Here is a 288,358-nt window from a genome sequence, read left to right on the forward strand (position 1 = left end):
GTCTTATTTTCAAATGAAGAAACTGAGGCCAAGAGAATTAAAGGGATTTTTAAAATCTACAGTACCATACAAATTTACCCTTACTGTTAGCAAAAGTGGTGAAAAGAATAACTCAACAATATTCTTAAATAAGTAAAAGTTACAAGATTAATAAATTACAATAAGGGGAAATGTTACTTTACATAAGTAATTGCTTTAATAGGTTGGGATACTTACTACTGTTAGAAAAGCAGTAGAAAATATGGAATTGTCAAAGCATTAATCTGCCTTAGTTGATTCCTGGAACATTCCTGCAGATCAGTGCACCATATCCTAAGAGGAACATGGATGAACTTGTTTAAGGAGTGCCACCAGGATTATGGGATGACTTGAAGTTTTGTCTCATTAGGGATGGTTTAGGTAGAATAAGATGAGAACTTGAAAATAAAACTTACTTGCTTGCTGGATAAATGGTAGGACATGAGGCCAGCCTTCAATTCTGCTAGGTAGTGCTCCCATGGCTAGGCTTCCATATAAAGAGCCATTCTTATTCTAATAGCCCTAAGGATTTGGGCTCAATGGATAGAAGCCACAAGAATAGATCTATGCTGAATATAAGGATCTCCTAACCATTAACTATTCTATGAGTAAGTACAACTAAAACAAAGGCCCCCAAGTGAATTGCTTTTGCCAAAAAAATGATTAAAATTAATCCATTCCACACAAAATAAGCATCATTAGTGCTTCTGAAAGAGCTGCACTATAATTCGGTGGCAATTGAGCATTAATTTTAGGTAGTGTGGGAAATGTATTCTTATTCACCAGTCTAAGTCATGGGTACTCAGTCTTTATGGCCTTTACTAAACAGTGTTTTCAATGGTGTCCATTTACCATCTGGATTGTAATAATAGTCATGCAAGATTTCTATTCTGTTCATTTGAGGCCAACTCGAAAGGAGTGCTTTCCAGGTCTCTCAGTTTTAACCATGGGAATCTTTTTCACAAGAAAGCACTTGTTTCCTGCTGCCAATAATTCCAGATATATTCAAATGTCCCATAGACCTTACAACTATTCCAGAATTCTTCAGGAGTATGATTCCTTTATCTTGGCGTAAAGAAAAAAAAAAAATCTACTACCTACTTCAGTAACAGTGATAGATTATTCAACTGACTGCATAGTCCAAGAAATCTTTATTGAAAAAGTTAAGAACGCTGTTAATCTTCTAGTTCATGCCCTATTTTTTTTTTCATTTTTACTATTTTTGAGAGCATGAATCACTGTGAATTGAATGAAGTGGGAAGATTTGATCAGAAGTGTCAAAGTAGGTTAAGCCTCTCTAACAGTACTCCACAGGGAAAGGAAATGTGCCCTGTTCCAGAGTGGCTGCTTAATTTAAACCATCAATAAGTGCTTGCTTAACTAATTTGCAGCAGCATCCTCTGGTGAAGCTAAAATTTTATAGTTTCCATTCAAATCGCAATCTTTGAACACCTGCTCATTTGTTACATTACTACTCTATAATGTGCCATGCTCAAAAATATCATTTCTACTTTGGCAAGTCCCTAGCCAGTTATAATAAAGTATGTATCTTGGGCATAGTTTTTCTACTCCTGATATCAGTAGAACTCTATAATTGTTCATGGTAGAACCCCATGCATTTGATTTTTAGTTTTGATTGTGCTGTGGAAATAGAGGCAAGTTTTATGTCCCATATCCAAAGTTTTTATTTCCTCATTTGTACACCTCAAAAGCTACATATGCTAGTCACCTGTCACAGTAATATTAGACCATATGTAAGAATTCTCCAGGAAAAAAATGTTTAACTAAGGGCTGGCTTAGCTTTGGGTGTTACTATGGGAAATGCCATATCACAGTGAGGTGTAAAACGTACATAGGGAGAGAACATAAAATTTGGGGTTAAGGGTATAAGGTTCTAAAAGAAATCCAAGAGGCCAACACTGGCTGCATTCATTCAACACCAATGTCCTTGTTTTTAGGAAGAAGTAGAGATAGAGAGGGATGTTGGTGATGTTGGATCCTAATTTCAGTTCCTATCTCACCATAGGACCTTGGGTAAGTCATTTGATATCTGTTTGTCCCATCTGTAAGATCAATTATATGATATAATATAGGGATCAATGAACTTTTCTGTAAAGGGTCTGATAGTAAATTGTTTAGGCTTTGCTGGCCATATTGTCTTTGTCACGAGTACCCAACTCTGCCACTGTAGTGCAAAACCAGCCATAACCAATGCAAATAAATGGGTGTGGTTGTTCCAATAAAACTGTAAGAACAGATGATTTGGCCTGTAGGTTGTAGTTTGCCAAGCAATAGTATAATATCTACTTAACAAAGATAACTTAATATTTAAAGAGGTGCCATAAGAAGAAAAGATAAAATGATGCATAGAGAAGGAAGACTTAAAATGATGGCAAAAGAGAAAAGTGGGTGAAGAGAAAAACTGGTACCATAAGGTAAACGTTTTCTACAAAAACAAACAAAACCCAAATACCAAGAACTGAAATCTACTCTTGGTGAAAATCATTTATCGAGGCATTTAAACCACTTTAGGCATTGTAGTCAATCTCTGGGGAAGTTGCTTGATCTTTCTTCAAGTTTAAAATAATGCTAAAGAATTAAATCTTCTTTGTAGTGTTGTTATAATCTTAGTGGATAGAGGACCATGTTGGTATATAGATTTCATTACTATTCTAATTTTTTCCCCACTAGAAGTCAATTTTTAAAATCTTTTCATCCAGCAGATATGTAATGTACAAAAGGGATAAAAATCATTTTGATGTGCTTATGTTTCATATTTGTTCTCAAGTGTCATCCTTCTGATACACAATCATATGGCAACATATATGTTGACACCAATTTCTCTGAACTCTTTATCAAAACAATTTGCCAGCACTAACTGTAAAATGAAACATTGGTATGGTCTGAGAGGGAAGAAAATTCTGTTGTTTCTTAGAGTTTCTCCTATAGTCTATGATTTTTCTAAAATTTGAGAAGCAAATTTAATACACTGAGAATTTTGTAGGTATACAGCTCTACAATCTCTTACCTAAAACCCTTGGGCTAGATGTTTCAGAATAGATGACTTCACATTTAGGAAAGGCAATATAGGCTGGGTGCAATGGCTCACGCCTGTAATCCCAGCATTTTGGGAGGCCAAGGTGGGCAGATCACGAGGTCAGGAGTTCCAGACCAGCCTGGCCAATGTGGTGAAAACCTGTCTCTACTAAAAATACAAAAATTAGCCAGGCATGGTGGTGCACACCTATAGACCCAGCTACTCGGGAGGCTGAGGCAGAAGAATCGCTTGAACCTGGGAGGCAAAGGTTGCAGTGAGCCGAGATCGCGCCACTCCAGCCTGGACAACAGAGTGAGACATCGTCTCTAAAAAAAAAAAAAAAAAAAAAAGAAAAGAAAAAAGAAAGACAATACGGTTCATATACCACATAGAGCTTATATGCCTCCAGGGAAATCTGCAGCAGCACCCCACAACCAAATAAAGTACTTTTGCTACAGCCAAATTATTTACACCGAATAGAATAAAAGAACATGAATAGCCTGTCAATTCAGTTCAGATTTTGCTGCCAAATGTCTTTGTTTCAAAGTTTTGCAAAATCTTTTGGTTTTCAGAGCCTTTTGAATTTTTGAATTTTGAATAAGGAACTATGTGTCTGTGGTTTGTAAAAACAAAACAGAAAACTCTTTCTGAAGACTTTTTCACCTCAAAGAGACCCACAGTTGACTGTCTGAATGATACATAGTTATAACTGAAGATACTTTCAAGCATGAATTCAAGAATAAGCCTCAATTTTCCCACCAGCGGCACAATTACCAAGAGAAATGTGCTCCCTCTGCTCCAGTGAGTCTCGATTTCTTCTTAGAGCCGACACACATGACACAGAACCCACTTTCATCAGTACTCATGGTCATTCTGGCAGTGATTCTCAACCACAAGGGCTTGTCCCCAGAGGACAAATGACCCCGTTATGAGCAATCTTCTATCCTCTAATAATCTTTCGTTTTTCTCCCCAATAAAAAGACGATTCTTCTAGCTCTGGCAATAATTGCAACTAAATATTAACTAACATTGAGATCTGTAGAGCCCTTTAAGAATTTGATCATTTTAAGTCCACAGCATTAATTTTTAGTCCTGGCTATACATTAGAAACACACACAGAACTTTGTTAAAAACAGATATCCAGGCAGCACCAGATCAACATACTTAGAAACTCAAAGCACCAAAAAGATGATAGTGTCCTCCTTCATACATAAATCAAAATAAAAACAATACTAAATCATAAAACACATGGAAGTAAGTCCACCCTGGATGGAATTTTTCTTACGAAGCTTGGGTACACTCTTCTTCCTTTTTTTTTTTTTTTTTTTTTTTTTCTTTTTTTAATGCCCCTGCTTTGCTACAGCCCTCAGCATGAACTTATTCTTCCTACCAGATAATCCAGCACTGGGTGAGCCTTCCAAACTTGTAGTCTGAGCCCCATGGGGAAGAGGGAGGAGAAGAAAAAGACAGCGGTATGGTAGAACATCCCAGACTGCCATGCAGTATAAGAAAGGTTCTGCAAGGCCACTGAAGAGTCTTCAAGCCAAAGTCGGCTGTCAGAGGAGTTCTGTGTCTCCTAGAATTTCCAGACTAAGTATGTCTTAGTATAATTGCCATACTCAGCCAGTCGCTGAGAGAAACCACGGAAGGCATAGACTCAATGCAAATACCGCAATGGATTTCAAAGTGCAGCTGGGCCCCTAGGTCAACCGCATTCTCTATAACCCCCCGGTATTGGAGGTCTCTGCCACAAATCTCTAGTGCGATAAAGGGGCTCAGTACCCCTGAGAAAAAGCTTATCTGACTAGTATCTCGTAAAGTCCTCCATAACTACTAATACAACTTCTATTTTTGGATTGGAAGAGGAAAAGGGAAAGACAAAAAGTAAAGCAAATGTTACTTGAATAACACAAACCCACAAAGTTTTCACACCTGTAAACAATGTGCCAAATGTTTTATTTCTCTCATATGCAAGTAATTGCCTCTCAAAGCATTTTTTAAAAATGCATTATTACACTTTACCAATGAATTATTTCTGTCCCTGGAGATTAAATCAAATCAAAATGTTACAAATAGTATCAGTATGATATAATTTCTTAAATATATAGGACATTGTCAACAGCTGTGATTCATATGAAAAATATAATCAGATATCTCAAATTCCTAATTCTGTTTTAAAAACACAAAACACTAGAACAGTTGCTATGAAATTACTGATAATGATCCCTTTAATAAACTGCAATTAACCACTAATACAGAAATTCAATTTAAGCAAGAAGTTTTATATATTAACAGAAAAAAATAATTTTGAAAAAGTAATGACAAACAGAGATCAAACATTTGGGGCATTAGTTACTGCATTCTCTTTTTAGAATATACATTAAGTAACACTAGTAAAATTTAAAGTTTTATGACCAGGCCTTAAAAAACATGAATGATGATGACAGAACCACTACCACACATAAACAAAAATAGAGTAAACCAAGCGTGTCCACATCTCCATGAATTCAGTGATTTGAAATAAATGTTGTTATGTTAAACATTATGAGCAAATCTAAAGGTTCAACCAAAAAACTTATATATTTTTGAGTATTTTTTAAAGTTTTAATAGTTTATCTCTGATCAAGGATGGAGAAAGGACAAAAAAACAGTACTGCACTGAATTGATTCTCACAGGGCCTGCTCCCTCACAGAACACAGCATCATTATATATGCCTTATTTATATATAAAACAACCAAAGAATTTTCATTCTTCTTAGTAAGTATTTAAAATACATTCTAGGTGTGCATTAGGAGTAAATGTTAATCTGTGATGCCCTTAAAAGTCTTTCAACCTGTAAGAAACAATTTCTGGGAATATAAAAATATTGAATTTTACGTATTTCAGAGTCTTGAGAAACTTACAGTGCAATATTTTCATGTACCAGCAAATAATAATTGTGTCATATAAGCTCATCTTGAAAGAGCATGTAAATACTTCCAAATTTTTATGAAGGCAGAGTGTAGATACTCTAAGGTTTGATTGTCCACATTTTTTTATTAGAGTGCAAGGAGGAAAAATAAGCACCAAAGTAAAATATGCTTTATTAGGGGGAAAAACAGTGTTTTCATGAAAAGAAAATAGAAAACATGTCATTTCTCCCTTTAGTGACTTTTCTTCATTCAATTACCTGGCTTACCAAAAATGTTAACTCAGTTCAATTATTGAACAAATCACTCTTAAACAAAATGTCAGGATCCAACATTTGTCCATGGGTTAAAGCCTTTTGGCAGGCCGTGGTGGCTCACGCCTGTAATCCCAGCACTTTGGGAGGCTGAGGAAGGCAGATCACAAGGTCAGGAGTTCGAGACTAGACTGACCAACATGGTGAAACTCATCTCTACTAAAAATACAAAAAAAAAAAAAATTACCCAGGCGTGGTGGCACACACCTGTAATCCTAGCTACTCAGGAGGCTGAGGCAGGAGAACCGCTTGAACCCAGGAGGCAGAGATTGCAGTGAGCCAAGATCGCACCACTGCATTCCAGCCTGGGTGACAGAACAAGACTCAGTCTCAAAAGAAAAAAAAAAAAAACCAAAAAAACAGAAATAAAAAAACCTTTCAAAGAAACTAGTCATTCTAAGCTCATTTCTTATTCTTCAGTAAGGCTTTAATTAAATATTAACTATTGACCTTTACGTCACAATTTTAATATTAATAAAAATTTCATTCTGAGTTTGAAGTGACGTTTCTTCAAGGGTCTGACCCATTTGGGTGGCGGCGTAGAAGTGGACTGCTGGCATATACATGGTTACAAAATTAGAGTAAAAACTAAAGGACGAAAAAACTAGAAAACCCAATACTAGCTATTCTAGAAAAATAAAACTAAAGGATTGCTTGAAAAATTGTCTTTAGCAAGATAAAGGAGAGTGATTTATAGACAAAACCAGTGATTGTTTTTTCTCCCTGTTGGAGCCCCTGGGGTCTGTGTTAAGATGGCATTTGGGGTCTGAGAAGTCTCACTGATGACTGCTTCATCAATTTTTGCTGCTGTCTCGTTGACTGTACATCCTCAATGGCATTACATGCTCTCTGTAAAGTAAAATACTTATTATGAATTGTATAGACAAGTATAGGCTCATTTGGTTGAAGGGAAAGGAATGAAAGCAAGGGCTGAAGCTCTCCAAACAGGACCAACAGCTAAGGACCAAGGATACAGTCCAGATGTGTCATATAAAAGTAAGACCTTTGCACCCAACTGAGTCCACAGCATATTAAGTTTATATATCCATCCATAGTTATAATTGGGAGAGCTTTGGGAGAAATAATGGTATTCATTATAAGAGGCTTTTAAAAAAGTATTTCAGCTAAAAAAAATTGAGGCATGCTCTTTAAATTGTTTACCTCTGCTGTGGCGGTGTCCTTCAGGTAAACTTTTCGAACACAGCCTTGATTGGCACTGTCTTTTTTGTGGAACAGACCCTGTTCCTGTTTCGAAAGAAACAATGACAGAAAAGAAATTATTCTGAGGAAGAAAAAAATCGTAACTTTTAATTGTATACTTAAATGTCAACTCTATTTTATAACAAGTAGGCTAACCAAATACACATACTCAAGCAAGATATGAAATAAATCATCTTGGAACAAGGACAGAATTTCCATATGTGAGTTGTTAGAATTTATAAAATTGGATGAGCATACATCTATCTGTATAAAATAATGGCTTTCTGCAGGCTATGATAAATAGCCTACAGAAACACCACTTGGTAACTCATCACATCTGACAAATCAAAAAACCCTTCCTTCATTTCTTTGGCTGATACATAAAATTTCTGTATAATGTAAAATACATTGAGTCAATTCTCACCATTGATGTGAAAGAAAAGTGATAACTGAGGAAACTGTAAAATATATGCGCAGTGACATAGTCTTTCCTAGTTTGAAAACTACATTTCATACACCAAAACATTCCTTAAATTTTGACACTCTACAATGCAGTAATGCTGAAATACAAAATGGTAGGGTAACACAGTGTTTCATTTTATTTGTAAATTTCCATGAAAAGATAAGTAAACATAAATTAAAGGGTAACAGTACCCACATCTATAGCTATTAAATTTCACAGTAAATGTTCTTCTAGATACTAAATTTCCCAGTAAACGTTTTGCCGACAGTTTCACTAATAGAAATAACATTATTGTTTAGGGAAAAGAAATGCACTAAAGAAATTGCCATATTTAGAATAATAATGTATAGTTTTTTAAAGGCATGAAAATAAATTTATAATATATAATGTAATAAACATATTTCAAAGAAAGTTAAGTACTTGAGTCTAAGAACTAAGCAAAAGATGGAGTATCACTTTTACAAATTACTATGTAATTAAAATAAAAGTGCTTCCTTACAAAATGATGGGAGAAAAGACATAATAGTGTTATTACACACTTATATTGTATTAGCATTCCATAAATGCCAAATATTATAAAACATGGGAATTCTGGATATATTTATTTTTATCAAATCACTTAATAATCTTCTAAAAACCTAAAAAGAGGGAATCTTTCCAGAAATGTCTAAGATTATAGCAACATGGGTGTCCATATGAAGTTAAAAAAAAAAAAAACCTCTCCTATTTACTAATGCTTAATTCTACCAAAAACAAAATATCAGCATATCAGAATCTTAATTATTTGGGTGAGTAGACTGATATTTCACTCTATGCAATCAAGACTGCCAGAAAATAAAGTACAGTTATACAAATAAATTGATTATATCTCAGCATACAGTAGTAATAACGACACTAATCCTTCAAACATTTTGTGTAGTTAACTGCAAAACAGTCTAAAAGCAATGAATTCTTAGCTCTAAAGGTGTGACATGTTTTCTTACCTTAACTGAAATTTTTAGCACATTTTCACTGACACTAGGAGGAAATATAAAATCTTCAAATGGACATTGCCAGTCTACAGACATAAGGCCCAGGATTTCAACTTCCTTTATACACAACACTCGCCTATTTTGCAAAAGAAAACAAAAACTTACAGTAAATGATGAAGACAGTTTATTCTCGCTAATATTTCACTCTGCTGGATGGCAGAGGTAGCACTTGCTTAGTAAACAATATAAACTGGCACTAAAAAAAAACCTGCTTCATTTTTTTTAAGTCTAGATTACTGTCAAATAAAGAGCAAATATGACACCTACCAAGTAACAAAGTAGACTTTCAAAAATTCGCCTTCTGTCAATCTTGCAGAATTCAGAAAAGTGTAACTTTTTTTTCTTTTCTATTTTTTCTTTCTTTTTTTGGCTAACTGACCAAAAGCTGATAGGGAAATCATCTTTGGAACACATAAGAAACAGGCTGTATTCTCATCTGGGGAGCAATAAAGGTAGAAGCCCCTGACAATGTTTTACTTGGGAAATTATTAATTGCTCTTTACTGTCAGCCATTTATGCCTTCCAGTCAAGAATGAACGTGAAGGAAATGTCACAAACCTTAAATGTCAGCAAAGATTCACTTGAGGCCTACTAATAAAGATCATATTTGAACACTTTAATGCTAATATACTTTATCACAGAGTATCTTATTTTATTCAATGGCAAAAAAAAAATAACAGAACCCTTAAAGGGCATCCACATTGATTTCTCAGTGTGTGATTCATTTTGATTACCGATATAACTATACTTAAAATGAAGCTTCTATTACAGAAAGCAAAATTACAAAAGAAGAGGGCTATTAATTCAACAAATATTTAGGGTGCCAGAGAAACAAGGAAGATAATTCTGCTTGAGAGGTGCTCACTGGCTAGAGGAGAAACAAACATGTTAATAAACGCTACAGCACAATTAGACAAGTGCTGTAACAGTGTGCAGATTAGTCTTTTGGAGCAAGACAGAGAGAGGAACAGATCATATTGGTAAAGTACGTGACACAGGAGTTGATTTTTGAAAGGAAGGAGTTCTCTCTGTGGGTAAGGGAAATGACAGTCCAGACAAAAGGAGGAACACACTGACATATAAAGGAGCACAAAAAAGGAAAGACTTATTTGAGGAATGTGGAGGCCTGCAGCTGGAATACCAGATAGATACCATGGTGAAGTGGCGAGAAAATGAGCTTAGCACCAGACCTTGAAGGGCTATTATTTTTCCTTTAAAAAAATTTTTCACTTTTAATGAAACCGGAAATGACATGATAATGTTGTTTCACTTTTAATGAAGAGGAAATGACATGATAATGTTTATCATTTTAGATTCACGGTTCTGGTGGTAAACAGAAGGGAGGTGGCAAAGAGAGTGGCAATAGACAATCAAGGTAGGAAGTTATGGCAATATAAATAGTCCAATCAGCAGACAATGAAAGCCTCAAGTATGGCAGTGGCTCTGAGAAGGGGGAAGAAGGGCTAGATTCGAGATGTTTAGAAGGTAGACATGAATCAACATGGTGACCAATGGAGTGTGGAGAACTGAAATAGATCCCTGGCATTATATTTCTCAGCAGAGGTGCTATTAAATTTTGGACTTGTATAGGATAGTCTCGTGCACTGGACAAAGTTCAACATCCCTAGCCCCAGCCTAGTAAGTGGCAGTAGTGTCCTACAATCAGTGTGGCAATCTCCAACACCACCATACATTTCCAAACAGTCTCCACTGCCCACACTCCTGGCCCCAGTCAATAATCAGCTGACCGAGCTAAGGATGGCTGTTACAAATCCTCGTGCCAAACACAATTCACTATTCCAAATATCTTTAAACTCTTCTCTTTACCATCCCAATAATACTACTGTTCACCTTCCACCTAGAATGTCTCCTTCATTTTCTTCCTCTTGCACTATGTTTACCAGGGTTCAAATCTTGGTCTTCTAACACACTCTCTCAGAATGGTCTCTCAGAAAGATCTCAACTCCAGATTTTTATCCAAACTCCGTCTATCTATCTATCTATCTATCTATCTATCTATCTATCTATCTCCCTCCCTCCCTATCATGTATTCCCTTCTCCTCTACATCCACTAAGTCACCAAGCCTTGTCTCAAAAGTCAAATCCTCATTCTTTAGGCCCTCCCCACTTCCTACCATGATAGCTGCCACAGTCTTTATGGTGGACAGAATTCTAAGACAGTCTCCAAGATTCCCCAACCCTGGTATATATCTCTGTATAGTCCCCTGGACTTTGAATATAATGGATTTCACTTCCAAGATTAGGTTTTATTATAAGGCACAGGTGACTTTAAGCAAAAATAGTTTATGTAGGTGGGCCTGACCTAAGTTCATGGACTCTAAATCTGGCTAAGAGACCAAGAAGTCAGAGATTCAAAGCACCCTTGCTGGGTTGGAATAAGGGTACCTTCTAGGAGCTAAGAGCAGCCCGCTGGCTGACAGAGGTCAAAGAAACAGGGATCTTAGAATTCTGCCAACAACAGCAAATGAGCTTTGAAGTGGATTCTGTGGTAATTTGTTATGCAGCAATAGAAAACGTATACAGTCTCTAACTGGTCTCCTTGCCTCCGGACTGATTCTCTTCCAGTATAACATCCAAACCGCCAAGGATCTTTTAAAACTACAAGCCTCATCATATTACTTGTTTACAAACCTTCCGTGGGGCAGAAAAAAAAGAGAGATTACTCATGTGTGTACTATTCTGTGTGAGAAGCTACAAGTGATATCAAAAAATAACAGACAGCCAGGTGTGATGGCTCATGCCTGTAATCCCAGCACTTTGGGAGGCCAAGGTGGGAGGACTGCTTGAGCCTAGAGTTCAAGACCAGCCTGGGCAACATAGTGAGACTCTGTCTCTACTAAAAATACAAAAAATTAGCTGGTGCATGCCTGTGGTACCAAGTATGCGAGAGGCTGAGGTGGGAGAATCACCTGAGCCCAGAGAAGTCGAGAATGCAGTGAATCACGATCGAGCCACTGCACTCCAGACTGGGCAATGAAAATGAGAATCTGTTTCAAAAAAATAAAATAGCAGACTACACCTTAAGCAAAAACCAGTGATTCTCCATCACATTAATGATAAAACCTAAACCCTTAAAATCTTATGAGCTGCTACCTATGACTCATCTCCCAACACTAACACCCTACCATCCAGCCATTCCACACTGATCTTACTGGTCAAAGTGCCATACTGTTGTATGCCTCCGCTTGCCTCTAGTTTACCTATGCAAGAGCTACATACTCAAGACTCAGCTCAAGCACTCGCTCATCTATAAAAGCCTGACACTTTTCCCATGACACTGTGGTTCCCATCTTACGGTATCAAGAGTTTTCCCTATGTCCTCAGAGACTCTGTCCATCGCTTTTCTTAGCACCTATCACACAGTGATATCATTGATAATTTGTAGCCCCCCGCCCATTAAAATAGGTAAGGAACAGAGATGTAACTTTACCTCTGTGTCCCTGTATTTGTCATATGTTGATGGTTTTTTTTTTAAAAGTCTGCTCAATAATCAATTTCTCAATAAATATTACTAAAATAAACTATAGCAGAGTTAGGACCAACTAGTGAAGCTATAGCCTAAGAAATTTAGGTCATGAGAACTTGTGTTTTGATTTTAAAAACTCATAAGAAAAAAAAATTCGGGGACTAAGTTTTGGGTGAATTTCAAAATAAAAAAATGCTATATACTGAGAAACTCAATTAGTAATCATTAACATGTCAATAATACATTTGACAAAAAGGGCTAATATCATTAATTTGCAAAATGCTCTTTAAATTCAGTAAGAAAAAGACTAACATACCAATGAAAAATGAGCAAAGAATATGAACAAGTAATTCACAAAGTAGCAAATATAAACAGATGAAGATATATTAAAAGGTACAGGCTCAACGGTAATCAAAGAAATGCTAATTAAAACAAAACATTATTTTCTACCCATCAAGTTAGCAAAAAATAAAAGTTTAAGTGATAAAACCTAGTCTCAGCAAAACACAGGAGAAAGAACACTTTCATATATTGTTGAGTGGTATGTAAAAAACTGATACAACTTTCCTGAAAAATGACTTGGCAATATACAGAAAGGACCTCAAAAATCTTCACAACTTTTAAATTAGCAATCCCCCTTTTAAAATTTTATTCTAATAAAGTAACAGAAAAAGATTTGGTTACAAATAAGTAACAATAAGATATTAGGGGAAAAACGTCCAATAGTGAGGGAGTAGTTGAATAAATTATAGCATATCCACAAATACAAAATTATGTAGTCATTAAAAATCATGTTGTCAAAGAATATTTAATGCTTTGGGAAGATGATCACAGTATATTGTTACATGAAAAACCGACAAGACTAAAATGTAATAATGCATTTTTTTGTACATAGTTTTTGTAAAATGTGCCAGCTAATGTGGTTATCTTTGGGTGCTGAGATTACTGGTAAAGGATATTTTTAGGGGCGATCATATAATCTGTTATTCAAACCAGGATGTTTTTAAGAATGAAAGGAATAGCTATTGATAATTATATAGGGACAAAACGTGCAAGCAAACCTACTATGTCCTAGGCAAACTAGAATGCATGTATGGTTAGTTATTTTCTTTTTTTTTTTTTTTTTGAGAGAGAGAGTCTTGCTCTGTTGCCCACGCTAGAGTGCAGTGGCACAATCTCAGCTCACTGCAACCTTCGCCTCCCAGGTTTAAGTGATTCTCCTGCTTTAGCCTCCTGAATAGCTGGGATTACAGGCATGCGCCACAAAGTCCAGCTAATTTTCTGCATTTTTAGTAGAGATGAGGTTTCACCATGTTGGCCAGGCTGGTCTCGAACTCCTGACCTCAAGTGATCCGCCCACCTCAGCCTCTCAAAAGTGCTGGGATTACAGGCTTGAGCCACCATGCCCAGCCTATTTTCATCTCCTTATTGTCAATACTGGGGTGGCCAAACTGCGCCCTTCAAGCCAAATCCAGCCCAAGACCTGTTTTAATATATAAAATTTTACTGGAACACAGCTGTGTCATTCTTGTACATACTGTTTATAGCTGTTTTCTTACTATTAGGGCAAAAATAAAAGGTTGAGAAACACAGTATGGCCCTTAAAGTCTAAATTTTACTCTCTGTCCCTTTAAAGAAAGTTTGTTGACTCCTGATCTATGTTATCTACAATGAATAGCCATAACTTTAGCAATAAAAATTATTTTGGATGTGGTGGTGCATGTATGCCTATAGTCCAGGCTACTTAACAGGCTGAGGCTGGAGGATCACTTGAGTCCAGGAGTTTGAGTCCAGCCTGGCCAACATAGTGAGAGAGCCCATTTCTTTAAAAAAGAAAATGTTATTTTTAAGAATACTGAATTTGGAAGAAATGCTACTATTTTAATGTAATCATTAAAGGTCTAACTGATTACCATAATGATAACTACCTCAATCAAATAAATTCTTGTTAGAAAGAGTCTACTAAGGCCAGGTGCTGTGGCTCATGCCTGTAATCCTGGCACTTTGGGAGGCCAAGGTGGGCAGATCACTTGGGGCCAGGAGTTCAAGACTAGCCTGGCCAACATAACAAAACCCCGTCTCTAATAAAAATACAAAAATTAGCTGGGCATAGTGGTGCATGCCTGTAAACCCAGCTACTGGGGAGGCTGAGGCACGAGAATCACTTGAACCCAGGAGGCGGAGGTTGCAGTGAGCTGAGATCACACCACTGGACTCCAGCCTGGGTGACAGGGTGAGACCCTGTTTCAAAAAAAAAAAAAAAAAAAAAAAGGAAAAAGAAAAGGAAAAAGAAAAGAAAAGAAAAGAAGAGTGAAAAGAGAAGAGTAAAAGGAAAGGAAAAGGAAAAGGAAAGGAAAGGAAAGGAAAAGGGAAAAGGAAAAGAAAGGGAAAAGGAAAGGAAAGGAGAAAAGAAAAGAAGTCTACTAAGTAAGATTAGCAAGGAAACCAAGTCACAGTATTTACTGGTCAGGTATATTTTACTAATTACCTCCTAAACAACTCCATCTCAGTCACTAGATTTTAAATAATGATGATTTTTCAATGTACTTGAAGAAAAACCAAATATATAATGTATACAGTAATATTCCCATAGAATGGCTTAAATCAAATAAGTACTAAGTATTACCAATAAGTATTACCAAAAAAACCCCAAATTGATTCTCATTGCCTAGTACTGAATTATATAAAAGTGATACAATTTTAAAATGAATTAACACATTGCAACAGCTAAGTACAATATCTAAGACAAATAAACATTGTTTTTGGCTTAATCTATTGAAGACAATATAAAATTATGGACATAAAAAATAAGTGATTGTCGGCCGGGCGCGGTGGCTCAAGCATGTAATCCCAGCACTTTGGGAGGCTGAGGCGGGTGGATCACGAGGTCAGGAGATCGAGACCATCCTGGCTAACACGGTAAAACCCCGTCTCTACTAAAAATACAAAAAATTAGCCGGGCGTGTTGGCGCCCGGGAGGCTGAGGCAGGAGGCTGAGGCAGGAGAATGGCGTGAACCCAGGAGGCGGAGCTTGCAGTGAGCCGAGATCGCGCCACTGCACTCCAGCCTGGGGGACAGAGCAAGACTCCGTCTCAAAAAAAAAAATGAAAAAAAATAATAATAATAAGTGATTGTCAAAGTCATAAAATTTGCTTTTTAGATTGTTTTGTGAATATTTTTAACTCTTAACTAATGAGCAAATCACATGACTAGAGAATCCTCTCTTACAGGAGGATTCTTACATGACTGGTTAACCTCTCTTATCCTGTCATTCAGCTTTCCTTTCTTCCCATTCAAATAAATTTAAATGCAGTCATGAGGAATCTAATGCAGATTTTGCCACTGTAAGAACTTTGCCTTACTCTTATAAAGTTCAACACTAAGAAAATTCTGAAAATTATTAATATATAATTGTCATTTTGGGATAAGTTTACTATCTAGGATAGATCCCAGGAAAATAAGCTTGGTAGTTTAGTCTAAGTTCTTGTATTTGGAAAAATTATCTACCACAATCAAATGCTTACGAAAAGCCGAGATAAACATATAGAAGTAATGCCACCCTTTAAAAGTGGTATGCTAATCACTCAAAATAAAACTTAGTAAGAAAAGTGATTCATGAATTAATCCTCCATAACTGGACTTGTAATTCATGAATAAGGGTATCACTGTTACAGGTATAAAGCCTATTCTACATTCTCTCAGTAGTTGTGTATCTTGGATAAGTCCCTAAGCCACATTGAGCCTCAGTTTCAGCATCTTTAAGATGAGGAGGTTGGAACAGAAAAATCTCAAAGGACCTATTTAGATCTGTATTGTTGTGATTCTATGAAAATGAACATTTTGCCATTCACTTTGGAGAATTTTAAGTACAATTCTCCAACTCTTCGCCATTTTAGCCTTCAAAATTCTTGTGACCTATGCAACTAAGTACTATTCGGAAAAATGTCACTTCAAGTCAGTACCTATTTGTAACCATAAGGATTGTCTTCTTGCTTCCAGGAATAGCACAGTGGTATCGGTAAGTCTCTCCTTCCAACTTTTTGATATGATTCTGAAAAGGAAACCAGGCTCTAGATTTGGGAAGTATATGCATTTAAGTAGTATCTACAATACTGTATATTAGCTAATTATAATAATAGTGTTAGGAAAAAATTAATTAGAAATAAAAGCACAATTCTACATATTGGTACATGAAGCTAGAAAAATATTCACAGCATGTTTGTAAGTTAACTTCCACTGTTGCCTTAAAAGAAAAACATGTATTAAATGCTTACCAAGTGGTCTTCTGGTAAAATACATTTTGTTCTGTAGTAACTTAGACATAATAAAATATCTACCAGCAATTATCACACATTTTAATTAAGAAACATATGCTAATATAAAATAACTACATTAACATTACAGGGGATTTGAAATAGGGGTCATTGGTAGGACTTTAGGGTGGGTCTCTGAACCACCTAATATAAAATAGAAAATTTTGAAAATGTGGTTCTAAAACTTTTTTCAGAGCAGTTAATATTTTTTGTCAGTTTTTTTTTTTATCACGGGAGGGTCTGTGATCTCTCTCAAAGATTAAGAACCACTGGTTTACATAGAGATATTAAAAGATATTATACACATAATAAAATTCCAAGATAATTAATGTTTAATGCTTTGAACATTTGATCTTATACGTTAAACATGCGTGGGGAAGTATATTTATATATCAAGTTATATTTCTTATAGAAAAGAAAATATGACAATATTAATATGAACAATTTCTAAGATTTCAAAATAGCTGGCACAATTTATTTCTAAAAACAAATATGAGCATAAACTAATTCAAGTATAAGTAGTAGCACATTAAAACACATTTATTTTCCTTTTCAGCTATCTCAAAAGTATTGTGACTTGAATTAGTCAAATATTAAAAACAAGAGTTTTTTTATAGTGAATGCTAATGAAATACTATTACTGACATTATATATAATGCATGGTTGAAAATAGATAATATATATGAAAATACAGAACATAAATATACTGAATAAATAAGACCTTGACATTTTATGACCAAGAATATAATGCCAATATTATTAAAAGGATAATATAATCAATATAACCACAAGCAGAGAAATCACACTTGATATTATTTCAATGCTTAAATATACATTTTTTTAAGTTGCTTGGTACCTAGTCATTCCTTGACAATTGCAAAAAGCCATGAATAAGGAAGAGGAATCCACAAAGAACTGGGATCTCATCTTCAGAATGAGTCTCAGAGAGGAGTGCAGATTTCACAGCAATAGTTACTTGTTTCACAATTCACTTGTGCGAATTAGTTAAAATCTTTTAACACTTATGCCTTAATTTCTTCAAAGAGAAAATGGGAAATGAATTTAATAATGTAATGCATTTATCTTCAGCTAGAAATTTAAATATGTTAAAATATTTAGATCTGAAATGCAAGTACAAGAAATACTACCCACTTTCTATCTTGTATGCATTTTCGTTAGTTATTAGGCTATTGTGCTTCAAGCCACTGATAGTTTTTAAAATATAATTTATCACCATAATACACTTTAGAAAACTTGTTTTCAGCACTACTAAAAACCCACTACACTCTGAGATTCAGATTAAGATATTCAGTCACTAATGGCAGCAGGGAAACCAAATTAGTTGATAAAATATTCATGTCCCCTTCCCAAAAATGCAACTTGAGGAATTTAACAATACTTTGCAAAAGCCCTTTACCCAGTAATTCAATTTTTTCAAGTAAATTCTAAGGAAATATGAAAAAGCAAACAAGATATAAAAAAGCAAAATCTATAATGGTGTTTATTACAGCATTATTACTGTTAGTAAAATAATAAATTTAATGTCATGAATTAAGAAGAGTTAAAAACACAATGTAATGTCACCTCAATAGATGGTAATACAAGAATTAAAAATGCTAATGAGGCATTTCTAAGAACATGGAAAAATATAACTAAAACTAAAAAGTAAGAAATGCTGTTTTAAATGTTGTATGATCATAAGTATGTGAACCAAAATGAGTATTAAATGACTATATATACATACATATAATGTATGTATATATGTATGTGTAAATATGTGTGTATGTTTGTGTACATGTGTGTATATATGTGTGTATACACATGTGTGTATATACGTGTGCGTGTACATATGTATGTGTATATATATGTATGTGTATATATGGGTATATTTGTATGTGTGTATATATGTGTATGTGTATATATGTGTATATTTGTATATATGTTATACATATGTGTATATATGTACATGTGTGTATATGTGTATGTATGTGTGTGTATGTGTGTATGTATATCTGTATGTGTACATATATGTATGTGTGTATATATGTATGTGTATATGTATGTGTGTGTATAGGTATGTGTGTGTGTATATATATGAAGATTAGAGGATAAGTAGAATAGTACATCTCATGAAAATATAATATATGATTCAGTAACTCTCAAAGCTGCATATTAAAGAATACAGAGTAGTACTTAGGAGAAAAAGGAAAACGAGGATCAAAAGATCCCTAAATACATTATTTAGAATTTGGCCATATTGCAAAGGGCTAAAAAGATATACTTTTATACTCTAATGCTCTTTAATATTTCCATGTTTTGTTATACTTGGTCCCTTAAGGACAGAAGGCTTCTTTTGTATATCCAGTACAGTCTAAATAATCAATAAATATTTTTACCCAGCTAATTGATCACAGCAAGTTGGGCAAAGAATGAAATAGCCTAAATATTTCAATTATCCATGCCCACACTTGACATCCACGACAAAAACTACCAAGTCCTCTCATTAGTATATAATCATTCTTCTTTTTCCAGTAATTATAATAATGCACTAAAGTTTTAAAAGTTGTCTGATATCTCAATAAAAACTAAGAAATCAGACAAGACTATATGTTCAGACAAAATAATTAAAAGTTTCTTGAAGTTTTGTGCTTTTTGACAGAGTTATAAAAAGATATCACAAGGAAAAAATTAATAACAAAGAGCTAAACAAAACAATTAAGAAAAAATCTTAAGTTACAGGAGTTCTCAAAAGTAAGTCTCAGTAAAATAGCAATATAACCAGTAAAATTAAAAATTGTTACTTTTAGAATCTCAGGAAGGGTAACTATTGGAGATGATTTAAGTCAGCATCTTGAATTAGTTATTTGTGCTTGAATCTCCTAGAAAACTGCATGTGGTGACATTTTTGCCATTGCTAAATTATCTAGGCACAAGAAAGGTTTGTCAGCTACTTTTAACATTTACATGTTTTGTTATACTTGGTCCCTTAAGGACAGAAGTAATTTCCTTTGTATATCTAGCACAGGCTGGCTTTTGGATGTCAGTCTTTCTTCTTTAAAGTGCTTAAACATAAAACATTCAATTTATTATTTTGATAACTGCAATCCTTAAAATACATAATCCAACTGAACAATTATATGTTAACAGTGTCATTCTCTTCAAATATACAACACATTAAATCTAAGTTTATACTTTGGCTTCATTTCTGAGGAGAAGCATGAAAGTTGCTAGATAAGACATTGTTAAATTAAACATTTCCATCATTTATTACAAGAAAAAGAAATTGAAACATAACTTATGTTGAGAACTAAGAGGATACTAATTACAAAAATAATGATTATAATTATTTTTCTCTAAGATAATAAACCCTCTCTAAGGATTTAAAAGCAAAAGGTTGGTTTTTGAAAATAAAGAAATCTATGTATTCAAGTGCCACATAGCAATTTGCCTAATTACATGTTCAACTTCTATCTACATTAATTAAAACTAATAATTATGAAATAAGCGTAACTAACAAGGAGATTCAATTTTTGAAAAGCAGAAATGCTAAAGGCTTAAAATGTATATAACATAATTATAAAATGACTATCATTTATTTAGCAACAGTACCAAGGGGTTAAACAGGAAAAAGAGGGAAGAGGAAACATATCCTCAAAATTCATGTGCCAACTATTACTTGAGGTCTAAGGGCAGGCTCAGAGCAACTGACAATCCAATTATTTAAACAGATGCTCCAGTTAATAGTCCCGTAACTTAAGCAAATTTAGAGCCATTTGTGAAACAGAAAGCTATGTAATTCCATCATCAAGACTCACAAACATAAACATATTAATTGGACATAATAATTGTCCTGTTTTTCAATTTTACCTGAAATGCACATGAACACCACAAGATAAAATTTTTGAAATGATAGTAACAATATCTGCTTCTGAGCTCAATAAAGTCTTTCCTCTATTAAACGGAGAAGAGAGTTGATTCTCTGCATCCCTTAATATTTTATACTAATCTCTTATTTCTGGACAGTATTACCAGGAATACCACAAGTTTTTATTTGTAGTCAAGCCCACTACTCTGAAAAGTTCAGATGGAGGTGAGAGTTTCAAAGAAAATTTCATTAAAATTGACAATGGAATTCACACACAGTCAATTAATACCACAGTTTGTTTTGATTTTTAAGGATGAAATCAAGTAGTAGTTTAGGAAACATTTATTCCTGTATTTCCAGTTCTTGCTGTGCAGGCAGAAAAACAAAGAAAATAAAGTTAGAAGCATGCAGAAAGATAGATAAAATGTAATCATATACAATAAAAACCAAAGGAAGAACAATTAAGAGGCATTTTATTTTAAAGTCAAGGTAGAAAAATATTAATACATTTCTTTTGGGGGAAAGCCTGTCATGGAAGAATAGCAATTTATATACGTATATATTATCAAAATATAATCAAGTTAAAACTAAAATAAAAGCCAAAAAGCTCTTAAATTTTCTTTAAGGTTTAACAAGATCATAATTATACATAATCTTTTATTCTCTCATCTAGTTCTAGTTACTGGAATAAATCTAGATTTACAAAGTAGCGCAAATAAATTAATTTGGTTGGGAGAAATGGAAGCAATGAAGTTCCAATAATTAGCTACAAAGCAGGAAAACAAAATTAACAATGTTAACTAAATGAGCTATCACAGAAATAATGATATAGCCTATGACTTAACATTATCTTTTCTGCACACAAAAAAAGCTTTGCTCCTATGTAGAAAAAAACATCAGTAATTTCCATTTAACACATGCTAAAATGAAAAACAAATAATCAAATTCTACTCTAGAAACTATGTATAATACTTAAAGAAGTTCAAGAATCAGGAACTTTAAGAACCACCTATGAAATCATGGGCCTAGAAATCATTAAAATTCCATTTCACTCGTGACCATGAAGAACAAAATTTACCTCAAGTAAGTCAGAGCCCTCAGATTCCTGTCTGTCATAAGGACGAATGATGCCATCTTCGTGGATCAGGCGAGGGGGACGGAGGCTAGATACTTCCTCAGTTGATTCTGCTGCCCTGAATAAGGCATCAGAGTAAGTATAAGAAAATATGTGAGTCTTTCAAAATAATGTGTGTGTTGATTAAATACATAAATATTTCACAAAAAACAATCAGTAATTTTAAATAACTTTCCCCAAATAATGCAAAAGTATTAAAATCAAGTCTGTCTGACTCCAAGTCCCCTAACCTTTTCTAAAATAAAAAGAAATATCAAAATAGTAAAAGCAGGACCTAGCTCATCTACTCTTTGTATCCTTGGTGTCTAGCACAGGGCTTGGCACATGGTAGGTAATAAACATTTGTTGAATAAAAGAGAAATTCAGCCATAAAATGTCTTTTCTTTTTTTTTTTCTTTTTTTTTTTGAGACAACGTCTCCCTCTGTTGCCCAGGCTCAAGTGGCACGATCTCAGCTCACTGCAACCTCTGCCTCCTAGGTTCAAGCGGTTCTTGTGCCTCAGCCTCCCAAGTAGCTAGGATTACAGGTGCCTGCCACCACGCCCGACTAATTTTTGTATTTTTAGTAGAGACGGGGTATCACCATGTTTACAAAATATGTCTTTTCTTATTCCTTTCTGGTGGCACTCTATGTTTTAAAGTTACCACAGCTTTCAATTAGACTTTAAGATCCTTAGGAGCAGGCAAATAATCGAATCTATTTACGTAATCCTTGTAATAATTAGCACACAGACACATACCTTGCACATAGTATGTACTCAATTACCTCTGAATGCCTTGGAAGGTACTACTGGCCATATCTATGATTCCACCAGTTGGACGAGCCACGGCACCCACAAGCCCTTTTCCAATTCCTTTAAAGAATCCGGCAGCTCCTTCCTTTTTGGCACCTTCAGAAAACCAATGACCATGAATGGATAAAGACATTTTTAAATGAGCAAGTTTGAGCTCAACCAAAACCTGGGCCAGATACTGAACTGTTTTACCCAGGAAGTTACAAAAATTTGGCTTTCTAAAGAAGTTAAATGCAATCCTAATGTGATAAAATAGTGGTTTCTCAAAGTGTGTTAGAAAGGCGCATTCCTGGGCCCCACCCCAGACCTACTGAATCAGAAACTCTGGGGGCGGGGCCAGCATTTATGTTTCACTAAGCACTCCAGGTGATCCTGACACATGCTCAAGTTTGAGAACTACTGATCTAGGAGTCTCATCAGTACCTGCAACTTGCAGGTGTAAGAAGGGACCAGAAAACATTCTCTTTTTTAATGCTGACCATCAGATTTTTCAAGGAGTGTGCTTTTAAAAAATATATAACAACTTTATTGAAATGCAATTCATATACCATAAAATTTACCATTTAAAATGTACAAATTAAATTTTAGGATAAATTAGCTTTTAGTATATTCAGACTTGCACAACTATCACCACGATCCATTTTAGAAAATGTTTATCATTTCAAAAAGAAACCCCCTTTCCATTAGCAATCATTCCCTATTTCCCCCAACCTCTCCCCACCAAATCCTACTCAGTGTACCTCCATTCCTCCCTGCCCCTCCCCACGTCCAGACTAGGTAACCACCTAGAGATACTTTCTATCCCTATGGATTTGCCTATTCTGCACATTTCAGACAAATGGAATTATGTAATATGTGGTGTATTGTGACTTTTTTTTCCACTTAGCATCATGTTTTCAAGGTTCATCCATTTTGTAACAAGTACCAGTACATGATTCCTTTTTATGACTGAGTACTACTCTAATGTATGGAAATATCACCTTTTGTTTATTCATGTATCAGGTGATGGACATTTGGGTTGTTTCCATCTTTTGGTTATTTTGAATAATGGTGCTATGAACATTTGTGCACAGTTTTTTTTGAACACCTGTTTTCAATACTTCTGGGTATAAACCTAGGAGCAGAATTGCTGGGACACATGGTGACTCTGTGTTTAACTTTTTGAAGCACTGACAGACTATTTTCCTCCAAAATGACTGCATTATTTTACAGTCCCACTAGTAGTGTATGAGGGTTCCAATTTCTCCACATCCTCTTAACACTTGATTCTAGCCATCCCAGTAGGTGTGAAACGGTATCTCATAGTTTTGACTCGCATTTCCCTGTTGACTAACGATGTTTAGCATCCTTTTATGTGTTTATTGGCCATCTGTATGTCTTCTTTGGAGAAATGTCTATTGCTCATTTAAAATTGTGTTATCTTTTTATTATTGATTTTTAATAGTTCTCTATATGTTCTAGATATCTTTTATCACATATATGATTTGCAAAAATTTTCTTCCATTCTGTGGGCTGTCTTTTCCCTTTCTTCATGGTTATAGCACAAAAATTTTAAATTTTGATGAAGTTCAATTTATGTATTTGATGAAGTCCAATTTATGTATCTTTTCTAGCAAAGTTTTGCCTAATCCAAAGTCATGAAGATTTACTTCTATATTTTCCTCTGAGTTTAACAGTTTTGCTCTTACATTTAGGTATTTAATCCATTGTGAACTCATTTTTATATATGGTACAGGTAGGGGTCCAATTTTGTTCTTTTGCTCATAGATATGAAGTTGTCCCAGCAAATTTGTTGAAGATGGTTCTTTCCTATTGAATTATCTTGACATCCTTGTCGAAGATCAGTTAACCATAAGTAAGAGTCTATTTCTGACTCCTTCTGAACTCTATTTCTGAATAGTATCCCACTGTTCTATATGTCTATCCTTATGTTAGTACTACACTGTCTTAGTTACTGTAGCTTTACAGTAAGTTTTGAATTTGGGAAGTAGAGGTCCTCCAACTTTGTTCTTTTTCAAGACTTTTTTGGCTATTTTGGAGCCCTGGCATTGCCATATAAATTTTGGACTTGGCTTGTCAATTTCCACAAAGAAACCAATTGGGATTTTGATAAGGATTGCACTGAATAAGTAATGTGCTTTTTTAATGGGATAAAAACAACAACAGCAAAACTGAATAAATTTCTACTGAGGGCCCAAACAAATCTAGTTTATCTCTGGCCCTGCTAAAAATAGCATTCAAAGTCTGAAGTATGATCTACTACTTAACCTCTCTGCTTTCTGAGGAAAATACATTCATTGAGCAACTTAAGGCTACAAATATAAAATTCAGTCAGTAATTTTCTCAATCAAGTATATAGCAGCAATAATATCTATTATGTTTACTAATAGCATCAAGTCTTCAGACTTTGTAAAGGAAGGAAATATTTTCAACGTACCTTCCACAGGTTTTGTTATTATTCCAGTCACTCCACCAACAACTCCCTGAAAGAGAAATCAATCATATAGTTTAGACTGAATGGAAGGTGTTTAATTTTAAACCAACCACTAGAGGTCTCTACAGACATACTGGAAATAACAACAACAAAAAAAAATTGAAGACTTAACTTGATAATGTGAACAACATACATATATAAGTTAGCACTATGATTTTTCAAATATTATATCACAGCAAATCTTAAATGAAAGCATTTTATAAATTTTATAAAAGAAACAGGAGTAAAGCAAGTAAAAGGATTTTAAATCTGGTTATGATACCAATCAGCTATGTAACCATGGGTAGTTGATGAAATCTCTATAAATCTCAGTTTCCACATCAGCAAAATGAGTGAGTTGAGCCAAATAATATTTACGATCTAATTATAAATTTTAAGGAGTTTACATTGTAACTTAGTGGAAGTGTAGAAAACTGAAAATAAAGGGCCCTCCCAAGGATAGCTAATAACCTGGCAAATAAAGTGCCTTAGTAACTGTAACACCCAACATTACTAATTATTATCAAAAAACACAGCAGTTTCCTGAAATTATTTCCAAAATTAAAACATGAATATACTAATACATTCTTAATCATTGTGAAGTAATGGTAGTAAAATATCTGTATATTCTATAAACACACAGAAAGAGAACTGATGGATACACACTTAAATTGGAAACAGGTGAGAGATGATTAGGGTATTCTAGCCTTACTTATAATGTTTTATTTCCTTATTAACAGAATAACTTTTGAGTTCTTATAATTATAAGAATATTCATACATCACCTATATAATTAAGCAGTATTCATATATTACCTATATAATTTTAAAAGTATTAAAAAGTAATGAAAGGCAGTTCCTGGATTATCAACAATTAACTTTCACACATCCCTTCTACAGAAACAGTCAATTGCTGATGACCTGCAGAGCTCCCTCTCCCTCTAGTTTCCATCGGTACCATGTATCTCTGCTTCACACTTCCTCACCTTCTACACCAGTACTACCCTGTCATCATTACAGTTTTACGAAATCCGGCAATTCAGGGGACAGATCTGGTGGTGACAATGGGGAAGGGGAGCAAAAAGGAAACTGGAAAGTCCATGATTTATCATTCTTTCTATTCCTACAGGCCTAGACTCATAAGCTGCATTCTAAGTTTCACACAACCAGCTAGAATTTTTTTTTAAGTTGCAGATTTCTTAAATATTCAGCAGAGAACTTACTCGCAGAAAGCCCTTTCCTCCTCTGGCCAGGCTGTCTCCAAAATCTTTGGGCTGTCGACTCAACTCTTCTCTTCTTTTTTGCTGATATTCCTTGTCCATTGTAATTGCTGCCAAACCTTTCCCAACAGAACCAGTGATTCGAGATACAACTCCTGCTGCACCACCTACCAAAGACAAGGGATTAATTTCTAGAATATACAAAGAACTATACAAGGAACTCAACAGCAAGAAAACAATCTGATTTTAAAATAGGCAAACAATCTGAATAAATATTTCTCAAAAGGAGACATACAAATGGCCAACAAGTATATGAAAAAATGTTCAAGATCAATAATCATCAGGAAAGTGCAAATCAAAACCACAGTGAGATACTATCTCACCCCAGTTAGAATAGTTATTATAAAAAAGACAAAAAAAAATCACAAACGCTGTCAAAGAAGTGGAGAAAAGGTAATGCTTACACACTGAGAGTGGGAATATAACTTAATACAGGTATTATGGAAAACAGTATGGAGGCTCCTCAAAAAACTGAAACTAGAATTATCGTATGATCCAGCAATGCAACTACTGGGTATATACCCAAAAGAAAAGAAATCAGTATATCAACAGATGTCCGCACTCCCATGTTTACTGCAGCACTAGTGACAATAGCTAAGATATACAATCAATCTAAGTGTCTATCAATGGATGAATGAAGAAAATGTGATACACACACACACACACACACACACACACAACAGAATACTACTCAGGCCTTAAAAAAAAAATGAAATCCTGTCATTCACAGCAACTTGGATGAGCCTAGAGGACATTATGTTAAGTGAAATAAGTCTGGCACAGAAAAACAAATACTGCATGTTCTCATTCACATCTGAGAGCTAAAGAAGTTGAACTCATAGAATTAGAGAGTAGAACTGTGGTTGTTAAAGGCTGAGATGGGTAGGGGGAGAAGAGGATAGGGAGAGATTGGTTAATGGATACAACATCACAACTAGATGGGAGAATAAGTTCTAGCATGCTATAGCACTGTAGGGTGACTATAGTTAACAACAACTTATTGTATGTCTTCAAATAGCTAGAAGAGAGGGTCTTGAATGTTCCCAACACAAAGAAATGATAAATGTTCGAGGCGATAAATATGCTAATTACCATATTTGATCACTATATATTGTATACATGTATCAAAATATCACTCTATGCCCCATAAATATATACAATCATGTGTCAATTAAAAATAAAATAATTTTTTTAAGGCTCAGAGAAGTTACATTGTTTATATAAACAGCATTATCACAATATATAGCATGCAATTGCTTTAAACTAATAGGTGCTTAAAATTCTGTCTCATACAAAAAATGCAGAAATTAACTTTTCCCATCTAACAAGAAAAGGAATAAAATTATTTAATTAAAATGTAAAATTATTTACATTTATTCAACACTACAAAGACATATTAAAAAACCAGCAGTCCACTGTTAACTTATTTTTCATTTTAAAACAAAGGAAACATGTCTTTTAAAAGGGATTATTAAGAAAGTGATCCCTCCTTTAAATAAAAGCATTCGTTTTTAATAACAACATATTTCATAACAATATAATAAAAAATATATACATATACACAAATATGTGATACATACCTACTGTGTGTCCAAAGAGGCTTCTCACTCCAATCACTAACCCCTCTGCAAATTCTTCAGGGCCTTGAACAGCACCCTGGCAAAAAAAATAAAAAATAAAAAATAATCTTATTATTTAAAATTTAAATAAGTTTCAGACTTTTAATTTAATAGTTCAGAGTTTGCAAGAAGAATCCAAATCTGTAAAAATCCATAAACATTGTGATGAATCAATTTTCACTTCTACCCCAAATATGGATAGAATATCTATTGTGTTTGAAGACACTTTCAACCTACATGATCTTAACAAATTCTTTTTTTTTTTTTTTATCTTTTTATTATTATACTTTAGGTTTTAGGGTACATGTGCACAATGTGCAGGTTTGTTACATATGTATCCATGTGCCACGTTGGTGTGCTGCACCCATTAACTCGTCATTTAGCATTAGGCATATCTCCTAATGCTGTCCCTCCCCCCTCCCCCCACCCCACAACAATCCCCGGAGTGTGATGTTCCCCTTCCTGTGTCCATGAGTTCTCATTGTTAGCAAATTCTTTAAGTCAAAAGTTGGATAGGTATAAATCACTGGCTTCAATTACAATTTGAAGTTGGCCTCCCAGAACTAAGTTTCATCAGATTGCTAAAACAAGCTGCAGTGATAACAAGAGTAAGAGCCCACAGATTATTTTACTGTCTTATTCTCCCATTTATTTTCTCTGCTTTATTCTTCTAAAACCCTCATACACTGGGCTGGCTGCTAGACCCTTTAAATGGAGGGGAATAGGTTAGATGACAGCTTGAATGTGAAACAAACTTTGCTTTCAGTGCCCTATTAGTCCCTTCCACAATGGTGGAACAGTCTTGAAAGTCTTAATCTACACAGCACTCTAAATATTCTTACAACTACATTAAATCCTGGCAAATGTGGGCAGTGCCCATTAAATTCTAAACAATCATCCAATGTTATCTCATGTACCTTTAAATAAAAATATAAAATTGATATACTTTTGTGATTTGAACATTATTCAATTCCCGGATACAATTACAATGCAGATTACTATTTGTTATTAAAAAATAGACCATCTGTTTTTCTATACCTATCCTTAAAATAAGTAAGAAGTCAATACCTGGAAGGGTTCATAGAATAAAGCTTCAACTCCTTCAGACAGACCTCTAATTAATCCAAATGGGTTTCCAAGTACATCTAACCCCAATACAAGGACATACATCTGTTTCAAGAACTAAAAAAGAAAAAAAATTAAGTCCTTCACAACTATTGTAAGAAACATCATAATGAAATAGAAAAAAAGAGATTTACTGATAAAATTAAGTTTGTGTTAAAAGAAAGCTGTATGGAATAACCACCACTACCTCCACTAATTGATCTTTTACTGTGTGCCAGGCACTATGCTAATACTTTACAAACAGCCTTTAAATTAGACAGAACTAGGTTTGACGCACAGGCTGCCAAGTAGCAGTTATGTGACCTTGTGCAAGTTATTTAGTATCTAACAGCCTGTCTTCTGATCTATAAAATGGAAGGTCAGGCTGGGTGTGGTGGCTCATGCCTGTAATCCCAACACTTTAGGAGGTTGAGATGAGAGGATCACTTGAGGCCAGGAGTTAATGACCAGCCTGCGCAACATAGTGAGACTCCATCTCTATAAAAACTCAAAATTTTTTAAAAAGGGAAGTTACACTGTCCTTGCATGGGTGAGTATGCATATTAAATGAATACATAATTCAGTAATTGTTAGTTGTTTTTAGTATTACTTTACCATCGTTATTAATAAATTAGATGGAAAATAATAACCAAAACAAAAGGGAAAACATATCCTCATTTTAACATGTAACAATCATAATGTCTGTATATGTAATAGGAGAAAGAATATTCCAGCAGTGGAAGGAAAGGAGATGTCACCATGCAGTTCCATAGTATAGCAACTGTACCAAAGTGACCTGCAACAGCTACTGTTTCTATGCATACATACTTGAACCACAGAGTAACTGAGGCACAGGGAGGAAACGGGCTTAGAATTCTGCTTGCAATTCACTAGATTATATTCAGAAACTATAATCACTGAAGAAATCACGTATAATGACTATAAAGTCACTATTCTTTCCCAAAGTGATAAAAGTATAATTGCAAAGTCAAAAAAGGAACTGGAGGAAAATTTTCAAAAGGTGTATAAAGAGGGGTAGAACTAAAGAAATAGAAATTAATCATTGAAGAAAACCACTAAATAAGGAGATTTCAAAGTGAGGTAAATTAGATAAACATTACTGCACACCATACAGTCACATGCAAACGTTTTGCTGTTTTATGAAGTATATTCCTTATGAAATACTATGATAGGAAATTACCTGTTCACTGTAATGCCTAACGACACTCCATATAAGCTGATCTCTCTTGTAGAATTGATATCGAATTTCATAATAAGCAAGTCTGGGAGGAGAAAAAGGAAAGATTCAAAGATACTAAGATTATATGATTAGAAAAAGGGACTTAAAATTTGAATGACAGCTAATGCTAATCATAGTCAATTCTTTCACAATTGACTTCATACATTTACCACATACAATTTATGATTGTCTTAATAATGGTTACTAAATTATTATAAAAACAGTGCACAAGGTTTTCATGTATGCATAAAGAGTTATTTAAAAGTCAACCATCATCCCATCACATAGTGGATTTTAAAGGTTTATTTTCTTATTTCGCACTTCGAATTCTTTCTTTTCTTTTATATGCAATGATAAAATGTTTAAAACATTTTGTATGCCCTGTTTACACTCAACACTGTGGATAAGTATTTATCTATGTTATTTAAAATTTTACATAACCATTTTTAACGGATGCATAGCATGCTACCATGTGGCAGTGTCATAACAAAGAATTCTTCCACTGTCAGACACTTCCAATTTTTGGTAAAATAATTAATGATGCCATGTGTATGCTGAATATAACTCTTTGGTTGAACTTCAAGGTTAGATTACTTTTTGGAAAGAACTTCCAAAAAGAGAATTACTGAGTGAAAAGCAACAAAACATTGAAGGCTCCTAACAAATGCAGTTTTCCACTTACACCAACAGTATTTAAAAAGTGCCTATTTCTTAGAACCACCTTTGACTAGTATTAAATAGGATTTTAAAATAGGATCGCTCATATTTTAAAATCTTTGATAATTTGCTTTAATTTGTATGTATTCTTTGATAAATAATAACACCATTATTGTGTTTTCCCTTTTGCGAATTATCTCCTATTGTTCTCTGGCCATTATACCATTAGAATCTAGGTTTTTCTTCTCAATGTTTAAGACAACAGTCCTTTCTCTGTCATTATATTTTCCCAGTCTTTTGTTTTTTAATTATTTTCATTGATTTTGTTGTAAAGTATTTGATTTTTATGTGGTTAAATGTATCTTTTATTTTCCATTGAAATGTTTTCCACTGCTTTTAAACTTAGAAAGACCTCCTCTATTCAGAGATTTGACTTTTTTTGTCTGAATTTTCAGTTTAGGTTTTATATTTTATCATTCGTTTTCTCTGAAATTTAGTAGTGTACATGTAAAGTAAAAATGATCTACAGGGAATTTTTTTTCACCCAGATAACTACTTGTTCCAATACCATTGTTGAATTTCAATTCAATAACAATTTATTTAATGTATATGTATCTAGCATTACATATCTCTAAATATAATTATGTTTTAAAATATGGTCAATTTATAATACATGACTAAAAAATTCAATTATTATTCTACATCCATGTATTATCTAGATATGAGTAATCAAAAAAATAAGACTCTTCACCTTATCATTATGAATACAATAAGCATTCCTAAAGAGTATAATCACAAATGGACCAAATTCTCCAAATATAAGTAGTGAAGTCATCCTTTTCCTAAGCTAACATTGCACAAGTGGAAAGAATTAATGTCCAGAAACATGATCTTGGTACACTTGCTTCCCAATGTACTTTGACAGAAGTCTTACTTGAATATAAGGTCATCCACATCAGTCAGAGTAGCACCTATGCTTTTCAACAGCAAGTTGACAGAATGAACTGCAAACATTTCCTGTTTTTCTTTGTCTGATTCTTCCCCTCCGGAACCCAAAGACAAACTCAAATGCAACTAAAAGAAAAATAATGTTCAATAAATGAAAGCTAAAAGTGAAAAGTTTACATATTTAGGATCCAGGTAGTCCAGAAACGAACCAAAAAAGTCTTTCAATTAGAGTCCTAGTGAAAGCTATTATTTGATACCATACATATAGCAGAACAACCCACTTACATTTGATTCTCTTTGCTTTTTGATAAAATACAAATTAGTCTGATCCAAAATCAGAGTTCTAATTTTATGCAATGTATATAAATGCCACTGTATTCAAATGAAGGAAACCAACACACTTTACAAAAATGGCATAATCGTTTTAAGAAGAAAAACATGTCAACTGGCACACAAGTAATCTGCCAGTCAAAATAATAGATAATAACAATAATATGACAATTAAGGTAAGTTAGCAAGCTGTCAAGTTTTTAAAAGTATAATAAGGTTTTCAGCTTCCACAGATCCTCCAACTTAGTATTTAAACATGAGATTTCAGATTCTCATTTAGCTGCTACTTTGAACTGAACCATCATTAGTGCAATAGTGCAAGAAGACATAGGCAAAAAGTAATTCAATATGTGTAAATAAAGTAGATGAATTTCCTTTCTCATTTTTTCATTTCCTAGGCATATTAACTAACCAATATAGAGTTCAAGTAAAGTGGACTTGGGGCAAGGCCAGGAAAACCTGTGGTTAGTTTTTTCTTTCATGTGACCCTCTGCCCAAATGACGAGTCTAGGAGTGCTGGGATCCAGGAAAGGTAACCACGGGTAAACACTGATCCAGCCCTTCCCTAGGGCAATGTTACTATGGGCTATGAAAATAATTGTTGTTCATAATCTTTGCCATTAGACTTCATTGCACAATTCCCACTGTGCCTAAGAACACGAATAGGTAAATTATCAATCATTAATATCCCTCTAGAATATAATATCCATGAAGCTATTTTATACCTCCACAGCAACTTTCATCATAAGCATTCAGTAAATATTTGTTTAAGGTATTGTTCAATCCCACAAATAACTGATTTTCACTTAAAAGTGAAAAAGAAATGGTATATTACCTATCACATAAAACATTATCAATTTTAAACCTGACACTATCAATATGTTTGATATCACCAAACTAATAGATCAATTTAAAATAATAATTCCATTTTAGAAATCCATTCATTTAGCTGAAGAACTGGTAAATGCAATTGAAAGTAATGTGCTGTAAACAGTTTTTGAGAATGTAAAGGATCATCAATATTTTAAAGAGTTACTTAGTTATAAATCTGGCCCATTACACAAGTTTAGAGCATTATGGTTGATAGCATTTGTGAATTTATGAATTTACTAAGCAGTCACCTTCTCCTAAAAAAGCTAAAAAGAACAACAAAAGGGAAAAAAGAAATGGGTTCATAAAGTACAAAATCAGGCAAGTGAAAGGTATCCAATTTTCCACTCCCTTAGTTACAATCAAATTTTGGAAAGGGGGAAAAACACCACATCAACAGCATAGTACCTACTTCAGCGTTTTCACATTCTGGTTACAGGACCCATTATAGCTCTCTGTTTAGACAGTGATAGTAGTTACAAAGTGCAACCAAAACGTTAAACGTTGGCAAGCACTTCTACGCTTAATTAAGAAATGCTTTTGTCAGCTTCTTCTTTGAATGAGGGCGTTATTAATTCAAAACTGGAGAACATGCTCTGGCGGTTTCTCTGTGGGAATTGTGGCTGTACATATGCTACAGAGAACTGTCTTAATTATTTCGATTAATCAAACAAAATTCCCACCAAATACATGATGCAACAAATTAAAACTGACGTTGGTCCACAGACCCTTTAAAAAGTTCTATAATAACTTCACTAAATTTTCAAAATAATAATTACAACAAACCTTCACAGGAGAAATATGGAAATGTTCAAAGAAACTAAGAATTGACATATCAGTCATTGAAGTCTCCATTAATTCTGCATTTAGAGCATCAATATCTTGCTGGATTAACTTTGTCTGAAAAAAATAAAATCAAGAATTTCTATTTTAATTTTTTTCTCTATTAAAATTCGTTCAAAAAAGGCTGATTTAAATTTTTTTAATTTTATATTTTCCCCAAGAAATAAAAATTTTTACCCGTCTTCTTTCAGCTTCAGGGTCTGTTGTTGGGGTAAACAGTGCAATAATAGCTCCTAGAAACCCTTGATCAATTTTTAAGGCCATTTCCTGAATGAGGACCATAAAATACCTAAGAAAAAAAATTTAAGATGGAAAAGGATTTCTACCTAACCTTTTAATTTTCAATGTTAAAACTTTGATTTCAGTGAAAAGCCACAGTTACATCTTGTTCCTTCATCTCCTAAAAATTATGTTAATAAAAGTCTTCTTAGATTGAGACTTTTTCACTGGAGTGAAAGCTTCACTCAAGGTAATACTGCTGCATTAACACTTGGCACTTACAGTCCCAAATGCCACATTCGTCATGTCACAGATGAAACAAATACAACCAGATCATGTAGCATGTATGATCCAATTTTTAAAGTTCACAGCAATTACATTAAAGAACACAGCTCACAAATACATATCATTTAGATTTCACTTACTATTTTATATTCTAATTGAAGTTATAAAGGGAAGAAGATGGTTGAAGAAATTCTACACTTTAAAATATGTAGAGACTACTAGTAAAATAAGTTGAAGCATAAAAGATTACTTGACCAAAAGTGAATTAAAAGGTTCAGTTGGAAAATACTTTTTACATGAAAGTCACTTTCAAAAAGAGTAAGATTTATTTTCAAAGTAGATTCTGATTTTAAATTCTTTTAGAGAAACAGCAGGAATCTTTACTTACTTGAACTGTAAGACTTTACTATACTCATTAAATCTTGTGATGACACTCACATCAATGAAAGGCTTGGGCTCTAAGAGGAAGAAGTAACACATAAAAAAAATAATGCTTTACACTAGGTCAAACTAATGCCTATTTAACTTTTATAAATAAGGTATATCTATGTCACAACTTATTTTTTTTTACCTGAATCTAAAGCAATAGATTTTGGAGGGGCAACAGGATGAAATACAACAGGGAACATTGCACCTGGTAACTGATTATCAACCTGAAAGAAAAGAAAACCAACTTAGCAAGATTTCAAATAATTTAAACTTTTAGTTTCAAAGATAACGTTATAGAAGAGGCCACTACTTTCATCATAATTAAGTGTCCCCATATGTATGTGATGTAATTAGAAGTTTCATTTTAAATCTGTAAAAGTTATATACCTCAGCAAGGGCAAGGCTTTAAATAAAGGACTATATAAATACTCTCATAATTGTATTAACAGTGTGCAGTATGTACATCATTAATGAAAATATTTGTATCGATGGATCCTGTGAGATTTCAATTCTCTATGGTTTAAATAAAAGTAGAAACTGAATATGAAATTAGGGGATAAGGTAAAAAGAAAAAGAATTAAAGTAGCCTAAACAGTACTTAACAGCTGAAAGGAAGGAAGGGAGGGATGCTGGGAGGGAGCAAGCAAGCATTCAAAAGGAACCTCCAGCAAAGCTCTGCTCTCTGTCCTGAAGAATGACAAAGGAAAATCTTATTTGGGGGTCCCATGACAAATTCAAAGAACATTTAAGAATAACAATCTCAGTGCAAGAAAACCCTTTTGCAAGCTAATTGATCAAAATTAGTCTCAACAGTCATGAAGTTTATAAGTAAGATGTTGAATAAACAGAATATGTGGAAGAAGGGGAAAAAACATACAAAGAAAAGATACCAACAATGTAAACTATATAGTTGTAAAAAAGAAATTTCATTCCCAAGATTCCCTAAGTGATGATAAATACTTATTTGAGAATGACAATGTTACCTGAAGCCAGTACAACCTGGCCCTTAAACTTCTCTGGTGAGAAGATTGCTTAAATTCAATCTGAATTCCTGATAAAAAGTCTCGCTTAATAGGGCAACGAATAGGGAGGCGCATTTCCATTGGATCTTTATCAAAATTGACCTAGAAAAAAAGCACGTTTTTGTGATGAGCTGATATTAGCACAGTAGCTATTCCATTTTTAATACCTGTTTATTGATCAAATTGAAAAAATCTTTATCGGTATGTCTCACCAACAGATCTATCCTAAGGTGATCTACAGTTGAGATCTCTGAAGCAAAAGCACCACCTTTCTACCAAAGTTATTAGAAAAAAAAGAAAACAATTGTGAAACTTTTTAAGTATAGAAACTATAGTTTAAAAAACATGCTTTATGTAAAAGAAAACTTCCTCAAGATACGAATAGTTCCAGATAAGTCTTTCTTTCTTTTTTTTTTTTTTTTGGAAACGGGGTCTTGCTGTCACAAGTGCAGTGGCAAAATCACAGCTCACTGCAGCCTCAACCTCCTGGCCTCAAGTGATCCTCCTGCCTCAGCCTCCCAAGCAGCTGAGAATACAGATGTGACACCACGCCCAGCTAATTTTAATTTTTATTATCTTTTTTTTATGTAGAGACAAGGTCTCACTATGTTGCCCAGGCAAGTCTCAAACTCCTGACCTCAAGTGATCCTCCTGCCTCAGCTTCCTAAAGTACTGGGATTACAGGTGTGAGTCACTGCACCTGGCCCAAAGATAATTCTAAGCAAACTCTGTTTTGCAATCAATAATTGATAGCTTTGTCATGTCTGACATGAATTATATAGTTTTTTATCATTTAAGTATGGCCAAAATTGATGGGGGTGCTGGGGAATGTAACTGGTGACAGTGCTAACCAAACCACCAGGCAACAATAACAAAGAGTAACTAAACTGCATGATTAAATTAGAGCAAGCTGGAAATTGCAGTCAAGCTTCTGCAGACTTCCTGGAGCATAGGTGACTTTTAGTTTTAACTGTGTAAGGGCCCAGGTGGAGTGCATCTTTATTTGTGGATGCCCACTCATGTCCAACAATCACTCACATTTAATGAATTTACTTGAGCAGCTTTTTATAGGTTTTTCCTCAATGAAATATGTAATTTTACACAGTCTTTATTTAGCAATATATATTGGTGTCATTCAAAATATAAAAAAAATTCAATGAAGCAATCTTAACTTCTCCCTAATCTTTCTGAAAACAAGTTCCATAAGACTATCTGATTTGTAAATAGAATTATAAAAATATAAAAATGTAATAAAATTATTAAAACACAGGTTTGAATCCTGTTTCACAGTATATGATTAAATAACAATATATTTTAATTAAAAATATACTAATGTGTTATCATTAGACACACGAATCCTATTAAGAAATAAGTTTATCTACTAATAAATAAGTTCATTTCTGCACACATCTTTACTTGGGCATTACAATTTTACTTAATACCACCACCAAGAAAATACACATATAAAAATCAAAAGAAAAGAATTTTGGTATACCTCAAAATTATTATCTAGCTTAATCCAGCCATGGTCTCTTGATATTTGATGTTTCTGATAGGATTGTTCCAATAAGATTATCTGCTTTTGACTAAATGGCTTCCATTTCTGTTTTGGTTTCATCTCCCAAACAACACCAGAACTAAATAATTCACACAAAAAAATTAAATTAGTAATATGTATTTAGGTCTGTGGAACTTTATTCAACTCCAGATTATTGTAACTATTATTTTCCTATGAAAATTACATTGGTATAAGGGACTTCTTAAAGTAACGAACTATACCTGTGTTGCAAGAGTACAATGCTAAATGACGAGTTAATGGGTGCAGGAAATCAACATGGCATATGGATACATATGTAACAAACCTGCACATTGTGCACATGTACCCTAAAACCTAAAGTATAATAAAAAAAAGAGTACAAAAAGGAAAGAGGCAGGCAAGAAAATACTTTTTCTATCAACGTTGACATCAATCAACTAAGGGACTGGCAAACTTTTTCTGCAGAGGGCCATATATTAAATAGTAAATATTTTAGGCTTTCTGGACTGAGACAAAATTCAAGTTATTACATAGGCAACTTAGATACAAAAGAGAGAAAAAACTCCCATAAATTTTTAATTGATGAAATTTAGAATATAAATTAACAGCAATTCTTAAAAACAAGTCTATTAATGAAAAAAAAACTTCTTTTGTGAAAGTAACATGTCAGTTAGTGTTATTTATTACCAAAACCTATTGTAAATGTTCATCTATTAATGGTACTCTGTAATGAGCATCTTTAAAAATGCCATTTCACACAGATAGGTGCTGCCAAATACTGATATTGATCAATGAGAATTTATTATTTTACTTGAGCATATATATCACTTTGAAGGCATTTATAAAATTCTATTAAATTCTTCTCTTGATATTTGCCTTTTAGTATATTAATACATTACAGGTCAATCACTTCCAATTCAAAGTTAGGCAGGAGCTCCTCAATCGCACAAATGAATTTTGAAATGTGGAAATTTCCTTACAGCTGCACTGAGGTCAGAAAAAATGTTGCTGGAACTGGAGTTGCAGGCCTTAAAATATATCCTCTCCACATATATGTGGAAGTGGAGATTTTGCTTCATGTTTTAACCTTGGACAGCACAGGAAGTACATGGAACATCTTGATATTACTTGCGATTCAAACATTAGCTGTCTTCAAAATTGACTATACTGTAGTATAAATTTTTCACATAAGCACTGTTTGTCTTCTAATTTTAGCTTGAAATTCATTAAAAAACATCATCAGTTCTGCAATTATGCAACAAAAACTAATTTTCAGAGCCACTATTATTGCATCATCAATTCTGCAACAAAAATTAATTTCCAAAGCCACTATTATTGGTGTTTAATAATAGTGATTCAGGGTGGTTCTTTTTGTTCAAAAAAATTTTAATCCTGGCCCAGAACTCAGAGTACAATAAAAAGTTACTGCTGCCAACCCATCAAACTGCTGTATGGTAACACAACTCAGAACATTCAGCTTCTATTTGTGGCAAAAATTCACAGAACTGATGATAGTTAAGTCCACATGAATTAATAAAGTTTACTATTTGACACTAATGGTTTGATAACAAAAGATGGATTGCAACATTTTCTACTAAGTACCTGCTCACAAATAATACAATAGGCTTTAAATGCTTTACATTTTCACTAGCTTTATGAATTTGTCCAACTAAGTCTTTTTCTATTCCACACATATTTTTCCCATAATCACCTGTATCTATCTTCAGGTTGTATTAAATTAGTATTTCTTCAGCTTGTTTGAAAATATTCTCACCTGTAGTTGTCCTAGGCAAACTATTTATAGAGGTTAATCCTTTAGTCACTTCAAACTCAGCGCTGACTTCTCAAATATACAACTGAGCAGTATTGGTAACATCTGTTGACTCATCAAGAGCCAAGGGAAACCACTCAATATCATTTGCCTTGTTTTTTTAATTGACTATTGATGTTGTTCTGAATGTCTTCAATTCTTTAAGCAACTGTTCCTACTGAAAGGCTAATGGCCTTAAGTTCATTTTCTCTGGATACAATTTTTTAGCTGCTGCAATCAGACACAATTCAATTAACTCACTATTGGTAAAAGACTTTCCTGGCTTTGCTAACAAATAAGTCACTCAGAAACTTACTTTGCTTGCAGCCTCATTATTGTTTTTTGTGTTTGTAAAGATATTCTGTGTGATGACATATTTTGCCTTAAATTTTCTAATTTTTCTGGCCATTGCTTTCCTGTGATTTGAAAATGTTATGGTAAGTGCTTAGTTTGGAAACTATATTGTCAACATATATTGTATTACTTCAGCAGAGTTGTAGTTTCACAACATAATAAAATGATGCTTTTTTAAATAAGAATACACATTTCATTATGCCCTAAAAGATGAACATTCAAAGTTCACTTTTCTCTTGTTTTGATACGATGGATATATATCAGTAATATAAAAAATGCTGCAGAACAATATGCACTAACTCAAACATGCTGTGATTTGTAGTGCACTGAGTAGCAATGTCAAAGAAGCCACGTAAAAGAACAGAAATCACTGTGTCCCAACAAAACATTATTTATGGGTAACAAACTGAATTTCATAATTTTCATGTGTTATTTTCTTTTGATTTTTTTCAACCATTTATAAATGTAAAAAAAACTATTCTTAAATCAAAAGCTGTACAAAAACAGGCATTGGGTTAGATTTGGCTCATAGGCCAAACTTTGTTGGCACCTGAATTAGAGAATACTAAAATCTGTAATATTTTATTTTACATAGCTTGTTTCTATTAGTCAATGACAGTGTTAACAATGTCCTAACTATAAAATGTATTTAGAGGATACCAGTCAATGAAGGCACTGAATAAAATATCTACTATAGACAATATAAATCCAACATTATTCATGATAAAAACTCTGAGACAACTTAAAGGGGAACTTCCTCAACTTGATAAAGTGCACCTACAAAAAACTTATAGCTAACATCATAGTGAGAAACCAGATGCCTTCCCACCAAGATTAGGAATAAGGCAAGTATGTCCACTCTCAACCATTCCCACCTCAACATAGTACTGGAAGTCCAAGATGTGATAAGACAAGAAAATAAAGTTGGGAGTGAAGAAATAAAGTGTCAATGTTCACATTTGACATGACTGTCTAAACAGAAAATCCCAAAGAATCAACCAAAAAAAACTCTTGTAACTAATAAGCAATTATAACAAGATTGCAAAAATATAAGGTTAATATACAAGTCAACTGCTTTCTTACATGCCAGCAATAAACAATTAAAATTTAAAATAAAAACAGAATACCATTTACATTAGCACCAAAGAAACAAACACTTAGGTATAAATAAAATCAAATACAATGTGTACATGATCTAAATGAGGAAACTACCGAAGTCTTTCAACAAATTATGTTGGAACACCTGGACATCCATATGCAATAAAGCAAATCTAGACACAGAGCTTTCATCTTTCACAAAAAATAACTCAAACTGGATTAGACTTAAATATAAGTTTGAGATCAGCCTAGACAACATGGTGAAATCCCATCTCCACAAAGAAATAAAAAATATCAGCCTGGCATGGTGGTGCACACCTGCAGTCCCAGCTACTCAGGAGGCTGAGGTGGGAGGATTGCTTGAGCCTAGTTGGCAGAGGTTGCAGTGAGCGGTGATTACACCACTACACTCCAGCCTGGGCAACAGAGGGACACACTGTCTCAAAAATAAATAAACACATACATACATAAAAATAGATAAATATAAAACACAAAATTATAAAACACCTAGAAGATAATAGGAGGAAATATAGGTAACTTTGGGTATAGTGAAGACTTCTTTTATACAACACCAAAAGCACAATCCATGAAGGAAGAGAATTGATAAGTCTGAGGTAAAATATAAAACTTCTGCTGTTAAAAACAGTTAAGAGAATAAAAAGATAAGCCACAGACTGGGAAAAAGTATTTGCAAAACACACGTCTGATAAAAGACTGGTATCCAAAATAAACAAATAACTCTTAAAACTCAACATTAAGAAAATAACCTAATTTTAAAATGGACAAAAGATTTGAACAGGTGGCTCAGGAAAGAAGATATATAGATGGCAAATAAGCATATGAACAGATCCTCAACATCATGTGTCATCAGAAAACTGCAAAGTAAAACAATGACATACTACTATATCCTTATTAAAATAGCTAAAACCCAAAACACTGACAATACCAAATTTTGGCAAGGATGTGGAGCAACAGGAACTCTCATTTATTGCTGGTGGGAATGCAAAATGATGCAACCACCTTGTAAGATAATTTGATGTTTCTTACAAAACTAAACATACTTTTATCATATGATCCAGGAATCACATTCCTTGGCACTTACCCCAAAGCAGAGAAAACATATGTCTACACAAAAACTTGCACATGAATGTTTGTAACAGCTTTATTCATAATTGCCAAATGCGGAAGCAACCAAGATCTCCTTCAATAGTTGAACGAATAAAGAAACTGGAGTAATAGTCCATTCACACAATGGACTATTATTCAATAAGAAAAAGAAATGAGCTGTCAAGCCATGAAAAGAAACAAAGTAACCTTAAAAGCATATTGCTAAGTGAAAGAAGTTAATTTGAGGCTGGGCGCGGTGGCTCACGCCTGTAATCCCAGCACTTTGGGAGGCCAAGGCAGGCGGATCATGAGGTCAAGAGATCGAGACCATCTTGGCTAACACAGTGAAATCCCGTCTCTACTAAAAATACAAAAAATTAGCCGGGCGAGGTGGCGGGCGCCTGTAGTCCCAGCTACTCAGGAGGCTGAGGCAGGAGAATGGCGTGAACCCCGCAGGGCGGAGCCTGCAGTGAGCCGAGATTGCGCCACTGCACTCCAGCCTGGGCGACAGCGAGACTCTGTCTTAAAAAAAAAAAAAAAAAAAAAGAAGTTAATTTGAATAGGTTACATACTGTTTGATTCCAACTATATGAAATTCTGAAAAAAGAAAAACTGGAGACAATAAAAAGAGCAGTGGTTTCCAAAGGTTTAGAAGACGAATGGAGGGATTAACAGAAGGAAACTGAGAGACTTTTAGTGCAGTGAAACTATCTTATATAATGCTGTAACGGTGAATACAGGTTATTACGCATTTGTCAGAACTCATAGAACGTACAATACAAAGAGTAATACTTAATGTTACATATAGAAGTTAGATAATAATGAAGTTAGATAATAACGTAGTATCAATATTAGCTCATCAATAGTAACAAACGTACCACACGACTGCAAGATGTTAGTAATAGGGGAAACAAGAGTGCGGGTACATGAAAACTATTTTACAGTTTTTCTCTAGACATAAGGCTGCTCAAAAAAAAGTCTGATTTTTAAAATTATGTAACTGGTGTTTTTCCTTTGAAAATCTAGATTTCACTGAATGTGTACCAGGTCATAAAAAAGGTAATGAAGTTATTTTAGGTAAATTTTTAAATTTTCTTATAAATAAAGGTAAACCTGACAAACCAGGACAGCATATACAATATTAAAGTAAAAAGTTTTATCGAAGAACAAAAGGGAAAATTGGACCTGTATAACTAAAAATGATTTCCATGTTTAGTTTAAAAATACCATATAATACTGAAATATATAACAAAGAATGCATTGCCTATCTACATATAAATATTTTAATATTATATTAATGGTATGTATGATACCGTTTATAACCATTAGTTTGTCAGGTGTTGTGCAAAGTTCATTACATAGATTATCTATTTACTTTTCTCCTTAATTTGCTTTTCTTTCCCCAAACATGTGTTTATTGATAGATCCTATCCTGGTTATATTTGGTATCATGTCAACCATTCTACCCACCAGCCTCTAAAAAAGAGTAAGTCTTTTACCAAATTGTCATTTTTAAAATCAACTAAATATTCTAATATTTTTCTTATACAGGTATAAATAGAACTAGAGAAAATAACTGGTCCCATAACTATTAGAAAATTCTAAATGGCCACCCATTAAAGATTATGTACTCATATCAAATACAGCCTCCTCTCTGAACCTTTTTTTCCAATTTGTTTCTGTTGGTTTCCCCTGACTCACGACAGTTTGTCCAACCTCTACTGCACACAACAAACTAGTCACTTATACCTCTGTACTTCCATTGCGCATGTACATCCTTCTTTGTACATCCTTTCCTTTTCTCAGTATTTTTGTAACTCATTAAACACACACACACACACACACACACACACGCACACACATAAAGACAACAAGGAAAGAAACAAACCACTTTTTTCCCCCGTGAACTGACAATGAGTATGGTGAAGACAAAGACAATATCTTAGTCATCTTTCTATCCTCGGGGCTTTTCAACTAACAGTTCAAAGAATTATTCAGTAAGTTTTACTGAATAAATATACAGCATACCAAAGTCAAACCAGGTATCTTTTTACTTTCCTCAAATTGGCTACTATGAATTTAAATGCCTTTTAAAGGTTTAGGATGTCTTATTTTCCTTCTTGCATACCTGGTTATCCCAATATATGAAACTTCCTGCTTGCTTTCATTGTTAACCAGTGAAAGCCCAAGACTGTGGAGAGACAAGGTTATTTCATAATCAGCCTGTTCCATTTCTTCTGCCTGCAGTGCTTTGGAAACCAAGGCAACATCGTCAGTGAAAAGCAAAACTCTCTGGCGCCCATCCAGAAATGATACCCAGTGTATCTGGATGTTTGCATCATATGGAAACTGTCCACATCCATCCTGGGAAGAAGAAAGACTTCATTAAACCCACACATAGTAACTTTTTATTATGTAAAATTGAACTATAATAACTGAGAAAGATTAGAAAAGTTTAAGAAGCACTACTATAAATTGAAAAATTCTAACCATCAAAATGACATAAATTAAGCTATAATCTATTTTAAAATATACTCACCAATTATTTTCAAAAACTAAGACTAATAGTACATAGTTTTTTAATACCTTAGTCTGAATTACCTAGTGAGTGCTGAAGGGCACAGAGCAGGATTCAAGAGGATCCTTTGGTGGCACCAATGCGATAAGATGATTCTTTGTCTCCAAGTCGGAAAACAGAATGGTTCAGAAGTTTATTAGAAATGTAACCTTAGGCCAGGTGTGGTGTCTCACGCCTATAATCCCAGCACTTTTGGAGGCTGAAGCGGGCAGATCACCAGAGGTCAGGAGTTCAAGACCAGCCTGGCCAACATGGTGAAACCCCATCTCCACTAAAAATACAAAAATTAGCCAGGCATGGTGGCGGGCACCTGTAATGACAGCTACTCAGGAGGCTGAGGCAGGAGAATTGCTTGAACCCAGGAGGCGGAGGTTACAGTGAGCTGAGATAGCATCATCGCACTCCAGCCTCAGCGACAAGAGCAACACTCCACCTCAAAAAAAAAAAAAAAAGAAAGAAAAGAAAAAGAAATGTAACCTCAGACAAAACCAGCCTAGCTTATTTTTATGTTTTCATGATCTATAACATAGGAAATATTTATGTAAATCACACTGGTGAAGGTTATATGTAGCACTTAAAAATATGAGGCTTGATTTGGTCAGTGTTTTCAGAGGTTAAAGTAATAAATTCCACTTCATTCTGGGTTTAATAAAAATAGAACAGTTCATTTCAATGAGCAGTACAAGTACCTACTATGTACTTTCCATTCCATGCTTTCCAGGGGAGAAAAAAAAAAAAAAACAACTGAAGTTATCAAGAGTATAAGAATAGTTGAGTGTCATTAATGTTCAAAATTTACTAATACGTTCAAGGTACATTATATGATCAAAGAAGCCTGCCCAATTTTTTTACTCTAATAAGAAATCAAATTTTCAAACATATCTATTAAGAAGGTGAATTCTGTATCTGTAAACTACAAAATGTGCTATGTATCTTACTTCACAGTTATTATTCCAATATTATCTGACTCCTGTTTTTCATCTATGTCATGTGAAGTACAATAAAATATCCCCAGGTAATTGTGTTTCAGTTAATTTCTAGCATTTTAAGTTTTATATGTTGATGCAATACTATTTATTGCATGAAGGTTTATGGCTATCACTCCTTCTGTGTCATATTATCATTATCTATTTAATAATTTTGCTTTGAATTGGTCAGAAATTAAAATCAACAGAGGGTGATAACTCCAAAATGAAAGAGTAGAAACAATGTGTCTTCACTCTTTACCACAGAAAACCAAACATAAACTTCTAGTGCCAAGATTATCACCAGAAATATCCCAGAACTTGAACCTGAGGCTGACACAATTCCTGGAGCCACAGAGAAGTGAAAAGCTCCATGCAGATGGTAACAGAAATGAACTTCTCTACCCACAATGCCTCTCCCCGAATCTGCCTGGCACTGCATGCAGGAAATTCCTCTTAGGCTCACAATTTCTACACTGGATAAAGTGAGATCAAAGCAGAAAGCCAGCTTCCCCACCATCTTGGGCTCCCTTGCAGGAAAACCACTCCTGGCTCAGCCCATGGGAAGCATCACAAGTGCCTTAGGAAGAAAAATCCCCCAAAGGAGGCTACAGACAAAGAAGGGAAGCAGGATTAAAAACTCCAGCCCAAGAATTTCTGCTCTTTATTTTAGCCAAAGGAAACACCTATTCAGAGTGGCTGTTCAGCAGCACAACATTGTGGGAGGCACAGCCCATAAATTCTGAGGAGGAACCCTGGGCAGCCTTCCTACATAGCTGGGATATCCCCTTTGAGATGCAACCCCTTCCCCACCACTGGAGACAGTACTGCCAAACGTTTCTGAGAACTGAGGCAAACCAGCAATTACACCACCATCTAGTGCTGAATAGGAGACAGTGATCTAGGATAAAGGGGACCCACAGGCAACTGCAAAGGACCTCTAAGCAAACATATTCTAGAAAGACCAAAACAAGCCAGAGAACAAACACTGGAATAAATAAATAATCCTTCAATGTAAAGCTATAGACGCGTGTCCACAAAAAACTATAGCAAGCAGGCAACCTTGGCCTCTCCAAATAGACAAAGCAAAGTACCAGTGACAAACTCTGACAAGACAGCCACGTGTGAGTTCTCAGATCAAGAATTCAAAGTAGTAATTCTAGGAAAGTCAGCAACTTCCAAGACAACACAGAAAAACAATTAAGAAAGTTATCAGTGAAACTGAAACAGACTGAAATAATAAAATTAAACAGAAATGCTGGAATGACGAAATAAATTTGCTGAACTGAAAAATGTATTAGAGGCTCTCAACAGCAGACTGGATCAAGTAGAGGAAGGAATCACTTAGCTCTAAGACACGCTACTGGAAAATACACAGAGGAGAAAACAGAATAAAAAAGAACAAAGAATGCCTGCAAAATATAGAGAATAACATCAAAAGAGCAAATCTAAGAGTCACTGGTGGTCAAGAGAGAGGTGAGATAGAGCAAGGGGTAGAAAGTTAATTAAAGAATTAACAAGAAAATACTTTCCCTATTGGAGAAAGATAGAAATACACAGGTAAAGGTCACAGATCACCAAACAGATTCAATCCAAATAAGACTACCCTAAGGCATATAATAATCAAACTCTCAAAGGCCTGTGACAAAGACAGGACCCTAAAAGTGGCAAAAGAAAAGAAGCAAATCACATATAAAGAAGCTGCAATTTGTCTGGCAATTGACTTCTCAGGAAACCATGCCCTGCAGGAGGCAGTGGGACAACATATTCAAAGTGTTGAAAGGGAAGAAAAAGCCTGCCAACCAAGAATATTGTATCCAACAAAGCTTTGTTTCAAACATGACAGAGAGATAAAGTTTTTATCAGATAAACAGAAGCTGAAGGAATTCATTAACTCTAGACCCATCTTACTAAAAATGATAAAAGGAGTTCTTCAATATGAAAGAAAACAATGTTAAAATGAAAAAAAATTTGGAGGCATATAACTCACTGGTAAAACTAAGTACACAGACAGATTCAGAATAATCTAACACCATAATTGTGGTGTATAATTCACTCATATATCTAGTATAGACAAATCTATCAAAAATAATAATAATAACAGCAACCTCTTAATAGGCAATATAAAAAAGATATAAATTGAGACAACAGAATGCCAAGATGTATGGAGGATGGACTTAAAAGTGTAGCATTTTTTAGTTTTTCCTTTTTGGTTTCCTTGCTTTCCTTTCTGATCAAAGTTAAGTTGTCATTTGTTTTAAATAATGTATTGTGTCTATAAGACGTTTTTTGTAAGCCTCATGGTAACCACAAAGCAAAATCCTATAATAAATATACCAAAAATGCAAAGCAATGAACTAAAAACATACTGTCAGAGAAAAACCACTTAAGCACTAAGGAAGACAGTAAGAAAAGAAGAAAGAGGGGCATTATAAAAGAACCAGAGAGGCTGGACGCAGTGGCTCATGCTTGTAATCCTAGCACTTTGGGAGGCCGAGGTGGGTGGATTGTCTGAGGTCAAGAGTTTGAGATCAGTCTGGCCAACATGGTGAAACCCCATCTCTACTAAAAATACAAAAAAATTAGCCAGGCGTGGTGGCATGTGCCTGTAATCCCAGCTACTAGGGAGGCTGAGGCAGGGGAATTGCTTGAACCAAGGAGGTGGAGGTTGCAGTGAGCCGAGATCGCACCACTGCACTCCAGCCAGGGTGACAGAGCAAGAATTCTACCAAACACTTAAAAAATGAACTAATAACCATTCTACTCAAACTCTTCAAAAAACAAAAAACAAACAAAAAAAAAAACTGCAGAGCGGGGAATACTTCTAAACTCATTTTACAAAGGCCAGCATTAACCTATTACTAAAACTAGACAAAGATACAACAACAATTACAATCCTCAACAAAATACCAGCAAACTGAATGCTGTAACACTTAAAAAATATCCATTACTATGATCAAGTGAGATTCATCCCAGGTATGCAAGGATGGTTCAACATAAGCAAATTAACATGACACATGACATTAATAGAATCAAGGACAAAAACCACATGATCATCTCAACAGATGCTAAAAAAGCATTTGACAAAATTTGATATTGCTTTATGAAAAAAGCTCTCAACAAACTAGGTACAGAAGGAACATATCTCAAAATGATAAAGGCTATATATAACAAACCCACAGCTAACATCATACTGAAGAGGGAAAATTTGAAAGCCTTTCCTCCAAGATCTAGAACAAAACAAAGATGCCCACTTTCACCACTTTTATTTCACATAGTGAAGTCCTAGTCAAAGCCCTCAGGCAAGAGAAAGAAAAAAAGGGCATCCAAATTTGAAAAAAAAAAAAAAAAGTCAAATTATCCTTGTTCACAAACAACATGATATTACATTTAGAAAAACCTAGACTCCACACACATTAAAAAAAAAGAAAAAACCTGTTAAAACGGATAAATTTGGTAAAGCTGCAGGATACAAAATCAATATATTAAAATCAAATGGCTGGGCACAGTGGCTCATGCCTGCAATCCTAGCACTTTCAGAGGCCAAGGCAGGTGAATCGCTTGACCTCAGGAATTTGAGACCAGCCTGGGCAACATGGCAGAAGAAAAAAAAAAAAAAAAAAAAAAAGCTGGGCTTGGTGGTACACAAATGTAGTCCCTGATATTTAAGAGACTGAAGGGAGAATTACTTGAGCCTGGGAGGTTGAGGCTGGAGTGAATCATGATCACACCACTGCACTCCAGCCCAGGTGACAGAGTGAGACCCTGTCTCCAAAAAAAAAAAAATCAATTGCATAGCTTCATGCCAACAACAAACAAACTAAAAAAGAAATCAAGAAAGCAATACCATTTACAATAGCTACAAAAAATATATAAAATACCTAGGAATAAGATTTGACCAAAATGTATAAAGCTATGAAACACTAATGAAAAAAAATGAAATAGGACACCAAAAAATAGAAAGATATCCCTTATTCATGGTTTGTAAGAATTTAATATTGTTAAAATGTCTCTACTACCCAAAGCGATCTACAAGAGCAATGCAATCCCTATCAAAATACCAATGATATTCTTCACATAAACAGAGAAAACCTAAAATTCATATGGAACCTGAATAGCCAAAGTAATCCTGAGCAAAAAGAATAAAGCTGAACACATCACACTAACTGACTTCAAAATATACCAAAGTTATGGTAACCAAAACATCGTGGCAGTGGCATAAAAACAGTCCAATGGAACAAAATAGAGAACCTGGAAATAAATCCATGCATTTACAGCCAACTCATCTTCAACAAAGGCGGCAAGAGAATATACTGGAAAAAGACAGTGTCTTCAATAAATGGTGCTGGGAAAACTGGATAACCATATGATGCAGGAGAATTAAACTAGACCCTTACCTCTTGCCATATGCAAAAATGAAACAGAAATGGATTAAAGACTTAAATCTATGACCTGATACCATAGAACTATTTAAAGAAAACATTGGGGAAATGCTTTGGGACATTGGTCTAGGCGAAGACTTTCTGGATAAGACCTCAAAAGCACAATCAACAGAAGTGAAAACAAACATATAGGATTACATTAAGCTAAAAGGCTGCACAGCAAAGGAAACAATCAACAAAGTAGAGACAACATACCGAAAGAGAGAAATTATTTGCAAACTATCTGTCTAATAAGAGATTAATAACCAGAAAATATAAGGAACTCAAAACACTCCACAAGCTTGGTGGAGTGTTTTGAACTCCTTAAAAAAAAAAAATGTGATTTAAAAAAGGGCAAAAGGTCTGAATAGGCATATCTCAAAAGAAGATACACAATGGCAAACATGTATATGAAGAAATGTTCAACATCACTAAACACAAGGGAAATGCAAGTCAAAACCACAATGAGATTATCTCACCCCAGTTAGAGGCTTTAATTAAAAAAAAAAAAAAAAAGAGATGCTGGCATGGAAGTGGAGATAGGGAAACACTTGTACAGTCTTGATGGGAATGTAAAGTAGTAGAGCTACATGGAAAACAGTATAGAGTTTCCTCAAAAAACTAAAAATAGAACTATAATCCGCAATTCCACTGCTTGGTATATATCCGAATGAAAGGAAATCAGAATACTGAAGGGGTACCTGCAGTCCCATATTTATTGCAACACTATTCACAATAGCTAAGATGTGGAACCAACGTAAATGTCCATCAATAGGTGAAAAGATAAAGAAAACGTGCTACATATACAGAATGGAATATTATTCAGTAATAAAAATGACTGAAATCCTGTCATTTGCAGCAATATGGATAGGACTGGAGGTCATTATGTTAAGTGAAGCCAGTCAGGTACAGAAAGACAAATAACACATGTTCTCACTCATATGTGGGAGCTAAAAAAAAAAAAAAAACAAGTGTATTTTATAGAGAGTAGATGTTGGTTACCAAAGGATGAGAAGGGGATGGGAGGGAACAAGAGAAGTTGGTTAAGGGGTACAAAAATATAGTCAGAAGGAGTAAGATCTTGTGTTAGCTAGTATAGTAGGGTTACTATAGTTAACAATAATGTATTCTATAGCTCAAAATAGCTAGAAGTTTTGGAATGTTCCCAAAATAAAGAGAAATGTTTCAGGTGATAGATACACCAATTACTCCAATTTGATTGTTGCACATTTTATGTATGTATCAAAATATCACATGTACCCCCCAAAATGTACAACTATTATGTATGAATTTTTAAAAAGAAAGAAATTAAAATCAACAACTTTACTTTCTTTTTGCTTCCATTTGCTTGTTAAATCTTTACCATCTATCTTCATGGTTATAATTCTCTGTAAGCTTGGCTGAAACACAACTCTTGTAAACAACTTACAGTTAAATCTTATTTTTTAATTTAATCCGAATGTTTTTATCTTTTAATAGAATTTAAACCATTTTCATTTACTGACATAACTGATGGGAAGCATGGTCTAGCAGAAAAAGTTCACAGACTTTGAAGTCAGACAGATCTGATTTTGAATTCAAAGTTCCTATCATAAGAATTAGTGATAATATATAAAAAGCATTAATATATGATATGTCCTCAATAAAATGTATCTGTCATTTATTATATACTTTCTTAGGTTTCTTTCTTTTACTATAACAGCAAAGTTTTACTTATTTTCATTTTCTCATTGTTTTGAAATTCCTTTCTCACTGATTTGAGTTCTACCAATTGATAGCTTTTTTAAAAAGATATAATCTTTGTCATTTCTCTAATAAAATTCAGGATTAAATGGGATATAAATATATAGTATGCATAGAATACAGTTTCCCTTCTCCCCTTACACTTTATTTTGCTGTCTTTATCTTTTATTTCACCTTGCTTTCTCTTATTTCATAGTTGTCATGTCTTTATAACTTAGTTGAGGATGCCAGGCATACATTTTGAAATGCTTCTTCTGGTCCTGTAGTAAAAAATTTTTCAGAGGTATGACTACCTTCTGAATCAATAGGATAATGCTACCTTTTTCTAATGAAGTATTTTTTTCATAAAGCCCATGTTGGGGTTTTTTCTGTTTATCATACTTAAATGAGGAAAGATCTGGGTAAACCTAGTGTTTGCCAACAATGTATGATTTTCTCTGAACTCCCCTGTCATGTCCACTTGGGCCTAAGCAGAACTCCCTTCTCTGATCAACTGAGTGGACAAGGACATGAACGATTTCGTTGCTTATAGCTCAACTTTCAATACGTGGCAGACTATCTGCTGACTGAGGTGGAATCACCCTCTCTTCCTACTGCCTCATTCTGTAACACCAAATAGAAGAGAAACATTAAAAACTGAAATCCCTGACCATGCTGTTAACAGAATTCTTCCCGGATCTGCTTCTATACACAGACCTTTATATCCTCCTCCAGAATGTCATTGCTACCTTCTCTCTAGTATCTATATGCTACTTACTGGGAGCTACAGTTGCTGAGTAGTATCAAATGTGAGGAGAGAAGAAATGAGGATAATTCAGTAACTACTGACCAATTACTATTTTAAAGCAAAAGTCAAGAAAGCCTTTTAACAGCTGGCATTATTGGATAGTGAACAATGGACAATGACTCTATTTAAACTCTTTCATCATGGAATATATTCATACAGAAACTGGATGATACATTACTAATGCAGGAGCAATTCCTATATCAGATGGGAGGCTGGTATATGAATCCTTTGGGCCCTTTCAGAGGCTAAGAGTCTAAAAAATAACATATTTAATCAACTCAGCTACCTAAATATTGTTTCAATAAATATTTCACTAAATTTCTTACATGCGATAATTTGCATACTGTCAGACTTCAATAATTAACAAAATACATAGCTGTGCTTAGGAAAACAAGCTTTAAAAACTCATAGCCAAAAGTGGCATAGGTATGTTCAAAATAAAATTGTTTTTAACTTAGTCTTACAATTCCTTACTTTTAAAATAGGTAAATTAATTGAAAAGGTGCTTTACATAGGCAAGATAAAGCAGGTCTATTTTTTAAATTGTAAATAAATTACTTTGATTGATCTAAGGCAATATACTGGTTTGAACTACAGTATTTGCCATCTAAAGTCCAAAAGCTACTTATTCTGGAAATACTTCCGATTCACTTTTAGTTCAGTTAGGACAAGGAGTCAGTGAAGACAGCTTCTCTACTTCCTTCACTGTCAGGTAACTCATATAGCACTCATTCACGCCAAATGATACCTTTAACAGATCATGTTCCCCAACATTTGCTGCGTATGTCCATGTAAGTTTTCTGGTACCAGTAGGATCTGCCCAGGCAAAAAGTCGAGCCTGTCTTGGCAGCAAGACCATTTCTTCTGGTGACCCACTAAAAGACAATGAACAGAGAGAAAATCAGAATATTCTGGAGATAAGAAACCCAAACCTGTAGTTTACTGAGGACGGGATTAGCATAAAAGTCCTACGAAATTGCTTTGGTTAATAAAACACAACTCTACCTAAAAACAAGTACTCTAAAATATCTAATAAACTAATGGTTTTCAAGCTTGGGGAAACAGAATATTGCCCTTTCTGAAGCTTCAATGCACTCGGAATTGATCCAAGTGGAATCATATCAATGGAATTCATTAGGGTAAACAGACTGCCAGATCAGAGTCCACTTGTAGAAATGGCTGTGAAGAGTAAATATCTTTAGTAGCAGAAGAACTTCTATTCAGTGCTTAAATTTAAACATATTTTTTAGAGACAGGGTCTCCCTGTTTCCCAGGCTGGAATGCAGTGTTCACTCACAGGCAAGATCATATTGCACTACAGCCTCAAACTCCTGGGCTCATGAGATGCTCCTACCCAAGCCTCTCAAGTAGCTGTGACTATAGGTATGCATTACTGTGACCAGCTAAGCTTTTTAATCAAATACAATACTTAAGATACATTATGGGTCACAGCAACAAAAAAATTATGTTCACACTGTTACTACACAAAGTATGGTCTGTAAACAAGCGGAATAAGTATTACCTGGGGTCCTGCAGGAAAGGCAAAGTCCTGGGCCCCATCCAAAACCTACTGAGTCAAAATCTGCATCTTAACAAGACTCCCAGGAGATTTTAAAATTGATTATTACAGTTTAAGAAGTATTTGTCCATTTAATGCAAAAAATATTCCAGATAACTGGGAGAAAAAAAGTAATCCAACTAGATTTTAATCCTAATCTGTACTTCTAAGTCTCTCACTGGATTCACTCCATTAGAGTTAAGACTAGGGAAATCTTTAAGAAATTTACATATATACATACATTTATATGCATGAATAGATATACACATATATACATTATATGCATGAACATATATACACATATATACATTATATGCATGAATATATATACACATATATACATATGTTAATATAAATATATATAATTTTATAAATAAAATTATTCGATATTTTAAGGGCTTAAATTCTCTACCATTAAATAATGACACCATCCAAAACAAATGACAGCAAAGGCAAGAACAATGAAATTCCTATCAGCCAATGATATACATTCAACACCACTATCTAGTCATTGTCTTCTCATTTAACCTTCTACTATCCCTACCCAAAAAAACTAAATACAGATTTATAGGAAAAGGTTCACTGAGAGTTACCAGATTACCAGGAAAGGGAATACTTAAACAGGTTCACTCCCTTATCTGCCATTATGAAATTTTAAAAGCTCTAAAAGCCCAAAGATTTTTCTGGAAAGTTGGTGTCAAAACTCATTTGGCGGCAAAACCTGACCTGAATTGATATGAAACTATTAATAATTTCTATTTATCCCATTTGATGTCAATATTTACCAGTTTTGCTTCAGAAATATTAATGTGTTTACAGAGTGTTATCTCAAAACATGTAAGGGTATTAGACATAAACACCATGTGTTCCATATCACCTTTCTAAAATCTAAAAACATTTTGAATATGAAACCAAAGTGTTTCCCATTAGTTACTGTGAACCAATAAAAGTATTTCCCATTAACCCTTTTTTCTCATACCTCTGTTTGTATGTGAGGATGTCCCATGGTGTATGGTTCATTATTAAGGCAGGTGCAGATCCCTCATGGTAATCAGAAAAAGTTATGACAGTTGAATGTTCGGCAGTGTTTACATCCACCAAGATACCCCCATTCTATTGTAGAGAAAAAAGTATGTTTGATGTACTGGTTTAATCTACACTTACATATGGAATTTCAATATTACGTAAAACACAAAAGCTTTGTTTTTTTTTTTCGAGACAGAGTCTTGCTGTCACCCAGGCTGGAGTACGGTGGCGCCATCTCGGGTCACTGCAACCTCCGTCTCCCAGGTTCAACCAATTCTCCTGCCCTAGCCTTCCGAATAGCTGGGATTACAGGCATGTGCCACCAAGCCCAGCTAGTTGTTGTACTTTTTAATAGAGATAGGGTTTCACCATATTGGCCAGGCTGGTCTCGAACTCTTGACCTCGTGATCCGCCCGCCTCAGCCTCCCAAAGTGCTGGGATTACAGGCATGAGCCTCCGCACCCGGCCTGTTTTCTTAAGTTCTTACTAAAAAGCAAACTGGCTCTGATCTGTTATAAATATATGCTGGTATTACATATTGATATAGCAGCACCTTCAAATAATTACCAGTAAATTTTGATAGCATGGTTTACTGAAATATCTCAAAGCAAATTTTAAAAATCAAAGACATTTTATTTTAAAATATGAAAACTTCATCTATGTCCCTACAAAGGACATGAACTCATCATTTTTTATGGCTGCATAGTATTCCATGGTGTATATGTGCCACATTTTCTTAATCCAGTCTATCATTGTTGGACGTTTGGATTGGTTCCAAGTCTTTGCTATTGTGGATAGTGCCACTGGAAACCATCATTCTCAGCAGACTATCACAAGGACAAAAAACCAAACACTGCATGTTCTCACTCATAGGTGGGAATTGAACAATGAGAACACTTGGACACAGGAAGGGGAATATCACACACTGGGGCCTGTTGTGGGGTGTGGGGAGAGGGGAGGGATAGCATTAAGAGATATACCTGATGTAAATGACGAGTTAATGGGTGCAGCACACCAACATGGCACATGTATACGTATGTAACAAACCTGCACGTTGTGCACACATACCCTAGAACTTAAAGTATAATAAAAAAATAAATAAAAATAAAAATAAAATAAAATATGAAAACTTACCAGATCTTCTAAGCTCAATAAAGTGCCATTATCCTGTCGGTTATAAAAGAATGGTTTGGAAGATCCTTCACAGCCCACCACTCTCACACAAAGTTTGCCTGACAAATTTTCAGGCCAAAATGGAAGGCACTAAAAATATAGAAGTTATTATCGGTCTTAAGACAATACAGTTATATAATAAATAAGACATTACCTAATTAAATTTTCAATTCTGATTCTGATCTTGATTAAAGTATTATGAAGTTTCTAAAAATATGTCCTCCACATCTCATAGTAAGATTACTGACAATATAATGACCATGAAACCAAAGAAATCACATCAGGAGAATACAGATATATTAGTCTGTATGTATTTATGGTATAATTGCAATATGAGAAACTGAAGAGCCTGTTAAGAATTATAAAATTCATTTTAATTATTTAAAAATTATAAAATCATTTGCTTTTGTGTATACCCATTTTAATTCATTAAAACATGACGAATTCTTTCACAGAGTATCTTAATCATAGATAAACCAGAAAGACAATTGAAGGCAGAGGAGAGAACACCTTGCTGGAAGTTCTGACACCATCCTCCTAGCTGTTTGATATTAATCAGACCATATACTTACTTCTTTGAGCCTCAGTTTTATTTATAAAACTTAATATTTCATTCCTAATACAAAATGTCCTTCTGTTATAGAATACTAGGTAAATTCTATTTCTGAATAAAAAATACTACTATAATCAAACCCACATATAGATTAAAAAAAATAAGCACTTATTTGTTGCTGAGTTTATGGAGATCATTCTAAGTGCCTTGAACAGACCAGCTCTTAGAGCTCTAACGTTGTTTATATTGTAATTGGACTCCTTCCTTTGTGAGTCTTTTGCTAAATATTTTTTAAGTAACTTTAGAATCTTTCTTTAAACAGTAGAAAGTGACGTTCAACTATCCTGAGAGTCAGCTGGTTTGGTTGAAAACTCAGTCAAGATCAAGCACTAGTGCTTATCTTTGCACCTGTCCTTTTCTGGCACACATTCCCCCATTTGCTTCACCTCCTCGAATCTTACTGAGCATGAAGAGCTTAGTTCAAATCCCACCTCTTCGGTGAAACTTTTATCTTTTGATCTATAACACCATGATTTCAACTACCAATGACTTTATCAATCTTGGAAAAGTCTGAAACTCAGTGAGAGGGTGAAATTTTAGCTAATTTTCAAAGAAATTTCCAGCTCACCTATTCAGAAATTCTATAACCACCTATAACTTAGCATGTGCTATCTATCTCTCCGCATGCTGACTTTTATGACTCTTTTAAGATAATAGCTTCTTGAATATAGAGACATTATCTTGACTATGGAGACACCATATAGTACATAATCTCTATGTACTTTTTACAGTACATAGCTATGTTCTACACATATAGGAAGAAGTACAAAAAAGACTATTGATGATCTAGACTGGGCTAATGTATTATCAAAACTTTTCTTCTTTTTTTAAAAATATAGTATGAAAAAATCTTTCAAAGCTGGCTGTCATATTTCAACACATAAATATGATGGAGTCTGAAAAAGAGGTATATACAATTCTTATTTAGATGTCAATATTATTTGTATATTTTAGGAATCAGTTGTAACAAAGAAAAATGTTACCTCTGAAGAAGCAATATAGTTCCATTTATTAGTTGGCATTGAGCCATCAGATGCAATCTCTCCAACTTCTAGTTCTAATGATGACTTGTTTGCAATGGTACAAAAGGGAGTCAGGGTAACTATTCGTGAAAGGTTGAAACTGCTCATTTTGATGCTAACACCAACCTGTGGAAAGGAAAAAAGCTTATTTTCCAGTTTATTCAATGTCTTTGAAATATACATACATCCCCTCATTCACACACAAACTTCTTAAAATATTTTAAAATAATAATTCTTAAATAAAGCATAAGTTACATTCTGCAACAGATTATCTTCTAAGAAAAAAAAATTGTAGTTCCTTAGTTTGGCTCCACCAGAAACAATTCAAGAAATATCAATTAGTAATTTAACTAATGACTTACAATGACAGATTTAATATGTCTAGCATTCTTTACTTCTTAAAATTCCAAACATAAATTGCTTTATAATTAGTGTACAGGTTTTTGTTATCTGTTATTAGTAAAATAAAAATTTTGAAGTAGTAATAGGTTAACTGGCATCAGATTATTCAAATTTTCATACTAGTCAAATTTAAGATTTAAGAAATGTCTGGCAAGGGGTGGCACAGAATAAGGATTCTAGCATACTGTGAATATTTACCAAGTTGCTCACTTGGATGGATTAAACTCACTGTCTTAAACTTAGACAAATTCAGGTTTTGCTCTGGTATCAGTGACCATAAAAATTTGTAGTGGTAACAGCCCTCCACATTATCACTTTAAATTCAAATTTCGGTACACTTTAGGAGCCAACTTGTTTGTTGAACTGTAGCAAAGGTGAATGGAATCAAAGGTAAATAAGGAAGCAGAATCTTACCAGGTACTCCATATTGTTGGCAGGACACTTCACACACCCATAACTTCCCACTGTATCCAATGAGAAACTACTGGACCAGGCACTAGTTGAAATTTTTAATTGTACCTATACCAGAGAGCACATATCGTCATATAAGAAATCTAAAACACTATAATAATTTTATTTGAGAGAAAGTTGCTGGACTACTAGAAATTTCTTTAGTACCGTGGGACACAGAAAAATATAATCAAAGTCATATTGCAAACAGGCAACAGAAACACAAAAACTCTAGGGAACAATAAAAAACTTTCTGAGAAAGTTCTGACTTTGCAATGAGTATAGTAAACCTATGCAATGAGTATAGTAAACCTAGATACCAATGAGATTCTGTATTGTTTTTTAAAAAGAATTATAATGCAAAATGATGTTTTCCAGGGATAGACTTATGATACAGAGCTAACAAATTTTTAAAGTCTTAGCATATAGAGAATTTATGTCTTTAACATTATTCAGCAGACACTACATTAAAAACATTGTGATAGGCAGAATGGAAGACAACAGGACACAGTTCCTGTCTTCGATGAGCTTCCAAGTAGAAAGAGAGATTAGGAAATACATACAAAAAATTGATACAAGACTCAATGGGGTAAGAGTCATACAAGAGGCAAAAAATGCTATCAAGGTGAGAGGATAAACAGTTTACTTCTGGTTCTGGGATTTAGATAAAGTTTTATAGAAGAGATCAAATTGTGCCCTTAAATTAATCTCACCTTCACCCACCCAATTAGTTTGTAAAAAACTTGAGGACAACTAGAGGTCAGACACATAAACAAGCAATTACAATACCATGTGTTAATCAACACTCAAAGAGTGGAGTTCCCAAAGCATCACCTGTTGGAAATGCAAATTCTAAAACCATACCCAGACCTACTGAATCAAACTCTACAGACAGCCCAGCAATCAGTGTTTAAAACCCTTCAGGTGCCAGGCATGGTGGCTCACACCTGTAATCCCAGCATTTTGAGAGGCCGAGGCGGGCAGATTACCTGAGGTCAGGAGTTCGAGACCAGATTGCCAATATGGTGAAATCCCATCTCTACTAAAAATACAAAAATTAGCAGGGTATGGTGGCAGGCACCTGTAATCCTAGCTACTTGGGAGGTTGAGGCAGGAGAATCGCTTGAACCCAGGAGGTGGAGGTTGCAGTGAACCAAGACCATGCCATTGCACTCCAGCCTGGGCAACAAGAACAAAACTACGTTTCTTTCTTTTGAGATGGGGTCTCACTCTATCACCCAGGCTAAAGTGCAATGGCGTGATCTCAGCTGACTGCAACCTCTGCCTCCCGGGTTCAAGTGATTCTCCTGCCTCAGCCTCCCGAGTAGCTGGGATTACAGGCATCTGCCACCACGCCCAGCTAATTTTTGTATTTTTAGTAGAGACGGGGTTTCACCAGGTTGGCCAGCCTGGTCTCAAACTCCTGACCTCAGGTGATCCACCAGCCACAGCCTCCCAAAGTGCTGGCTGGGATTACAGGCATGAGCCACCCAGCCTGGCCAAAACTCCGTCTCAAAAAAAAAAAAAAAAACACCTTTAGGTGATTCTAATAATGTACACTGCAATTTGAGAACCACTACTCCTGTACGAACACGGATGGGATGTCTAGACCCATTTTAAATGGTTAGAAAATCTTCATACATATCAGGCTTGAGCAGAATGCCAAAGGATGAACAGCAGATAATCAGGAATGATGAGGAAGACAGAAAAAAAACAGGGGAAGAGGCACTGTAGGCAAAGGGTGCAGCAAATACAAAAGCCTAGAGGTGAGTCCTTGGGGAAGTGTGTGGTGAGGGATATCAAAACGTGAGCCTGAAGAGGAAAGAAGGGACCAGAGCATAAAGGAGGAGGCTTAGGCATTAGGTTTCTCTCCCAAAGGCCTGCCTGGGAGCTTCACACATAGGAAGGTTCAACTAATATATGCCAAATTCAATGGTTACATCTTTAGAAATGCCATTTCATCACTGGTAAAGTATGTAAATTCAAGCTATTCTATCTACTATACTACTACTACTACTACTACTACTACTACTACTACTTCAAGAACACAGGTAACTCTATAGGCATTGGAGAAAAGGGCAACTCAGTCTCAGGAAACCTATTGGTTCCTAACATCCCACTTGATTATGCTTAAGTCTCCTTGAACCTAATTCATACCAATGGCATTTAGCAAATAGGTTAGCATGGTTTTAGGAAAGACAAATGACTCCCAAGTTTCCAGATTAGGAATTTATCTGCTTTAACTTATTATGTGAACAAAACCACACCTTATTTTTAGTAAAAATGTTCTTCTTCTTGAAAGAGAATAAAATAATATCCCTGAAATCAGCTGGATGTTTCACATGAATATCTTCTGAACGATACTGGAGAACCCGGGTAGTCTTGTTGATTAGCCAATAGGGACTAAAGACAGACAGCACCATCCGGCTGCCAATTCTCCTGACGTGGACTGACAGGTCGACTGTCATCACTTCTGTGGAGTCAGAAGAAAAACACACAGGAAAGAATTCTGGAAGTGTATCACGTATGCGGAAATGTCCATTCCAGTTTTTGCCCTGGTATTTCACCAGGACTAATTCCATTATTTCACCACTGATTCTCGAATGCAGAACATCAGCAGTACTGCCTTCTGCCAGCTCATGAGTTTCTGCTGTTCCCTAAAAACAAACAAAAATTTGCTTAGTAACTTTTTAAAACCTCTGAAATAACAAAATTCATATTTTTCACAAATGCTAAATAACCTACCAGATGCAGGTAAACCGCTAAGTCTTCTGTGAAGTACCATGCTTACATATTACAAATGTCCAGTACTCACTAAGGACTAAAAAGAAAACACTACACCATAGCCATAGGCAGAAACTGACTTTGGCCATTAGGAGGCTAATAGCCATCAGTTTTGTGAAAAAATCAGGTCTATATCAAGAATCAAAGACTAGATTCAGGAAGCCTGGCTGTTGTCCATTAGAGCTATGTCTTTAAATGAGCCACTTAACTGCGTGGCTTTCAGTTTTATCCTCTAATTATAGACCATGCCTAATGGTTCCCACATGAATGGAATAAGAAAATTGTTCTTATTTACTCGTCAGAATAAAAAGTTACTCTGACTAGAAAATCTTTATTACTTCTTAAGGCCTTTGACAAAATTCAACAACCCTTCATGCTAAAAACTCTCAATAAATTAGGTATTGAGGAGACGTATCTCAAAATAATAAGAGCTATCTATGACAAACCCATAGCCAATATCATACTGAATGGGCAAAAACTGGAAGTATTCCCTTTGAAAGCTGGCACAAGACAGGGATGCCCTCTCTCACCACTCCAATTCAACATAGTGTTGGAAGTTCTGGCCAGGGCAATCAGACAGGAGAAGGAAATAAAGGATATTCAATTAGGAAAAGAGGAAGTCAAATTGTCCCTGTTTGCAGATGACATGATTGTATATCTAGAAAACCCCATTGTCTCAGCCCAAAATCTCCTTAAGCTGATAAGCAACTTCAGCAAAATCTCAGTATACAAAATCAATGTACAAAAATCACAAGCATTCTTGTACACCAATCACAGACAAACAGAGAGCCAAATCATGAGTGAACTCCCATTCACAATTGCTTCAAAGAGAATAAAATACCTAGGAATCCAACTTACAAGGGACATGAAGGACCTCTTCAAGGAGAACTACAAACCACTGCTCAATGAAATAAAAGAGGATACAAACAAATGGAAGAACATTCCATGCTCATGGGTTGGAAGAATCAATATCGTGAAAATGGCCATACTGCCCAAGGTAATTTATAGATTCAATGCCATCCCCATCAAGCTACCAATGACTTTCTTCACAGAATTGGAAAAAACTACTTTAAAGTTCATATGGAACCAAAAAAGAGCCCGCATTGCCAAGTCAATCCTATGCCAAAAGAACAAAGCTGGAGGCATCATGCTACCTGACTTCAAACTATATTAGAAGGCTACAGTAACCAAAACAGCATGGTACTGGTACCAAAACAGAGACATAGATCAATGGAACAGAACACAGCCCTCAGAAATAACGCCGCATATCTACAACTATCTGATCTTTGACAAACCTGACAAAAACAAGCAATGGGAAAAGGATTCCCTATTTAATAAATGGTGCTGGGAAAACTGGCTAGCCATATGTAGAAAGCTGAAACTGGATCCCTTCCTTACACCTTATACAAAAATTAATTCAAGATGGATTAAAGACTTACATGTTAGACCTAAAACCATTAAAATCCTACAAGAAAACCTAGGCAATACCATTCAGGACATAGGCGTGGGCAAGGACTTCATGTCTAAAACACCAAAAGCAATGGCAACAAAAGCCAAAATTGACAAATGGGATCTAATTAAACTAAAGAGCTTCTGCACAGCAAAAGAAACTACCATCAGAGTGAACAGGCAACCTACAGAATGGGAGAAAATTTTCACAACCTACTCATCTGACAAAAGGCTAATATCCAGAATCTACAATGAACTCAAACAAATTTACAAGAAAAAAAACAACCCCATCAAAAAGTGGGCAAAGGACATGAAAGGACACTTCTCAAAAGAAGACATTCATGCAGCCAAAAAACACATAAAGAAATGCTCATCATCACTGGCCATCAGAGAAATGCAAATCAAAACCACAATGAGATACCATCTCACATCAGTTAGAATGGCGATCATTAAAAAGTCAGGAAACAACAGGTGCTGGAGAGGATGTGGAGAAATAGGAAAACTTTTACACTGTTGGTGGGACTGTAAACTAGTTCAACCATTGTGGAAGTCAGTGTGGCGATTCCTCAGGGATCTAGAACTAGAAATACCATTTGACCCAGCCATCCCATTACTGGGTATATACCCAAAGGACTATAAATCATGCTGCTATAAAGACACATACACACATATGTTTACTGTGGCACTATTCACAATAGCAAAGACTTGGAACCAACCCAAATGTCCAACAATGATAGACTGGATTAAGAAAATGTGGCACATATACACCATGGAATACTATGCAGCCATAAAAAATGATGAATTCATGTCCTTTGTAGGGACATGGATGAAACTGGAAACCATCATTCTCAGCAAACTATCTCAAGGACAAAAAACCAAACACCGCCATGTGCTCACTCACAGGTGGGAACTGAACAATGAGAACACATGGACACAGGAAGGGGAACATCACGCTCCGGGGACTGTTGTGGGGTGGGGGGAGGGGGGAGGGACAGCATTAGGAGATATACCTAATGCTAAATGATGAGTTAATGGGTGCAGCACAACAACATGGCACATGGATACATATGTAACAAACCTGCACATTGTGCACATGTACCCTAAAACTCCAAGTATAATAATAAAAAAAAGACAGACAGTAATTATTTTTTTATTTTCCAAGGTTTATTTTCAATAGAACCTTGAAGAAATAATCACAATATTGACTTTAAAATAAAAACTTTAAGATGAAATATTTTCCCATTTCTTCCTATCTTTTAGTTAATGGAATTTTACTTAATTAATAAACAGACGATCATGCTTCTTAATTTAAGGAAGATGCAGTAAAAAGGCAGGGATCAAAAAGCCAAACTGCCTAGGTTCAAATCCCAGCTCCACCACTTCCTAGCTATGGAACCTTGAGCCAGTCACTTAACCCATTTTCAACTCAGTTTTCTTATGTGTAAAATGGGCGTAATAATAGTACCTACATCAGGAGGTTATTATAAAGAGTAAATAGGCTAATACATGTAAAGCACACAGAGCAGTTCCTGGCACATAGTAAACGTTATGCCAGTTTTTGCTATCATTAATATTATGAAGGCATTACACATTACACATACGCTATATAAAACACTGACCTCACTTAAAAATACCATAAAACAAAATCAGAATTTACTCTGTGCAACAATAAAAATCAAACAAAATGCAAGAGACATACCTCAAGTAAATATCTTAGAGAATATGGGAGAAGATTCCGCAAAGTGAGAGAAGGATAAAGATGAATAATGTAAGCTACATCCCAGTCTTCCCCATGTGTACATATGTAGCTTAATTCATCAGGCAGAGCAACTGTATTCACTATGAGAGGTAAGAAGCTGACTTCTACTGATGGACACTGCAACATGCATCTGACTTCCCTGCTCCTATGAAGTTCTTCCTTCCAAGAAATATAAGTGGTAGATTCCTTGTACTGATGCTCTAAGATTCCAGCTGGCTGGATAAACAATTGACATCTGCAGAAAGAGGAAACAGTGACAATAAAGTTTTGATCCAGAACTTAAAAAAAAGAATCTCATTAAATCTTCCTGACAACTCTACAAGATAGGTGCTATTATTCCTGTTTTTACAGATATTCAGATGAGGAAACCAGGGCTAAAAAAAAGGTTAGGAAATTCACCCAAAGTCATATATAACTTATGGAGGAACTTTCTGAAAAGAACAAACAAAAAACAATTCTGTAAACAAGTCGACTTACAAAATTTTCATTTCAAATACAAAGGCAATCTAATAAAAATACTCAGAAAAATTCTGACATCAAATATACAATAAGGAATTTTCACCTGATAAATTCAATAATATAAATGTATTTCTCAATGGAAGACTAAATTATGTCTTAAAACTGGCTTTTACCGATCTTTACTTAATAAAAATATGAAGTTATTTTCCAGAATATAAATCCTCAACTCAATACATTTAAACTTTAATACATTTAAGAAGTATCTACCTATATGAATCTAAAGGAACATGGAACTCCTCTTCAGGTCTGGCTATCCCAATGCGCTCCAATAGCTTAACATTCTTAACAAATTTATAGATGATAAATGCAATGGAGAAATGGTTTTTGATCTGTTGGACAAAAAAAAAAATACAAGTTTTTTAAAAGATATGTAAGTTCGAAAGAAAAAATGAGAGCCACAAACAATCCTTTTAGGTCTAAAAAATTTCAAACTCAATATTGGAAGATATTTCTATTGGCAATTGAAAAATTTTAGGGTATTTAAGTGCTACATATATTAAACTTAATGTTTAAGTGGCAGTTGAAAACTAAGATATTCAAATGCTCCATATATTATAAGCTTATGTTTAGTATTAGTCTATATTATCTTTCAAATATTTATTATTCTCTGAAGATTTAAGCCATTTTTTCTCCATGACAATCTTTTCTCAATGCATCATACATAATAACTATACAGAAATGGATAGCAAAAAATCATGAGAAAAATAGTACAATTCTTTTCTTGACAACAGTCTGTTATGCACTGGAGCAAATAACAAACTATAAGATAACAATGTCCAAAGTTTGAAACCTTTTCATTTTTATCTGATGTTACAGGTAGGAAAAAAAATGTTCTTTTGTTGACCATATGCTGAAACCTGTAGTAATACACAGAAAAAGAAAAATGTTGGATAAAACCTTAAAAGTAGAAAAAATATTTACACAGATTAAGATGCTAAAATGTTTTTCAGAGGGATAGATCATTCCAATATGCCTTCATACATACTTGAAAAATATAATCCAAGTGACATACAAAGAGAATGGAATGTTTCCTAACTACAATTACAATAATACTCGGTCCTGAATATTTAAAGGAATATACCAAAAAAGCTTTATTGATTTTACATTTGTCTTAAAAGATAGACAACAAAAATGAGCTTTAAGTAAACAAAACTATAGACATTTAAAATAAATATTACCAAAGCAAGCTGGACAGTAAATAGAGGCCATTTCTGTTTACTATTTATTTCTGAATAATCAGAATTGACCTAATGAAGTTTTACTGTATTCCTATATTCAGCTAAATGATTTAATATTTCTTGATACACTGAAAGGGATACAATTCACTTTGAAGTATTACCTGTAGAGGAGAGCGAAGGGTAATTACTTTATTCCCTTCAGTCGCATCAATTTGTACCAAGACAGAGTCAGAATGACTGGCATTGGGATTCCGGACATTATACAATCGCCGTCCAGGTCTGGCCACAGGGATATTTGCAACTTCTGTATATGCATGAGGTACTAAGGCAGTGCATAAGTGAAAAGAATTCCAAATATTAATTTGCCAATGTTTCTCTATGACAGAATAATCATTAGTACCTCAAAATAATGACGAGTATTTTTCCTCATCACTAGAAATGATCACCACAAATTGCTTTTCTTAGACATAAACTTAAAAGGAAGACCAGTTACTGTTATAAAATTTTTGGCCGAAAACAATTTTTCTTGAGGTTTTGAATATAAAAACAAAATCCAACTTATTTCTTATTCTCTCAATCATATAGCAACAATCTTTTTCTTTGTCACAGTGCCAATACTGTAAGACTTCTGAATATAGCTATTTTCTCTCCTCATTAAACTCCTATCTTTTTAAAAAACACATTATATATACAATATTATGCATATTATATAACATACACATTATTTAAGGGCACAAAAATAATCTAGTTTTGTAAAGTATTTCTTAAATCAATAAAGTTTAATTTTCTCAAGTTTAGAAAACAAGAAACAAGAGGTTAGCAATTATATGTTTCAAATGTTGTATCTCCAGATATCTGCAGCAAAACGTTTTTTCACATTTTATCAAAAATAAGCCCACACCAACAACTGCTAAGATACCCTTAAGGAAAACAAATATAGCCTACCAATGGTCAGAGTGAAGAAGGAGCTTTCTTGACGGCTCAATATAGATAAGTTCCCTTGACTTGAAGGTACGATGCTGGCATATTCCAGTTCCAAATTCTGGCCAGCATCAACATCAAAAATATCACTTCTCTCAGGGAAGCCCATTACTCTGAGATTACAATTGGGCTTCACCTTAATGGGAATACCTACAGCATTTTTTACTGTAAAAGGAGCTCTGTCCTTCAAAGAGTAGTCAAAAGTAGAAGCAGTGCCCTCTGAAAAACCCTGAAAAGGAACATATCATCACAGTAAAATTTTGAAAAACATACATTCTTTCCAAAACCTATACCATAATTACACATTTTTTGGAAACTAATTTTGATGACAAAAATACTATATGTTTCATTTTAAAATTCCACTTGAAATATTCTAAGCAAGATTCAGACATACTTTTGCTAAATTGTTGAAAACATTAAGACAACTTTTGGATATTGTTATATTCATTGTATTTCCTGAAGAAATATGAATTGCCATTTGTGGCTCAGGAATAAAATCATCTCCTGGCAGCAAACTTTTATCCTGAACTGGGTTCTTCTTTACCTATGAAGAAAAATAACATAGCAAATTTAAATTATTAGCCAGTTGATAATAAAATAAAAATGCTGGAGTTCAGTTCTCCTAAACTGATCACTTTACAGTAATGCTTCGCAAAAGTCTTATTTTCAAAAATATACCATGCTTCACTTTGATTTCATGGAGATCAGCATTCATTCTTTCAGGGTATAGTCCAAGCATGGGGAAAAGTTTAGAATTATGCCATGAAATTACTCAAAGCCAGCTACAATATTTGTCTCTTATGCATTCCTCAGAGCATAGCTATTTATTCAGTGTCACCCAACTGGTGATTATATGTTGACGAGCAATCTAAGAGGACCCTGAAGTCTAAATTGATCCCTAGTAGAGGTGCCATCTGGAAATGTTTCTTTCCTTCTATTTTTTAAACCAGTAACACCTTCAAATAAGTAATATTAATATAATAAACACTTAACTAGCCGTCAGATTCCATCAGCTTTTGCTCTAGTAGTATTTCAAAAGCCTTGTAAAACATTCTTTGTTATCCTCCCTATGCCAGAGAAAGGCAAGTCAGAAAAATATTACTTCTTTATTGACAGGAAATTGGAACACAGGTTAAGTGACTTATCTTTAACAAAAGAATAAGTGGAGTCAGTTTCAGTGCCTGACTCCTTAGTAAGGCTGCCCCAAAGAAGTATGCTATGACAATTTCTTAACAATATATGACTCAACTTCCTTTTAATCAAGAAAAATGTGCTCCAGTATCTAGGTTTCTGAGGTGTTCTCAAAAAATAACATAAAAAGATAACACATAAGAGTTCATTAACAATTCTCAAATATTCTGGTCTCATCCTTAAAAATCACTGAGTATACTAAAGAGCTTCATTTATGTTGTATCTACCAATATGTACTCTATTAACAATTAAAACTGAAAAAATTAAAAATTCATTTAAAAATAAAAATTACATGCTAATATAAATAACACTTTTAATCAAAAATAACTATTTTAAAAATACAGTGAGAAGAGGAACATACGCATATCTCTTTACTGCCTGCCTTAAGGTAAGACAGATAAATTCTCATTTCTGTTCTGCATTCAATCTGTTGCAATATCACATTCATGTAGTCTCTGGAAAACTCCACTATACACTCGTGAGAGAATGAGAATGAAAATGATATATGAAAAGAGTTCTGATCTCATGGACAGAGCCCTTAAAAGGGCTTCAAGGATCCTAGACCACATCTTAAGAATCACTGAAATAAAAACTATGAATGAATATGCATAGTATCATTCTATCCAAAGATATTTTAAGATTTCCTCACATCAAGCCTTAAATTCCATTGTCTCTTCCCCTCCACTCTCTCAATCAGTGGCTCCCAGACAGCATGGATCTCATTGTAATAGTGCACCTGGAAAGATACACACAAAATTACAAGACAGTCCTCTGGCTTTAATTACATATTTCTGTAACCAATAGGAAAACTATTAAGTAATTAACGTTATATATCATTAGCCATTTTCAAAACCCATCTAACAATATATAGAGTGTATTTTCCTTTACTCTCTTACTCTATTTTCATAAATTATTTAGCAAATCAATCTTTAAAAAATAATTATCAAAAAACAATACATCGACAAATTAAATGTCAGAATACAGTATCTATTCACGTATGTACTCATGGTGGCCATGCACAAACAAGAAAAGTGTATATCTTAATTCCAAAATTGCACTTTCAAGATGTTGTCTCTGAAGGTATTAAGTGATGTGGCCATACCTGTAGTGTCACGTCAGCAGCAGCAGCCATTAGAGAAGTCCAATTTTTAATATTTCCTGAAAACTTAGACTCTGCCAATAATAAAGGTACAGTTCGATGTCCAAGGCCACATTCTAAGGTAACTTGAATGGATTCTACAACAACACCACAATTTTCCTCTATCAATGAATGTTCAATGTCTTTGAAACTTTCCGTTACTTCTGTTGCCGTGTCAACACCAAGAAACCAAGTGTTATAATCATTAATTGATTTGATACCCCAAAGATTTTCCATTTCCTTAGATGTATCTTTGGATTCATCTTCTTTTGTTTTTGGAGATAATGCAGCCATGATTGTCAACACAGTATTAAGAATTATGGGTGAAATCTTTAAAAAAGAAAGCAGAAAAATATTTATAATAAATTCTTTCCCAGATAAGAATATATACATACATGATTTTAAGTGACGTACGTTAATTATAAGTGACATTTTTAAATTAAACAAATTTTAATTTTAAATTAAAGTAACTAATTTAAATTTTGAACCAATTCGTAACCAAGAAAAACAAGAGAGAATACAAAATTATGTGTCAAGCCAAGTAATCATGCAACACTGACTTCTACTCAGTTTATCTGGAATTAAATAACTAATGTTATATGTCAGTAGTCAAAATCTAAAGTTAAGCTGATCAATTCAGAGCAAAACAGTGTTATGTGAATAGACAAGTATAGAAATGTAAACATATTCTTCATTTAAAAACATTTGCCTTATTAAAACTGGAAGACTCAAAATCACAGCTCTCCTTTGACTTACCCCAAGATCTGCAAGTCCTACCTCTTATTATCTTTGGATAGTGCCTTTCTTTGCTCACTTCCCTCACTTGCTATTACTGTGCCTTAGTTCTACACTGATGATATCTTCTATGTCCAACGCCCTCTCAGCCTACCCTCCACACTGCCACTAGCATAATTTTTCTACAAACCAAATCTGAGTATGTCATTCTTATGTTTAAAATCTTCATCAACTTCCCATAATGTTTTTATCCCACAAGATAAAATGCAAACACTCTTTAGCTTAATGTGCAAAGCTCTTTGTGGGCTAGTGCCTATTCAACCAGCTAGCCAGGATTCTCCCAAAGTTTGAGAAATGCTAGGTTAAATAAGTTAACCGTATTCCTTTATTGTTCACTTCTCACAATCCTTACTTAAAATGTAAAGCGATATAATTATATCATCGAAAGCAGGATCTAGTATGTACTGCTTTCCTAACTTACTTGTCAACTTTTTTTCCTTGTCTTATTAATGTCACTTATAATTAATGCTTCCAGTCTTACAACTCCACCACACCATTCTCTCCAGCCATATGTGACCACCCCTCTAAGTCTTAAAGGATTTTTTCACACCTCTGCCTTTGTGCATATTATCAGCTCTGTCTGGATAAACATTTCGATGCTTCCCATCTATTTAATCTCCCTTCATAACTCAAATCAAATAGTCCTGCTTCTACATAGCTTTCCCTGATGTCCTGGTCTGAATTAAAGGCCCCATGCCTGTGCTCCCAACTGAATCTTGGCCATGCCTCTAGCACTGAAAGCTGTAATCACTGATTTCTTTCTTTCTCCCGCATATGTCATTAAGTTTTTTGACAGCAGGGGCTACATATCCCCAATGCCTTGTAAAGGACATTTTTTTAATACACAGTAAAAGCTCAAAAATGTTTGTTGAATCAATCACAAATTTATATACAAAGAATGTAAAGTCTCACCAGCACCTAACCTAGTGCCTTAAAATACTTGCAAATTCGAGGAGTTTTCCCCTCATTTACTACTTTATATATTTTTAAAAGTAAATCCATTAACAATATACATTCTAAGAATATCCAGTATTTTAAAATACTGAGAAAAAACTAAATTGATATTTACATGGTACTTCAAATGAAATGAGTTTGAGCCTTAGTTCAATCACTACTGGTCACGGACCTATATAAGTAAAGCTACTACCATTATTGGCATTAACCAATTAACCAAAAATTAAGCAATTAACCAAAAAAGGACTCATTTTTGTATCCTTTGTGCAAACAGAGAAATAGATTGCAGAAAGTATTCTATATCTTCTATTCGTGACTGGGCACGAGGTCATACTTAAAGAACCTGAACGCCTTGGAAAACAATTATTGTTTTTCAATACTTTAAATGTAGAGAATAAAACAGTAAACTCTAATAATTATTTCTAGTGTACATCTGTCATTATAAATATTTGAAGCCAAATCATAGTTATTAAACTCAGCTTATACATCAAATAAAAGCCTAAAAAGAACTTATTACAAATAAAGTAATAACAACCTCTTCTCTCCATCCTTTCTTCCCTTCTCTTCCCACCCCATTTCTTCCCTCCTCCAACTCAACCTCCCCAACACACGCATGCAAATAGAATAGAGAAAAACTACCCCCATCATTTGTAGATATTAAAAAGTACTCTTTTACAGAAAATAGAAACAAACATTTGCATTAAAGAAAAATATACTTTAATGTTAGAAGTTACTGATTACTGAATATGTGACTAGCATAATGCTTGAGTTATGAGAGACATCAAAAGATCCTGTCTCAACTGCAAATATGCAATGTTATGAAGAAAAATAAGAATTTTCACTCAAAGAATATGGTAAGTACTAACCTTAATTATAAATTCTTTAACCATAATATTTATATTTTGTTTTCCTGAAGCCCACGTACATTTTTCCATAAATAAAGAACAGGGCTGCAAGACCTATAAACAGATAAATGAAATTCACATTTCCATAGATCCATCATATACATAACACACACTTACAAGAACCATGTCTTACTTAACTTGGGATCTTTAGCTACAGCCTATTATACTAAAAGCAAAAAAGCAAAAATAAATTAGCTGAGACTCTGTTGTGAAGACTCTTCTGAACTATGAGAAATCTGTGAACACTGGAAAATCACTTTAAGCAGTTCTGATGAACTTCATCATGCCAAATCCTTACGTAATAAAGCAGATTTACTGTTTAAAATGTTTCGTTCTGCTAAAATAGTTTTTAAATGATGGCCTCTATAAAATATACCTTGGAAATACCTATAAAAGTGAGCTAAAGACTGTGGTAAGGTAGGTAAGTAAACAGTTCCCAGATGCTTGACAGGTCAGTCTGAAATATTATGTAAGGCCTTTATTAGAATAAAAGTCAATTCTTCAAATTGTGAAGCCTATATTCTTATATATCATTAAAGAAACGAATAAATAGGCTTGTACCTGAACTGAATGGAGCAATTAGTATGGCATAATTGCCATTTCTTAAAAAATAGGATGAGGCCAGGTATGGTGGTGCATACCCATAATCCCGGCACTTTGGGAGGCCAAGGTAGGAGGATTGCTTGAGGCCAGGAGTTCAAGACCAGCCTGCACAATATAGCAAGACCCCTTCTCTACAAAAAATTAATTAAAAAAAAAAAAACTAGCTGGCTAGTAGTCCTAGCTACTTAGGAGGCTGAGGCAGAAGGATTATTTGAGCCCAGTATGTTTGAGGCTGTAGTGAGCTAAGATGGCATTACTGCACTACAGGCTGGGTGATGGAGTGAGACCCTTGTCTCTAAAAGAGAAAGAATTAGGAAGAGCTAATTGATATAAGCTTTTGGTGACATGTATAAAGATGATCCTGTCAAAGAGTATTTCATGATAAAGTATAGACTTCATACTTTCTTTATGCAAGTCACTTTGTCCACAAATTTTTTACATTTAAAATACCACTGCAAATTAGTTACATAATATAATGATTCTCTTACCATAAAATTATCAATACTAGAAAATAATTGGTGTGGTAATTACTGACTAAAATCATATGTTTCAAAATAATGTGAAAACATAACTGACATTCACTTTTAATAACAGCAGAACACCATCGCTTTTGGCGAGGTGACTCCAATTTAATTTTTTCCATTCTAAGCCTAAATATTCATTCATTAATTAATTAGGTATACTATGGTAAACAAAAGAAACAGTTGAAAAAGAGTATTAATTTGTACTAAAATTCAAACACTACTCAACAGCAGATGGTATAATGAAAATAAAACCATTCTGGAGGTAGTTAGTCCCTAGTTCTGTTACTAGCAGCCATGGCTAAGTCATTTAACATCTTTGGAATTCAATATCTTTATATGTAAAACCCCAAGTTCACAATAAATAATCTCTAAAGTACCTGCAAAGCTCTCATATTCTAGGATTCTACGAATCAACCGTTTCTGCCATTCTTCAACCCAAGATTAGGACACAAGGTAATTCTTACCGTGGTAATGTTTTTCCCTCTCTTTTCTCTGAGAAAAGGGCAAGCGAGCACTTTTAGATCTCTCACAGAAGCTTCCATCATCTGTTCGAGTTTGGATGTTGACAGAGAAAGGTTACACTGAAACGAGGCTGTCAGAGCAGGCGCATCAGCCTTTGTCAGGCTGGCAACAAATACCACTTCTGGATCTGTGATCATGGCCTTTAAAGTCGTATTTGGTCTAACAGAGTCATCTGAAGAAACAAACAACAGGAACCAGAAAGGTTTAAGGTAAGTCTTTTCATTTGACTACATGTTATCTACAAGTGGTTAAGTTTTTCTCAATGTTTTTCTATAACAGATATGGTGAAACTGACAATATTAATTGGTTGATTAACACTAATCATTAAATGATTATTAACAAATGCAGATTGAGCAAGATAAGGCAATCTGATCCCTGTCCCAAGAATACCATTACCACTTTGACCTAGCAAGAATAATCCTGCTTTACACTTTTACACGTTGGTGGGACTGTAAACTAGTTCAACCATTGTGGAAGTCAGTGTGGCAATTCCTCAGGGGTCTAGAACTAGAAATACCATTTGACCCAGCCATCCCATTACTGGGTATATACCCAAAGGACTATAAATCATGCTGCTATAAAGACACATGCACACATATGTTTACTGTGGCACTATTCACAATAGCAAAGACTTGGAACCAACCCAAATGTCCAACAATGATAGACTGGATTAAGAAAATGTGGCACATATACACCACGGAATACTATGCAGCCATAAAAAATGATGAATTCATGTCCTTCGTAGGGACATGGATGAAACTGGAAACCATCATTCTCAGCAAACTATCGCAAGGACAAAAAACCAAACACCACATGTTCTCACTCATAGGTGGGAAATGAACAATGAGAACACATGGACACAGGAAGAGGAACAACACACACCGGGGACTCTTGTGGAGTGGGGGGAGTGGGGAGGGATAGCATTAGGAGATATACCTAATGCTAAATGACGAGTTAATGGGTGCAGCACACCAACATGGCACAGGTATACATATGTAACAAACCTGCACGCTGTGCACATGTACCCTAAAACTTAAAGTATAATAATAATAAAAAAAAAGAATAATCCTGTTTTGAAGTTCTTTTTATCAGAATTAAAGAATGTGCATGTACACTCACATAAGTATATATTATATTGCAGGGGCATGAAGGGGAAAACTGGAAAGAAGAATATCAGGAAGAAGAAAAGAGACCCTCATAAAATAGATTATTATTAGCTGTTTCTTTCAATTTCACTCAAAAGTCCATAGTCGATGTCATATAATCTATACTATAAATATATTCAATGCATATATAAATATAGTGGTATCAGATATAATCACTATTTAAAAAACATTAAAGGTAAATTTTAAAAATAGCATTCTTACCAGGACATATTAGTTTTCCAATCTAGGTTATACATTAGAGAGAAAAATATCCGACCTTAAACATTTATAATTTAACATAGAAAAGTCACTGATCTGGCAGGGGCAAGGTGTAATCCAGAGCACTTGGGGAGGCAGAGGCGGGTGGATTGCTTGAGCCTAGGAGTTTGAAACCAGCCTGGGCAACATGGCGAAGCCCCATGTCTACCGAAAAATCAAAAAATACCAGGTGTGGTGGTGCACAACTATGGACCCAAGCTACTCAGGAGGCTGAGGTGGGAGAACTGCTTGAGCCCACCTTAAGAGGTGAAAATTACAGCAAGCTAAGATTACACCACTGCACTCCAGCCTGGGTGATACAGTGAGAGCTCATCTCAAAAAAATTTTAAAAATATAAAAAAAATTTTAAAAAAAAGGAGAGAGGAGGAGAGAGGAGAGAAGACGGGAGGAGAGAAAAGGAAAGAAAAGGAAAGAAAAAAAGGGAAAGAAAATCACTGATCTACTGGATAATGCTGGAATAAAAGAAGTATAGAGCTGAAAGTGGCTTCAGCATACACCTAGACGAGACATTTGCAAACTCTTCCACAGAGTTTAAGGAGTTAAAGCGACATCCAGGGAAGTCCTGCTGGGTCCGCCAAAGTCCCCATGTTCTGCTTTAATATTTTCAACTGTTCTTCAATGTGCTAGAATTCTCAACATGTTTTCTTTGAATAAGATTCCCCACCTATAAAACAGGCCACTAACCACTGACCTAAATTAACTTCATTTCTGGATAAGTAAAGAAATGTTCATGGCACAGTTGGAACCAGCGGAGTTTCCTGGCCATTGGTCCAATGTCTACTGTACCTCTCTCTTTAAAATGCTTTCATTTTAAAACATTTCTTAAAATGTTCTAAAAAAACTAAAAAGCTAAAGTTTTTATATAGAATATGTTTAAATCTAAAAGACTAATTTTACATTCTTAAATTCTTCATTTCTCTTTTTTCTGGTTATTAATTCTTGTCAAAATATACAAGTTGTCATCTATGACAGATAAATTCTGCTAACCTTTCTCTATCTTGACCTTCCCTGTGGCAGTCTGTCTTGATAAAATCTGTGTTTCTTTTGCCACATTTTCTGGACTCTGAGGCGCAGCTTTGATAAAGAAATCTGCCACAGTCATCAGAAATTCCACACTGGCACATACATACAGCTTGTCAAGAACAGCATCAATTTGACTTCCATTTTTGTCTTGTTTGTAACTTATATCAATCATAGAACTGTTGTTATCTTGGTCATTCTTTCTGTCAATCATTCTGAAAAAAAAATATTCTATTCATTATTTTATTCTTGCTACAACAATAAAAAAGATGAAGAATTTCCTATATGCCTCAATAATCTTTCTTTCACCTTTCAGTTTCTAATCTGTATAGAAAACAGGTCAACATTAACTAGAATCTAATTTATCCATTAGTAAACAAGACTACTCATCTCCAAAGCAAGATATATGTTATTGAGCAATTACTGAATATTTTATACTTATAATGCAATTCTGTACGTTATTGCATTATAATGCAATTTTTGAGTATTACATTATAACGCAATACTAAAGAAACAAACCAATAATGGCCAGAAAGGAATTTGGGCAATTAACAAAACACATCAGTGTAGTCACACAAAATATAAGGCAGCCTTTTAATATTATTTATGAAATAAAACCTCCCTGAAGGAATTTATCTTCAAAGATCATCCTATGAAAATTTTGAGTCCGAAAGTATTCAATACAACTCAAATCATCAAGTGTTTATCAAGTGTGCTCAACTACAGTTCCCCTACGCCCTCCCATGAACTGGAAAAAGCCGGCTACCTAACAGATGATAGCATTTATCACCCTTGCCTGAAGAGCTGTGGACAGCTACTCCAGACACAAAATTTGCAAACTAGAAAAGCTGGGTGCATGACAGCACTCTTTCCTCATTTATTCATCTCTCAGAAAAACAAAGGGCTCACAAGTATCCCATATGTATTCAATGGAGTCCAAGTTTAAGTAGCAACATAGTTTTTCTCAAAAACAACAACAAAAAAATCAGATACAAAATATTATGTCTCATTACCTGAGAAAGAAAATAAAAACATAATTAGGCTATTGAAAATTACATATTTCCCACTTTAGAATGAACTAATATAAGTCACCCTTTCAAAAATGGCTTGATGATGTGAATGCGCTAGAGATTCTATTTCTATTAAAACTCTGAAAGAAATTTTGCATAACTGTTTTAAAAAGACATGATCAAAATAAACATGACGAAGGAAAAATCCATAGCTTGAAGGCTTTTTAAAACAAAATTCTGCCTACTGGGAAGAATTTAGAAAAATATATCACCAAATATATCACCCCATGTGGATTTAACTATTAAAACTCATTTTCTCTTAGTTCCCATTCTAAAGATGTTACTCCATTTTATTATTAAACTTCCCTTTAACTTAACCTTTAAAGCAGCTAAATCTGCTATTAGCACTACTTCTTAATGCAATTCAAATCAGGAAGTATGACCAAAAGGCAGAGATCTTTTTTTGATGATCCCTAGCCTAGCAATGCCTGGCAGCCATGTATAGCAAATTCAGAGCTGACAAACCTCGATGTTGCTCTCTCAATTCCTTCTCTGAGATCATCAAGGGTGCATGTCTTAAGTTTAACGGTGACATTCATTGAGCCATCCTTAAACATCTTCCCTGAGGAGGCCATAAGATGTAGTCTGAGTTCACCAAGCTGGAAACTGTCATTATGAAATGCAACTCCAGATTCCTATGGTACATTTTTCAAGCAAAAGAATCAATTATCTTTAAATATTATATAATTACTTTTAAACATATTACTTAATTCAAAGCTTAAAGGCAAACTGATCTCATGAATTTTAAAAGTATGAGTGCTAAAACATCTGAATGGAACAGAGAATAAAACGCATGTTTGTGAGTATACCTGTACATACAAATAAATACATATATGTGTGAGTATTCAACAATGATTAGTATAGAAAAATTTATCTGATTTACAGTTTAATGCAAAAAAAAATAATTAGGAAAGAGTTCTGTCAATTAATCAATTAATCTAACTAATAAATTTTTTCTTTTTTTTTTTTTTTTTTTTTTTGAGATGGAGTTTCGCTCTGTCGCCCAGGCTGGAGTGCAGTGGCGCGATCTCGGGTCACTGCATCCTCCACCTCCTGCGTTTAAGCAATTCTCCGCCTCAGCCTCTCGAGTAGCTGGGATTACAGGCGCCCACCACCAGGCCCAGCTAATTTTTTTTTTTGTATTTTTAGTAGAGATGGGGTTTCACCATCTTGGCCAAGCTGATCTTCAACTACTGACCTCATGATCCGCCCACCTCAGCCTCCCAAAGTGCTAGGATTACAGGCATAAGCCACTGCGCCTGGCCTCTAATAATAAATATTTAATGAGCTCTTCCGTTAAAAAACAGTGATAAGATTTATGAGGTTTACAAGAAAGAGTAAGGCATGGTAGATGATGTGAGTGAGCATATACCCTAATTCCTTGAGGAAACAAAATAGAAATACACTAAAAGGAACATCATAAGAAGATGCTATTAGTTGTAAATGATTAAATATTTTGTGACATACAGTATTTTATTCATTCACATTTATATCTTCTCACATTTCACAAAAGCCATTTAGTGGTTAGGTTAAAAGCTCAGCGAGGTTGAAGAGATCATTATGGCTGGGGAAAATTCATGAAGAAGGTGAGAACTTAATAGAGCCTCAGAGGCTGAGTGGCATCAGACAGGCTAAGAGGGTGGCAGAAGACACTCTACATGAAGAAAAAAAAACATGAACAAACAATTCAAGATGCTCTGAGGACATAGGATACAGGGTGATTGGGCTTGGATACTCCGATTAAAGAATGGTAGGGAAAAAACTAGAAAGAAATACAGAGGCCTAATCAAAGTCTCAAATCCCAAACTAAATATTTAAATTTTCATGTACAGAAAAATGGATCTCGATCTTTATTCTACCATAACATATAATTCCAAATTCTCTCAGTATGCCCAGATTTAAAAAAAAAACAAAACATAGCCAATCAACAAAAACCTTCAGGGAAATGATGAACATCCAACACCATTGCTTACTAGAGACCCTGGCATTGATAATAGGGGTGCTGGGTATGTGCAATCATCGGCACACTGGTTAGAACTCCACCCCTGCTCTCACTCAAGATAGTATGTTGATGCAATTGGGTCAGAATGACATTATTACTGGCAAGCTTTGAATGCTTTTAACTTATGAAAATGGACATAATTCACAAACTTTTATTCTGTAATCATTAATAGAAATGACCTGAGACACATCTGCTGATGACAACACACTAATGTTTCCTGATAGGATTACTGATACGGTTTCCTGACGCAGACAATTTGGAGCCACTGAATTTCTTTCCATAAGATGAAATTCAGATTATATAACACAATGTTTATTAGTGGAAAGGGAAGACGGAAATGGCTACATGAGATTCATCTACGAAACAGAAGTTGTGCCAATATCTAGGATGGATGAAAGGTAAAAAATCAAACAAGGAAGTCATTGCCGTACTACAAGTGTAAGAAGAGTTTCAAATAAAGCAGCAGTGAGAATTGATAGAAAAAAGTAAATATTTATTCAAAGAAAAACCTGACAGTACTCAGCATCTCAATGAATAAGGAAGTGTAGTATACAAACAATGAAACAAAAGTAGACATCAAGATTCTAAGACTGCAGAACCAGCAGAATGATGGTACCAAGTAAAATGAAGAATGAATTTAACTGTTCATTTTCGGTAAGGTCATTTTCTGATGTTGTAACGAGCATTAAACATTAGAAAATAAGGCAGTTCATTGCATAAATGACAGATACAAGCCAAAAATTCAATAGTAACAATGTATGAATATTGCATAATTTGTAGTAAATAAAGTGAAATATGAATGAACATATTTCATATAAATGGACATGAACAGATATAATACCCATAATCTGTATCTGTTGTTAATGTCCATTTGAGTATATTGCTCACTGCCCAATTAGGGTATATGCTCACTGTTGAATCTATAATCAATACAGAATATGGATATTAAAATATGCTGTATGTATTATAGGTATTAATGTATGACGTAATATAATTAAAAATATTTACTGGAAGGAAATATCAGCATAATAAAAAATATCTCTCTAAAATACCACTGACATATTATTTAGTTCAAATCATCATGGCATAAGACCTTGGTTCGTCAATTCTTTAATTAGTATCCTTAATACATATCTACTACATATAACATTTATTCAATAGAAACACAAGTAATGCTTATATATCAAGGATAATCATGAATTCAAAAATAATCAGGTAAGGCTCCAAAGTCACTACTAAATTATTCTTAAGTCGTTATATATACATATATATATAGCTATGTAATAAAACTGTACATATAATTAATCACTCATATATAAAATTCTTCTATTGGTAATAAATCAAAATGTGTTTTGGTGCTGATATTACTTGGAAAGAAATAAAACCCTGAGTACTTTGCCTTAGCCTTGGAAGATTAGAAACACTAACAAAGTGAAGATAGAGGGCAGGACCAATGCACATTCTGTAGGCCAAATAGAATTTTATAGACATATTAAATGTTTTAATGAGAAGTCTCACACAAAAAAAAGCCAACACTCTAAAACTGACTATCAAGAGCTAAGGACTTATTTCTAATTACAGAAATATATTACATACCTGGTTGATATCATTGTTATAAAGGATAATGGAAAGAGATTCAAAGTGAAAGTCAAATTGGAGACTGACAGTCTGGTTCATAGAGAGCTTTGAGTCTGTCCAATCTTCTTGTTCTAATGGTGAAAATTTAAAAGCTTTTAAGTAGGTACATAATTTTATAAATATTTTTAAATATGAGATAATTTCTTATTCTAAATTTATATGACGCTTTCTGGGATTCTGTAAATCATACTGAGACAATTAATAAAAATGGCAATTACGTTCCAACTGTTAAATTTTAAAAATGGCAATGACTATTCCATATATATTTAGCATATACGTGCAAAGGGGCACAAGCAGACTATGTTAAAAAAATTTTTTTAAAGAGGGGGTCTTAATTTTCAAGGCACTTACACCTAACTGGCCACAAGCCATTTTTAAGACATTATGAAATTAGATACTCAGAACAGTCCAATACTTTGCCTTATATTAGACAGCTAGTAACAGATTCTCTGCTAGCCTAATGCACCTCTCACTAACTTTATTTTTTATTTTTCATTTTTTGAGATGGAGTCTTGCTGTATTGCCCAGGCTGGAGTGCGGTGGCGCGATCTCGGCTCACTGCAAGCTCTGCCTCCCAGGTTCACGCCATTCTCCTGCCTCAGCCTCCCAAGTAGCTGGGACTACAGGCGCCCGCCAACACTACCGGCTAATTTCTTTGTATTTTTAGTAGAGATGGGGTTTCACCATGTTGGCCAGGGAGGTCTCGATCTCCTGACCTTGTGATCGGCCTGCCTCAGCCTCCCAAAGTGCTGGGATTACAGGCTTGAGCTACCACGCCCAGCCTCATTATCTTTAATTACCTATATTACCCAAGCCGTTATCTTCATAAGAAGAACAGAATATAACTCAATAGCAAAATCAAACAGAGTTCACATATGATGCAGGGGAAAGGACTGGGTGCTTTGGAATTTTGAGACAAATGAGACTTCAGAAAGTAAGTTAGTCTTTTCCCTCATCTTTAGATAGATCATACAGACTGAATAGATCTTGCTTTCAATTACTCTTACGGACTGATTCTATAATATTTTTCAATATTGACTCTAATTTTTTGTCATTCTATAGAACAGTCTGTTCTTACAAGTTACTGGAAAAACAAATACTGCATAACTTTAACCACGTAAGCCTTCTCCAAGTTAGAAAATTCTATTTTTCTGAGAAATAATTTATATTCTAATTTTCATCATCTTTGCAGCTTCCATTTGAATTCACAAATTTTCCCAAGTGACACAGTGTCCATATAGCAAGAACCAGATACGTGATTGTGATCACGGCTGAACATAATGAGATCATTAATCACATAAGGCTTGCCTGTTAATAGTTTATTCATCTCTACATAGTTCCTGTCTAACTATAACAACAGCCTTTTTATCTAGCATTTGTCTGTAGGGTGGCACAAACTTCACCTGGGGAGATGTTGACCTCATCAAGCTTATGCAATACTTAAAACTATCCACTTAAACCAGAAACCTCGCACATTGTTCTAGTCATTTGTTTGTGTGATTTCAAAACACACCTAGCCTAACTATAGGAGAACCAGTGTTGATATGGTATATCAACTGATAGTTTTATCGATTACTGTCATTTGAAATAACAGCTGATGGTATGAGAGCATTAGAAAAGCACAGCAGCCGGGACCATTTATTATATGGGCAAGGGGTACTTCATCTCTTTTTAGCCATGAAAATATTAACCTATGTACAGTCTAATAAAATATAATATTCACATAAATGGCTTTAAATTATGAAAAAAGAGTGAAATTATATTTAATATAATCTGTTTAAGAAATCAAAAAGAAACCTTGTATTTTAGAAAAATTATTTTAAAATGGCTGAATTCAAAAGGTTCACTACTTTTAATAGGTTCAAATTAATGATCTGAAAAATTATCTTATGTATTTGAAACATAATGCTCCAGATAAATAAAGCTGTTACAAGAATATCTTCCTTTCTCATGGTTCAATCACCTGAGTATGATATGTGATACCAAGGTCCTTTTCTCTCTTAATTATTTTGGGACCTTGCTACACTGCCTATCTAGTTTGATTCTTCTCTCAAGATACGCCACTTCAGTGCCTAGTGAATTCAGCAAATTTAGCATTCACAAGTAAAGGGTAAACAAGCATCATGCCAACAACAAGTGACCCTTCCCCCTGTAGCAGACAACAGACATACCTCCCAGCCCCAGCCGAATTTCCACAGTAAGTAGTACAACACTGAATTAGTTCATACCACATTGTGCTGGACAACTAGAAAAATACTAAATATAAATATGACATTAACACTAATTTTTTCTCCATAAAATAAATATCATCAATTTATACCTTTGAGATGGTCAGGTCCACTTGAAACATCAACTTTTCTCACTCTTACAGTCTCCTGCACAGACCGTGTAGGGCTTGGTTGTGAGGAAGCTTCTCCAAGATTTTCCAGCAAAATTTTCATTAAAACTGTCAAGTCATCTTCACTGAGAGCAACCTAGAAACCACCAATAATTTGTTACCTCTAAGTAATAAAAAAATGCAGACTATCATATCTATATCTCAATTTGTGGTTTTTCAAATTAATTGTTCATCTACTTAAAAAGAAGAGAATTAGAGTTAGGACTATAAATACCAGAAGAGAAGTATTTCACCTTGTTTACTGTGTGTACACACACTTCTGCCTTCACCCATACCCAGGCCCCTGCCTTTGGCACTCCAACACTCTCTATGGTTTATCTGTTACTATGTCTTCCTGTTCCTGGACCCGTGCCTATCTGTCCCCTTTCCCTATCTTCCCATCTCCATTCTGTCTCTCTCTCATCTCATCCAGTACCAGTTCCTTCTTCTATATTATTTACTCCCCTTGAAACTAAATATAGGATGAGCGTTGTTCAGTTTCCAGCCTCTACCAAAAAGTAAAAAGATGCTCTCCTGCTACGTAGCTCTTCATCTCACTACATATGCACCGGGACATATATAAAACATTTAACTTATCAAGAATACCACTTAGAACAATAACAAATGTTTCTACAAAGAATGTTTAAAGAACAGAAAATAGGAAGGTAGCATCTTATCTCTTACCTTCATAAAAGGGTATGTGTGGCAAAAAGAAAAAGAGCCAGGGCTTTGAATCAGGCAGATCTGTATTAACTACCACTTTTAAGCTATCTTGTCTGCAAAGTTTCTTAACGTCCTTAACTCAAGTTTTTTTTTTTTTTTTTTTTTTTTGAGACAGAGTCTTGCTCTATCACCCAGGCTAGAATGCAGTGGCGCCATCTTGGTTCACCGCAAGCTCCGCCTCCCAGGTTCACACCATTCTCCTGCCTCAGCCTCGAGACTAGCTAGGACTACAGGCGCCCGCCACCACGCCCAGCTAATTTTTTATATTTTTAGTAGAGATGGGGTTTCACCGTGTTAGCCAGGATAGTCTCGATCTCCTGACCTCGTGATCCACCCACCTCGGCCTCCCAAAGTGCTGGGATTACAGGCGTGATCAAGTTTCTTAATGTCTAAAATAGGCATAATACCAACTTTCTCACAGATGGCTGTAGAACAAGATAAAGAAACTAAAACAAACGAAGCTGCTACTGGCTGCTAAAATCCATTAAACCAGTACTTTCCTTGAAGCTTCTTATCCTTCTACCTTATGTAAGACACAGTGGCCCCAAAGGCCTGTTTCAAGTACTTACAAATTCACACAAGCATGCATGCATGCATGCATACATGCACGCATAGCAAATCTCCTCTGAATACCACAGTACCCTATGTCCCCCAAATTCGGTCCCTACCACCAGAGAAATTGCCTAGTTCCCACTTTAAATGAAAATACAGAGCTATTTAAGTACAAGATAATGACCAGGGATTTATGGCTTGTCCTAAGCCCCAGGCCTCATATAACAGGTGTAATTTTAACACCTTAGAATTTCCTTGTATATCCTATCCCACTTCTCATACTAACCAAGATTACCACAGCTTCCTGAAGGGCAACTAAGTTCACCCCTCTTTCACTTTGCTGTGGGGAAAAAAAAAAAAAAAACAACAAGTATGAAGGACAATTTTGAAAGGCAGCCCCACAGTTCTTTAAAAATCATCAAACTGATCCACCCAAAACAACTTGTAGGTATCACCTGCCTGATACCCTTTTTTAGCTGCAGCCCAGACCAGGGAAACAACTTGCCAGTGTCACCTGCCTGATACCCCTTCTTAACTGCATCCCAGGCCCAGGAAAACTATACAGACTATAACCAAAGAGGGGTGTTTAGAGAGACCTGGATCAGCGACAAATTAGGCAGTGGTGGCCTCATCCACTGTTGCTGCATTCCTGAGTTAATAAGGATCCTTTTGGTTAAAGTAATTATAATACTTTGATGCTTAAAGTATCAGATGTTACTTTTTTTTCTCGTTTCTTCTAACATACTTTAAAAAGCATAAAGGAAAAGGACAGAGAATACTATAACCTTCCCCTGTGAATCTACCACCTGGCTTTGTCAAATCTTAACAAGTTGCAATATTTCCTTCAGATCTTGTTTTCCATTACAGATATAGCAGAAGCCCCATGTGTACTTCTCTGAGACCCTATTTCCTTCTCCTTTCGTCCTTAGAGAAAGACACCAGCCTAATTTAGAGATAATTTCCATGAATACTTTTCTTAAAGTTATCACTACTGCATCTCTTATAAACAATATGTAATAGTATTATATGGCCTGTTGAAAATCTGAAATAATATAAAACTGATAGAACTGTACTATCATTTTGCAACTCACTTTTTTCATTTTTATGTTCAAGATATATCAATTTTATTTGATATAGTTCTATTTCATTCACTTTATCTGCTTTACAACATCCATTATATGAAGATACCATAATTTTATCCATGTTCTGCTACCAACAGACATTCAGGTTTTACTTATGCTTTCAACAAACCTATAACCACAAAATCTTTGAAAGGGATTGTCAAATATTTGTCCTGGGATCTAATCTTTGAAAGGGAGAGCCAAATATTAGTCCTGGGATCTAACCTCTTAGCAGAAAGAGGTAAGGTACCCATACTCTGGAATAAACGCTACCCTATGAATGCCCAAACAAAATTTAATAATTGTTCTTCATGTAATACATCCACTAGTATATGAACAGAAACCCTTCATTTCTACAACAAGCTTCAATTTTAACTTCTTCCCTAGTAGAACTCTGCTACTTTGATCCTTCCTATTTTATGTTAGAACCAACTCTGAAATAATCACAGGTATGAAAACCCATCAAACTACTAAATTTTTGTTTGGTTTTGTTTAGTCTCTCTCACCCCTATCCCATCCTCGGCTGTTTGGTTTCAACAGTTTCACACATAGGCACACAAGAATCACAGGATTCCTACACTTCCACGACTACCTTCAATCAGTCTCACCTCCTCCTCTGAGCTGATATGCAACCTGCTAACTACACGATTAAAAATAATGCTGTGGCCAAGCACGGTGGCTCACATCTGTAGTCCCAGCATTTTGGGAGGCCGAGGAGGGTGGATCACCTAAGGTCAGCAGTTCGAGACCAGCCTGGCCAACCTGGTGAAACCCTGTCTCTACTAAAAATACAAAAATTAGCCAAGTGGATGGCGGGTGCCTGTAATCACTGCTACTCAGGAGGCTGAGGCAGGAGAATCGCTTGAACCCGGGTAGCAGAGGTCACAGTGAGCCTAGATCATGCCACTGCACTCCAGCCTAGGCCACAGAGCGAGACTCCATCTCAACAAAAAAACAAAAACAAAACAAAAAAAAAGTTGTATTTATATACTTATCAAATATATACCTTTGCCTATTCAAAATGGTAGCACCTTTCTAATTAAAACAGGGCCTCTACAAACTACACTATTAAAAATAATGGTGTATTTATAAGCTTATCAAATATACACATTTGCCTATTCAAAATGATATCACCTTTCTAATTAAAACAGGCCCTCTACACATTAAAAAATACTAAGGTGCTTTGAATGTAGTGTCTGAATATCACTTTGCATTGTCTTAAAATTTAACTGCATTAAAACTTTAATAGAATTTTCCAAAATTAAGAATAATATTTTTAGTACACTCCAACAGATTTTATCTCAGACTCCTTGCTGGTTTTACCAAATACCTAACTAAAATGAAAACAAGGAAAAGTGAGGGAAACAAGGATGATTTTATTTGCATATTTTCTATTTATTTTTGTTGTTTTTGAATAGGAAACAAAATCTAGTTTATTCAATTTATTACTTAGGCAAAAGTATACATACAACAGACAAATGCTCACTAAGAGAAAACCGGTTTAGCTTTATCAATAATGTAGCAACTACTACATTCTGATATCCACTAGAACTGCACTATGATCAATGATAAAAGCCTATCAAGAAATTTTCATATATTATATACTAGCTACTTACCTGCATAGGTTTTAGTTTTCCTTTTATCTCCATCCCTGGAATTTGCACATACCATGCTGCTGCTAAGTTTCGCTGTATGGACAAAAGCATGTTGACTGGTTTTAAAATTTCAATGTCATTTTGTGGCAAGCTAGCCTGCAAAACAGTTCTGAAAGAAAAACAAGAATTTATTTTTTACTTCAAATTTACATTTCAAAATGAGGACTATCCTATTGTGTAACAGTTTCCACACAGCATTTCATAAAGGCTAAAGGCTGCTATCAGAAGTCTTTTAGAATACACTTCTTTTCACATTTTTAAGTTCAATCTAAATCACAATACATAAAGTTTATATGCAGAGCTATCCAAAACCAAACCTACATAACACTGATTTCAAAGACATAATTTTCATACACTATGACTACTGCATTATTTATTATTTTTCACAAAGGCTGTTTGATACAGCAAATAGTTTACTGTCATGCAAACAAATGTTACATCCTCCTAAAACTGGAAGATGAAGAAAGTAATCTTATACTTAGCCCTTAATATGTTATTGGTACTTCTCCAGACTCAAGGGGGAAACTCAACTAATCTAAAAGTTAAACGAACATATGGTAATAGTCATCGCAGCCTGCCTGCCGACAACCATTTGCATAACCAAATAAACGCTCTTCTCACTCAATAGAGCCAACACTGTCCCATTTCGATTCACTAATCCTTTAGATAACTCACTGAAAATTCCCAAATGTGACAAGGTTTGAAAATGAGGAATAAATCTTAAATTTTATATATTAGGAAGTATTTTCCCACCAAAAAAAAAGGAAATAGCTATGTGCAAAGTGAGAAAAATAAAAAATTTAAATTAACTATTTTATAGAATGAAAAAAATCGTATTATAAATGTAGTAAGGGAAAATACAGACTCCATGAGGCACATACATGACTATTAACCACTGACCAAGAAGCCAATGGTCAAGGTTTCATAATTAGAAGAAATAGGGAATGAAAACCACAAATTACTACAACATTTTACCTCAGGTAAAAATTGTATGAAAATCCTATTTCTAGTAAGCAATACACAATTAGATTACATATTTATACCTTGACAGCTTCAACTGAGTGAGTTCGATGCTCATTTTATCAATGACTGGAGGAAGAGAAAAATGTTCCATAGGAACCAAGCTAAACTTGTTTTCAACTCTGATTAAACCCAGATCTGCTATAACAGCATTAGGTGATACTGAAGACTGAGGAATAATAATAACTGGTGCTTTCAAATTAATATCCATCAAAAGGCGGAAACTCTTTTGAGCCAAGTCTTTCATGCTGGAAGCAGCTCTTTCTGCAGCCTGGACTGTGGCTGTGCTCAAAGCTTCTTTAGCAGTTTGGAAATTGTTGAGGAAGTTCTGTTGGAAGAGACAGATATTTAGGGGAAAAAAGGCATTTATTTTTAAAAGAAAAAACTTTAAAAAGCATTTACTTTAAAAACTAAATAAAAAAGTAATATAAAAGAGATGTTATTTATGATTTTGTATATGGAGAGGGTAAAGTCTAGAAACATACGCTCTGAGATGTTAATAATAGTTACTCTAGGAGAAAGAGCTCTTTCTTTCATTTTATAAAATATTTTTCATTTTATAAAATATTTTATAAAATATAAAATATTGAGAATTATTTTATTCTCATGACGAATTTTTGCAACAGTTCTTTTAAAAATCTCCTTTTTATTAAGAATGTTGGTTATTTTAAATTCAAATTTAAATGAAAGGGAGAAGGGCAGTACCGTACTTCTCCAAAAGTGGGTTCAATTCTGTACTGCTGGGTCACAGCAATAAAGTTTAGTCTTAGAAACTAAGCTTCTGCCAGCTTATTTCTGATGAGGCTTTTTTTTTTTTACGTACTCAGCATGAGGAAAGACAGTTAATTGTCTACAATCCTGTAATCATTAGTAAGAGTCAAAATTTATTTATAATAAGATGTATTTCATCTCAAGTTCAACTAAAAACAGAAAAATCTTTCCCAATGAGGATGAGATCATTCTTAGAAACAAAATTCTTGGTGTACATCCATTAATATTACAAAAGCAACCTAACCTCCCCGGCACCCACCTCCAAGTTAATTGCTCTCTAGGAAAGTAAACATGATGGTTTAAGTAGAAATGCATGCTTTTAAGGAATCATGAGATTCTGCACATGGGAAACCCTAAGGACTCCACCAAAAGGCTCCTGGAACTGACATACAACTTTGGTAAAGCTTCAGGATACAAAATCAATGTATAAAAATCAGTAGCATTTCTGTACACCAATAACATCCAAGCTGAGAGCCAAATGAAGAACACAATCCTATTTACAATAACCATCAAAAAAACAAAGTACCTAAAATACATCTAACCAAGGAGGTGAAGGATCTTTACAAAGAGAACTAGAAAACACTGCTGAAAGAAATCACAGATGACACAGACAAATGGAAAAACATTCCATGCTCACGGATTGGAAGAATCAATATTGTTAAAATGGCTATACTTCTCAAAGCAATCTATAGATTCAATGTTATTCCTATCAAACGACCAGTGTCATTTTTCACAGAACTAGAAAAAACTATTCTGAAATTCATATGGAAACAAAAAAGAACCCAAATAACCAAAGCAATCCCAAGCAAAAAGAACAAAGCTGAGGCATCACATTACCTGACTTTATACTATACTATAAAGCTACAGTAACCCAAACAGCATGGTACTGGTACAAAAACAGACAAACAGACCAAGGGAACAGAATGGAGAACCCAGAAATAAAGCTGTACACCTACAGCCACCTGTTCTTTGACGAAGTCAACAAAAAATAGGCAATGGGGAAAGGATTCGCTATTCAGTAAATGGTGCTGAAGACAGCTGGCTAGCCATATGCGAAAGAATGAAACAATGTTTTATTCTATGGTGAAAGGACCCCTACCTTTCACCATATACAAAAATTAACTCAAGATGGATTAAATATTTAAGTGTAAGACCTCAAACTATAAGAACCCTACAAGAAAGAAACACCTAGGAAACACCATTCTAGATATCGGCTCTGGGAAAGAATTTATGACTAAGTGCTTAAAAGCAACTGCAACAAAAATTAAAATTGGCAAGTGGGACCTAATTAAAGAGCTTCTGCAGTACAAAAGAAACTTTCAGTAGAGTAAACAGACAACCTACAAAATAGAAAAAATATTCACAAATTATGCATCTGAAAAAGGTCTAACATCCAGAATCTATAAAAAAAACTGTGAACAAGTGAACAAGCAAAAAACAAATCCCGTTTAAAAGTGGGCAAAAGACATGAACAGACACTTCTCAAAAGAAGACATACAAGGAGCCAACAAACATATGAAAAAATGTTCTACATCACTAATAATTAGAGAAATGCAAATCAAAACCATAATGAGATATCATTTCACACCAGTCAGAATGGCTGTTATTAAAAAGTCAATAAATAACAGATGCTAGGGTGACTGCAGAGAGAAGAGAACATTTACATAACTATTCATGGAAATCTAATTTATTTCAGCCACTGCAGAAAGCAATTTAGAGATTTCTCAAAGAACTCAAAAGAAGACTACCATTTGACCCAGTAATCCCATTACTGGGTATATATCCAAAACAAAATAAATGGTTCTACCAAAAAGACACACACACTCACTTGTTCTTCAGAGCACAATTCACAACAGCAAAGACCTGGAATCAAACTAGGTGCCCATCAACAGTGGACTAGATAAAGGAAACATGGCACATATACACCATGGAATGCTACACAGTCATAAAAAAGAATGAAATCATGTCCTTTGCAGCAACATGAATGCAGATGGAGGCCATTATCCTGAGCAAATTAATGCACGAACAGAAACCAAATACTACATATTTTCACTTATAAATGGGAGCTAAACACTGGATACTTCATGGACATAACAATGGGAACAACAGACACTGCGGACTACTACAGAGAGGGAGGAAAGGGGGAGAAAGTTGAAAAACTATTCTCAGTACTTGGGTGACGGGATCAATCATACCCCCAAACCTCAGCATCATGCAATATACTCATGTAACAAGCCTGCCCATGTATGCCCTGAATCTAAAATAGTTGGATTATCAACTGAAATTAAATAGTTGAAACTATCAACTGAAATTAACAAGTGAAGTCCAAAAGAGTTGAAATTATCTTTTTTTTAAAAAAAATTATGATTTTAAAAAGTTTTGATTGGCAGCCCCACTAAGAAGAATAGGCAGATTTAAATCCTTCAGCCCATGTGATATGGTCTGGCTCTGTGTCCCCACCCAAATCTCATCTCGAATTGTAATCCCCAGGTGCCAAGGGAGGGAACTGGTAGGAGGTGACTGGATCACGGGAGTGGTTTCACCCATGCTGTTCTCGTGATAGTGAGTTCTCATGAGATCTGATGGTTTTATAAGAGGCTCTTCGCCCTAAGCTTGTTCTTGTCTGCTGCCATGTAAGACGTGCCTGCTTCCCCTTCCACCATGATTCAGTTTCCTGAGGCCTCCGCAGCTATGCGAAATGGTGAGTGCATTAAACCTCTTTTCTTTGTAAATTACCCAGTCTCAGGCAGTTCTTTATAGCAGTGTGAAAATGGACTAATACACCATGACAGTTACATGGAAATAAGTAATAAAAAGAAAAGCATTTCATGATGCTGTTGATCACAATCATAACCAAAAGCTGTAAGTTCCAATATGAGTCCTCCAAATGCCTGAAGAGTTTCCTCAAAAAATTGTTTTAACTAAATACTCTTAAATATATCTCATTGAACAAGTTACAGTGGAAAGCCCTCAATTAAAACATAAAATGTACATTTAAAATGTATACCTATGGAAATGTTATAGAATTATAGTCTATATCTTCAAAACAATAATTTTAAAAATTCATTTGGTTAACATCATGAAAAGGATTTCCTTAAATATTAACATTCTGTTCAGCACTCAGGTGCTCATCACACAGCCTTATCAGTGAAGATTTTTACTATCTAGGTTCAGTTGTATAAGCAAAGATATTTAGCCTCAGTGAGAAATAAATATATTTTTAAAAACTTACCAAAAGAGACATGAAGAATTTATGAACATAAACAATCTGAATACAACCCACTTTGAAACTAAGTTTGCTGTCTACTTTGGACATATCAGCATAGGCCTCTCCTTCTGTGGCATCTGGATAAAGAGTCAGTTGGAATCTAAAGACTTCATCTCCCAAAATAGAGACAGCCTAAAAGTATTAGATTAACTGGTTATTATATCAAAAGAGCTGTATAGCCCTTATCAATGTATTATAAATAAGTTCTCTTATTACAGAATCCTTGATATATGAAGTAGCAATATATGAATTCAACATTAAAAATTATTAGCTGAAAACATTTTACATGACAATAACTTCTTCCTATTTCTATAAAAAGCATTTTGTCAGTAAAAATATCAATCACTTAGCTGTTCAGAAATAACTTTTACAAATCACTGTGTATCAAGAGGCCTAGTCTATACACAATGTGAAAGCAGACTATCACCGTTTTCATCTCCAGTTCCTAATAAAGTGCCTGGTACATGACAGATAATAAATGTATACTGTGCAAATAAATAATAGCATCTCAAATCCAAAGAGCAAAATAAATTTCAATATAAAAATCTATTTTTTAATCACCTTTTTGTGAATGGACTGCAAATCTACATTCGTAACTATAATATCTTGAAGTCTGGCAAACACATCAGTCTGCTTAGGCTTCACAGAAATAGAGGCATCCATTCCTATAGGAAACATAACATTTATAAACTTTTCACCCAATCCACATGACTAAGCCAGTGGTATTTAAGTTCAATAATATACTGACAAGATATAAAGTGAATAAAAATTACTCATTATAAGACATATTAATGGCATCAACTTTCATGTATGAGATACCTAAGAAAGGTAATAATACCTTTAAATAATAACTTTAAGGGACACAGGCATCTCCTCCAAAAAAGTTGTAGAAATTTTAAAACCAAAAAATAAAAACAACCCACCAAGTTTCAAAAAAATTTAGATTAATTTAGAAAATTAATCACATTTCTCCAAACTTAAATATCCTCTGCATTGGCAAGATCAGCAGTGGTCATTTAGGAAGACAATATTTGTTAAACAGTGATCTTACGAACATTTACTATATTATTAAAAACTGTTGCTCCAATAACTAAAAATAAATGAACATTATCTGATGAATAGTCTTACTTCTATAATAAACTGTATTAGAAAAGTCTTCTAAGATTTCCCTCCAAAAAAAATTTCTTTGTCATTCTCAGTTGCTAAAGGCATAATGATTTCTACAACTGCATAAAAATGTAGATAATGCATAATGCATAAGGAATGTCTCAAGTCAGCAATGAATCATAAAAAATTTACTTGTAACATTTTAAAGCACATCTTTGAAAAGTTTGCAAAGTCTTCAATATAAGTAAACCAAAAGAATACTCATGAGAAATCTAACAGGTACAAGCTCATTTTTCCTAGTTATGTAAAGAAACAGAAATACCTACAACAAGAAATAACTACTTACCATGTATTTTAATATCTGCAATGTTACACTTCTGATCACAGACAAAGACATTAAATGCATTTAATTCAGCTGTGACCTTTAAATCAAACACATCCTTTTGGGAAGTGTTGCTGGATACTAAAAAATAATAGAAAACTGATGAGCAAAGGGAAAAGATAATACAACACATACAATAACCTCAAATCCACCAAAAGTACCCAATGTACTCTGAGGAACCAAAACGCCCTCCATTAAGATAACATGTAATTAACATAAATTTTGGAAGAATTATCAAATTCCAGTCTACAAAAATTAGCATGTTCCCCTTCAAATTAAGAATAAAAGCAACTATAATATTAACAGCACCTTGAAAGTGCAATTTACTTGATGGAAACTTTACTATAACTTTTTTTCTGAGAAAAAAGAAAACATTCTATATTAGAACTCTAGAATTCTCTTGGTCTAAAGTTCTGATTCTGAACTCCTTTTCATATCATATATTAGATTAAAGAAAAATAACTCATGATAAACTGCAATGGTGATGCACAGTTAATAAAATACATGTTATTTACTATGGCACTTACATGTTATTAACTACATAATAAATTTCTCCAGATTACACCCTGTTGCTCCATTAAGAATCCTAAAATAAATTCTATGAGAAATGAACATAAAGGGCCAACTTTAAAAACACAAAAAAAAATTTATAATATATATGCACGCAGGTGTATGTGTGCATAAGAATCACAATCAAACTAGCTCCCTAAATCCACTTTAGTCCAGATCCTGACTGATATATTTAGGATCCATTTTCCTAAAAATCTGTCTCACTGGAAGAAAATAGAGCCTTCTGATTGAAACTGCAAAAGCATGGAAAGTATCTGTCCTTAATCACCAGTATGACAGGTTGTTTTTTTCTTTAATATTTGATGTAGCATAATCAAACCACAAAGACCAACAATATAGCAAAACTGGAAGACTGTTTCTTTGGGTCAATAGTGTTTCTAGTTTATTGTGAGTTTAAACATTTCTTTTTCATTTATTCAACTGTGTTGTGTATGCATTGTATGTATATATAAGATAAAGGAGAGGAATTTCCAAGGATATTTCTGAGGCTATTAATGTGACAAGTACATTAAAGACAAAGCGGGTAAAGCTCTTTTACTCTAGTTTATAAGGAAATTGTTGCTCTGTTCCATGGTTTAAAAAAATCACATCCGGCCGGGCGTGGTGGCTCATGCCTGTAACCCCAGCACTTTGGGAGACCGAGACAGGTGGAGCGCCTGAGGTCAGGAGTTCACGACCAGCCTGGGCAACATGGTGAAACCCCATCTCTACTAAAAATACAAAAAATCAGCCAGGCGTGTTGGTGGGCACCTGTAATCCCAGCTACTTGGGAGGCTGAGGCAAGAGAATTGCTTGAACCTGGGAAGCGGAGGTTGCAGTGAGCCAAGATCGCATCACTGCACTCCAGCCTGAGCAACAAAAGTGAAAATCCGTCTCAAAAAAAAAAAAAAAAAAAAAAAAAAAAAAATCAGATCCTTGTACCTGATCTAATAGTACTGACAGTTTTACGCCAAACATGCCAGTGATATAGGTAAAACTCAAACTCATAATGGTCTGAAAATTGAATTACTAGATGTTAAATACTGACATTATATAATATGAAAGAAAAATAATTAAAATGATATTTGGCTTAAAAGTAAGCAAATGTTATTTATTCACTCAGGATATGTCATACCTAATATTTCATAAGTCATATGCCTGAGGACCCTGTGCCCATATCTGTGCGATCTAAATACAGTTTTGGCTAGAAACCAATGTGAGTGTGTCTATTCCATGAGCTCCTTCCCTGCAGTGTCCCACTAAGCACTTAAAATTGCTGAGCACCAGGTAAGTCTACCTGACTAACTGAAAGGGGCCTTTGTTACCTTGTATGACTGAATCCATAACTGAACTTTTTCCTTTCTCACTTCCACTGAACTGAAGACTACAAAGACACATCAACATAAAGTACATAAAATTTCTATTTTATGTAAAAGCTAGACAGTGAATTGAAATATAAATACATAATATTAACAACATCTATTTAAAATTCCTCACCAAACTGCTCTATAATCCCATAGAGATAACATTTTCTTTCTCTTGAAACTAACCTAATCTATCAGAGCAGCAATGTCAACATGCTAAATACTCAACTGAAAAAAACAAGTTGTTATATGATTATTAAAGTTCAAACTATTATTAGATCATGATTCAAAAATTATTACCAGCTTTGACAGCGATACTTCTGGACTCCCCCACAAGTGGTTTCAGCTCGGATTCCTTCTCAGAAGAGGAAGGTTCAGAGAATGGAGCAGCAGATGATAAAAAATCCATGAAGGAAAGTAAAGCTTCCAAATGAAGTACTAAGTCTAAGGATGAAAACGAAACCTAAGATAATGAACAATTAGAGAGGCAGATTTCAGATGCAGTAACATTTTTACACCAGGGTTCAACAGATACAAGTAGCACAAGAATAGTTCAATTAAGGGCCTTTTTAAATTTTTTATTTTTTTAAGAACTCACTGTTAACTATTAAAATGTTAATCCTTGCCAGATAATAAATCAACTCTCTGCTCACTCCCATGTGCAATCACAATTTTAACTCAAAAGAACTGGATGAGTTTTAAGTAAAGATACAGGAAATATTATCAGGCTTTAAACCACATTTCAGGCAGTTCCAAGCTGATTATGCATGTTCAAATGGACTGTACCAGGTCCAGTCCAGGTAATGCTTGTATGTAACGTCTGTACCAGCCTTTGCTTTATGCTTCACTTAATCTTATTCTAATCCTAACGCCAATACATAAGTCAAATGTTTAATGCTGCCATCAACACTAGGCCAAAAAAACACAGTTGACTAAAATGAGTAACAAAATTCCCTTTAAGTGTATTATTCACATACTTGTCAAGAAATCTAAGTCAAAACTGGGAAACAATCTTTTCAGAACATAAATCAACTTTTTGTAAGAACTTTATTCCAATTCTATTATCTACTTAACTTTATGCATAAATTAGGAATATTATTATTGCCACTGTTATTCTCATGTTAGAACTTACAGTCTCACAGTTGAAAATGGCTATGACGCTAGATAAAATCAACACAACCCAGCCTTATAGTAAATTATAAAAGACGTACCTTCAGTCTCTGTTTGGTACTGTCATGAATAGTTTTAAATTCTGGTCCATCACTGTCTGCCTACAAATAGTGGAGAATTACACCACTGAGTTTCAAACACTAAAAATTCATACACTGAAAATATACATATTCTTTACTTTTCTAGGTATGCTATTAAAAGAGTAAAAAGATATTTCTTAAAGGCAAAGAAAGCCATTCAAAAAAAAAAAAAACCTAACTGACCACATAAGCATTTCTTACATTTCATACAAGCAAAAACTCTAATTCCTTACCCCACTGTGGAGGAAATTCTAGTATATCTAGATTAGGTACACTAATCTAAAAAGTAGGAAAAAGTGCTAATTATAACACACTTTGCTTTGGATTACAACGGAACTTTATGTTATTACCATTTATTCAATATCATAGGGTAACTCAGAAGGTTAATGAAAGTATCCAGGATTTTCAGATGCTTGCAAAATTCACCACAATCAATCAGTTTAGATAGAAAAATGTTGGGAGAGAAAATTAGAATATTAAATATAAGGGTAATATATATAACTTCATATATTCAAATATTAAAGAATCATAGAAATGAAACTAGGTACCTTTGTCAGTAACATTTTCAAAAGGGGTTCGTCAGTCACATTAGAAGAGTTAATAATGTGAAGAGGTTCTCCTTTAGAGTCTAAAACAGAAAAAAGGCAAGGTTGATCCATCAAGTTAAACACTTCACACATTTTAAAACAGGACCAGCCAAATGTACACAAATGTACATTTGTCAAAACTCAGGACTGCACACTAAAAAGAGTGAAGTATGTTGTGTATAAATCTTACCTCAATAAACCTGGCTTTGAAAAAAAAGGAAACAAATTCCATAAAACAAAAATACTAGTATCCACCAATTACAACTGGTATAACATATGGTACTACTGTATTACTCCCATCTAAACAAATCATGGTATATTAAAGAACCTATAAAATAAAGTAGGGATTATTCTCAATACAAGTTTACTTAAAGATATCCCATAGAGTTCTTAAAAACTTTAAACACTAACAGAACTTTAAAAGTTAGCTTATTGCAGGAACTTAAAAGGTCAAGGATATCCACTAACGATAACTTAGTATTTATTCTGAGGGAAGGACATGAGACTACAGATGATATTAATTTTTCCTCTATATACTTTTGTATTTGATTTTCATTTTTCACAAATACATATTAACATAATTAAAAAGAAATATTAAAACTCACATAATTTAAAAATTTAAAAAACAAAAAAAACATCATATTTCCTAGTAAATTAACCCAACTTTTGAAAATGGGTCCCCTAGAACTGTACCCAGGGACTGTTTTTGAAAAGTTGAGTTAATGTACTAGGAAATTAACAGAATTGCACACAAATCAATATGTTTAATGTTGATAAAAAGATAGGGATCATCTGCCTAATGAATAATTTACACAGACAATATTTCACACTTACCAGTGAAATCAAAGCACTGCATACTAATTTTTTTTAGATAAGCTTTAGCAGTCATGTCATAGGTTTTAACTTTAGCTTCCATTCCAAGTTGCAGGACATTTAGCTCATGTAAAGGCCTTCCTTTCTTCTCTGATTTTTTCATCAAAGTAACCACAACCTAAAAAAGGGTACCAGTATTACCATCAACTATTTCACTAATATGAAATGAAGGTAAGTCAAGAATTTAATAAGTATCCAGAGTGACATAAGGAAGATATTCACACAATGTTAAGATGTTTACTTCTATTTGTGCCTGCAGTTTGGCCTGATTCCCAGAAGTCCTAGTCTGATGGACAGCCTTTCTTCTGAAAGTCTGTGAGACCAACAGCCAATTTTTACACCACTCCTAAGGCAAGCTTTCTCATCTTCGGCACCATTAACATTTTGAGCTGGTAATTCTTTGTGGTGGGAACTGTCTTATGCACTGTAGGATATGAGGCAGCATCCCCGGCCACTACCTACCAGGGTTGTCATTAGTATTCTCCCCCCAGATAATGGCAACAGAAAATGTTTTCAAACAATGCCAAATATCCATCGGGAGCAATGCAAACTGCTCCCCTTTATTTTATTTTATTTATTTTTTATTTTTTTTTGAGACGGAGTCTCGCTCTGTCACCCAGGCTGGAGTGCAGTGGCGCGATCTCGGCTCACTGCAAGCTCCGCCTCCCGGGTTCACGCCATTCTCCTGCCTCAGCCTCTCCGAGTAGCTGGGACTACAGGCGCCCGCCACCACACCCGGCTAATTTTTTTGTATTTTTAGTAGAGACGGGGTTTCACCGTGGTCTCGATCTCCTGACCTCGTGATCCACCCACCTCGGCCTCCCAAAGTGCTGGGATTACAAGCGTGAGCCACCGCGCCCGGCCACTGCTCCCCTTTAACCCAATCATTGTCCTAAGGGAAGAGAACAATCATAATATATATTACAAATAATATTTAAAAGGTCTTATGGACTTTATATATATATGTGTGTGTATGCATGTTTGTGTGTGTGTGTGTGTGTTAAGCATATCTGCAAATAGAATGATTCATCTACCAATGTTTCAACTACCAAGGCTTAAAAACCTTCAGTAACTCTGATATTAACCAGAAAAACATCCAAGTTTAAGATATAACATCAAAGCATGTATTTCAGATTCTTAAAAGTAGAGCCCATTCCTTTAAAAGTTTGCTTGTTTGTTTATTGACTGATTGACTGATTGTTAGAGACAGGGTCTTGCTCTGTCACCCAGGCTGGAGTGCAGTGGCACAATCAGAGCTCACTGCAGTCTTGACCTCCTGGGCTCAAGCGATCCTCCTGCCTCCCAAGTAGCCAGGATAAAGGCACATGCCACCATAACTGACTAACTAAAAAAATTTTCTTTTTTTGTAGAGATGGGGTCTTGTTATGTTGCCCAGGCTGGTCTCAAATACCTGAACTCAAGCGATCCTCCAGTCTTGGCCTCCCAAAGTACTGAGATTATAGGCATAAGCCATTGCACCCAGCCTACTTAAAAGTTTATTATTTTTAGCTCAGAGCAAAAACATAACCTCTATAAAATTATTTAATGATAAAATGGATCTTAGAGGAAGTCCTTGCAAGTCCCTGTATCCACTATGCTTTCTCACATACTCACACTTTTATGCCTGTTCCTCTTTCCGCCTTGCCCCAGACCTTTTCCTGATCCCTTTTCTCAGATAATTTCCTATTTCTCTTTAAAAACTTCATTGAAATGTCTCCTCCTCTGGAAAATCTTTTCTGACCCTCTCAGTTTGCTTAAATGCTCCCTCCCTACCATCAGCACCCCAAGCTCCAATAGTATCCTCCACAGAGTTTTCGTGAAATAATTACAAAAATGTTAACAGTTTTCTTGCATGAATTCAGACTCTACGCCTTTTACCTCTATCCTTATTACTGGGCACATACAATAAATATTTGTTGGGTGTGTGAATAAAGAAGAAAATGTATTTCATCTTTCCTCAAGAGTATGCAGATGGCAAACATATTAGTAATGTAACTTTTTTTGAAAATGCAGGCATATTGTGTTTTATTCTATCAAGGGTTTCTAACATTTGAAAAGAATTTATCTGACACTATTGCCCTTTCCTGCCTTTCTTATATGACATCCAAAGCAAGTGACATTCCAACTGTCCCAAAATCATTAAAAAGCACGTTATACAACATGCTGTCATTTTCTCTATGAAATATTATAAACCCCAAATCCTTAACAAACTTTCAATTTTTAAAACATCACTGCTACATGTGAACAGCCCACATAGATTTTTTTCATCAGTATCAATTATCTCTAAGTTTAGTAGAGGTAATTCCAATATCCATTACTTATTCACCTCACTTTACAAAAACAGATGAAAATTACACACCTCTTTAATTTCAAAATTCAGCAGCATATTAATGATGTCTACAGATCTAATTTCTTCCACTCCAGTTGTTAAAGTATTTTTTGAATCATGTACATCTTGTTGTGATATAGAGATTTCAAGGGGCTCTTTAATTTCACCTGAAATGTTTAAAAGAAATTCATTACTTTTATTCACAAATTTCTTCCACAAATACTTATTGTGGACTTATCTGAGTATTCTGGACCTGGCAGAGGCAATGAAAATCCACAAATTAGTAACAGCGCTAGCCCTTGGAAAACTCATGGTTTAGTGGAAGAGACATATACATTTAAAATACAAACAAACAAGCAGGCCACACCGAGTCAAATTAAGCGAACAAATGTTAATAGACTCTATATAAAATGCACTGAAAGCACAGAACAAAGCGTGACACTGTTATACAGAAGTCAAGAAAGGCTGTATTAGAGGAGGTATCATTCAAGTAGAGCAACGGACCTCCTCACACGGTGGAGACATTACTAGAAAGGAGCAAAACCAGGGAATGACAACACATGATAGGTTTTGCAAACAGAATGGAGTTTGATATGGTTGAATCATAAGGGGGACAACAAGAGGTAATACTACAAAAGAAAAAAGGGAGTGGGAGGTCAGGGCCTCTTATGCCATATTAATAAACAAAGTTAAAGCTATATAATTATGATGTTGTGTTGCTGAAATTCGTACACCCTGAAATGCAATAAAATTGTTTTAAACTGTAATATAAAAAATAACAACAGCTGTCACTTGCTAAGTGCTCATCTGTGTGGCAGACACTGTTCTAAGGTCGGTATATGGACTGTTCTATTTAATTCTTATGACATCTCTTTGAGGTAAGAACTTTATTGTCCTTATTTCAGAAACGGGCAAATTGAGGTTCAGACAGATTCAGTCCCTTGCTCAGTGTCGCACAAATGGCAGACCCCAATTCAGCAGTCTGATTTTACAGTCTTCACTCTCCACTGTCTCTCAATATCATTAAATTAGTTATTACCATTATTACGGTTGACATTATCTTGACCACTAATACAACACACAGGAACCATGTAGTGTAAGCTATACCAGAATTCCATATAGAAAGCCGCTATTGTTAATCATTACCTCTGACAAAGCATTGCACAGGGCAAGGTTTCCCAACTATCACCTTACTCCAGCACTGTTCCAAACATAATGTGAACCAGGGGAAACGATTCTAGCAAATATTTTTGCTTTTATGAAACAATTCCCAGAGTAGGCAAAGATTTTTCAAATGGAAAATAAAAAATACTGATCATTTAAAAAACCAGTGAATTTAAGTTGATTGAAATTAACAAATTTTATTCATTAAAAGATCCATTAAAAGACTGAAAGGCTACCAGTCAGAATATCTATTGAAAAGTCAAAAAATAACAGATGTTGGCCAGGTTGTAGGAAAAAAGGGAATACTTATACACTGTAGGTAGAAATATACATAGTTCAGCCACTATAGAAAGCAGTTTGGAGATTTCTCAGAGAATTTAAAACAGAACTACCTTTGACCCAGCACTCCTATTATGGGGTACATACCCAAAGAAAAATACGTCATTCTACCAAAAAGACCACATGCTCTCACCTATACATCACTGCACTATTCACAATAGCAAAGACATGGAATCAACCTAGATGCCCACTGACAGTGGACTGAATAATGAAAATGTGGTACATATACACCATGACATGCTATGCAACCACAGAAAAGAACGAAATCATGTCCTTTTCCGCAACATGGATGGAGCTGGAGGCCACCATCCTAAGTGAATTAACCCAGCAACAGAAAACCAAATACCACAGGTTCTCACTTGTAAGTGGGAGCTAAACATTAAGTACACATGGACACAAAGATGGGAACAACAGACACTGAGGACTACTAGAGGGGAGAGGGTGGGACTGGGGGAGGGTTGAAAAACTACCTATCAGGTACTATGCTCACTACCTGGGTAATGGGATCATTTGTAGACAAAATCTCAGTGACATGCAATTTATCCATGTAACAAACCTGGACACGTACCCCCGAACCTAAAATAAAAACTGGGAAAAAAAGAGAGTGAAAGGCAAACCACTGATAGGGAAAAGATATTTCTATACATATATGCATACAACACACACTAACCAACAAAGGGCTTATATTCAGAATTTAAAAACTACATATCAATAAGAAAAAAGGCAAACATCAAATAGTTGTCAATAGGATAGAATGGTTACATAACACAAAAGGATATCCAAATGGCCAATAACCATATGAAAAGGTGATTACCTTCACTAGCAATCAAAAAGCAAATAAAAACCATAGTGAGATACCACTGCATATCTATCAGAATGCTAAATTTAAAAAGACTGGCAATGCCAAGTACTGGGGAGAATGTGAAACAACTGGAACTCTCATACATTGCTGCTAGGAAAGTAAATTGGTACAACCAGTTGAAAAACTGCTTGGTATAATTTGGCACAAGTTACTGAAGCTAAACCCAAATCTCATATATGACCCAGTAATTCTACTCCTACCTATGTATCCAAAAAAAAAAGTGTATATAATTACATCAAAGACACACAATAACATTCATAGCAATTTCATTCATGATAGCTAAAAACTGGAAACAACCTGAATGTCCATCAAAGAATGAATAAAATAAATTTTGATACATTCATATGACTGAATAGTACACAGAAATAAAAAGAACAAACTACTCCTACGCACAACACGGATGAATCTCGCAAACAAAATGCAGAATAAAAGAAGCCAAACACCGAAGAGTAAATTCTGTATGATTCCATTTATATGAAATTCAAGAAGAGGCAAAACTAATCTATCTATTACAAGTTAAAGTGGTAGTTACCTCTGGGTTGATTTGCAGGCAGAGTGTTGGGTACTGACTGAGAAAGCGCAAGAGGGAGGCCTTCTGGGGTGCTGAAAATGTACTATATCTTGATCATGGTGTATCCATATATGCAAAAATTCACTGAATTATGCACTGAATATTTGTATACTTCACTGTATGTATTAAAATACAGTAAAATAGTTTTTTAATAATGAAAAATACAATGGGATACCAGTTTTCACTTAGCACATGGTCCAAAAATTTTTAATCTGATAATATACTGTATTAGAAAGGTATAGAAAAACAACCTGGTGGGAGTGCAGGGTTAGTAAAGTTCTATGGAGGGCAATCGGCAAGATCTGTCAAAATCTTAAATTAGTCTATCGAAATTATTTGCTGACCTAATTGTCAATTAGTTTTACATATTTTTTAACTGGTGCTATCCTATAGAAATATACATACTTGTAAAAGCATATGTATGAGGATATTCAATGCAACATGGTAACGAAGAAAGTTTAAAAACAACCAAAAATGTCTATCGATAGGAACTTGCTAAATAAATTATGATGCTTCAACAGAATTTAATACCAGGCAGCCACTACAAAGAATGAAGCAGATCTATACATATCTACAGATATGGAATAGACACCAAGATACACTGTTAATTTTTTTTTTAATAGCAAAGTGAATAAACACACACATGCATGTACACATACAGGATGCTACCATTTGTTTGAAAAAAACTAAAGATTATATATTTATGTGTGTATACAACATTTTTTATATATATATACACATACACATATATTACCTTAAAAAATAAGGCTGGAACTTTTTCTTTAAGTCAAAAGGGCCATGATAACTAATAATTTAAATTCTCTTTCCATTTTTACTGCTGTATAATCTTTTCAGTATCTTTGGAAAGTGATAATTTATCAACCATTTCAATTCTTACAGATATTTTACTACCAAGCCTTATTGAAAAATCAGATACACTATGCTACCATAACCTACTGCCAACTCAAAATGGTTTCTGCTATACAAGCAATTTCAATGATTATTTCAAGAATCTACCACTGATTTGACGTCTTTCTTTATGGCCTCCTCTCAACTCACGCAACTTAGAAAAAAGTCCAAAACTATAACTGACAACTTAGCTTAAGAGAGTCAATCATCTCCAACTATGATTTCATTCAATAGCATCTTGTTTGTTTACTCGGTAATATAAACTGCAATTTGTAAACATACATTTGTTTACTTTTTATTTCCTGATTCCCTACTAAACCATAAATAGACACGTATGTATTATGCCACTTACTGTCAGCCTCTTACCTGTCTCTTGTACTCTTGGTTTCACTTTATCCAAGTCTTCAGTACCCTCACCGAGATTTTCTGCTAGTATCCTAAATAAAAGATTAAGATCCTCTTGATTTAGACTAACCTGTAAAATATAATGTTAAAAAAACTATATTACATTTTAAAATGAAACAATTTTAATATAGAAAATAAATTTCCAGTTGCAACACATGAGGGAGAGAATAATCCTAACACTGAAAAGTTACATACAATCACAACCCACTCAAGTACTGCACTACTTATTTCACGTCAAAATTTTTATTTTCAAAGATAATAAGATGTTTATAGAAAACCAGTGTAATTTATCAGTCAGTATTAGCTCCAATGACCTGACTTATGTTTACTGAAAGTTAATTATGATCAAAGAAATCTGACCTTTTTTATTAAAGTGACAACTTTGGAAAATGCATAATTCTACTTTTTAAACAATAACAATTCCAATGAAATAAAAAGGTTGTCTTCAATATAAAAAAGTAAATATTTCCCTCAATGCTATCATCATCTTAGGGCTGCTTAGATATCCCTAAAAACAAAATGTACATATGTAATACATAAGATATAGTATAATATGCTAATACATAATTTATATACAGATCTCTACCAATATGTATGTATAACAAATTTTAAAGTTAACAAATCTTAACTAAAGATTAAATTCTACTGAAAATAATAATGACCTTGTTGGACAAAGTCTCACTGAAATTTCTCTTATACTACTCAGCAAAAAAGTCTACATGTCATTTGGATTTCCACTAAAAGTCTTCAGAGTTTAAAATCTCAACAATGAATTTTTTTTTCACTCACATACTTACATTCATTGAATCAAGATGTCCTTTAATTTCCACAACAGGCACCTTGTGATACCAAGATGCAGCTAGATTCCGATTTACAAGAAATTCCAAGTTAATTGGGTGCAACAGCTGAATATCAGGATGGTAGATGCCTGGCTGGATCACTGTTCTATGAAAAACAGAAATGTTACATAATGCATAGATATAAGGTAGAAAAGCAACATATTAAAAAAAGCAAAGTCAAGCAGTTATTTGCTGCCCTAAATACTGATCTGAAACAGTGTGGCTTCAGTATTTTCAAAACTGAATTTATAATTAATCTATAATCCACTAGAAGGGACAAATTAAAAGGTGATATACAATGAACCATTAAGAAAACTTTTTTCTTTAAGCAGTAGATAGGTGAAAAATTGAATAAGTTTTTAAAAGCAATCCACACTGTTGAAGAAATACAGAAAATCATCATATACAGTTGTTCAAGGATTAATAGGTATGTTGGTGCAGAGACTGAAGAAAATGATGGCAAAGTGAACAAGAGGATAACAGTTAGCATTTTCCAAGGCATTTCATAAAGCTTTTCTCTAGGATTATTTTCTAGACCTGCCTTATAGTCATTAATTTTTTATTCTACATAATTAAATCTTCATGCATGGGGTAGAAAATAATTTTAAAATGAATTATGTACAGATTTCATGTGCCACCTGGTATAAGCACTGAAGATACAAAATAATTTACACAACATGCCTGCCAAAAATGTGTAAGTTCAATCAAACCATGAGGAATCACTCAGACAAAACCAAATTGAGAGGTGAGTGGAACCAGACTGTAGTCTTCAAAACTACAGTAGTAGTCATGTAGTCATAAAAAGACAAAGCAAAGCTGAAGAACTACTCCAAAATAAATTTTTGTCAGTACAGAAATCTTCCTCAGTAGTACAGAATACAATTATATGCTATGGGCGATCCTGAATCAGGGAGAAATTTTTATAATGGACATTCCTATAATGGAAATTATTATAATGGGACAACTGGCAATATCCGAATTTTGACTGAGTTTCAGATTATAGTATTACATCAATATTAAATTTCTAGAATTATATCATAGTTAATGTAAGAGAATGAATGTCCTTGTTTATAGGAGACACATGATAAAGTATTTAGGGACAAAAAGTTAAAGATGTCTATTCTCAAGTGATTTAGCAAAAAATGTTTTAAATAATATGTATATGTTTACAGATAGGTTAAAGCAAATACAAACAATTGATGAATCTAGATGAAGGTTATGTAGGTGCACTCACAGTACTATTTTTTTCCATTTTTCTGTAGGTCTGAAATTTTTGAAAATAAAAGTTGATTTAAAAACTGTTCTGGTGGCCTGGCGCGGTGGCTCATGCCTGTAATCTCAGCACTTTGGGAGGCCAAAACACCTGATATCAGGAGTTCGAGACTAGCCCGGCCAACATGGTGAAACCCCGTCTCTATAATAAAAAATATAAAAAAATTTAGCCAGGCATGATGGCACGTGCCTATAGTCCCAGCTACCCTGGAGGCTGAGGCAGGAGGATTGCTTGAATCTGGGAGGCAGAGGTTGCAGTGAGCCGAGATCGCGCCACTGCACTCCATCCTGGGTGACAGAGCAAGACTCCAACTCAAAACACACACACACACACACACACACACACACACACAACGACAACAAAAAAAACCTGTTCTGTGTAACGGAACAGTTTATTTGAATAAACTGTGTTGGGTAGGAATTTCAAGTCATAAAATTTCATGGAAATCATGAATATAATATTTGAATCCATAATTATTGAAAAAGCATACCTATAAAGTGTAAGCTTTGTTAGCTGCACATCCATTCTATCAATTACTGGAGGATTTAAGTAGTCTTCATCAGACACCAGACTGAAATGATTATGAACTCTGATTAACCCAAGATCTACCACTACTGCATTGGTGGAAATGGAAGACTGTGGGATGACTATAACTGGTGCTTTCAAATCAATATTGATGGAAACACGAAAACTCCTCTGGGCAAGATCTTTCACACTTGTGGCAGCCTTTTCTGCAGCCTGGGCAGTGGCAGCACTCAGAGACTCTTTGGCTGTCTGGAAACTATTCAGGAAGTTCTGTGGACACAAAGCATAAAAAGAGAAATTCAAAGAGAATACAGGCACATCAATAATAACACTATCTTCTTTTCATACATGTGGTAACTTTTTTTTTCCAATATTTAACTTTCCGTTGAGCCCTATTTTTCTAGTGGTAGTAAGAAATTACTGATAATCCATCTATAGCTATGAGCTGCCTGAACTGAGCTAATGTTATATGGTTAAGGAACAGAGAAAGAAATTTTTTTCCAATAATTTTTGTACTAAAGAATTTGGCTTCATTATATTGTAGCAAAAATAATTTGTTCTAGACAAAAATCATTAAATGATTCAGATTTCAACTGTTAAATAGGGTTTTTGATCTCTACATTCATCTATAAATACCATCTATAATTAAAATAATGCCCACTCTAAAATCCAAGGTTTGTAACATTTGCCATCATAATTATCACACTTTTAAAAGTATTTCAAAGTTGCAAAATCAATATATGAATAATTATTTTACCAGAAGTGACATAAGGAATTTATGAAGATAGACGATCTGAATACAGCCAACATTAAGAGATAGCACACCATCCACTTTGGACATGTCAGTATACAAATCCCCCTCAGTAGCATCTGGATACAAATCCAAATTAAAACGGAAAACTTCATTTCCCATTATTGACACAGCCTGAAAAACAGAGACTTGAATGTACTCTATCCGGGAAGTTAATGACAAAATAAAATCCCATTTACAAAAGGCTTTACATTTATAATCTTTGTAAAAACATTTTTCTATTGAAGTATATTTCATTAATGTTTTTAAAATAAAATACATTTTACAATAGAATCTCATATTCAGTCATTAAAGACTATTAACTATCTGTTTACAATCACCTACTTTCTTATGAACTGTCTTTGGATCAACATCTGTGACAATAATATTTTCTAGTCGGGCAAAAAGTGACTGCTTTCTTGACTGCAGAGAAAGAGAGGAATCCAGGCCTGAAAAAAAAAGTGTATTATTATAATTTCTACAGACCTACCATAAATAAGATCTTTCTTCCCATTACATTATTTTATTTTGGGGTGACTTTTTTAAATTTAGCAATGTTTCAACTCCCAATGGATAAATAAGTTGCAATATTAGAGTTTTTTGGTTTTATAAACACCAAAACCTATAAATTCGTTAAACAATAATTATCTGACTTTTCAATAAGGGGAAGAAATACATCTAGTACAAATAGATTATCTCAGGATTTAAGTAAATTATCCTTTATATCCAGTCATTTACATAGAAACTATAAAAGGTTCACAAATCAAATTCAGACTATTAGATGTGCTGCCAGTTTGGAAAGGTAAAAGGAAAAAAGCCCCTAGTTTTCTAGTTTTTAAGTTCTTAAAAAATTTCATTAAACATATTCAACATATTCTTGACCTTTACCAGGTCACAACAAGCTAGTAAAAGTAAGCCAGAGGAAAAGCTAGATGAGTTTTGGCAGCTTTTACCTAAAAGAACATAATGGGCTCATAGATATTGTCACAATTATAAGACTGCTTTTCATAAGGAAAGATAAAGACAAATACATAATTATATTATATATAAAAATCATATAAAGGTAAAAAAAAAGATTAAAAAGTTACTAGAAAGCACGTCCACAGACCTTCACCTAAAATCTAGACTGACACTTCTCCTAGCCCATCAATAGCATTCCTACAATGACATAAGTATCCCTTTTCCACTTCCTAGATAACTCTCAGAAAGGTCCCAAACACCAGGATATGTGTAGAGTTCAACTGGGATGGTCAGATTGTGACCAATATCTATATCCCAAAGAAAGGAAGCATTCAATCCAATTATGTCTTTTCAGGTTTCACAGCTTAGAGCCCTTTATTTGCACATTCTTTAGCATTGCAAAGAAAAAAAAAGAAGGAAAAGTTTATCTTTTCGCCAATTTTTAATGCCGTGTGAACTTTTACCTTGAATCTTGATTTCAGCGATATTGTTCTTTTCATTGCAAACAACGACACAGAAAGCATTCAACTTGGCAAACAGCCTGAAGCCAATAATGTCACTATCTCTGGAGGATACAATCACTAAAAATAAAACAAAGCATCTATCACACAGTGAGATTCTAGTCATCTACATTCTATTAAGGTTTATTCGCTATATTAAGTGAACCACTGTTACGTTAAAAAAAAATTATAATATTCTCCAACTCTTAAAGATTCAAACACTTTTTTTTGCTTTATATATTCTGTAAAGTTTGCATTTTTAAGAGTGAGATATTACTTTTGTAACTTAAAAGCAAGAAAAAAACTAAAATAAATAAATAAGGACACTGAACCTCAGAAAAGTTAAATAATGTGTCTAAGGTTACACGGTTGAAGTTGCAAAATCAGGATGTGAACTGAGTTCTTCCTGATCCAAAATATGGGCTCTTGGCCAATTAGATGCTACTCCTGAACCCTTCCCTACCTTTGTGTCTCTGAGCCTTAATTTCCTTATGTGTAAAATGGAAAGAAAGACTAACTCTTTCTAAAGCCCCTTCAGGAGCCACTGAGAGGGGAGGAAGAGCTCAGTATAAATACAGGTATTCTCCCCCTATTACTTACCTAAAGGCTTCCTATACCACCACCAAAATAAGAACAAAAACAAACATTTTTAAAAACAACAGTATTGATTACATTTGCCTTATATATCAGGTGCTCACATATAATTTAATTTGAAGAAAAGGGGAAAATGATATTTAAATGACTGAGTCAAATAATCTCTAGTATTCCTCATTTAGCTTTAGAATTCTAAAACCCTTGCTAACAAAAAACAAAAATGTATGTTTCATACCTTTTGGCAGAGTTGGATTTTTTTGTTGTTTTTCAGTTGAAATTTGTACCTCCTTGGCAACACTTATGCTTTGATCATCAGATGGAATAATGGTTGTGAGGTAATTAATAGAAGCGACAAGAGCTTGTGTTTGCAGCGACAGATTTAAAGATGAAAAGGCCACCTAAAAATGTTTTAAAGAGAAAATTATTTTCCACAGCCAATTATAACCTGTGGTCTCCACAATAGACCCAAAAGATTCTCAGGTGGGCTTACATCATTGCTTTCCACCACTTAGAAGGAAGAGTAAAAAGTGGAAGATTCACAATCCCCTTAAACAGGGAATATATGGAGACAAATTACACTTACACACTTCAGGGGTACATCAGAATATTACAGTAACCTAATTACTCCATTTCCCAAGCATAATGGTTATGAAATCTATACTCTGCTTCTCATGGCTATCCTGATATTCAACATATAGATGGCTTCTTGGATCTTCAATGGACAATTATGATTATATAAAATTATAAGTCAAAAGGCAAAATCCCAGAACCACCATGTGCTACTACTATGTCTAGAAATGATTTCAAAGGTGGCATCCGTGAGATTTAAATATAAAAAGGACAACTGTGAATGGGTTACTAAGTGATCTTTTCAAATCACAATAATGGTCTTATCATTTAAAAAGAAACAGAATATATAACTTGAAGGGAAAAAGTACTACTTTTTTTAAAACAATCACTCTAGAAAGCTAAAATAGCAATACAAATTGATTTCAAGAATGGGTAGTTTTCTAATAGCAAATTAATATAAAATAAAAGGCTCTGTTTATAAACATGAATTTCTTTTCATTTTCTCATAACACTAAATGGATATAAAAACAATAAAAGGTTCACAATATTAAAACAGATTTCCCCATCTCTCAAAAAAGTGTGAGCTAAAACTCACCTCTCTCCTTTTCTGTCTAGTTACCCATAAATACATTGTGCTCCTCTTACTCTAAGCTACTAGGTAAGTAGTGCTTTGACTTCAAAAGTGCTCAACATCTCTCATATTTGATACACTTTTTCACCTGTACATCAAACAATGGTATCTAGTTTGGCTAGTTTAGAAACCTTTTAGTTCTTTGTACATCAAAGTTCTTTTGTCTATAGCATTCCCTAATTTAGAAATAATACTGAAACTTTTGGGTTTTTTGGGGGTTTTTTTTTGTTTTGTTTTGTTTTATGAGATGGAGTCTCGCTCTGTCACCCAGGCTGGAGTGCAGTGGCACAATCTCGGCTCACTGCAAGTTCCGCCTCCCAGGTTCACGCCATTCTCCTGCCTCAGCCTCTCCCAGTAGCTGGGACTACAGGCGCCCACCACCACGCCCGGCTAATTTTTTTGTATTTTTAGTAGAGATGGGGTTTCACCGTGATCTCGATCTCCTGACCTCGTGATCCGCCCGCCTTGGCCTCCCAAAGTGCTGAGATTACAAGCGTGAGCCACCGCACCCGGCCAATACTGAAACTTTTAAGGACGTTAGGATGTGATATAATAAAACAACAGCTTTACTAAGCTGAATCATAAACACAGAGCATGGTAAGTATCGATGAGGTTATTTATAACTCTTATTGGTCCTTGATTATGTCATCAAATTACCCGGTCAAGACTCCTCAAAGGATACTAGAGGCTTCAAGAGTAGGTTATTTTCAGACAGGATAAATTCCTTAAACAGAATTTCTTACCTTAACTGTTTGTTCAGTTTTTCCAAAAGCAGTTTGAAAACTAGGTCCATTCTTATCAGCCTGAAAAAAGAAGTAAAAGTTCTAAAGAAAGTACTAGGATCAAAGTAAATAAATCACTTATTTATTATCTCTGGTTAATTTATTTATAGTTATAAATGTATTTTATATACATTGTATATTTAATTTTATTGCCATTATTTTAAAGTTACATCCAAATAATGTATTTATTATAATAGTGCAAATGTGTTCTCCTCTTCAAACACGGGAGAATATTCACTTCTGGGAAACTGTAGCTAGGAATCAGAATGACAAACTCTGAAGGTTGTAAGGTGTAACAGTCACGTAGCCCATCTATCACCTAATGCTTAAATCCCTCCATAAAGTCTTCAGCAAGTCTATTTTTTTTATATCTCCAGTAAAAGAAACCTTGTTTCTTTACAAAACTAATCTTTAGAAAGCTTTTATTTAATGAGGTCTTCACACTGAGTCAAAAATCTATCTCCCATCATAACTAACCATTGGTCCTAGTTCCTTCTATCCCTTGGGAACATAAACAAATTCAAACTCGAAGATTTACCTCCTGTGAGAAGTTTCTGGCCTTGCCAATTTCCCTGCCCCTCTGTTCCAATAATGCTTTGTGCTTTTCTTTATTAGAGAATCAATCACATTATATTCTAATCATTATTTATTTGTGTTATCTGCCTATTCGTCAACAATTTTCTTGAGAATAGGGAATGTTTTTCATAACAGTACAGACATCCAATAACACATCCAGAGGTATTCAGTAAATAGCTGTTGACTGATTAAACAAATCAACTAATCTTGAAGGCAGCTAAATACCATCAGTTCCTTCAGTGTTTCTCATGCGAAATATTTTTGTGGCCCTTCCTATTCCTGGCATTTGTCTTCTGAACTCAATTTAATATGACTTTATCCTTTTTGATGCAGGATACTCAGCCAAATGTCACCTATATATGACCTATAATCAGTATAGGTATGTGGGTATGCCCTAGAAGACAAATGGTACCTACTTCATCCCAGGCTTCCATCTCTGGGAACAAGAAGTTTAGTGACTTTGTATAATAATAGCCCTGTACTTAAGTGAAAGAAGGTGTACAAATGAAAAAAGAAACAGATTTCCCTCTAATTAGAAACTGTGAGACACATCCAGAGCCATCAGTAACTTACTGTCATATTTTTTCTTCCAGAGATATAGTTTGGAGTCTACAATAAATATATAATCATTCTATAGCCCTTACCTTAATATACTCCACTTTCAAAAGATCTAATCCAGGTTTGTCAGAAGAGCTAATCAAATGAAGGGGCTTCTTTTTGGATCCTAGATTAAAGAAAAAGGAAAAAAAAAAGTGTTTCAAATAAATTGCTCTTTTGTAATTTGAAACATTTTAGATTTTTAAAAATTTGTTAATTAAGCTTTAAAAGAAAATCTTTGCATGTTGTCATAGTTATTAAATACAAAGGCTATCACTGTTGAAGAAATTAACCAATCCAAATTGTTACCTCTGACATCCAACTTACTTAAAAACATGCATATTTATTTTCACCTGATTTCACAGGTGACTTCTAAAATTCTGACAAATAATTTATTTTACTTCTATTAAAGAAATTTAAATAATTTCCTTTTGTTTAAACTGTGAGAGGTGACTTAAAAGAGGAAAGCTTTGTTTTTGTTTTTTTTTTTCAAGAGAGAACTGTTAAACTCCTTTTTAACTTAAAAACAACAGGTACTACCAGATGTCCTTTATATCCTGAGGTAGATGTACCAAGGAACTGCCTCCAAAAGCTGTGGAGGGAGAAGTAATCTGTCCACCATTTTATCCATCTTTTGCTATCTGCAATTCTTTAACTCTTGCTTCTGAGAGATCTCAAAATTTTCCCTTGACTTCCAAGGGCATAACCTTCACTAAAGGAAAAAACAGCCTAGAAAATTTATTATTTATATTTTTTCCCTCAAGACAATAATGTAAACCTTATCTTAACACAGGTCCCATAGAAATTACTAACACATAAAATATTTTTCTTCTAAATTGAGATTTGTTTTAGTTTCAACAATTAAAAAGTTATAAAACATAGGTCTTTATACAGTCAGTGTTCTGTATTCAAGGATTCCAACCCATAGTATAAACCAACTTCAGATTGAAATATTAAAAAAAATTAAAAACAATAAAAAATTAAAAATACGAAAATTTTTAAAACCAATATGGTGTAACAACTCTTTACATAGCATTTACAATGTATTAGGTATTAGAAGTAATCTAGAGATTTAAAGTATATGGAAGGCTACACATAGGTTATATGAAAATACAATGCCATTTTATATAAGGAACTTGAGCACCATGGATTTTGGTACCCACAGAGGTCCCAGAATCAATGCCCCACAGGTACCAAAGGACAACTGTATTTGACTAAAGCATTAGGGAAATATTAGGGAATTTTAATTACTGTAGATTTGTCCATTCCTACATGCCTCAAACACCTGAGCACACAATATATACACTGAAATGAATAAACAATCAGTTTCTGAAAAAACTAACTTTACATCCTATCATTTTTATTTTTATAACCTGGTGTTTCTTGTGGTATATGACAATCAAGAGTTTCTGAAAGAACTCACTTTACATCCTATCATTTTTATTTTTATAACCTGGTGCTTCTTGTGGTATATGAATACTATTTAATAGAAAGAACAAGGCCTTCAATAACATATGACCAGAGATAAACTCTAAGTTTTGTCATTCATTAAATACAGGATATTAAGTAAGCCACTTAATCTTTATTTAGCCTTTATTTATTTATAAAACAGGAATAATATTCCCCATATCAAGGGGATTTTTACAGACTCTCTGAGGCAAAAGATAATATTAATTAAGAGCACAGACCCTAGGGCCAGATTTCCAGGCTTTTAATCATGGTTCAGTCAATTACTATCCCTGTGACGATTAGTAAATTATATTAATACAATCAGTCTGTGCCTTAGTTTACTTACATTTAAACTGTAGATTATAACACTGCCTACCCCATAGTACTGCTATAAGGATTAAATGAGTTATTACTTGTAAAGTGCTTAGAACAGTGCAGCTATTATTTATTATAAATACAATATAAATGAAAGTGTTTCAGATACTCAAAAGTGCTATCTTTATTATAGGCTATTAATTCTATTTTATGGCTATTACCTTCAATTTCATGATAATCCAAGCTGATTTTCTTTAAATAAGATACTGCAGTTAAGTCAAATGTTCTCATTGTAGCCTCTGTTCCTAACTGAGTAACATTAAATACTAGAATTGTATCTTCTTCTTTCTGCTGTTTAGTAAATTCCAAAATCACCTAAAAGAATTAGAGTCAATGAAAAGTTGATAAGAAGTCTGAATCATACTTAAAATAATGAAAACAAAATCTTTCACCATGAGAATAGTAACTTTGCTCATATCCTTCTGCCACCATAGCTATTTAATATAATTGGAAATTACAAAACTTAAATTCTATTGTTGAGAATATAAGTACATTTATAAAAAAAGCATGACAGAATTTAACTTCATTGTTTACTTTTTCTAATTTAGTAAAATAGGAATGTATAGATTCTTCCTGAATATGATTTTCTTAAACCTGTGTTTCAAAGCAAAAATCACGTTTAGTAATTTTTTTAAAAGCATCCCCATTAAAGTAGAAAGTAAGAGAAGATGTTCACTATCATACTACTATTTAAGTTAACTCTGGAAATTATAGCCTGTATATTTAGCCAATAAAAAAAAAGTGGTAATTTTTAAAAGATGCAAGTGCTTTTGACATTCTAATCAAAAGGTGTAGATCTTTGTCTCCACCCTTTGAATATGGGCAGGCTTGTGAATGCTTAAATCAACAGAGTAGAAAGGAACTGATACTATAAGGACTTCTGGTGTCAAAAAAGACCATGAAACTCCCACCTGGGAACACTCATACTGGGGGAAGCCAGCCACCACGTAAAAAGTTCAACTACTCAGACTACCATGGCTTTTACCACGCTGAGAGGCCGTAAGTAGGTGTTTCAGTCAACAGTCCCAGCTGAGCTCCCAGCCAATAGCCAGTCAACTGCAAGCCTCACAAGTGAGCCACATGGACATCCAGCTTGAGGCTTCAGATGACTGCAGCCCCAGTCAACATCAGAATGTAACCAAATGAAAGACTATACACAAAATTACCCAGTTGAACCCTTCCAAAATTCCTAACCCACAAACCTGTAAGCAAAATAAAATAGTTGCTTTAAGCTATTTAACTTGATAGGCAGCAATAATAACCAGAATACTGAAAAAAAGGCAAAAAATAATATTATTAGCAGATGTTATAATTACATACTTAGATAACACTTTAAAAATACTTAAAGAAGAGGCCAAGTGCAGTGGCTCACGCCTGTAATCCCTGCACTTAGGGAGGCCAAGGCAGGTGGATCACTTGAGCCCGAGAGTTCAAGACCAGCCTGGGCAACATAGTGAAACCGCATCTCCACAAAAAATACAAAACATTAGCTGGGTGTGGTGCTATGTGCCTGTAATCCCAGCCTCTTGGGAGGCTGAGGTATTCTGTTATAGTAACAGAAAACAAATTAAGACATTCTTTATCACCATGAAGTTTACATTCTAGGGAAAGTTGGAGAAAATGAAGGTTGCTATCTTGTCTTGGGTGGTCAGATCTTTCCAATAAGATGACAATTGAACAAATACCTGAAGTAAGTTAAAAAAAAAAAAAAAATCAAGCCACGCAGGAAAAGAGTGTTCCAGGCAGAGGAAATAGCAAGCACAAAGAATGTGCTTTGGTATACAGAAGGAAAAACATAAGACAAGTGTAAGCTCCATGCGGCAAGAACTTTACTCACTGCTATTTTCCAGTATCTAAAATAATGTCTGGTAATAATGGCACATGATCAATACCTATTGAAGGGATAAATGGAATATGGCTGAAGCAGAGTGAGCAAGGCAGGAAAGAACTGGCCAGTCATATGAGGTGTTACAAATGTAAGGCCTTTTAGGCCATGGGAAGGACTTAGTCCTTTACTTTTAGTGACATTTGAAGTCAGTGGAGGATATTGAGTAGAGTAGTAACATGATCTGACATTCCCTTTTATTTTTATTTTACTTTATTTTATTTTAGAGACAAAGTCTTGCCCTGTCACCCAGGCTGGAGTGTAGTGGTGCAGTCTCGGCTCACTGCAACCTTTACCTCCCAGGTTCAAGCAATTCTCCTGCCTCAGCCTCCGGAGCAGCTGGGATTACAGGTTCCCACCACCACGCCTGGCTGATTTTGTATTTTTAGTAGAGATGGGGTTTCACCATGTTGCCCAGGCTGGTCTTGAACTCCTGACCTCAGATGATCCACCCACCTTGGGCTCCCAAAGTGCTGGGATTACAGGCGTGAGCCGCCACACCCGGCCTGACATTCACTTTTAAAGGATCAATCTGGCAAATGACAGAACAGAGTACCTGATGGAAGCAAAGACAGTTAAGAGGCTATTGCAAAATAATCCAGGCAAGAAGATTACAGTGACTTGGACAGTACAGTAGCAGCAGAAAGGAAGAGCAAACATCTGAATGCATTTTGAAGTTAGGGTCATGGGATTTAATGATATTTTGGATGTAGTATGGAGAAAGAGAGAAGTTGAAGAAGGCTAACAGTAAAGAACATACCTTTCTCTAAACAAATGCCAATAATACTTAGGTTTGTACACACAGCTAAAACGTAGTATTTCTAACATTATATTTTAGGACATGCTCTCACTTTGGCATATGAAACAGTCAATAAGGAACACCTCCATTTTCTATCCTTTTTGTTTTATTATCAAAGCAAGACAAATTTTTTATAGAAATCTGGAATACATGGAAAAGCAAGGAGGCATCTATAAAAACCTGTAATCTCACCACCCAGAGATGAACACTGTCTGTCATTTACCAAAGAAAACATATAAATGTAACTTCAAATGGAATCATAATATCCTTGGTATTATAATCTTTTTGTTTTCCCAAATAATAACATACCATGAACATCTCTCCATGTTTCCTTTTACCACATGACTTTTAAAGGCTGTAAACGTATGTTGGAAATTTAGGTTGTTTACATTTTTCCAAATCATAAACATGATAATGAGCAATATTATTTAGCTTAAAAGTGAAACGTTTAAAAAATTAAAGTAGGCATGTCATAAAAATTTTCTGCAGAAAAGTAAGTCCTAATTAAAAGTCTAAGCTCTTCCAGAATAAATTAGATATGCCACAGATCATTCTTACATCAGTTTTTTTAAAAACATTTCATTTTTAAAAATCTTTGTGTGTGTGAGAGAGAGTGTGTGTGAGAGTGTGTATGTGCATGTGTGTTGGGCAGCAGGAAAGAGAGTATCACATTTTTGATATACTTGACATGGGGGTCTAGCTTGAGGATAGCTTACAAGATAGTGACAGCCAGAAATATCTATTTATAGACAAAAAAGCACATACTTCTTTAATTTCAAACTTGAGTAGAAGATTGATGAGCTCCTCATTTGGGACCTCTGCAGCTTTTTTAAGTTCTGATCCTTTCATACTTTTACCAGTCTGTGGTTCTCCATCTTCAGCATCAAAATACTCATCATCAGACTCTAAAGGAAAAAGACATTTATTAGATCTAAGACAATGTACATTGAAAACTGCACGAAACACTCAAATCTAAATCTCTAAAAAGTGAAATTCATTTATTAGATATAATCTTCATGTTCAGCATCAGAATAGCTGCCTTTTTTAAACTTCCACCAAGTGACTCAACCTGACATGTAATAATCATATTTGAAATCAAATAGCACTATGTTCTTTTCTTCAATGGTTCTGTTTTTCCCTATAGTTCATTCACTCAATATTCAACAAAATATTCATTGGGCATTATCTACCACGTATCAGGCTGTGCCAGCTACTAAGGATACCAGAATGACCAGGATAGACATGGTCCTGTCCTGATGAAGCTTACATTCTAGTTCAAAATTAAAACAGCTCAATTAGGTCAAAGCTAGAGAAAAGCTCATGTAGAGATTGGGGCCAAAAAAAGTGGTTTATTTAGAATCTTAAGTAAGCACTGTCAACTACAAAAAAAAATCCCTTCATTTGTCCAACGAAGACAGAAACTTGGGCTTAAAGGGGATAAGAGACTCAAAGTCACACTAATGTAGCACAACTAGAACTAAAACCAGTAAATTACTACAGCACTTTCAGATTGCCCATATTTTCTGAAAATGTTATCTCTGTATAACAATGTATAGGCTTAATTTAATAGAGAAAGAGTATTTTACTTTCCTTACCTGATTCCACAGCATCTAGCAACAGTGAAGTACCAAGTAGACCTTTTGTCCCACCTGAAATAATAGGAATTGAGGAGACCTAGCAAAGAATACAGAAAGTTTTCTTAAAAAGGATGACTTAGCAGGATTAAATGCCATAAATGAGAGGAAGACTAAAAAGTAATAGAGGATAAAGAGATATGGAAAGGCACATACACACAATATAACACAATATACAAATCTTCCAACAAGATATATTGTGTAATCAACTAATAATTGGCTAGAATTTACAAATTATTAAGTCTACCACTCACATCTACAAGGACAAAACTAAGCGTAGCTCTAGTAAGTTAGTCTATTATTACTGTGTATCATTTACATTCTGTCTATTACAATATTAAAGTACATCTTTTTTATAGGTCCTTGGCACATGGTATCACCATGAGCTGGCTTTATCAAATTTCATTTCAAAGTAGAAATCCAACATTTCTACAGTGTAAAGATCAATTGCAATTAAAGTGACCTAGAACTTCTAAGTCTAACATATAAGAAAATTTTATACCAATTGTTTTACTTGCAAGATTCTAAAGAAGATTTTTGATAGTTTTTTTCCCCTCTAGCTTTGTTTAAAACACGTCATAAATTTGAAAGACATTTTACTTTCATTTCTGTACTTTTGGTCCTTTCACTTATAAACCTTGCCCTGAAACTGACTTTTCATCACTGCTCTAAAACAATAAAAATAGGGTTATACATTTTATTGTATCTATTTACCTGTCTCTCTGGAGACTGGGCTGATGATTTCTGTGGCAAAGGTATACTGTTCATCAAATATAGCACATCTTTCATCTTCTGGTCAGAAATTCTCACATGCATCAGAGGAAGTCCTCCTGACACTTTAAATCTAAAAATACAATTCAGTGGTTTTAAGTCAGCATCTCTATATTACAAACGAGGGAAAGAATTGCATTAATGTAATTAGATTAAAACATGCCTAAACTTTTGACATGTTTTAATCTAATTACATTAATGCCTAATTTAGACAACATTGTCAGGAAATGGGAAGTTCTATGTTAGCTAAGTTTTCAGATAATTTCAACATATCCCTCTTAAGTAGCCAAACCTCTTTAACTTAACTAATTTTTATGAAAATCTTTCGAAACACAATTCTCTGCCTTTCAAAACCAAAACACTACTTCCTGGTATCAAAGATTCTTATTATAAACATCAAAGAGTATTTAACCTCGTTACTCTCTATCCCATTGCCTTGCTTTATTTCTTTCTATATATAGCACTTGGCAGCACCTGACATATCACATTTATATTTGTTTATTTTATGTCTCCTCTGATTGAAATGTCAGCTCCATGAGGACATCTGTTTTACTCACTACTAATCACCATTGTGCTTTTATCAGTTGCTTACTTTTTGGCAGGTGCTTCTATTCTGTTTCCCTACTCAATGTAATTGCCTCAGGTTTGTCTCAATAGCCTTGTGGCAGCTATGTGCTGGTCATAAAGCTCTTTCTGGTTGTTGTTGTTTATCTTTGGCTTCCTGACTAGGCTGTGAACAGCTCAAGTTGACAGATGCCTAATTGCTGGATGCCACACTGGGGTACAGTAAAGCACTATAGAGAGGGAAATATAAAGCACTAAATGCCTATATTGGAAAAAAACTAAGGTCTCAAATCAGTGACCACAGCTTGTACCTTAAGAAACAAGGACTGAAAAGCAAATGAAATCCAAAGTAAGCAAAAGAAAGAAATAATAAATATCAGAGAGGAAATCAGGAAAAAAAAGAATCAAAAGACAGAAGATAATGGAAACCAATAGCTGGGTCTCTCAGAAGCTCAACAAAATGGATAAACCTCTGATCACAGTGATGAGGAGAAAAACAGAAAAGGCACAAATTACTAACATCAGGACTAAAAGAAATAACATCACTACAGATTCTTCGTGTATTAAATAGGTAAGAGGAAAGCATTATGAACAGTTTTATGCCAATACATTCAACAACTAAGATGGACAAATTCCTTAAAATACACAAACTCAAAACACTTGGAACATACAGATCATTCAAAAGAATAGATAATCTAGCCCTAATATCTATGAAAAAACATGAATTTGTAGTTAAATACCTCTCAAAATGAAAACTCCAGGACCAGATGACTTTACTGGTGAATTCTACCTAGCATTTTAGGAAGAAATAATACTAGTTCTACACAATATCTTCCAGAAAACTCAATGCATGAGGCCAACATTATCCTGATACCAAAACAAGAAAAGCACAGACCAATATCCCTCATTAACACAAATATAAAACTTTGTAACAAAATTTTGGCAAAACAAGTCCAAAAATATTTTAAAAGAATAATACATATGGGTTGAGTATCCCTTATCAGAAATGGGGAAAGAAGCATTTAAGATTTTGGAATATTTGTATTACATAATGAGATATCCTGCAGATAGGACCCAAGTCTAAACATGAAATTGATTTATGTTTCATTCATACCTTGCACACATAGTTTGAAGGTAATTTTATACAAAATTTTTAATAATTTTGTGCAAGAAATGAAGCTTGTAATAAGAACTTATGTGCAGAATTTTCCACATGTGACATCATGTTGACTCTCAAAAAGTTTCAAATTTTGGAGCATTTCAAATTTTTGGTCTTTGGATTAGGGATGTTCATCATTACCAAGTGAGGTTAATCGGTAATGAAAAGTTGGTTTAACATCCACCTGACAAAGGGTATCAATGAACGACTGATACATACAACATGAATGAATCTAAAATTAATCATGTTGAATTAAAGATGTTAAACAAAAAAGTTAAAAGTCTAAGATTCTATTTACGTAAAATTCTAGAAAATTCTAACAAATCTATAGTGTCAGAAAGCAGACCAATGTCCAGGGACTGGGGGAAGAGAAATTTAAGTAGGGAAGGAAAAAAGGAATACAAAGGGGGAACAAGGACACTTTTGGAGGTGGTGTGTTCGTTATCTTAACCGTGATGATGGTTTCATGGCTATATAGCTAAGGCCATATTTATCAAACTGTAAACTTTAAATGGATGCAGCTTATTGAACACCAATTATATTTCAATATAGCTGTTTTTTAAAAACCGTATAAACATTTCATAACTGTCTACTTAAATTCAAAATTAACTTTCTATTTTTATGTCCTTTGATTTTTCTCAGGATTATATGGGATTTCATTATCAAAAGAGCCTCTAATGTTTTCGAAGATTTTATTTTGTTGATATTAAGCATTGGATTTGATTCATTCAAAAACATGAACTATCAACTTTTACAGAATGTAAAAGTCCAAATATTTCTGAAATAAGAGTTGATGTATAATTCAAATATACATTTTCTTAAAAATATATTTCTGCTGCAAAATGGAATAATCATTTTTTCTGTCTCCCACAGAAATCTATCTTTGCTTCCTTAAATTCTAGCAACTGATGCAGACATATTTCACCTGTTGATTTTCTAATATAAAAGAAGTTCATACATTACCTGGCCATTCTAATGTCTTTTTCTACCATGGCCTTGGCCAACTCAACGTGAATATCCATGGGTTGCAATATATGCATAGTTGATGGATGCTGAAATCGACACTTTTTCCAGTTTTCCTCTTTAAAAAATAATTTAAGATAGTTATTATTTTTACAAACAGCTGTGGAACATGGATATTATTTTTAATGAATATTATTTTAAATTGTCATTCTATGGAAAATCACTATAAATTAATCCAGAGTCAATGATTACCAATTTTTACTTCTTTCAGTGTATCAGTTAAATAACCTATGCTTTTTAAATACAGACTGACAGGATCAAAGACTGTGATATAAAATAATTCATTTGGAGAATGTTTACATAACATCTTGCATTTCAAAGTAAACGGGAAAAACAAAGCCCAGGATCTATTACCTCAATTCCAGAATTAGTGACCAAGGTTGAAAATTACAGTGAAAAGAGGAGGAAAAACAAGAAAAAAGAAAAAGAACTACGGGGTTCCTAAGTACAATATTTACACCCAGCTTAGCACACAATTCCAAAGCAAAGCAGAGTTTTATCAAACAAAATTTCATGACCAAAAAAGTATAATAATCACTTTTCTTCAAATAAGAAGGTCCCAAAATCAGATTTTCCAATAACTAATAGAGTCCTATGCAGATCTTTATTGATGACAATGACTGAAAATCTTTTATCACTTATAATCCAATTATTCTTAATACAAAAGAAAAGGCAGTTTTAATGGTCTGTGTAAATACTCCAAGGAATTAACAGGCTCTTAATATATGAAAAGTAAGCAGAGCACTATGTATTTACATTTTAATAAATCTCAACATTCCTACTAGAGTATAAACTCTGCACATAGAGACTATAACTGTCCTTTCCTCTAATGACCTACCACAACATGACACTATGATCAAGGATAATTAATAAATATGTATTGCTTCTAGAAACTAAACAAGTCTTAAAAAAAAAACAAAAATATTTACGTAAGCATAGAAAACACCAAAGCTTTTGGAAAATAATTAAGTTAATTATCTTTAATATATTAAGACTATATCTACTATTTTGTAGATATATATTTCTCAGATATCTACAAAAGTAGACAGCATAATACTAGTAACACTATTGAAATAAAGACTAGGCTAATATAGTATAATATTTAATGATGAAGGCAGCAAGGAAAATAATATTGAGTCATCCCAAAAGCGGTAAGACAGAAAAACATGAATCAACTGCAACTTCCATTTTGTGTTCTAAGCAGTTTTATAGTCACATTACAAAAACATAGGCTATGAATAGACTTAGATTGAAATGGTGCTAGGTATCTTAAGATGACTAGGCAAATTTCCATTTCTATTTATAAATGTTGCAGTAATTTACAGATAGTGTCCTACATGGTTTATTTAAGCAGCCAAAAGAATACGTGTGCAAAACAGTTGTCGGGGTTGATATATAGGCACACATATATACACATATATTACACAAACTACCCAACATAATCCCAAGATCCTAAAAGCTGAATAACGGTTTACCTGCTCTTGCAAAAAGTAGTTGTACATTTTTTATTTCAACATCAAACTTGTCATATGCCTTATCCATTATTTCTTCCAGAGATGAATTAGTAGTCTTCTGTAAACCTTGATCTTTACTGTTGAGCTAAAATGAAGGACAAATTTCAATTGTTTTTCCAAAACAGAAAAGCACATACATCAACATACTTTAGTTAGGTTTCAGTCTTGCACTTAGTTAGTTAAAACCTAACAAATTGAAAATATTGCTCTTAATGAATAAACATTTTAATTTTCAGATAATTATTTGTAAACAATATAATATTTCAGCATACATCTCTATTAAAATTGAGAAATAGGTGTTCAGCACATTTTCATGTTTGAGCTGTCTGTCTCGAATAACTTGTCTAGATGTACAACTCCTTCTCTTCCTGGCTCTCAGGAATTATTGCCACTTAGAGTCCAGCTCCCCTGACCCCCACCCTACACCCTTCACCATTAGATAGCAGCGTTTTGTTCCTTCTCCACACTATAACACAGGAATAAAATTAGGCCACTATAATTCAGCTCCAATTTGTACTGCCTTTTCCCCCTTCCCAGCGGAAGCAAGGATCAATTCAGGAGTATACAAGGGATCTTCAAAAAGTAGATGGAAAATGCCCATTATGAAAAAACTGCATGAATTTCAAAACTGTTTTGTACCAAAAGAAACTTGTACTAATTTTTCATAACATGACTGAACAGGATCTAGTTTGAGTCACTAAGAAGATTAAGGCTTCAGTTTGAAAAGGGCCCCCCCATAATAGCAACATGAATTCTGCTAAAATTGAGGCAAAAACAAATACCAAATTTATGCTGAAGCTTGGGTGAAAGAATGGTGAAATCAGTAATGCTTTATGAAAAATGTATGGGAACAGTGCCCCAAAGAAATTAGCAGTTTACAAATAGATAATTAATTTTAAGAAGGGTCAAGACAATTTTGAAGATGAAGCCCACAGTGGCAGACCATGCACATCAATCTGCGAAGAAAAACTTAATCTTGTTCATTCACTAATTGAAGAGGACCGATGATTAACAGCAGAAACAATAGTCAACACCAGAGACATTTCAACTGATTCCGCTTACACAATTCTGACTGAAAAATTAAAGCTGAGCAAACTTTTTAATCAACAGGAGCCAAAACCAGTGTGCTCAAATCAGCTACAGACAAGGGTAGAGCTTTCAATGGAAATTTTAAAAACAAGTGTGGGATCAAGATCCAGAAGCATTTCTTCAAAGAATTATAATAAGAGATGAAATATGGGCTGGGTGAGGTGGCTCACATCTGTAATCCCAGCACTTTGGGAGGCCAAGGTGAGCAGATCACTTGAGGTTAGGAGTTCGAGACCAGCCAGGCCAACATGGTGAAACCCCATCTCTACAAAAAATACAAAAATTAGCCAGGTGTGGGGGTGCGTGTCTGTAATCCCAGCTACTTGTGAGGCTGAGGCAGGAGAATCACTTGAACCCAGGAGGCAAAGGTTGCAGTGAGCAGAGATTGCGCCACTGCACTCCAGCCTGGACGACACAGCAAGACTCCATCTCAAAAAAAAAAAAAAAAAAAAGAGATGAAACATGGCTTTACCAGTACGATCTTAAGGACAAATCACAAGTAAAACAATGGTTACCATAACGTAAAAGTGACCCAGTCAAAGCAAAAGTGGACTAGTCAAGAGCAAAGATCATGGCAACAGTTTTTGGGGATGCTCCAGGCATTCTGCCTGTTGACTTTCTGGAGGCCCAAAGAACGAGAGCATCCGCTTATTACGAGAGTGTTTTGAGAAAGTCAGCCAAAGTTTTAGCAGAAAAACACCCAGGAAAACTTCACCAGAGAGTCCTTCTTCACCACGACAATGCTCCTTCTGCTCATTCCTCCCATCAAATGAGGGCAGTTTTGTAAGATTTCCTATGAGAAATCATTAGGCGCCCAACTTACAGTCCTAATTTGGCTCCTTCTAACTTTTTTTGGTTTCCTAATCTTAAAAAAAAAAAATCTATAAACTACCTATTTTTCTTCAGTCAGTAATGTAGAAAAGACTACAATGACATGATTAAATTCCCAGGACCCTCAATCCTTGAGGGATGGACTAAACAGCTGGTATCATCACTTACAAAAGTGTCTTGAACTTGATGGATCTTAAATTGAGAAACAAAGTTTATGTTTTTTTATTTTTATCTTTTAATTCCATTTTTCCACAAACTTCAAAGTCCCCTCATATATTTGAAATTGTCACCTTTTACTGGAGGCTTGGATTTCTACGAGATTCAAAATCCAAAATCCAAAAGTTCTCTTGCTCTACTTAGTTACTGACAGTGGTTTAACAAATATATATTCATATATGTACAATTTCCTATTGTCAAAATATATAAGCAACAAATAACACCATATAATTAAGCCCTGGAAACTATGAAAACTATGAACGCTTCTTTCTAATTAGGAAAAGGCAGATGTAATCCAGTCCTTACTGTCAAATCACCCTACCACTACAGAAAATTTGGAGGTTTTTTTGTTTTAATAGTCATAAAACATATATAAAATACTCCAAGCTAGACTTGAAACACAGGCTAAAAAATAAGTCTACATTTAGTTTAGTGAACTCTGAAGAAAAAAACAGCAAACTGTTGGAGAGTTAGCTAGCAAGCAGGTCAAAGATGGGCAGACAAAAAAATGCATATATACCTACCTGAAATGTACCAAAATCTAAAATCAGAAGATCTGACTTTTCATGGTGGAAACCTGTCTGTGGAACTACTAGATAAGAAGGCTTCAGATTTATCCTTAAATCAAGGACTTTTCGAGTTTCAATAATATGGGTAAGTCCTAAAGACATAAGAAATAATGACAGATGAGATGGTCAAGTTGAAATATGTAATCATATTATTAACAACTAGAATAAGAGTTTTACTTGAAAAGTATTACAGGTTGGGCATGGTGGCTCACGCCTGTCATCCCAGCACTTTGGGAGGCTGAGACAGGCGGATCACGAGGTCAGGAGATCGAGACCATCCTAGCTAACATAGTGAAACCCCATTTCTACTAAAAACACACAAAAAAATTAGCTGGGCGTGGTGGCGGGCACCTGTAGTCCCAGCTACTTGAGAGGCTGAGGCAAGAGAATGGCGTGAACCCAGGAGGCGGAGCTTGCAGTGAGCTGAGATTGCGCCACTGCACTCCAGCCTGGGCAACAGAGCAAGACTCCATCTCAAAAAATAAAATAAAATAAAATAAAAAATAAAAAAAAGAAAAGTATTACAAAGGAGTATTACTTTTTCTCACAAATTAGATTCTCAATTCAGCATGTAAGGTGAAAACTGCATATAGTCAGCGGTAAACAATCTTATTATAGCACAGTATAGTAAACCCAACATAGCTAGTATTTTACGTAGGGATAGAAGAATTTATTATTTCCTTGGTTAAGGAACTGGATAAAATAGTTGGCTTGACTTTAGAGGTCATGCTATACAAAAGTAAGTATCTTTCAAACTATATTCACACACAGTGTGATTAACAGTTTCTTAAGAACTGAGATGGAGGGTTGTTTTCCATCTCAAGCTCATTCTGAAGCACGAGTTCTTAACTGTAACGGCAGGAAGAATCATCTGTGCCCCATATTATGCTCTTTCTCACCCAGTCTAGCAGGTATATTTGATTTTGAGAAAGCCACGTCCACTCTATACTGTAATACAGCCTGAGTTTAAAATAAAGAAAAAAAGCAACATATTTTGAATACAATGTTTACATTAGAGTAGGCAAAATTTTTAAAGCTTAGCTGATGCTTATGTAGACACTCAAATTCTTTACCTGTAGCTGTTCTCTCCTTAATTTCCTCCAGCTTCATCAATGTTGCTGATGTTATTTGCTCAAGATCCAATCCCTTATTTGATTGAAAGAATTCAACCACTGCATTGACAGTTTTCTATAAGAAAATTTTTTTAACATAACCAAGTTACACATAGTTCTTTCCATATTGTAAACTTCAAAGTTTCACCTCAATTCTAAACAGCTGTAGCTTTGAACTGTAGAATTCCTAAGATATTCTGTCCTACTACATCTCCCTTTGGAGTAAAAGAGAACCTGGAGAAAGGAAGAGCCTAAGCAAGTTTACTGGAGAGGCAACAAATGTGCACATATCATTAAGGTGTAAAGTATGTTCTACAGCGTCATATGAATGTAGCAGCAGACATTACTTCTAGTTTTAGCCTCCAATTAGTCAGAAGATGAAACTCTACTTCTCTACACTGTAATTAGATTCTCTTGCACTTTGAAGTTTAGAAAATTAAGAGGAAGAAAGCCATTCAGCTCTTACCTACATGCCAAATTTAAACTTTTAAAAAATCAGAGATTTTCCAAGATGAAAACAGTTCTGGAGACTGGTTGTTCAACAATGTGAATGTACTTAACACTACTGAATTGCAAACTTAAAAACAGTTAGGATGTTAAATTGAGTTATGTGTATTTACCACAATTAAAATTTTTTAATTATAAAATATAAGGAGTTCTGCAGTCTTTATATACTGTCCCCCCACCCACACACACACACTTTATTTAGCTTTCAATCGTAAAGTAAAATTACATCAGGGATCTCAACAAGGTGGGGCGAACCTACAAGTGATGCAATGAGTAGTGAACCATATTCATATTGATGACTAACTTGAGATGATGGATAAGATAGCATGAATAAAAGGTAAAGTCATAGATACAGAACCTGAGCCAGCACTTCCAATAACATCTAAACATCAATGCTTTTTTCCCATGTGAACAATATTTAAAATTCTTTTAATCACTCCTAAAGCTCTTTGAATTTGTTCCAAACACTGAAAGAAAAGAGAAAATACACAAAAAAGAACTGGAGTAGGAAGTAAACGTGTAACAATTTGGGAGTAGTTGGCAAATAAACAAGAATTTTTAAAAGTATATTAGATTTTTTTAAATTTAACATAAGCGTAGATAAATAAACCTTGGAGTAGGGAAAAATGTACTGCATACGAAAAAAATCAAAATTAGCTGCTGAACATATACTGCTTTTGAAACAAGAAAAACCTATTAGGAAACTTACTTATTAAGTAAATAAATGTTAAATATGAAAGAGGAGAAATAAGAAAACTGTATGTCAGAAGTATAAGATGATTTAAATAGTTACTTTCTCCTTGCACTTACAGCATCATAGATGACCTCCACAGGCTGGGACTGAACAATGAGAGTCTGGTCAGCAGGACTATCCTCCGGATTGGTTTCAAACTTAATTTTAAGCAAGGATGATGTAGTGTCACCAATTGAAGCCACAAGTGATGGTACAATATCCTGCTGTCTCAAACCTGTTATATACCAGTGTTCTAATTTCGCTTCTACCCTATAATCCAATGAAGAACAAGGAAAGATACAGATAAGGTCTTTTGTAATCTAATGGGCTAAAATACAAATTTCCCTTTAAAAACTTATTTGAGAACCAGGACCATCCATGCACATTATCCAGAGCTAAAGCTCAACCTCCTTAGCCAGGCATTCAATTGCTCACGCACAATCTGGTTTGCTGCTCTTGTTGTTTTAATTAACTCCTTTCATCTATGTGAAAAACTCACTTTAGCCAACTTTAGAATACTGTAAAAGTTCTGATCACTGTTGTATGAATAAAAGATCACACGACATGGATGAACTCCTCTCCCTATTTCTATGCCACCCTTAACACCCTCTTACTCCATTCCAGCTTCTCCTAGTCATTTCCATTCAGCTAACCTAGGCCTTCTCCTAGCTCAGTTATTCACTTCCACAGCTAAGCTCATGTAGCATTAACTATGAGGCATTTAATTTTACAAAACCTTCTTACCCTAGAGCTGTCTAATGTTATATAGTTCTTGAATTATTAATTTTTTGTATATCTTTTATCATACATTTCTTGAAAACAAAAACTTACTGTACTTGTCCACAGCTTTTACAGTATTGAGGCTATAAATTAAATACTATCCAATAAATATTCACAAAGGAAAGGAGGGAGGGCAGAACAAGTGATGAAGTACCCATACAGCTCCGTAACAAAACAAAAGCAAATATAAAAAGGCTATCTTGACATATACAAGGAAAAGAAATTAAAGAGCTGGCAGTAATCATTTTTAAACCTGAATAACACACATTTTTTTGCCTAAAACTATAACTAAAAATAAAAATTGAAATAAGTTTTTAAAAACTTACTTAAGTGCTTGTGCTCCTGGTCGCTGAGATACTTGAGTGCCCAGGCCAATTATCTGAATTTTTAGTATTTCTGGAATATTCTTGTTTTCTCTTATCGTAACAGAGGTGCTTACTAACTTCAGAGTCATTATATGGGCGACATACTATACAGAAAGAATGAAATTAAAATTGTTAAAGTTTAAATAATTATTACTTTCTTTAATAATTTCTTATTTAAATTTGTTGAGTTATAAAGCAACCTAACAAATAGAGCATGGTAGCTTCTGGCATCCATATGCTCACCATAAAAGAAAAATTCTTCATTAACAAATGTATTCACTATAAATTACAAAATTCAATATAAAATTGTCCACTAAAATAGGATGCTTACAAAAGATCTAGAAATTCATTTCTCTTAAGTTTTATTTTATTTTATTTTATTTTATTTTTGAGAAAGAGTCTTGCTCTATTGCCAGGCTGGAGTGCAGCGGCACAATCACAGCTCACTGCAACCTCCACCTCCTGGGTTCAAGGGATTCTCCTGCCTCAGCCTCCCGAGTAGCTGGGATTACAGGTGCCCGCCACCATGCCAAGCTAAGTTTTGTGTTTTTAGTAGAGATGGGGTTTCACCATGTTGGCCAGGCTGGTCTCGAACTCCTGACCTCAGGTGATCTGCCTACCTCGGCCTCCCAGAGTGCTAGGATTAAAGGCGTGAGCCACCGTACCCGGCCCTCTCTTAGTTTTAAAGGTTATAACAATGAAACAATTACAAAGTATTTTGTGGCATAAAGATTCAATTCAGCAACTTTTTCTGAAACAAACTAAGTATTTCAGAATAATCCTGTGGCTGAAGGAAAGAAACCTATATAGAACATCTGCTTGATTGCTGTGCAGAGTTAATAAGACACTGAGAAAATAAATCCTGACCCCAAAATTACTGAGTCAAGATTGGAGGTAAAACAGAGAACCAAGGAGATGATCCTGGAATTTGGGGACCTGTTTCTCCTAGAAGTATTTGGAAATTTCAAACGGGACAGCCTAGAGGCTGTGAAGCTAGGCTAGCAGGGTCAAAACTGGAAACCAGGTCCCACCAAAGGGTAAAAGCACTGCTAAAATACATTCTTTTGCCTGGGACCCTAAAGGGCTGTATCATAAGAGTAAAGGTGAACTAGAAGCAGGCAGACTCCCATGATCTGCGGCACAGCATCAAATCATCTCAATACCTACAGTAACACTGATTGGTGCATGTACACACATACACACATACTCGCACACACACACACACACACAGGCTCACTAGATTCATGACAAATTGGAACAAAAACCAGCAGAAACAACAGAAAATAGATTCATAGGAGCTCTAGACATCAAGTGTCTAATTTGAGACTTACCCAGACTACTAGATTTATTAGGGTCAAAGACATAAAAGATAAAACAAAGCATGTTAGCAAAGAATTTGGAAGCTATAAAAAAAGAACCAAATAGAAATTCAAGAACTGAAATATACAAAAGCCAATTAAGAATTCAATAAATGAGTTTAACAGTAATATACAAAGAGCTGAAGAGAGAATTAGAGGAAACTAGCCAAAGAATAAACAGATAAAGAACTTGGAAATACCTCAGAGAAAATAAGACACACATGAAATATTATGAAAAGATCCCACTATGTACATTAGAAGTGCCAAAGGATGAAGGATAAAAGAATGATGGGAAATAAAACTGGGAAGTGAGGATTTTTTCCCAAATTGATGAAACCTCAAGATGTCCAAACAGTAAGAAGTCCAAACAGTATAAACAAAAATGAATACATATCTAGTCACATCACGGTAAAATTACTGAAAATCTAACGTAAAGAGATTTTCTTAACAATAGAAAAATGAGAGAGATGGGTGGAAATTACCATCAAAGTGATACTGTAAGACTAACAGCTGAATACACAAAAGAAAATGCAGGCCAAACAACAATGAAATTATACCTTCAAAATTCAGAAAATCATTAACAACCTAGAATTCTATACACAAAAGTATCCTTCAAGAAATAAGGAAAAATAGAGATATTTTCAGAAAGACAAAAAAAAAATTTAAAACTTGTCACCAGCAGAACTGCATTCAACAAAATAATATAATTGGCATTGTTCAGGTAGAAAGAAAATTACTGACAGATGGTCAGAGACACAGAAAGGAATTACGTGACTGGAATATTCAATATTGCTAAAATTACAATTCTCCCCATAATAATTTACAGATTCAATGTAATCTCTAACAAAAGCAGCATGTACTTTTGAAAACACTGATAAGATTATTCTAAAAGGTATATATAAGTGCAAAAGGCCTAAAATAGCCAAAACACTCTTAAAAAAGAAAAAAAAAAGAAAACCAAGTCAGAGGTCTTACTTTAAGACTTATAAAACTATAATAATCAAGTGTATCAGTCCATTCTCATGCTGCTAATAAAGACATACCTGAAACTGGGTAATTTATCAAAGAAAGACGTTTAACGGACTCACAGTTCCACACGGCTGGCGAGGCCTCACAATCATGGCAGAAGACAACGGAAGAGCAAAGACATGTCTTACATAGCAGGCAAGAGAGCTTGTGCAGGGGAACTCTCACGTATAAAACCATCAGATCTCATGAGAATTAACTCACTATCACGACAACAGTATAGGAGAAACCACCTCCATGATTCAGTTATTGCCACTTGGTCTCTCCCTTGATGGTGCTGAGGGGCAGATTATGGGGATTACAATTCAAGATGAGATCTGGGAGAGGACACAAAAACCTAACCATACCAACATCATTAGTCATTAGGAAAATGCAAATTAAAACCACAGTCGAGGAACATATCAAATCTGCTAAAACGGCTAAAATTAAAAAGCCTGACAATATCAAATGTGGTCAAGAATATGTAGCAACTGGAACCAGTGGTAGGAATATAAAATATTACAACTTTTGGAGAAGCGTTTGCCAGTTTTTAGAAAAGTATACCTATTTACCCTATGACCCAGCAACTCTACTCCCAGGTATTTAACTCGAGAGAAGTAAAAACATATCTCCACCAAAGACTTGTACAAGTATGTTCATAGCAGCGTTATCTGTAATAGCCAAAACTAGAAACAAAAAAATATATATCAACAGGAAATAGATAAAAAATTATGGTATATTCACACAATGAAATACTATTCAACAATGAAAAGGAACCATCTACAGACACATACTCAACATGGATGAATATCAAAAACATTATTTTGAGCAAAAGAAGATAGAAACAAAACAATGCATGAACTGGAAAAAGTAATCACGGTGACATAAGTTATAAAGCATTTGTTTTGCAAGGCAAAAGAAGAAATATGACTGGAAAGGGTTACAAGGGAACTTTTTGGAAGGATGGAAATGTTCTCTATCTTGTTTTTGTTGATCACCACATAGGTGTATTCAATTGTCCAAATTCATCAAATGAAATTTAAGATCTGTGAGCTTTATTGTATGTAAATACTGCCTCAACCAAATTTTAAAGACACTTATACCAATCCAACAAAAGATGTTCAACTTCTGCAGATAAAATTATAAAACATTATTAGAGGAATGAAAAAGAGGTAAATAAATGGAGCCATGTGCTATATTTATAGGTTAAAAGACTCAATACTATAAAGACATAAATTCTCCCCAAATTAATTTATAGAGTCAATAAAATCCCAATGAAAATCTCAAGTTTTTATAGAAACTGAACAGCTGATTCTAAAATTTATATGGAAATTTTAAGGACCAAGAATAGAAAAGGTAATCATAAAGAACACCAGAGTTTAAAGATTTCTACAACAAGGTCAAAGGACTGATTACAAAGTTACAGTAATGGCCAATGGAATAAAGACAGGCAAATGGCCAATGGAATAAAGCAGGAATTCCACAAATATAGACACTTAACTGATGATAAAGAGGTAAATGGAGAGCAGTGGCAAAGGCAACCAGTGCTGTGTCAAGGAGACAGCTATATGGGCAAAAATTGAGTCTTAACCCCAACTTCACACCATACACAAAAATCAATTTTAGATAGACCATAAATCTAAATATATAATGACAATATAAAACTTCCAGAAGCATAGTTTTATGACCTTGCAGTGAGGAAAGACTTTTAAACAGGACACCAAAAAAGCATTAGCCATAAAGGAAAAGATTAATAAAGAAAACAAATATTAAAAATAAGAAGTCTAGCCATCAAAAGATATTATTAATGAATGAAAATGGGGATGGGAGTGGTGGCTCACGCCTGTAATCCCAGCACTTTGGGAGGCCAAGGCAAGCAGGTCGCTTGAGCTCAGGAGTTTGAGACCAGCCTGGGCAATCTTGCAAAACCCAGTCTCTACAAAAAAAAAAATAATAATAATACAAAAAATTAGCTGGGCATGGTGGCACATGCCTGTAATTCCAGGTCCTCAGGTGGCTGAGGCAGAAGACTCACTTGAACCCAGGAGGCGGAGGTTGCAGTAAGCCAAGATCGTGCCACTGCACTCCAGCCTGGGAGAGTAAGACCCTGTCTCAAAAGGAAAAAAAAAACAGAGAATGAAAATGTACTTTACATTGTGGGCAGACAGACTTGCAACACAACTAAAAATGAAAAGCCAAGCCACGTTGTTGGGGAAGATATTAACATCTAACTAGCAAAGGCCTCATATCCAGAATATATAAAGAATTCCTACAAACCAATAAGAAAAAAAAGACAACCTAATAATCAAGAAGAGACTCAAAACCCACTTTCACAAAATAGCATATCTAAAGACCAAAGACCAATAAATACATAAAAAGTGCAAAACCTCTTTAGTCATCCAGGAAATGCAAATTAAAACCGTAATATTACAATTACTTTTGCACCAACCTAATACTATTACTATTCATCCCCATTTAGAATGGCTAAAATTTAAAAGATTGATAATGCCAAGTGCTGGTGAAGATGTGAAACAATAATTATCCTCGCATACTGCTAGCGGAAGTGTTTTCCACATTGCAAAACTATTTAATATGCTCATATCCAATGACTCAGCAATTCCACTCCTCAGTAAATGTTATCTTACACATCCACACTAAAAGACACAAGTTCAGAGCAGCATTATTCATGATAAACAAGAAACAACCCAAGTGTTCATCAACAAAAGTACAAATAAATAAGATGTGGTATTTTCAAATAACTTAATCCTGTACAGCAATGAAAGTTAGTAAAATACATCTACTGCAACAACAGGGATGAATCTCACAAGAACCAAACTAGAAACAGAAAATATATATTTTATGAGGACATTTATAGAAAGATAAAAATATGCAAAACAAAATAATAGTGTTGGTAGTAAAAAACAAAAAGAAATAAAAGATATGATTACCATAAAAATCAGGGTAACGGCTACCTTTGGAGAAGCAATGATGGGGGACATAGGGACTTCTAAGGTGACAGCAATATTCTAAATCTTGACCTTGATAATAATTGCACACCTGTTCCCTTTTTAGTCAATCAAATAGGCAGTACATTTTGGTTTTGCTTACTCTTTTATATATGTTATGCTTCACAAGTTGAAAAAAATTTAAGATAAAATTTTTTTAAGATTCAATTTGGCACTATAATAAGTACTTCTGTCAGGTTATTCTTACGTTCACTAAAACTACTTAAATCTAAAGTTGGAGGCTGGGCGCGGTGGCTCACCCGTGTAATCCCAGCACTTTGGGAGGCCGAGGAAGGTAGGTCACCTGAGGTCAGGAATTTGAGACCAGCCTGGTCAACATGGCAAAACCTCATCTCCGCTAAAAATACAAAAATTAGCCAGGCAGGGTGGCAGATGCCTGTAATCCCAGCTACTCGGGAGGCTGAGGCAGGAGAATCGCTTGAACCCAGGAGGCAGAGGTTGCAGTGAGCCAAGATCACGCCACTGCACTCCAGCCTGAGTGACAAGAGCGAGACTCCATCTAAAAAAATCAAAATACAGTTGGAGAGAGAATTTTAATTGGTAAAACCTGACTGAAAATTCAACCATTAAGTAGCAGAGTGGAATTAATAACATTTTTATTACTTAAAAAAATCAATAACTCTAATCCAATTCAATCTAATATAGTACAATGAGACAAAATTCCTTTAAACCACTTAAATAATTACCTGCTTAGGTAAAGTTAGGTTGTGTGTACTCTCACTATAACCAATGGCAGTGAAGAGTTTATCTTTTTCTTCTGGAGTCATAAGGTCATCAATAGCTATGAAAAAGCAACACTTTAAGAAATTAATTGCTTCCATTTTACAGATATAACTAAAAAGACTAACCAAACTAACAAGTATCCTAAAATCAACAGACACAAATGCTAAAGCAAAATTAGCCAGGTAATATCCTCTAATATACTACAACTTTGACCAAATATATTCTATTTGCTTGCTAAGGTCAAGAAAAGGCAAAGAGACACCATTAAGGAAATTCAGTTCTAATATATGGGTTTTATAATTCCCTAAGTATTTTAAAACTTAAGTGAAACTTGTAATTGAATATCTATGCAAAAGGTAACAAAAAATGCAAAATGTTGAGATCTTTAAACATTTTAAATTTGACATAAATATTATTTCACAAACAAAAAATCAAAGTTTTATTTTAGTCTAAGTTTTATTTCAGATAAACATAGGAATATTCCAGCCTGATGTATTTGCTTATATATTTACTATACTGAGCTAATTTATTTCAAATGTATTTCAAAATAAAATTCAACAGGGAAGATATAATTTACATAGTTTTTTTTAACTTAACACTGTACAATAAATTATTTGACTTGGAACTTACTTTCAGGAATCAATGATTCTTCGTCCTTTTTCTTAGACTCTTTCTTACCCCAAAACCCACTAAACCAGCCTCCACGTTTCTCGCCTGTGTCAGCAGACTTTTTCCTTAATTTTTGCCCAGACCGAATCACCTAAAAAATAAAAATTAAAAAATTTACTTTAAGAATGTTCCCCTCTTCATTTTCAGTTGTAGCCTGGGAAAAAAGCAATGGTTCATTTTTTTTTTTTGTAACGCTAGGTAAGATTGCACCAGTCAAGATCTTAAATGATGCTCACAACACAATTTAGTTAAATGCAGTCCCCCCATTAGTTTATTAATACTTCCTACACCAACTGATAGCATTTTGATAAGGCTGCATGTTATGAGCAATATAGTTAAGGTTTCAAGTAAAATATTTCTAAGCAATGTGACTTCCAAATTCTTCCAAATTTTTAAGTTAAGGAGCCACTAGAACTGCATGTTTATAAAATGAAAAGTTCCTTGAAAGGGAACACACCCAAAAAAGTATTAATTTAAAACAATTATATTTCAGAATTCATATACAATGCTGGCTTGCTAACTAGGACAGTGGCAGAAGGAGGGATATAAATTAAAATAGTCCTTGAATCTCATTTCACCCTCTTTTCTCAACAAATCCTGACTTGATTTTCTATCGCTCCTTCTCTTTGCCCACTTTTCAGAGAAATATAGATGAATAACCAAAAGGCAGAATACAGGGATAAACAAAATAAAGGGGATAAGTAATTTAGATTATATGTTCTCATTCCCTGAATAAGTAAATTTCAATAATTTTTCCACTTAAAGTATTTTAAATTGGTAGTGAATTGATAACATATTGTAAGCCTCTGTGTGTAATACAAAGTGGAATAATACAAAAGAGAAGATAAAAGTAAAGAGTTGAATTCTATAGTAAAGAGAATAGGTTTGACTGGTGAATGTAAAGACTAAGGATGGGCAAAATGTTAAACTTTTGTCACAAGCTAGGGATGAGTATATACATTTTCAAGCCCTGTTTGAAACTGCAAGATGAAAGTGAATGACAAATCAGCTACTGTGGATACCACAGCTCAGTGGTATTCAATCCTTGCTGCACAAAAGAATCATCTAGAAGCTTTATGAGAAAAAATGCCAAAGCCAAAGCCCCACCACACAACAATTAAATCAAATCTTGAGAGAGTGGGTTCTCTCAAGAGAGAAGTATTTTTTTTTTTAATTCCCCTGGTGATTCTAACATACAGCCAAGGTTCAGAACCACTGAGATGAATGACAACAAACTAGTTTCCTTAAACAGCAGAGATCATGATAAAGGGAATTAACTGCTTCAACAGTTTCCCAGGTAGATAAAACTGGGCTTTTTTGGAAATGACACCCAATTAAATGTACATCATCTGAGTTTTCTGCTTTTAAGAATCTTCTATGAATTCTTTTAGGGAAAATGCAACCAGAAACTTCAAGTTTGAACCTCTCTTAGATACTGAGACTTTAATAAATAGATGAATTCATGAATAGTTTTTATAAATCTAAATGCAGAAAAAGCTAAAAAGCATTTGGATATTTTATTACATCTCTTTTAACCAAACTGATAGCTTTAAGTTTTTAAAGGGCAGGCACTAAATTGTATTTTTTCATTGTTACCGTATTCTTAGCTACCATAAAAATTATTCTTTATAAAAATAGATAATACATTTTTTTACACTTTGGAGTAAAAAAGCCTTTTTATTTTGGAAAAAAATTAATTGAAATTAACCTTTTTAAAATATCCTAAGAGACATCAAGATAGTATGGTGACAAACCCCAACATTCAACTTTCTCCCAAATCTCTACTTAAATATCTGAAAACCTTTAAAAGAAAGATAAAGCCATTATTAGCATTAGCATTGAAATCTTAAAGGTTTGATCAGCATGCTACAAATTTCAAGGAATTTAAAAATAAACTGAAAATTTTAGACATAATAAAGAGAAAAAGAGATGAATCAGTAGGAAAGCACACAATCAAAAATACTAATTTCAAACAATAAGAAAGGCTATGAAGAAAATGAAGTAACAAAGAACAGTGAAAAAAAGTTTTCCTATATGTTTGTCAATTACCATTTAAAAATAAATAAGAATTAACATTTAAAAATATGAGCGCTGTCACAGAACTATACACACACATCATACCAATATCAAATTCTTGGTTTTGGTACTATACTATAATTATGTAGATGTAAGCACTGGGAGAAACTGGGTGAAGGGTACACAGAACCTCTGTGAACTATCTTTGCAACTTATTGTAAACCTATAGCTATTTCAAAGCATATATATATATATATATATGACCAAAAATAAATAAAAATATACAAATGAGACCTAAGATGAAGATGGATGCAGAGCCCTTTCCCTTTTCCTCAATTACCCCCTTGCTGCCTTCACTTCCTTCTCTGTCCAACTAAGTGCCCATGGTAAATAACTTCAGCCAATCCTCTGCCTACATTTTAAACTCAGGCCCTATGTACTTTCCACTACAATGAAAAAAATCAATGTTAGATAGATCAAATTGCCTTCTCTTCTACATCCATCCTTCTTGGTCTACTGCATCCCAATATTAGTTCTCTTTCTTCACTTTTTAAGCAACTGTAGCTGGTACTAAGAATACACATTTAAGCTAAAGCAATTTAAGTTGTGGAGGATTGAAATTGTTTCCTCCAGTGATTCATTCCTCTCTTTCATAGGAACAATCCCCAGCAGTGGCAAATACCTTTTAAAATATTCATACTTTCTGACCTAACAACTTGTACCTTGGGGAATTTGCCTGTGAGAAAATAAGGGATGTTTGAGAAAATGCAGAAATAAGGCTATTCATTGTAGAGTCACTTACAATTCAATATAGCCAGTGAGAAATAGTGAAGCAAATTCCGGTATCTGCACAGAACGGAATACTATTCAGCTATCTTTTTTTTTTTTTTTTTTTTGAGACGGAGTCTCACTCTGTCACCCAGGCTGGAGTGCAATGGCGTGGTCTCGGCTCACCGCAACCTCCACCTCCCGGGTTCAAGCGATTCTCCTGCCTCAGCTTCCCAAGTAGCTGAGATTACAGGCATATGCCACCACACCCGGCTAATTTTTGTATTTTTAGTAGAGACAGGGTTTCACTATGTTGGCCAGGCTGGTCTCAAACTCTTGACCTCGTGATCTGCCCATCTCAGCTTCCCAAAGTGCTGGGATTACAGGAGTGGACCACCACATCCGGCCTCTATTCAGCTATCTTAAATGATGTCAGATAAATGATTCTGCTCACATTGAAAATAGATACTACAATTTTGTTAAAGAAAGAAAAGCAAGTTACAAAACCTCTTGACTCCACATTGTCCACCACTTACTGCTCCATTTATCTGCTCTGCTTACAGCGAAGAATCATACTGTTCCTACTCACTGTCTCCCACTCCTAGTCGTTCACGCTCTCTCATTCCTATCAAGTTTCTGCCCATATTATTCTATAAAAATTGCTCTTAAGTGACTTCTTTATTACTAATTTCAGTGAAAGTTTTAGTTCCATGGTGGCATAAGCCCTCTTCAACCCAACTAAAACTTCTGAACAAAATATAAAAAAGATCTACCTAAGATTTTGAAAAGTAAGCAAAGGAGGCAAACAGTAGAAGGGGTCACAATTTGGAGAAGTGACCTGCACAAGAGTGAGTTTTCCATGACGTTTGTTTTTCTCATATGTTGTGCCCACCCCATTCCACCCCACCACCATAATCTCCCATTTCTAATGTTCTTGCCCTTGAGCATGGGCATGACTTGCAACTAGTTTCCAAACAATAAAATATGGCAAAGGTAATAAAATATACTTGATTCTGTGTACAATGTGTATGTTATATACATAAGACTTTAGCGACCATCTTGCTAGAGTTTCTCTCTTCTTTTGAAGAAGAACGCTGCCATGTTATGGTTGTCTATGATGGGAAGCCCATTAGGCAAGGAACTGAAGATGATACTTATAAGCTGAGGGCAGCTCTAGCCAGATATCAACAAAAAGCTGAAGGCTTCCATCCCACAGCCACAAAGAGCTAAATTCTGCCAAGGAAAGTGGATCCTCCATCAGTCACGTTTCAGATACCATAGTCCCAAACCAACATCTTGCAATATTTTAAAACCTTAAGCAGAGGACTCAGCTAACCCATACCTAGACTCCAGACCCAGAGAAACTCAGAGGTAATAGCTATGTGTTGTTTCAAGCCACTAAGTTTGTTATATAGACATAGAAAACTACTATACATGGCTCTGCCCTGAGCAAGGGCCTCACCATAGAGCAGAGCAGAGGAACATGGAGCACAGTTGCACAGGCAGCTAAAACCCTGAGAAAAACTCCGTATTTCTAGCCAAGGAACCCGTAAATGGAGTTCATGAAGGCCAGAATGTATGTGAGAAAACCCTGGCAGGGAAAGAGCCAGAGAAGGGGATATCTCTTAATTCTGTATATGAACCTGTCCAAATCTCAGTCTAATACGAGCTTCACATATGTGAAACTAACCCAAACCAAACAGCAAAGCTCTTAGCCACCTGAACTAATATGAACCACCTGCACAAGTCTCAAACTAACTCCGGTAATATTCATGTGTAAAACAAACTCAAACTTACATACCAAAAAAGGTTTACAGAGCTGAACTGAAATCTGAACCACCACCCACAAAGGCAAACACAACTTAGATTCAGAACTTAACTAGGTTGTACACTAACACAAAATGTCAACATTTTCCAGAGGATTACAAGATCCAGAGATTATATAATAATCATAATGTCAAAAATACAATCCAAAATTACTTGACATACAAAAACAAGTAAAACTGAAAATGTAACCAATTCTCAAGGGAAAGATAATCATCAGATGCCAATAATCAGATAACTTTGACGTCTGATAGCTGGAACTATTAGAGAGCCACTGTAACTATAGTACATGACATAAAGGCAAACACATTGGAAATTACTAAAAAGATTGGAATCTTCAATAGAGAAATGCAAACTATAAAAAAAACTCAATAGTAATTTTAGACCTGAAAAATATAATATCTGAAATTAAAAACTCCCAGGATGGGTTCAAAATGAAGATGACAGAAGAAGGACAGAACTTGAAGATAGATCAACAGAAATTATCTAGCCTTAGAGACAGAAAAAAAGATTGCAGGAAAAAAAAATGAACAGAGCACCAAAAGGTCTAAATACATATATATATACACACACATATATATAAATGTGTATATGTATATATACATATACACATATATCTTATATATGAATACATATATCTTATACATATGGGTGTTTTCATCCTTGCCTATATATTTTACATATTTATATATATATATATATATGCATAGAATATAAAATTAAGAGTCCAAATAATTAAGAGTGCAAAAGAAGAGAATAAAAAGAAATTGGTGCCAAAAAATTACTTGAAAAACGTCATGGCCAAAAATATCCCATATTTAGTAGGTTTAATGTTCAATTCTTTCCTATATTAGTTAAAAAATCAGGTGCATCTGTCACAGTTGATCACTTTCTCTTCCTTGAAATTCTTTCTCCGCTTGAATTTGAAGGTGTTACATTCATACAGCTTCCCTATTACAACTCTGGCAATCCCTTTATGGTCACCTTTGCTGGTTCTTTCCCATCCCTCTGATTGTAACAATAGATGCTTTGGATCTTTGCAACTCTCCTCTTCTCTAGCTATTCTAATTCCTGAGGTGATCTCACGCAATCTCATGGCTTTAAAGAAATCCATGTGCTGACCCTTCCTACATTTCTATATCCAGCACAGACTCCTCTTCTGAACTCCACATAATTGCCTACTCCACTGTCCCTCTGAGGTCTAAGACATAGCTAAAACTTAATAGGTCACAAACTGAACTCCTGGTCTTCTCTCATCTCACTCAAGCTTGTTCTCTCCCATCTTCCCGCTCTTATTTGATAGCAAATCCATCCTTCCAACTGCTCCAGGTCAAGATATTTAAAGGCATTTTTTACTCTCTCCTACAACTCACATCTAGTCAGTCAGGAAACACTGGCTGTACCCCCAAAGTATATCTAGAACCTGACCCTTTCTCATCACCTTTATTTGCAACCATTCTCAGCAATGCTATCACCACTCATCTCAACTATTTCAATAGCTTCCTAACTGCTCCCCCTGTCTTCACTCTTGCCTTCCTTCCTACAGTCTGCTTTCAAAGTAGCCACGGTGAATTTTAAAACTTACGCCAGATCATATCATCCTGTTTCAAAACCTACTATTAGTTTCCCAATTCAGAGTAAGAGCCAAAATCCACACAATGGCTTGTAAGATGCTACATAATCTGGCAATCTCAACTCCCACGAGCAGCCCTCCCATTCCTCTGCTACCTTACTTCTCTGAACTCATCAACCACCACTCTTCCCTCTCTCAGGACTCCAGTTAGTTTCCTGAATGAGCCAGGTATGTTCCAACCCCAAAACCTTTAAGCAGTTACATTTTATTATTTCTGCCTGGTTATACCTTTCCCTTAGATATCTTTCTGGCTGATGGCCCCATGTTCTTCAGGTCTTTGCTCAAATGTTTCCTTGTTAGTGAGGCTTTTCCTGACAACCCTGTTTAAAACTGCAAATCATTATCACTGCCTAGCTTCGGCGCTCCTTATATGCTTTCCTATTTTATTCTAATTGAAGTACTTATTAACCTTATCCCCTACTACAATATAAATAAAAGATTTTTGTCTGTTTTGTTCATTTACGTAGGCTAATGCATATGATAATGACAATGAAAAAAATCACGTATTTAGTAAAATATTATGCCAGGCACATAATAATTTAAGTGTTTTATATGAATTATCAGGTACTCCTAACAATAACCCTAAGACGTAGGTACTACTAATTAATCTCATCTCACAAATCAGGAAACTAAGGCACAGAGGGGTCAAATGGCCCAAAATCATATAATTAGTAGATGGCAAAGCTGGGATCAGAATCCAGACCATCTGACTCCCAAGTCTATACTTTTAGCCATAATGCAAGCATAACAGACACTCAGTGAGTACTTGCTAAATAAATGAACAAGTGTAAAGTTGACCCTTGAACAACATGGGTTTGAACGGCATGAGTATACATATACAAGGATTTTCTTCTGCCTCTGCTACCCCTGAGACAATCCTCCTCTTCCTCCTCCCACCCCTCAGCTTACTCTATGTGAAGATCTTTATGGTGATCGACTTCTACTTACTGAATAGTAAATATATTTTCACTTTCTTATAATTTTCTTAATAACATTTTCTTTTCTCTGGCTTACTTTATTGTAAGAATACAGTGTATAATACATATAACATTTAAAAATATGTGTTAATCAACTATGTTATCAATAAGGCTTTCGGTTAACAGTAGGCTATCAGTAGTTAAGTTTTTGAAGAATCTAAAGTTATACACAGGCCGGGCACGGTGGCTCATGCCTGTAATTCCAGCACTTTGGGAGGCCGAGGCGGGTGGATCACCTGAGGTCAGGAGTTCGAGACCAGCCTGGCCAATGTGGTGAAACCCTGTGTCTACTAAAAATACAAAAATTAGCAGGGCATGGTGGCACATGCCTATAGTCCCAGCTACTCAGGAGACTGAGACAGGAGAATCACTTGAAACCTGGGAGGTAGAGGTTGCAGTGACCCAAGATTGCACTACTGCACTCCAGCCTGGGCGACAGAGCAAGACTCTATCTCAAAAAAAAAAAAAAAAGAGAGAGAGAGAGAGAGAGAAAGTAGTTATACACAAATTTTTAATTGTGTGGGGCTTGGCATCCCTAACCTTCAGGTTGTTCAAGGGTCAACTGTATATGCCTTAATCTCATTTAAAAGTATGAGTAAGTACATGGACATCTATAACTATAAAAAGGACTAAAAGGATATACAGAAAGGTATTAACAGTAGTTACTTTTAGTTTCTGAGTGTTTTTATTTTTGTTTTATTTATCTATATTTTCTAACTTTTCTACAATGAGTTATATTGCATTTGTAATTTTTTTTTTAATTACCAAAAAGTCATGTTACAGAATCTTAGAAATGACATGGAACACTGTGCAGTGCACAAGGCATCAATAAATAAGCAGTTATAAAACATTATCAGCAGATCATTTCCAATTTCAGAAAGAAAGGAAATAAAGGAAGAAAGTGAAGGAAAGAGGAAGGAAGGAAAGGAGAAGAGAAAGAAGAGAGGGAGAGAAGGAAGAAGGAAGGGAAGGAAGAGGAAACAAAGAAAAAGTAAAAAAAAAAAAAGGAGATTAAAAAGCGTAAATACGCAGGTATATAAGCATGGGAGAAAAACTGATAGCCAAAATGATCACAGTAGTATTCTAAGTTGTCAGGATTATAGATGGCTTTTATTTACTTTCTTCTTGGAGTTTTTCAGATTTTTCATTATAAAACTTTCTAAGTGGCCAGGCGTGGTGGCTCATGCCTGTAATCCCAGCGCTTTGAGAGGCCGAGGTGAGTGGATCACCAGAGGTCAGGAGTTCAAGACCAGGCTGGCTAACATGGCGACAACCCATCTCTACTAAAAATACAAAAAAAATTAGCCGGGCGTGGTGGCGTGTGCCTATGATCCCAGCTACTCAGGAGGCTGAGGTAGCAGAATCACTTGGACCCGGGAGGCAGAGGCTGCAGTGAGCCGAGATTACGCCACTGCATCCCAGCCCGGGAGACAGAGCAAGACTCCATCTCAAAAAAATAATAATAATAAAAATAAGGTTTTTTCCCCCTTCATGTTAGTGGCTTTTTTTCAGTACTCCAGTTTCTTTTCTCCTGAGACTAAATTAAGCAATAAAACCTCAACTCGTGAAACTTCAATTTCTTGATCCTAGGTTTAAAAGTGGGCATTAACATGTTTAAAACATAAAATCAGCTAATAAAAATGATTACCTCAACTTGTGCTTGTTGCCTTGCTAAAATTATGTTAAAAACATCTAGAGTCTTCTCCAAGTCCTGTAAAAAACAGAGGCACTTGTAAACAAGAAATTTAATCATTAGATAAAAGAAATTTTTCTTTTATGATTTCTAGGCATATCTAGTCCATTATCAGTACCTGTGACCTAATGAAAGTTGAAAGTATTAGTATAAATTTGAATGCATTCTAGACTTTTAAATTTTTTAATTTTTTACAGTAAAAGAAAATAAGTTTTCCAAGAAAATAAATCCTCATTAAATACAATATGAAAATAATTTTTCTGTGAGACCATTATAATTAACAAATAGACATAAATGCACACGAAAACATGAATATTTAGGAAGGGGACTTGTTTTACATATCATCCTTATGATTCTTACTTGTAACTCCCCCCATTCTTATTATATAGCCATTGTACTAAAGGTGCCATTACAAAACACATAATATTTAAGAATGTAAAATTCTGCAAATCAATAAGTAGGCTAAAGTAGAAACTGATTTGAGGCATGTATATAAAAGTACGTGGGGGAATCTAACATTAACCAGGTGACCTGTGTTCCAAGTGCTTTATGTGCTGTCTCATACAATTCTCACCACTCCGTAAGACAGATATTGTTACCATTTTATATATGAGAACACTAGACCTCAGAATTTGAGAAACTTGTGTCCATAATCAGAAGGACATTTGGTAAATATCCAAGTCAGTACTTGAACCCAAATCCATCTGACTCCAATACCTACGCTTTTTTTAATATTTCATACTGGTGATTGTGATATACTTCAGAAAAATAGGAATTCAACTCATTTTTCACATTATGAATCATTGCCAGCAACAGTTCTATATGTGAAATCAGAAGACATTAAGCAAATTATGTATCCAGTGTGTTTCTACCTTTTTTTTTTTTTTTTTTTTTTTTCTTGAGAGGGAGTTTCGCTCTTGTTGCCAGACTGGAATGCAATGGCAGGATCTTGGCTCACTGCAACCTCCACCTCCCAGGTTCAAGCAATTCTCCTGCCTCAGCCTCCCGAGTAGCTGGGATTACAGGCGCCCGCCACCACGCCCAGCTAATTTTTGGTATTTTTAGTAGAGACGGGGTTTCACCATGTTGGCCAGACTAGTCTCGAATTCCTGACCTCAGGTGATCCACCCACCTCAGCCTCCCAAGGTGCTGGGATTACAGGCGTGAGCCACCATGCCCGGCTATGTTTCTACCTTTTAAAAGGGGGTAGATAAAACCTCTTCTTTCCCGAGAAGTAAAAGCTGTTTTTTATAAATAATATTTTGAAGTATTTTGAAAAGCCACTACCGTATAAATACAGGATGTCTACTAACAAAACAAGTAAGATATAACTATCTAATAAACACATATTTAAACAGCTCTGATACTGACTTTCTAAACATTATTATAAAAACCAGACACCTTTCCCCAAATTGTTTACAGTAACCTTATTTTATCTGATATTTGCAGGGGGAAAAAAAGTTTTTTTTAAAAAAGAAAAACTGGGAAAAAAAATTCTGCATTTTCCCACATAATTCTCTCTCAAAAAGAGGTGAATTCTGTTCTTCCTAAAATTATTTTTTGATTCAAATTACATGCAAAAGAATATTAAAGGATGATTAGACAAATAATAGCTCTCACTAATATATGGAAGATATACCTGAATTTCTTTCTGTATTTCTTCTGAGACTTTAGACTGCGTTAACTTGTTTTTGTAGGCAATTTTATAACTCCTGAGTAACTGCCTGTGCTTTTTTATGTTACTCCATGACCACATCTGTGTATACCTTCTTACATGAACTTCAAGAACAGAATCAATTGCATATTTCCACCTGAAAATCAAATTTTGTTAACGTAAATGTTAATATAAAGGTTTAAGAGAAAACAGGAAAAGTCTTGACTTTTTAGATCTTATGCTGTCAAATTTTTTGTTCTTCTTAACTGTCTTCCTATAAGAGCTCAACAATTCCCAGTAAAATTGTCTGACTTAAATAGACTTAGATATAAGAAAACCCTTAAGGAACAGAGTTTGCCAAAGCAAAATCCAAAAGGCACAAAATGACATGTGGGAAATAGTATTCCAGTATGGTTATAACACTGAGTCTATGTGGATGACTGATAAGCGATAAAACTTTTATAAAAATGTTGAATGAATGTCTTGAATGTTAAGTTAAGAATTTGGGAACCGGCAGGGTGCAGCGGCTCACATCTGTAATCCCAGCACTTTGAGAGGCCAAGGCAGGCAGATCACGAGGTCAAGAGTTTGAGACCATCCTGGCCAACGAGGTGAAACCCCATCTCTACTAAAAATACAAAAATTAGGCCGGGCACGTGGCTCACGCCTGTAATCCCAGCACTTTGGGAGGCCGAGGAGAGTAGATCACAAGGTCAGGAGTTCAAGATGTCGAGATGCTGAAAGCCTGTCTCTACTAAAAATACAAAAATTAGCCAGGCATGGTGGTGGGTGCCTGTAATCTCAGCTACTTGGGAGGCTGGGGCAGGGAGTTGCTTGAACCCGGGAGGCGGAGGATGCAATGAGCCAAGATCGCGTCACCGTACCCCAGCCTGGGCGACAGAGCAAGACTCTGTCTCAAAAAAATAAAAATACAAAAATTAGCTGGGTGTGGTGGCACACCCTGTACCCCCATCTTCTTGGGAGGCTGAGGCAGGAGAATCGCTTGAACCGGGGAGGCACAAGTTGCAGTGAGCCAAGATCACGTCACTGCACTTCAGCATGGGGACAGAGCAAGACTCTATCTCAAAAAAAAAAAAAAAAAAAAAACAGAATTCGGGAACCTAGGAGCAGAAATACAAGTGGATATTCATATGAAAAAAGTAATATGGACATACAAAAGAAGTGAAAGCTGTTTTTATAAGTAATCAATATATTTGCTATTTGTCTTTTAATACTCTTGTCTCTTTTTTTAAAGTGGTTGAATTACTTGGCTTTTAAAGGTTGTTTAACTCTGAGAGTAACTAAATATATGATTATATGTTCCTCACAAAACAAAAAACAAATTCTAACTTACCATCGTCGACCATTGGTATGAAGTGGTAAATAAGGCTTGTATTTCCTATAAGGCGCATTCCTAACCATATAATCCACTGACTCCAAAAGGTCAATCATACTTAAGTACTGTTAAAACAAAAATAAAGTTATATTTATTACACTGTACATATAAAAAAAGACTAAATTTCAATCTATTTTTTAGACTAGTAAGACTCTAAATTCCCTGAACAATGTTGCCTGGTAGCCCAATAATATACTATATTTCATCAAATTTAAGATGCTATCAATTGCAAGTATACTACAGTTCATCAAATTTAAGACACTATCAATTTTAAGTTGTAATATAATTTTAGGTTCTACTACAAAAGAAAACTGCTGTTAATTAAATTGTCTTATCACCAATATATACATCCTATTTTCAGATATGTTAAAATGTAAACTAAATGAACATCTTAGAAACAATGAAATATGGTATCTGTAAATTATGATATAAACTATGCCTGTTTTGAAGACTATATATTTTTCCTCTGGACCATCGTTTCAGCAGTAGCCATCTATGAGCTGATTTTGAAATTACTGCAAAAAATTATTGCATAACCAAAGCAAGATAAAGCTATTTAAGCAGCCATGTTACCATCAACACAGCAACTCTGTGTAGATCTGACAAACAGTTCAAATGGAGGGAAACATACCCCCAGAGGTAACATGAAAGCAGAGAAAATAAAAAAAAAAAGGCGGGGGGGGGGGGTGCAAGTCTAGCTTCCTTCTCTCTAATTTTTCACAATGCAGTTCTAATTAAAGGTTACCTACCATGCGGCTGTTCATCACTTGAAATGTGTCTAGTCTGAACTTAAATGTATTTTAAGTGATGTGAAATGTCTCATTACAACTTTTTACATTTATTATATGTTGATATGATTAATATTTTGGAAATATTAAGTTAAATAAAATGCATTATTAAAGTTAATTTCACCTTTTTCTTTTCACATTCTTAACACAGCTACTAGAAAATCTAAAATTACAACTTGCATTACATTTTTATTGAACAGAATCATACAAAAAAGCTAAATTAGCTAAATCTCCTGTCCTCCTTTCACTTCCAGTTCACCAAGCCTGTCACCCCAACTCTCTGGCCATACAACCATGCTTGGGAAACAAATAGAGGAAAAAGCTGCCAAGATAGCTGTTCTACAAATTAAAGAAACAACACTTAATAAGAGTGTCTTCCATTAAAAACTGAGGAGGGAAAAACACATTAAAATCTTCCATCAACAGGCCAGGTGCGGTAGCTCACGCCTGTAATCCCAGCACTCTGGGAGGCCGAGATGGGCAGATCACTAGGTCAGGAGATCGAGACCATCCTGGCTAACGCAGTGAAACATGGTCTCTACTAAAAAATACAAAAAAATTAGCCAGGAGTGGTGGCAGGCGCCTGTAGTCCCAGCTGCTCTAAAGGCTGAGGTAGGAGAATGGCATGAACTCAGGAGGCGGAGTTTGCAGTGAGCTGAGATCACACCACTGCACTCCAGCCTGGGCGACAGAGTGAGACTCCATCTCAAAAAAGAAAAAATCTTCCATCAACAATTGTGAGTCAAATGGAAACAATGTCATTCCCTACAGTTTGATATGATTCTCCACACTTTAGGAAAAGATGAAATAAAATTTTAAAAAACTACTTAAATTTGAAATTCATTTTCTTTAAAACAAAAATTTTTAAACAGTCAAATCTCAACATAACGAACCCCAAAAAACCACCAACCATTAGAGAAGTAATAATCACAAATAAAAGCAGTCAAGATTCAGGCTAATCAAAGCTGGAAATATCCACATGAATCATACCTGAGGTTTGGTCAGTTCAATGGCAATATTTTGTATTTCTATGTTGCAATCCAGTTTGGGCGTTTTGAGCTCTGATTCTGCATAAGGATTCATGTAGAGTTTTGCAGAGGCTGATATTGGCTGGAAAACTTTTATCACATGGGAAGACATAAGATATGTTTATATGCTTTTACATATAAACAAGTGTAAATAATTATGAGAACACTGTTACTCTAGAAGTAAAGAAAAATGATCAAAAATGTGTGTAACAAAATCACTACCAAAAAATATTTAAGAAATTTAAGCTTCTACTTAAATGCATAATAATAAGCTCAATCGTTAAAGTGAAATCTCCAAGGAGGAAATTGGAGTCCTATGCTTCTAGGTAAGAAATGTATAAAAGAGACAGACAATCTACTCTTGGTTATTCACAGTCTGCATAAAATTAGACTTCTCTTCCTTGTTGCAAGACATTTAATGATTGTATTATTCATTAAAAATACTAATACAAAAAAGGAAATAAGATCTGATAAATTTGTCTTATTTAATCACTAGGAGAATTTAGTAACAAAATCATGAATAAAATTCATTCCAAAAAAAGAAACTGCTCACCACTTTATTATTTTCAAAATGATCATTACGTATATAACCTTAGAATCAACTAAAGAAAATAATCTTCAGGTTGAGAAGTAATATAAAAAGGTGTATTAGGGAAGATGATAGGGGAATGCAAGGTGATAAATTTTAACCATGAATAGTATCAAACTATAAAAACTGTGATATCTTATGGTAATTACAATTTGCATAAGATTGTACAAACTTTTCAACTGCTTTAAAGGCTAGTTACAAATGGAAAATGCCTAAGAATGAAATTGTAGATTTTCCTTAACTATTTCTTACCATCAATGAACCTAAATGATTTCACAAACTAGCAGCACTTGAAAGTTTTATCATCAAAAAATGTAGGGATCTATGTAACATAAGTGCCAACTATTATCCAGCGTCAATTAGTTATAAAAGAACATGAAGAAAACAACAGTGAACCAGAGTAATATGGAACAACATGAGAATGAAAGCTGAGAACAATCATAAAGGGGTATACTAATAAAAAACCAACAGCTTCATTAGCATGAAACTGAAATAAAGAAAACAGACGGAAAAAATAAATAAATAAGCAGGAAGCTTTGTTAGAGATCCAGTTGTAAAATAAAGGTGAGGCTGCCAAGAAATAGAAAAGCTCACAAAAAAATTCTCTAGAGTGGCAGGATTATGTTAACACTGCAATAGTAACATAAGGGTGACCTGAATACCAGAATCTCAGAGATTTAGTTACTTTTTGAAAAAAGAAAGAAAACCTAAACCCTAAAACAAAAAATACAATAGCAAGCTAAGAAGAATACATGGAATTCAAAGAAGGTTGGCAGTAGGGAATGAACTACAGCTATACTGCCCTTCTCTCTCTCTTATTCTCCAGTGGTGTGTGTTACGATCTATTCCTAAATAATAAGTTATAACCCAAACATGCTGTATCATAATAGTAAGGTATAAAATTAATATACTTTGACTAAGTAAGTTTATCAGAAAAGTATGTTAAAATAATGTATTTAATTCTATGTTTCTTCCTATAACATGAAATAAACCTTTACTATTACTTACTGTATTGATAATTTGGGGGTATATTTCCACTTGTAAGAATTTCATTTTTCAGCTGATCCTAAACAAAAAATTTGAATGAGAATGAAAAAGAAAACGCACACATATTCAGACACACACACACACACACACACAAAGCTTGGTTCTTACATCAATATCTTTGTTTCTCTGTTATCAGTAGTCAATAAGAAAAAAACACTGAGCGTTATTTACAAGTATAAAGATACGGAAGCATAAAATTTTAAGAATTCTGTATGTCTACAAACAACCTTGTAGTATGTCCACTCTGACTCCGAAAAAATGTACTTATATGTATATCTATACACGGGGATTTCAGACACATTCTAGTCAAAAGCAAATCATATGTTACAGTATCTTTCTGAGAAATCAAAGATAGAAGATTGAAATTTATCCAGTTCTAAAAATTGAATTGTTCTTTATCCTCTAAGTAAATAAACATGGCTAAGACTGGTTTAGCACACTGAAGTTTTGAATTAATCTTCTACTATTCAGAAAATCATCATCACAAATGTCTAAAACCTTTGTCAAAGATACATGCTTTATATCTGAGAAATATTATCTTTATAATACTCTTAATCATTCTAATATGAAATATCAGAATGTGACAAGAATATCATCAAAATGAGAATGTAAAAAAGCATAAATACAGTTTTAATTTAATACCATGGGCTCTGATGTCACTGCCCAGAGAATGATTTCACAAACACCTTCAAAAACAAAATTGCTTTTCTGAAGACACATAGTGGATTTGAAAGGATGTTTTTAATATTTCTGATTTAGTGAAATACAAGTTAAACAAATGGCTGATATCCTGTCCTCATGAAGGCCCTCTTACATTAAACAAATTTAGGGAGTGGGAGTGAAGTTAGCTCTTCCAAGTATACATTAATATTACCAAAATCTGTTCCCTTGATCTCTGGTAAGACATGCTGCAATTTACATTCCAGTAGGCGCTAAGACTATCAAGTCGTATAAGCTGTAAGAGAAAAATGAAAGAGATCAAGCAATCAACACACTGAAATTATGAATCAATATTAAAAGATTATTCTCATGTTCACCACTCCAAAATTACCCAAATGCCATTTTGAATTTTTAAATTCAAAGAAAATAATATAAATTCAAGAAAATAATATAAAAATGAGGGGAAAATATATTCATGTTATTCAGACTTTATTAAGTCTAGCATTTGCTAAATTGCACTTTCAAGAACACTATTTCCAAGGAACTCAGTCATTCAATTATCAAATATTTATTCAGAATTTAGTATTTAACGGACCCTGTAAATATTGTGCTGAAAAAAAAAAAAGACATGATCCCTCCAGCAGATATGAATAGCTGTTTCCTGAAAACAGGTGGCAGCAGAGGAGTCTACAGTCAACAAGGTGGGAAAGCTACATACTAAATATCCCTCTTGGAGATTCACAGTGTTTGTTAACATATCTAAAGCTCTATAGTTTAAAATAAAATGAAACGTATCTGTTTAATTATGTATAGCTTAGTACTTTAATCAATAATCTTACTTGATCAGAGAATATTTTCCCTACAACATCTAAAAATATCTCAATATCTAGTAAAGCACCATTTGGGAACTATTAACTGTATCCTGTATTTCCACTTGATAGGTAAAGAACCTATACCTCAGAATTGGTAAGTGATTACAGAGGGTCACATAGTAAGTACCAGGGCCAAAACTAGACCCTAGACTTTTAACTCACACTCCAATGGCACATTCTCCTCCATCAATGTTCCTTCAAGAAAACAAATTAAGTGCACCTAGGAAACTAACAAAAATTTTTATTTCAACATAATACCTTGTATATAATTTTGTCTGCTTCATTTAATATGCATGGAGTCCAGTGTTCATTTGCAGTCTAAAAGAAAAAAGAGAATACCTCTGAAATGTGGTATGGATGTCATTAATAGTGCTCTAATACTTATAAAATGTAACAAAACAATTTAGAAAGAAATGACATCTACTTAATGTTAAATAGTATTAGCTATCTATTTCTTTACATATATTTATAAGACAAAATCAAAGAAACAATGAAAAGAGAATTGACATGATTCTAATTTGAGTTCATTCATTCAGAAAATAATTACTGGGTTAATGTGTATTTGAACAGTGGAAAGAATCGGGTATGAATGAAAACAGAGAACCAGCCTATACACTATTGAATATGGTACACATTCTTTTTAAAAAAACAAGTAATTGTTTTGTAATAGGAATAAAACCAGGAGAGTATGGAAATTACAGCATGACCCTGTTTCTACAAGGACAGCATGTTCAGCAACACCAAATACTAAACTTATTTAGCAGCAAGGGCGTTATTGAGAAACTTGTTAAGAACTGTTTCAGTGGAGTAGTAGAGTGAGAGTACAGTGGGCAGATAGGTAAAATGAGATCCAGATCACAGGTGGGAAGATAACTTTAGATTTATAAGTTAGATTGTAATTGCAAAGAAAAATAAATGGTATGGATACAAAGGAGGTAGGTTTGCTATTGCTGTTGTTATAATAGCCACTATAATAGTTGAAGCAGGAAATAATTGAGCCAGACAATGTGCCAAATGTTTTACATAAACTATCTCATTTAATCATCACAAAAACACTAAAAGGTAGGTACTACTTCAGTGAATGAATGTGGTTTTGACAGAAGGAGATTAACATGATAACCAGTACAATAATATTTTACAGGTCTTTGATAAAATACAATAGGAAGCATAAAAGAGGGAACGGTAAATTCTAAGAAGGAAGCGAAAAAGAATGAGAAAGAAAGGTCATATATCACGTAAGTATTAAAACTTGAGTAGAATCACCAGGAAGACAAAGAGAAGAAAGTAATACAGACAACTAAAGCAGAATGAAGAGTCTGAGCAAAGACACAAAGGGACAAACAGCAGCAAACATTAAGGAAACTACATACTCTTAGGCAATAGTATACCTGTTATCAGACAATAGGAGGTATATGACTATTTTGTATTTTTTGCATTGTTTGCTAGAAGCTCAAAGTTACTCTGCTCCCTTATGACCACTATCATTAGTTACAGTTTTCTGGAACAATTCTCTCTCTATCCTTTAGAACACAGATTCTATCCTCTTTAAAGGTGTTACTGTATTCTTCTTTTTGCCAAAAGCTACTTCAAATTCATTTTGGAAACAGGCAAAGGATAAACTAGTTTCCTTCACTCCCTTTCCTTTGTTTCTTCAGCTCTCTCTTTTTCTTTATTGTTTCCGCTCTGTTCTTCAACTCGATGTGTATCTCTACTTCTCTATATGCCCACAACATTGTTAAGCCTTCCACATAACCATGTCCTTCTTTGTCTGTTTCTCTGCCGGTCTACCACCCTACCATTCTTCTTCCTCTTCTTTCCTTATTGAGGCCCTCTCCATATAAGTAGTCATAAGGCAAACTTGCCTGGTATGATTTATGGTTCACTGTCCTTTATTTTATATATAAACACATTTTATTATACTTTAAGTTCTAGGGTACATGTACACAACGTGCAGGTTTGTTACATATGTATACATGTGCCATGTTGATTTCCTGAATCCATTAACTCATCATTTACATTAGGTATATCTCTTAATGCTATCCCTCCCCCCTCCCCCAACCCCACAACAGGCCCCCATGTGTGATGTTCCCCTTCCTGTGTCCATGTGTTCTCATTGTTCAATTCCCACCTATGAGTGAGAACACACAGTGTTTGGTTTTTTGTCCTTGTGACAGTTTGCTGAGAATGATGGCTTCCAGCTTCATCCATGTCCCTACAAAGGACATGAACTCATCACTTTTTATGGCTGCATAGTATTCCATGGTGTATATGTGCCACATTTTCTTAATCCAGTCTATCATTGTTGGACATTTGGGTTGGTTCCAAGTCTTTACTATTGTGAGTAGTGCCGCAATAAACACATGTGTGCATGTGTCTTCATAGCAGCATGATTTATAGTCCTTTGGGTATATACCCAGTAATGAGATGGCTGGGTCAAATGGTATTTCTAGTTCTAGATCCCTGAGGAATTGCCACACAGTCTTCCACAATGGTTGAACTAGTTTACAGTCCCACTAACAGTGTAAAAGTGTTTCTATTTCTCCACATCCTCTCCAGCACCTGTTGTTTCCTGACTTTTCAATGATCGCCATTCTAACTGGTGTGAGATGATATCTCATTGTGGTTTTGATTTGCATTTCTCTGATGGCCAGTGATGATGAGCATTTTTTCATGTGTCTGTTGGCTACATAAATGTCTTATTTTGAGAAGGGTCTGTTCATATCCTTCACCCACTTTTTGATGGGGTTGTTTTTTTCTTCTAAATTTGTTTGAGTTCTTTGTAGATTCTGGATATTAGCCCTTTGTCAGATGAGTAGATTGCAAAAATTTTCTCCCATTTTGTAGGTTGCCTGTTCACTCTGATGGTAGTTTCTTTTGCTGTGCAGAAGCTCTTTAATTAGATCCCATTTATCAATTTTGGCTTTTGTTGCCATTGCTTTTGGTGTTTTAGACATGAAGTCCTTGCCCATGACTATGTCCTGAATGGTATTGCCTAGGTTTTCTTCTAGGGTTTTTATGGTTTTAGGTCTAACATGTAAGTCTTTGGTCCATCTTGAATTAATTTTTGTATAAGGTGTAAGGAAGAGATCCAGTTTCAGCTTTCTACATATGGCTAGCCAGTTTTCCCAGCACCATTTGTTAAATAGGGAATCCTCTCCCCATTTCTTGTTTTCATCAGGTTTGTCAAAGATCAGATAGTTGTAGATGTGTGGTATTATTTCTGAGGGCTCTGTTCTGTTCCATTGGTCTGTATCTCTGTTTTGGTACCAGTACCATGCTGTTTTGGTTACCATAGCCTTGTAGTATAGTTTGAAGTCAGGTAGCATGATGCCTCCAGCTTTGTTCTTTTGGCTTAGGATTGACTTGGCGATGCAGGCTCTTTTTTGGTTCCATATGAACTTTAAAGTAGTTTTTTCCAATTCTGTGAAGAAAGTCATTGGTAGCTTGATGGGGATGGCATTGAATCTATAAATTACCTTGGGCAGTATGGCCATTTTCACAATATTGATTCTTCCTACCCATGAGCCTGGAATGTTCTTCCATTTCTTTGTGTCCTCTTTTATTTCGTTGAGCAGTGATTTGTAGTTCTCCTTGAAGAGGTCCTTCACATCCCTTGTTAAGTTGGATTCCTAGGTATTTTATTCTCTTTGAAGCAATTGTGAATGGGAGTTCACTCATGATTTGGCTGTTTGTCTGTTATTGGTGTATAAGAATGCTCGTGATTTTTGCACATTGATTTTGTATCCTGAGACTTTGCTGAAGTTGCCTATCAGCTTAAGGAGATTTGGGGCTGACACAATGGGGTTTTCTAGATATACAATCATGTCATCTGCAAACAGGGACAATTTGACTTCCTCTTTTCCTAATTGAATACCCTTTATTTCTTTCTCCTGCCTGATTGCCCTGGCCAGAACTTCCAACACTATGTTGAATAGGAGAGGTGACAGAGGGCATCCCTGTCTTGTGCCAGTTTTCAAAGGGAATGCTTCCAGTTTTTGCCCATTCAGTATGATATTGGCTGTGGGTTTGTCATAAATAGCTCTTATTATTTTGAGATACGTCCCATCAATACCTAATTTATTAAGAGTTTTTAGCATGAAGGGCTGTTGAATTTTGTCAAAGGCCTTTTCTGCATCTATTGAGATAATCATGTCGTTTTTGCCTTTGGTTCTGTTTATATGCTGGATTATGTTTATTGATCTGTGTACGTTGAACCAGCCTTGCATCCCAGGGATGAAGCCTACTTGATCATGGTGGATAAGATTTTGATGTGCTGCTGGATTCGGTTTGCCAGTATTTTATTGAGGATTTTTGCATCCATGTCCATCAAGGATATTGGTCTAAAATTCTCTTTTTTTGTTGTGTCTCTGCCAGGCTTTGGGATCAGGATGATGCTGGCCTCATAAAATGAGTTAGGGATGATTCCCTCTTTTTCTATTGATTGGAATAGCTTCAGAAGGAATGGTACCAGCTCCTCCTTGTACCTCTGGTAGAATTCGGCTGTGAATCCGTCTGGTCCTGGACTTTTTTTGGTTGGTAAGCTATTAATTATTGCCTCAATTTCAGAGCCTGTTATTGATCTATTCAGAGATTCAACTTCTTCCTGGTTTAGTCTTGGGAGGGTGTATGTGACCAGGAATTTATCCATTTCTTCTAGATTTTCTAGTTTATTTGCGTAGAGGTGTTTATAGTATTCTCTGATGGTAGTTTATATTTCTGTGGGATCGGTGGTGATATCTCCTTTATCATTTTTTATTGCATCTATTTGATTCTTCTCTCTTTTCTTCTTTGTCTTGCTAGCAGTCTATCAATTTTGTTGATCTTTTCAAAAAAACAGCTCCTGGATTCATTGATTTTTTGAAGGGTTTTTTGTGTCTCTATCTCCTTCAGTTCTGCTCTGATCTTAGTTATTTCTTGGCTTCTGCTAGCTTTTGAATGTGTTTGCTCTTGCTTCTCTAGTTCTTTTAATTGTGATGTTAGGGTGTCAATTTTAGATCTTTCCTGCTTTCTCTTGCAGGCATTTAGTGCTAAAAATTTCCCTATACACACTGCTTTAAATGTGTCCCAGAGATTCTGGTATGTTGTGTCTTTGTTCTCCTTGGTTTCAAAGAACATCTTTATTTCTGCCTTCATTTCATTATGTACCCAGTAGTCATTCAGGAGCAGGTTGTTCAGTTTCCATGTAGTTGAGTGGTTTTGAGTGAGTTTCTTAATCCTGAGTTGTAGTTTGATTGCATTGTGGTCTGACAGACTGTTTGTTATAATTTCTGTTCTTTTACATTTGCTGAGGAGTGCTTTACTTCCAACTATGTGGTCAATTTTGGAAAAGGTGAGGTGTGGTTCTGAGAAGAATGTATATTCTGCTGATTTGGGGTGGGCAGTTCTGTAGATGTCTATTAGGTCTGCTTCGTGCAGAGCTGAATTCAATTCCTGTACCGTCCTTAACTTTAAAAGTATCTAAGTGAACCACATCTTCCTCTCCATACATGCCCCAAAACATGTTTCCTACCACTTAGTTGCCTGTAATAGAAACAAAAATGTCCAGCCTATATATATATGTATGTGTGTATATATATATACACACACACACTGTCTACCCTTAAAGACCATTCAAACAAAAACTCATTATAATCAAATTAATTTACATATTGCCCAATGAGATGAGTGTGCACACACACACATACACATACATAAACATATGCATATCTATAAGCTATTTAGAAATTCCATCTACCTATACCAAAGATGAACACATGACTCTACAGAATTCATCTTCCCCTACTTTCCCCACGTTTAAGATACAGCTTTTATTTCTTTCAAATTATTTGATAATGATATTTTGATACCTGTTACAAAGAAAGACAAAAATAATTTTAAAATGTAATAATAGCATCACTAAAAATGTTAAACTTCTAGAAAAGTTGTTTAGCATGATAATATATTTAAAAAATCATAGTTCTTTGTCGCATAGTTGATTTTAGACAATTTACCCTGTGACTTCAGAATAATACTTTACAGGTTCCATAGAAGTTTTAAATAAAGCAAACATTACCAGTAGACTAAGCTCTCCCAGTGTGACACCAAATGAAAGAGGCCGCTTTGGATCAGTGACCTACCAAAGAAGAAAAGATAACAGTAAAATATGCCGATGGTGAAGGCAAATCCATGTCCTTTACAATAGGCAACAGAGGGAAATGTGTTTACAGGTTAAGTCATACAACCCAATTGCATTTGTGGAAAACACGGGAAGAAGGTAATAACGTGGCTGGGATTATCCATATTTTGTAGACATACCATTTCTATGCTACCAATAAGATCCTTTCCCAGTGGAACTCTTTTCACACTAGAAGATGACTCACTATGACTAACAAGACTTTTCTCTAGACAGTTAAAAAGGAATAATCTTTTTATGTGTATCATCAAAGATTTTTTCACAGATAAATTTTAAAAGGTGTTACAGATAACACTGCCGCTAAATCATTTTAATAACACTTAGGGTACACAGTGGAATACTATTCAGCCATAGAAAAAGGAAAACATGTTTGTTTGGGTTTTTTGCAGCAACATAGATGGAACTGGAGGCCATTATCTTAAGTGAAACAACCCAGAAGCAGAAAAACAAACTGCATGTTCTCACTTATAAGTGGCAGCTAAATAATGAATACACGTGGTCAGTGTGTGGAATAATACACATTGGAGACTTGAAAGGGTAGGGTGGCTGAGAAGTAGGTGTAAATGATAAGAAATTTATTAATGGGTACAATGTATATTATAGGTGATGGAGACACTAAAAGTTCAGACTTCACCACTATGCAGTATATCATGTAACAAGGCTGCACTTGTACTCCTTAAATTCACACATTTTAAAAAAAAGGCTTTCATACTTGGAAATATGAACTATCTCTTTAAGCCTTTAATGTTCTTAACACTTCAGAATGCTTCTAGGAAAATCTCTAGATCCTTAATATTTAATTTCTTTAGTCTCTATATCCAAAATCTGTCAACATTAAGTTTTTGTTCTATTTCTGTTCTTCAATATCTAAGCTGCAACCCATGGTGCTTAAACTATACCACAATGTGCACAGTATCACTGTTTTAGACATCTTAAAGAAAAGTCTTACAGAATTGTTTGGTCATGGCAGAAACTAAGGGAAATAAGGAGAAGGGAAATGGATAATGTTCTAAATCATCCAACTGGGACTCCAGAGTTTAGTCACATACAACTTTCTAAATGGAAAAAATCCATGTGGTACAGTTGAGAAGTATGAATAGCTTTATAAGTCATTTTAATTAACATCAGATATATGATGATTTGTGGCAAAATATTTTCCTTTATTCCCACACTCATCTTTTTATACTTAGAGATAACTAGCTCAAAATAACCTGCAGCTCTTTCTGAAGAAACTCATTTGTTCTGTTAAAGACAACCCTCAGCTGCTAATGTACTATCTACAAACCACAGCTATTATCCAGTGAGCATCTTTATGATAAATTATTATATTTTCTCTACACCTATTTCTTAATACATAATTTTGCAAATGAAAGAATTTCCTTCATTTTAAAGGCTGAATAGTATTCCATTGTGTATATACACATTTTATTTATCCATTCATCCACTGCTGGGCAATCTTCTCTATAGTGAATAGTGCTGAAATGAACAAGCGAATGCCGACATCTCTTTGACATACTGACTTCAATTCCTTTGGATCTATACAGCAATTCCCCCTTATCCTCTGGAGATAGGTTCCAAGCCCCCTAGTGGACGTCTGCAAACACAAATAGTACCAAACCCTAAATATACTAGGTTTTTTTCCTATATATACATACCTATGATAAAGTTTAATTTTACAAATTAGAAATGGGATTGCTAGATCATACAGTAATTTGATTTTTAGATTCTGAGGAAACTCCACACTGTTTTTCAAAATGGCTGTAGTAATTTACATTCCTACCAACAGTGTACCCAGATTCACTTTTCTCAACATAGGATTTTAAGGATAATTCTTCCACTTTCATGATGTGTTGGGTATACTTTATTTTCTTAAGTCTGTTATTAACAAAGGCATTTGTGAGTGAGGTTTTTTTAAGACATTTATTTGTTAACACAATTCATTTTAATGACTCCATAAATAAAGTCAGTATAAGACAGAGGTGGTATTTTTTGACAATCTACAAATGTGTCCTGCTGACTGTATCAAGTTACATAGGGAACTTATCAAGAAAAGAAAAACAAATTCTAGAAATGTTAGTATTGCTTTAATTCAATTTAAATTAAAAACAAAAAGAATGCAAACTCATTTTTAGAAGCAATGAACATTTCCAGGTTCCTAGATAAATGAAAAAATTCAAGTTCTTACATGTTTCAAACTTTTAAACAAAGCAATGCATATTGTTCAAAATACATGTTGTATTTTAATTAAAATTAGCCAGTTAAACAGTTCTTAATCAGCTGATGTTACACTTTTGGTTATGAGTGAAGTTTGGTTTCTTCTGTGCAACTACTGTTGCACATGTGTGTGAATAGTTTTGGGTGTTCAATCCAATTCAGTGGAATGTAAAGAGAAAGAGACTATAGTCAAGTGACCAGATTTTAGTCACTTTTTGGCCAATTAACATTAGCATTAGTTATTCATCAAATTTTAGAATTAACTCTTTTGTCAGCATAAAGCAAAAATTAGTTCCTTAAAATTATAATATTATGTCTTAACACGTAAAATAAAATTCAAAAAAAGCAGAAGACAATCCAAAAACCTCTTATGTCAGCTTCAGAAAGGAACACATGGTAATTTTATAGTATATTTATGTACATAAATGCCCAATAAAACTAGCCTAACACAAGAAGATATGGTAGTGTACTCATAAGAAAAAAATTAATCTTGGATTTAAAAATGGGTACAGATAATCCATATATAGAAAACTCAAGAATATTATAAAATACATATTTAATTGAGTAAATAAAAATTACTTACATCATCTTCATATTTAATGTGAATATCTGTGATTTTTACTTGTACATTTTTTATTACTTGAGTTGCCAATTTTTCCACAAATGTATCCTTTTTGGCTTCTTTTGGCTTATCTATTAAAAAATAGAAAAATACAAGCTCAAGAGTTGAAATTCTCATATACCTCAAAATTAATAACCAAAGGATAGCTAAGGTATTACTCAATGGAAATTACAGCCAATAGTGTCTTTATATTTTAATATGCATTTCCAACTTAAAACTTGTTTTTGAATTTATACTGTTATCTGACATTCATTTCACATTCCAAATCAGAAATAAAGTGGCAATGTGTATAAACAACACCATGGCATAAAACTACTTTTACCTACCTTTTGAACGATCAAGACCTTTAAAAGGTTTCTTAAAATGCTTTTTGTGCTTTTTACGTTTACGTCCTTCTCAGTGGAAGCATTTTAGTGAGAAAAGGATAAGATTCAAGTTAGCAGACTACAGGACAGAAAAGAAAACAAGAGAATTCTTCCTAACCCCAAATTTTGGCACAACTCACCTTACCTTATTCTAAACTGACCTGTTACTTCAATATAAAGACAAATTTACAAACTTTCTTTAGTCTAGATTAACATTCTACTGTAAAGAATAACCTTATTTAATCTAGAAAATAAGTTGGCAGGTGTAATTATACTAAAATTGGATAATATCTCCATTCCCAATGCCATTTATAATATTAATGACTTTACAAAGTTACACTTTAATTTCAATATTACCAAAATACTGGAAATGTAACAATGACAGAATACAGAACTTTCGGAGGAAGGTTTTGATAAACACATGGTAGGAACAGAGGCATACAAATGAAATGAAAGGGTAAGTTGCCCACAGATGACTTCCTCTGGATGATACACTTCACAAGCAAATTATTTAATGACTCAAGGATATAAAGAACATTAAGTGGGCATAACACGTACATTGGACTGTACACTGAATTCGATTAGGAATTCCTTTAAAACCTCATTCTCTTTCAACACTGCCTCACTGCATTCTGGCATTTACCAATACCGGTCTTACTCAACTTACAAATCTTCATACTCAACTTCCTATCAGGCATCACCTCCAGCCTGAACTCTTGAGGCAGTCTCTGTATTATCTACTGATCTCTAGTCTCCAGCCTCAGCTCCTACTAAAGGTCCTTCTACCCTGTTACCAGATTGATGTCTTTTAAAATACTAATTACAGCCTGTTAATCTCTTGCCCAAAATTATTTAAAGACTTTCTGCAACCTCCCAGACATAATTAAAATGTGTTTACACAATAAAGTCCTTTTATAATGTGACCCTACATCCCTGTCCTGTTCTATCTCCTGCCATGCATCCTTGCACTGGATACTACAGAAATAATATTTATACTTTCCCAAACAAGCCATACTTTCTAATGCCTAATGCCTCTACACATGTCATTCTGTGAACTTGTGACGCCCTCCCTGAAGTTCTTCACCAGGCGAACTCCTAGGCAGCTTTTAAATCTCAGGTCCAGCACTACTGCCTGTGTGAAGCCTTCTTAAACTACTCCAAGTAGCCCCAGGGCCTGTACCTTACACAGAATTGCATTAAACAGTGATTATACCATATTTGAAGTGTTTGCTCAATTGTCTTGCCATCAGGCAGGAGACTTCATTAGGTCAGAGATAATCCTATACCTGGGCACAAAGCATACAATACTTATCTGTTCAAATTAATAAAAAAAAATTCAGATCCAACTAAATTCATGTCATATATATTTTAGAGAATATATGTGAAATTGAGCTTGAAATTTTTAATTTGCCCTTCCTTGATTTTTAAAAGCAAATTGTTCTGCCACTGCAAAAATTAAGAAACAAATCCTGGACTACAAAAATAAAACCCTCAGTTTCAAGAAGTAAACACTTAATAAGTAATGTAACACAATCAGGATAGTACTATTCCAGTAATTCTTGCCACTGTGAAAGTCACTGACTCTGTTCTATTCATAAATCAAACATACATAAAAATAATGGGTTCTCAAAGAAATACCATTTGAAAAGAAACAAGTAAGAAAGCCCGACTAGCCATGAAAACCATTCCACTTGGCTAGAACAGCTTTCAAAGACATAGACTCAGCTGCCTCATGTTAAATTCTCCTCTTACCTGACCAATTATCTTTCTGGTTTCATATTTGTTCTAGCCCCATGTTCTGTCTTTCATCTCAATGGCAGATACACCATGTTTAAACCTCTCTAAACAGTTTAAATCTAATCTTAGAGCTAATACAGCTCTTTAGAGAAAGTTTCTAATTAATCTGATAAATAATAAATATATGGTTCTTAATCACAAACTAAAGCAGTTCTCAAAGACATTGGTTTCACAACCATTTAGCATTTATAACTTGAGGACTCTACAGAATTTTTTATTTATGTGGGTTACAACTATTGATATTTACCATATTATAAATAAAAACTGAAAAAATGCGAATTCATTTAAAAATAAGCCATTACATAATAACATATAGTTATTAAAATAGCTATATTTTTTAAACAGGAAGATGTGAGAAAAGTCACATGGTTTTACATTCTTACAAATCTCTTTAATGTCTCACTTAGTAGAAGACAGTTGGATTAGTATATCTGCTTCTGCCTTCAACCTGTTGAGATATGTTGTTTTAATTGAAGTACATGATGAAAATCTGATCTCACTATAGATATATAATTAGAAAAGGGGGGAGCATTTTCATTGCCTTTTCATATCAAACTTAACGAGTGGAAGTTTCTTAAAGGTAGTTGCATCATGGAATCTTAAACCCTATCAATGAATTTTTCACACAGATTAAAATCAATTAGTCCATCTTGCACTTTAAATGAACCCCTTTACACATGTATGTTTTTTATCTTCCATTGGAAATATTGCTTTATTGAATTATGCAAATCTTCAAAATGTCAAGTCATTTCGTTATTTAATATCAAAAGTCACATCTGTTAATATTACCACCAATCTCATCAGAAAAGTCTTAAAGTACTACCGGGAAGCTGTCAATCTCAAAGTGGCAAATACAAGTTTTCCAAAATTCTACTCAAGAGCTCAAATTTTATCATTGGCAACAAATATTGGCAGTTGCTTTTCCTTGAAGTGGTTTTGTTGAAGTGTCTACCAAACAACCAAATCTGAATAATGATAGTCTGTGATTCTTTCCACTAAAAATGGCTTTCCAGAAAAAAAGCACCTAGCTCAGCTCACAACTCAAACATCTGCACAAGTAATTTTCCTTGAAACAATCATCCTACTTCAGTATGCAGAAATGCTTCAGGCATACTTTCTCTGCTGTTGCACAAAATATTAAAGAGACATGCTCAAGGGTTGAAGTTTATTAAAATTTAAAACTTCCTACTTCATCAAGGGAATTCTTAAGTAAAAACTGGCAATTTTTTTGTTTCATTTTGCTTACTGTGAGTACATGGTAGTGAAGAATACAGTGACTACTACTATAGTCTGGTGCCACTGCCTTGAATCATGCTAAGGCAGCTAGCAATTTTTACACACTATTGCTTCTGCACCAGCAATGTAAATGTCAACAAAACGAAAAATCAAATAATGCTTAGTATTATTATGAAAATTATTTTGACTTTTTGAGAACCACTGCTTTAGAATAAAAAAAAAAAACAAAAGTAACATCAAATGAGGAAATAATATGCACTCAGAAACTGAAAAGAGGAAATGATCATGAAACACACATTCAGTCCTAGCCAGCTGAATGAAGATATTATCAACAAAATAAACTATTCTCATTTCAGAAGCACGAACATTCTGGACCTCATTTTTTTTATCTATGCTAATATACCTTTAAAAAAAACTGAATCAATGATGTTTTCTTTTATGGTGACAGCTGTTATAGTCTGCTGTTTTTAACAATGCTACCCAGACTACAGTAAGCTGGTTTGATTATAACCTACAAAACCGGACAGTGAGCCATGAGTATCTCCATGCTATCTTTGATATTAAACAAAGTAACCATAAGACAAATTAACACAGGCACACTTACGGAAGGAGTAGGTTTATTAGAACGGAAACTGCTTTCAGGGTAATTTCACCTAATGCTGTAAAGCCTGTCAAGAAAATTCCTCTTCCACCTGTCACATGAATCAACCTATTAAAGTTCCTAGCTACAGAAATAATTCTAATATGATGCTTATTGTTTACAAATTTCAAGATACAGACCCACTTGCCATTTAATCAAAACAAATTTAAATGTGATTGAGTTAATATAACAAGCTCTTGAAGTATGATATAAAACATAAAGTTTAACAAATAAGATTATGTAAAATACTAAAAAGTATTATTTTAATATATTTGGTAGATTTCCTAGTATATAAAAGAATCATATTATAAATCCTAATACAAACAGTAAGCCTTTAATTTGCCTTTTGCAAGGCTTGAAATTTCAATATGCTGTACAGGACGGTAGTCTAGAGGTATCTCCAGAGCTACAACAGAGGTGAAACAAATCAAAGCTCAGAGGAACACCTCCTGTCAAGGTTCTGAATTCAAAAGAAAAAATCCACTTTATTGCTTTTTACGTTCTAAAACCACTTATATCAGAGAGGAACTGCTTAATTCAGAAACTACTGAACTCTAGAACTAAAGTCAAAAGGGTAGCCCAAATCTGAAAGTTATTTGTAGATCATATTCTAAGCTTCGTAAGAACAGTGAATCATGTTTATTTACCCCACAAACATCCAGCATCATCCAGCACAGTGACTGCCACAAGAAGACACTCAAATATTTAGTGAATGAATAAATGACTATAGGTGAGGAAAAGGAAATGATGGTAAAGGGGAAAAACACAAATTACATTTCCATATTTTCTAAAAGGATGGCATGCCATCAAATGGACTCCACCAAAAGCACAAGCATACACAAGAATATGTTTATATAGTTGAATATAATTAACCGTGCATACCCACCAGGCTTGATGTCCTTGTAAACAAAGTTCTCCAAGCCATATATGAACTCCCCTGAATGTGTGCCTGCATCCCACATGGCAGCAATAACCAAAATGCAAAGCAATGTAAAGACACCTTTAATTTCACATGTAAAATATACCTAAATTTAATTTCAAATAATTAGAAATCATGTAACAGGGTAATTAAAATTTGGCTGACACCAAAACTATTTTATTTCTAAGGAAATATTCACTGTGACACCATTTTCGTTCTTTCAACACACAAACTTCTTAACAATTAAAATTATAATAATCATTTCAAATTATGTGAGGCAGGTAAATATCAATTACGGCTAATGGCTCACAAAATTTTTGACAAGTTTTCAAACAGTGCAAAAATCCACTATTTTGGTTCTCTTTTTGCATGCCATTTTGCCCATTTTCAGAATAAAATATTACTGTGATATTTGACACCAATTTTAGAGTCGGCTGAAATGACCTCATCTTACTTTAGTGTGATATGGTCCCTTTAGATACACTATCTGAATGCTTTATATCCGTTCTCGTTAATGATGGCTAGATAGCATCTTCCACTTCGCTCCCCAAATCCAGTCTATCCTAGATAACACTGCAAGTTTTTCCTTAAATCATACCTCTGATCATGTCATTCCTTGGACTCTTAAAGAAAAAGGAAAACTTACTCCCCTGCTGGCTACAGATGAAAGTTCACATTGTACAGGGTTAAGATTATGAGATCTAGAGCCAGACCGGGTTCAAATTCTAGCTCTACTATTTTCTAATTGTGTGACCTAGAACAAATTATTTAACTTTCACTTTCCTCAGCCGTAAGATGGCAACAAAAATAGCACTTATTATCAAATGTGACTATTAATGGGTTAATTCATATAAAGTATTTTGAAGAGTGACTGCTGAATAGTAAATCCTCAATGAATGTCAACTACTTTCACTGTCATTACCATTAACATCATCAGAGCATGCAAATCTCTTAAAATTGACCTAAACTTAGCTTTCCAACCCTACACCCAACTACTCTCTATCAGACTCCCAAAATGTTAGCTGATCCCACAGATGCTCTATACTTTCCCACCTTCACTGTCTCCTCTACCTATGCCTTCTTTCTGCAGATCCATCTTTTAAATCCAGTTGAAATATATACCTTCACAATGTCTACCCTGATCTCTTTGGCCGACTATGACATGTTTGTTCTGAACTCCCATAAAACTGTCTGTACCTCTTTGATGGGACTCAACACTTTCTCTTGCTTATTATTATGCAAATTTCTTATTTGTCCAATTAAAATGTAAGGTCTTTGACAGGAGGGTCCAAGGACTCTCTAATTTTTCTGATTTCAACAATGTGTAGACTGGCATCAGACTTTTTTCAAAGGAGCCTGGAAGCTAGAAAACATTGCTGCCTTCAAAATTCTAATTTTTAACCTAGCATTCTATCCCCAGACAAATCAAACAAGTGTAGAAGTAAAACACAAAGATATTCAGCCTTAAAAGAACTTTCGAAATTATATCCGGTGCATCCATTCTTAAAAGCTTCTAGATGTGTTCTAGGAAAACAAATAAGTAAACTAAGGAAGCAAAAAAGGCAAAGGAACCAGGAAACACGGAATTAAACACAGACGAGCAATTAAGACCAGTCCTAAGATGACAGCTGTGCAGCTGGTCTAAAAAACAATCAGTTCAGAGGGGGAACTCCAAGAGACAACAGGGTGGTGGAGAATACCAACAGATGGGTTTACACGATTGGAAAATACCATCAATACTCATATGGCAGACAAATTTCATGTAGCATGTAAAAAAGAATTAAAGATAAATTTACACAGAAGACTAAGCAAATAAGAAAGCAGCATTTACAAATTCAAGAAAAACAAAAGGTTGTGTAAGAAAGAAAATACAGTCGTAGTACATTGATATGATTTGGATATTGGTCCCCTCCAAATCTCATGTTCAAATGTGATTCCCAGTGTTGGAGGTGGGGCCTGATGTGAAGTGACTGGATCATTGGGGTGGGTCCCTCATAAATGGTGACATGCCTGCTTCCACTTCATCTTCTGCCGTGACTGAAAGCTTCCTGAAGCCCTCACCAGGAGCAAATGCCGGCATCATGCTTCCTATACAGCTGACAGAACTGTGAGCCAATTAAAACTCTTTTCTTCATAAATTATCCAGTCTCAGGTATTCCTTTATAGCAACGCAAAAACTGCCTAACACACACATCATGTGACCTGCGCAGTGAACAATAATCGCATTGTCATAGTAATCTAAGTAGTGACTAGTAATTGGCCAAAAATTATGATATATCCATATTATGAGAAAATGGGAAGGAGAATTCAGGGTGCAAGGAGATAGTAAGAGAAGTAAACTCCTTGACTACCATAACAGGAAGTCCTAGATAATGCCTTATATTAATGAACTAGATTAATGACAGAATATTAACATTGATAAAAAATATTACTAACTCAAAGAAGTTGGTCTGGAGAGTAGCAAAGGATGAAACAAGGGACTGCCATTTTTTATCATGTCGTTTTGGCAAAACTATTGATTTTCAAGTGTGTGTACATATTACTTTGATATAATCCAGCATCTTATGTACAGAATCTAGCATTTGCGAATCTTTTGGCCTTACTAGGAATTTAATCTTTCTCTTTATGATAGCCTTCCAGAAAAATAAACTCACTCCAATGAAATAAAAGGAGAAAAATATCAGAGTTTATTTTTACAGTTAAGCAAATTTTCTAGAAATGAACGCATAGTTTTATTTCAATTTTACTTTATTCCTATATGATAGTGGGAAACGGTATATTTTTAACCACATAAAACAAGCTAAGTCAAAATCCTTTTTATGAACAGATCAGCATGATAATTTTGTTTTCATTTTTATCATCTGCTGTTTAGAGTTGAATCATCTCCTCTCCTTCCCTCTCTGAGTCCCTATACATGTGCAACAGTGCTTTTGTGCTTTTAATATCAATAAACAAGTAGAAAAATAAAGTATAATTAATAACTATTAATAATGGTAAAATGTGAAATATATAAAGGTCAGGGTTGTCCTCTATCGTTCACATGAATAATATTATTTGAAGATGTGACTCACATCCACAGAAATGAGAAAAGAATACTGCAACATTCTTAAATGTGTTTCTTAACAGTTAAGGAAAAAATAATCTAAATATACTTCCCAATTCCTGAATTCATCTTTTAGTCTCAAAACTTTTTTGACAAATATAATATGTTAAAACTGAGTGTTAAAACCGTTTCACTTTTTGAATTTTAATTCTATACGAAAAAAACTTAAATTTTATCATTCAAGAAGCTACAATGTCATTACCATATACAGCATAGGCCTAACAGTTCTATTTACACAAAATTAATACTACAGATGTACATCCTTTATATCAAACCATTCATAATAGCCTCTTTGTCAGACCCAAATGTCTGTTTTCTCAGCACTGAAGACTCAGGAGTCAAAATTTCCTAAGTCTGAGTACAAAATGTGTAGTAATCATATTACCAATTAAACTGTCAACCACGAAAACAAATAAGACTATACACCATGCCTTTTCTTACAGGTGACTGAAAACACTAAAATATTCTTTAGGCAAATACAAGTCATGCTCCATTTTTTAAAAAGGAGGAGTTTAAGATTTGTTTCTAAATAATATATGTAACTTACTATGTAATTGTAAATGATAAATGTGTAATTACGTTATATCAATATATCTACGTGATATACCTAATGATGAATATACACACGTTAATATCCTAATCTGAATAGTTTCGAGAAAAAAATGAAATTCTAGTGCTCTCCAATTCTTAGTCTTCATTTTTATAGTACTACTTTTAAATATATTAATTAGCCAAAATTGAATATAAAGAAAAAAAATCACACTTAATTTTCATGAAACAAAACCATTCTTGGCTTGCTTTTTGGCCACTCAAAAGTCATACAAATAAAGAAAACTGTTTTCCTAGAAATACAGATACTTAAGCTTTGGCAGGAAGACAAAATATGCTTGTGTGAAAATAAGGGAAAAAATGTTGAAGTTTTTAGAAAACTTCTTCCATTATAGTAACCTCTGTATTTTTAAATAGTTTAGTAACTTTTAATAAAAGAATCAATATTTCTGCATAAGAAAAAATACTTGGAGCAAGAATTTAAAACTTTGATTTAAAACTTTAAGGAACAAGCTATTTTTAAAAAAGATTTCTAATTGATTCAATTAAATGACAACAGCTTAAGCTAGGAAAAGAAATCTTATCATATCTAGATATAATTAACCTCATTTCTAACTCAATATTTGCTTTATCTTTTGAGAGAGACTATCTTCATCATAAAAATATATACACATGCCACCAAATGACACAAAAATTACATAAAATGTTAATAACTCATACACTCTAATCAGCAATTGTTGATTGAGATAAACATCAGATGTCTGGAAAAGTCCTTCAATTCATCACTCTACAGACTACTCTTTTTCATCATATTCTTGTTCTTGCTCTATAAACCAAATCAAAGTCATCCGATTTATTTTCAGATAAAAACAAAAATGTAAACATTAAGGCAAGATGTTAAAATGTTAAAACCTGAAGAATCAAGTTTTTGGGTTTTTTTAATATCCTGTACAATACAAAGGGAAATAGCTAGGACTAGAATTACAGCAGCATTTCCTCTAAACATCATTTCACTATAGCATTATGCTTAACCTCATTATCCAGCAAGAACACTGGTAAACATGCACACAAAGAAACTGTTACCATTTGCCCAAAATAAACAGGCCTGCAAATACTGAAAATTTGGAAAGTCTCCCAAACTAGCACAATAAAAATGACTAATTAAGAAAAGTGGAAAAACCAAATTGGCAACATGATTAAACACTCACAGAAAAAAGGCAATTACTTTTTCCTAAAAGTGAGTCATGAAAATACAAGCAATATTTTGAGATTTAAAAAAAATTATGTCTTTAGAACTTCAACTTTATGAAGGCTTATGAAAGCATCCTCTTTAAAGGATATTAATTATATCTAAAATATAGGTATGTCTAAGTTTATCTCAAACAAACTTTTTACCTTTTTCTGCTGCTTTTTGAAGGGCTTCTTCAATTCGGGATAGCTCTTTCTGTTTCACATCCTGCAAGGATTTTTCTTCTTTTTCAGCATCATACTTAATACCTAAAAATATATAGTCAATTCACACAAAAATAAATGGAATTCATAAACAAATGGAAAAAGTTCAGCCTCATTATGATTGTGTAAGTGTGTAATCTTTCTGCAATACAAAAATACTTTCACATTTTTAGTTTTACGAAATGTTTAAACATAAATGATTCCTATTCACTTACAAAAAACTTAAATACAAAAAGGAGGGAGGAAAAGAAATTACAGGTAGAAAGGCAGGTAGGAAAAAGGGAGACAGGAGGAGGGTGAGAACAAAGATAAGAAGTAGAAACAGAAGGAAGACAGAAAGTACACCAGAATATTGCTCCATCAGTGGTAAATTTGGAATAATTTAATATCCAAATACTACCTGGGATCAACATAGATTGATTTTTTAAACTTTCAGAGAGTAATTCAGAATACATATCAACAATCATAAAATATATAAGCCCTTTTTATCTAGTAATGTCATTTCTGATCATGCAATCTAAGGAAATAACACAAAAGAATAAAAAAGATCTATAATGACGTATTTATAGTATTGACTACAATGACGTATTTATAGTATTGACTATAGTATTGACTAGTATTTACAGCATTGACTATAAAGCAAAAAATAGTAGGTAGCCCACAATAGAATACCATACAGCCTTTCAAAACTGTCACTGTCACCGTGAAAACTGTGAAACATATCAAAAACGTATATAATAAAAGGCCAAGTCAATGTTGTATATATAATGTGGTAACAGCTACTGAAAATCAGGTATGCATAAACTAAAGACTGAAGAGCAAAATGTAAAAATAAAAATTTTATTTGTACAATGGTTGAGAAATTGCAAGTAATTTTTCCCTAAAACATCCAAACTTTTCTTAACATTATATTGTTCTTATAAATGAAAAAATAATAATAAAGATATTACTTAAACATCACTACTTTAAAACATTAAAAATTAAAATACTATCATTTGAAGGAAAAAATTACCAGTTTTACACATTTCTGAAAGAACATTCACTCAAAATCAGAAGCAACAAAATAGGAAAAAAATAAATTTTTCAATCTTGAAATCTGGAGATTATCAGGATATTTTTAAAGATTTATTTCACTGCATTTATTATCAGTAAATCTGCCTAATGCAGCTCAACAGGAAGCCTCAGTTGCAAAACAAGTACTCATAGAAAATAGAATAAATTGCAAAAATGAATTAAATTTTCAACAACAAAAATACTTTATACACAAATGTGGTAATATATATGTGCACACATACATAAAAGTATGCATATAAGTGCATCTATGTATGATTCATTTATTTAAATTACCTTCTATCTTAATAAATAAATGTATTAAAATACTTAACTCAGATAACAATTTAATTTCAATGTGATGTTACTGAATGGTTATAACCTAAAATAACATACTTGCTCCAGGGACAACAAGCAGGTATAATCCTTCTAGGGTCGCAACAACTGCTTCTCCATAAAGGTTTTTCCAAGGAATCTTCAAAGTTAATTTATCTGAGGAAACATAATTTCAACCTTAAATTATTATTTGACTGCTCAAGAACACATAAATTTCTCACTTTCCATTAAGAGAAAAAGCATAAAAAACTCTTCATGGTATGTATATCACTCAGAAAAAAATGAAAAAACTCCAACACTAAAGTTTACAAAGGTCTTTTCCACATAAAATTACTATTAAGTGAATATTCACATTGTAATTTTTATTTTTCAATATAAAACATTTTGATAATCATTATCCATTTAATATTCAGAAACTGTAAAATGAATAAGTCAGCTATTACTTCAATCCTGAAAAAAAGGAAACTCAGCCCTAGAGAAGTTAAATTAATTGCTTAAGTCTATCTAGCGAGTTAAGCAGTGACCAGATTATTAGTAAGGATGCTGAACCAGATTCGGTGCACAACAGTTGATAGTTTTACTATTGCACATGCTCTTCCATCCACATCAACAAATAAATCTTTACAGATCAACAGTAAAATAATATCTGCACAACCTACCAGGAATTGAAGCAGCAACACAGAGAAGAGATGCAAAGGAACTTTGTGCAAATGGAATTTTGACAGCATACCAAATTGTCACAACAGGAAGAGGCTAGCTCTAAAAGCAAGGCAGACTGTATCATGAATAGTATTATGAGTCACAGGCAACTCAGACCAGTTATATTCCAAATATCTACTTATAAATCACTTAGAAGACAGAACATATGTTCTCTCTTGGAAACATCGGTATTAATGTCAAGTCCTCCTGAGGTGAGCCCACAAAAACTTTCACTCATGACACAGATGAACTATGGCCCTAATATTACTGTCCCAAGTTTGGGGTTTTATGGGGGAAAAGCCTGTGCAGGGCAGACAAGAAAAGACCAAAAGGGCATGCTCTCAGCTAAATTTTGAAATAGGCAAAATCTGTCAAAATCTTTCCATGTTTCTTTCCCTAATCTCTAGTATCCCCTCTTTCCAGGTCTCCAGGCAGCAAAATGTCCCCAATCTGCCTTACTACAGCAATTCTATCCAAACCTTTCCTACACATAAAGTTTTACATGTTCCAAAATAAAATACCTTCCTTCATCTATAATTTTTAAAATTCTATTTAAAATCTACAGGTCTCTCAGAGCTACTAATCAAGATTTTCAGGAGAAAAGAATTTGATTCAACTAAGTCACACTTGTATGTGAATAATTACGTCGCTTACGCCACCAGAATCACTGGTGGTTTTTCATTTAAAATCATTTTTAAATGAAATGCTCAAAGTTCAAAGAACTGAAAAACAATATAACAAACTAAACAGAAAATAAAATAATGCAATGTAAGACAGAATATTTAGGGTCACCTAGATGGATATGTAGGAAAGCCAGTTTTACCAGGTATCTATTCCAAAGGTTAAAATATCAAATTATTTCTCCATTTAGATTTTCACTTCTCTTCAGCTTGTAAACCTGCTGAATTTCTTAAATGGTTTGCATGTCAAGGGAAGTCTACAACGTTCTGGGTCATTTCTAAGTCCAATGATTTTATATTTACAATGGGTACTGTTACATTTGTAATTATCTCAAAATCTCCTAACAAAATTTATTTGATTGCCTTCTTGGTGAGCATAAGATAGAAAAAGTGGGAAATGTCCCTTTAACTAGCATACCAGAAAGGGACTGTCTGTTCCCTAAACCTTTTCTTCTCTACATTTGTACTAATTATCCCCCAATCTCTCATAAAGGTCCTAGAATTGAGTTTTTTATATATTACTCCCTCCTTTTACAGATTAGGAAATTTTTTTTAATTTTTAAGAAAAAGGGCAACTCAAGGGCACCCACAAATATGTCTAGCTCTTAGAAAACCAAATCACACCTGAGCTTAACCAGCCACACTGACCCTACAGGTTAGGTATAATATTTTAACCTAAGGAGAAATTTAACAACTAATATAAATGCTCTGTAAACCAAAAAAAAGATAGATAAAGACAATATACTTTGCATACTTATTTGTAAAGGGTCTCTCATAACTCAATGGGTAACACTGAAGGAAGCCATTAAATCTTTCTGTATTTTAAAAGCAAAAAGAACAAATTCTGAACCATTAGAAAACCTCCTCCAAAATATAAATCTAGTTGTAAGAATATAATAAATAATGCAAAATTTCTTTAGTCAGCTATAATTGATCTAAGATACTGGAAATACAATTTCAATCTATGTTCTAATTTTAGACGTCTATAACTTCCTTGAAGACAAAGATATCACCTTCATCCTTGCATCTCCCATAGCACTTGCGTAGTAGTCTTGTACATAATATGTGCATAAATATTTCAAAAGTAAAAGAACAAATGAATGGCTACAACTTCTATATTCTAGGATTTCAGTTAAGCATATAGGGCCACAATACTTCTAGAGCACTGCTACACATAACCACCACATTCAGCGCTATCTAACAAACAAAAAAGATGACACATGCCTAAAGATGCTTTCAATCTAAGAAAATTTATCCTGTTTCAAGAGACAAAAACATAAAAATATCCTTACATATTAAAAGGAAACATATATGTCATATAAAATGACCCAAATGAAAGTATCCAAATAATTGCCAAGAGATGCTAGAGTAGTGAAAGACAAAGCCTTCCTATAATACAGAATATTGAATAAAGAATAAAAGTGATATAGTGTAATAGCAGGGTGATAAAGTTGGGAGAAAGGATGTAGCATAAGTAAAATTGTAAGAGTAAGGCCATCTTGGGTTGTAATTTACTTATTTTTTAAAGGAAATCCTAAACATAAAACCTGAAGCTATAAAATTCCTAGAAGAAAACAGGAAAAACTCATCTGGACATCAGCCTAGGCAAAGAATTTATGACAAAGACCCTAAAAGCAAATGGAAGAAAAACAAATTAAACAAGTAGGACTTAACTAAGAAGCTTCTAGGCCAAGCGTGGTGACTCACACCTGTAATCCCAGCATTTTGGGAGGCCAAGGCAGGTAGATCACTTGAGCCCAGGAGTTCAAGAATGGCATGGGCAACATGATGAAACTCTATCTCTACAAAAAATACAAATATGAGCCGATCATGGTGACACACCCGTCGTTTCAGCAACTTGGGAGGCAGAGGTGGGAGGATCCCTTGAGCCCACGAAGTTGAGGCTGCAGTAAGCCATGACTGTGCCACTGCACTCCAGGCCGGGCAACAGAGCAAGACTTTGTCTCTGAATTAATTAATTAATTAATTAATTTTTAAAAAGTAAAAATAAAAATCTGCACAGCAAAAGAAATAATCAACACAGTAAACAGACAACCTACAGAAAGGTAGAAAATATTTACAAATTATGCCTCCAACAAAGGACAAATATCCAGAATCTACAAGGAACTCAAACTGAACAAGAAAAAAACAACCCCATTAAAAACAGCAAAAGTACATAAACAAACATTTCTCAGAAGAAGAAATACAAGAAGCCAACAGACACATAAAAAAATGTTCAACATAACTAATTATCAGAGAAATACAATTTTAAACCACACGGAGATACCATCTTACACCAGCTAGAACGGCTATTATTAAAAAGTCAAAAAATAACAGATATTGGCATGGATACAGAGGAAAGGGACCACTTGAGTACTGTTGGTGAAAATGTAGACTGGTTTAACCTCTATGGAAAACAGTTCGGAGATATTTCAAGGAACTAAAAACAGAAACAGCAATCCCACTACTGAATACCTAAAAGAAAATAAATCATTATATAAAAAGACACCTGTACTCATATTTATCACAGCACTAACCACAATAGCAAAGTCACGCAACCAACCTAAGTGTCCATCAACAGCTGACTGGATAAAGAAAATGTAATACACATATACCATGGAATAGTATGCAGCCATAAAAAAGAATGAAATCATGTCCCCTACAGCAAGAGGGATGAAGCTAGAGGCCATTATCTTAAGTAAATCAACTCAAAGGTGGAAAATCTAATATTGTATGTTCTCACTTACAAGTAGGAGCTAAACAATGGGTACACATAGACATAAATATGCATAATAGCCTTTGCAGTACACAGCTCCACAGAGACATTGCCAGGACAAGTAAGAGATAAGGAATTAATAACCAGAATATATAAGGAACTCAAACAACTCTATAGGAAAAAATTCAATAATCTGATTTAAAAATGGGCAAAAGATCTGAATAGACATTTCTCAAAAGAAGACATACAAAGGGCAAACAGGTATATGAAAAGTTGCTCAACATCACATCATCAGAGAAATGCAAATCAAAACTACAATGATATACCATCTCACCTCAGTAAAAATGGCTTTTATGCAAAAGATAGGCAATAACAAATGTTAGCAAGAATGTGGAGAAAAGGAAGACCTTGTACACTATTGGTGGGAATGTAAATTATTATGGCCACTATGGAGAACAATTTGGGGGTTCCTCAAAAAACTAAAAATAGATCCCCCAATCCCACTGCTAGGTATATACCCAAAAGAAAGGAAAACAGTATATTGAGGAGATACCTATACTCTTATGTTTAATGCAGCACTATTCACAATAGCCCAGATTTGGAAGCAACCTAAGTGTCTATCAACAGATGAATGGTTAAAAAAAATGTGGTAAATATACACAATGGAGTACTATTCAGCCATAAAAAAGAAGGAGATCCTGCCATCTGCAACAACATGGATGGAACTGGAGGTCATTATGTTAAGTGAAATAAGCCAGGCACAAATACACAAGCTTCACATGTTCTCACTTACTTGTGGGAACTAAAAATTAAAACAATTGAACTCCTGGAGACAGAGAGTAGAACAATGGTTACCAGAGGCTAGGAAGGGTAACAGGGGAGAATGGTTAATGAATACAAAAACATAGTTAGATAAAATGAGTAAGACCTAGTATTTGATGGCACAACAGGGTGACTACAGTCAACAATAATTGATTGCACATTTAAAAATAACTGAGTATTAATTAGATTATTTGTAACACAAAGAAAGGATACTTTGAGGTGATAGAAACCTCATTTACACTGAGGTGATTATTACACACTGCACGCCTGTATCAAAGTATCTCATGTACCCCATAAATATATATACCTACTATGTATCCACAAAAATTAAAAATAAAAAAATTTAATGGAAATAATAGACATTGGGGACTCCAAAAAGGGGTAGGGATTGAAGGAGGGGGGTGAAGGTTCAAAGATTACCTATTGGATACAAAGTTCAATATGTGAGTGACAGATACACTAGAAATGCAATCCCCACCATTACTCAATATATCCACGTAACAAACATACACATGGACCACCTAAATCCAAAATTTAAAAATGTATAAATTAAATAAATAAATAAAAATAAAAACCAGATAGCATGGACTAGATGGGAAGACTTTGTAGATTAAATTTCCTATTGAAAAAATTTATTCAACAAAGATATATACTTACTTACAGATGGTCTTACTGTAGGAGTTTAACTGCAGACAGAGAGACTTTGTACTTACCAAAACATATCCTCCATACCACATTGCTGCATAATATATCAAGTGAAAATGGCTGAACAAAACATGAAGGAAATAAGCTACATTTACAGTTTATCTACTAGAGTTTGCAAATTATACTACTTTCACGTTTAAAGAAAAAGCACATAAAACTTGGAAATCTAATTTGAAAATGAAGGTATATTTTGTGTGGTGGAACCAAAGCCTGAAGAATGCAATTGTAGTTCAAACAGCCTTCCATTTTCTACCTTTTGTCATAAAAAAATAAGAAGTATGTACATTTTATATATAATATACATTAGGTTCAGAACTCTACAAGCTTTAATTAATGTAAGCAAAAAAAAAATCTCTCACACTTTTAATCAAAGATTTTTTTAGGTTAAATAACACAAGCAAAATAGAAAACGATAGGACTAAGAATAATTCAGATGAAGACTAAAGTACTTACCAATTTGGCCAGCCTTGACTTTAAAAGGAACATCCAATTCACTCTTCAGAAGAAAAAGAAAATGTAAAGGACATCTTAAATTATTAAGCCAACCCAAAAATCAGTTTTGTGGGATCATTTAAATACACATCTCTAAAGAAAAACAAAAACCAAATTTTCTATATTTGAATAACTCATAAAGGACATGTTTTATAGCCAAAAAACGTTTTATAGGCCTGATGTGGTGACTCACACCTGTAATCCCAGCACTTTGGGAGGCCGAGGCGGGTGGATCACCTGAGGTCAGGAGTTCCAGACCAGCCTGGCCAACATGGTGAAATCCCACCTCTACTAAAAATACAAAAAAATTAGCCTGGCGTGGTGGCAGGTGCCTGTAATCCTAGCTAATCAGGAGGCTGAGGCAGGAGAATCGCTTTAACCCAGGAGGCAGAGGTTGCAGTAAGCAGGGATCGTGCCACTGCACTCCAGCCTGGGTGACAAGATGAAATTCTGTCTCAAAAAAAAAAAAATTATAACTTAAATTTTGACTTTAAAGAAAGAATTCACAAGAGAAACAAAATGATAAATAGTAAAAATAGAAAAAGTTTGTAAATAACCAGGTAAACTGGTTACTTGTTTTAAGTAAACCAAATCAAACGGAAATTCAAATCAAATCAAATCAATTTAAACACATAGACAATGTTTATCTGAAATACTAGAACAGAAAAAAGAATAGAGTCTTTTTGCATAAATTAGTTGAAAACAATACTGAACATTTCTCTCTCAAATATTTAGTAAACGAATAAATTTAAAAATCTTTAAAAGAAAAGCTAGATTCCCAATATATTATTTACCAAATTAGTATTTCGTTTAGATAACTTACAGAGAGGTACCAACAAATAATAATAAACTTTCACTTACCTATATTCCAAACAACTAGAAAGTTCAAATAACTTTTTTATTCACAGAATACTAAACAATAACTGATATCCATAATGATCACCTAAGTCTTTAGAATTATTAAAAATTAAACCAGTCAGTACAGCCTTTCTGTTAGGTGTGACTTAATATATACTAACACTATAAAAATCTGACCACCAAAATATAGGTAATAATTAACTGAAATAATCAATTTACCTGATCATCTGATTACGTGTCAATGCTACGTAAACAGGAATTGAACAGAATACTATTATAATAGCTTTAGATAAAAAGTCTCTTTTAGACCAAAAAAAAAAAATCTTTGCTGCCAGTAAGAGCAGCTCTGTCCTCCTGGGGGACAGGAAAGATAAATTCAAGGGAATTCGCGTTATACAGTATTCAAACTACAAAAAGGTGGTGTCATGATCATTTTAATCCTCCTGAAATAATTTCCACACAAAATAAATGTAAATAACCCATATCAAAGTAAAAATTCATCAATTTGGTTTAACTGGGGAAAGGAGCTACTTTGAATAAAAAATGTAAATTACAGGGGCAAGGGATAGCATTAGGAGATATACCTAATGTAAATGACGAGTTAACGGGTGCAGCACACCAACATGGCACATTTATACATAGGTAATAAACCTGCACATTGTGCACATGCACCCCAGAACTTAAAGTATAATAAAATATATATATATATAAAAATTACAAAATAGTTTATTATATTTAATTATAACCAAAACTTGAATTAGGCTAAAACAGAGTTCAAATAATTTGTCTCCTTAGTATGTTAGATATATATCCTGTCACTACAATTCTATTTATATTGTCATAAATAGAGAAAAAAACCTCTTTTCCAATCTATAACAACAGAATCTGAAGGTCTAAATTTTTGTTTAAAATTTAAAAAGTTGTAGCATCCTATATAAAAAAGAGAAAAATATTTAAATTTTTGAGTACCTACTATGTGCCAGGCTGTACTTCTCATCTTACTCAAGCCACAAAGACACAGAGATATTATATTGTTTTATAATTAACTCCACTTTATAGATGGTTAAACTCATGCTAAAAGATCAAAGAAATTAAGAAGTTAGGCTGGCCGAAGTGGCTCATGCCTGTAATCCCAACACTTTGGGAGGCCAAGGCAGGCAGATCACCTGAGGTCAGGAGTTGGAGACCAGCCTGGCCAACATGGCAAAACCCAATCTCCACTAAAAATACAAAAATTACCCAGGCGTGGTGGCACACACCTGTAATCCCAGCTACTAGGGAGGTTGAGGCAGAAGAATTGCTTGAACCTGGGAGGCAGAAGTTGCAGTGAGCCGAGATCATGCCACTGCACTCCAGCCTAGGCAACAGAGTGAGACTCTGTCTCAAAAAGAAATAAAAATAAAAATAAGAGGTTAGAAACCTGAAAAAATTAATTAATAAACTCATTAAGTGACTTCATAAACTCACAGTTAGCCCAATAAGCTAAACAGAAACCTAACTGGGGGGTGGAGGGCATTGTTTTGTTTGTTTTCAACTCAACAATAAATGACACAAATTACTTTCTGGAGCTAGAGTCCAGAAAATCCTATTTTACCTCTTAATATTACTATAATAAGGCTAGACCATCAATATATTTCCAAAATTAGGTATGTTATTTAAAATCAAGCCCTCATTTATCTCAAAAATATGTAAAGACACTACTGAAGAAAAATACTTCTATAAGGAAAAAGTCAACTACAAAACTATACAGTCAAATTAGATCAAGGAAAAACACTCTGTTTCCAAGAGATACTATTTTGATTATTAGGGGAAAAAATTTCTACATCTTTAATCTCAGATTTTCCAACAGCAAATAGTTAAACAAGTAATCCCTTGAGTGATTCCATCACTTTATCTAGTACCTGGTATCAGATGCCTAGTAGGCGAAGGTTTCTAAGAACTTACCAAATTAAGTGAGTTATTAGCATAGTTTAAAAAAAACTTACCAGGGCATTTTCTTTTATCTGTAGACTATCTAAAGCCACATTTCCTTTAAAAAAAGAAAACAAAGAAAAATATTACAATAACATACCAATTAGTAAACCTATCATAATGTAGTACCAAGCACTAAGAAACTATGCCAAGTGCTGAGAATACAATGATAAACAAAGCTGACTTAAGAGGCTACTGGCACAAAATAGTTGCTACATATGCTCAAGAGTTATTAATTGTAGCATACTATAGGTTAACCCAGTGTAAAAGAAATTATAAAATATTAAACTAGCTAACATTTAAACAAACAATGGGAAAGAAGTTGGAGCTTTTTGGACAGAAGAACTTTAAGACCAAAGAAAGTAGCCATCATTTTGAATGATTAAGCCAAAATCTCAAGATATAAAGAGATGATTACAAGGTCAGATCAATCATCCTGGGTTCTTTAATTATGGTATCAATTAACATTTTCTTCAGAAACATGGTGTTGGTCTTTCATGTCTCCAAACATTCTACCTTCCCAATGATTACTGTATGTGCTTCTAATATTCTTTAATCAGTCCAACTTGTATTATATTCATATGCTGTTATAAAAATACTATTACATGACTCAAATTTTAAACACTATCCCTGTATTTATTGATATACAATAGTTACATATTCATGCTCACATAAAAACTTAAGGAAAAAGTTTTCATTTCACTTAAATTATATTAAGGCTAATAAAACTATAGTTTCAACATTAAATGCAGGCATAAATTACTGTTATATATTTTCTTAATCATTTATGACACATTTACTTTTTTAAAACTATAGTAGCTATACTCCCCATTAATATTTTTCAATCAAGTAACCTTTTCTTCCGGGTATTTTAGAGTGAATTTAAAAGTATACTTAATTTGTTTACGTCATCTTAGAGATCTGCTTTTCCCAGATCTCAAAATTATTAAACATTTATTAAGCACCCATTATATGTTAGGTGCTGGAAAGAGAAAGATTACGAGAACAATATTCATTAAGGCACTCACAGCTTAGTAGAGGGGACTGTGCAAAAGTAACTGTGGTTTTTGCCATTACTTTTAATGGCAAAAATGCAACTACTTTTGCACCAACCTAATAATTTTCTAAAATTTTAGAAATATTCCAATAGAAGCGTACACAAGATGAAAAGGAGGAGCCACCTAACTGCCTAGGGAAATCAAGAACACACATAGGTTTAGGCTGGAAGGTTTAAGTAGTATTTACTGGGTGGATAAAAAAAGAGAGCAAATAGATAAGTCTGAGTAAGGCACATTTTAGAAAGCACATATGGTTTGGTGTAACTGGAGGGTATAAGAAAAGGATACAAAATAAGGTCAGAAAGGTAGGCAAGGGCCAGACTAATGAAGAGCTTTCAGGATAAAAAATTCCAGACCCACCAAAACAAAGAGACAAAATATATATAACAGAGATTATGTTATTTTAGAATCATTACTCAACTGTCCTAAGGAATAACTATTGATCTGTCCAAACAATTCAGCTACAAGGATATTGCAGTATTGGGAGGGAAAAAAGGAAGGACAGAAGGGGGGAGGAAAGGAAGGAAACAAGGACCTAAAGATCTAAATGTCCAGCAAGAAGGCATAACTCACAATACATCTATATTATAAACAAAAAAAAAGTAGAAAGACATGGGAAAATCTTCATAGAATATTGAGTTTTTTAAAAAGTAAAAGAATGCCCAGATTGATCTAATTTTAAAAGTATCTATATATGCACAAGTGTGTGTGCATTCCACCCATACGTAGAAAAAAATAGAAAACTGTAAGATGCCATAATGCTCACAGTGGTTATTTCTATGTAATAAAGTTCTTTTTCTGTGTACATACAGTTCTCAAATTTTCTAAAATAAATTGTTGAAAACTATAATGAAGGAAGAAAAGGAGGAAAGAAACTTCACAAATGGTAAGAAAATACTATAGTATATAGTAGGAGGGAAATGAAAGAATACAGGCAGTCAGGAAACTTCTGTAATACACTGAAAAGAAAGTAAAACGGAAAATAAGGCAGTAACTTCAAGATGAAAGAGGTAGAGTCACAGTAAAGAGTTATTTTGGAGGCAGAATTGACAGGATATCATCACTGTCCAGATGTAGGAGTAATAAAGTAGTCATGGAAGACTAGCGTGTTCAGCAACAGGGGGAAAAAAGTCCTTACGTATTATATATGCACTAAAATTACATAAAGACAAATATTCCTAGATTCAAATCTGTCACATGATGAATTACACAAAATTACAATTGGGAAGTCTATTCTAGCCCACAGGGTAATCTGCACAGATGCTAGTGCCTATCTGAAGCCATCCAAACTAGTTTAATAAGATCTAAGGCCCACATGCAGACTTTCAGCCCTGCTCATAAATTTTGACTGTTCTACCTAGTCATTCTCAATTGGTGGGCCAAGAGTCACCAGGAGTGATCAGAAATCATCTGCGTTAGAGATGAAGTCTTTACAACAATTGTTAAGGCACTACCACAATGTTTGTAAAAATATAAATATACTTATAAAAAGTGGGTTGTTTCTACTGCAGTGACACTTTACTTGTTTGATCAAGTAGTAGGATGGCAGGTGGTAGTTAAGATGTGAAATGTTGAAAACTACCAATATGGCTAACAGAGTTAGACAAGTATATTTAGACAGACTGTCAGACAAAAAGAGATTGTACTTATTATTGCTGGGTGGTAGAATTATAGCTTTTTTATTGATGTTTTTCAGTATTTTCTAGTTTTTATAATAATTAGATATTATTTTTAAGTGAAATTATTATGGAAATTATAAGAAGGAAAATGGGGAAATAAAACAAAAGTAAATTCACATGTCAATACGATTTAATAATATTTTTTATATAAATTTTTTCTATATCTAGTGTTACCTTACCCCTAGACACGTAAGAACAACAAAGAAATATTGGCCGGTGTGCGGTGGCTCACACCTGTAATCCCAGCACTTTGAGAGGCCAAGGCAGGTGGATCACAAGGTCAGGAGTTTGCAACCAGCCTGGCCAACATGGTGAAACTCCGTCTCTACTAAAAAAAAAAAATCAAAAATTAGCCGGGCATGGGCATGGTGGCATGACCTTGTAATCCCACCTACTCAGGAGGCTCAGGCGGGAGAATTGCTTGAACCCGGGAGGCAGAGGTTGCAGTGAGCTGAGATCATGCCACTGCACTCCAACCTGGGCGACGGCAAGACTCCATCTCAAAAAAAAACCCAAAAAAGCAGTATCTATTTCTGCCACCCAGTCTGACAAATGCATACTTCCTCTTTGAAAATGTGAATGTTATCTAACAAACAGTAACTGTAACAGTGAAATAAGAATAATACATTCTCCAAGTTATTTGCACAGAAGGAGGAGCTCTAGTTCTAATACAAAGAATAGGGAAGGACTAAGCAGTATAATTCAGATTAACACTGGCACCAGTGTAAAGAGGTAAAAGTGCATTCATTCATTCAAACAGTAGATGAGTACTTATCTTGGTAAGGCACTGGACTAACAAGTACTCTCCACTAAACTGCATGCTATTCTGACTGATAAATATGCAGCAGTGTCATTACATATCCTATGAATTCCAGAAATCCTGTTTAAAGAAAAAGAATTTATAAGACCAAGATTAAACCAGATCTCCCCTAAAAATCAACCATTTTATATTTAACTGAACACCGATAAAAAAGATTTCATTTTCCTTTTCTACCTTAAAACAACATAATAATTCTATACAATGTAAATAACTTTAGTGCTATAGCCAGATCACCAGGACTAAGAACACATAGAAGGCATAGAAAGTTCTCAACTCATGGACACAGGAAGGGGAACATCACACTCCCGGGACTGTTGTGGGTTGGGGGGAGGGGGGAGGGACAGCATTAGGAGATATACCTAATGCTAAATGACGAGTTAATGGGTGCAGCAAACCAACACAGCACATGGATACATATGTAACAAACCTGCACGTTGTGCACATGTACCCTAAAACCTAAAGTATAATAATAATAAAAAAGTGAGCCAAAAGCATCTTGTAAGCAGTCAAAATATTAATTTATTAAATTACCTTCTAAGTCTGAAAAAAAAAAAAAGAAAGTTCTCAAAAAAACTGAAGGAAGGGTAAATATTTGTGTCTAATCTTTAAAAACAAAAAACAAACAGGGATATCGTGACTAATAAACTTAACTCTGCCAGCAAGGAAAGCTCTAAAGCCAATCCCACAATCAAGTGGCTCTAATCTTACCAAATCTAAACAGACTAAGGTGATAGACAAGGAAATTCTGTGAAGCGATCTCCCTTATGCTGGACTGACAGGCCCGCAAGAGGAGGGTAGACAATATGCACAGTAAGTAGTCTGTGCTTCAGAAGAGACCCCATATGATTCTCATTAATAAACTACAAATATTTTGGATGTGCATACACTGCTAGAAAGTCACCATAGTTTCAAAGCCAATCTTGAAAGATATTTTAAGAAATACACTAAAAGGGCCAGGTGCAGTGGCTCATGCCTGTAATCCCAACACTTTGGGAGACCAAGGAGATTAGATCACTTGAGCCCAGCAGTTGGAGACCAGCCTTGCCAACATGGCAAAACCCTGTCTCTACCAAAAAATACAAAAAAATTAGCCGGGCATGGTGGCAGGTGCCTGTAATCTCAGATACTCGGGAGGCTGAGGCAGAAGAATCACTCGAACCAGGAAGGCAGAGGTTGCAGTGAGCCAGGATCATGCCACTGCACTCCAGCCTCAGTGACAGCCAGAGCAAGACCCAGTCTCAAAAAAAAAAAAAAAAAAAGGATAAATCCTGGATATCAAAATTTAGTATTCTTCATCAGTGAACCAGAAGATGAAAATGGAAGTAAATTAGCAAATGACATGAAGAGTTGGAGTCATCGCAAAAAAAAAAAGTAGAAATAGTTGCTAAGTTATAGAAAACAACCAAGCTAGTATATTTATAAACAAAAATCAAATAGTACTGGCACAATATGGAAAAGCCTGCCTAAGTCCAAGAATGGCTTTTTAAATACATATTGGCCTACAAAACAAATGTAAGAAATATAGTCCTATTGTTAAGCACCTCCAACCAGAAATAATCTTTCTAAACTTTTGCAGAAATTTAGGCTATACCTTTCTTATGGTGCTTAACACTTAACTTTATATAAATCCCCAGTCTGATTATAAACTTCTTACTGATTCTCCTCAGAGTAGGTATTCAATAAATATTGACTTAGAATGCATATTGTACTGGGGTGGAAACAACTACAATAAGATCATAAATCTTTATATTTTAGGAAACACTTTCAAATATATAACATTACTCAATCCTCACAGCCTCCTGGGCAAGAAACAGGTTGTATACATTAAGCAACAGAAGTTGAGGCTTAGAGAGGTTAAATGACTAGCCCAAGAATCCTATGGCAACCTAATAGTAAGTGGTAGTCTCAAGGCTCAAATCTTATTAACACTCAATGCTATGTTCAGAATAACACTGTTCTCCTGAATAGCAGAGCATAAAGGGTATAGGATTTTAATTCAGAAGGTAATTCGACCTCCCTGGACAACAAAAATGCCATAAAAGAATCAGATTCAGCATTCACAGGCCAGTGTGGTTGTTGGTTCCACTTTTGGTCTCTGTATTTTCAAAGAGATGTAAAAAAATCCAAAACAAAAAGGATAACTAAAATTAGTGTAACAAGGGCACAGGCAGAAAGGTAGGATAGAGTCAAGGGGGTTATGTTCAGAGCATAACCAGAAGAAAAGGTAGTGCCACAGGGGAAAACAGATGCAGGAGATAGTATTACAAAATGGTCATTTTGGTACTTTTTAAAAATCTATTTTTTTCTCAAAAGACAGAAATTCACAAGTTATGATTTAGAACTATTTGGGACCATAAAGATTTTCAAATCTAAGCCCCTCTCACTTTATACACGAAGAAATTAAAGTCTAAAGAGATCTGGTAGTTTATCCAAGGTTACACAATTTTTTTGTGGCAGTACTAAGAATAGAATCTATGTCTCCCGACTCCTAGGTCAACGTTCTTAATATAAAACATAGAGGTTAATCCAAAACTGTGATTAAACACAAAAACCATCCAACAAACAAAAATACCGTGCCATAATCCATGAAACTAGCTTTGCATATAAAGAATAGTGAAATAAAGAATGCTTTGTACTTATTTTTTAAGATTTTATGTATCTATAACATAAACATTATTTATTTGAAAGCATATCCGAATGTTCCGACACAATTCATTTTCCAGGGAGGTGAGCTAAAGTAGATGACTGAGCAGTTTTTGAAAGCAAAGCATGAATCAAATTATTTTAATGATTTATGTTTAGTAAAGAATACAAGGGCTGGTGCAGTGGCTCATGCCTGCAATCCCAGCACTTTGGAAGGCCGAGGCGGGTGGATCACGAGGTCAGGAGATTGAGACTATCCTGGCTAACACGGTGAAACCCCGTCTCCACTAAAAAATACAAAAAAATTAGCCAGGCATGGTGGCGGGCGCCTGTAGTCCTAACTACTCTGGAGGCTGAGGCAGGAGAATGGTGTGAACCCAGGAGGTGGAGCTGAGATTGTGCCACTGCACTCCAGCCTGGGCGACAAGGCAAGACTCCGTCTCAAAAAAAAAAAAAAAAGAATACCAAAGAAAATATTATAGCTATTAATTTCAAATGAATCTAGCTAGTCAACCCAAATTAACCAATCTAGACTCCTTTTAATGAGTTCACTGTGACTTTGTCTTCAGAGAGGAAGACAGGAAAGAGAAAGGAAACAACTCTCTCACTCTTCCCATTTCCCTACTGAAACAGGAAGTTTTGGGAAAGAAAGGTAGAAAGCTGCAACATCACCACTGAACTTTCTCCCTTTCAATTCACTTCAGGGATCCCATAATATTGAGTAATGTGGTAGAGCTTCCTAGCAGAATGGTTACCAAAGTACCAATTCTCAGTTTTAGGTCTAGAAAAGGAGTTAATTTTTAATTAGTAATGCTACTTAAATATGTGAAAAGGTGCTTAAATTTAAATTTTTAAGCACTGCTTTACTTGGTAGTAACTGAGCCTAAATATATATTACACTAATGACCTTTTCATTATTGTTTATTTTTATATGCTATAGGACAAGCTAATGAGAAATGCGGACTCCACTACACCAAGTGTTGGCTGGGAGGAAAAGACTAAAGAAAATCCCTCTACAGGTTTAGAAATACCTAGATACTGCCATCTTTTATGTGTCAAAGCCAAAAAAAGCAAAAAGAGATTTTTCTTTCATTCTCAAGCTGCCCTACAGGTACCTGTTAAGACAATATATTACAGTATATTAGACTTGGACCCACAAATATCAGCATGAGCCTGGAACTTCATTTATCTTGTCACTGTCATTGACTGTGGCTCTTTACTCACCAATATCGGGTGAAGAGCAAAAAGGAAAGATAAAGATACATTATTTAACTACCTTTTCTCACTATGAATGCAGAGGAAGTGGCAGTACCACTCATCCAATGAAGGATCTCACGTTGTTGTTGCCTTGCTCAAATCACAGAAATTTAAAGACAGAAGAGATGACCTTGTCTAACCTTTTCACTTACAGATAAGCAACCAATGGTCACTTGTCAGAGACATGCCAAAAGCCACACTAGACAGAATCAGAGATGGAATAAGATTAAAGAGGTTTGCTCATTCCCAGTCCAGCGTTCATTCTCCTTTCTTATGCTGCGCTGCTCCAACAATATCTGGCAGCTCAAGGGGAAGTGTCAGGAGTGGGATAAAGTATCAGCAGTGAGATAAACAGCACAGGTTCAGTCTGGTTTGCAGGGCCACAGATTCTGAGGGCATTGCACTTGGCTTCTATTCCTGGCCACCAGAGTCACCCTTGTATCTAACACATCACGGCTCCTATGTTGATTCCACCTGTCCAATGGAATTGAGAACAACAGAGCTCTGAGTTCTGGAGGATTTTCCTGCTGACTCTCCACCGTAAATCATTTTGAAAAATCAAATTGACAAAGGTTCTACATTGCAACAATACTACTCAAATCATATTGCAAAAGATGTGGCATTTCAACATACCTTTTCAAATATATGTTACTCATAAAACAATTATATCCTGGACACATCTCAATAGCTAACGGCTGTGAAATTTATCTATTGATACCAGTTTGTGGGGAACAAAAATCTAGATAAACCTTCCTACTTACATAGGCAGTATGTACCCACCAGGCACTTTTCTGAACCTCTGAAAGCCTGACTTACAAACTAGCTGGCAGGTAATACTGTAAAAGCATAAGCATAATTTCAAAGGCAAATAGGGTTTTTTTTTAAAGAAATTTGTTTGGAAAATAAGAAATGTTTAGATATGTAATGATAGCTCTATACAAAATTATCACTCAATAGAAGATTGATACCTCTAAGAAAACCAAACACCACATGTTCTCACTCATAAGTGGGATTTGAACAATGAGAACACATGGACACAGGGAAGGGAACATCACACATCAGGGCCTGTCAGGAGGTGGGAGGCAAGGGGAGGGAGAGTATTAGGACAAATACATAATGCATGCAGGGCTTAAAACCTAGATGACGGGTTGATAGGTGCAGCAAACCACCATGGCACATGTGTACCTATGTAACAAACCTGCACATTCTGCACATGTATCCCAGAACTTAAAGTAAAAAAAAAAAAAAAAAAAAAAAAAAAAGACGAAGAATATTAATACCTCTGAAAGTCTGAAGTTAGAAGAAATATCCTTATGAAAATAAAACAAAGACTGTTTTCCATCACCCAGCCAGGTTTGTTAATCATTATTATTATCAATATTATCAACAATGACAAAGGATTTTGACATAATCTATCTCACCAATACACTGAGTGTTATATATCCACTTTACAGATTAGGAGACTGAGAATTGAAATGTTTTGCCCAGGGTCCCACAGCTAATAAATAATCAAGGTCTCAATTATCTATAGTGGCAAAGATTTTTAAAAGGAAATTCTGCTTAAACTACTTTTAAAAATACATAAGAATTGCTTGGCATTAAATAAAATATTTAAAGAATAGAAACAGAAAGACAATGGTAGGCTGTGTTTGCTTTGCTTCTCAAATTTAAAGGCAACATCTAAAGTATACTTCCTGATTCTGGACATTCCAGTAATTTTCCCCAACCTTCTCAACCTTTTTTTTTTTTGAGACGGAGTCTCACTCTGTTGCCCAGGCTGGAGTGCAGCGGCGCAATCTCTGTTCACTGCAACCTCCACCGCCCAGGTTCACGCCATTCTCCTGCCTCAGCCTCCTGAGTAACTGGGACTACAGGCGCCCGCCCCCATGCCCGGCTAATTTTTTGTATTTTTTTTTTTTTTTTTAGTGGAGACGGGGTTTCACCGTGTTAGCCAGGAAGGTCTGGATCTCCTGACCTCGTGATCTCCCCGCCTCAGCCTCCCAAAGTGCTGGGATTACAGGCGTGAGCCACGGTGCCTGGCCTCTCAACCTTTTTTAATTGTAAATTTCATTATGAATGCCTATATATACATATATGAATATATGCACAGTATGATCTTTTCCAAATCATGTTAACACAGTATTTCGATTCTTAAAACTACTTCCAAAGATCACCCAAGCAAAGATTATGCATTTTTATCGACATGATACCTTGCAGTCACCTAAGATACCAATTTATCTCTCGAATTACAGATTTCATAAGAGTAATCTACTTCTTCCGTGTCCTTTTTAACACCTTACTACAATTTTTTCAGCACCTAGCAGGTCCCTTGCAAATGCAGAAGATAATCTCAGTCTTCTCCTTAGACTAGGGCTTCTCAACTAATATTTTGTGCTGGACAATTCATTGCAGAAGTTGTCCTCTGCGTTGTAGAATGTTTAGTACTCCAGGGTCTATCTGCTACATGCCAATAGCACACCTCTTCCCTCAGTGTGACAACCAAAAAAGTCTCAGACACTGTCAAATATCCTCTGGGTACAAAGTCACCTCCCATTGAAAATCGCTGCTTTAGGCTAGCCATTCCAGTTAAGATGTATCAAAGTAGTTTATCAATTGATTGCAAAGAACAGTAAGATCAGGTATGTGAAATATTTACAAGATGAATTCTTCCCTTTCTCAAGACTTGAAAATTCAACAACAACAACAAAAAACCCTGTGAACTGTAAACCTTATCTGCTAAAGCAAATAGTTGTCAAATAAGATTATACAGAATTTTCAATTTTTTGTAAAACTTGTCAACATCATGGATATCATAAAATATCAGCCATTTTATTAAATTAATATTCCCATTTGTTTACCCAAAAAAGTTTAAGACAAATTTCTTTAGCAATATTTTGAAAGAACAGGAAAAATCAACTCAGATACCTTGCCTTCCAATTTTATTGAGAAATTAGGGTCATCAACAACAGATTGTGCAATAACATAAAAGCTCATGACTTCTAGCTTTCTTTATAGCAACCACAAAAATAAAAGGCAGCAAAACTTTACAGAGGCAGAGTTGTGAGCTGATAAAGCTAGGAGAATCCCTGATTGGATGTTCACTGGACACAATATGTGAAAGAAATGGGTTTATTTGCTCAGGCCTATTATAAAGTTAATGTTGGCCACTGGCAGAATACCTTATTCTAAAAATTTAAAAATGAGACGAAAGAAAGTCTCCTTTTCTAGATTTCACCAAAAAAAGACAAAAGGGGAAATAACATAAAATTATGACATTTTTAATTTCAGTTGTGAAAACCTTCAAAATCTTCAAGCAGTATACTCCTCAATGTCATGGTAAAACCATTATTAGAAGAACAGAATATTGGCATCACCTTAGATGTTACCTAGTCCAACCTCCAATTTTAAAGATAAAAGAGAGTAACATTTGATGGCAATGGAATCTTTGACTATATACGTACGTTTTATCTTTTTAAAAAGAAAATGTCTGAAGTAAATATGGCATATTATAACATTAAAATATGAGTAATTACATGAAAATATTACATTATCTAGTATGATTTAAACTTTACAGAATTTAAGAATATTTTCTCTATAAAGTTTAAATTAAGATGAAGAAACTAAGGCCCAATAAGGTAAGTGGCTTGTCCAACACAGCACACCATTCACTAGGCCTATTCAGATTTCAGATTTGCTACTCCAATGCATTTTCAAATTTCTAATGTTTACAAACTATAAGGAATCACTGGAAATAATATTGCCAGTATTCTGAAGAAACACTTGATTTCTGCAGAAGATGCTGGTCATTTAATTCCTTAAATGTGTCTTTCTTTACTTCCCTTTCTTTTACATTGTACTGAGTGTGGTGGGGGGGATGTAAATAAAGTGTGTACAGTAGGCCCTCCATATCCACGGATTGAACTAACTGCAGACCAAAAATATTTGGAGGAAAAAATAAAAAATATCAATTCAGCAATAAAAAATGCAAATTAAAAAACAACAGAACAACTATTTACATAGCATTTACTTATTGGGTATTATAAGTAATCCAGAGATGACCTAAAGTATACAGAAGGATGTGCACAGGGTACATACAAATACTAGGCCATTTTATTTAAGGGACTTGAGCAACCTCCAATTTTGGTATGGTCAGGGGTACTGAAACCAATCTCCCGTAGATACCAAGGGACTATTGTATTGTTGGGCAAACCACAGTGAACCAATCAAATGATCAGCCACCTATTAAAAACAGGCTTTTGGCCAGGCACTATAGCTCACACCTGTAATCCCAGCACTTTGGGAGGCTGAGGCAGGAGGATCACTTCATCCCAGGAGTTGGAGGCTGCAGTGAGCTACTATCTTGCCACTGCGCTCCAGCCTTGGCAACAGAGCAAGACCCTGTCTCAAAAAGGCAAGTCAAAAAAAAAAAAAAAAACACACCAGGCAATTCCGTAATTCAGGGTATAAACAGCATTGCCCAACATATGTTCCATATACGTAATTATAAATTTTAGAAACCAGGTTTAAAAAGAAAAAAAGTAAAACTAAAAAACACAGGAAATACATTTTAATATTATATTTAATTTAACCCAATTTATTCAAATATTACTTCAACACATAAGCAACATAAAAATTATTGCGGTATTATATTTTTTCTCCTACTTCATTAGGAGTAATACTTACTCAAAACGATGTTTTAATTCATACAGCACGTCTCAATTAGCACTAACCTCATATCAAGTGCTCCACAGCTACAGTGGCTAGTGGTTACCCTAGTGCACAGGGGAAGTCTATAGCTATTTGTTGTTGCTTGAATTAAAAGCAGATCCATACATTTGAGTCGTTATTTGAATTTTCCTCCAAAGCTGACAAAGTTCCCAAACCTTTTGTGGAGTGAGAAAGTCCCAAAGTCCTCAAAGCTTAACACGTAATTCATGCAAACGATTAAGCTTGTTGAAGAGTGTATGTTTAAGTACACTATTTACTGAATACTTCTATACACTTAATCTCCAGGATAAAAACGTTGGCATAAATTCCTGAGCATGCAACCAAGCAGGCACTTAATTAATGACGATGCTGGTCGAGGCTTGAATTTCTCTCTACTGCTCCAAAACAAAATTCAAAATCCTCTTCGTATTGACGGAAAAGTAAATATTAAAGGAAGAAATCATTTTCACAGGAGCTGAAAGCATTAAGAGTAAGAATCCCTAAGCACACGCCTTTCTTAAAGATCTCCTGCCTATTCCTCTCCAAACCCGGTAATCCTAAAGAGAAGGAACCCAGTTCTTGCTCCCTGTAAAATGATAGAAGATAACTGCGAAATGCAATTTCCTCCTTCTTTTTTTTTAGTGCCACTTCGAGCGTAGATGACCAGACAACCATGCTCACTCGACGCGGTACCGAACCAGAAAGGGCTGTTTTTATGCCGTAAAGAGGCCACCCTGAGTGCAGCGAGAGGACCACAGAGACGGGCAGGGCGGGGACAGCAGGGCCAGGGCCTGGCCTCGGGGGACTAGAAAGGTGGGAACTGTGGCAGCGCGGGCGGGATCCCGCCGCATCTCCCCAGCCGGGGTCGGGACTGGGACCCCGAGAATCCGCGGGCGGCAGAGGCTCCCGCATCCAGCACCTGCTGCACCGGGATGGGGAGTCTCGGGCGGCGGAGGGAGCAGGGCCCGGGCAGAATCCCGGACGGAGCAGCCCTCGCTTGGGCCCTCAGCGCCCGCAGCCCGCTGGCCGCGCCCCTCTCGCTTACCGCCCCAGATGCCCAGCTTCAGCTGGGACTTGTTCAGGTTTTCCACATAGTCCCCCAGGAAGCGGTTCAGCAAGTCCGCGACCACCGACTCCAGCACCATGGTGGGGCTGACGCACCAGGAGAGGGAGAAGCCGGAACCGCCCGGCGCAGCTGAGGGCGGCGACCAGCGCTGCGACTGACAGCCCCTCAGGCGCCCGCCCACCCCCGCGCCGCGCGCGTGACCCCGCCTGTGCGCAGGCGCGCCGTCGCCCGGCCGGTAGTTAAGAAGGCCCAGCGGTGATCCCGAGGCCTTGTAGGCGTCGCAGCCCCGGCCCTGTAGGGGCCGACGGAGGGGTGCAGGGGAAGTTAGCTTGAGCCTGTCTCGGCAGCCGTGCACGAGAAAAAAAGGACCTTCGAGAAGAACAAGGGAGGGCAAGAGTTACCGAGTACAGGGACATCTATGTGGCCGCTCTGCTTTCCCGCCGTCACCTGCTGTTGACCTCCGGCCGCATCGCGGTGTCCGGAGCGGCCTGGCCTGGAGTATGCGCTGAGCGTCACCTAGGCAACCACCCCTGCACCTGTGGATCAGGTGGGGGGGAAAGGACCGACCGCGTTCTTGTCCTGCTAGAGTTCGACTCCGCCTGGGGCTTGGTCTCTTCTGCTTCTTGAAAACACACTGGTTTTTTATTTTGTTTTTGTTTTGTTTTGTTTTTTTCGAGACAGGGTCTCCCTCTGTTGCCAAGGGTGGAATGCAGTGTTGGGACCATAGCTCACTACAGACTTGACATCCTGGACTCAAGAGATCCTCCTGTGTCAGCCTCCCGAGTAGCTGGGACCACTGGCGCGCCACAAATAATTTAAACGTGGGAGGAGGGGAACAGAACCACATCAAATGGCAGATATCATAGAATGAGAACTGAATATACGTGTTTTGTGGGAAACGCATTCTTTTCCCCTTTCTCTAAGATTCGCTTTTAATTCACCGGCCACTAGCTAGTTACCTATCTCATTACAAATACAAAAAACAAAACGTAGTAGTGCCTTTTTAAGTATGAGTTACTTGTTATTTATATATCACTTTCTTCCATGCTATCGTTGAACTGTCTTTGATGTAGCACGACCTTAAAAGCAGAGCTTTTATACCACAAGGTCTTTCAACCCTTGTGAAATTTAACCACCCATTGACATTCACCTCTTTAGAGAACTAGAAATTTTTTCCTAAAATATATTTCAAAAAGTTGTTGAGATACAGTACCCAGAAATAAACCTAAGAAATGCTGATTATTTGTAGTCACAAGCATTAAGTGCTTTGCTACAAGGAAGCGTCTGAGAAACTATTTGTGTATTTTTCTTAAACAACCTAGGCTTGCACAGGTTCACAAAGAAAAATCTTAAAGTCAAGGTCCGCTGGAGAAGAAAGAAAATCAAAATGGCCACAATTGGTGTTGTGTATTAAATAAAATTGAAGGTACAAAGAAAGACCCAGTCAGTGCTAACTAGTACTGTCAAGATCACATTCCTCTCCCTCTCCTGCACACTCCACTCTTCTTTAAGAAGATAAATCCTTAACCATCTGTTTTTCCTAGCTGGTCACACAGACAAAATACCAGTAAGTACTTTGGATTTCTTCACCATCCACAACCAAATAACAGCCCAACCTGTCTATTTTGCTTTTGCCATCTTTCCTAAATTCTCCGTGTTTTTCTTCTGGACCATGCCATCCATCTCCTTGAAATTCACTTCCTAGCCTCCAGTTATTCCTTCCTCCAATCTATTCTCATGAACACCGGACTTGTTTTCCCAAAGCACAGGTGAGCTTAAGTTAGTCACCTGCTCAAAAACATCCAATAACTTCCCAGTGTTTAGAACACTCTCTTCAAACTTTCTTCACGTTCTTTCTAGTCATACACCCTCACAATCCCGCTTCCTTTTTACATTCACACTGACTATGCTCCAAGAGGAATGTAAAGAAGCAATATATGTTCTGGTTGAGATAAGGCATGTACCATGAAAAGTTAAGAAAGAAACCAATCCAAGGATGTATGAATAACAGTATAAGATGATAGGAAAGATGGCACAGGCAACATAGCTTCGTCAAGCAGGTGGAGCAATAGGCACAATCTTTTGGGAGAAGTGAGTAACACTAATGCTTTGTCTAATAAAGTAATTCCTTACAGTTCTATGGTAGAACTTTGTAATTTTGAAAGAATAATGTGTAAATGTGCTTTCATATGCATCATTCAATTTTATTATGTTTCAGTTATACTTCGTAAGGCGTCATGTCATTATTATGCGAAGGTAGGCATTTTTGTGTAATCCTCACAAAAGAGCTGTGAGGTAACTAATGCAGGTAGTAGTATGATCCTCATTTTATAGAAAAATTAAGCTCGGGAATGTTAAGTGACTTACCCAAAATCACACAGCAGATATTAATTTCCTTTGATTCCCTGAGCACTGCTACCCTTTTCTCTTCCAGTAATTATACAATTTAATCAACACTGGGCTATTAGTCATTTTCAGAGATCTTACTTTGAAAGGTTCATGACAGAAAAAATAAATCTCAGAGTGGAAAATTTGGCTCTAAATTTTTGGTACAAAAAAATTCTATTACCATGTAGTATAAAAAGCTTTAAATTTTACTATTTTCCATTTTCAGCATGTTTTAAGGGATTGATTATGTGCATTCAGTAATGCCCCAAATCTTCCATTATTTAACAAGTCAGAAATATACAGTACCAATTTAAAACAAACTATAACTAATGTCAAGAAACACCATTAGCACCCTTATGTATGGCATTATATCAGAAATAATTTGGATACAGAGGTTAAAGAAAATGAGCGTTCTAATTAATTACAGTTCTTGCCTTCATTCTGGCTTAAGAACAATGAGAATGACAACAAGGGAAATTACAAAACTAAACTTCAATGAGGGACTAAACAATAAAAACAGATGAGCAAAATATTATTTCTGTTAAAAACAAAAGTATAAGTTAGGGATGCTTAAAAATTAACTCAAAAATGTTTAAAAAAAAAAAACTTCACACTTACCGCCACCCATACCCTATTCCCCAACCCTAGAGTTTTTGGAGAAAAGCAGAAGGAATTTGGGGGAAAGGAAATGGAGGAGAAAGCTGGAGTATAAGCCATGACACCATGGACTGCAGGAAAAGTTAGGGAGGTTAACTAGGAGAAAGCACGGGAGTGGATTGCAGAATGTTAGTGCCAGAGGGAGGATCATCCTGTTAATCCAGCCCCCTCAATTGACAGATGGAGACGCTGAGTGCCAGGGAGAATTAAGGGTTTGCCCAAAGTTCCACAAGTTAGTGACTGTCAGAGCAAAAACCCAAACCCAAGTGTCCTGACTCCCTGCTCTGTATTCTTTCCAGTACTCCATACTCTTGTTGTGTTGAACAAGTTGCATAAGTCAGAACACTGGTGTTTTATTGGTTGTAATCTCTCTTCTTGCTTTCCTTGACACTCAACCTCCTATATTTTTGTAAGTATGCTTTAAAATGTTTAATTTCCTTTCACTCTTAGAGCACCTCTGGCCTTGATGGTATGTGGTCTATTTATGCTCACTTTACAGAATTGTTTTGCAGCTCCAATACTGGATGTTCCCACAGCTACAGCTGGGAGCTTGGAATAGCCACTGTCTTCCTGTGAGTAGATTTGTGTGTTCCGGGCACCCTGTTACACCATCCTCCCAAGTACTGGGTGGTTGGTTCATGCTTCCAAGTTAAGTAAAACATAAGGCTTAACAGGGTCACAGGGACCAGCCACGCAATGGCAAATCTCTGCTATTTTCAAGAAATTATGTACAGGAAATGCTATTAAGGTGTTACTAAAGAAGGTGAATCATTAAAAAAAACAAAGTTGATCTGCTTTGCTTGCCTGAGGAGAAAAATATTTTCAAAGGAATCCATGTATGAATCAGCTAATCCCTGCCCAAGCAAACATTCATAATAAAATAATGATAGTAATAATAATAACTGTTAGCCAGTGTTTAACTGCCAACCAAGCATTTTCATGCGTATCTTTTTAACCCCCACAACAATCTTATGTGGTCGGTATTATTACCCTCATTTTATAACTTGAGCTCAGACAAGTTCATTAACTTGCTTAACAACTTTTCAGCCAACTTCTCAGACTGTAAACTCTGATCTGTGCTCCTAATCACTTTAACCAAGAGCTCTCAACAGGGCTAACAACATTCTTGTCTCCCAGGAAAAGCTGAGTCAGAACACATGCACATGGCCCTCAAGTATATAATTTGATAAAACTTTTCCCATAGATTTAGCCCTGGCCCAAGATTTTGGCAAAGAGTAGAGGTGATTTCAAGACAAAGAAGTAGGCTGGGCTTAGTGGCTCACACCTGTAATCCCAACACTTTGGGAAGCCGAGGCTGGGGGATCTCTTGAGCCCAGGAGTTTGAGACCAGCCTGGGCAACATGGCAAAATCCCATGTCTATAAAAAATATAAAAATTAGCCAGGTGGTGGTGCATGCCTGTAGTCCAAGCTACCTAGGAGGGTGACATGGGAAAATCACCTGAGCCTGGGAAGTTAAGGTTGAAGTGCCCATGATTGCACCACTGCACTCCAGCCTGGGCATCAGAGTGAGCCCCTGTCTCAAAAAAAAAAAAAAAAAAGACATAGCTAGCCAAGGACACAGTAAATCCAGAGACCCACCAATCCTGCCCCCTACTAGAAACATATAAGTAATGTTCAGGCCAGCTACAGTGGCTCACACCTATAGTCCTAGCACTTTGGGAGGCTGAGGTGGGCGGATCACTTTGAGCCCAGGAGTTCAAGACCAGCCTGGTCAACATGTTGAAACTCCATCTCTCCAAAAACAAAAAAAAGTTAGTCGGGCCTGGTGGCTCAGGCCTGTAGTCTCAGCTACTTGGGAGGCTGAGGTTGGAGGATTTGCTTGAGCCTGGAAAGCAGAAGTTGCAGTGAGCCAAGATCGTACCACTGCACTCCAGCCTGGGCAAGAGAGTGAGACCCTGTCTTAAAAATAAATAAATAAATAATGTTCAGTAGTCTCTTCTCACGCCTGCCTCACCCAGATGGAATTCAAATAGTTTATCCTCATCATTTTATTCCATCATTTATGGATTTACATAGCTGATATGATCTTGTACAGGCAACCTGTATCCACTTGCCTAGCATGGTGGCTGGAACCTAGAAAACATTTAGTACATATTGCTTTGAATGAATGAACTAATGAGCATTTGCTCTCTTCTGTAATAATAATATTATATCTGACATTGTGTATGTCAGGCCCTATGCTAAACTCTTCATATTCATTATCTTACTTTATACTCATGATAACCCTATAGGTTGACACTATTATGAATTTTAAATTTGATACTGTGGCTTAGAAAGGTTAAGTAACTTGCTCAAGGTCACATAGCCACCATTCTGGCATTAACAGTAGATCCGATTTCAGACCCAATTTTCTTAACCACTATACTTTACAACTTTCCTCCTATCTTTATTAATAATCAGTTCTATGTATTTAGCACTTACCACGTTACATGGTGCAAAATATTTTACATTATTATTTCCCCAAACAGCTCATTTATACCCATTAGTAGGTATGATTTCCTCCATTTCCCATCATTATGTGACTTGGATAAGATACTTGACCTCTGAAACTCAGTTTTCATCTATAAAATAAGGATGATCCGAATATGCAGAGTTTCTGTGACAGTTCTACAGACTATGTAAGTCATCTAGCACAGTGCCTGTGTGTCCTGGAAACAAAATGCACATGCCCTATCCTGAAATCATTTTTGCATGAATTCAATTTAATTCATTAAACATTATTTAAATAAGTGAATAATTTGCAAGGCAGTATCTTAGGCAGAAATGTCTGCCTGAACGCTGAACAAAATGCCTCAGATCTCTTTCAGCCTGAGCTAACTGGAAGCAACTCTCTTACAAAATGAACACAGGTTAGTTTTCAAAAGGAAGGAAAAGGGTCTCTCTGGTGGGCACAGCCTAGAAAGGCCAGATGTAGTCAGGGCGCCTCCAAAGGATGATTCCAACTCTCCAGATGCATGCAAGTGTACATTTTCCCAATAAAAAATCAGCACACATGGCTTAAGAAGTAGATTGTGATTTTTTAAATTGATGTATAACATACAATAAAGTACTCTAATCTTAAGTGTACACTAGTTGATTTTTTTTACATATGGATACACCTCTGTAACTTCACCCTGATCAAGACATGAAATGTTCCCCCTAACCCAGAGGGGTTTATAATCAGAAAAGAACATCTAAAATCAGAACTGAAAACCGGAAAGCAAATAAAGAACTTCGAAAGCTGGGCAACTGGGAAGCTGGATTTGGGGAAGGGTATTAGGAAAAAATAAGACAAACTGGACTTGTCTTCATTTTAATGGTGAATGTAGAGTACTTCTACGTGCTCACATTCTTTACGGCCATCGATCCTCACAATGACTCTGCGGTATAGTAGAGACTTAATACCATTTTGCATGTGAGGAAACAGAAACTTGTTCGGGGTTTCCAAGGAAAACACCTCCACCCGAAGCCGGAGACAGAAAGAACTGGGTCTCCAGACCTTGCTCGGCAAATCCAGCCACTTGGCAGAGGGAAAGGGAAGGGCCTGGCGTCAGGTTACCAGGCAGCGCCCCTCTGCTCGGCCCACTGGCAAGCGCTCCCAGCGGCAGGTATAAAAGCTCAGGCTGGCAGTCCTTGAACACTGGTGCTGAACCCCGCAGCGCGCGCTTTGAATTTCCCAGCGGCTAAGCGCCTCTCCTGGTCGGTGTCCCAGGCAGAAAGGTGCAGAGACCCATCTGACGCAGGACTCCAGGTATTTTGGGAGGGACCCATCGGCTTGCTTAATTCCCTGGGGGATTCGTCTGAGGCTCTTTGCCTCTGCAAGGGGAGAACAAGCCACAGTTCCCTGGAAGGAATAACAATTATTTTAATTCTAGCTGAGGACTAGACTGCTGTAGTCCAAAGAGTCAGGAAACGATTGCAAGGCAATCGTTGGCACAAAGAACAGAGCGACCGAAGTTACAATCCAGCATTTTGTGAGTCTCTGCCTTAGGCCAGCGAGGGCGGAGAGGGATTTTAAAAAGCTCCGAAGTGTGTATTACAACAGAGTTGAGATAGGACAAGAGAAAAACAATTGTTTTTCGCTCATGAAAAATAGTTTGCAATAGCGGCAAGCAAGAGCAGTTTGCCTTGTTTCGGGAAAGGCAGGAAGAAACACCCCGAAAGTATTAATAGGAGAAAAGGGACAGGAATTACTGCACCTTGCGGGGCTCGCTCTGACGATCCTTGTGCCTTTCTGCGTTGCAGGTAGACAAGCTCCAGCAGAGGGTGGCCAGATGTGGTGCCTGGAGAGACTTCGCTTGGGTCCTGAGTGCCTTCGGCGGAGCGGAGACTGGCTTCTCCCGGGTCGGGCCCGCGGAGCCAAGTCTCGCACCACCGCCGCGTGCGCAAATGTGCTCACTCCGGACCGCATCCCCGAGTTCTGCATCCCGCCGCGGCTCATGCCCCGTCTGGCCTTGGCTGCACTCCGGAATTCCTGGGTCGAAGAAGCAGGGACGGACGAGGGCGCCGGCCGCACGGACTGGGACCCGCGCTCGCAGGCCGCGCTGTCACTGCCGCACCTGCCCCGTGTGCGCACCGCCTACGGCTTCTGCGCGCTGCTCGAGAGCCCGCACACGCGCCGCAAGGAGTCGCTCCTGCTCGGTGGCCCGCCCGCGCCCCGGCCCCGGGCCCACACCTACGGCGGTGGCGGCGGCCCGGACGCCCCCCTGGGGACCCTGTGCGTCCCGCGAGCTCCCGGCCCGGCCGCCCCCGCGGCCCCCGGCTGTCCCCGCCCGCCCCAGGACGCGCTCGCCCGGCGGCCTCGCGGCTGCCGCCTCCTGCGTGTCCCCGACGGGCTGCTGAGCCGCGCCCTGCGGGCCGGGAGGAGTCGCCGCCTGGCCCGCGTCCGCTGCGTCTCCAGCGGGAACGAGGACGAGGAGCGCCGCGTGGGCTCCCAGTCCCCGGCCCGGGCCCCCTCCTCGAGCCCGCCGTCGTCCCGGGTCCCGTTTCCCGAGCGCCTGGAGGCCGAGGGCACCGTGGCTCTGGGCCGCGCCGGCGACGCCCTGCGCCTGGCCGCCGAGTACTGTCCGGGAACCGGGCGCCTCCGCCTCCGGCTGCTCCGCGCCGAGAGCCCGGCCGGAGGCGCCCCCGGGCCCCGAGCCGTCAGCTGTCGCCTCAGCCTCGTCCTGCGGCCGCCGGGCACCGCGCGTCGGCAATGCAGCGCTGTGGTGGGGCGCAGCCGCAAGGCCTCCTTTGACCAGGACTTCTGCTTCGACGGCCTCTCGGAGGACGAGGTGCGCCGCCTGGCCGTTCGAGTCAAGGCCCGGGACGAGGGCCGCGGCCGGGAGCGGGGCCGCCTGCTGGGCCAGGGTGAGCTGTCCCTGGGCGCCCTCCTGCTGCTCTGAGGGCCCAGCCCTCCCCGCGGCGCTCTGCCCGGGGGACTCCGGACACTGACAGCCGCGTGGTACAAAATAAACGTGTATTGGTTATCAGGCCTGTTTCAGTCCAACACTGGCAGAGATGATTCTAGATTAACTCTCCCAGTAAAAGATATGATATTTTCCATAGATACCTCCAGAATTCTTTTCAGCAAATGGAATAGTTCTACAGTGTTTCCCGATATAGACAGCCATTTGCATACCATATGTACCACGCACGCCTGGGAAATAATGAATCACATGAAGTGTTAGAACTAGAAAGTGTCTTGGCGATCTATTTGCTCCAATCACCTCGTTTTAAAATTGGTGCTTTCCACAACATGCATCGAGACCATCTTGGAGCATTTACTTTTGAAGCATTTTGTTTAAGACCCCGGATAAGAAAATGAGGGCAATAGAGGCTGAAGTGACTTTTCCAAGATCAATAGTGAGTTATTAGTTGCAACTCCAGTCTGTACTCCTAGCTATATCTTACTGGAAAAGCATTGGAGAAAATGAAACCATTTTAATGTTCTAAGCTTAAATAATAGTTATAATAGGGTAGGGGTGGCGGCTCACGCCTGTAATCCTGGCACTTTGGGAGGCCGAGGCAGGCAGATCGCTTGAGCCCAGGACTTTGAGACCAGGCTGGGCAACATGGCAAGACCGCGTCTCCATAAAAAATACAAAATTTAGCCGGACGTGGTGGCATGCACCTGTAGTTCCAGCTACTCTGGGGCTGAGGCGCAAGGATCACCTGAGCCTGGGAGGTCAAGGCTGCAGTGAGCCGAGATCGTGCCACTGCACTCCAACCTGGGCAACCGGAGTGACACCCTGTCTGCAAATAATAATAATAATAATAATAATAATAAAAATAATAATAAATAGTTTTACAAGTGTTCATTTGTTTATGTTTTAATCCCCAAAAGGAGGCACTGCTATGCCCATTTTACAGATGAGGATATTGAGGCACAGAATAAAGAGCAGAGTCAGAATTTGAACCTAGACAATCAGTATTTCACTCATTACTCTTATGTAGGTAATACCACAGTGTCTAAAGGGCCCGCTATTAAAGTTGCGAGAATTGTGCAATTTCTCTCTGAAACTGTTGACTCTGAAGTTCATGTCTACTTGTATTCCTCATCCTGCTTTTGGTGAAAAAGCAAATTGGTTGAAATGAATAATTTATTATCTCATGCTAATAACTTCAGGCATTGAGATGAGCTGATGGGTCTAAAGCTCTGAGGAGGAAGCTAACTGGCCTCAGAATCACAGAAATGGGTGCCAGCCTTGTTGTAACAGGCGGTGGAGAGTGTACACATAGCATGGTTTTACCTCTGGCTTCTGATAATAATTCCAGATTTAACAATCCTGTTTTAGAGGACGATTTTCCCTCATCCCTTGAATTCACTGCCAGCAGGGCATTTCTTTTCTTTTTTTTATGCAAATAGGAAAATGCATCCTAAATGAGGGTTAAAAAATTGAAAATATTTAAATATATAGGATGGTGTTAAATATGACTCCATTATCAATCTGGATTCAGAAATGGTTTCTGCTTTATTTCATTTTATCTTTTAGAAACAAGGCCTCACTCTGTCACCCAGGCTGGAGTGCAGTGGTGCGATCACAGCTCACTGCAGCCTCTACCTCCTGACGCAAGCTATCATCCCAACTTGGCTTCTCAAAGTGCTGGAATTATAGGAGTGAGCCACCATGCCCGACCAGTTTCTGCTTTTATTAAAATTGTTCACAGTTTTATCCATTCATGTTCATTAAAAATGCTATTTAGAAAAGAGTTTGATAAAATAAATATTATACAAAATTCGAAGAAAAAAAGAAAAGAGTTTCTGTTTCAGTCACAAATTAGGGTTATTGTGATGTGTATTTATGATGACCCTTGAACAAATGTGAAGAATACTGTGAATTCTATGACTCTATCAAAATCAGCCACATCCAGAAGCTTGCAGTTGTTGACCAAATGAATGACAACATACAGTAATTCAGATCTATCATGTGCTCTTCTATCTAATCAGTCAATATTTCCTTGGCCCTCAAGCCAACTTTCATTTTTTATGTATAACCTTCTTCATGATTTTGAAATTTTGGTAGGGTAACTACTAATGAGTTCACAAATGTAGCATTTTAAAAGGAAAATAAATGGAGAGTGAAAACAAATTGGCTACGTATAATTGTGGGTTTTAATTTTTCTGTTTTTAAAATAAAAAATGGCATTGATAGTTTAAATAGCCCAAGTTTTTATTCCAGAAGGTGTTGCAATAACTATTGTCACTAGAGTATATACATGTCATTTTATTAAGTAGATTTTTTTCGTGAAAGTAAATCAGTGCATTTGAGGGATCTAAATTTTTTATGAAATAGTGGTGGTGATTTCCAAACAGAATCTCCATTAATGGCAAGTTATGGTTGATCAAATAATCCAAGAGTCTAATCAAAAAGGTTTTAAAGGGGCTGAGATAGAATTATAAATGATAAAATCATAAAATTTTAGAGTTGAAAAGAACTTTAATAATCATTTTGTGCTGGGTGCAGTGGCTCATGCCTGTAATCCCAGCACTTTGGGAGGCCGAGGCAGGCAGATCACAAGGTCAGGAGTTTGAGACCAGCCTGACCAACATAGTGAAACCCCGTCTCTATTAAAAATGCAAAACAATTACTCGGACGTGGTGGTGCACACCTGTAATCCCAGCTACTCGGGAGGCTGAAGCAGGAGAATTGCTTGAACCCAGGAGGTGGAGGTTGCAGTGAGCCAAGATCATGCCACTGCAGCCCAGCCTGGACAACAAAGCGAAAGTGTCTCAAAAAATAAATAAATAAACAAGTAAATAAGTAAATATTTAAAAATAATCATTTTGTGGAAATCTATATCATAGGAGTGGACCAGAGAAGCAAATTTTAGGTTGCCCCAAATCACACAATCAGTAAAAAGAGTTGAGACTAGAACCAATTTGATTTTCATTTTGCTCTTCAATCTAATGGCCCTTTGACTACTAATTCCAGGAAAAGAGAAACACTGTACATCACTAATCTAATCTAATGTTTGCATTCAAGAAATCTTATTTGCAATACAAATGTTTGGGATAACATTAGCCTTTCCGGGGCAAATTTAAATTTCATTTAGACTTTACTGCCCTCTAGTGGATCCCTCAAGTGTTTTGTCAATTGGCTCTACCCCTATTATTAGCTATTAGACCATTTGAACTAAAGGTCAATCTAATGCCAGGACCCTATTTTCTTGAAGACCTTTGCTAATATTAGATTGTAGTGAAGATTCACATTGCAAAGTAATTTAATACACCTATCTGAGAGCACAAGGTGCTAAAAATATTTTAGATTTAAATAAAGAGAGGAAAACTTTTTCCAGTAATAATGAAGTTGGGAGTGTGTGGCAACAACATGTTGGTTACAGAAAACTGCTTTTAATATTTCTCATGTTTCTTCTCATCAAGCTTTAGTACTCACATCTTCTCCATAAATGATATGGCATGATCTTGCCTCTTTGTGGTTTAAATATCTTTTCTTTGAACATATTCAAAGAAAAGCCCTACACAATAAACAGAATATGCCAGTTTAAATAGCACCAGTTGAGTCAAAATTTTAACACTGCATTGTCAGCTGGTTTTACAAAGATAATGTATTCTAACCTAAAATACTAGCTTCAGTTTGGATCAAATATTCCCAGATGATAATTTCTTTGAATCTGATTTTCTTTTATACACACCTCAACAATTCACGTTCTCCCCATAGCCATCCCCAGCACTTAGTTTAACCATGGCATGCAAGAAACTGTTCTGCCTCCAGGCTTTTGAGTTCACAGATAAAACAGATGCACGACAGCCCATGGTGTTTTGAAACCCAAGTTTTACTATTCTGTAAATGCACGTAGCAAAATCCCATCAAATTAATGTCATAGACATTATAGGCCCATAATAGAATTCTTAGCTAAGAATTCTCCATGGCCCTACTGATTCTGCTTTCTATTACTGTAGATTAGTTCAAATTTTTTAGAATTTTATATACATGGAAAAATTAAGTATATATTCTTTTTGGGGGAATCTGGCTCCTTTCACTCAGCATTATTGAGATATATCCATGTTGTTGCCTGTATCAATAGTTCATTCTTTATATTGCTGAATGGATGACTGTCGAATGTCTAAACCCCAATTATTTTATCCCTTTATTTGTAACTGTTTTCCTTGCACTCATCATTTGTTTCTTTTTTCCCTTCTCCTCTTCTTCTGATTTCTCTGGTTTTAATTGAACATTTCATAGGATTTTACTTTATCTTCTTTCTTAGCATATCAATCATAGTTCTTTTTAAAATTTCTTTAGTGGTTGCCCCAGTGTTTGCATTATGCATTTGCAAGTAATCTAAATCCCTTTCAACTAACGCTATACCAAGCTTGTCCAATCTGCAGTCCGTGGATGGCATGCGGCCCAGGATGGCTTTGAATACGGCCCAACACAAATCTGTAAACTTTCTTAAAACATTATAAGATTTTTTTGTTGCTTATTTTTTTTAGCTCATCAGCTATTGTTAGTATATTTTATGTGGGACCCAAGACAATTCTTCTTCTAATGTGGCCCATGTCAAAAGATTGGGTACCCCTGCACTATACTGCTTCATGGGCAGGTAGCTATATTATAATAGGGTATTCCCAATTCCTCCCTCCCTTTCCCTTAACACATTGTAATTTATTTTATTTACCTGTTCTTTGGTGTCTGTCATTCATTTGGAAAAACTTTCATCCATTTTTACTTCATTTGCTTCATTCTCTCTTTCTTTTCCTCTCAATCACTCATATGTTACATCTTTTGGAATCATCACACAGTCTTGGATATTCTGCTCTTTTTTTTTTTCTCTTTGCATTGTAGTTTGGGAAATTTCTATGGACATGTCTGCAAGTTCATTGGTTATTTCCTTGGCCATGCCAAATCTATTAATGAAGGCACTTTAAATTTTCAACATTTCCTTTTGATTCGTTTTTAAGGTTTTCCTCTCTCTGTTTACATTGCCCACATGTTCTTGCATGTTGTCTGCTTTTCCCATTCTAGCCCTCAACGTATTAATTATAGTTATTTTAAATTCCTGGTCTGACAGTTCTAAAACCTGTGTCATATCTGAGTCTGGTTCTCTTGCTTTGTCTCTTCAGATTGTTTTTATCTTGTCTCCTAGTGTGCCTTATTGAAAGCTGGACATGAATAATCAGATACTAGGAACCGAGGTAAATAGTGTGAGGTTTTATGTTTATCTGGAGGAGTTATGCTGTGGTTGCTCTTTGCTATAGCTGTAAGTATCTGCGGCCAGTTTCCCTTAATGTCCATGTTTTTATCTCCTCTGCTATCTTGAGTATCCCTAAGAGCACCTTCTTACATAAAGTATCTGCCTTGAAACTCTTTCAGCTGTTATCCACTGATGTCCTGACCCCTGTTGATATGGTGGTAAATGTTGGGAAGGGAAAGCAGTCTATAACTCTATGATTAAATCTCAGTCTACTAGTGGACCATTGTCCCTTGGTTGAGACCTTCACAAATGTTTCTTAGCCTTTTTTCTCCAGGTGAGATGGGAAGGATAGCAGGGCTCAAGTTGAGGAATTGCCCCTCTCCTAAGCTCATAAGACTCTGGTAAAGTCCTTTTCTCAAGAAGAGTAGATTTTTGTTATGGAAAAATGCTTTGAGAGTATTTCAAAATGATTACTGCTAAGTTTTCTCTTAGCTCTTCACCATGAGAACCTGGTGGGGCTTCTGGGAATAACCCATGAAAGTGTGCCACCTACAGCACCCTTCCCCCAACCACAAGACTGTGGATCCCAGGAGTATCTCATGCTCACGTTAGTCCATACTCAGCCTCCAGGAACTTGTCAAAATAACCATTTAGTATTCCCATCAGTTTATGTCTCCAGTAGCTTCTGCTCCAGGAAAGCTGATCTTGGCTTGACTCTCCATGTCAGCCTGTTGCTCCAGACTTCAGGGTGGTGGTTTGCCTTGCTACATCAAATCTGTGATAGGTCTAAGAAAAATTATGAATTTTTAGTTTGTTCATTCTTTTTTTTCTTATTGTAAGAATGGGAATGACAACTTTCAAGCTCTTTATATGGTGGAGTTCATTATAAGATAAGCTTAAAGGGAGGCTGACCCCATTCGGGAAGTTAGACTTCCAGAATCAGTATCCATTTTCCTAATAGATATTTAGATTAAGTCCAATTTCAAGCTTTTATGAATAAAACTGCTACAAAAATTCATGTACAAGACTTTGCATGGATGTATGATTTCATTTCTCTTGGGTAAATACCTACAGTGGAACAGCTGGATCATTATATGGTGGCTGTATATTTAACTTTCTAAGAAACTGACACACTCTTTTCCAAAGTGGTTGTATCATTTTACTTTCTTACAAACAAGGTGTAAGAGTTCTGGTTGCTCAACACCCTCACCAACACTTGCACAATAAGGAAATTTTGAAGGAAATATATACAGATGGTCCCCAACTTAAAATTGTTCTACTTAACAATTTTTTGACTTCACAATGGTAAGCAAGCAGTATGCATTCAATAGAAACTGTACGTTCGAATTTCGATGTAATGTAATCATCATTATCTTGGTATAAGATATTCAGAAAATATGCGGGTCCATTAAAGAAACCTGGAACATCAAGATTTTTAAATATTCAGCGATGATTCCACAGCTTTAGTGTTCAGTAAGAGTTACTGTGTTTCTTTCCAAAAGTCATTAATTTAGCCATTTAAAACCAATACAGACAGGCCAGGAGCGGTGCCCCACATCTGTAATCCCAGCACTTTGGGAGGCCAAGGCAGATGGATCACGAGGTCAGGAGATTGAGACCAGTCTGGCCAACATGGTGGAACCCTGTCCCTACTAAAGACACAAAAATTAGCCGGGCATTGTGGCGTGCATGTGTCTGTAGTCCCAGCTACTCAGGAGGCTGAGGCAGGAAAATCACTTGAACCCAGGAGGCGGAGGTAGCAGTGAGCCAAGATCATACCACTGCACTCCAGCCTGTGTGACAGAGCGAGACTCTGCCAAAAAAAAAGAAAAACAAACAAACAAAAAAACCAATACAGACAAAAGAGATCTATCATACATCAGGATCAAATTTTGTGAGAGTCAATTAAAGGAGATGACAATTACATAATCTGAGAAAAGTCTGACTAGAGATGGGGCTTAGACACTCTCTTGCTTTTCTTTGAGGTAGATTGATAAAGTTCACTTTTGTCAAGGAGCCGAGAATCCCTCCTTTCCTTTCTTTATTATCCTGCAGTTGGTGGAGCAGAAATATGAGCCATGTGGTGACATCAGAGCTAGAATACGGCTGCAGAGCCAGTTGCTAACAGTCATGAGTCAAAGGCACCACTCCACCTACAAATCTGGGGTTGGATTGTGGGCCCTGGGCACTCTGTGGCAACTCTACAAGCATCATTGTCAATAACAAATTCTTTCTTAAGCAGAGTTTAAATTCAAAAGCAGAGGAGTGTGGGTTACAGATCTCAGCTGTCATTTATTAACTGTGTCTTTTGGTCATATGAATTAGCCTTTCTAAATGCCATTTCTTCATTCGTAAAGAAGAGTAATAAATATTACCTACCACGTGAAATTTTTGTAAAGGTTTAAGGAGATAATACATTAGAAGTCCTCAGCACAGTGGCTAATATTTAGAACCACGCAATAAATATTAGCTCTACTTTTTGCTTCATAATAGATGATGTTACTAGATTTCTCTCCAAGCTTCTAGCATATACAATGGATGCTGATCTTACAGCCAGGATCTTATAGCAAAGAGAGTTAGTAGACTAGTTATATGAGTCATTTGAGAAATATATGTGGTGCCAAAGTAAGTGTTACAAATAGTACTATAGACAAGGAGTCTTAAAAGAGGGAATCAGAAAATGAGCAATTTCTCGACATTTATATTTATTTATTTATTTATTTATTTTTGAGATGGAGTCTTGCTCTGTCACCCAGGCTGGAGTGCAGTGGTGCGATCTCGGCCCACTGCAACCTCGGCATCCCAGGTTCAAGCGATTCTACTGCCTCAGCCTCCCAAGCAGCTGGGATTACAGGCACCCACCACCACACCTGGCTAATTTTTGTATTTTTAGGGGAGATAGGATTTCACCATGTTGGCCAGGCTGGTCTCAAACTCCTGACTTCAGGCGATCTGCCTGCCTCAGCCTCCCAAAGTGCTGGGATTACAGGCATGAGCCACCACGCCTGGCCTCGACATTTATTTAATACTCACCAAGTTCCAGACACTGTACCAGGACATTAAGTATTAGATCTCTGTGCCACAGCTATGTGAGGAAGGGCTTGATAGGTAGATCATGATCCTCAGAGAAGAGCATGGTCACACAGCTGGTGAGGGGGAAGGCAATGATTTAGAGCCATGTCGATGTGACCACAAAGCCTCTGCTAGGCCTTAGATACCCAAAGGGTGGGTTTGACTTGCATCTGCAGAGGAAAGGGAGAAGGGCAGCCTTAGAAAAGGAACTAAGTTTTGGAGCCAAGCTAAGTAAAATGTGTTCTGGAAACAATGATTCTTAGGTCCCCAACAGCTTCCTAGCAGCACCTTTAGGGAAGGTTCTGTTGATGAACATACTGCCACTACTGGGGATCTGTATTTGCTGACTTGTTAGCACATAAAACGAAAATACACATATCACTGTGTCTTGCAACAATTAGAAGAAGGCAGTCAAACTTCCATTTATTCACTCATACTATCAGATTGCCCTTGAATAATACTATTTCTCCATCTTCCAAAGACATTTTTCTGCCTGGTTAATTATGTAATCGGTAGCAGGCTAAAAGTATGAGCTTTTCTGAAAAGTGGGTAAATCAAATTCTTAAGCTAAAAAAAAATGACCAGTTTTGAGACAAGACAGATGTATTACTTTTTGTTTTATGTAACCCATTCCGCTAAGCTTAAAACTGAAAACCACGAATTTCTTTCCTGGGACCAAGACCCTGAAATTTAACAAATATTTGCCATCCTTAAACGTTTTCAAACACTTTCAAACAACAACTTGAAGTAAGTAAATCCATGAAAGATGATATGAGTTAAAACTACATAACTTAGAAATAACTTGCTCCTTTTTTTTTTTTTTTTTTTTTTTTTTGAGATGGAGTCTTGCCCTGTCACCCAGGCTGGAGTGCACTGGCATGATCTCGGCTCACTGCAATCTCCACCTCTCGGGTTCAAGCAATTCCCCTGCCTCAGCCTTCCGAGTAGCTGGGATTACAGGTGTGCACCACCATGCCTAGCTACTTTTTTTTTGTATTTTAGTAGAGATGGGGTTTCACCATGTTGGCCAGGATGGTCTCAGTCTCCTGACCTTGTAATCTGCCTGCCTTGGCCTCCCAAAGTGCTGGGATTACAGGCGTGAGCCACCACACCCAGCCTAACTTGCTCATTTTATAGATGAAAAACATGAGATCAGAGAGCAAAATAACTTTCCAGGTTTACATTACCAGTTAGTAGCATTTTCTGACTCCTAAACTATTGTTCTTTCTGCTTTCATATATTTTCAGTAGAGACAGGGTTTCACCATGTTGCCCAGGCTGGTCTTGAACTCCTGAGCTCAGAAGATCTGCCCACCTCAGCCTCCCAAAGTGCTAGGATTACAGGTGTCAGCCACTGTGCCCGGCCTGAATTTTTTCTTAGAATAAATTCTAGGAGATGAAATTTCAGCCTCAAACCCTATAAACATTACTACGGCCCCTATGAACGTTACTATTAGAGTTATTCATAAATTGACTTTCCTGATTGGTCACATTTTCTTTTACGAAATGAAATGGGGTAAGAAAGGACTTGTGGGAGTAGGGGGTACAATTCTAAATTTCACAGGCCTGAACCTGTCTGTAGAAGTCACAATACCCACTATTTTCCCAGAGTTAACGTAGGAAGTCAAAGAGAGTGAGGATGGCTTGGTTACAATGGTAAGTAACAGCTATTATTGCTATGGACTAATGCATATTAGGGACTCTATCTGAAGGAATTTCGTGGTCTGGACTTTTACTGAGCATACTCCCTTTCTCGAGACATTGAGATTTAGTTCACAACAACCACCTCCAAACAGCAAAAATGCTATTGGTATTGGGGTTTAAAAAACATACTGCCTTTAATAATTGGTTTGTTAGGTGCCCAGTTAAGTGCCAGGAGAGAGAACTGAGAGGAAAATTTCACTCAGATGCATCAAACTCAGTCTTAAATTACTGAGAGGAGAATAAACTAATTTCATGCAAATATATTTTAGACTTACGCTTTTTACATTGAATTTTCATTATGAATGTGATTAATGTATAATTCACAATCATGAATTAAGCTGCCACCGAGGCAGACCCAACAATATTAAATTACAATGTCAACAGTATTGTGGAAATGCTCTGTTTTCCAAATACCTGAGTAAGCTCAGCCCTAAGACAGCCACAAGTGTTTGAGCACTCAGTATGACCTCAGCCACTGTGTCAGGCACCTTGGGGATATTGACAAGCAGCATGTGGCATGATGTGGAAGAAAGAGTGATGACAAGGAATAGGAGACATGAGTTCTCATTCTGACTTTGTGCTCCATGAGTAAATCACTTCCTCTTTGGGTCTTAATTTCCTCTTTCGGAAAATGAGAAGATTAGCATAGATCCACCATAGCCGGTAGGTTTTATCTCAGGTATAATACCACTGAACTTATAGTGGCTGCCTGGAGTGCTATGATGGAAATAATCCTAAGGCAATGTGTGGACTTAGGAAGACAACACTCTTCAATAACATAGCTACGTCTCTATAGGTTCACAATGGAGCAGGAGTACGTGTGCTATTACTTATTGACCTTGGTCTCATGAGCTCTGCAGCTCTGGTATTTATTGATGTTAAAGAAGACAAAATTCTTGCCTAAAGTAAGCTAAAATCTGGGTTGGGAGATAAGATCAACAACCACAAATTACAGTGAATAATCAAGATAGAATAAGTATAAGGGCTAATTTTTTCAGTAAATATGATAAATATCAAAACCCAGAAAAAAAGAAGATCAATAAAGACTTGAGTAGTTAAGGATACTTTCTTGGAGGAAAAAAAAACACTTCAGCTGAGAATTAAAGACCAGGGCATGATAATAATATAAGCACTAAAACAATACTAAATACTAAAAAAAAGTTAATATAAATATTCATAATTATATAGTGCTTTAGAGTTTCCACACCATTTTGGCATATTGTCAAATTTTAAGAGGATTTCAAATGTGTTTTACGCTTTCGGAATGTTTTATAATTTACAGTGTTCACAATCATTATAATATTTAATCTCAGAATAATCTGAGAGGTAGGCAGCATTAGCCCTATCTGATGAATGAGGAGTTTAGTAAAGTTAAGTGATTTATTCAAGAAATGTCACAAAGTTAATAAGGGGCATAGTTTGAAAAAGATCTAGTGTCCAAACCTAGACTAAGGTAGGTCTATCAGTCAGGGTTGAACGCAAAAACAAAGTAAGTGTTCAGTAATCTAGAAAGACTGATTGTTATATAACCATGGTAACAAGAAGTCACCAAAACTGATTTTAAACCTGTTCTATTGATCAACAGCTTGTCTCAGTGACTGCTTTTGCAAGCCAACCAGTCAGTGTCAATCCTCACTTCTACAAGTCGACCAGGCAGGATGGACTCATTTCAATAAACATGCCTCTGAGTGCCAATCAACAAGTCTCAGAGAGTGCTTCTACAGATATTAACACACTTATGTCTCTAAATGTCCTCCTATCCCTGAAACCCATGCTTCCCCAGAGCCTTATTTAATAATATTAACAGAAAGTTCTGCTCAGAGAGAATGTGCCTAACAAAGCTCTCCCTTTCAATAATAAGCAATAAATTTACTTCCCACTCACCCCAGATATTGAGTGTTGGTCTCATCACCCTTTGACAAGGTCGAGTCATGAAAACAGAAACCACTCTGGGTATTTCAAACAAAGTTAATAGAATGAATTGCTTACACTGGGTTGGAAGGACTGTGACAGCACAAAAGGGATAGTGAGGTAACCCAGAGATTAATAGCTCTAGGTGAGCAAAAAGCTTATAAACTATTGGTGAAATGAAAATGTCTACTCAACTCATGACAGGCCTTCTTCCAGGCACTGCTATACAACAAGGAACAAGATAAATGAGGTCCTGGCTCTCACGGGGTCCACATTCTAGGTGGGGTTAAAGATAGACAGTCTAGACCAGGCATGGTGACTCACGCCTGTAATCCCAGCACTGTGGGAGGCCAAAGCAGGCGGATCACCTGAAGTCAGGAGTTTGAGACCAGCCTGGCCAACATGGTGAAACCCCATCTCTACTAAAAATACAAAAATTTGCTGGGCATGGTGGCGCATGCCTGTAATCCCAGCTACTCAGGCGGCTGAGGCAGTAGAATCCTTGAATCTGGGAGGCAGAGGTTGCAGTGAGCCAAGATCGTGCCGTTGCACTCCAGCCTGGGTGACAAGAGTGAAACTGTATCTCAAAAAAAAAAAAAAAAAGGTGAACGGTCTAAAACATTAGACGAACAAGGTAAATTCACATGCAGTCACATGACAGTAATACAAGAGAGTAAGATGATGGAGACTGGGGATCAGGCAAGGCCTGTCTCAGCAAATGGAGCTCATGCTAGGCAGCTCAGGGCCACCCTGCCAGGCCTGGGGCCAGAGCATCTGGGCAGAGGAAACCGTCACTATGAATACCCTGACCACTGGTACCAGAGAAGGTTTTGCGCTCTTCCCTGTCACCAGTCCTTCTGTGTCAAACTGTTCCTTCCTAAACACCAATCTCACTGAAATAAACATTAGCTACATCTTTTCTTTTTTCTTCAAATACTGGGTTTATTCCACATGTTATTTTGTCTTCTCACCATTTCCGTGTCTGACCATCGCTACTACTATGTCCCATAGTGACATTTCACACATACTTAAAGCCAAGCAAAGGGCAGAGTTCTATCTTTAAATACTAAACAGGCGTTTCAGACAACACATTCTTGGCAATGGAGTCCAGACATTTCTCAAACATGGTAGAGAAAGTTCTCACTCTGCATTATAAAAAGGACAGCCAGATATCAACTGTTACACAAATGAAGTAAGATGAAAAATTTTAACAACGTGTTTAAACTATTCTTAAAGAGGCTTCCTCCACTGCCAGAGATCTCGAATAGCCTCCTAATCAGTCACCCGGAAGCAATTCTTCACAAAATTGATGAACTTGGCCTCCACTTTGGGAAGAAAACCACCTTTATCTATTCTTGCTTGCATTTTTGCTTTAATGTCTTCTACAGAGCTAGGTCCTTTTGGTGTTTTAAAAGTTTTTTCTCATGCTTTGAAGGATTCTTGACCTTTTAATCTTGTGTTGATGGTTTTGAGTCTTTTCCATTCTGGTTTTGTTGTTTTGCATTTTGGGTTGAAATACCTCCTGTAGATTTCTTCACTGAAGATTTTTCTTCAGTTTCCTCTTCAGCAAAATCATCCTCATTATCACCTTCTTCATCATCATCATCCTTTGTCAGCAGCACGTTTTACTTTTCTCTGTGGGAGCTTGCTACCACCTGCAGGGGCAGATCGATTTCCAGATATACTTAAGAGTTTCCCATCCTCATCCTCTTTGCCTTCTGACTCTGCAGCTTCCTGCACAGCTACTAGGTATTGTCCACTCATATGCACTGGCCCTGAAACATATTTCAATGGTAAGACCATGGGTGGTGTTATTTCAAAGCCCCCAAGGGAAACTGTTGGCTGTACAGATGTTTTCAAAGTTGCCAGTGTTACCGTCATTGGACTGCCTTCATTATTCATTATCTCTGCTTCAACAACGTCCAATTCATCCTTTGTACCAGCCCCTAAACTGGTGGTTCTTAAAGATAACTGGCGCTCATTTGTATCATTACCCACCTTAAAGTGACAACCTTTGTTGCCTTTAGTTCACAACTGAAAAGATAGTTCTGGGCCTTAGGAGGCTTAAGTACATGTCCATCAAATCTTCCATAGGGTGGTGGCACACACTTAGATGGGAGAGGAGGTGGGTGGTGATAAAGGATTACTGGTCCAGAGAACAGCTGCACAGGATGGAATCACACCGGTTTCTTTTTCTTTCTTATTTAAATCTGGAAACTGGACAAAGTCCATAAAGTGTGTCTGTGACTCTGGCTGGACGATTGGCCAACTGTTTCCCCCATAATATACCATAAAGGGGAAAAGAAAAGGGGAAAAAAATACCTGCTGGGGAGTAAAATACAGAACAGATGGTGATGTTTACCCCTTCATTCACCTTTGCATATGTGAGAAATGCTTGCGAAACTTCTAGGAACTGGGTGTTGCCAGAAGGAAAAAAACACATAAAAGCTAATTACTAGTAATAACAGCATCAATAAACCTAATCACACCTGGGGTGGTTGAGCTGGAAATAGAAAACCCAGCTTATCACATTCTTACAAGGCTGTCACTTGTGGTAATCAGAGCTTAAAAAGGAAGAGGGGCTTTTCGGGGTACTGTCCTGTTATTAGTTCTTAGCAGTGATGGTCTTGTTTAGGCTAATTGTGAAATACTGCTTCTTTAAAAGCAGATGTAAAGCTTTATGGCAGGAAAAGAGAAAGACATTTAAGTAGGGAGGGTGAGTGTGAAACAGACTGAAGAAGGCTGAGCATAATCAGGCGAGATAGGTTATCTTTCAGTTCTGCTTTAACCAGATGTGTGAATCCTCTGGGCCCAGACTCTCCCCATCTGTGGAAAGGGAGGTATTGGGCAAAATTCACCCCCGATATTTCATGTAGGCTCTTTTCTAGTTTACCTAAGTGTCGGCTGGTCTGAGAAATAAAGGGACAGAGTACAAAAGAGTGAAATTTTAAAGCCGGGTGTCTGGGGGAGACATCATATGTCGGCAGGTTCCGTGATGCCCTCTGAGCCATAAAATCAGCAAGTTTTTATTAGTGATTTTCAAAAGGGGAGGGAGTGTACGAACAGGGTGTGGGCCACAGAGATCACATGCTTCACAAGGTAATAAGATATCACAAGGTAAATGGAGGCAGGGCAAGATCACAGGACGACAGGACCGGGGTGAAATTAAAATTGCTAATGAAGTTATGGGCACGCATTGTCATTGATAACATCTTATCAGGAGACAGGGTTTTAGAGCAGACAACCGGTCTGACCAAAATTTATTAGGTGGGAATTTCCTCATCCTAATAAGCCTGGGAGCGCTACGGGAGACCGGGGCTTATTTCATCCCTACAGCTGTAACCATAAAAGACAGCCGCCCCCAAAGGGGCCATTTCAGAGGCCTACCCTCAGGGACACATTCTCTTTCTCAGGGATGTTCCTTGCTGAGAAAAAGAATTCAGCGGTATTTCTCCCATTTGCTTTTGAAAGAAGAAAAATATGACTCTGTTCCGCCCGGCTCACCGGCAGTCAGAGTTTAAGGTTATCTCTCTTGTTCCCTGAACATTGCTGTTATCCTGTTCTTTTTTCAAGATGCCCAGATTTCATATTGTTCAAACACACATGCTCTACAATTTGTGCAGTTAACGCAATCATCACAGGGTCCTGAGGTGACATACATCCTACCCAGCTTACGAAGATGACGGGATTAAGAGATTAAAGACAGGAATAGGAAATCACAAGGGTATTGATTGGGGAAGTGATAAGTGTCTATGAAATCTTCACAATTTATGTTTAGAGATTGCAGTAAAGACAGGCGTAAGAAATTATAAAAGTGTTAATTTGGGGAACTAATAAATGTCCACGAAATCTTCACAATTTATGTTCTTCTGCCATGGCTTCAGCCGGTCCCTCCGTTCCGGGACCCTGACTTCCGCAACAGGAGGATTGGACCAGAGTGGTGGTTTATAGTGATTTTCAATTTGTTGCTGAATCTTTTCTTTAAGTGGTATCTTATACAGAAACCCTACATCAAAGGTAATTTTATTTTTTTAAAGGTAGTGTCTTGCAATATTGTCCAGGCTAGAGTGCATTGTCTATTCACTGGCCTGATCATAGCTCATTGCAGCCTCGAACTTCCTGAGTTCAAGCAACCTTCCTGCCTCAGGTCTCCTGAGTAGGTGGGATTACACATGAGTGTCACTGCACCACACAATAATCTTAAAGATGAAGTTGCTCTGATTAATGATGGGGTGGCAGACCCAGAAACCTATTTACTCATTCACAGATAACGCCAAGACAGCAAATTTTTTTTTTGAAATTTTTTTTAGTATTCTTACTGCCTGGGAAACATGGTGGGAGGGCAGATGATAAATAAACATAGTAAGTCAACAAATCCTATGATATGTTAGAAGGCGACATACATAACAGAATAAAGAAAATAAGGGAAGGGAAGTCCACAGTGTCCAGTTGATGTGGAGGTAAATGCTATAGAGAAAGGAATCAGGGAAGGCTTCAGGGAGAAAGTGAGGTTTGAGCAAAGACCTGAAAAGTGGGTGAGGGAACTCCCAAGCACATATCTGGGAGACAAGTGTCCCAGGCAGAGGATGCAGCTGGAGCAAAGGCTCTCCACGTGAACATATCTGTGCACTGGAGGAACAGCAAAGAAGTCAGGATGGCGGGAGTGCAGTGAACCAGGAAGTCAGTCATGGGAGATGAGTAGAGGGGAACCGGGGGCTGGATGATGCAAGGCCTTGCTGAGTCTTGTCAGGAATTTGGCTTTTATGTTCAGTGACATGGAAAACACTGCATAGTTCTGAGCAGGGGAGAGATCTGATGTGACTTCTGTTTTAACAGGCTCACTTTTGCTGCTGTATTGAAAATAGACTAGATAGTTATGAGAATGGAAGCAAAGAGGCCAGTTAGGAGGCTAGTGTCTGATTCAGGCCAGAAATGAGGTTGCTCAGACCAGGGTAGTAGCAGTAACAGGCAGTGAGAGAAATGTGTCCAGGGTCTGGATAGTTTCGAGGCCCACCCCTCAGCCTCTTCCTCATTCCCATAGCTGCTTCTGGGGGCCTCCTGGAATCCCTGAGACTTCCAGGAGCACAGTTTGCAAATCCATGGATCTGATGACCTGCAAGTCTCCCTTCTGGTTCTGGACTCCAGCTCCAGGGGAGCCAGAGCACTAATGTTCAAGGAGCTACATGAGGGACGGCGTGATCTGCTGGGCCTAATTTTTTTCTTTTTCCGGCCAAAACATTTACATTTTGAATAACGATAAATATTTTGGCTGATAAATCATCATCGGTTTCTAGCCCAAGCCCATTTTCACACCAGCTGTTCTGGCCTCCAGTTTTGGCTGCAGGCAAGAAGTCCAGTGAAGGCCTCAAATGTGCAGTCGTTTCCTTATGCCCGTGTTCAACTCTCTTCTCTGGATGACAGAAAGAGACGAGAGTCCGCTTGGGACCCCAAGACCCAAATCCCTCCACAAGATGACCTCTGTGCTGTCTGCACTGTGATATTCATAACTTAGGATTTTACATACAGTGGGTTCTCAAAGGAAATAGGTAGTGTTGATTCAAATCTATGACAATAACTCCACATAAAAACAATATTATAAACAGCAAAATTGCAAAGAGTTGCAAGGTGGATGTATGTTTCTATTCACTTTAGCCAAACCTTATAGGCAGCTGCCTGTGATATGATCTGAGGGGCACAGAGGGCCCACCTACCTAAATTATCTCCTCCCACAGTCTTCTATTTCTGGAATCATCCAAATTTAGGCCAGGATGCTGAACAGGATTTATCTCAAATACCGAATGTGATCAATTAGTAAAGTCTGTCTGGAACAATGTGTTGAGGATGGAAAAGCCACATCCAAAATCAACATAACAAAAAAGAACTGTATTTGATTGGTAATGTCTGCTATGGCCACAGGGTGAGAAAATATTATTATACATTTTATCCCTATTTTAAGCTTTTATTTTATGTTAAAAGTCCCTGTATTCAGAAGGTGCCAGTTAAAATATAAACATGAACAGGAAGAGTTCCAGTAATGAAGCAAGTTGAATATCCATTCACATGTTCTGTATATCTCAAAGAGTAAACTCTATTTCTTAAGTATGTACCTGAATCTTTAATTGGAGGTAGCCTGGCCCAAATCTGCTTTGTTAGGAATTGTTATATGCAAATCTGATAACATTGTTAGGAATTGTTATATGCAAATCTGGTAACATTCAACCCAGCTGTTTTGTCTGTTGCTTTTTGTCATCATACAAGTTATTTTTGAGCACCCACTATTTGCAAGGCACAATTAGGTGCTTTCTATATAATATCTCAAATTCTCACCACAACCCTGCAAGTAGGTATGATTTATGTCCATTTTCCAGAGAAGGAACTGGGATGTCACACTACTACAGGTGGCAGACAGAGGTTCTGAATCCAGTTCTGGCCACCTTCAACACCTGGCTCTTCCCCTCTTTTAAACATTTGCAATGGGATCTCTGAGCTCAAGCACAGCCTCCTGTAAAGGGGAGATTACCAGCAAATGGTTGTCACCAGCTGACAAATGATGAAGCTGTTCATCTCAAAGACGACCCTAGTAGCTAGCCTAAGCCTGGTGATCTTTGTGATTTCAGTAAGTAAAACCCCAAGGGCAATTAACACTGATTCAATAAAGGCCAAAGCCCTTACCCAATCGTTTGTTTGCATCCCTTCAATAAAATAGAAATGTCAGCTGGATGTGACGTGCCTCATACTGCCAGTGATATTTTGAAAGAAATGACTGTTTTCTCAGAGCTCACATTTCCTCTCCAGCCTCCTCCCTTCCCTTCCCTGTTGCTCCCCAAGCCACCTCCTGTCAGAGTGGTTGCTGGGAAAAACATCAGGTTTCCAAATGCTGAGTCAGGAGTGGAAAGTTCCCCAGAAAAAGTATCAAATTTTTAGATCTGCATTTCTGATCTTTATAGGGAAGGAATATTTAGTTGCTGGTTTTCACTGGCATGCATATGATGAATTTAGGGTGTAAGAAGCAAAATTTCAAATAAGCATTGTTGCCTGATGCATCATTTGTAAAGCTCGCAAGAGGAGACACTGACAGGTTTCACCCACAAGTTTTTAACCCACAGTACTTATTATTGTGCACACAGGGAGATCAATATGGCCTTTGTAATGAAGGAGGGCGCTATGGAGGAGGCACGAATTCTTGTGTTTGCATCTCTCTCTCATTGAAAGTTTGGAAACCTGACTGAGGTTCTGGGATCAGACTTCCTCAGCTTGAATCCCAGCTTTACCTCTTGCTAGCTTTGTGACCTTGGACATATTTTTTTAACCTCTCTGTACTTCAGTTTCCTCAATGGTAAACCGGGTATTGTAATTGAGCCTACAAAAATCCTGGAGTGGTTGTAAAAACAAAATATGACACTGGGGATAAAAGGTTTAGCATAGCTTAGTATTATATTGTATAAGCTCAGTAAGTAGTTGCTGTTATTATTATTACTCTTATTGTTTACATTTGGGTATAGGATATGGACAACTGTCACCTTCACACTTGCAAGAGGGGTGCACAAGGGTATTGTCAAGCAGGGCAAGAAGTTGGATCTTTAAAGTGTGCTTGGCCATAGCAAGTCCCTGGTTCTCTCTCTCTCTCTCTCTCTCTCTCTCCAGTCTACTCTCATCAGACATCTTCTGTGAAGTGGAGGGACTATTAGGCAGAGGCCATGCTGCAAACATTTCCAACTTATATCAAACTAGCCTAAGTGACCTCAGAGGAAAGAAAAGCAACAGAATCTCTAGGGAAGCCTCGACTGGCCCAGCTTGATCATGGGACCTTCCCAGGGCCAATTACAGTGGCAAAGGGAAGAGGGTACTTCTGTTGGCTGTTGAACAAAACCTCACTGGGCAGTGGAGGGGAGCTCTTCAGGGGATGGGAATGCTGTCCTGGAAGAGAGAGGACAGGTATGCTGCCAAGACAAAAACAACAGATGTTGGTCCTCCAACATTCACCCTCAGTACATAAAAATAAGCTGCTTTGGCCACACATGAGTACATCACTTTATTAATAACCAAATAACATTCTTTGTGATTAAAAAAAATTGTTATATAAACCAACTTGGAAGCTTAAAACCAAAAGCCACAAAAAAGCATATATATATGCCATATATATCATACATATATATATATATTCTGCCAATAGGTATAAAACAAATTATATTTTAAAATGTTAATCAGATCATTGTTAATTTTATAACTTTATTTTTTCAGTTTCATAGGCTTTTATTCTAAGTTGTGGTCATGTTAAATTTTCTTGTCCTATGGAGTTCCTCAAGCCGTTTTGTTTTTATGTGGGAAGGGGGAAAACATTCCGCTACAGATACGGGATGCAAGTTGACAGAAACAAAATTTGTAAAGAGTATGCTTCCAAAAACTCATTTATTGGTATATAATGCTTTCATAGCAAATTTGCAAATAATTTAATTTATCTTTTTGACGAGTTGGGGTAAGGTGGTCATATAATCCAGGCAACTTGAGAATATTTCTTGTACCCTCTGTCAAATATTTATTAGTTGATTCCCTAAATATTTCTTGAGGTTCTACTATGTTATTTTTACCAATCTGAATGAAAGCTGTTGGAGTACGAAGTACAAACAAGTCGGCACTGTTCCCAGTCCTGGAACTCTGATGACTCGTTGGGTGGTCTCCTGACTTAAAACTTAATTCCAGATACCTGATGGCAATCAGACTGGATTTAAGCCAAAAAGCCAAACAGGTGAAGTAAGACATTTAAACTGTCAATGAATAAATGATGACCTCTTCAGGCAGAGGAGAGGCAGTATCTGGGAAGGGGAACAGCAAGGCTTTGGGGTGCTGGCCATGTCCTATTTCTTTTCTTTTAATTTAATTTTAAAAATTATCTTACAGTCAAATTGACTTTTTTTCTTTCTTTTCTCCTTACTTTCCTTACAGTTCTATGAATTTCAACACATGTATTGCTATGGTCTGGATCTGTGTCCCCGCTGAAATCTCATATCAAATTGTAATCCCCAGTGTTGGAGGTGGGGCTTGGTGGGAGGTGACTAGGTCATAGGGGTGGTTTCTCACGAACAGTCTAGCACCATCCCTCTTGGTGCTGTTCTCGTGATGGTGAGTTCCCATAAGATCCGGTTGTCTAAAAGTGTGTAGCACCTCCCTGCTTTCTCTTTCTTCTTCCTGCTCCAGCCATGTGAAGTGCCTCACTCCCCCTTTGCCTTCCGTCATGATTGGAAGCTTCCTGAGGCCTCCCCAGAAGCAGAAGCCACTATACTTCCCGTATGGCCTGCAAAACAATGAGCCAATTAAACCTATTTTCTTTCTACATTACCCAGTCTCAGGTATTTCTTTACAGCAGTGTGAGAATGGACTAATACATATATATATTTGTATAATCATCACCCACACACAGGGGTTTTGGGTTCCACCAGCCAAAAAAATTCCCTCCTGCTGGCCTTTACAACACACCCTCTCCTATCGCTTAACCCCTAGCAATTACTCATCTTTTCTCCACCACTAGAGTTTTGTCTTTTCAAGAACATCACGTAAATGGAATCCTACGTTGTGTGACCTTTTGAGACTGGCTTCTTTCACCTCCCATAATCACTTTAAGATTCTTCCAATATTAACAGTTTGTTCTGTTTTATCACAGAGCAGTGTTCCATGGTATGGGCATACCACAGCTTGTTTATTCATGCACTAGTTGAAGAACATTGGTGATCACCAAGAGCTACTATAAGTAAGCATGTATTAGTTTTTGTGAAAACATGTTCCATTTCTTGAGCGGGGTAGTGGGTAGACATGTAAGTTTGCCTTGTGACTAGTCATTGAGCTGTACCTTTTTGTCCTCTTGCCCTTTTCCCTATGCATGTTGTATTTTACAGTAAAAGGGGTTTTAAAATATTGAGTCTGGTACATAGGAGAAAATTTTCTGTTGTAGGAAACGTTTGAAAAATAAACTTTCATTTGACCTTAGAACAGCCTCGTAGACTTATATAATTCTGACAAAGACCTTCCCATCCTCTTGACTAAAAAGAAGACAGATGTGAAAGGACTATCAGTTATTATGACAGGTCTTTATCTTTGCTGATTGTGACAAAAGCTTCTGAGGCCTCTGCTGAAAAGACTGACAATGACCAAAGCTTTTTTTTTTTTGAGATGAAGTTTCATTCTGTCGCCCAGGCTGGAGTGCAACGGCGCGATCTCGGCTCACGGCAACCTCCGCCCCCTGGGTTCAAGTAATTCTCCTGCCTCAGCCTCCTGAGTAGCTGGGATTACAAGCAATCGCCACCATCCCTGGCTAATTTTTGTATTTTCCGTAGAGACGGGGTTTCACCATGTTGGCCAGGCTGGTCTCAAACTCCTGACCTCAGGTGATCCGCCCGCCTCAGCCTCCCAAAGTGCTGGGATTACAGGCGTGAGCCACTGCCCCAGACTGATCAAAGCACTTTCATAGAAGCTCCGGACTTACTGGTAAAACTGATGTATGATCTCTTTGAGCATTATAATTACCCAAATGGGCTATATTCTATTCCAATAACCTGAGAAGTAATTAATAAAAGAGGAACAGCTTTTGGCAGAAGTAGAAGAAATATGAATTGTATGAAGTAATACAGTGACCCATGTCCATATTAACTTTTTAATTAGTGGTGTATAATTTGATCTTACAACTGCTCAGCCGTTTAGGAATTAGGGAGGAAGGACTTAGGTTACCACGCAACTGACTGGATGATTTATTTCCTGTAGGCCACTGGAGTAGAGCATAGATGACCTTTCACATTTATGGTATTTCCCCCACTTCATTGTCATAAAAGAATAAAGCCAAGTCAAAATGTGTTTAATAGGGCCATGATGCTATACCGGATATTAAAGAAAATCTAACTTAAGTTGTTATCTATTCAAGTACGATTTTGTTTCTGAACTAATATAATGAATACCATACTCACCCCAAAATGCAATAACCTATTCAGTGGTTGTGATTTATACAATTGAAATGTCCAGATCACCTTTCTCAGCCCACAGGCCGAAGCCTAAATGTTGGCTACACTAGCTTCAAGTCACTTCTGTGGCCAGCTTTCTTTTGGGGATATGCAGAGGAAAGCTACTGTAGAGTTCCCTGAAGAAGTCACCTCTTCAGCATCTGAAGAGTGGTTTAATGGGGCAAGAGTCACTGACAGACTGGCAAGTTTCCATGCATTTGGGGGCAGACTGGCCTGTTGGGACTGGGTGCTCCTTGCAAAGAGATGGGAGGAGCTGAGACTCACCGTTGGTGGCAATAGAGGTCACTTTAAGTTCTTGACCAGGGTGAATAAAATTATGAAAGACATAGAATGTCAATAAGAAACCCTTTGTCTCAAGTAATCTTGGCTTCTTAAGCAAGGGAAAAAAGATATTTGTTTCCAAATGCAAGCCCTTGTATTTGGCATAGTGAAATGCTATTTGGATTTTTTTTTTCATTTTTTTGAAAAAAGAGGATGAAGATTTTAAAAGTGAGATACTGGTTAAGTAAGATCAAATATATGTTTTGTTTGTCTCCCTTAGTCATTCCATGTAAGAAATGAATGTTTGCCTGTCTGTAACCACCTGGCATCCAAACTGTATTTCTATGTTTCAGAATTTCTTTGAGTCTGAGATTTAGTAGGACTCAAAGCTCAGCATTCCCCACAGAAGCTGAAAAGGCCAAATTCATTTCCCTGTTACTAGTGCAGGAGGCCAGGACCTAGCTTAGCCAATCAAATGTCCACAGATATAATCTCAGAGAAGTAGGGGCAGTGGCAGTGGTACGAGACTTCGTGCTTAATGTTAGCTGCATCCATCAGCATCCTCCATTCAGCAGTCAACCATCCATGGGGCTGGCTGACTGCTAAATGTGCTCTCGTTCCAACTACATAGACTCCCGTTGTTTCCCCCATTTTCCAAGCCTGGTCCTCCAGCCTTCTTAGAGATCCCATAAGAAACTAAAATCTTGTCAATAAATTTATTTTCTGCTTAAATGACTAGAATCAGTTTCAATTGTTTACAATCAAGAACCTTGACTAGTACAGTGAAAGATCCCACACCAACCCTCGTAAGGGCTTCTGCATGTTTTGCTCATCTTTCTGTGATGGGGACAACTTTATTAGTGTACTTTAATCATGAGACTAGTGTTGAAGAGCTCCTAGAGAAAAATATGATTATTGAATTTATGTTAAAGGACTAATTAAAGCTATCAAATTTTTTCTTATTACAAGCTCATAGTCTTCCCCTAAGAAGGGCACATCCTATGTGCACTATCAGCTGAAAAATAAAAAGAGCTCACCAGGAAATTACTTGGAGACGATGCTCAGTAGACACTCTAAAAAGTAATGTATCTTCCGACTGGCCTCCAGATAAAATTGAGTCTCTTAAATGCAAGAGGTTACAACATCCCTGCAAGATGCAAATTCCAAAGCCATTATGTTATGTAGAAGGAAATAATGCAAAGCCGTATTTTTTAAATGTCTAAGTTGCCTGTATCTTTCTTCAAATCCTCATATCTCATACAATTACTGTGATATTGGTAGAACAGTTCAATCCCTATTGTAAAACCATCTGCATTAAGGTTAGGCAAATTATCTAACCTTAAGTTCTTGATGCAAAAGCAGAAGTCAGGGTAACTTAAATTATGAGTTTCTCAAGTGGTCATTTCTCAATCCTTTTATATTCTCCTCTCAGTGGGGATTATCGAGCCCTACATGTAATAGGTGATCAATGAGTACTTATTAATTTAATTTAGAGTCAAAATGATTAGTCATCAATGATCAGGATATAGCATTGGCCTGAATTATATCATACGAACAGACATGGTCAGGGCTGTCTTTATGGTTGGGCAGATTGTGCAGTGGAGGAAGAGGAGTGGGGCAAGGATACTCACAGTATAGGCAGGATAAATCTGTCGATTTCTTATGACAATATCAGTGTATTATGGTATTTTCCTGCAGAAGTGTCTAGGATGGAATACCTTTTAGTAATTCACATGAAGGCACTGTCACCACATACGCGCTGACAGAAGCCTGGGTAGCACCTGGATAAAGGAATTGATGGACAGGCACTGAATCTTAAAGAGATCTTGAGCCCTTAAATTACTGGCGGGGGGCAGGGCAGCAAGAAAATTCCTGCTTTAATAAACTTGTATACCTGTGATGAAAGATTTAGGAGTTAACATGTTACATCAGCTCAATGGGATACATGACAAAAACAAAACAAAAACCTCTGCTTCTGATTCTCTCTGGCTCATGTTCTTGTCAGTGAACTCCGTGCTACTTGCTACTAGAGGGAGGGGGTAGGTGATTAAATGGGCTGTTAAAGATGTGCAGAACCACAGCAGCAGAGTCACGTCCCAGGAAAGCCATATCAGCAAGGCCCAGGGCAACAGCCATCAGCTCAGACCCTGGGGTTGTACATGGCATGAGAGAATGGAGGGGAGACGGACTCTGTGTGGAACAGCTGATTAGATAACGTTGTGGCTTAAAGCAATGGTTCTCAATGGACTGATATCCTATCTCAGAGGGCCTCTTGGTAATTTGAGGGGGAGTTTTTGTTCAGCACAATGATTATAGGAACACTGCGCACATTTGGTATGTAGACCAAGGATGCTGAGCAACCTGCGGTGGGCAGGACAGTTCCGTACAGCAAAGGATTTTCTCAAGTCTGGCATGACTTTGAATGTTCCAGCAGGTATTCACATGGTGGAAAAACCTTTTTTATAATTATTTTTGAGCCTAGAATTGAACTCTGTTTTATGTATCACATGAAGTAGTTTTTGCATTGTTTTAATATATATGCTGATTTTCCAAGAATGTAACTACTATGCCAATCTAGGGAAGTTTGTTCTTTGTTTGAAAATGTATGAAGAGTTGTTCATCATAGCCAAGAATCATGCCATGTGTTTTGGGCTGCACACACCTGTGTTAGTTTGTACGTGTAGCTGTCCCATATAAAAATGTAGCAAATGTTTGAGACACCTTTTAGCAAATTCTTTAGCAGATTTAGATCCAGCTATTATTAAAATACAGATGTACATTAAGTGTAAGAATCTTATTGCATTTCATTGATAAAAGCTTTTTTGGCTGGGCTCAGTGGCTCAGGCCTGTAATCCCAGCACCTTGGGAGGCCAAGGCAGGTGGATCACATGAGGCTAGGAGTTTGAAACCAGCCTGGCCAACATGGTGAAACACCCATCTCTACTAAAAATACAAAAATTAGCCAGGCGTGGTAGTGCATGCCTGTAATCCCAGCTACTCTGGGGCTGAGGCATGAGAATCACTTGAGCCCGGGAGGCAGAGGTTGTAGTGAGCTGAGATCGTGCCACTGCCCTCCAGCCTGATCAGTCTTGCTCTGTCTCAAAAAAATAAAAGCTTTTTATATCTAAAATTTTGCTATCACTTTTTTCTAATTTTTAGAACAATGATAAGAAATTTAGCACTGAAATCGTACATTTATTTAAGGATTGCCTGTCGTTTTTCCATCTTATTCTACTAATGATGTTTGATGTCTACTCCATGCCCTTATGAGTGATTGTTCTTTTCTAGCCCATCCCTAATTCTGCATAATGTATTGAAATATATATGTATGTGTGTTTCAACATAAGAAATGTATTTCCGTAAAATTGTGTTGCTCCTTAGTACATGTCATAACAAAGGCAACAATGGACACTGCACTTATAAATCAGTCCCAGCTCATTAGTGAGAATATGTCATGCTTTCTCATTTTCTCCACTGTATCAGTATGTAGTTTATCTTGGTATGTTATCCCTCCTTCAGTTAAGTACTTCCCACTTTCTCCTATGATGCATAAAATAACTAGTTATCACTCATCCTAACACTAGTTTCTATTTTCATGTCCTCCGTGGGTACCATTGATGTTTCATCTTTCTCATCTTTTTTTTTTTTTTTTTTTGACACAGACTCTTGCTCTGTCGCCCAGGCTGGAGTACAGTGGCGCAATCTCAGCTCACTGCAAGCTCCATCTCCCGGGTTCACACCATTCTCCTGCCTCAGCCTCACGAGTAGCTGGGACTACAGGCGCCTGCCACCACGCCCAGCCAATTTTTTTTGTATTTTTAGTAGAGACAGGGTTTCACTGTGTTAGCCAGGATGGTCTCAATCTCCTGACCTCGTGGTCCACCCACCTCGGCCTCCTAAAGTGCTGGGATTACAGGCCTGAACCACCGCGCCCGGCCCTCATCTTTTTTATTTTTATTTTTATTTTTGCTTAAAGCCCAACTTATTTATTATGCACAGCTGCAACCATCTGACCAATTCATTATGTCTTCTAGTGAAATCATACTTTATCATTTAAATCTTGGGTTAAACTTTATCATTATTACCTTTATCTTATTTCTCCATTACATTATAGCTGTGGTATTATATTGATTTTTAAAGTTATATGTGCATATAGGCTTATCTCTGAATTTTTTTTTTTTTTTAGAAGGAGTCTCGCTCTGTCACCAGGCTGGAGTGCAGTGGCACGATCTCAGCTCACTGCAACCTCCGCCTCCCGGGTTCAAGCGATTCTCCTGCCTCAGCCTCCTGAGTAGCTGGGACTACAGGCATGCACCATCATGCCCAGTTAATTTTTGTATTTTTAGTAAAGACTGGGTTTCACCATATTGGCCAGGATGGTCTCAATCTCTTGACTTGTGATCTGCCCGCCTCAGCCTCCCAAAGTGCTGGGATTACAGGCGTGAGCCACCACACCCAGACGATTATCTATGAATTTTCTTTCAGGATATGTTTCATTTGCTATAAAATCAAGACAAACTGCCAAAGGCCAGGTGAAAGATACACTTTGACTGGAAACCCCTGGCTGTCCTGGGTCCTTGTCCTTGTCCTTCTGATAGTCACAAGAAGACAAGGCTCTTTATTTGGCCTCCAGTCACTGGGCAGAAATTTTTGGATATGGGAGAAGTGTGAGTGGTGGTAGAGGGTTTTCTTCCTTCCCCATTGTAGAAAGGCAAGCTAGCCCTGTGCTCTAGGCAGAGCCTGAGTTCACTGCACAGAGTCAGACCTGAAAAGGAGTCTTGATGCTGCTGTAGACACAGATCACTCAAGATCCAGAGCCTTTATTCTATATCACACCTGCCTGTCAGTGGCTTCTCCCTTTATTGATTGTTTCCCTTGCACACTGCCATAGGTATCTGTCTTCAGGTAAACACGTAGGAAGGTGTTCAGCTGCACCTAACTGGGATTCAGAGAATGGCTCTGGGCTGGTGTCCCACCACCCCACTGTATTAACCAGGGTCTAGCCAGGAAAATAGAAATGACTCTGAGTATTTAAAACCAAGAGAACCTACTACAGGGGACAGATTACCTAGGTGTTGGGAAAGCAAGGAGCCAATCGGGTGTGAGGAGGCAATTCAGAGATTAGCAACAGCAGACAACCACTATTCCCCCTAGACCATGGACAAACAGGAGAAATTGGAACTGTGGGGGGCCTGTGCCACAGGAGCTGGAGCCGCAGAAAAAATATAGCTGCTGCTGGAGATGCCCACTAACCCATCAGTAGCAGCCAGCAGACGCGGAAGCCTGGGAAACACGTCCTGTAGGCTCACCTTCCCATCCCTGTCCCCCTGTGCTGATCCCTACTCCTCTTCTCCCTGATAGAGAGCTGCGAAGAAAAAGAGGACCAGCAAGCCCAGGAGGGGTAAACCCACCCTGCTATCCTGTTGCATTTGCTGATAACCACTGGGGGAAGGAATTCTGGGAGGAGGAAGAGAGGAGACATCAGTTGGAGATGGCAAGTTATCAACCCTTTAATTTTCTTAATTTTTTAGAGATGTGCATGGTCTTGCTAAGTTGCCCAGGCTGGCCTTGAACGCCTGGCCTTCAGCAATCCTCCCACCTCAGCCTCCTGAGTAGCTGGGACTACAGGTGCGAGCCACTGCACTCAGCAGTTTACCAACTCTTTAAATTACGGAATGTATAGGCCAGGGAGGGGTATTTGGCTTAGATTTTCTATGACTTGGTGTTACTTTCTCAGAAAACAGCTATGGATTGGCCCTTAGTGACTATATTTGATGGAATTTCCTCCAAGCCTGCAAAATAGAGGACACCTTTCTCTGGTTTCAGAGCTGGTGCAGATTGTCTGCTATTTTTGTCTTCTTCAGATCATTGGAGTTCGTTTCTGGGCAGCATGGGCAGTGGCACATCTATTGTTTTATATCTATCTTTCCTAGTTTTTCTCCAAAAGATCCAGATCTTTGTGTGTGTAGGACAAATTTCCAAACAACCACGTCCAAAAGGCTCAAATTTCTTGCAAACCGAAATCAACAGATTTTTAAGAGTACCCTAACTATTCTTTGTTAAAATGCTGTGCTTTTACTTTGTTAGTGAAATGTTTGGCATAAGGAAAATATAGTTAGGTCTAGAGTTAGATATTTGCATCATATTTGGTATGATGATGAACATACCGATGAACAGTTTTAAACCTTAGATTCCTCAAGGCTAAAATAGGGATATTAAAGCTTACCTGGAAACAAACTGTGTGAAGCATCTTCCACCCCATCAGGGATGAAATAAGTATCCACCAAATAGTAAGCATTATTACGAAAATGAGACATGGACCGTATTTAATTTTCACTGAAATATTTATGACAATTGATGAAGACAAACATATAGCAAAACCATCTTAAAAACAGAGGCGTCCTCACACTCAGTAGCTTTTTATGTTTTTCTTACTGTAATCCACAGTAAGTATTACATCACAATACATTTCATATGTGAGACTAAAACAAAAGTTACTAAAAACATCCCTTACCCTTACTGGATAAGATGGACATATATTTTTTTCTATGCCATTATGCTCCCTTTTACTTAAAAAAATTCTGGTCATGATCCAATATGCTCCATATGAGTGGAAAATTCTAACTCATTAGATTCTTTTGTAAAATGTGTTTAGAAGAAAGTCTGCCTAATTCATTGACGTCAGAGGAAGTCAGGCAGCCATGGACAGCTCAAAAAGAAGTGATTGCTCTCCAGGAGCTTAAGATGAATGTAAACCCCAACCTTAGCTACATTTATGGGGTTTTACCACCAGAACACACATTCTAAATCACCGTTTACAACTTCTTGCCATGTGGTAACATCTCGGAAACCTCTGAGGAGTCTCACTGACACAGACTTGTCTCCAACTGAGTCATTAAAAGTGGCATATGTCCCAACTTCTCTACTGACGACATCCAGGAAAGCATTAGTGATTTTTCTATTTTAAGCCGTGAAGGATGTGCCTTTGCATTCTGAGGCTATTTCTGAGCCATCTAATTGCCAATGGGTTTGGTGCAATAGGTAGGCACTTAGTGAAATCACATTATAAAGTGAGTTACTCAAATATTTAATCAGCTGTGCATACAGTCCAGCCACATGGTTCCTTCTGTATAGAGTTTTATCCCCCAGGGCTAGGAGTTGCTATGTGTTACAGCTTTCCTGTCAAACATGAAAAAACTGGGTTTGGGAGATGAAGATGGGTTCCAGAAATGGCCTCCTCTTAACATAAGAAAGATTGACACATAAGATTCTTAGGCCAAGACATACTGCCCAAGGTAATTTATAGATTCAATGCCATCCCCATCAAGCTACCAAGGACTTTCTTCATAGAATTGGAAAAAACTACTTTAAAGTTCATATAGAACCAAAAAAGAGCCCACATTGCCAAGTCAATCCTAAGCCAAAAGAACAAAGCCGGAGGCATCACACTACCTGACTTCAAACTATACTACAAGGCTACAGTAACAAAAACAGCATGGTACTGGTACCAAAACAGAGATGTAAATCAATGGAACAGAACTGAGCCCTCAGAAATAATGCCGCATATCTACAACCATCTGATCTTTGACAAACCTGACAAAAACAAGAAATGGGGAAAGGATTCCCTATTTAATAAATGGTGCTGGGAAAACTGGCTAGCCATATGTAGAAAGCTGAAACTGGATCCCTTCCTTACACCTTATACAAAAATTAATTCAAGATGGATTAAAGACTTACATGTTAGACCTAAAACCATAAAAACCCTAGAAGAAAACCTAGGCATTACCATTCAGGACATAGGCACGGGCAAGGACTTCATGTCTAAAACACAAAAAGCAATGGCAACAAAAGCCAAAATTGATAAATGGGATCTAATTAAACTAAAGAGCTTCTGCACAGCAAAAGAAACTACCATCAGAGTGAACAGGCAACCTACAGAATGGGAGAAAATTTTTGTAATCTATCCATCTGACAAAGGGCTAATATCCAGAATCTACAATGAACTCAAACAAATTTACAAGAAAAAAACAAACAACCCCATCAAAAAGTGGGTGAAGGATATGAACAGACTCTTCTCAAAAGAAGATATTTATGCAACCAAAAAACACATGAAAAAATGCTCATCATCACTGGGCATCAGAGAAATGCAAATCAAATCCACAATGAGATACCATCTCACACCAGTTAGAATGGCCATCATTAAAAAGTCAGGAAACAACAGGTGCTGGAGAGGATGTGGAGAAATAGGAACACTTTTACACTGTTGGTGGGACTGTAAACTAGTTCAACCATTGTGGAAGTCAGTGTGGCGATTCCTCAGGGATCTAGAACTAGAAATACCATTTGACGCAGCCATCCCATTACTGGGTATATACCCAAAGGACTATAAATCATGCTGCTATAAAGACACATGCACACATATGTTTATTGCGGCACTATTCATAATAGCAAAGACTTGGAACCAACTGGAATACTATGCAGCCATAAAAAATGATGAGTTCATGTCCTTTGTAGGGACATGGATGAAACTGGAAATCATCATTCTCAGTAAACTATCGCAAGGACAAAAAACCAAACACCACATGTTCTCACTCATAGGTGGGAATTGAACAATGAGAACTCATGGACACAGGAAGGGGAACATCACACTCTGGGGACTGTTGTGGGATGGAGGGAGGGGGGAGGGATAGCATTAGGAGATATACCTAATGCTAAATGACGAGTTAATGGGTGCAGCACACCAACATGGCACATGTATACATATGTAACAAACCTGCACATTGTGCACATGTACCCTAAAACTTAAAGTATAATAATAATAAATTTTTTTAAAAAATGAAACTTTACTAGTTAAAAAGTATAGGAGATGATGGAATTGTTACTTAGCCTGGTTTAACCATTCTACACTGTAAACATATATCAAAACATCACATTATACCCCAGAAATATATACAGTTATAATTTATCAATTAGAAACAAAAAAGAAATGTTGACATTAGATGACAGTTAAATTTTTTATCATCTTTAGTAACATATTATGTTGTTGTTGTTTTATTGTTTTGCCTACTCAGTGTCAGGAAAACCTTACCACACAGATAAGTAATTCTTAATGGTTCCCAGATTTTTAACAGGTCTCTGTCAACCTCATGGGACATATTGATAAAACTGTCATTTAAACTTGAGAGATTATATTATATGCATATATATATATATACACACACACAAAGATTACATATTTGTGTATAAACACTTATGTGTGTATGTGTGTAAATATCTCGTAACAAATCACCCAGAAAAAACACAATAATTGCTTAAATGATCTATAACAAGATATTTTCACATTGCAATATGTTTGGCATTTATTCATTAGCGCACAAGTGAGAACTGGTCTGTAATGAGGGTGTGTGCCAAGCAGATGCATCTGAGCTTGGCATGGCCTTTAATCTGGTGTGACCCACAGGAGCTATGCTAATGCATACGCACAGCCCTGATTTTAAGACAAGACCAGTGGCAACCTTCCAGGTCAACACACATGTATAAAATATTTAAATATATGGACAAGAGATATCCAGATAATTTTTTTCCAAGATCACAGAATAAACTCACAATAAATGTGCTCATGTATTCTAACAGTTAAAATTGAAATACTGTCTATTTGATTATTCTGTCTTTTATCACGATTTAAATATGCTTTACTTTTTCAATAAAATTTGACCCAAGAGTTTGCAGATCCCCTGAAGCATCTCTGCAGAACAATTTGAAAGCCCCTGATTCCTGCTGAATTCTAGTCCAATACAGGTGGAGAAACCAGGTCTAGAGAATTACGGAGTCTTGTTCCGGCTCACATAACCCATTAGTGACAGAACCACAACGAGAACCTTAAACCTCAGCCTCCCAGGTCAGTGCTCTGACCAATGCCCCAAAGTCTGGGAGACTCCTGGGCCCCACAGTATGGGGCATGACAGATATCAGTTGGTAGCCTAGCATGAAACCCTTTTCCCACGTGGGAGAGAAAAGTCCCGAAATGACCAGCGACATTTATGACTCAGCCTGTGCTGAAGAGCTTGGAAAAATAATGTTGTGTTAGGTTCGGTTTGGTGTTTGAGAAAGAGAGAAGCCAAGGTACATCACACTTAAGTGTAGAGGTGCTGGGTGTGCACTGGGGAAGCCTCTCAATAAACCTGGGGAGGGGAGGGATGCCTGCCATGGACTAGGGTGGAAAGGGGTGGGTTGGGGGGCTGGGTTTGAATCTGGGCCAAGAGAAGAAGGATGAGTCCAGGAGGCCTGCAACAGCAATCTCTCCATCTGCCAGACAATTGCAACAGTTATTCTAAGCACTGGCCTGAGGCCAGACTTTATTGATTTCAGCAATAAAATTACATGTTCCAGAGCTCATCTGTTTTGGACCATAAATGACAAAAAGAGCTATTATAGAGTGTCAGATTTGTCTCTCTGTTTGGTGTGATGTCTCCTATATTAATACTTGTTTGGCCTCTACAAATGATTCATTTAGGGCAGCAGAATTTCTGAGTCACTGGCAGAATAATTTACTCACATTTCTCTCATCATCATTGTGTGTTCTTCCTTGCTAGAGCCAAATACTATTCATGTTTCCCTTCGTACATGTTAATATTAATGTCACCAGTGGGCTGTGCTTTCTTTCTGCCAAGCAAAGACATAGTAAACATGATAATAAAATAAAAGGCATTTTCAATGTTGGTGAAGTCCTGTTTTGAAAGGGTAAAACCACATTTTCTGATCATGGAACAAAAGAACAATTATCCAACTTTGAATTATCAAATGACTCCTCCTCCTATCCTAATGCCTACTTAAATCCCTACTTAAAATGCCTTTCTAGCGTTGCCTCAGTGAAGTCAATTTCCCCTTTCTACCCATACGCACTTACCTTCTGTCTAGGGCTCAGGAAGCAATGCTACACCTTCCTCTTTGCTTGGACTCCCTCCTTCCTGCAGACAAATGCTGTCATTTTATCCCTGTGTAATGTGAGGGTCTTTTTCAGGCAGAAAAGAACAGAAACCCTTCAAACTAGCTCAACAAATCACAGGGACTGTGTTGAAAGGAAACAGGTGTATCTCAGAGTAATCAAGGTAGGGCAGAAAGTGGGGCTGAGCCCACGAGGAGATGGGGCATACCTGTGGGAGCAGAGCAGGTGGTCACACCCCTTGGGCTCCTTCTCTAAAGAGGTTAATTTTCTTTCTTCTTTTTCTTTTTTCTTTTTTTGACACAAGGTCTTGCTCTGTCACTGATGCCAGAGTGCAGTGGTGTGATCATGGCTCACTGCAGCCTCTACCTCCTGGGCTCAAGTGATCCTCCCGCCTTAGCTCCCAAAGTAGCTGGGACTATGGGCACACACCACCATGCCCGGCTAATTTTTTTGTTCATTTGTAGAGAAGGGGTCTCCCTATGTTGCCTAGGCTGGTCTCAAACTGCTGGGCTCAAGCAATCTTCCCTCGGCATCCTAAAGTGCTGGGATTATAGGCATGAGCAACCGCGCCCAGCCAACAAGTGCATTTTCAACAATTTAAGGAGGCACGTTGGTAAGAAAGTTATGCCCCCTGCGTTGTAAAGTAAAAGGAAGAAGTGTGATACGGGGTGGATGCGTCTAGCCATAATTGATACACCAAAGGTCAACCCTGTGACTTGTAGAGAAGGTGGTCCAACAGTGGCACACACAATGTACATACACCCATCAACTAGCAATTCAGGTCTCACCCTTGACCCAGCCCAAGCTCATCCACAGACAATGAGTGTGAGGCTCACTGATTTGTGGGGGCTCCCCACAGTTAGACCATGGCTATGCTCTTGGCTCCAGGAACCCCAAAACTGCCTGAAATGCAATCAATTCTCTCTTTTCTAAATATCTTTTCAAGTCCTGATCATTTGGGGTGGGGGCAATTTTATGTCCTCATGTGCAAGTAATCTCTGCTCTACATTGCCCTCCAAATGGAAGACCTGAAGCTTGTGTAAGATGAGAAGGAAACTTTCCATCATTAACGCAATACATACCTGTGCTGTGATAATGTGTTCCCTCATGCTGGCAAGGTGACAACCCCCAAGTGTACTTTTGATTTAAAATTTTGTTTCTTCATCATTTAAAAGGAGTATTTATTTTGAAAAGGGGTGTGTATTTTTGCAGCACCTTCCTAAAAATATAAACCCTGGACGTTTGTGAATGGAGGAGGGCAGGGCAGACCACTGCCTGTCTACTGAGCAAGGGATATGGGAATAGACTGAGAAGAAAGGGAAGAGGGGAAAGACAGGGAAACTGGCCTGCATAGTTGCTATCAGGAGGAAGTGAGAGTCTGAAGATGCATTGGCATGGGAATAGAAAAGACAGAAAAATCCCATTGAAACTAACTCCCCTGGAGCTACGGGTGGTTTTTCTTGAGAGACAGAAGAGTTATTAGCTACAACCACCATGTTGCTGGAGACTGCATTCCATCCTTGGACAAGGGGATATTCAATCCCGGAAGGAGATGGCCCTGGAAGGGGATGGCCCTGGAAGGACAACGCTAGTCGCATTGACTTGCCTGCCATGGAGCTACTGACTCCAGTCTCTCCCTCTTTGTCAGGTTTTTCTACAGGAGTATTTGCCTCGACCCTGCTTAGAAGCAGGGCATGGCTCCAGCTTCTGCCAGCCTATCGCAGTTGAAAAAAATAAGAGAAAAAGAAGAAAGGAAAACGTGAAAGCAAAGGAAGGGAAAATAGCCCGTTCTAACTTCCTTTGCCTTTGGGGCACCCGAGAGCCACTTCTGCCTGCCATATGAGAGTTTGTATTATTGTCCCCTTTAGACTGGAGAGGACACAGAGACTCCAGGAGTTAAAATGCCCGAGGACACGTGGTTGATGAGTGTGAGAGCCAGGATTTAAACCTGAGTCACTCTGACTTCTAGGCTTGTGTGCACAGGCACTGCTTGTACTCCCTGGGATGATCTCATTTCACTTGTCTGACCATCGAGGGGTAATTAAAGTTCAACCCCCTTCCGTTACTGTCACTCACACACATTAACGCAAACCAAGGCCCTGCTGTCCCTTGGTCAGCAGCACTATCTCCCTGCAGAAGTCTGTGCACCTACTGGCCATTTAGTCTAACCCCCAACCCCATCCATGTGTCCTACCCATTCAGCCCATAAAGGTGGCCCAGGCCGTTCCTATGATCCTGTCAGCTCCCACTCTTCTTGCTCTGGTCCCATCAGTACTAGACTCCCAACTCCTGGCTCTACAGCCTGCCCCACAGCCTCTCACCAGCAAACCCCTCCAGATGTGGTATTTTTTCTGAAGTCCTGGAGCTCAGAGCCAGTTTCTTCTCCAGACTTCAGCTTGGTCCATGCCTCTGGTCTTTGTCTCTCTGCTGCCATGGAACCTGACCCTGTCATGGTTGCCTGGCCAGCTCCCTGCCCTGGGAAGAGCAATGCTGCTCAGCTAGAGACTCCTGGCATCTCAAGCGAGTCCTCACTGCCCTGACACCCACTCTTCTCTCTCAGGTTCAGAGATCGATGGGTCCAAGAACAGGTAGACAAGCAGTAACAAAGGCCAGGGGAGCCAAGGAGGCCCAGTGTTCCTACAGATGGCCAAGGAAGACAGCTGTAGGGATGAGACATGCACAGTGAGCAAAGCACTCAGCCCCTCCAGAAATCCGTGGGAACTAAGGGCAACCCCATGGCAGGCTGGAGGAGAGCCCGCAGCAAGGGGACAGCAAGGAAGCCACATGATTTGCTCTCCTCCCCATGGCAGAAGCCCCCTCCACCTGCTCTCAGGGCAGGACAGAACTCTGTGTCCACACAACCTGGCACTGGGGAGGCCCTTAGAAGCCACCAAGCACAACACTTACCCTGTCTATGAAATCACTTTGCCTAATCCTCTGTAAGGGGTGATTCAGCCTTGTTCATCTGATAGTTCCAGTGCCAGGGAGCTTACTGCAGACCTCTTTTCATTTTCAGATAGCTCTGACCATCAGAAAGTTCTTCTTTTCTTGTGCAGTTCTCACTTACTTCTAGTTATTTTTTAAAATATTTTTATTTTTTGAGACAGGGTCTTGCTCTGTCACCAAGACTGGAGTGCAGTGGCACAATCATGGCCCATAGCAGCCTCGACCTCCGCGGGCTCAGGTGATCCTCCCACCTCATCTCCCCTAGTAGCTGAGACTACAGGTGCATCCCATCACATTTGGCTAATTTTTGTCTTTTTTTTATAGAGGCAGGGTCTCCCTATGTTGCCCAGGCTGGTCTTGAACTCCTAGGTTCAAAAGATTCGCACACATCGGTCTCCCAAAGTGCTGGGATTACAGGCATGAATCATGGCAGCCAGCCATCTCACCTCTGGTTCTTACCGATTTACTCAGATTTATGAAAATGTCTCTCACTTTCCCGTAGGTTTTCTCATTTTAAGGCTAAACATTCCCAGGGCCTTCCATAATTCCTCAGAGGGTGTTTTCGGCGCTCCAGGCCATCCTAGTGTCTGTGTCTATGATACACTCCAGTGCATCAGAGTCCCTTTGGTACCCTTGCAGCACCTAAATCTCATCCAGTGCCCTACATGCTGTCTGCTCTGTAAAAAGCAGGGTGGAATGTTTCACCATCCAGTCACCATACTCCTACTTTTTAAACTATCATTAATTGCTTTCTGGCTATGGGATACTAAATCTTCCAACAACGATCTGAGGTTTAAATTTAGTTTTCTGGTAGCCAGAACATACTGTTGGCTCTCACAGAGCTACTTGTCAATTAAACTCCTAGGTCGCTTGTCTGTTGACTGCTGTTGGGCTTCATGTCTCTCTCTCTCTACTGGACAGTTCATGTTTAAAGCCTAAATGCAAAACTTTATATATCCATGACACTCTACCTTGCCAAAATCAGTTCACTATTCACCTTGCTGAAATCATTTTATGTCCTAATTCTGACATCAAACTCACTATCATACATTTCTTAATAAATCTCTGCAGCCAAGTCATTGATATAAATATTGAACATGACCATTCAAGATTAAAAACCTACAGTATGCAACCGTATGCATCTAGAAATCGTCTTCGAATCATTAATCAATAATGTTTTAGGTTCCATCTTTTAAAAGGTTACAGATTAACTCTCTAGTAATTCAATCAGCATTTCTCCAACTTGTCTCCATACTATCATGAAAGAGTCTAATATCTTCTTGCAATCCAGATACACTATGTTCATTGTACACTTCTGCTTCTGACCTGACCTGCAAATACTCCTATTTAAAAGAGAAATAGGCTGGGCGCGGTGGCTCACGCCTGTAATCCCAGCACTTTGGGAGGCCAAGGCGGGCAGATCACCTGAGGTCGGGAGTTCGAGACCAGCCTGACCAACATGGTGAAATCCCGTTTCTACTAAAAATACAAAATTAGCCAGGCATGGTGGCCCATGTCTGTAATCCCAGATACTCGGGAGGCTGAGGCAGGAGAACTGCTTAAGCCTGGAGGTGGAGGTTGCGGAGAGCCGAGATCGCACCATTGCACTCCAGCTTGACCAACAGGAAAAAAAAAGAGAGAGAAGTAAAGGGCATGATTTACAGTGAACTGTTCTTGGCTTCTGGTGAATTTCTACTCACTAGACTGACAGTTCACAAAACTTTCATTTAACAATTAGTTGTAGAGTTTCTAGACTCCAGCTTCTGTCCTTTTTTGACAATTGGGGCAGTGTTTTCCTCTCTCCAATCTTTTAGTTCTTTCCTGTTTTCCATAATTCCTCAGATGACTGACAGGCATGCCCATCTCATTTACATGCAATTTGCCTGAACCAGGATATGAAGCTGTTCAAAACAATCAGGTGATGGTGTTGTTTTGCCATTCCTTTCTGCTATCTTGAGCTTCAATTTCCTGGTCTCCACGTTTTTTGTCTTTCTGTAAATCATTAACCTTGATAGGTGAGTGAAGTTAAAAAACAGTTGTGTTTTCTCTTTGTCCCCCATAAATATTAATTACACCACCTACCCTAAACAATAGGCTTGCACCTTTGCAGTTCCTCCTGCTCTGAACCAGATAAAAACAGTTCTTACTACAGTTCTTTATTTTTATTTTTTTGAGACACAGTTTTGCTCTTATTGCCCAGGCTGGAGTGCAATGGCGTGATCTCAGCTCACTGCAACCTCTGCCTCCCAGGGTTTAAGAGATTCTCCTGCCTCAGCCTCTCGGGTAGCTGGGATTACAGGCACCCGCCACCACAACTGGCTAATTTTTGTATTTTTAGTAGACAGGGTTTCACCGTGTTTGCCAGGCTGGTCTTGAACTCCTGACCTCAGGTGATCCACCTGCCTCGGCCTCCCAAAGTGCTGGGATTACAGGCATAAGCCACTGTGCCTGGCCTTACTACAGTTCTTACAATTGTCTTTAAGTCTAAGTTCATCCTGGACTTTAGCCATCCTGACTCCATCTTTACCTGCTCATTCATCCCTTGGGCAAATTTTTTTTTTTTTTTTTTTTTTTTTTGAGATGGAGTTTCACTCTTGTTGCCCAGGCTAAAGTGCAGTGGCGCGATCTCGGCTCACTGCAACCTCCACCTACGGGGTTCAAGCAATTCTCCTGCCTCAGCCACCCAAGTAGCTGGGATTACAGGCATGTGCCACCATGCCCGGCTAATTTTGTATTTTTAGTAGAGACGGGGTTTCACCATGTTGGTCAGGCTGGTCTCAAACTCCTGACCTCAGGCGATCTGCTCGCCTCGGCCTCCCAAAGCGCTGGGATTACAGGCGTGAGCCACTGCACCCGGCCCTGGGCAAACTTTTATTAGAGAATCTGTAATGACTGCACTGGAGATACGGAGCTGGATTAATTATAGCCCTATTCTCAAAGAGCAAACACCTCATGGGTAGGGAAATAGATTCTGTTTTTTTTGTTTTTTGAGACGGAATTTTGCTCTTGTTGCTCAGGATGGAGTGCAATGGCACGATCTCGGCTCACTGCAACCTCCGTCTCCCGGTTACAAGCGATTCTCCTGCCTCAGCTTCCCGAGTAGCTGGGATTACAGGCATGCTCCACCATGCCCAGCTAATTTTGTATTTTTAGTAGAGATGGGGTTTCTCCATGTTGGTCAGGCTGATCTTGAGCTCCCGACCTCAGGTGATCCGCCCGCCTCGGCCTCTCAAAGTGCTGGGATTACAGGCGTGAGCCACCGTGCCCAGCCTAGGGAAATAGATTCTTATATTCAACCTCCTCATAATTCAATCAGCATTTCTCCATCTTGTCCTCAATTAAGATAATGCAATTGCATCCTAGTCATGTATTCTCTTTTCGCTAAATGCTAGTGTTTGTATATTTGCTTCCACACACCTTCTCAGCAAGCAGAGCATCACATGTCACTTCTTCGAATATACAGTCATGGATTGAATGACAACGTTTCGGTCAACAATGGACCGCATATGCAGCAGTGGTCTCATAATATTGTAATATGTAATTTCACTGTACCTTTTCTATGTTTAGATATGCTTAGATACATAAATACTTACTACTGTGTTACAATTGCCTGCAATATTCAGTACAGTAACATGTTGTACAGGTTTGTAGCCTAGGAACAATAGGCTATACCCTACAGCCTGGGTGTGTAGTAGGCTATACCATCTAGGCTTATGTAAATACACTCTATGTGTGCATATATATAGCTCCTAGGCAATAGGCTATACTATTAACAGGTAGCCTCGGTGTATAGTAGGCTATACTACACACCTAGACTGATGAAATCGTCCAACGAAGCAACACATGACTTTAATTAGAAAAAAAAAAAAAGGTAGCTGGGGGAAAAAAGGATGGTAGCTGGTAGCCCGTATGTCAGGACAGGAGTAAAGGTATTTACAGTGCATGCTGCAGGAGAGAAAGAACAAGGAACAGAAAACCCTGGCATTAAAACTGCATTCCTCTATTGGTGATAAGGCAAAGAATTAAGGCATGCATTTAAGTGGGTTTTTGGGACAAGGTGCAAGTGGCAGACAAGAGTCACCAGCTTCAAGTCATAAAATTGACAAGCAAGCAGAATATCTTGGCATACCTCTAACCAGCAATAAAATAAATGCATATACAAGCCTATCATTTAAATTGCAGTGGAGGCAGACTCTGAAACATTTCTAAGGGATTACACTGACTTAATACTCACATAAAGAAAGTTTAAAAGTAAAAATAAGGGTATTTTGTAAATCTGTGACCTCAGAGTCTCCAATTCTGTGTTTCTCATAAGGCTTTAAGTTATTTAACTGCAAAATTCTCCCCTCCCAGGGGTTTCAGAGCTTAAGAAGGAGTCAGTGATGTGTTAAAGTAGAGGAGCCATGGAGCAGGGCTGGCTGCGTGCAGAAGCTTCTGGGGCAGCAGCTTTCGAAATAGACTTTTGAGGATGAGTGGGCAATGACAGGTTAGAGGACAGGGCCATCTGGGCAGAGGGCCAGGAGCTGACCAAGGGAAGGAGCAGCGGGAGGGGAGGCCAGCAGTGGTCAAGCCAGTCTCCGAAGGGCCTCATCCATTACATCATAGAGCCTGGGATTCTCATGAAAGGAAAGGGGAACTACTACAATTTGTGAGCAGGGTGGTGTGTCATAAGCCAGCCTGTGATTTTCAGACAAGGCAGGAGACAGGTCTCAACAAGGTCTCCCTAGAGAGCAGCTCTGGGAGCTTCCATACGGTGCTTTGGTTTTATGTGCCTCTTTTGTGTATTATCCTTAAGACAAGCAGTCTATTAGCCAAGTGATAAAACAGGGATTAATTCAGTTCTTCCCCTAAGAAGCTGTGAAACATTTTTTCTGGCCGCTATTTTTCTGTTAAATCAGGACATAATACCTCCCCTAGCTGCCTGATAGCCGAGAAGAGCTACTGTATTTCGACATCTTACTGTGAACCAGGCAGTGTGCATATGCAGCCTCTCATTTAATCCTCATAATGTCTTTACCCGGAATGAACTATTAATATTCTCACTATACAGATGAAAAAACAGAGGGTTAGGAAAGGGATGTGACTCTCCTTAGATCTTATAAGTGACGTAGCCAGGAGATTCCTTTGCTGAATTTCCCAGTAATTCCGGAGGTAAACCGCGTGAGGCTCCCATTGGATTCTAGGTATTACTGCAGTCATAGGAAGTAGTGGGAAAACCCTTTCACTCTGCTCAACTAAAGTTTCACTTTCCACACAGTGTGCTTCCCTTCCCTCTCCTATCAAGCTGGTGCTGCCAACATGTGTTTAGAATATGGGGCTACTGCTTTTAATTGCAGTCCCTCTCAGGCCTTTTCAAAAGACAGCAGTTAGGGCAGCTCAATTCAGCTCTCAGCTTCAGCAATACTGTACGTAACCCGACTTGCCTTCTTTTCACTTACTCATCATGCCGTGATTCAGAAGCTTGTTGTTCTCAGGGTAACTCACATTCATGCTGTTGCATGCAGGCATTGGTCCTGACTTCCTGTTATTGCATCATTCTTATTTTTAACTGCACTGGGATTAGACGACAGAGCCTAAAGTAAAAGTAGAACCAGAAATTCCCAGAAACTCTGGGGCAGAATTAGTGTCACACGGTTTTGATTTTATGGTGTTTTCCCTTGATGGAAGATAAGATTAACATAAATAATATAATTAAGGTGGCTGGAGTGTGACGAAAATAATCTAAGAGCCGAAGTCAGAAGAACAATTCCCTGTTTCCTTTTTTCTGCTGAATTTAGAGTTGTTTTTGTTAATTGAGACATAATTTTCATACTACAAAACTCCCCCTTGTAAAAGGTACCATTCAATGGTTTTTAGTATATTCACAAAGTTGTACAACTATAACTCTAATTTCAGAATGTTTACATCACCCCCCAAAAGAGTCACTGTCCCCATGAGCAGTCCCTCCCATGCCCCTTTACTGTGTGCCAACATCAACTAGACTGTTTGCTCCTCCTCATCCTTCTCTCTCCTCTCCCTGGAATCCTCCAGCTGTCACCAGCCTGGTCACCAGAGATGAAGTCCCTCTGGCTGAGCACAGGGCCAGGGTCATTGCCATTTCACTGACCATAAACGGATGGCTCTGCCGCCCTACACAATGCTGTCTCTGACAATGAAGGAACCCCGTGATCTTGCTGTAACTGATAGAGAGAGTGAAAGGGTATATATGCAGTCAGAGAGGGAGGCGAAGCTGCCCCTCCCTCCTCGCATAGTCTCTGGGGCCCAACCATGCTTGAGAAATGGGCCCTCCAGGATACACAATATCAGACTGATGGATTGGGAACACTGCAGCGTGCTCTGAAATCACCCACATACTTCCCATCTCTTGCATCACGCCCGTTGAAGGGAACACATATTCCTCACCCTAAGTTTTCAGGAAGAAGAGATACTTCGTTCTCTGAACCCCAAAAGTGACATCTACAAGGGACACCCCTCTCTGGCCCCTCATTCCCTCCTTCCCAAGGGAGGGATACTTAGCACCACTTTGTGTAACATGTAGTTTTGTCTTAATTATTGTCTGATCCTCCACTAGAACATAGTGTCCCAGAAAGACAGACAGTTGGTTTATCCTTTCCACTGCTGCACCTCCAGTGCCTACAACTGCACCTGACACAGAGTAGATGTTCTGGAAACATGAATGAAGAAGAGGGTCATAAAGTGCAAAAGTGGCATGAAGTCGGCAGTCAAACCTGAACATGCCAGTCTGTCCGTCACTAATGTGAAAACCTCTGAATGTTAAGGCTCGCATTTCTTTAAAAATTATGTTTTATCATATTTAAAAATTGTGTGTTTCACAGGCACTTAGAAAAACAGGCCCATCGTTTGGCAAGCACAGGCCCACAGCTAGAATTCACTACTACAACTTCCTGGCCACTCTTCTGTTCTCAGCCCTCAATTTCCAGCCCTGTCCGCCCATACTCAGCTGGAATCCCGGCTCGGTGGCTGAGGCATACTCGGAGCAGGCTGCTAGTTTTCCTTCTCCGGCACGACTGCCTCTCTTCTCAGCACATCCCTGAAGCCCCACTAGAAATGCAGTGATGTGGAGAACATCCTACTTAAGGCAACACCTCTCAGAGCTGTATGTAGTCATGTTACCAAAAAGCGGTCCCGGCCTAGACCCCAAGAGAGGGTTCTTGGATCTCAAGCAAAAAAGAATTGGGGGCGAGTCCACAGAATAAAGTGAAAGTGAGTTTATTAGAGAAGTAAAGAAACAAAAGAATGGCCACTCCATAGGCAGAGCAGCCCTGAGGGCTGCCAGTTGACTACGTTTATGGTTATTTCTTGATCGTATGCCAAACAAGGGGTGGATTATTCACAAGTTTTCCAGGAAAGGGGAGGGGATTTCCCGGAACTGAGGGTTCCTCCCATTTTAGACCATATAGGAAGTTGCCATGGCATTTGCAAAATGTCATGGTACAAAATGTCATGGGAGTGTCTTTCAGCATGCTAATACATTGTAATTAGCGTATAATGAGCAGTGAGGATGAGCAGAGGTCACCATCTTGGTTTTGGTGGGGTTTGGCTGTTTTTGTTTTTTTTTTTTTTACCACATCTCATTTTATTAGCAGGGTCTTCATGACCTGTAGTTTGCAAAACCAATCCTGCAGATTCCTATCTCACCTATTCAAGATGGAGTCACTCTGGTTCGAACACCCTTGACAATTATAAGCTGCTTGACTTGGGGTGTAAAATGCCAAGGGATGTGCTCTGGTAACCACAGGTAATAAATACCTTGGCTGTCTTTGGAGTTTCACTTTGCTGAGCGGAGTGTACATATTTGGATCCACAGCTGAATTGCCCAGACCAGAGAGAGGACAGGCCCTTAGTGGTGACATGCCTGTTGCACTGCTCTTCCCCCAGGCAGGTGCTCCTCTAAATAAGTGTTCTGCATTTCTTTGAAGGGGCTCCTAACTATTATCCTGCCTGGGGTGCCCATGCATGTCAGCCCACTCCCCTCAGCCCCATGCTGTAACCCACAATTTACCATTCCTACCAATCCGTTTTACCTTCCAACCTTGCCCCCACCCCATTGTGGTCTCAGCCACCACCACTAGGCAATAAGAGCTACCATTGGGTTAAAATGACAATTGTTTTAGCCAAATTTCATCAAAATAAAAAGAATCCAATCTATGTTCAATGCTATCCAAGATCATCCCAGACTCACTTCTAAATTTCAATGGTTTCCTAATGGAGCTTCAAGACAATTCACACCAAGTCTTTTAACCAATGGAACCCTTGTCTCTTAACTTCTGCAGTAACCTAGTAATCCAAATTCAAAAAGAGGAAGAGAAGGGCATGTGGAAACTGGGTCAGCATCTCTTAATGTTGTTGATTCAGCAGAGAATCTAGGCCAGTGACATTTTGTCATGACCTACATTGTGGTAGAACCTTTCATTATACATGGAACTTGAGGCAAGGTTGATTATCTTGGCCTGTAAATGAAGGCACTTCCCCCTCATTCTTGCCAAAGAGAGTGGAAAAACCCTTTTAAAAGTCAGTCTACCACCTTTAGCCTTAAGATATTGGGTAAGCTACTTGGCTCTGGGTTTCAGTGACTACCAGTTGCCCAAGGGCATCTGGATGGCTGCTCTGCAGCCACTGTGGGTTTGTTTATAACCCAGGTTTTCAGGATAGAGGCTTTTTATCTTCCTCCCTAAGCAGAGTACAATAACCAGAGTGTGTTTAACCATGAAAGAATAAGGGTAAGCAAATTTGACTTTAAGACCATGACGTCAAATGGGGTAAAGGGCCAGTCTCGTTTTGCAGGTAGTTTCACGCAGGTTTGGGCCATATGAGGTCCGCCCAGGTTCAGACCATGAACTCCCTGACATCAGTCCTACAGACATACAAGGAGAGCCTGTTAGACCAGGAAGTATATTTGTCCCTCACGCAGATATACAAAATAATCTGCTCCCAAATATGTGGTTATGGTAAATATTACTTTATTTTGTTAGTCTTAGGGCAGGCAGCAACACTTTCTATGCCCTGCCATTGACAAAACCATATGGCCTACTAAGACCAATTTTTAGTGAAGTAAATTCAAGTCCATAAATATTTTATCATTCAAAAATACAATTCCTGATTTGTCAGTAATGGTAACTAACATTTTGTAGAATCTCTGGATCGTAAGGTTAATTTTCATTGAATGTTTCAAGCTCAAGCAGCCTTCACTGCTTTCTATCGCTCTGGGTAGAATGGACCACTTTGTTCCCACAGTCCCCTCTACATGCCTTTATTGAAGTGCATGTTGCTGATGCTTCCAGTTATGTTCATGTCTGTCCATATTGTCTCTTGATGTTATTAAGGGTCAAGGTCATATTTTGATCATCCATATCTTCTCAGTGCTTAGTATAGTACCTGGTACAAAGCTGACATCAAATATATATCTGTTGAATAAGTAAATGGATGAAATCTCTTAGAATAGTGCAAAATGTATGGTTTCTGCAGTCAACTTAATTTCTTTCATTAGCCAAATCATGACCAATAAGCAAGATTGAAGAATTAAAATATGGACAAGATTAATTTCTCATTTTCCATTTTCTTCATTCCATAGAGTTTTCTTCCAACTATCCCTTTCCTTCAAAAAAGGATATTGTATTTTAAGGATTTTTTATTTCTTTTAAGAGTTTATATTATGTAAAGCTGTAAATTCTGCACAAAGATGAGTATAATCCACTATGTAACAAGAGACTGGATTTTTGTTCAGGCTCTAACAATAATCAACTGTGTCACATTAGGAAAGTCACTTCCTTATCTGTTGAGAACAGCTAGAGGTGGCAGATGAGTTTCATCTCAAGGATCAACTCCAGTCAATTAGTAGTGACCAGATAAAATATTATATTGAGGATTCTAAAATCCTATTGACATCAGTGGGAAAGAATGCTGGAATCAATTAGTGAGGTCTATAATGAATATGGTGGGAAAGAATGATGGAAAATAAGCCAGATATTAACTATCCTGGTATAAATTATCTCATCTGTCCCCTTCAAGCTCTAAAATCCTGATTTGTCTTTTATTAATTCACAGATTACCCAGAATATTTTTAACATTTATCACATACACATATATATGGCCAGGATATATTCAGTATTTACTAATTCCTGGCACTATACAAAGTACTTTGCATGGGTTGTCTCATTTCCTCCTCACAGCGCGCTAAGAGGCCCACATTATTATTATTCAAATCATACAGGATGAGGAAACTGAATCCAGAGAAGTTGAATGGCTTGCAAGCTCACACGGCTATTAACAGTGAAATCGAGACTTACATCCTGAGCACCTTTCTCCCGGAACTATGTTCTTAATTGTTATGTTGGGTTAGATAGTCTACTTTGGCTTCCTTCTGAACAAAACAAAACCCTAAGATAATGCCTGGAATAGAAAAAAGAAGCATATTCAGGTTGACAGGAAATTGCTTGTATTTCACTCTGATAGACAATGATTTGCAACGTTAAGTAACAAAGGGCAGTACAAATATTGACTGTTCCTGAATCACTGATACTGTAAGCAAGTTGTCTGAAATACAAGTTCCTGGGAAAATTCAGACACGTAGTCATTTTTCAGTAGTACTGTAGAGCTCATGAAGTTAAGATATTTTATGTAAAATAAAACAGGAAATTAAGATGTTAAGAACATCCTTTGAGGCCTTGATGCTAACAGATATTCTTTTAGATGGTCAGCAACTTTTCCTATCACATATCATCCTCAGCCCCCTCTCAGCTCCACAATCCCTGACTTCCCTGACACTCAACAGATGAGCTCCTCTCTCATTTTTCCACTCAGTTCCTAGTCTTTTAGGCCAAGTAGAGTCATCCATTACACCCTGCAAGGTCGCCATGGCAAGCCACCCTGCAAAAGCTTTTCTAGGTTCGGATTAGAAAAGGTACTCTAATTCACAGATTGTAGCATGACAGCTTCCTAGAAATGGCTACACACAGCCAGAAATGACTAAACAAATTTAATTTACCAATAGGTGGAGCATGAGACCTGGCCACACTTCCTTTCACTAAAACCTCAGAAGCACTTCCAACCCTCAACGTTAGAAAAGGTCATTTACATGGATGCCCAGAGGGTGAGAGAATGTGCATACTACTTCTCAGAGAAGGGTGCTACATTTTGCTGCATTTTGTACATGCATTTTCTTGTGTCTTTACTCTCATTTCCCTACTCACTCCTCTCTATTCAAGACTATTCCTTATGTCATCTAGGCTCTGATCTCATCATTTATAACTTTCTTCTTTCCTACATTGGGTTTAAATTAATTTCCAGTTACTCATTAAATACACTAATGGATTCCCCTTTTAAGAAATTCAGACATTACAGATAAGGCTAAAGTCCCACAGATAGTTAAAAATACAGATCTTGAAGGAGAGGTCTAGGACTAGAAGCTTAAATGGTAACTGAAGCTTACCATTGGTCATTATGATGTTGTGGACAGAATTTTCTCCTCTGTATTAAACTTTAAAAAAAAAAAGTAGTGTCCTCCTCCTCAGCATAAGTTGCCTCAAATCACTTTTACTTTCAGAAACAGAACAAACAAAACCAAAAAACCCTCCCTTTTTCCTAAATCTTCTTCTAGCTGCCATCTCTTTTCCTCCTCTCCTCCTGGTCACTTCTTTTAAGGTTTTCTCTGCATCTTTCCGTTTATGCAGTTTCACTACAATGTATCTTCTTTCTGTTTACATTGGGTTAGACCTAATGATAATGAACATAAATTTCTATCAAGAGCAAAAAAAAACAAAAACAAAAACAAAAACAAAACCCAAGTTTACTTAATTGCTGCCTTCTGCTACCCCTTGGCCCAGAGAGCTGGGAGTAGGGATGGGGAAGCCAGAAGGCAGTGCACAATTAGACCCATCTGGTATATTCTCAGACAGACAGACTGAGGGCCCCCTAACGGTAAGCAGCTGCTTCTTCCAGTTATAGGACAGTATTTGCATCCTGGAATTCCCAGCACTCTGTTAAGTACTTGGCACAGCTGGAGAGCAGGTTATTGCTAAGTTAAGCACTTCCTTTCACAAAAGCTTATCTGGGTGTAAGTAATTATTACCAGAAGCACCCAGCTCACTTCTCTACTTCATCCCTGTCAACCAATCATACTTATATGTTTACTGTCATATGTTTACTCTCATATCATCACATATCATCATAATAAATTTGTTTATACTTTTAAGCCTAAGATCCTTCTAATTTTTTCTGGCGACACTTCAAAAAGAGTCTCAATACATGAGGTATTAAGCTAGTAAATCCATGGATCAAAAGGGAAGGCCCAAAATTTCCTCTGACTATAACATTCCATATGTACACAAACAAACCAGAAATAAGTTCTCTTCATAAAATGACAGCTAATTGTCTTGATAAAATTTAATAAGTAGTATCCATTCTTTCTCCAAAGATTTAAAACCACTTTTACCATATGGATTAGTCCATTTTCATGCTGCTGATAAAGACATATCTGAGACTGGGCAATTAACAAAAGAAAGGTTTATTGGACTTCCAGTTCCACATGGCTGAGGAGGCCTCACAATCATGGCAGAAGGCAAGGAGGAGCAAGTCATATGTTATGTGGATGGCAGCAGGCGAAGAGAGAGCTTGTGCAGGGAAGCTCCCCCTTATAATACTGTCAGATCTCATGAGACTCACTCTCTATCACGAGAACAGCATGGGAGAGACCTGCCCCCATGATTCAATTACCTTTCACCGGGGTCCTCCCACAACACACCGGAATTCAAGATGAGATTTAGATGGGGCATAGCCAAACCATATCACCATAAACTTCATTTTTAACTATACAGGGCTCTGTTTTCTTTCTTTTTTTAATGGCTCTTTGATCTTTAATTCTAGTCCAATGTCAGTACCATGCTGTTCTAATTGCTGCAGTTTTTCATTATATTTTGATATTTGGTAGGGTAAGTGCCCTTTTATTGTTATTTTTGGCAAAAATATTTTGGAGGGGGATCTAGTCTACACACTTGGTCTTCCATGTGAACTTTAGAATCAGCTTGTTATTTTCCATTAAATATTATTTTTGAATTTGTATAGGGGCATATCAAATCAGTGAGAATGAGCTGGACTTTATAATATTCCAGTATTGGAGATAACCAGATAACTACATGGAAAAAAGATAAAACCATATTTATTATTGTCACAATTTGTCAAGATACTTTCAACATGGACAAGATACTAATGCAAAAATAAAACAACAAAAATACTTAAAATGTGAGTGAATTCCTCTATAAGCTGTGAATGTGGACAATCTTTCTATGACTCAATATCTAGACAAGGTAAGGAAGATTGATAAAGCTGACCACATTAAAAAAAATTAATGGTAAAAAACTCCAACAAATGACAAAGTAGACACATGACAACTGGAAAAAATATTAGCAACTTGTATCATAGGTAAAGAGTTGATACCCTTAATATACAAAGAGTTTCTAAAAATAATCAATAACCTTACAGAAAAATAGGCAAGAGATAAAAGCAAAATAATAAGAGAAATGTAACTTAAAGTTTTTTTCAAATCTGCTCCCAAAATATCACCAACTGATAATACAAAGCCAAGTTTCTTGCTTTCATTCGTAAGGGAGAATATCACTTCAACAGAGCTTTCATAGCATCTTGGAGGTAAAAGTAATGTAAGATTTTATTAAGAATAGGAAAGTTGGGGCCGGGCATTTTGGCTCACGCCTGTAATTCCAGCACTTTGGGAGGCTGAGGCAGGCGGATCACGAGGTCAGCAGATCAAGACCATCCTGGCTAATACGGTGAAACCTTGTCTCTACTAAAAATACAAAACATTAGCCGGGCGTAGTGGCTGGCGCCCGTAGTCCCAGCTACTTCGGAGGCTGAGGAAGAAGAATTGCGTGAACCTGGGAGGTGGAGCTTGCAGTGAGCTGAGATCGCACTACTGCACTCCAGCCTGGGCAGCAGAGCAAGACTCCATCTCAAAAAAAAAGAATAGGAAAGTTGGATTCCAGTAGGTCTTTCAAAGTAGGGTTGGGGAAAGACTTGATTAAAATTGGGGGAGGATCTTGATATACACTTTAGGATCATGACATACTTAGTGGAAACCACAAGGTGAGGATTTTAAGGTGAGGGATTCAGAATCTTAGGGCATCAACTGTCTTTCGATGCTTTCTATTGAAGAGTTGATGGAACTTTCAGGAAGTTCCCATAATGAAAAATCAAGTTATTTGTCTGGGCAAGAGTATTTTGGAATAATAAATTTATGCTAATAAAGGCAATAAAATATAAAGCCATGTCATGCAGACAATAGGTTGTGTGGAGGATAAGTAGTTTCAGTCGTCAGTGTCCACACTATATAGCGGGGGGGTGAGGAGTAGATGGTTTCAATTCTGACAACACTGAGACCTTCAGTTTCAGCTTAGAGGTATACAGAGCTAAAAAAATAAAAAATAAAAGGGTGTTCTCCCTTTTACTAACGAGGAAAAAGATGGACATGCTGCAAACTAATGACTTTTCTTGACCCGGCAGAGAATTAAAATTGCAGGGCAAATAACCTAAAAACTAGAGAGACAATTACCTGTAGGGAGAAACAAGACTTAAGCATTTGTTATCTGGAACATATGCTGTCAAATGTCGTATAAAACAGAGGACATTCAACTAGAAATTTTTAACAAATTGTGGGCCGGTATGAGTGTGAAGCCCTTGGAGACAAAGATGGGGAGTGGTATTCCAACTTTTTGCAGGTCTCTCTTCCAGGAACTCCACTAGGCTCTCACAGAGGAGACAGGGAGAAGCCTGAGAAAGTCCATCTTCTAGGGTTGGAGGGCAACTGCAGCCACTGCAGAAGCTCCACCTAGACTATCTTCCCTGCTTTTGCAAAAGAAGAAAAGTCTCAGTCTATGTGGGGGAGGTCAGCAAAACCTGTATCTGAGGGCACTGGTGGAAACCCACTTCAGCTGGGGAAGGCAAGCATGGGAGTAAGGATAGAACAGGAATACAAGACAGGCCCAGCTTTATGTCTGGAGGAGAGGCAGGAACACCTGTGAAAGCCACAGTTTGGAAACCCACAGGTTTCCGGTTCACAGAACCTGTGGTTCACAGATTTAGTCTCAGCTTCACAGACTAGGCTTAATCAGATCATCGGAGAATACCTTCTTCCCTGCCCCTTACCTCCATACCAACAAGCATCAAGTAAAAATAACAGAAGAATGCAGATGGGAGAGCTGCAGCAGCACACACTTAACTAGGGAATGGTGTAGAAGAAAGACTCAAAGACAAGCAAAGAGACTAAAATAAGGTATCACTAGAGGAATTTGAAGCCACTGAGGCACAGAGGTAACCCAAGCCACAATAGTTTTTAAATCCAGCCCAATTCCTTACTAGAGTAACACAAGGCTCCACACTAACGGCTAAGCAGAAGGAAAAGTATACTTATCTCCAAGCATAAAAGTTATTTACATCAGCGCCTAATGTTCTATTCAACATGTCTGGATTTCAACAAAAATATATGAGCATACAAAAAGGCAAGAAAAAAGAATCTGAAGAGACAAAGCAATCATCAGAACCAGGCTCCAATATGACACAGAAAATTTTAAATTAACTATGATTAATATGTTAAAGATGCTAACTTTAAAGGTAGATAGCATGCAAGATCAGATAGGTAATTTCAGGAGAGACAGAAACTGTAAGAAGGAATCACATGAAAATGTTAGAAATCACAAACACAGGGATTAAATTGAAGAACACTTTTGATGGGTTCATTATTAGACTCAACACAACCAAGAAAAAAACCCTACCCATTTGAAAACATGTCAAAAAATTATGCAAACTGAAATACAAAGAGAAAAAAAGAGTGAACAAAAAGAATAGAGTACCCAAGAGTTCTGGACAACATAAAGCGGTCGGACATGCACATAAAAACTCTAGAAGAAAAAATAGTGAATGTGGCAAAACAAATATTTGGAATAATAATAGCTACGAATTTTCCAAATTTAATAACAGACAGCAAAACGCAGATCCAAAAAGCTCAGAAAACATCGAGCAAGATTTTTTTTTAAAGACACACACAACTCACACCTAAGAATATCATATCCAAACTGCTGAAAACCAAAGAAAAAGAGAAAAAAAATTAACACCTCCTGAGAAAAAGATATAGGATAGAGAAACAAAGAAAAAAATGGAGCAGACATCTTATTAGACCATGCAAACAAAAAGACAATGAGATGACGTCTTTAAAATGCTGAAGAAAAAAAATCTGTTAACCTCAAATTCTTTATGCAGTGAAACTATCCTTCAGCATGAAAGAAAAATAAACTTTCTCAGATAAACAACAACTGAGAGAATTCATTTTTAGCAGACCTACACTACAAAAAATATCAAAGGAAATTCTTCAAGGAGGAAGAATGTGATACAGTTAAAAACTTGAGTGCTCGGCCAGCCTCAATGACTCACGCCTGTAATCCCAGCACTTTGGGAGGCTGAGACAGGCAGATCACCTGAGGTCAGGAGTTCGAGATCAGCCTGGCCAACGTGGTGAAACCCTGTCTCTACTAAAAATACAAAAATTAGCCTGGTGTGGTGGCGCACACCTGTAATCCCAGCTACTCGGGAGACTGAGGCAGGAGAATCGCTTGAACCCGGGAGGCGGAGGTTGCAGTGAGCTGAGATCACACCACTGCACTCCAGCATGAGTGACAGCGAGACTCCGTCTCAAAAACAACAAAAACCTTGGAGCTACACAAAGAAATGTAGAACATCAAAAATGTAGTAAATGAAGGTAAAATAAAATATTTTCCTTATCTTTAATTGCTCTAAAAATTTGACCATTTAAAGCACTAACAATAACAATGTAGTTTGTTAGGAGAAAGGAGAATATGTAAAAGTGAAATGTATGATGACAGTGGCACAAGGGATAGGAGGTGGGAACTGGGAATAGTTATAAGATCCTCACTGCATTGGAACTGGTATGGTATTATTTGAAGGTAGACTCATTATTTTAAAATGTATATTGTAAAACTTAGGTGAACCACCAAAGAAGTTTTTAAAAGAGATATAAATAAGTCAACAGAGGAGATAAAAATGGAATTTTAAAATGTTCAGTTAAACCCAGAGAAGGCAAAAAAAAAATTGGGGGAAAAATAAGCAAATGAAACAAATTGAAAATAGCTAGCAAGATAGTAATTTTTAACCCAGTCACATCAATAATCACTTGAGATATGAATAATTTAAACACACATGTTAATCACTGATAAGAGATTGTCAGAGTAGATTTAAAAAGCAAGAGCTAACTATATTCCAGTTGCAAGAAATCTGCTTTAAATATAAGGATACAGGTTAATAAAAGGATGGACAGCAATATACCATATGAACACTAACCAAGAGAAAGCTGGAGTTGCTATGTTAATTTCAGATCAAGTAGACTTCAGAACAAGGAATATTATCAAGATAATATTATAAGATTATTAAGGGGTCGATTATCCAAAAAGACATAATATGCACATAACAAAAGTACTTTACATGAGCCAAACACTGAAAGATCTGCGGATATGAATACACAAATCTGTAATTCTAGTTGAACATTCAGTAATGGATAGAAAACTAGACAGAAAATCAGCAAGAATGTAGGTTATCTGAAAAACACTATCAACCAACTTGATCTGATTCTTATTGACAGAACACCCCAATATGGGTGAATGTACCAGACAGTCTGGATTTCAAGTTTTAATTTGAACAGTGGGGACTGGCTCCGGCAGCTTTCCTTGCTGGTTGACTGAATCTGGACTCACTTGTGGCCTTTATTAAATCGAGTTGAGTTGCCAACACTTTCTTTATAAAATACAGAAGAAAGAATCCAAAGGCTTAGGGGAAAAGTAAAGTAAAAATGAATTTACTATGGGGGATCTGCTCAGCAACTCCCTCGTTATGACCTCAGGAGTTCCCAGAGGGCACTGTCATCAGCACAGCCATTCATTGGTGAGGAGTGTCTGGCATCCATTAAAGGACCTATGGTCACTGTCAGCCACACCTGGGGGGATGAGAGTAAGCGATGCTTTCTTGATATGGACCTCCTGATTTCAGTGGGCTCAGTGGGAATGATGGGATCTCAGAGTGGCAGAGGCAAGCTCTGCATGGTCACCAGACTGGGCAGCAGGGAGGGAGTGGAAATCAGGATGGTTGACCTGCAGGAACTTTGGTGGTGGCTAGTTGGTCATGTGTTCCCTAAGACTGAAAAGATGGGAAGCTGCAAAAGCTACACTTGATCTGTATAATAATACAAAAAAAAAAATCTAGATTTTATGATCAGTCATATGGTTGACCCATGACTGTGAAATGGATCAATTCCCAGACTTTATCCCTTGGATCAGCAAACTTTTTCTGTAAAGGGTCAGATAGCAAATAGTTTAGGCTCTGAGGGCCAAATATCTCCATCATAGCTACTCAGCTCTGATGCTGTAGTACAAAATCAGCCTTAGACAGCGTGGAAAGGAGTAAGTGTGGCTGTGTTCCTATGAAACTATCTGTGGTCACCGAAATGTAGATTTCATGTCATGAAATATTGTTATTATTTTGACTTTTTTTCAACCATTTAAAAATGTAAAAATTATCCTTAGCTTACAGGCCATATGAAAACAGAAAGCAGGTCAGATTTGGTCTGTGAGCTGTAGTTTGCCAGACGCTGTATTAGTGGTCCACAGACTTGATGCCCCTTAGATACTAACCACAGCTGGAATCAATCCTGGATTTGCCAAGTCCCTTTAGATGCCATATTTTCAACTGCCAGCCCTTCATTAATGACCTCTTCCTCTCTCCCAAGAATCCCAACGATGTGCCCAAATGAATCACAGCTGTGCTTCGGGTTCTAGGAGTTCCTCCAGCCCAATGACCCTATTACTTAACTCCAGTGATACCCTTTCCCATAATTTTCCCTGTCCAGGAAACCTTTTCCTCCCTTCCCACCCAGTCGTTATGCCACAGCTGTGCTCCGCCATAACCTCCAATGACAAGAGAGAGGGGCTTACAAAAGGGTAAAGTTGTTTTAGTCTCCTGCTATGATTGATTTGTCTTGGTAATTTGCAGCACTATGATTTCTCCTTAGCCAGGAAGAAGTAGCCTCACTTTGCAGAGTTTAGGAAAAAAATCCCACACAATGTAATACATATTGTTGCTTATGGCTTTGCTGATTTTGCTTCTCTGCTCTTAACAGTCTTTCCTTCCTGTACAACAACTATGCAACCTCAGAAAAACTAGTCTTGGGCCCCAAAGATTACTTGTCTGGTTTATCCCACCTGATTTTGTAGCATATTTGCATAATCAGTATTTCTGTATGCCCACTGCTGGATATAAGTACATAGATGAGCATTAAAATCTGACTGGCTGTCTCTCTTTTGTTTTTTTCTCTCTCACATGATTTTTTTATTTTTTATTTTATGTAATGTTACTTTAAGTTCTGGGATACATGTGCAGAATGTGCAGGTTTGTTGCATAGGTATACATGTACCATGGTGGTTTGCTGCACCTATCAATCCATCATCTAAGTTTTAAGCCCCACATGCATTAGGTATTTGTCCTAATGCTCTCCCTCTCCTTGCTCCCCACCCCCCAACAGGCCCCAGTGTGTGATGTTCCCCTCCCTGTGTCCATGTGTTCTCATTGTTCAACTCCCACTTATGAGTGAGAACATGCGGTGTCTGGTTTTCTGTTGTTGTGTTAGTTTGCTGAGAATGATGGCTTTCAGCTTCATCCATGTCCCTGCAAAGGAAAGGAACTCATTGTTTTTATGGCTGCATAGTATTCCACGGTGTATGTGTGTCACATTTTCTTTATCCAGTCTATCACTGATGGGCTTTTGGGTTGGTTCCAAGTTTTTGCTATTGTAAATAGTGCTGCAATAAACATATGTGTGCATGTGTCTTTATAGTAGAATGATTTTTATAATCCTTTGGGTATATACCCAGTAATGTGATTGCTGGGTCAAATGGTATTTCTGGGTCTAGATCCTTGAGGAATCGCCACACTGCCTTCCACAATGGTTGAACTAAGTTACATTCCCACTAACAGTGTAAAAGTGTTCCTTTTTCTCCACAGCCTCACCAGCATCTGTTGTTTCCTGACTTTTTAATGATCGCCATTCTGACTGGTGTGAGATGGTATCTCATTGTGGTTTTGATTTGCATTTCTCTGACCAGTGATGATGAGCTTTTTTTCATGTGTTTGTTGGCTCCATAAATATCTTCTTTTAAGAAGTGTCTGCTCATATTCTTCATCCACGTTTTGATGGGGTTGTTTGTTTTTTTCTTGAAATTTTGTTTAAGTTCCTTATAGATTCTGGATATTAGACCTTTTTCAGATGGGTAGATTGCAAAAAATTTTCTCCCATTCTGTAGGTTGCCTGTTTACTCTGATGATAGTTTCTTTTGCTGTGCAGAAGCTGTTTAGTTTAATTAGATCCCATTTGTCAATTTTGGCTTTAGTTGAAATTGCTTTTGGCATTTTAGTCGTGAAGTCTTCGCCCATGCCTATGTCCTGAATGGTATTGTCTAGGTTTCCTTCTAGGGTTTTTATGGTTTTGGGTTTTACATTTAAGTCTTTAATCTATCTTGAGTTCATTTTTGTGTAAGGTGTAAGGAAGTGGTCCAGTTTCTGTTTTCTGCATATGGTTAGCCAGTTTTCCCAGCACCATTTATTGAATAGGGAATCCTTTTCCCATTGCTTGTTTTTGTCAGGTTTGTTGAAGATCAGATGGTTGTAGATGTGTGGTGTTATTTCTGAGATCTCTGTTCTGTTCCATTGGTCTATGTATCTGTTTTGGTACCAGTACCATGCTGTTTTGGTTATTGTGTTGGCTCTCTTTTAACACATGCTTCCACAATTTTAATTCTACGTCTCCATTAGAATCTTCTTTCTTAACTTTTCAGTTTGTTTTGCTTACATGAGGCAAAAACATCTTTTTCTTCCAACCTGCCACACAGCTGTGGTCCTGATCTCACCCATTTATTCTTCTGAGTTTCTTGACCATCATTTCTTTTTATTTCTATTGCTACCATCTTGATTTCACTTCTCCACTCTTCTGCACACTGTAGTACACATGATACAAAGTACAGAGATTAAGAAAGAAAAGACCTATTGAGTTCTAGTCCTGGCTTAGTTATTTGGTATCTATGCAATCTTAGCAAATCATGCACCTCTCTGAAATTCAGTTTATCAACTGAAAAATGTGCTAATACTATCTCTGCCTATTTCACTGGATTGTAGTGAGAATCAAATGAGGCAACACATGTCCAGGTGTTTCCTAAAACACTATTTATTTTTTTCTTCCTAACTTTTATTTTAGGTTCAAGGGTTACATGTGGAGTGAGAAAGAGAGGCGTAGAGTCTGCATGTTGGGATTCCCTCTCCAGGCCTTGGGGCCGTAGGAAATTCTTTCCTATTCTGCTGATTAACTAATGCAACTAGTTCACTCCAGACCAGAGAGAAGAATAGACCTCCACACACACTGACACTCCCAGGGCTCCTCTTGGTTTTATTTTAGCAGAAGCCAAACAGAAGTGGCAGCACCTTTGCAGCCTCCCTGTGACCTCTCTGGTTGGGCCCAGTCTGGTCTGAGAGTTTGTTCTGCCAACTTGAGCACTCTAGCGAGAATCAGGAGACTTCGGGGATTTTCCACTGTGTTAAAAACACTTCAGTGTTGCCTAGTGCCAGCACTGCCAGGTCTCAAAGTCTGGAGCCATCTATAAACAAGTTCTAGCCAGATAACTGCCATGAGCCCCCACCCACCTTAAACTAACAAAAACACTCTTATCTCCCAGCCAAAAAAGAAAAAAATCCCCATCATCATCCAAATGCACCAACTTCCTATTTTTCCTGGCTGGCAGCCCTTTCTTCTTCATTGCCTCCTCTTCGTTTCCCAGCAGCAGCCAACATTCCCCGCAACTTGATCAGCAGGGCAGGGTGGGTTCTACCCAGTAGTGTGCAGGACATAATGTGCAGGAGGAGACGCTGGAGGGGGCATAGCAGGGCTCCCCCAGTTCTCCAAGAGCCAGAGGCATTTACAAGGCTGGCCTGGGGAAAGAGCCCATGGCCTACTCTAAATAAACACTTCAGATCCTGGACGGAGTCATTGCAAGTCACATGTGTTCGGTGCTTCAGAGTTTACAAAGCTATTTCATGCACATTACCTGGCCCCATGAGGTCGGATCTTATCTTCAATTCAAAGATGAGGAAACTCAAGCTCAGATAATTTAAACAGCTTTTCTAAGATTATCTAGCAGAGTCTGGAACTGAATTTCGGACTTCTGAGTAAACCCTGTAGGCTTGGCCTTACATTTGGCATCACAGAAAGGATAGAAGGTTTCGAGAAGTCTCAGGAGACAGGTGTTAGTGAGCATATGCACACACACACACACACACACACAACTCATGGTACCAATTCCACTTTAAGAAACTCATATTGAATAAGACAAAGCACTTAACAAAGTACCTGACATCATACATTGCCTCACCTGGGGGCAAGACCACCTTAAGATCAACATCAGTTTGTATCAGTGAACCTGACAGCAGCTTATCACACTGAATGGCAATCATTTCTTTACAAACTGCTGTCAGGTTCATTTCCCCTAGGAAATTCAGAGCCCTCATCAGTCTGTCAATTACTCAGGAGACTGCACAGAGCCTACTGCACCACTGATCCTAAACACGTTTTTTGCGTGTTTGTAAATTACGAGAATCATGAGGACAGATAAACTGCCACTTCTGTCACCTGGCTCAACTATTATGCTTATATTAGTTATGCTCATGATTCCCCAGGTCAGGCCCAACAGGATGAGGGTGCATGGAGCAGGTGGTCCAGAGACACAGTGAGGTGCATTGGGTATAACAGGAGACCAGGGGATCTTGGCTAGGTGCGAAGCCAGTATTGAGACAGGTAGCTAAACAGATGTCTTGGAGTGAAAAGAGGAACGCCCCGACTAAAAACTGGCAGAGCAGATGGGCAATGTGAAGCAGGCAGCGGTGTGACAGCACCTATCCTGGAAAAGGACGTGCTAGGTGGCTGGCCCCAGTTCACTAATTCCCCTACATGCCCCTTCTGGGCAGGGGTAGTTCTATCTGCCCCTTTTTACTGTGCATCATCTTGAAGGTGCCATGCTTCCTCCAGCCCACAGCTGCAAGAGCAAATCTGTATGTGCAATGCAGATAATTCCTTTAAGTTACCCTTTGTGCTGGGGACTATCCTATCTCCTCTTTGAAGTTGTGGCAGCAACAAGTCACTGGGAAACAAAAAAATTTTTTAAAAATCAACAGGGAGCAAAGTAGAATAGAAATCAGTGCCAGCCTATTGGGCAACTAGGAAACTCATTGCTTTTTTCTTGGGCTCTTGGTTTTGGTGGTGGTGGTGGTTGTTATTTGTTTTGTCTTGTTTTTAATGTCACTGTAGTTAAAAAGTCTTAGAGACACTTGCAATAAACACCTCAGACAAAGGCGTCTTATCAGATCCCAGGACCCAGCAGGGCATAACCTGTGAGAACATCCCCCTGAGCACTGAAGGGAGGCATTGTCTAGTGAGCAGGCATGCTGTTCGCCTGGCACAGCCCAGGCAAATGTTGGCAGTGGAGGAGACGTGAGGATGCTCATGTGAAACTCTCAGGGCATCACAACCAGTAAGCAGAGCCTGGGAAGTTGGAGGCCCAAATCTGAGAAAGGCAAAAGAGGTCTGTCCTCAAGTTCTGGGTCAGAGCCCCTTGAAGACAACAGGAATCTGGGCAGGTCACTAAAAGAGGGGTTCAGAGGTCCAAGGTCAAAGTTCAGTGATAAGAACAGAAAGTACCAGAGGGGGAAGGCACTTTCTCAGCAAAGAAATCTCAATGCCCAGAATGCAGGGCTGAAGCTGATTGAAAACCAACTATATCCACCTAGATTGGACCAGGTCACTAGGATGGGAGATTCTTATCTCTGGGTAAGAATCAAGTGACACCCCCACCCCACCCACCAGCTGTGGAAGAAGAAGGAATTACAGAGACTGGAACCCAGGTAGGACCTGACCATTGAATGATCCCATAGTTAACCACTGAGCTAAAACTCTTTTGTAAAACAAGGTTAATGATGACTTACTTTTCTTTCCAGAATTAAATGTCTTCCATGTCAACACTCATGCCAGGATTATACAGACACCGGGACAACCTCCTCCCACAACCAGCCTCCTTCCCTGAGGTCACCTAGGGGAAATGAAGGCATTGGTGACAATACTTTCCATCACACCAGAAGAGATGAGAGTTTAAACACCATTAGACTGAGAAGAGAAACTCGGGGGGCTTTTAACTTCAGTCCAACCAGGGAACCACACTGTGGTAGAAATGGAACTTGCTTCAAACTTCCTGGCTTTGAATCCCAGTTCTGCACCTGACTTGTGAGTCAGCACTGACGATGTAATGATTTCAGCCTGTTTTGCCTGAAGACTCCAAAACAATAAGTGCCCATCACTCCCACATACTGAAGTGAAATACTAGACTGCCTATGCAGGATTGGAGAACGGAAGATTCAGAGACAAAAGCACTTAGGAAAGAAAAGAAATTTACTTTCGAAAGAGCTCAAGGGAGTTAGACTTCAGACAGCTTGGCTTACAAATAAATAAATACATACATAAATAAGTCTACGATAGATATTTAAAGGGAAAATCCCTTAACGTTAGCAAGGTTAGCTAGTTTACATTAGCCTGTTCTGGTGGATTTTCTCATATGATTATCATATCCTCAAAAGTCATAACATGTGATCAGATATCAGTACTATAAAAGCCAGGATAAAGGTTTTTGTTAGAGTCAGGTAAGAATCAAATAACACCCCCAACCCCATCAGGAAAGGAAGGAGTTACAGAGGCCAGAGACCTAGCTTTACTAGAGAAGCTTAAGGCTTGCTTATTTTGGACACTAGAAGTAGAAATGGTGAGTTTATTATTTGTGGTTTATCTCCCAGTGCAACTTGGTTTTATTTTGTTTTCCTCTCTGGTTGTGAAAAATGGTGTTCAGATTATTCATGTTAAATAAAAATTATAGGAGGCCATTGTTTCGGACTAAGCTCTTGCACTAGGCCCCAACAGATCAGACTAAAAACCAAAATGGGGTCACCCATGCTAAAGTGCCACACCACCAAGGTGAAACCGAGTTGTCATCTGGCCTTCCAAGAAATCAGGAGAGAAAGGTAATAGCCAAATTGCTGAGCCAAAGTGGACCACAGCAGCGTTGCTCCCACTATAGGTCCTTGGCTGGGGAAAGGGAGATGCTTTATGATTTTTTGGTTTTGTTTAAAAAATTAAATTACATAGCATTTGACATATTAATTATTGATGTGAGACTATTCTGAGGATGAAAGTAATTGGGAACTTTTTTTTTTTTTCAGACAGAGTCTCGCTCTGTCGCCCAGGCTGGAGTGCAGTGGCGTGATCTTGGCTCATTTCTACCTCTGCCTCCCAGGTTCAAGCAATTCTCCTGTCTCAGCCTCCCAAGTAGCTGGGACTACAGGTGCCGACCACCATGCCCGGCTAATTTTTGTATTTTTAGTAGAGACAGGGTTTCACCATGTTGGCCAGGATGATCTCGAACTCCTGACCTCAGGTGACCCACCCGCCTTGGCCTCCCAAAGTGCTGAGATTATAGGCATGAGCCACCGTGCCTGGCCAACTGGAGACTTTTATTATTACACATGGGAGAAGCTATGAGGTCTGCCTGAGATAAAGCCTGGGAAGAACCAGCCCCACAGCAGGAGTGAAGAAGTAGTGGTAAAATAAAGATTAACTTGCTGTAAAATTGTTCTTATGAGTCCTGCCCTTTCAAATACCAGTTATGGGAGTATACTAGTTCTCTCTGTAGCTGCTGTAACAAATGACTGCAAATTTAGTGGCTTACAGCAACATAAATTTGCTACAGATTTGCTTTCTTACCATTCTGGAGGTCAGAAGTCCAAAGTGGGTTTTACAGGCTGCAGTCAAGATGTGGGCGGGACTGCATTCCGCTTGGCAGCTGTGGGGAATAATCCATTATCCTTGCCTTTTCCAGCTTCTGGAGGCCACCTGCATTCATTCCTTCCCCTCCAGCATTTGTCTTCACCTTGCCTTCCTCTATCCAGCTGACCCCCCTACCCCACTTCTATGAGAACCCTCATGATTACACTGGGCTCACCCCAATAATCCAGGATAATCTTCCCATCTCAACAGCCTTAATTTACCACATCTGCAAAACTCCTTTTGCCACATAAGGTAACATATCTGTGGGTTCTAGAGATTAGGATGTGGATATCATTGGTGGGGGTCGGGGTGGGGGGGATTATACAGGCTACCACAAGTGGATACGTAAACCTGAAAAAAGTCACTTTATTCCCTGAGCCTTCATTTTTTCCTCTGTAAAATGGGGATAATAATACCTACCTTACAACATTACAGGATTTAAAGGAAGTCTGATGTGAAACACTTTCTATGGCATCTCAATAATTTGTTTTGTAAGAATTCATTCTTTTCGTCCATTCACTTGATAAATTTATTGAATACCTACTACGTACCAGGCTAGTGCTGAGCTACACATTGCCAAAAAGAGGGAAGACAGATGAGAGCAAGAACTTTGACTGCCCTAAAGGGGGAAGGAAAGGGTGAATGGCACAGTTGAAGACATGGTTTAGAAAAGTGAAGCGACCGCTTGGTTGATTCTGTCAAGTTCTGACAGTCCTTTATCTGAAAGGTGGAGGGACCTAGTTAAAATACTTTAATCATGTCTGCCTTTTTGTTTAAGAAATATTGGTCTGCTAATACGATGCAGAAATAAAAATGCAGAATATTATCATGCCTCAGATAGTTGAGATTAATTCAGAGGGCTAAAGGAACTCAGGCAGACCAATAACTGCAGTATGGAAGTGATTTAGTATATAGAAGTATGGTACTAAGGAGGAGTTCTAGGTTCAGGTCTAAGGTGTGTATCAATCCTTCCTTGAGTCCTTTACATGGGTAACTATTAGATGTTGAACTAGAAAGTCAGCTATGACTTCACAGAGCTGACTTCTAGGGCAGAACATGAAAATAATTTTTTATTAAATTAAGAGATATGGAGAAGACAAGAGTTCCCAGGGGAAAGAGAAAGCTGCCAAAGAATTGCTAAAAAGATCACAAAAGCTTTGCTGTTGGTAGAATGACAACCTTTCCTAACTAGAGGAGTCTCAAAAATCAATACTTGCTCTAATCAAATAAGATACCTGACTGCTAAGGGGCAAGCATTCCACATATATTTTTTCCCCTCTGAGCCTTGCTTTTTTTCACTTGGCAATATAGATCAAATCTTTCTATTTAAAATAAAGAGCTAAGAAAGACTTTTTTTTTTTAACAAAGAAGAATTCTGAATAATATGTTGTGGGACAAGAGGAAGATGCCAGTGAAGAAAGCAAGAAAGCCAAATATGTGCATTAAAAGCCATGATTATGGCCAGGCAGAATGGCTCACACTTGTAACCCCAGTGCTTTGGGAAGCTGAGGCAGGAAGATTGCTTGAGGCCAGGTGTACAAGGCTGCAGTGAGCTATGATCACACCACTGCACTCTAGCCTGGGGGACAGAGAAAGACCCTCTCTTTAAAAAAAAAAAAAGTGAATGAAAAACTCCCTCACTTGATTATATAGACTGTAACAATATGAAAATGCATAACATTGTACGAAGTATACAGCTGTAACTTTGAAAAGTAACTAAATATATATAAGGGCAAAATAATTACCCCCAGAGTTTCTTAGTTGAAAAGGACCCTTGTTACAAAAGACAGATTAACAAGAGAAAAATAATCCAAAGTTTATGAGCATGTATGTTTCATAAATACATGAGAGACGCCCAGGAAATGAGTAGTTCTGAAAGAATGGGCTTCAAATTCAGCTTATGTAGCATCTTCAACAAAGAACAATAAAATTTTAGGGAAGTGATAAGATAAGACAAAGGAAAAGGACTTTGAGTCTCTATGGGCAGCAACTTGGAGGAAGGCAAATAGCTGGCAGATGTTAAAAGAAAAACTTAGACAAATTAAATTTAACAGAGTTTAATTGAGCAAAGAATGATTTGTGAATTGGGCAGCCTCAAACCAAAACAGGTTCAGAGAGACTCTGGCCTGCCTCATGGTAGAAAAAGATTTATCGACAGAAAAAGGAAAATGATGTACAGAAAACAGAAATGAGGTACAGAAACAGCTGAATTGGTTACTGCTTGGTGTTTGCTTTTTTTTCAATACGGTTTGAACAGTTGGCTGCCTTTCATTGGCTGCAACTCAGTGATTGGCCTGAGTAGATTACATCCAGTTAGGTTCACACTTCCAGTTAAGTTATGGCTCACTGAGTTTGGAGTTCAGCCTGTAGGCTGAACTTAAAATACGTAAGGAGGCAGCATTAGGCTAAACTTAATTTAACACAGATAAAGGGTACTTAGCAAAACTTGTTCATGTAGCTTCCTCTGGTACCATCTCCAGGCAGAGAAGAAAGATGCATCTAAAGCTGTCTGCAGTGGTTAACCTTCGTTCTCCTTGGTAGAAGATGGGACGGGACACATTCTTTGGAAATCTATGTCCTGCTCTTAGGCAAATAGAGAGAGAGAAGAGAGCTTTCCTGCACCTGCTTCTTAATTGTCTTCAGCTCAACAATCCTTCATATTTGGGGGCAGCCTATTCTGGCCTCCCACATAGACAAAAGTGGCAGAATATGTGAAAAGATTTTAACAGTTGTGAACAGGTGGTAGGATTGTGGCTTCTCCTTTTGGGTTTCTAACTCTCTAAAAAGTTAGCACAGTCTTCATACTAAAATAATTTCAGTAAGTTTTTCTGATAAAATGGTACAAATATAGGCATATTGTTTACATCTGGAGACCCTGAAACTTCCAATTCCAATTCTGAAGCTTTTCTACTAGATACCATATCCACGATTGCTATCTTAATTCTTTAAAATAGTACTAGAACTCCTGTTGCTTTTATCAGATCTCCCCCTGGTCTCACCTTTAAAAACTTTTGTCATTCCGGTGAACCCAGCTCTTTAGGAACTATTTTTATTTTAATTAGTAGACATCTCCTTTCACTGTTTTTAGCATTTTCATAGTTTATGAGGAAGCCCTGGAACCCCTATTCAGTCGCAAAACCCCACTTGGAAACAAGGCCACCCTGTTAATACGGCTGTACAAGTCTGTCATCAGAATTCTTTTAAACATTTGTAGTTCAAAATATCCCATGAAGATATTATTATATTTACAAAACACTAAAAGAAGTGGAATTGTGATAGGATTATCAAGGGCATTTAGCAAAAACTAATAGCAACAGCAATCTTGTTTTTCTGGGTAAGCAGAAATACAGTTGGTTAAGAAATGTAGTTCAAGTAGCCTGTTATCAAGACCTGGTAAGCCTTTTCTGTCTATTTAATATCCAGTCTTACATCAGTGTTTACTCTTAGTATCAACAGTAAGTGGAAATGTAAATATCTTATTGGGAGACTAGGTTCTGCTCACAGTCTAGCAGACGTTTTATTTATTTTTTTTTTTTGAGCTGGAAATCTCACTCTGTAGCCCAGGCTGAAGTGCACTGGTGCAATCTTGGCTCACTGCAATCCCCGCCTCCCTAGTTCAAGCGATTCCCTTGCCTCAGCTTTCCGAGTAGCTGGGATTACAAGCTTCTGCCACCATGCCAAGGTAATTTTTGTATTTTTAGGAGAGACGGGATTTCACCACGTTGTCCAGGCTTGTCTTGTACCCCTGATCTCAGGTGATCCACCCACCTCGGCCTCCCAAAGTGCTGGGATTACAGGTGTGAGTCACCATACCTGGCCTGGCAGACATTCTATTGATGTCTTCCTTTAGCATTCTCAACTTGGCTTCAGAGTCCCCTATTATTTGAAGCAAAAGCGAAAAAAAATGTGAAATAAATTTAAGACATCAGTATTTTTTGCACATTCTCAGTGCATAACAACCCCTCCTGCAGCTAAAGAAATAAAGAATTACGACTCATTCTCTCAAGTGGTTTTGGCTCTTAAGCTTGTAAAAAATATATCTTTAAATACATTATTTCATCCAATCTCACAAGCACAATTAGGGCATTGTTATTGTCCTGCTTTACAGATAAGTATACTGAGGCTCAGAGAGTTAAGTGTCTTTCCAGTGTAGAGCCCAGGGGCCCCTCAAATCCTAGCTAGGAGCCTTTCTGTGTTGCCACCCTAGGCATAGACAGGTGTCGTCACTATAATAACATGGAGGCTACAAAGAGTAAAGAGCTATGCAGGTGTGAATCTCAGCTGTTTCTTCAGATTCTCCACTGGAACTTTCATATAGACTCTTTCTACCTTCCAAGGACATAACTACTTCAAAAGTGAATGGTGATCTCTCTGGACTTTATGCCTTTGAATTGAGCCAACCCGCCCGGCCAATTCCACCCTCATTTCCTACCCTCACCCTGATTTGGTTCTGGCCTCAGGCTCCCCTTAGGATCTACATCCCTTCTCCGATTCCCTCTGCCTCTAGCACTTGGATGCCCATCAGCTCTTCTTGACATCATCCTGCTGCTCAGGACCTCCTGCCTGTGACCTCCACAGAGCTTCAGAGTGGAGGCCAGCACCACGTCCTTTGGCCTTCCTAGGCACAAATGAAGAGTCTCTACTTCTCTCCCATTATCTCTGAATCATGCCAAGCCAAAGTCCAGCCCTCCCCAACAGTGACAACCATGGACAACCAAGAAGAATATCCGGGCCTTGTCCTATGCATCATGAGTCCTGGTGGGACTCAGGAGTTAAAGAGGCCGATTCAGGTGAAGACAGGGGTTCCTTGACCATAAGGTTTCTGGGAAGGGAGGACATGGAGTATTTGGTGAGCAAAACCTAAAGTGTGCATATGCATGACAATAAATGTTGGTGGCCTGAGAAGTGGTGCAAAGCCCAGAGTCCAGCTCTACCTTTAGATCCATCTTCCAGAGAAATCCAAACCCATGGGAGTCTGTGGCAGGGAAGAGCAAGAGCATCTCTACATTCCTCCTCATGCTTCCTGACTGGACCATGACCCCTGATCCCATACACCTTCCCTCCCTAGTGAGACCCCCTAGATCGTGCTTCCAGCTCCATGATTCTTCTCTTGTCATTTTCCTTGCTGGAAAATGCATGGGAAATGCATTTAAGTTCTAATGCATCATGACATACAAAAACAGGATCATGTTTCACAACAAAACCTGAACTTATTTTGATTCTCACATGCAGGGAACCAGGACAATAACTTTTTTTCACATAGCAAGCTACCTAAAAAGTGATTTTTTATCTTTTTTGGAAAACTGATGGAACCAAGACCCATCAATCCATAGCATATATTTATTGAGCATCAACAAAAGATCAGGTGGTATGCTTCATGGGAAGAAGCGTGCAACATTGGCCTGCCTTTCAGTCTAGTTGTAGTGATAGGATACAGAGGCATGTAGGACCCTTATCACATTGTTACATTGCGATTCAAGGCAGCAGACACTTGTATGGACCCGCCAACCCAGGCTGCTTCTGGTCAAGGCATCCAGAATCTGCCCCAGCAGTGTTGCCCTTGCTCCCAGTTCTCAGGACCCATCTTGATCTGATGCAAAAGTATTCAACAAATCAGCCATACATGGTGAGGCTCAGCATCTAGTCTGCTTAGCAGTGAGGTTAGTCCAAGGTCTGATAACTAGGTCTCTACTGATGGCTCAGGTCTTGTTCCTTGCATATTGTCCATCCCACTCTGAGGTCTAGAAGTTTTCCCCACCCCCAGTCGTTTATTCATACCACGTACATGTCCTCCTGAACTTCTGAGTGTCCCTCAACCCAGATCCCAAGTTGACAATCTCTGCCTACACCAGCACGATCCATCTTATGGTGCTTGTAGAAAACCAAGGACAATCAAAACGATAAGGTACAACATCCATTGAGAGCCAAGGGTCTCCTAGTGTCACCCATGTGAGCATCATGAACCTGCCTGAAGTATCACCTGCAGCAGCTGCAAGTCACTGCCCTCAAAGTTGTAACACCCCGCTGAGAACAAAGCCAGACGCTGGCTAGGTTTTCACCTCAGCCACCTGCTTCTCTAGAAACTGCCAACTCAGACCAAAGTTCAACCTGGTCATGATTCTGACAAGCAGCTACATTTCTGATAAATAATTAGTTATTAAATTAACTGTGATCTTGATAGCTGCCAGAGAAAACCAATTTACAAAGATTTTTAGAGAGCAGATGTTTTAAGATTTTGTTTTGTTACTCATGTTATTTTCGAAATCACATGATTTTAAGCACTTGATTTTAGATATCATAAAACATTTCTGTCTGGTGAGTTTCCTGGTAAAGTATATGAGTGTGTGTGTGCATGTGTGTGGGGAGGGTGGTCTAAGATAAACTCAGTAATACCATATTTAAATATAGTGAATTCAGAATTTAAACTCAGTGAATTCAAGAGTTTCCACCTCTATCTACTTTCACTCTTCTTTCCAATGAGGAGGTGCTGGACAAAAAGCCATTGCCTGGGGTGACTGGCTCTGCTGAGCAGTGGCTTAGTGGCCTTCATCTGGTCCCTGTGCCTGTGAACTGGCCTCACTGTTGATGCTCATATCCTGCCATGGCCTCTGGTCACTGGGCCCCCATCTGTTTCTTCCTGGTTCTGATGCCAAGCTTTTCTGGATGGGCCAGCTCATTCTCAGTCCCCTCTGAGCCACTCTCAGGGTGCCATGGAGGAGTTCTCAGGCAATTTCTCATGCTTCTTGGAGCACGTTACACATAGTGTGCCTCTCCCAAGTCCACAGGCTGGCACTCCTCCGTCAGCCATTGTGATCTTTCCATGCAGGCCCCAAGAGGGGACATTCATCTATTCATACTTTGTTTAATTACCGATGTAGTCAGAAATCCAGAAAGAAAGGATATACAGATAACATAGATATAAACATAGGTCTACTTGCCTCCTTAAACAATTTACTGGAAGTAATATGATTATACATGTTTTACTCTGGAAATATTTATTGAGTCCTACTATGTGCCAAGTACTGTTCCAGAGACTGGGGATACAGTAAAAAGCAACACAAGACAAGAATCCTGAGCTCACGAGAATTAGATTCCAATGCATTAAGACACACAAAAAACAGGATCTCATTTCACAACGAAAACTAAGCTTATTTTGATTCTCACTCCAACAACCCATGAAATAGTAAATTTTCCCCAAAACAGGAAAGGCTTGCAAGCTGTGTAAGTTCTAAGCCAATTCTCATGATATAAGAGTTACACATTCCCAGGACTGTGCTGTGGGTTGTTTTCAGAGTTTTGAAAAGTGCAGAAATGACCTCTTTTAAGACAATATGAATAGTTATCCATTATTTGATTTTAGGTATCATAAAAGCTTTCTGTCTGGTGGGATTCCTGTGTGTGTATATGTGTTTTGGGTCTAAGGTAACTTGGTAATTCCATATTGAAACATAGTGAATTCAGAATTTAAACTCAGTTCAAGAATTTCCACCTCTGTGTACTTTCACTTCTCTTGCCAATGAAGAGGTGCCTGGACCAAGAGCCATTACCAGGCACCAGGCCAGGGTCTTTGCATATATTATCTCTAATTCCTAGTGCAACTCTAAGTAAGGTGAGTTTCATTATTATCAGCCCTACTTTGCAAATGGGAAAACTGAGGCTGATGAATTTAAGTAAGTTGCTTGAAGTCACCCTGGTATGAAGTGGATGAGCCTTAATGGAACACAGATGGTCTGATTTCACTCTGCCTTCCCACAAATAGTAGGCAAATCCATTAAAAAATTTAAGTAGAAATTTTTGGAGTGTTCCTTTAAACAAAAACTTTGCCCTTTATATTTAACAGTGAATATGTGTGAGCTGGAGGAATGAGGCTTGGGGAGGATAGGATGAAATAGACAAAGTTAGTGAACACTAAAGTTTGTGAAAACATTCACAATTGAGGATCAATGAAAATGAACAAGCATGTCAGAAAGCATAATGTTAGGAAGACGTAAAAACAGAATTCATTTTGCAAATGTTTGGTTCCAGCTAAGCTTCTGAGAACAGATCTTGAGGAGGCAGGGAGGAGATAGGAAGGCAGGCCCAGGGCGACTGTGCTGTGGACACTCATCCAACACCATCCTTACCCCATCCCTTCTCCTCACTGTGTGCCTTCTTCCCTTGTTCCTCATGGCCCAACACTGCATGTATCTTCCACAGTCCCCATTTAGCCAGCCTTCCTACAGGACTGCAACCTCTTTTCTTGGATCCTAAATCTTGGTCCCGGACCCAGTCTCCTAGGGACATGCATGTTACCCCCGGACCATTCCGTCTGTCCAGGTTTCACCACGTACGCATTAGGCCCACACCTCTGGGTTTATGTCAACGAAAATCATATTATCCACCTGAGCCATCTTCCCTCATGGAGCCCTCGAAGTGTGCAAAAGGAAAGCTGCCTGCGAGCCAGACTTCATCAGGGAGGGTCCCAGGGAACCAGGAGAGACAAAGCAGATGGTAAGAACAGGAGGGTCTGCCCCGCCCATAAGGGGGCCCTTGAAAGCTAGATCTAATCAGAGCTTCATCTTTGCATCTGCCTCTGTTGGGTATCTTTCACTTTGCCCTGCTTTGTAGACATGTCTTTCTCTTTCATAAGATTATAAGTTCCTTGAAGTTCTTCCTTACACAGTAAGTGCTCCCTAAACCTTCTTTAATACTCCATTAATATTCTCTCCTCTTGAGAAGAGGAGGCACCCCAGAGTGGCCTATTGTACAAGGAAAACGCAGTCTGGACAAACAGCTGCAGAATATCAGTAAACCTCCCTCCTCTCCTCCAACCAGCCTCACCTGATCCTTTCCATTTCTGGATTTCTGTTCACTGGAACAAAAGTGATATTATGACCATGACCACATTATGGTGAATGGAAACACAAAGAACAGAACTGATTAGGCTGTTTGGAGTTACCTGTCACATGATCTATATGGAAACAAAGCCACATCAGATGTTCCATTCACAGCCCTTAAATTTTCCTCTGCTTTTATCTCAAGTTAGTTGTCTTACAAATTATTTTTATTTATTCCCTGTCTAAGGGAAAATGTACTTACTATTTTATTTTTTAACAATATTTATAATATCCATCTTTGGAAAAAATTTCTGGAACATGGGCAGATATATTTGATTCCTGGTATAGTTATAGCACTAATACCTCACAGTAAACTGCATTAGGACATTTTCTCTAAGGCTTGATTCATGCAGAATTTACATTTTCAGGCTAATTCCTGGAAAAAAATTGTGAGATGAGTGAAGTTTGTTCTTAATATCCTTCCTACTCTACCATCCCACTGTTCCTCAAACCCCCACCTCCACCCATCTCTGCCTGCAGCGGGTACCTCAGCTCTCATGCCCGTAGTCTTCTACAGGGGAGAAAAAGTGTTAAGAGCTTGATCTCTGTGGCCAGCCTGCCCGGGTTCAAATCCAAGTTCTAACCTCGCACTAATTGTTGAATGGTCTCAGCAACACTAGACCTTTCTGTCGCTTACTTTATTCATCTGCAAAGTAGGAATAGTAATAGGCTACCACGAGGATCAAATGTCTTAACAGATGTAAAGCACTTAGAACAATGCCTTGCACTTAGAATGCACTGATTAATAATGTTACACTCTTATCCTTCCTGTTCTCATCCCTGATTCCTATGATACTGTTTGACAGTTGCACCGACACACTGTGGCGTAGACCTCTTCTGACAGCCAGCCCCTCCTCTTTTCACTTGCCTGTCCACCTGCACCAACCACTCCTTTGCCAATGACCTTGACTCCCTTGCCCTCTTGCCTGTCTTTGCTCCAATGCAGCTGTGGATATGGGCTGCACCCACCAGCTGCAACTTGGCCTCCCCTGCCCTGCTTACTGGGAAGCCTGCAAAAGGTGCCTACCGCAGAAGGCCTTCAGCCCCAAGTGGTTTTGATGGGCCTCAGTATAGGCTTCCCACCTGGCAGAGGGAGTAACATAAGTTGTAAGCCTGATCCTGCAAAGCCAAGAGTGGTTCTGCTGTGGAGCCAAGAGACACCCCAGCACTGTCCTTTTTCTCTCTTTCAGAGGATCTCAATTCCAGAGACAAATCTTCGGCCTTTGTCACATGGGACAGAGTCCAAAGCCTCCTTGCTGAGATTCTGGGGAGAAACTAGCTCATACCAGTGTATGAGTTCCTCCATTACAAATTCTTCTCCCCTTGCTTTGAGGAGGGGCACAGCCCAGGACATCTCAAAGGCCTGAAGGTCCCTTATCTGTTAATCACGCCCTTCCATAGAGTAGAATCTGCCCCTTGGCTCCTAGGGTCCCTCCAGCAACAACCTCTCCTTTCCCTGCATTGCTCCACAACCTTCTCCCTGCACCCAGCAGCCCAACGTACTGATGCAAAGGTCCTGGGCCTCACACAGAGGCCCTCTCCTCACATTCTGTTCTCCCAGAGGCAGGAACATTCACAAAAATGAGACTTGCAGTCCCTGGCACAGGCCATCACTCCAAGGCCAGGCATTGAGAGGATGTGCAGAATTAGCCTCAGGACCTCATAGCAGGTCAAGATCAGGCAAGGTGAACTCAGAATTATCTGAGCCAGAGAATGGGGTCAACACTGGGATGGGGTCAGGAGCCAGGACATAGTCCCCCTCAGGCAAAGTCAGCCAGAAGACCCTGGTTTCTAGACATCTGGCTAAGAATGAGGCCCCACTCAGATTCTGAATTCTTCAGATGTCCCTTCAGGTATCATGGAACAACTTGACCGGGTGCTTGATACATGTTGAAAGGCTTGGAACAGGCCAGTATTTTACATAATAATTTGTATAATTCTTAGAAAAACTCTCCAAAATAGATGATATTACATCTCTATTCCAAAATGAGGAAACAGAGGCACAGAGAAAAAAAGTAAACCCCTGAAGGTCACATGGCTCATAAGTAAAGAAAAAACAGTTGGATTCCAAAATCCATGCTCTCAACCACTACCTTGCACAACCTGGGTTGAAAAAGCAGCTCTGCAATTGCTTAGCTTGAAAATCTAGGCTTATTTCTGAGTTTTGGTTTTCTCTTTGTACTTCCCTCCCAGGTAGAAGATTGTGAGAAATAAATAAATAAATTGGCGCATATAAAATCCTCACCATGATACCTTAATAGTAAACATGCAATAAATGTTATCAACCCCAACAACATCATATCATTACTATTCCTTGTGCCAAATACCCACAGATGGATTCTTGTCAGAGTTCGCCTGCCTCACCCTTTCCTTTGCCTGTTTCCCTCCACTAGCGTAGACCTCTGACAGCTCCCAGTTACTCCCAGGCTGCCTCCACCACAGTTTCCAGTCTTTATTAAAGACAGTCCTCTTTTGATCTGTAAAATAACGCTATGATGTAAATAGAGCTAAGATTTAGCAAGATTAAGTGCCTCGCCCAAGGATAATTCTTTCTGATTCTAAAACAATCTCTATAAAATCAAATACGGTGTTTTAATTGTTTTTTCAATTGGAAACTCAGCTTTGAAAAAAATATTATGAATAAAGAAAAGCTTTGCCGTGGGTCCCACCATCCTACCACAGTAGTCAGGCTCACGTTTCTGTATTACTCACCAGGCATTTCCCCACCTCTGAAGAGGCTGACTTCTCTTCTGCAGATTCACTGCCTGCAGGAGACAGCGGATAGCACAGCTCACTCGAGTGACGGCTGGCCCCAAAATCCCACCGAGAGATTCTAGAGTGATGATGAGAGAGATCCCGAATGACTCTAATTTAACCTGAGCAGAAAAATATAACTAAACTAGAATAGATAGTAAGAGGAAACAACCATCCCTTTAGAAGCAATCAGAGTCTCTTTGTGCCATTATTTCCTCCCAAATTGCACTATATCAAATTATCTCCTATGAGCTGTTAAAATTATGTAGACATATAATCTAGTCATATATTTATTAATTATTCAGTAAGCCAAAACCAAAGGTGAAATACGGACTTCAATCCTGTCCTTTTCTTTTTCCCCCATATGATTGACCACATTAAGTCTGTTTTTTCAAATTTGTCTTTTTTTTTTTTTTTAGTTAGTAGAGTTTTGGAAATAAGGATCTCCTACAATAAATTTTACATAGAGTGGTAGAAATTTGTGACCATCTACTGTCAGTGTAGGGACTGACATCCTTTGAACATCTTCTTGTGGAATACAGGTTAAGGTGGAAGAAAAATGGGGAAGGGAGTTAGAGATGATAAAACTCTAGGTTGGCCTGAGTGTCCTCTCACTTCTTGCCGACTACCTGAAGCTAGCTCCAGGCGATCTTTCTCCATTTTGTCCATTTTTGATCTGATGACCAATTGCCCAACACTGATGCATTTCATCTATATTCATGGCAGGCCTACCTCCTATACATACAGCTTGGTTAGAGGGTATTAGCAGGAATACATAAAGAGGTGTAAGAAATGCATCCTGATTCAAGGAGCTTACAGTTCAACTGGGACCAGAAAACCTGGGATTGATTCCCAGCTCCTTCACTTACTACCTGGGTTAGCATGAGCAGTTCATTAAAATTCATTTTCTGTAAAATAGAGCAAACAATAATAATAGTGTCTATACCTGACAAAGGGTTGCTGCTAGGATCAAAAGGGGTACATTTTGTGGAAGCACTTTACACATAGGAAGTGATATTCAGAAAATTATTATTAATATGTACAGAAGGTGTATATACAAGTCAAAACAGCACCTCTCAGGCTGTCACCATTTTACAAGTTTGGATCTTCTAAGATGATCCTTTCAGAGACACATTTCCTGCAAGATGTGATGCGTGCAATTCAGGTTAGCTGCCGTCAGGTACACGGTCTTACCTGAAAAAGTGGTTGACATTTTGACGCAGTTTGCAGGCCAACCAAATGACCTGTGTCAAAACTGATGCACCAGGCAGGAAGAATGGCAGCCTGGTCTGAGCAGCAGAAAGTGACTAACTTCGCCAAATATTTATTGAGTGACTTCTATGCATCATGCACTGTGCTGGGAATAAGAAGACAAAAGGCGTGATCCCTGCCCTCAAGGAACTTACAGTTTAGTAAGGCAAACTGACAATTACAATAGGACAGTTGTACAACAGGGTTGCATACAGTCTGATGGGCCCAAAGGGGAAGAGTCCCTGCCTCGGAGACTTTGGGTGGGAGGGACCTTTCCAGGGAGGTTGCTGTTTGAGCTGGAACCTGCAGAATGAGCAAGAGTTTCGAATTAATAGTGGACTGACGCTCCCAGAAGAAGCTTCACCAACTCCAAGCTTTTCTAGTGTGTTTTCCTTTAGATGAGCCTTTTCCAATTAGGAGAAGACTTCTTACATGAGCACCTCTACTCTTAGCTGTCTGCTCTGTGTATAACATTTTTGCATCAAATACGTTTGTTGATTAGCTGTGTCTTTTAGCAGTTCTATAAGTTTAATGGCTTGTGTGTAAATGTATTTTCAATAATGTTTCATCTTATGCTCATGATAAAAAATTCAAACAGCACAAATTTGTTCAGGATACAGTAAAGAGATATATTCATGGCACAGCAAGTGGACCTTCTCCTTGCAGCAGAGGAATACTGGAGACAGGAGATCCCAGAGGATAAGGTTGGAGGATTTGGGCTGAAGAGAGACTAGAATGGATCTTAAATTTTAACGCTAAGAATTCTGGGCAATGTCAGATATAGAAGGATTTTGTTTGTGATAAAAGCAGAGTGTTAGGAAATTAAATCTGATGATAGTACAGTTTAAATTCATTTTTCAAAGGATAGATTATAGATAGAAAAGGATAATGAGAAAAATATTATGGTAAAATGTTAATATTTGGAAATAGCTGAAGGGTATATGGGAGTTCTAGTAACAGTTTTAGCAACTGTTCTGTAAACCTGAATTACTTAAAAATAGTAACTTAAAAAAACAACAACATAATAATGGTGAAGAGGGAAGCCCAGAGCAGAACAAGTAAAGGAGGAAGATGTGGTGGCTCTGACCCAGGTAGCTAGAAGGAGGTGTGGAGCACTGTATGAACAGTTCTGACAGATGAGGCATCATCTCCTGACAGACAGACAGAGACAGGGGATATCCACTCTTTTGTAAATCAGAAACTGGTCACCAATCTGCAAAATACATCCTGTTCTGTTGCCAGATAAAATAAAATATGGATTTTTCCCTATTAAGGTAAATACTAGTGTCTGGTTACATAAGGATATTTTGACAAAGCCTTGATATTCCGAAATGATGAAACCTCCTACTGATGGCTGGATTTTAGGAGCACACATCAGCTGAACTGTTGTTTCTCTCTCTGGAACATGGCAGATGGAGTCTGAAATGTACAACCAGTGGCATGGAAAGATGTAACTTTTTGTGTTTTTGTCATTTAGTGCACTCACCCAGACATGTTCCCAGTAGACTACCCTTTGTACAGACTGAAGACCAGAACTAGAGATGTGCATAAAGCCATGCTGCAAAATTACAGTCATTTACATGAGCTAAAGAGGAGGTGTTCAAATTACATTTGAAAATGAAAAGCTGTTTACCTATTACTATGAATTTGCTATGAATAAATGCAACAATCTCATTTAACCCTTCTCATCTTCATACTCAATATTTTAGAAAAGACAAAACCTTAGTTCAAAGAAATTAAGCATTTCAAAGGCCATGCAGAGTATAGATTTTTCTTTCTGGCCTTTCCTTTCTTTTCCTTCCTTTTCTTTCTTTTCTTTTCTTTTCTTTTCTTTTCTTTTCCTTTTCTTTCTCTCTCTCTTTCCTTTTTTGTATGCAGGACGTTTATTGGGTGTTGCTCTTGGGATCAATACCTGTGGGGAAGTGAAAGAAGCAGGATTGCTCAGAGAACAATTTCCAGAGGGGATCTGAGCATCTGAGCTATGAGCTGTCAATAGCCAAACTTCTCAGTAGCTACAGGATTGAGTACTTCAGTCCTGGGAGGGGAGTGAGTAGATGTGGGAGACATACCATAGTACCCACTACAGACTTAAAATATTTTTTCCCATAAATATTTCTATATGTATATCTAAAGGACAAAGGCATTTTTTAAAAACATATTTCTAATGCCATTACCATACCCTAATTTAGTTATCAATAATTCATTAATATCCAATCTGTATTCAGCATTCAATTTTCCAATTGTCTGATAAATATAACTATATATTATTTATTTATTTATTTATAGTTTGCTTGATTTGGGGTTCAAGTAAGGTCTATAAATTACAATCAATTAATGTATCTTTTTGTTTATTTTATTTTATCTTTAAAATGACACATAATTGCACATATTTATGGGGTACCTGGTGATGTTTTGATACATAAAATGTATAGTGATTATATCAGGTTAATTAGCATAGCCATCATCTCAAACATTTACCTAATAAGCAACCTCAACTCTTCTTTCTTACTTCCTAAAAGGAAGAAGCATTTGCCTTATCAGGAGCTGACCTCACACTCAGCTACTCAGATAGGCTCGATAATTCTAAAGCTAAAATCCTTCCTCTTGCAGGAATTGATTCAGGATTGGGATTGCAACCCAAGCTGGCCATTAAAATACATACAGACATTCTTCCTTAGTCTTATGGGTATGCTTTTAAAAGCAAGGCCTTCTCATCAGCCTGGACCTCAATGAGAAATTATGGAGTAGTTCCTGGTGGTTACTGGCCAACATCCTAGGACTCTAAGTGTGGCCTGCCTCAGGATAGAATGATCCTGTCTCACAAGGAATGCGGAAGGGAGTTCATCACACTGAAGGAAAAGGATGCTAACATGTAACAAGAAAACATCTGAAGCCACAAAACTCACTGACAAAAGTAAGCACACAGACAAATTCAGAATACTCTCATACCATAATCATAGTATATAAACCACGTATATCTTTAGTATGAAGATTAAAAGACAAAAACCATTAAAGATAATTATAACTACAGTAATTTATTCAGAGATAGAGAATATAAAAATTTAAATTGTGGCATCAAAAATTTTAAATGTGGGCAGGGAAAGGAGTTAAAGTGTACGGTTTTATTTGTTTCTTTTCTTTGCAATGAAAGTTAAGTTGTTACCAGTTTAAAATAATTTGTTTTAACTACAGGATGTTTTTTGTAAACCTCATGGTAGCCACAAAGCAAAACCTTATAAAACATATACTAAAAATGAAAAGCAGGAAACATACTACTAGAGAAAAATCATTTCACCACAAAGGAAGACCGTAAGAGAGAAAAAAAGAAAGAAGGGATCTACAAAACAACTAGAAAACAAGTAACAAAATGGCATTAGTAAGTCCTTACCTATCAATAGTAACCTTGAATGTAAATGAATTAAATTACCAAATAAAAGGCATAGAATGGCTAAAAGCATTTAAAACAAGACCCAACTATATGCTGCTTATAAGAGACTCATTTCACCTGTAAGAACAGACTGAAAGTGAAAGACATAAAGATATTCTATGCAAATGGAAAATAAAAAACAGCAGGAGTAGCTACAGTTATACCAAATAAAAGAAAGCCAAAAAGTATAAAAAAAAGACAAAGAAGCCCATTATGCAATGATAAAGAAGTCAATATTGTAAGAGGATATGACAATTATAAATAAATAAATTTATAAATATAAATATATATACGCATCCAACAATGGAGCACCTAAATATATAAAGCAAAAATTAATAGAACTAAAAGGAGAGATAGGCTGAAACACAATAATAATAGGGGACTTCAACATCACATTTGTAGCATTTGATAGACCATTGAGACAAAAAATCAACAAAGAAACATCACAGTTAAATGACACTGTAGAGCAAATGGACCTAACAGGCAGTTACAGAACATTCCATCCAACAGCTGCAGAATACATATTCTTCTCAACAGCACATGGAACATCTAAGATAGATCATATATGAAACCACAAAAAAAGTCTTGGCAATTTTTTAAAAATTAAAATTACCTTAAGTATCTTTTCTGACCACAATGGAATAAAACTTGGAATCAACAGAAGGAACTTTGAAAACTGTACGAATACATGAAAATTAAACAACATCCTCCTGAATGACTAATGGATCAACGAAGAAATTAAAAAGAAAATTTTTTAAATTATTCTGATAAATGGAAATGAAAACACAACTTTTCAAAACCTATACATACAACAAAAGCAGTTCTAAGAGGCAAGTTTATAGCAATAAATACCTACGTCTAAAAGTTGAAAAGATCTCAAAACAAAAAAAACTACTCTAACATTGCACCTCAAGGAACTAGAAAAATGAGAACAAACGAAACCCCAAATTAGTAGAAAAACGGAAATAATAAAAATCAGGCAGAAATAAGTGAAATAGAGACAAAAAATCGACACAAAAGATCAATAAAACAAAGAGTTGGTTTTTTGAAAAGATAAAAATTGATGAACATGTAACTAGACTAACTACTATGGTTTGAATGTGTCCCCCAAATTTCATGTGTTTGAAAATTAACCCCTAAATTCATACGTGATGGGCTATTTGGGAGGTAATTAAAATTAGACGAGGTCATCAGGGTGGGGCCCCATACTAAGATTAGTGGCTCTATAAGAAGAGAAAGAGAAACATAAGCTAGCATGTTCTTGCCCTCTTGCCATGTGATACCCTCCACCATGTTATGATGCAACAAGAAAACCCTAGTCAGATAGAGCTACTTGATCTTGTACTTCTCGGCCTCCAGAAATGTCAGAAATAAATTTCTTTTGTAAATAAATTACCCAGCATGTGGTTTTCTGTTACAGCAACAAAAAATGGACTAAGACACTATGAAAAAAAAAAAGATACATGACTCAAATAAATAAAATCAGAGATAAAAAAGAAGACATTACAACTCATACTACAGAAACACGAAGGATCATAAGAGACTATTATGAATGACTATATGTTAATGAATTGGAAAACCTAGAAGAAATGAATTAACTCCTGGACACATGCAACCTACTAAGACTGAATCATGAAGAAATAGAAAACCTAATCAGACAAATGATGAGTAATAAGATTGAATCAGTAATAAAATGTCTCCCATCAAAAAAAAAAGCTAAGGACCTAATGGATTCACTGCTGAATTTTACCAAACATTTAAAGAAGAACTAACCATTTCTTCTCAAGCTATTCTCAAAAAATGAAAGGGGAGGGAATTCTTCCAAACTCATTCTTTGAGGCCAGAATTACACTGACATCAAAGTTAGAAAAAAATACAACAAAAAAGAAAACTATAGGCCAATATCCCTGAAGAACACAAATACAAAAGTCTTCAACAAATTACTAGTAAACTGAATTCAACAGCATAGTGAAAAGATCCTTTCTCATGATAAAATGGAATTCATCCCAGAGACGCAAGGATAGTTCAACATATACACATCAATAAACAACAAGTAAACAATCCCTTTTATGATAGCTACAAAATATAAAATTAAAAAACTCTGAATAACTTTTTTTATTTCAATAGGTTTCTGGGGAACAGGTGGTGTTTCCTTACATGAATAAGTTATTTAGTGGTGATTTCTAAGATTTTGGTGCACCCATCACCCGAGCAGTATACACTGTACCCAATGTGTAGTCTTTTATCCCTCACCCAGCTCCGAGTCCCCCACAGTTCATTGTATCATTTTTATGCCTTTGCGTCCTCATAGCTTAGCTCCCACTTAAGAGTGAGAACTTATATGATGCTTGAAAACCTCAGAATAAATTCAACCAAGGAGGTAAAAGATCTCCACAATGAAAACTATAAAACATTGATGAAAGAAATTGAAAAGGACACAAAGAAATGAAAACATATCCTGTGTTCATGGATTGGAATAATTAATATTGTTAAAATGCCCACACTGTCCAAAGCAATCTACAGATTGAATGCAATCCCTATCAAGATACCAATGACATTCTCCACAGAAATGGAAAAAAAATCCTTATATTTGTGTAGAACCACAGAAGACCCTGAATATCCAGAGAAATTTTGAGGCAAAAGGATAAAGCTGAAGGCATCACACTACATGACTTCAAAATATACTACAAAGTTGTCATAACCGAAACATCATAGTATTGGCATAAAAATAGACACATAGACCAATGGAGCAGAACAGGCAATCGAGAAATAGGTCCAAACATTTACGACTGATTTTCAATGAAGGTGCCAAAAAGACACATTGGGAAAGGACAGTCTCTTTAATAAGTGGTGATAGGAAAACTGGATATGAACATGCAGAAGAATGAAACTAGACCCCTATCTTTCACCACATACAAAAATTAAACTCAAAATGGATTACAAACTTAAATGTAAGATCACAAACTGTGAAACTACAAGAAGAAAACATAAGGGAAAAACT

General features: G+C 36.7%; 2 protein-coding genes, 1 long non-coding RNA gene and 1 pseudogene across 10 annotated transcripts; 2 read left to right on the plus strand and 2 right to left on the minus strand.

The window, feature by feature from the left end:
* Positions 1–4,978: 4,978 nt before the first annotated feature.
* Positions 4,979–197,702, minus strand: VPS13C (vacuolar protein sorting 13 homolog C). Of its 8 annotated transcripts, none has more exons than XR_004030531.1 (86): positions 197,508–197,674; positions 184,313–184,356; positions 181,431–181,473; positions 175,416–175,511; positions 173,913–174,014; positions 168,833–168,895; positions 164,235–164,300; positions 163,870–163,979; positions 160,953–161,012; positions 155,159–155,218; positions 154,243–154,323; positions 153,330–153,387; positions 151,695–151,822; positions 149,875–149,981; positions 148,506–148,677; positions 146,822–146,884; positions 137,917–138,046; positions 137,250–137,344; positions 131,136–131,278; positions 130,107–130,299; positions 128,751–128,865; positions 127,633–127,769; positions 124,934–125,057; positions 123,399–123,516; positions 120,656–120,785; positions 119,903–119,981; positions 119,073–119,212; positions 115,785–115,938; positions 113,847–113,926; positions 112,588–112,647; positions 110,879–111,041; positions 110,014–110,130; positions 108,935–109,038; positions 108,557–108,724; positions 107,765–108,069; positions 105,960–106,107; positions 105,124–105,232; positions 100,943–101,079; positions 98,545–98,701; positions 97,672–97,751; positions 97,085–97,144; positions 96,174–96,336; positions 93,925–94,041; positions 93,033–93,136; positions 92,436–92,603; positions 88,456–88,760; positions 87,374–87,521; positions 83,305–83,458; positions 80,943–81,055; positions 77,810–77,979; positions 76,242–76,489; positions 73,773–74,002; positions 72,143–72,235; positions 69,492–69,857; positions 69,039–69,125; positions 67,593–67,742; positions 67,163–67,427; positions 66,379–66,539; positions 65,247–65,368; positions 64,461–64,755; positions 60,796–61,185; positions 58,493–58,597; positions 57,638–57,802; positions 56,003–56,131; positions 54,822–54,955; positions 53,033–53,159; positions 43,919–44,154; positions 37,380–37,521; positions 35,846–35,986; positions 35,005–35,086; positions 34,822–34,891; positions 34,107–34,218; positions 33,873–33,986; positions 31,873–32,012; positions 30,243–30,324; positions 29,006–29,119; positions 27,899–27,974; positions 26,262–26,425; positions 25,004–25,049; positions 22,539–22,662; positions 21,717–21,831; positions 20,915–21,004; positions 16,423–17,809; positions 8,926–9,049; positions 7,441–7,524; positions 4,979–7,128 (listed from the first exon to the last, which is right to left on the minus strand). XR_004030531.1 is itself a non-coding variant. In XM_030814507.1 (85 exons), exons 1-85 carry the CDS (start codon positions 197,605–197,607, stop codon positions 7,027–7,029), a joined length of 11,265 nt encoding a protein of 3,754 aa, XP_030670367.1. In that variant the 5' UTR covers positions 197,608–197,674; the 3' UTR covers positions 4,979–7,026. The 8 variants fall into 8 exon arrangements, 3 of the variants coding, with proteins under 3 accessions (XP_030670367.1, XP_030670368.1, XP_030670370.1); XR_004030530.1 differs by having other exon boundaries at positions 19,575–21,004; XR_004030529.1 differs by having other exon boundaries at positions 16,423–21,004; positions 197,508–197,692.
* A 34-nt stretch (positions 197,703–197,736) lies between these two features.
* LOC101178175 lies at positions 197,737–199,673 on the plus strand. The gene is made up of 2 exons (XR_178416.2): positions 197,737–198,075; positions 198,210–199,673. It is a non-coding gene; the product is annotated as an uncharacterized LOC101178175 (long non-coding RNA).
* A 5,147-nt stretch (positions 199,674–204,820) lies between these two features.
* C2CD4A (C2 calcium dependent domain containing 4A) lies at positions 204,821–208,145 on the plus strand. Its single transcript, XM_030813817.1, has one exon. It carries the CDS (start codon positions 204,849–204,851, stop codon positions 205,956–205,958), a length of 1,110 nt encoding a protein of 369 aa, XP_030669677.1. The 5' UTR covers positions 204,821–204,848; the 3' UTR covers positions 205,959–208,145.
* A 10,983-nt stretch (positions 208,146–219,128) lies between these two features.
* On the minus strand, positions 219,129–219,990 carry LOC100590867 (annotated as a pseudogene).
* Between the last annotated feature and the right edge of the window lie 68,368 nt (positions 219,991–288,358).

Source organism: Nomascus leucogenys, chromosome 6 (genome assembly GCF_006542625.1).
Source record: "Nomascus leucogenys isolate Asia chromosome 6, Asia_NLE_v1, whole genome shotgun sequence".
Classification (NCBI taxonomy): domain Eukaryota; kingdom Metazoa; phylum Chordata; class Mammalia; order Primates; family Hylobatidae; genus Nomascus; species Nomascus leucogenys.

What these genes read in the sequence shown, in the direction of transcription:
- VPS13C (XM_030814507.1), bottom strand. Translation starts at nt 197,607, where the DNA reads ATGGTGCTGGAGTCGGTGGTCGCGGACTTGCTGAACCGCTTCCTGGGG. An exon ending in CCAACAATATGGAGTACCTG is followed by an intron (nt 57,803 to 58,492) that starts GTAAGATTCTGC and finishes TCCTTTCCACAG; the next exon opens with GTTGGTGTTAGCATCAAAAT. An exon ending in TGCTAAAAATTTCAGTTAAG is followed by an intron (nt 7,525 to 8,925) that starts GTAAGAAAACAT and finishes CTTTCGAAACAG; the next exon opens with GAACAGGGTCTGTTCCACAA.
- C2CD4A (XM_030813817.1), top strand. Translation starts at nt 204,849, where the DNA reads ATGTGGTGCCTGGAGAGACTTCGCTTGGGTCCTGAGTGCCTTCGGCGG.